Source organism: Haliotis asinina, chromosome 15 (genome assembly GCF_037392515.1).
Source record: "Haliotis asinina isolate JCU_RB_2024 chromosome 15, JCU_Hal_asi_v2, whole genome shotgun sequence".
NCBI classification, from domain to species: domain Eukaryota; kingdom Metazoa; phylum Mollusca; class Gastropoda; order Lepetellida; family Haliotidae; genus Haliotis; species Haliotis asinina.
In genome coordinates this window covers 18923832-19212189 of record NC_090294.1, presented here as the reverse complement: position 1 = coordinate 19212189, position 288358 = coordinate 18923832, and the positions used below count along the sequence as shown (strand labels likewise).

Genomic DNA, 288358 nt, shown 5'->3' with positions numbered 1-288358 from the left:
AACCGATACACAGACCAGGCGATAAACGGGCTGTCACCTTGAATTATGCGTGTTGAACGTTGGCGGCGATTTTCTGTAGGTAATAAGCGCTAAGGGAATCTACAAGCTTGTCCTTGATAGAGTAAGAAACAGATTCCTTCTAACGTTCAACAGATTATAACCTTCGCTTTGTATCCCCTGAGCCTGTCTTCTGTGTAATTAGTGCCGAAGAACAAAGTCTATTTAGATTTGTCATCAATTATGGTGTAATCCACGCGATTGCAAATGTTAAGGAGAGAGAAAAAAGTTCATTATCGAGCCGAATCGGGGTAGCGTGTTGTCAAAGTTTTTTAAACCTAATCTGTTAAAGGTTGAAAATGTAAAAAGTCTTTATCTAATTATATTGAAAACAAGGAAATTATCTTACAAAAGTCGATTTGCTTTGCAAACGTAAGTAGATATAAACGATCTCTGTGTTGAACATCAAAGTTGTCAGATATTATCAATTTCGCCTTAGATTTTACCTAGTCGCAACAATTTATTACCAATACATGTATATTCCATTAATACATGAGGCACAACTGTGTTTACTAAAACGTCAAAGCTGTTTTAGAGGCGGTGAGGTAGGCCAGGTGGTTAAAGCTCTCGCCCGTCACGACGAAGGCCCAGGTTCCATTCCCAAAAGTGATACTATGTAAATTTCTGGTGTCCCCCACCGCGATATTGCTCCAATTTTGTTAAAGCCGCATAAACCCATTCACTCACTCACTCACGCAGGCACTCACTCACTCACTCACAACTCTTTAGGTTATGCAACAGAATCAAAATTAAACAATGAATAAACACATTTTCACCTGGATAAACAGGCTTTCTTGGCATGTTTCTCAGATTGAAAATGAAACAAGAGAACACACTATTCTAAAGATTGAGGTGGTACTCACTTATCTCCCTAGAATTTGCGATGATGATGATGACGATGGTGGTGGTGGTGGCGGTGGTGGTGGTGATAATTCGAGGTACGGAGTTAAATGATGGTTAAAGTGTCGGCTAGCCATGTTGAGAACCTGTGTTCGATTCCCATATGTTTGGATGTTGCCGGAACAGTGTAGAAAGCGGCGTAAAACTAAACTCATTCAGCCAGGAACATGTACAAGCCAATTACTTCAATGTCGGAGATTATGTTTTTGAAACGAATTGCCAACTCGCCTTATTAGATCTTATTAGCTTTAACAAGTCGTCGTCTTCTTTGTTGTTTTTCATAATGTATTTTGTCAATCAACAATAAACAGAAACATGGACTTTAGAATGAGGGTCACATTGTTCCAATCGACTAATAATGTTTTTGCAGCCTAATGAAGGGTGTGTAACGCTGCCAATTTCCCGAAAACTAGTTAATTATACAATAAACAGATGTCAAATTCGTATAAGTGGTCCTTAGTTACGGGTTTGATTTAAAGGTCCACAGTCAGGGCGTGTGAGTAATGCGGATGTTAGAATGCTTTAGAAATAGTCAACGAATATGATGTGTGAAATTCTTCCAACCAAATGGTCACTGAATTCTAAATCGAGTCTGGACCAGGCAATCCAGTGATCAAGAATTAGGGAACGATGAAACGATGAACAATGTCGTCCTCTTACTATGTACAGCATGGGTTGTTGAAGATCAATACTACCCCGGATATATCTTTGGTTCCATGAATGCGACGAGTGGAAAGACTCTGCGAGTGACTGAGTGTGGTTTTACGCCGCCTTTAGCAACATCCTGGCAATATAATGGCGGGGAACACCAGTAATAGAATTTAGATTTTTTTTCACATTTGGTAAATCGACCCCGTGCCGCCAACGTGATTTGCGAGCGCTTTAACCACTAGACTACCCTCAGGTTCTGTGACGATTCAAATGCCTGGTCAATGTGCTTATGCTGTCCATCAGCCTTGTCGAAACTCGAGGCATCTCCATTGAACTACACGAGAAAAGAACTCACTTATTCTGAATCATAAATGGGGTTGTGATAGCCTAGTGACGTCACGCCGAAGACTCGGGTTCTATTCCCTACATGGGTACAATGTGTGAACTCATGTTGGTGTCCCCCCATCTTAGTATTGCTGGGATATTGCTACCATCGGCGTAAAACCAAACTCATTCACTCACAAAACCATAGCGTGTCAGTCTTGTAACACAAAGATCCATTTAGGCGGTGCTATGCTTGTTAACGTCAGCAGAGACGACGTATGTTCGGAACACTGCGTTAATGGTGCACACATTTTCATGCCCTGCGACCTAGATGTACCAAACATGCCACGGGGCCAAAGCCTGTCAGTGGAACTATGTCAAACATCTGGCATTTAGCCGCTGTCCACTACTTATAGCAGAAGCCACGAGGGAGGTATCGTCCATTAACACGTAGGGGGTGACGGGTGTTTGACACCGACATATGTAACTAACCCCTTAAGAGGAATTCATCTCACTGCTATTAATGCAAGTGGTCGGTGTCTAAATCAAACCTGAAAATGTAAACCTCTTCCCCCCATAAAAACAAACAAACAAACAAACAAACGAGCAAAAAAACCCCCCAAAACCCCAAACATTAAAAACAAAAAACAAACAAAAACAAAAACCATGCACCTAAGAGTTCAACAGTTACTACACACTTAGCGTTAGAATTATCTGATATGTGCGTGTGCATGCGTCTGTATCTGTATGTAGTCTACGTATGGTATGTGGTGTGTATTACCACATAAAAGAATGTTAATTCGTATAATAATAATCTCTATGAAGTAATAACATAATGATCATTATGATCGTAGTGAATTTGAACCAGTAGTACCGACGCCATTCCCATTGAGTCTCCGTGTATTTTTAAGTCCCATCACTTTAAGAACGGTCTGTTTGCGTTCAATATTTGATGTTTCAAGTGGCGGTGATTATATCTCCAAGGAATGCATTTGAAACGAAATGCACATTACTTGCTTTAGGGTGGAATTGATGTATCGCAATTACTACACCAATCTCCTCATGAGCAATGAAGTTACAATATAGGACGGTAATATTTTCTACATAAAAACACGAGTAATCTCCCCTGTACACAAACCGTATACATCGCGCTGGAACATGTACAAAAAATAAATAAAAAAATATTAAAAAATTGTCAGTTTTTTTTGTCCTGCCACGTGAGCGGAGACATTATAACAGTCAGTTTGTTGTCCATTAAATACGCAGTTATATTGTTTACCTTAATAAAAGATAAAAGTGAAACTGAATTTACAAGCAGAACAAAGTGACGCAGAGCCTATTGTAGGCTATGCGTACACATAAATCAAAATACTTCCTAAATCTGATACCCTATACCCTCAACTAAAGGAAGTAATATTTCTACAATGGCAATAAATAAACATTAAAAATGGCGAAGCCCCTTTTCATGTCAACAGTCACAGCTAAGAAAACAGTTTTGAATGCAAATCACAACCAATACATATAGAAGACGTCATTTCTAATAATCTCATTTCATTTTTTTATCGTTGGTTATTTCGGTACATGGAGGGGTCGAGGGAGAGTTTGTTTTCCCCATCCTACCTCGCACAGTGGACACAGAGTTAAACTCGATAACACGAGAATTTGGGGAAATTTTGCTCCCTGAAGACCGTTCAATCCTCAGAGAGGTTTGTTTATATTGTGCTGATTACAAGGAATTCTTGTGATGGCGGGAACCGATAGGACTATGTGAAGAATATAACGGCAGTACTGTGGCAGGGAGCGGTGGGTGCAATACGCTTACTGCCATCGCTCAAACATAACGGTCTTCCCGAGGGGGTCATCTACTACAGAGCGGCACATGGTGTTAGGTGTTCTGGTTCTGTCATCAACACCCCATTTGCTGCAGCGGAACATCCATCAAATGGTAGTCGGTGTTCTACTTCCGGACACGTACTTATCGGCCCAAAGTCACCAACATCTTCAGGTTCGGTAGTGGTATTAAAAATGGGCTTCACACTTTGCACCCATGTTGGGAATCGAATCGAGTCGGGTCTTCGGCGTGGCGAGCGAATGCTGAGATCACTGGGCTACCTCACCGCAGCAGGAAAGATCGAAGTGATACAGGTCATAGACGTTGACAAAGCAAGAACATAATCAGGGCGCTATGGGATTCGAACCCACAATCATTGGTTTCTGAGGCAATCCAACGTCCAGTTGCCGTACTTTTGATAACTGGACCTCTCAACCCAATGGACTGAAATGAGATGTAGGTGGTGTTAATAAAATGTTTAAGGAGACTTGCTCAGCGACAGTTTCGAAGCAACTGGTCTGTTTCGGTAAAACATGTTTATGCAAAAATCAGACATCGCTGGTCAGATAAACTTCAGATTACAATTTTATGTACAGTATATTCTTGTTCTTCATCAAAATTCAAGCAGTCCATGTTTGTCGATAAGAATGGACTGAAATGAGAAGTGGGTGGCATTAATGAATGATCCTGACAGAGAGGGCACTGGACAGATGCTTGTACAATCAGCTGACTGTTTTACCATTGTGACCTAACTATACTCTTGATTACTGCGTTGTAAAACAACATTCATTCAAACCAGTTACTTGCCTTATCAAACACAACCCGAGCGTGCAGTCGATTCAAAGGAAAAGTTCGTTGAACATTTTCTCAGTTGCACAGCACAGCGGTTTCATCCTGGTCAAATACTAAAGGAATGGTATGAACCTGGTTAAACTTCCTTTAAAGCGGAGACGATTTTATGGATCATAATAGAGAAAAAAGGGATTTGAACATGCGAAGATCGGATCCTGACTCAACTAAAGGACACAATCCTGCAAAGCGAAGCACAACTATAAGCATCGCCAGGTCACACTCGACCTTGTCACTACAGAAGAAGAAAATTACCTTTGTTCCACAGCGTTGGATGAGCGAGCTTGTATAAAAAGCTCATTCAGTACCAGAAAAAATCTAATTTAAACAAAAGTAGTTACAAATTTACAACTCAACTCCAGCTGAGCCTAGGAAAATACGAACAATCATAAGTAGAGTGAATCTTGACTTGCCAAGTTATTCGAAACGAATGAGGACTAAAACTGTTCTATAACTGTGAGCTCCAATCTTAAATTCACTTTGTTCTGATTATATTTCACGGTTTGTAAGAACACATACCTGTGAGTGCTTGTGAGAGCTCGTGAGTGCCCGTGAGTGTCCGTGAGTGCTCGTGAGTGCCCGTGAGTGCTCGTCGGTCGTGAGCTAAACGTCTGACCTCCCTTTCACTCCCACAATAAGACGCAACCTGGTATCAGTGAAATTGAACAGAACACAACCAGTCAGTAGTTCAGGTGGAATTACTCCTGGTTGATTATGGAGAAGAGTAAACTGATGTCCCACGTATACTTATATCATATATATTATAGCTTCCATAATTCAGTTGGTAATGTCACTTTTCTATTTATAGATATTGATGGCTTTAATTTTTTTGCTTTCAGAAAATTGTCAGATAATCTAAAAATTATAACAATTATTATATGATTTTCTCAAGTTATCTGGTTCTTCGAATAAAAATGAACAGTTAAACGAAACCACTTCATTACCCATCCATCTTCTACTGCTTAACGACATTCCCGCACCGGATGACATCGAGAGTCGGTAGTCTCAACTTTGGAAGACACTTCCGGAATCCGGAGCATGCTTAGTCGCATTTCGTGAGCAGTTCGCCTGTCAAAGTGTTAGGACTGATAGAAACGTTCGTGACACGTAAGCATGTACCTTTAACCGATATGTGGCATTCCTATGCACGTGGTCTACATATGATGTCGTAATGACGTTGAGGTAGATTGCTTGACGGCAGATCGCGACCCGATAACGGTAATATGGCAGAACACGGTACTAGCGTTTCGAGACGAAGGAAGAGTATTTCTGATGTGTAGGGTCTCTGATTTGTGGCATGCAGAAGAATCAGATACAACATAAGCACTTAATTTGCCCCAAGGTAAGGTGCCCCAGCTGCAGCTGATCTATGCATCCTTGTTCTAAAACAATGAAAGCTAACTTTATCACACGCACGCACGCGCGCGCGCACACACACGCACACACACCACTTTCATCGTCTTGACTGGACGTTTTGTGGCGGGTTCATGCGCCGTGAGTGAGTGAGTGAGCGAGTGGGTGACATTAATCAAAGGAAAGCTATATTATCACTGCTGCTACCTTATCATTACTACTCTCAGTGTGCCAATGTGGTTTTCATTCTCAGCTTTCTGAGGTGCATACAAACGCGTTATGTCACAAATATTTCTCAGATTGAACAATTACCACTTCATAGAGAAAAAGTCTCAACAAAGTTTGAACGATGTACATTTTATTTTAATGCTATTGCACTGAAAGTAAATATCCCGATATGTACACAAATGACAACTCACCAGAACATAGAAACCATTAGCATCATGGATCTGGTTCCTGTTATTCATTACTGTCATTTGACACACCTTGCGTTTTATTGTCTTGAAAGGAATATTCACATGAAACATTTATTCAGTGTTATACGAGATACTGCTGAAGCACGGTGTAAAATGTGGACTGTTTATAATGTTATTCCACCAACCCTCATATTTATTTGAAAATTAAGGCAAACAGCTGCAGCTGTTTGAATGATCCAAGATAAATTTTCAATCTATCATCTGATCTTCAAGGTTTAGGAAAAACATCTTGCTCAAAAAATTCAAAATGACCATTTTGGACTGTTCAACCAGATGCTGTTGTATCGTCTAAGAGGACCGAGGCTCACTTAAAGTCTATTTCCTTAAGAAGCTGTCGAATGACGAATGTTCAAGCTCATAGTTATGTCAGCGATTCTAAACAGCTGACATTATATTGAAATAGTTGTACGAAAAAAGCCTTCTTCTTCCAACAAAAATCCCTCGTCAAACAAGGCGATGTATTTCTTGTATGAATACTTCAAGGGTTTTAACATAAAAGAATCTTTCAGATAGAGGGGTTATTTTACCAGCTAGGTATAATTTCAAGATTTTTTTGACCGATTTTCATTCTGTGATGAGGTGCAAAGCGGTTTGAACATGAATTTAAGAAGGACACACGCCTTTTTAATTTCTCTGTTGAAGATTGAACACTTTAGAGACGCTCAAAGTTTGAAAAAACAGTGACATTAACAGCAATTTTAAGTTTCCGAAAGCGGAAAACAAAACAAAATACGAAATAAACTCACACTGAGATGGTTAGATGACTTTTCAATATCTCCCTGGGAGAGATGACAGGCGTTCACAAAGGAAGTTTACTGATATAAAAAATGTTACTCTTTAAATGGTAGTGATATTGTGAGATGAAGATAAATGACAGGTTAACGCACTGGTAAAGTGTTGAATCAGCTACATTATCAAGACAAAATGGTTAGCTCTAGTCAGTTTTTCGTCAGTTTTGCTCATTCCGTTTTATGAAAAATAGTGAATTTGCACAATTCGGATGAAACAACATTGATATTTAAGTCTTTGAATGTCATTTAGAAGTGAAAATACATAAGAATGAAGATTTTTATGGATATCAACTTCTTTATGAGAGAACACAACGTTTCGGAGTTAATCACCTGATGAAGGAGTAAGCATTAACTCCGAAACGTTGTGTTCTCTCATAAAGAAGTTGATATCCATAAAAATCTTCATTCTTATTGATATTTAACCTAAAAATAAACACGCATAAAAAAACTCGGGTTCGATTCCGATCATGGGTACAACATGTGAAGCCGTTTTCTGATGCTCCTCGCTCTGATAAATGGAATAATGGTTTTCAATCATTTTTCTGAGCATTGCAGGAACACGACAGGAGGTCGCAACAGAGGAGAACCAGGTTGCCCTTCCCTTGGGATCGCGCTGGAATTTAGTGATTTTTTGTTAAACCGGAACACCACCATCGATACTGGCTCTTAAACAGCAACTACAGCATACACAGTCATGTCGGAGATCACACAGTTTCATTGCTTTCTTTTTTATGTGGAGGTGTGCGTATCTTTTAAAGGCACGGGTATTTTCATAATGTCAATTGACACACATCAATTATTAAGCTGAAAAAACATTTTAGTTCAGACTTTCAACGGTTCGCCATTTTCGATCCCACTGGACCGACAGTTTTTGGAGTTCGCCGTTTGTGTCCGGGGTAGCAAGTTTCTATTAAAGAATGTAGTTTAGCCAAAATATTAATAATCAACGCTCGATTATCAGTCAAACAGTTGCTATTGGACATAGAAGTCAAATATAGCGGTGAAAATTATAGGAATGAAACACTGAAATCAGTAATGGCACCAGGTGTTCATGATCACATGATCCCTTTTGGTTTTAAAATAGTTCCCGTAAACGGCTTCTGTATTTGTGTTTTACAATGAGTGAGTTAGTTTTCCGCTGCTTTTAGCAACATTCCAGCAACATCACTGCGAGGGACCAAAAATTGGCTTCATACATTTTACCCTACTCAGTCAAGACGAGTAGTCTAGGCTCAGAACACATATATAATTTATTCATTGTTGCGAAAATATTCTTGATGTTATTTTGAATTCATGTTTACAAGCGAATTTGTTCAGTAAGGAGAAACAGTTTTAACCTGGTTACTCAGACCTGGCCCGAGGACAAGGGACGATGTTTGGCTGAAGAATCGGTGTAGTTCATTTAGGAAACTCACATGTTGGAACGTTGCCAGTGACGAGTCACATATAATACCTATAGTTATTGATATGGGGTTTTGTAAGGGGTATAGTTTAGTCGTGGCGATCTTCAGATGTCGATATAAATAATGTTCGTATTTTACGTAGTAAGTGGAAGTAAGGAGGAACTTTGACCGTGCCAAAACTCGCATCGACGTCTTGTCTTGTTAAAATTTCGAAAGCAGGTCAAGGCGCATGCGCATTTTAGGGTCAGTGCTCGATTGTTTACAGACTGCACTTATGTGTGATGTTGCTGGAAGCACGATACTGTCAACTCTTAAACCTTAACGTTGTGATAATGGTAGAGAAAGACAGGTTTACCCATTCAGCGACCAAGGGCCGTTACCACGGATCTTTAGTGGTCCATTTATCCATCATTCATCACTATTTTGCCATTCTCGCCATATGAAATCCATGTCTTCACTGATTATTGATGGTCCATTCATCCGTTATTCATCACTATTTTGCCATTCTCGCCCTATGCAATCCATGTCATCACTGATTTTCAGTGGTCCAATCATTCATTATTCATCACTATTTTGCCATTCTCGCCATATGAACTCCATGTCATTACTGACTTTCGCTGTTCATTCATACACTCAACTCACTCTAATTGATGCTGAGTATTCTCTGGTTTTCATCATTTTTTAATTTACGATGTACTTGTAAGTAACGAGGAAGTATTGTTTTCACACAGATATAGTCCAAGGAAAAAATGAAGTAAAAATGTAAAAACCATGCCTGGGTTAAATCAGTCAAATCAGCTTCTTTGGGCACATTTTTACCATTCACCTCCAAGATCGAGAAAACACAGCGTGTCCCCTTTAGTAGTCCATATCGTATTTAAACTTCAAAATTAATTTATTCTTCAGAACTGGATCGCAACAATATGTTACCCATAGAAAGTCACGTTTGTAGCGACCAACATTCACAGAGACAATATTTGTGTCTTTACGTGGCTCTTGTTTGATGAAGCTACATCAACAATTGGCAGGGCATGCTGTTGTTGAAAGATGGAGGGATCACCAGAGCAATTTTCATTAACAAATCTGACAGTTTGACAGTCTGCTGTCCAAAGGTGGCCAACAATCTGACAAGATGTCAATAGCACTGGCGAAATTGATCCAATTTGGTGATGACCAATGACTCAAGTGTATAGGCGAGTAGCGTTGTCAGAAGATATATGTGAAAACATATCTGTGTCCTCGTGCAGACAAAATCGTCCAGACGGACTTGTCACCCAATCAATTTATGAACTGTCTTGAAGTGCCAAAATCTAGGCGCAGTGTTTTCTATATCAAATAGAATAACTGTTTTTGGCGGTTAGGGATCATTGTGTCTTGTGCCATGATTTGCAATATTAATAATTATGCAAGGGTCAGTGTATATGTCCAGCGTGGAGAAATGCGAGTTTTATCGATCAAATTACTTACATGAAAATATTATTTAATTATTAATTATCCTTACGCGTAAAGTATTCATGAACTGTACAATGCACATTACCTGAATACCTGATACCTGAATTCAACTTGCTACTTTCTCCTTGGGAAGTATCTGTCTTTAATATTGCGTGTTTGTCGTTAGAGGCGATTATCGGGAACAGGTGATCAGACTGACTTGGTTTATGCATGTCGTATTCCATTTGCGTCAATGCTCATGATGTCAGTGACTGGACTGTTTGGAGACAGACAGACTGTTCCTCACTGCACCAACCATCTAACCAGCCAGCCAGCCAACCAGCCAACCAACCAGCCAATTAACCAACCAACCAAACACCAGCCAACCAAACATTTTTCATCTATTTTTCCCGGCCTAGTTTAACACACGACCATGCCTTATGCATACATCGCACAAAGGTCTGAAGGGAGAGTGACATATGCATATAGTCTCTGAAAATACAGTATGTTGCATTAAAAAGTTTTGCTAAATTATCCTAAATATACAAAAACGGTGATCCTCTTCTTTTTCAGAAAAGATGAAACTGCAGTAATTTAGACTTACCAGATAGAATAAATTTGAAAAAGTCTTATCGGGTACACTTATCTTGTTTCTGATTAACAATTTACAAAGACCGACGACCAATCAATCCAACTTAACGTGGTCTTGTTACGTAACATGTGTTGTATTTGGTATTAGACATGTTGGGTTGAGCCCCACACAACGAAAGTACTAGAATTTGTACTTTACTAAGAAGTAAAACATAATTATGGTTTGCACCTCTATAATTTGCAAAATAATTACTATAAAGGCAGTTTTTACGCACCCGAAACGCCAAAGGTATAAGTGACAGCAACCGTTTGAACATGTCGACATGTACATTCTCACAAAATCTATGACAATTATATCTTATTGTCATGAGATATAGTCATGATAGGGTTTTACAAGACATGATCATAAGATTAAAATGAAAAGATAAGGCACAGTTTGGGCACTTGGTGAAAACATATAGCTACGCATTTCTGTGCCCAGAGAATGTTTTATTACTCCACTTTTTCCATCGACACAAGATGAAAACATCTTAGAAACACACTTCGACTAAACATCTAGTATCTTGTAGCATCTCTGAGTCCTCAGTTAGAGTCTCGAATGACGTGAAACATTCAAAACACGTGAGAATGCGGCCATGTCTTATGGCCATTTTCATACTGATTTTGTTAAAATTTCTACCATTTCTTACATTATGCAGATCCTGTGATCTTAAAAAAAATTCTTAAAATTCCTTTTACTTTTCAACACCCTGATTCAAATCATAGTTAACCTAAACTGAGAGGAAAAACAATATGTTAGAAGGTAAACTTGAAACTGGGAGTCAGTCAGCTGGATTTATATACAAATGTAACTTAGAAATGTGAGTGAACAGAGTTTATATTAAAAACCATTAATTGGAAGTATGAGTGAGGGTGTTAAATTGGGTTTAACGCTCGTTGGGATAAGTATTATATTTACATCACAGAGTGGCTAACAGCGACGCCAGAGGTCGCTCTGCGCTTGCCAGTTCCAAACAGTTTTCAAAACAATGTTTTTGAAGAAATGTATGAGAGCGCAAATACGGAATTCTGTAAAGGACATTATCACATACTCACATTCACACAATATCGGTGCTTGATTACCTGTGAGAAAAATTACTGATAACGTAAAACCTGGACAAAGCCCACCACAATGTTTAAAGTAAGCCTTTAGATGCGCTTTGAAACACAAGACCTGTTTTAAAGTCCAGATAAGCACCAGTGAACTCTGAAGAGGAGTGGAGTGATGTATTCATTTATTACTCACAAACTGAGAGAGCAGTCATTTCATTCACTAAAACAATAACGGCTAATAACTCATATCTGATGCCAAACATGTATCCCATTGCCAAAACATGATCACGTTTTCACAATTGTGAACTAGTGGTACTGGAAAATAATTTTGTCCGATGACAAATTCCTGTTGGATAATGTCGGCTGAAATAGGCTGAGTCGTTATATCACGAATCAACTGTTTATATCATGTTGACGTGCAAATAAATGCGGATTTGCGGATGATGACAGGTATAACAATGAACGGAATATGTGCAACTAATTCTGGTGGATGCCCGTATTACATATTTTAAGAATTTGATTACATTTACTATTAAAATGTGACCGACGAATGCAGGAAATTCCATCTGGAAAGCTGTCATAAATCGGATTCTGACAAATGCTTCAATATTGCTAATACAGAATCGGACCTATCATATAAATGATATTATTGATGCACCAATCTAGTTCTATAAACCTAATAAATCGATCTGAAAAGAATTAACCCGTTTTCCGGGTTAGAATTGGTCTTAAGTGACCCATGGCTGTTATAAGAGGCGACTAAGGGGATCGGGTTGTCAGACTGAATGACTTGGCTGACACATCTCTTCGTATCCCAATTACGGAGATCGATGCTGATGCTGTTGATCACTGGACTATATCTGGTCCATGCATGGTTATTTATAGACCGCCGCCACATAGCTGGAAACTTATGCAGGTTGCTTTTAATGAAATCAATTTCCATTTATCAATTAATTCCTAACGTCCTCTTTGGGTTCCATCCTCGACTGCAGCATAGTAAAAGACGTTAAAATGTGGTACTTGTTGGTTCTTGCCTGGCGCGCTGCATTAATGGGTACAACAAGGACTGGTCGGCTCGGAGTCAGTATAATGTGTCTAAGTGGGGTATTCATGCTTAACTGCGGCGTGGTATCTCAGTGAGCTAGCACTATAAAACCAACTTAAGTCTTGGCTAGCACAAGCAGCACACATACACACTCATGGCGAAATATTCTCAAGTTCGACGTTATACCCCATTTCACCTCGGCCACCTCAATACTTCTGAATACGTGTGGTCTATATTTCACGAGTGATAAGGTACATAGAAACTCCTCAACCACTGCATGAAAACGGGCGGTTCACTTAACCACTGTATTCATACGCGGTTAAAGTCCATTGAGAGAAATTGCGATTTAAGGGTTCTTGTTAAAATAACATAATACAAAAAGATTAGTATCCTCTTATGTGGGGTCGGTGGGGTAGCCTAGTGGTTAAAGCGTTCGCTCGTCACGCCGAAGACCCGGGTTCTATTCCCCATATGGGTACAGTGTGTGAAGCCCATTTTCTGGTGTCCCCCGCCGTGATATTGCTGGAATATTGCTAAAAGCGGCGTAAAACTAAACTCACTCCTGTAACTACGAGTCTTTTTGCTTATGTCTATGTAAACTGAAGTTATAGTAGCCGAGAGGTATAGTTATTGCCAGGATTCAGTGATCTTGGGTTCAGATCCCAGATTCAGTCTTGCACCCGTGAAATTCATCGTGGTCAACGTCTAAGATATGCGACCCCTCTCCTCCCACGTACAGTTGACAAGCCATGACGTCCACGGAATACTGTCCAGTGCAGCGTCCCCAACTCACGTTTTTGTTAATGTATTATGACAAGGTACCTTATAATTATTTCATTATGTATGATGCGGCCAGTTGGCAAACATCGCATGCTTGATTCAAGTTATTGAAAGCCGTTTTCTGCCAAGTTTTTATGAAGTATATTTTTGTTGTTCTAATTACACAGAGAATGGTTCACGTGCCCATATGTCTCGATCTACAGAGTCTAGACAGAGAGACTATGGGGAAGGAACAACACTGTCGGTGCAGGATGACACACTATGAGACAAGGCCGACACTGGTTATGTCTTGTACACGAATACTTATACAAACATTAGTGCAGACCACAGTTTTTAATGACACTGACATTAAAGAAACAGACGTTAATACTTAGACAAGACAAGATGTACATGCAGTGATACTCAAACCACCATACACCCTCTTTGGGTTATCACACATAGACACACAGATTTTAGCTCATCATCATGTAATCGGAGCTCATCATGTAACCTTTCTTTTATGCTTTCTTATCCCAAGTTGTTATTACATTTATCTTACATGTGTCCGGTTGTATCCTATCATTTTCCATATGCCTGTATGCAGTATAGCAGTACCTAAACGTCGCTTTTGTGGAAATGAAGAAGTTGATCATGCACTCTCTCTGTATCTCTCTCTGCCTCTGTCTCTATCTCTCTGTCTTTCTGTCTCTCTCTCTCTCTCTCTCTCTCTCTCACACACACACACACACACACACCCCTACCGTTCTTACACACCCATACGGCGATGTGCCATCAGTTATATGATAAACGCCATGTGAAGATCGATGCTAGCAAATACCGTCGTAAAATAAAACTTCCTAATATATTGTAGAGGAACAATTCCCCATATTTCACGCTACAAGCCTTCGGTATTCTTGATGGTAGTTTAACATGTCCCCTTATACGATTCTTCATCAGATACCAACTGTTTCCATTAATTGTTTCATCTGGCGCCTGCGCAGGCCACAACATACCGGAAACGAGGTATCTTTGTGTATATTCACTCACACCACGGACATTTTAACATTGGCAGACCTACCATACAAACGGTGAACAAATCACCAAAACTGAACTTATGCACACCAAAACAGAACAAAAATCACCATAATAGGTAAATAAACTTCCCAAATTGCAACAATATCCTCTAAAACCGAAACAAACGCTCTCTTACGGAAAGTTAATCGTTTGAAATGGAAACAAAACTCGCGTATCAGCCACAACATTACCCGAGGACGGTCGCTAAGAGTACAAAACGACAGTCACAGCATCAGAAAACGGCAACCATAGCATCCTGAAACGCCATAAATATCGTCAAAGATGGCGGAGAGGGGAGACGAACTGGCTTTGGTCAGTAATGTTTTTCGTCACCATGAGTCTAATCTTGAAAATTGATATCGAAATATAGCGCATCAACCTCCCTATTGTATTAAGCTCCATATTTCTCAGTGTTCGTTCCAAGTGACACATGCCCAGATCATCAAAAACAATCGGAATGGGCAGCCAAGAGTCTGAGAGGTCGGCCAAACGTAGACATGATTGCTGGCAATAATTATGTCCTTGCATTCATCACTGAATGTCAGCTTTTCCTATTCATCTTCAAATCTCCGTCTTCGTTCACCCCTACCCCATGTAACACGGTTTCTTATGTGCACATTACGAGTTTTCTTCCTGTAAAAGTTATCTTAAAATTATCACTGTATTGTTAGACACAGTGTTGCGCCCGTTTCCTTTGAATTTATTGGTAATTTCTCTTAACTGAGCGTTTCTATTATTTTCAACCATCAACGCCAACAGACAGCAGATGTGAATTTAAGATACCTCGTCCAGTATAAAGTCAGATAAAGTTGATGGACGTTACACTGGCATTAATCTGGATGTACGTATTTTCCAAGTCAGATTAAGGCCGTGATCACCAATATCACAGGGGTACCCCTGAACTGGATGTTGAAGAGTTTGCGCCATGTTGCGAGCGAAACGAGCGCCCAGGTGCCTGCGTGGGTGACATATGTCTTTCGAAGTCCCGTAGGCTGTAATGTATGAAACAATATCAACTGCTCAACACATTTTTATATCATGGAAAATGTTATTGGAGACATTTTGTATTCATCTTTCATTTATCATTCACACATGACACTCTTTCCACATATTTTCTGGATTCTAAGGATAAAACCCTAAAGCCAACTGGTACTGACATGAAGATGTTTTGGTACAGAAGACGCCGCGAAAGTGAGTCAAACGCTTGAGCTCATATTACCTGATAAACGAGCCTCTTTCTGGATGTGGAAGTGAGAACTGGGGACTTAATTTATCTAGCATGCGCACTTGCTATTCTCACCATGCCTCGTATTTGAATAGCTGTTGATAAATCACCCGGTGGAAAGAGCGACGAGGGGAAATCAGTACTTGGAAAGCATCCCCAAACACCCATCTCCCCTGCGGCCGCCATGATGGATCACCATGACGACACATCACGTCATCAAGCCTCGAAAACTCCTCACATCGATGCCCTAGGAGGCCCGCGTTTTAATTGTAGACAAGACGCTTTACACCCATTCACGACCGTCTGAGGCCTTATCAGACCCATATGCCTATAACGATAGTTGTTAGGATAGCCGATTCACCTCCACTCTCGCGTCTGCGAGATTTGATTTAAGACTCCGCGAGACGGGATGTTCGGGTGATGATAGTTTTAAAAAGATCTAGGTATCATACTGAAAGCGCACAAGTGTACGACACTTAACTTTAAGGAGGAAACGAGAACATCAAAAGAAAAAGCTCAGATCATGTACCAAACTTTATTAGAAGGCGGTTTTTGGGTTTTATTTACTTTGCGATATCGTCGATGTGTCTTTCGTTTTTACGGCCGTTTTGCGATCCCTTATGGCATGTACAAAAATCTTAACCCGCCCCTGTCTGAAATGGTTAGATTTTATCCATTCATAATGGTTGTCTTTTTTGGAATGTTTCCGTCCCTGAAGAATGCAATAGCCGACTTTATTGTCTAGAAAACGGCACAGTGTCAAAATTAATGTGAACCGAATTCATTTTCAGCAGTTAATCTGATTAAAAGCATCCACGAAGTACGAAACATTACGAAAACCGAAACAAATGTCATTTTGTTATGCAAAAGAAAGGAGAAATGTAGCATGGCTTAAAGAACAGCTTAAAGTATTTAGAAATTTATCTTCACTGACTGTTTTTGTTTTGTTCTTTCATGTAAATGTTTCTGCAGACTGTTATTCTCCATGGACTGATTGACAAAACTGAGTGGTTATCGAAATAAATACGTTTCTTCGTCCAAATGATCTTTTCCTAACAACGTGTTTATGCGCATAAAAAGTTGGAGTAGTATTTAGAGGATAATTGTTCAAATAAGAACTATATTGTTTGGGCTTTATTAAAATTTTGTTTCTGTAAACCATTTGGCCATGCAAAATGTTTAGTTGTCCTTCGCATGGTGTGTGCTTAAACTAGGCATATTACGATTAAATGAATTTAAATGCTTGGATGAGTGATGAGTTTGGTAGGTTAAATAAATCTTCAAATAGTAATATTATTAATAATAATAGAGTGCCCAGGTTCTCCACCGGGAGCACAGCCCTTTTGACAATCTGAGTAATGCAGAAGGTTGCCGTGTTTGGGAGCCTACATATTCTCCGGAAAGTTCTTTGTGGGTTAGACTGGGCAGAGTTTCCTGGGAGAAGTCCCATTCGCTGTCTGGGCTGTGTGTAGAGGGGGCGAGGACCCTGAGCTGATGATGAGCTTTACCAGTCTGACTGCCAGGATCACCGAACCCTCTCTGCTGCATTTCTGTCTTAATCTGTAAAGCATAATAATATAACGTTGACTTCTCCGGAAAGTTCTTGGTAGGCTCGACTAAGCAGTGTTTCCTGGGAGAAGTCTCATTTGCTGCCTGGCCATGGGCTGCGTGTAGAGGGGGCAAGGGCCCTGAGCTGATGATGAGCCTTACCAGCCTGACTGGATCACTCTGAACACCCTCTGCTTCATTTTTTATCATAATCTGTAAGACATATAACATTAGCTATATGTAAAGCGCCTGTATCAACATGCTCAAGATGCTGACATATTGACCTAAACTGCTCGTGAGGTGCTCAAAGATTAACAGTCATATGACTTATCCCACCGGGTACCCATTTACTGCTGGGTGTACAGGAGCATTTTTTAAGGAACTCGCTTAGATCTAGGGTGAAACCACCTGACACGTGAATTTCGCTGTGTGGCAGGAGAGAAGTCTTAGAAACTTTCAGGAGTCAAACTGCCAAATACCCATCCGGAGAGTCTCCGTGACCAACGCTCAGCTGATAAGTGTCTTGGGCCCAGTGTTCATCACACACCTCTACCATATAAAACCACTAACAGTTTTATAGATATTGTAAGATTACATTGTAATCTCATTTGATTGTAATATCTTGCCCCAGTCAGCTGCATGCAGCGTTAGCAACAGCGCATACGTTTGTACCCTTGCTTTACCGGAAAACTGCGAATAAAACACGTCAATTGAAATTTTTGAATAATCCTGATATATTCGCGGAGATTCCGCAGATAGTCCACTTTAGACTGCGAGCAGACCAGCCATTGTTTTATCACACTAATGCCGAACGTGTGGCAGGGAAACAACAAGTACCATGTAGCGTCTTTGGGGTTGGCATGGGCAGGGGATGAAACCGGTGTCCTTCTGCACTCCAGAAGGTGGCCCTCAGGCATCACGGGGTACAGATTGTAGAGATTTAGCATTTTGATGACACATATGAACAGAGCATGGTTCTAGCAAACAGAGAAGTAGTGTGTGAATAGAGTGTTCGAATCCATGACCAGCGGACCAACGAGAACAGCATCCTCATGCCTCTCAGGAAGAATTGCATCCTTGCGAAACTGTTATTCATAGTTTTAACAGTGGACCTCTCAGACCTTGTTCGTTGATCCCTTCTTCCCTTAGTCTTTTGTTTCTTTGTTGTGCAACACCACAGTCAGCAATTTTTTAGCTGTATAAACGACTGTCTGTAAACTATCTTGTGATTGACATCATGAGCATCTCTGTCAGTGAGCCTGGCCAGTCGCCTCGAGTCGCCTCTTATACAAGCATGGGTTGCTGAAGATCAATTCTAACACGGTTTGTTTGTTAATTTTCTATTTTTAGAACCACGCTAATTTGAATCACTGTTTAAAACGAAATTATCACAAACCTAAAAAAAACCCAAGACTTTGCCAGTTCCCCAAAAACAGAAATGATGTAAGGCAAAAGTATAGATTATGAAGTTATCGTGTTTTGGCCAAACAGTCCAGTAATCAACATCATGAGCATCGATCTTCACGATCAGGATACGATGAAATGTCACCCTAGTCAGCGAGCCTGACCACTCGATCCCGTTAGTCTCATGGGCTACTAAAGACGAAGTCAATATCTTCACAGGCAGTGGCCTCATCAGCAGTAAAAGCTCTTACGACAAGCAAGGGTTGCTGAAGACAACAAGTTTAACTGCAAACATTTAATCAAACATACCGTCCGACCGACACGTCACACAAATAGAATCATCAGCGTAATGAATTGATGTCATTCTGTATTCTCTGTATATCTCTAATGAATACGTTTAAATGTCGGTATTGGAAAACAGTCAGATCGTCAGTGCCCAACACATGTCTCTTTGTTGTTAAGCAGGAAAATGGGATAGCCTAGAGGTTAAAGCGTTCGCTCCTTACGCTGAAGGTCCGGGTTCTATTCCCCATAGTGTGTGAAGCTATTTCCCCCAGGATTGATCGATATTGCTGGAATAATGTTATACGCGACGCAAATCCAAACTCACTCACCCAGGGTTGTTTAACGCCAAGCAGGGTTCCAGTTATATGACGACAACCAGATAATAATCAAGTCTGGTCGCGTCAAAAGTGGTGACTGAATGATGATCGATTGATGGCGATGTAGACGAGTCGTATTCCAGTTGGCTGCGGGAGATGGTCTTCACACTATCTGTCACTGGTTTGTTTGGTTGAACGTGTGCGTCTTTTTACATTTACTTCAGTGACAATTCAGCGTCTTCAGCAACCCATGCTTGTCGTAAGAGGCGACTTGTTATAGCACTAAAACTTGGTTCACAGAGATCAGCATATCCCAGTTGTGTATACCCGTGAAGGTCCCGGGGTAGAATAGGCCTTCAGCAACCCATGCTTGCCGTAAAAGGCGACTATGCTTGTCGTAAGAGGCGACTAACGGGATCGGGTGGTCAGGCTCGCTGACTTGGTTGACGCATGTCATCGGTTCCCAATTGCGCAGATCGATGCTCATGTTGTTGATCACTGGATTGTCTGGTCCAGACTCGATTATTTACAGACTACCGCCATATAGCTGGAATATTGCTAAGTGCGGCGTAAAACTAAACTCACTCACTCACTCACTCACTCACTATCCCAGTTGTGTAGATCGATGTTCCGACTCCCGCCATACATTGCTGAGTGCAGGTTTAAACAACAAACAGACAAATTATTGTTCGGATTGTCGTTCTGCCCATTGTTTCTTGTTATGTTTCTTGAATAAAAGAGGTGTTTGATGAGGAATGCAGTTAGACCTAAATGTTGTTATGTTAGTCTCCACCTTTAAGTGGCATTAGGCCTTCGGACGTAAAACTAATGACTAGAGGATATGGGTCTTAAACAGATACATATATCCGATTACTTATATCTACCTTCTCATAGTTTCAAAACCACATAAATTATTAGTTAAAAGTTACAAAACATATGTCCTTGAGAACCAAATTTCATTATATTTCTTTCAAAATCTATCAGCCATTTTGTTTAAAAGGGGATTCTGATGTTTTAAATGAATTATTTTCCGGGATTGTTTAATGCGTATTGAAGTCACACGCCAAATAAATGCCAAAGTCCGATTCCTGGTAACAAACCACTCAACCTTGACAATTATGTTACTGATAATTCGGTGACAGGACTCCTTAATTATTCCTGAATTATCCAGGCTCGCGGCTTCATCAAATATTGATTCAAACACTAACGATAATTTTACAGCATGTCGTGAATCATCTGCTTGAGTTATGGAAATACCAGAAAAGCTCTCTCCCGTTTATCTAATATTGTTTCAGGTCGTAAAGACTGTGTTTGCAGTAAGTGTGAATTTATTTGTGACATTGATATGGCGATTCGTGATTGGGAGGGGAATTTATGGGGCTGTTGGGCATTAATATGCCGAGTGGTGCTGGTTTGAATATACCACACCATTCAGTCAACATGCTGTGTTATTCCTTTGATTGAACTTGGAGGTTGGATCAAACTCATGAAGATATTGTTTCATTTTATTCTTGGTCGATCGATGATAATACTGAGAAAAAGTTCGAAAGTTTATAATCTTATTAATCCTACATTAAGCAATGGCGGTATTTGCATCCATAATATAATATGGGCGTGTGTTTGTGATGCGATGTACCAGGTTCCTATTTTGCGATATGGTAGCATAGTGGTTAGAGCGTTCGCCCGTGACACTGAAAATCTGGGTTCGATTCCCCTCTTAATTATATTGCTGGTACTTATCAATGTGATAAGTGGTGCTGGTTTAGATATATACGATTCTCTCAAGTGAATGTGCTGTGATATCCACTCGTTTGAACAATTAGATCAAACCTTTGAAGATATAGTTTCATTAAATTTGTGAAGCGTCGATCGATAACACTACTGAAGTCCCAATGAATGCACGTTTCTTAATCCAACATTAAACTACTGGTTTTGTAAAGAAATGTAACACAATAACGGAGTCTATAATGAGGTGTGCCAGTTACCTATTTTGTGATAGTGGCTAAATCGTTAGCCATGACGCCAAGTCCAGATTCGAAACCGATCGTTAGCACATGCGTGACGTTACTTTGCTACTACGCCGAAAATCATTCTCACAAGGCAACGAAATCAGACACAATATGCTTCTTTCATTATCCATAATGTATATTAATATTTAGGACATAAATTAAACCATACTTTAACAAATCCACCAAGCAGACAAGTTACATCCAACGTCTCGTCAGACCTGCATCAAGGCCGTAGCTCTCTGTAATTACAGACAACTTACATCCAACGTCTCGTCGGGCCGAATCAAGGTCTTAACTCTCTGTAATTGCTATTCAGGAAAAGCGTTAACACGTTTCTGTAATTAACATCTTAAGATTAGAATCGACTCGTGAGATGACGGCAGAGATACTAACCCAACAAGCCTACTATTGCTACCACATGGTGTAGTTTATAAATTACCTACAATAAATCACACACGAAGAGGGTTGAAACTGGTCATAACAAGGAAGGGAAATGTGAAATAAATAGTATCATAAATAATAAATAATATTTCTTTGGTCGTTAACACGGGAGCCCTTCTTACAGACAGGAGGATGTTCCAGAGGAAGAAATAATATTATATTCAATATCCACTAGAAAAGAATTATAATCTTCGGTTAGACAGAGTTAGCTAGGTGTAATGGATAATCGATAAAAATGGACTGGTATTCGATCACTGTCCAAAGAATATTTTTGTAGATCACCAATGAATGTTTGGGGTAATAATAACCTCACCGCCACCAACGACGATTGACAATGACGGTGATGGTGTTATTGTGGTTGTGGTGATTGCGATGGTGGTGATACATAAACATTGTGTCGTCCAGACACTCCCTATGACATGCTCATACAGACACAAAATGCCAAGCGTTTGTTAACAGCATTCTGCCTACTCGCTCTCTGTATCGGAGACTTCGCTCACACTCTGTACCTTAGATCGCATCCGCTGTCTGTTCTGGAGACCTCGCTCACTCTCTGTACCGGGGAGCTGACTCTCTGTACCTAAGACCTCACTCTCTCTGTACCGGTACCCAACTCACTCTCTGTACCGGAGACCTCACTCACTGTATTTGACACCTCACTCACGCTCTGTACTGAAGGCTTCACACAGTCTCTGTTCAAGAGACCTAACTCACTCTCTCTCGGGAGACCTCACTCACTGTCTATACGGGATACATCACTCACTCTCTATACGGGAGACCTCACTCACTCTCTATACCGGAGACCTCACCCGCTCTCTATACCGCAGACCTCACCCACTCTCTATACCGGAGACCTCACCCACTCTCTGCACCGCACACCTCACTCTCTGTACAGACCGTCCCGACCAGACTGTTTCCATTAAGGGGAGACCCCATCCAACCCCTCATGCAGGATTCAAGGTTTCATAAATATATATTCAAATAACAATGATTTATTTTATTCCAATGACAATTTCCTCAAGCTCAATCTGCTTTCTGTGTGCAGGCAATGCGCTATCGGATCAAACAGAACACAATCGTGAAGTTGGCTTCATTGCCAATGACTCCTGTCATTGTTGATTTCCACAGGTGCCAAAGATATGTTTGCCTCGACGAGCTTCGGATCTTACCCACATATATAAATCACATTTCGTCAGGACAATAATTCTACAGACCGACTAACATCATTTACTCCGGGAAACCAGGATAATATGTCGTCTCGCGAAATCACAAAATAGCATTACATGAACGAGACTTCCGGAGTGGCAATCGGCTGATAAATTTAGTAGAAGTCTTCTAAATGACATTACATTCTTTTATGGCCCAGTTCAAGGTTTAGGGCCCTACTTCAAAGCATGGTTATATTTTGACAACCATGTTGCCGTTCCATGGAGATTCGGTCATTGACAGCATCCAAGGCTGCTGATGACAGCAACTTCAAGATGGCGGCGGTGATTATGAGAGATGGAAACACCTTCGGGCTCTCGCTGTATGGGATGATGAAGAAAGATATTGATGTTTTAGGCTGGAAACTTTTTGATGTCCGGAATGGGGATTTCGGTTTTTCTCCTCATGCTTCCCCGGGGGTCTGAGAATAAAAAAAGGGATGTCTGAGATGATATTGACTGACATTGTGGTTTTATGACAGCAAAATAATAACTTCTATCATTTTCCCTGATATTAGCTTTGATGTCAATGCTACTAAATGGATTTCCTCGCATTATGTCAGTATGCCGCACTGAGCAAAATTTCAGCTATATGGCTTCGGTCTGTACATAATCGAGTCTGGACCAGATAATCCAGTGATCAACATCATCATCATCATCATCATCGGTCTACGCAACTGAGACGGGTGTCAAAAAGTTAGCGATCCTGACCATCCTATCCGGTCGTGCGACAAGAATAGGCAGTAGAAAACTAATTCGGATCTTCCTCACATTAAACGTCACAAAATGATTCTGCTCACTGGGCAGTTTAATCAAATCTGTCCTACGACCATAAAGTTCAGTAGGTAATATGACAGTAACGACCGTGTGTAGATACATTTGGTAAAACAGTATGATTCACTAACCTCTTTAATCAGTGTGCACTAGAGTTTCTTTCTCATCTTCATAATAATTATTCTCATCACAACATACCTCTTCCCGCTAGCAGAATCGTGAAAAGTAAAACGTTATTGTATCTGAAAATAAAAAGCGTTATTCCACTACTACTACTACTACTACTACTACTGCTGCTGCTGCTGCTGCTGCTGCTGCTGCTACTACTACTACTGCTGTTGCTGCTACTACTACTACTACTGCTGCTGCTGCTACTGCTGCTGCTGCCGCTGCCGCTGCTACTACTATCACCTAATATGCATAATGACGACACTAAAGAACGATAACTTCAGTTAACTTCAAAACGTCCACATTGCAACGTACTTCAAGGATTATAACGATTATATACCTATGCGTATCAGTGATACCTTCAACAGCAACCGATTATGTAAAGATGGGATGCTTCATTGTTAGCAACCGATTATGCATAGATGGGATGCTTCATTATTTTGGTCAACAACTAATTAGTGTATGTTTTAATTTCAATGTACATTTCACAAATGATCTTTCACACAAACACACACACACACGCATGCACACACACACGTGCGCACAGACACACCACATACATACACATTCAAGCACCAAGCGTTCGTTCATGGGGCAGGGAAAATGATGCGGTTCGAGACTATGAGACAGACTACGAGTGTATAGTACTGTACACCCCCCCCCCAAAAAAAAAAATAAATAAAAAAAAAAAAAAAAAAAAAAATAAATAAATAAATAAAATAAAATAAAATAAAATAAAATAAAATAAAATAAAATAAAATAAAATAAAATAAAATATATATTTGGCTGTGGGGTAATTCAGGAGACAATCAACAGGGAATCGAATCATATCAGGGTTATTCATCAATTTCACATCCTTTATCAATCAATGACAAATTATCTGTTAAAAAGGCTAGTTACATCATCATAAACAATGAAAAACTATCCTGACTGACCGACTTCAGGCAAAACTGATAAAAGTAAGCATATCTATATCAAAATTCACTTTTCGCTATACTTATTCCTTTGACCTGTGAAATTGCGATGGTGGGAGATACGCACAGATAATAGATATATGTAACAACGATACCCGTTTCATGATCACCCTCTTTGACAGACACTTCCCCAGAACCGTTTTCTGAAATGCTATTGCAGGGGAACTCATATATCAAGGGAAATGGGTTTTTTCCTGTCCGATATAATTAAATTCTCAGTTTCTCCAGTACATCGCACATAACAAGAGAATGAGCTTATTAGTTTAAAGTAATACAATAAAAACGTGACTCACGGTGATGACAAGCAATACCTCCATAGCAAAGAGCCGTATTTATTGGTATAAACAATTGTATCCCGATGCACCAACGGCACAGGTAACAAACACATACAACGACAAATCAATAGTTCACCCGAAAACAAACGTAACAAAACATATGAAGATATGGCAAGAAGTTATAATGGAAATTTCACCAGATATAAAACAACTCTTTAAAACTCATTAAAATAAATAAAAAACGAAATATTCTAGGAAAATAAAAGTAACTAAATCTTTCATGTTCTTCAGACCAGTGTACTTTTTTTCGTGGACAAAATGACAAATAAGAAAAATGTCATCCCAACGTAACCAAACAAAGAAATACCAATACCCCAGGTGAGGTAAGTACCTAATGTTCCCACTGCACTAATGAAAACTCGCTAAACAATGTTCTTTTGGACCATTTGTACCAAAATAACACGCAAGAAATACCCTAGCAGACACATGTGTTCGTACAGGCTCCGAGTAATTACGGGAACTGCAAGCAATCATAGTGGAACTGCAGAGTACGAGAGACCAGAGACTGTTTACTTAGAAGCAAAGATTTATGGAGAGCGGAATAGAAAAAACACAACTCATGTGACGCTAACCCGTATGAATTACCAACCTTATGTAAAGCGTAGTGGAAACAGGTTAATTCTGAAATCTCTTTAAGGGATCAGTTGTACCTTTGCAGTGCAAACCATGAAGGAACGACTTTCATCATTAGAACACTAATTCAAAACAATGCTGGAATCTCTTGTTTAAGGGAGCAGTTGTACCTTTGCAGTGCAAACCATAAAGGAACGACTTTGATCATTAGAACACTAATTCAAAACAATGCTGGAAGCTCTTGTTTAAGGGATCACTTGTACCTTTGCAGTGCAAACCATAAAGGAACGACTTTGATCATTAGAACACTAATTCAAAACAATGCCGGAAGCTCTTGTTTAAGGGATCAGTTGTACCTTTGCAGTGCAAACCATAAAGGAACGACTTTGATCATTAGAACACTAATTCAAAACAATGCCGGAAGCTCTTGTTTAAGGGATCAGTTGTACCTTTGCAGTGCAAACCATAAAGGAACGACTTTGATCATTAGAACACTAATTCAAAACAATGCTGGAATCTCTTGTTTAAGGGTCAGGAGAACTTTTGTGATACAAACCATGAAAAAAGACTGTTGTCATAACACCATGTTGAAATTATTCCGAAATCTATTGTCCAGGGGTCGGTAGAGCTCTTGCTATGCAAACTACAAAGGAACGACTTTCTTCATTAGCACAGTGTATTAAAACAATGTTGGAATCATTTGTTCAAGAGTAAGTTGTGTCCTTCCCATGCAAAACAGCTTTTTGTGATTAGAACACGCCATGTGTATAATAAAATAATGCTGGGATGTCTTGTTCAAAGGTCTGGTTTACCCTTGCATTGGACACATTAGGACACCAGTTTGAAATAATTATGAAATCTCTTGTTCAAGGGTCAGATGACATCTTGCAACGCAAAACACGAAACGACTTTCATCTGAACACTATCTTAATACAATGCTACAATCTTCTTGTTCAAGGGCAAGTTGCCGTTGTATTCTTGCAATGGAAAGCATGAAAAACGACTTTCTTCATTGGAACACTATTTCCAAAATAATGCTCGAATATCTTGTTCAAGGGTCAGTTGAGCTCTTGGGGTGCAAACTATGAAGAAACGACTTTTTTCAATAGAACACCATTTCAAATAATACTGTAATATCGTGTTCCAGAGTCAATTGTGTTCTTGTAGTGGACACCATGAAGGGACCCATTCAATTTTGTGCAAGGTTCAGTTGTCGCCCCCTTGCAGTGCAAACCACGAAGAAAAGACTTTCTTCATAAGAACACCATTTCAAAATAATGCTGTAATCTCTTATTGCTGTCAGATGAGCTCTTGCAGAGCACAGCATAGAGAAACGACTTTCTTTCCCAATTACCACAATCAACGTACCAGATTGTCCGATCCAGCTATCACTGGATTGTCTGGTTTGTTTACAGGACGCATGGGAGGAGTGTTGCTGTAATGCGTCAGCCAGACAGTGCTCCCACTTGTAGACAAATGTTGTCAATCGCCGGTACGATGGTGTAAGAGACCATGCTTAAAATGGAACAAGGACCATGCTTACTTTCATGAACACCTGACGTGAATACCTAACTATGTTTTCCCTTTACACCAAACAGAATTTGTTCTGAGGATATTCAAGGAAGGGTATTCTTTTGCACTGACAATTTATACTATATGCATTATAACGCTATGGTCAAATAATTCTGAAAGCTTTTGTTAAGGTGTCCCTTTTACCGTTCCAGTGCAAACCTTGAAGAAATACTTTCTTCTTCGGGAAATCATTTTCCAAACATGTTGAGATTCTTTAATGAACATGAGTGTTAAGAATTATGATTTAAAGAGTTGTTTGTTTAACAATGCGTATGATGGAATAATATAGCACAAAATATGCATATTTGTAATCCATAATGTGGACGCATTTTTTAACATACTTTTCATGTTGTGGCTATACATTGCGTGTAGTCACGACGGGATATTGTTTCCTAACGTACTTACCATAATCCAAATGTTCAAAACATATTTTGTCTGCTTCTCTATTTTGCTTATGGTTATAAAAATATAATGAGGGGAAGTGGTGCCCGTATGTTACTTCAATCATTTACACAGACACGAACGTTGCACGAGAACGTGGTATCATCTCTCTTCGATAGTGCGGTAAACACGCTTGTATAAACTTGTAATAGATTGTACAATGAAGCATGCTTTTAGCAGACATTTCGTGTACTTATGGAAAGGGGTTTGTCGCTTTTACCCGCATAGTATGAACAATAACACCCTGGGACCTTGGTGGTAAGGTACCTCTCCCAAATACATGGTGAGGAGTATGACGAATGCACAGATTATGAGGTGCTGATACTCCATAAAGGTCTATAAACGCTGTTGTCCTGTGAAAGCGGTGGGATAGTCTAATGGTTGGCGTGTCACGCCGATGACCCGGGTTTGAATCCCGACATGGGAACAATATGTAAAGCCCATTTCTGGTGTTTTTGTGGGCCTTAAGTGAACGAAGTTTTAGTGACTGTTTTCAGGTTTGTTAAAATTTCATATCTTTATAATTCTTTGCTCAAATCCATTTTTCCTAGTGAATATTTTCTTTCGCCCGCCAGTAGTAATGTTATTTACCCCCAAGAATCAGATGCCAGAAGAAAACAAGGGAAACACAAGATCAGTATACCGAAGAGCAAAAGAAACGCCAATCTCGAAAAATCTCATAAAAGTAAGCGTTCATGTTTCTTTTGCTATTCAACACACACACACACACACAATACGATATCATGTGTCAACCAATATATATATATATATATATATATATATATGAGTGTGTGTCTGTGTGTGTGCGTGCGTGTGTGTATATATATATGTGATATAAATATATATAACACAAGCACTCCACTAGCCCAGATGCTCGTATTTTTTCTTTGTAGTGAATTTTATTTTTTCCACTCCAGTTGTACGCTTATTCAGCAATACATCATGCTGATGAAGCCGATTACTGGATTGACTTGCACAGATTCGATTATTTACTAACCGTCGCCATATATAGTCGAAGCTGTCGAATTCGGCACTCACTGGGACTGAAGAAACAATCCGGTTTGGGCAATGTGCTGGATTGTAGACTTGATGATACGTGTACAAGCCACAGGCGGGACTGAGATTTTACGCCAGTGTTGACAACATGCCGCTTTGGACAGATTCCACTGTATCTGGAATATTCGCCTCACTCACGTGTGTTAGTCTGAGGAAACTGTTGACTTGGAAAACTTCCACACAACGAGATCATTAACATGCACTCCCCCAGATTTGGTGAGTTCGTTGTTTTTACACCTCTTCTCGTCAGTATTCAGACGGGGGAGACCAGGAACGGGCATCGCACACTGAACCCAAGAGGGGAATCGAACCCAGCGTGACGCCTTAACCATTGGGCTACTGAACCTCAATCCATCCGTATAAGCGATTAAGGTGATTGTGACTTGGATTCGTAAAACATCTGTATTCAGAACATCCCATTCAGAACATGTTCCTTGCTAACATGACATTTTTTCTAAAAAAAAGAGAGAAGAAATTACATTTTTACCCTTTCGGTATGAAGCATGTTCTAAGCAACCATGGTGTATTATGTATAACTCGTCCTAGAAAAAATGTCAAGTTTGGTTTTGCTTTTATCAAGACAGGGAACACCAGAAATTGGCGTCACACATTGTACCGATGAGGGGAATCGAACCTGGGTCTTCAGCTTCAAACACTATGTCACCCCACCGCTCCCACCCTTACATAAGTTCAAAACCCAGTCCAAAACGGTCACAAGTATAACAAAGCCAATTAAAAATAAATAAATATGAATAAGAAACTTTAAGAGCAAATTCAACGTATTTTACATCATAATGAAAGCACACCTGAGACAGGTGAGTTAGAAAGAAGGCTAGAAGGATATACCTTCTCTTTGAAGTTCCTGGTAACGATATAAATATGTAATAACAACTGCCATTTTCTCCCTATGAAAGCTGATTTCCTGTGTATTCCATGGCAAAAAAATTCAAAATGCATTAATAGCGACCCCATTCCATCCCGAATCAGCTTTTTCAAAAGGTATGTGTTCAAATGTACAGCCAGGTGTAACTCGATCTTTAAGCCATCACAAATACGACCACCACCACACCGATCTCGCTATCAGACTTAAAGGACGTTACGAAACCACGTCTTGATTACGTTGGAGATAACCGATCATAGTTATCTACTTTATAATTCAGGCTCCTTATGTGATATCAAGAAGCTTGATATATGCTGTGAGATGCCCGGCGTGGATTACGAGGATGAAAGGCTGGTGATGAGGGTATTAATTGTGATGATACTTGGCAACACACCTGCGGTGATGCTTGTGTACCTGGCCCTTTAAGTATCCCATAGTATTACGGTTACATGACCTGTACCTGGTTATAAAGCTATCCTCATAGGTATCGTTTATAGCCATGTGATATGTACGTGAAGTTTATATGTATGTCTGTGTGAACCTGTCATCGATTCTTTTTCTCGACGAAGTATCCATCAGTTTATCTTTCGAGCAACCACACAAGCCTGTCGAGATATCTTCTCTCTTGTCTTTCTAGTCGGCATATTTCGTTTCACTATTTCCATTTAGCTTATCTGTCAATCTCAGCAGGCGGTGGGATAGCCTGGTGGCTGAAGCGTTCGCTCGTCAAAACGGAGACCCGGGTTTGATTCCCCACTTGGCTTAAAACTAAATTTACTCATCAGCGGGTATACCTAAACACTCAACTGTCAACCAATCAAACAACAATGGATCCACTAACCACACAACCGTCTGTCAATCAAACAACAATGGATCCACAAACCACACAACTGTCAACCAATGAAACTACAATGGATCCACTAACCACACGACCGCCAACGAATCAATAATCAACAAAAATGCCTGAAACAACCACCAACGCATCAACAATCCATGCTACCATGAACCTACCAACTACATTTTCCATTGCACAAAGAGAGTATATGTTACAATCAACATCAAATTGAACATTAACCCCTAAAAGGCCAAAGAAAAAGCAATACAAATAATAAATGAATATAAAATACATGTAACAGAAACTTAACACCTTTCACCCTTAAGCTTACTGCAAACCTTACTTTTTACCCACTAAAACAAACAAATGAAATCACGGCTAGAGCTACATGACGATTTTCACATTTCACAATTTACATGGATATTCGAGTGTATCCTGACAAGAATACCCACCTATTGAAATGGTTTATTCATGACGAGACTGTGGATCAATCCATCACCGATCCCTTTACATACCCATCACCTACACAGCAGCTATTCTTACACTCCATTGGAAACTGTAACGTAATGAAATCAATTACCAAGTACGCCCACCGTTTTCCGGTAGTCGTAACAGGGTAAATTACGACAACCGTATTTCAGTCAATGAACCGAAACTCATTCTTTTACCCTCGGAGACACAACATAACGCAAATAATAGGGGTCTCTCGCAAACAGACCGTACTTAATAGCGAACGTAATCGTTTCAAATTATACCCGTTTCTTTTCATGTGGAAGGTCGAGATTGCTCGTAGACCGCCCCAGTCTTTATACTGTGAGAGACGTGTGGCTGACACATGTTTAACTGCCATTGCCGCCATTTTGTTAGTCTCGCACAAATTAACTTAGTGGACCAATCGCTGTTCGTTAATTAATAAACCCGAAATAGAACATATTTGTGTGGCAATTCTTCTGGAAATTATCTCGCTGTGATATAAATAAATGAAAAGGATTATAAATAGCATAGGGGTGAGTGACTATCACTTCAATTTCAAAATGAAAATATGTTCCAGTTGTAAATATTAATTATCACTTCAGTTTCACTGCTACAACGCGCAGGTGCAGAATGCACACTGTTGGTTCGATAGACCCAGGAGTCTTCTTTTCGTTCACACATCTGTGCAAAATGTTCGCGGCATTTTTTTCAGATATATTTTGGTTTCACTTGTAACAAGGTGTAACTGCGGAAGATATATGTAACAAGACCAGTGGCCTCACAGAAGAGGTCTTTCAACTCCATCTGAACGTCGTGCACTTCTTGTTTATGCAGCTTTTCCCATGTCACGCATTCTCCACTGGGGCATGTACAAGGTATGTGTGACAGGACTCAAGCAATTTACAACATCAACACTGAAACAGATCACAGAGTGCCTTATAAAGTTTGCGTTATGAAAATGTATGGTTACGTGTCGTGATTGCAAATTTTCATTTGAAACTTAATTGAAACATCTAGACTGTTTTAGGTTAGTACAACTGATTACATAAATCTTACAAACAATTTGTAATAATAATTTAATTAATGTCGAAACTAATGATCACAGACATCATGTAAATCGCGTCAGCAAGTAAACAAGGACATACAAACGATATATATACATATATATACATATATATATATATATACACACACACATACACACACACACACACATATATATATAAAACGCCTTTCTTGATTAGCTTCACATTTCATTCAAAATTCGCGGAAAAACAAGTAAACAAGGAGATAATATATTCTATACGCCTAACACCCGTAAGCTTAATATTCTATTTAACATTCGTGGAGAAAGCAAGTGAAAAAGGAGATATATACAAAATATAAAATATATATAACGCCTTTCTTGATAAGCATTATATTTTATTAAATACTCGTGGAGAAAGAGAAATTAACTGAAAAAGACATGCAGCTTTTAACAATGGACCGATGGGGCCCTGCAGAGGAGGCAGCCTTTGTCGCTGATTTCTAATGACACAATGTTGAATATCATCCCTTCACATCATCCCGACACGTCACCGAGACCGAGTAAGACATGATCACATTTTGTCATTTATTCTAATATACCAATCATCCAACATGATGATGTTTAATCAAGTATTATAGTTTACATGTTAAAATTTGAATTGAATTTAAATATGATTTAAAATAATTGAATTTATTTAAAATATTTATTTTGCTAATTATAACACTTTCAGCATATACAAATAGTGTAACATCCAAAATAGTCTAGAAAGCGGTTGAATGGTGAATATGTATACTAGTTGTGTCCACATACACACTTACTATAATAACGACACATTTTATAAAAGAAATGGCGAACGAAGTGTTAGACTGTAAACTGAAAAACTGAATGTTTCATTAAAAAAAACCGTCTGTGTTACACTAAACAATACACGTTAAAACATAATGTATAATACAATATCCAAAATATTGTTGGACATCTAAATTTAAAGTATGTAATCTAATTATGACACACACGCACGCACGCAAGCACGCACGCACGCAGAGACACCACACAGACACACGTATTTAGGCTCCGGTTCTGTATGCGCACACACACACACACACACACACACACACACACACACACACACGTATCTATATGAACTGATATTACTTTATTACATTCCCCGTGAATATCGGAAAGAACCCGGTTTGCTGGAATATTTCCTATAGTTAAAAATGTACTTACCTGTAGATGTAAAAAGCGTTTCTGTCTTGACATTCATGTTTTTGATGTGTCCCATCTGTAGTTCAGGACACATCTGTAGTTCAGGACACATAGACACCTGCCATCAATTCTAGTTGATGGTGTTTCACAAATACATGTTTGTTAAATCGTCGTAAAGAGGTAGTTGCTCTAGGTATATGTTTTTCGCGATTTTGAAATGTGTTTTGTTACTTTAAATCACATTCATGTATGCACTTACTGTATATTATTTTCCAGATTTTCTGAATTGCTATATTGTGTTATTCAAATTTCAATATTGGCAATTCCCACAACGAATCAAGCATGGGCTTTAATTTATATCACAACGAATTATCATTTTCTTTCATTTTGATAGTCATATTTTAGTTTTTTTTATTAAATATTAAAATTCTTTAAATGACCTGAAATGAATTTACATAACAATATGTTTAAAGTGTTGTAAATCCGAAACGAACTGTGGCTTGAAAGAATACTTCACTGCAGCGAACGCAATGGATTTTGTTATCCTTGTGACATTTTCTTTCATTTCGTATCAACATCTGCATGTTGAAACGTCCAGTAGCTTGTCATTGCACTTAAGATGTGACAAAGACATGAACATCAGAAAATGAATTAATATTCTATAACATACATGACATGTAATCTATTGTAATTGACAAGCAAATGGAATTCCCAGGCATAAAGTTTAATTATTCATGTTGCCATTCAAGTTGACACTTTTAATCGGGAAACGTTTTGTCGTTTATCAATCGTTAATTACCTCACTGTCGTCCAAGCATGGGCTTTCATTTCAGCTATACCATCATGGTGCTTTTATCAGTCTTACATGTCAGTGTGACATTTTAAATAAAATATTCTGTATCATTTTATTTATCTATTATTCTGAAAATGTAATATATTGCGCAGTTGTTGTTTTATTAAATATGAAATCGTCCTGTCGACAGAAATTAACGAAAGGACTGGTGAAGGAGATATTGAAAATAACCGTCCAAAAAGATTGAATTAAATGTAAGGGATATTGTTTTTTTACGTGCATTTAGAATATGTCTGCAGCAGCTATGAACTTTTTGTATAAAATATGTAAAGTGTCATTCACAAGATCAGTTTGTTTCTGGAGTAAATATATATTTTACCCCTGGAGAAGGAGTAAATTCACATCAGGAGCATAAATACTTAAGTGAATAAATTCAATTTGTGGTGTTTACAAGGTCAATTTACCTACCATGGGTAAATTTACTTCACACACATACTTAAGGAAAGGAAGGAAATGTACAGTAAATGTGCGCTTGTAAAGCAGCTTATGTAACGATTAGATGCTCATGATTCATATCAACCACATGCCCTTGTTTTGAAACAACGTTTAGAGGAATTTCTTAAGAATATAAATCTTCTTGTCGCTTGCATTTACAAAATTACATTTCTTGCAAGAAGGTTTGTTCGTTGTTTAACATTGCGCTCAGCAATATTCTAGCAGTAGGTTGGAAACATCACGAACGATGCCTTGATATAATAAAATATCGCGGATCTGTCAAAAGGTGACAATTTTCTTTGACATGTCTGTTCTATGTCTAGTTACCTATCTATAATATAAATCTTCAAAGATGGTTAGACATATTCTGATTTGTGGCTAATGGGGACTTTATGTATCAAAATACAATAATCAGTTTCGATTATCTGAGAAACAGACTAAACTTGGGAGTAATACACAACTAAAGATGGCAGCTTAATAACATCAGTGAAATCAGTAACTGCACTAGGTGTTCGCCAAAGCAGTAAACCCCAGCAGTACTTGACACGTTTTAGGGGAAAGTGCTAATATTTGACAGTCAAATTAAAGCATTAAACTTATTGAAATGTACTTTAGTTATATTAGATATATGTTAAATAAATAACTTACATAAACGTCACGTGAGAGATGTGTTGTGTGTTGTCTACACAAGGGTCATCTGTCTCTGTTTGGACAATGTTTCACATTTATGCACATGCATAATAATATTTCTACGAGATCCAGTCACATCTTTCACCAAGTACTCGCGTGTACCTTCCCGAGCCAGGCGGAGAGGGCTCCTTGTCATACACCGCCATGATGCATTGCTGGGTGGATGAAGGATGAAGTTATGAGCCATTAAATGCATGACTTGAAGTGGATGCATTGGATTGACATATAAATGTCAAGTACTTGTCTTTCCTTTAACAACATGTTTATGTTTAGCAAAGGTAATGGAATTACAAGGGAACCGATTTTGAAATATTACATGATTACTTTAATAATTTATGTGATTAATATTATTTAGTTGTAATGGACACACCCACATACTTGCACACACACAGACACACTCGAAAGGTATTTATTTGACACACACAAGCATTAAATATGTTAATTTTATAATAATACTTTATGCATGTTTGGATTTTGACACTTGGGAAAGTGTATCTTACGGAATATATGATATATAAATATGTTATAACATCTAGAAATGTATGGATCTTATGACAGAAAAATCTTCGTATTACCAAATCACAAACATTGGCAAGATGCATTATGAAATTTTCCTTAGTAATGCATGTAAACCAGCGAATGGTCAAATCAGTGACTTGACCATGCATTTTAGGATGTTTCATGTGTAAGGACTGGACACCAAACCTTTTCATTTCTTCTTCATTCCTTCCCATTAGAACTATGTGATCAAGACGATGGTTCTTTCTATAACCATTACAGAATATGCACGATTAAGATTGTATCATAAACATGTCTTTAATATGAATAATGTTTATGTAGTTATATATTCTTGTCTTAAACATGTATATATTATGGAATTAACAATTGTTTCGTATTTTTGCCCAAGGGAGTAGGTTTGATCGATATAGAACTTAAAAAATTATGATAACGATTTTGCGCTTACCGAACTTTGAATACAACGCCTCACCTCATTTTCAGATTCAGTTCATTACAGCTTGGGACTGGATACAAAATCACATGAATTGTGAAAGTAAAATTGATCTAAATATTTCCAAGTCAAGCGAGCTCATAGAAATCTGTCACATTATGAGGCTTCTGAAATACCGGAAATATAAGTTTGTTTAGAAAACGATTGCGTTTGACACAAAGAAATTATTAAATAATACTACCGTTGTAATGACAGCACTTCACTAACGTCCTCACATTTCCTCATAGGAGTTGCTTTTTTTTATAATAATACACGCACAGCCATAACTTGGTGACTGGCATGATGGCTCTAATTGTGCCATTTCTACATTGAATTAATGTAACATCTTTACCATAGATCTCCTTATTTAAGGAAATCAATTTTGTTCCCAAAATAACCAACAAAACTGACAAAAGTTTAAATTCTCCCTACCTTGTTGCAATAAGCAACACCCCTCATTTGCATACAGTCATGTCATGTAAATGATACCTGTAGAAAAAATCTCCTCAAACCATTATGGTTCAGTAGATTCGACCCCTGATCTAAGTGAGTAGGTTTCTGGTGGGCCTATCTTTCATTGCGAAAGATTTGGTTCATCTCCTGTGTCAAACCAGCCCCCACCCCTACCCCCAGCTCTACTCCCCACCCCTTCCGACCTCTCCGTCGGTGCCCTTCTTCGGGTCGACCGAGGTGAAGCACGCAATCTGATGTTCTCAGGTGAAGACCTAATGTCAGGTGTTTCAGCTGGCTACCCCTATAGGACGAACATGTTTGTGTTTAGATAAACAAGACCGGTGTATATTCGTTCTCCATCAAGCTATCACAAACATATACTGAACGAAAATAGTTTTGGACATTTTTTAAAACTGTGATTAATGATGTATTTACTCATTGAACCATTGATAAGTCATGAAAATACCATTATTCCTAAACTATTTTGTCCAGTATATTATTCCTAAAAAATGTTAAATGTATGTTTGAAGGTATTTGATTGTCTCTGATATTTTGACCTTTTCTTCCAGTGTAATTTGTTTTTGCAGGCAAACGGCACTATTAATTCTTCCAATAAAAAGAGAATTTATGGATAGAGAGATCATAAAACACAAAGAATGGTCCCTTACATATTGTCTATTGTAAGAGTAGCAGGTCAGTACCTAGCTGTACGTGACTATTAATCGGCCCAGAAAGAGACGAAAAGATGGTTGTTTGGCATATTAACGGGCGTTGCCTTGTCAGTTGCTTTCTGAAACAGTACCTTAGTCCAAACAAAAAGAAACGTTTCATGCCTTATTCTGTTATCCTTATTAGATTACTGATAACACCGCAATATTATTAGTGAGGTGTAACAGTTGAAAATGACACATGCACCATTTAAACAACAACCCACGTTCAGGGCATCATGCAAAGACACCTTCAATCTAGTAGTTTTCAACAAAAAAAAAAAAAGAAAAAAAAAGAAAAAAAAAGAATCGAAACAAAATACCGATAAAACATTCTTGTGGAACAGCCATACAGTTACAATTGCATATTACAATGGCAACATTAAACAGGTTTGAAACATACATTGTAAAACATGAAAAATGAAAAAGACAAAACCTTGTACACATCCAGACTGTGTCATCCGCCAAAAGCCGTGCAGTACGGAGTGGACAGTACTGGTCCAAATTCAGTGTGTTACCATCAAATGTGTAAATTGTACAGCATGCTATCAATCGAAAAGAGAAGTGTATTTATAACGCATGTGACGTTTATCTGGAGGTATATGTATGAAAATGTTTTCTTGCCATAAATTGCCTCAGTCAGCCAGTCCAATGGGAACTCTCAAACCACGTTGCTGTTATAGGTAAATATATGTTCTTTAAATTCTAACTCTTAAATACAAACCTGTCTCATAAATGTAAGTAAATCATGATATTTTTCACTCTCTTAGGTAATATTTCTGTTTCCATTTCCTTGAACTTTTTCCACTGTGAACACAATTTGTGAAATATTGCATGAAATATATGGTATACACCCTGTATCTCTGTCTATCTGCCAGTCCAGTGGGAACTGACAAACCACGTCGCAGTTATAGGTAAATAATAATTCTTTGAATGCTAACTCTTATAAACTAATCTGTTTCATAAATGTAACTAAATCATGCTAATTTTCACAGTCTTAGGTAATATTTCTGTTTCCATTTCCTTTATCTTTTTCCACTGTGTCCTGTGATATAATATTTCACAAATTGTGTTCATATGCTATATATGATATGTACCCTGTATTTCTTTGTCAGTCAGCCAGTCCAGTGGGAACTCACAAACCACGTCGCTGTTATAGGTAAATGTATGTTCTTTGAATGCTAACTCTTATAAACACATCTGTCTTATAAATGTAACTAAATCATGATATTTCACACAGTTTTCGTTAATATTTCTGTTTCCATTTCCCTGAAGTTTTTTTCCCTTGTGAACACAATTTATTTTGTGTTCTGAGATATAATATTTCACAGACTTTGTTCATGGCATATACCCTGTATTTCTTAGTGTATAAATTTCCAGATACTTAATATTTAAATGAGTTATTTTCGCTTTGCTCTCAGCACAGGAGTCAATCCTGACAACATATTTGAAAAATCTTTAACAGTTCTGAAACAGTTTCTGAAACCAAATATAATGAACAGACGAAGTGCAAACATGTGCGACAGTTATTATTAACCGAAAGACAAGGACACTCGTCAAACAGTCGAAATAAGTCGGTTTGTGTCGCTTTTTCGTTCCACTCGTCTCTTGGCACCGTGCAGTTCCAACTGGGTGCTCGAGGTCATATAGTTGAACCCATTAGTATGGATGTGGGCTATAAGCACCATAGGAACTCCATATCAAAGCAAACGAAGATGTCAAGACTTCTCTCCATATACTATTTTAGATTTGATAAATTTATTTGACTTTAAGAACAATTTTGTCCGTTATTCAAGACAAATGCTCCTTTGTGAACTTCGTGGTTCAATGAGTATGCTTTACAGCACAGTAACCTCAACCTACCACATATTTATCGTTCAACCAATAATTGTGACAGCCTACATATCATTTACTAAAGAATGTACAGAAAGTGGCTAGGTCAAGCCGAAAGCGGGATGAATGTGGGATTCGAACCCGGATCAGCGGATCCATAGGAACCTTTCTCTGCAGCGTCATCAGCGACAGGACCACCCATGTCCCTACCAGAGGTATAGGAAGCATTGCAGAATTGATGGCATCGCTGATATTTCTTGTGAAAGTATGAAAGCAGGATTGATGTCAATGCTTCAGATGATGCTGTTGTCTGTTTGTCTCCACGGACAACCAAGACTGACAAAAATCATCTCACTGTTTTCACGATGAATTTCCAATTTGTGGGTTTTAGAAGAAACAGCCATAGATTGCATGCACTGAATTGCAGGGAATAGAATGGAGTACAATTATTCGTAATTTATAACCATATGTTTCATCTCTTCACGTTCTTATAGGGACAGTCACTTCCCGTTGAAAGAGATGATAGACTAAAAAGACATCAAAAGAAAAGAAAACTATTCTTTATTTTCTAAATTAAGTAACGGGGAATTAGTGCTGCTTCATTCAAATTCGCCCAGTCATTCCAAATGTGATACTTAGACTTTTCAAGACATAATGATCCTCTTCCAAACTTTTTATCATGCTCATTACCATGTACACAGTATAGAATAAACCACTTGGTAACACAAAGCACCCAACGCAATATTATACTACACATCTATCAAAGCACATTTAGAATTAATGGCAATAACACAGAAAGGTTAGCTTACAAACATTAAACAATACCCCCATCCCCACCTCCGTAAAAATACCCACGCCCATCCCCGAAAAAAAACACACCTTAGAAACAAAACAGAAAAAGACAGACCAGAAAAAACACCAAGACAGCAATAAACAAAAACAACTATAAAAAGCAAATAAAAGTATAACAAAAGAAACCCCAAAGAACCCCAGGACACCAAGCAAAGAATCATAAAACAGCACACTGAAAAACCGATAAAAATCATGTTATTACACATTAGAAAGACTAAGTTGTGGAGATGATATCTGCAAAAAATGGTATCCTTCCAAAAGGGGACATTTCTAACGTAGGACAAATTAGTACCGGTCTATAGAGCCGTATGCAAGGAGAAGCGTTTCCATGACAACAAGGTTTGGAATGCAGCTGTACTAAAGATACACCTAGCGATGTTAGCGACACTACAATTAGAACATTTTTTGCGTAATGCATCTCAATGAGAAAGGTAAAGAGGTTCTCAAATTCCACTCAGGTCCAGAGCAACTGTATGCATTTCTGTTAACGATGTGCTTTTAAGTGATTATGACTGCATGTGAAAAGACTGCAAATACAAGATCGCTGCACCTCATAAACAAGGTGTAAAGGTTTGGAAAGAAAACATAAAGCATCGGAATGACCTGGAATTAAAAAATGTCAGTTGTCAACTTGTCAACACCTCAATGATTTCCAGAGTGGCTCTCTGTACCAAGAAAGATGCTAATAAAGAAACCAGAATCCACGCAACACAAAGACAGAGTCACGAATCATGTTCTGTGTACGGGGATGACACCCTTCGCAGGTGTTCCCAACTCGGCTGATGATGTCTGACTCTATCTGCAGCGTCTGTCATAAATTAGAAACGGGGTCACCAGAGAGGTGGCCTCAAAAACGTCAGATTGCACTCATTCAGTTCAAGAAAGTTGAGGATGACAACTTACTTAATGAAGTCCCATACATCCGGTTTCCGGGCTTCTGGCAGACATATTCCAACTTTATGGAGCGGTAGTAGTTAAATCATTGGCTTATCACATCGAGGGTCAGGTTCGATTCCTCGCATAGGTACAATGTGTAAAGCTCATTTCCGGTGTTCTCACCATGATGTTGGTGGAATGTTGTTGATGGCGGCGTAAAGCCATACTCACTCACTCAAAATGTATAGCACCGGACTGAAAACAACCTGTACCAGACAATCCAGTGATCATCATATATCCCGGGTCATAGGAAACTGCGACATTTTTGAATTGAAAATGAAGTACCAGTGCTTTTAAAATCAAAGGAAATGTAAAATGTATTCATTAATGCATGTGATGCTAATATTTGATGATATTTATGCTGACAAATCGTAGGTAGGGTGATGTTGGGAACTGCTTAAATTGGCTAACGTACTAATGACTTCCCATAGTTTGGTTTAACGTTTAAAAGTTTTTTTTACTTATATTACCTCGATGTGGCAGGAAAATCCAAGTGATTGTCTCATCAGCCAGTTACACCTTTTGTTAAATTCGCAGTACTGGTTTCGATCAGCCAAACTAACGAACAATTACCATCACTTATATAAAATTTATTTCTGATCTGCCCAAGGATGACAGTTCAACATGGCTACCTTAGACGCTTTCAACGATTGGACCACCCATGCGCACCGATGCTTCTGTAAGGAAACAACACGGTATGCTGACTGTGAATCGGGGATTGCCATGTGATGCTTTGGCAATGATTCGAATATCTGGCCAAGATGTCCCACTGAAACCGAAATAATTGATCATGTGGTGTTGTTTATCTGGTGAGAGACTGATCGATGCATCTACTGATTCCTGCCATGTCAAGATTGAAAGGAATACCAATGCATTTACATACATGCAGTTTGTTTGTTTGTTTGTTTGTTTGTTTGTTTAACGCCGCACATACATGTGCACGTTGTGTGTATCGAAATAAACCATTTGAAGTGAAAAAGTCCTTGTTGCAATGGAATTTGTGCACAAATGCATTTGTGTGTTAGGATATGACAATGTTCATTGAAGATGGATACATTATATTCTTAAATGAATTACGAAGACGCTTCCAAAGTGATATACATTTTTCTTATGTTATGTATAATGTATTATTTGCCTATACACATTAAATCTTTTTGTTCATAATCTACATATACCTTGTATTTCTCGTTAATTTTATTTCACACTAGATGTGGATCAGTTTACAACTACCTTAAGTGCATATCAAACAGCTACCTATTTCAATGTTCGTGAGCAAACTTGCTACGTAAAATAAAGCGTTCGAGTCTCTTTTGGCAGATATCTGAGATCGATTATCCTCTTACATCGACAAATTAGAACTGACAAATGATTTTACAAATGAAATATCTTGTTTTGTTGATAAATGTTACAGAGTACCCGATGAAAGCCAAGAGAATATGAGTTCATCGTAAACTTTATACTGTCAATAACTCTTTTGTGGCACCCATTGAATCTATAAACAAGAACACCATTCCGCGGCGTGCCTCGTGTGCATTTTATATATACGCTTCCAAAAAAGAAACTTGACATGGGAAGAAATAGAATTTAAAGAAAATATTTGACGCAAACCAATTCATGCTGGATCCCAACATGTGGGGAAAGGGGAAATGGGAAACGTTTGAAAAAAGAAACGTTGAACAAAATTGTCGAGTTACACTCACGTATGTAGTCAATCGCTGAAACGCAACCTACATGAAATGCACTTGCTTCATGAAATTGTGTATTTGAAGAGCTGAAGTCTAAGACTGAAGGGTTTTAAGAAGTCACATCAATGGTGATCCCCATGTACTGCTTTGAGCCACTATAGACGACAAGAGAATGAAAATACTGACAGAAGTTCAACGACACAACGCCAGCTGCGGTTTACAAGGACGGACATCGCAGCAAGAGGCGGTAATTCACTTCAGGGTTTAAAGATTGGGAGTTTTAATGACAGACCCAGGTCAGGTCAGCCAAGAGCTACCACAGTCGTCCAGGATCGACATCCGATGCGACATCTTCGTTCAAAAACCACTAGCAAATCCCTAGCTTGCGCCGAATCTTAGACCAGACAGGTCGCAGTTGGCTATGGGGAGTCAGCCATTTGCCAGAAGGCAGGTTCAACGTCACGTCGTTCTCGTTATCAACGTCAGTGGGTGATCTTGGAGCATGATGATGCTCGACTTCACGTTGGTCGTGTTTGACAGGACTTCCTCCAGCAGATCAAAGTTCAGGTGTTACCTTGGCCTTTTCGATCACGCGATCCGCCCCAATTAAACATCTATGGGATACCTTTGATCGACGTAATCCGCCCTCTCAGACACTACAAGAACTACACGCAGCACTTCAGACGATGTATCAAAACATTCCTGAAGACAGCATTCGGCATCTCCTTCCTTCTGTGCGTCACCGCTGCAAAGCTGTTATCGACGCTCATGATGGTCACACTAAATACCGACATTTTACTTTGACCAAGTAGCTTTAATAGCCACTCTATGGTTTTACCAAACACTTTCTTGATAATCATGTTTTGGAAATTTGTAAAGCGATGGTTTTACTGTAATTGTGTTTGTTGTATGCACTCAGTAAGTCCAAAACCACGTCATATATTTTTTTTTATTTTTGAAGAGTATATTAACTCTGATGTTTTGATTCATTAACACTTGAAAAAGAAATTGTCATGGCGTTCTTTTAGCGTTATTTCTTGATGGGAACTACACCTTAAAACTGCGTGTACCTCCATTGTGAACACGTATTGACACTTCTGAAGTAAATTCGGGGTTGAAATTTCACTGCATGACCGCCACATACAAGTGTTCAAAGCAACGTTGGAATTTTTTAATAATTAATATAGGTGATACAGATTATGTACGTACATTATATAATGACAATTCTGTCCTTTCTGTATTAACTCTGATATCGTGACTTAAGAATCCAGTTGACGTAAACAACGCGTATTATATGGTAATCGGCGCGTTTCACATTATTCAATAAACCCCAAATCTGATAATTATTGTATGACGTGGCTTTTGGGCAGATATGTCTTAATTCTAGTATTTATGATGTATGAATCTACTCGTTGCACTGATCATTGTGCATGATATACATATACATTATATTGATATATTTACTCATAAATCGAAGGAAATAAGAAACAAAAGTTGCATTGTAAACTTTATGAATCTACGTGCTACACATGAGAAATAATGTATATCCAAAATACATTTTATGCATTAACATTGATATATTGGCTCATGAATGGAAAAATACAAAAAGTTGTATAGTATTAGGCTTCTTTGCACCACAGATGAGGATGAACTTTTCATAAGCATCTCTGAAATGTATCAGACAGTTGTAACAATGGTATGAGAAGGACTACGTTCTCCTAATATTTTTTGCATACCTCCCGCTACTGTTTGCCAGCACCGGCACATGCTTGAGGCCATGATTGACGTCTAGCCCTGTAGATTGCACTCACGCCACCTTGACTAATTGTACATCTTGTCATTAGTAATTAACTGTCTTTTTTACCGTGCAATTTGTCACGAAATCAGCACCTTCAAATTAACGAAACATAACCCTTCGTTATGGTGAACAGTCGCATTCTGTACTGTTGTCTTGGTCGTATGTCAGTTCACAATGTATAGAGCGCCCTTACATTGTATGGTTGCGAAAGGTTTATTCGGTGAAATGTTATTTATTGTGGTTTTTGGTTTTGCTTCACATCCTACTAAAATTTATTGTATTTTTGTGTTACAACGTTTCGAAAGGGTTTGGCATAATACTTATAGACTGATTGACTGACCTTTCGTTCTACGCGCTCTTTTGCATATCATGAGGTGGATGCCAGAAATGGACACTTGGGACCCATGTGGAGAATCGACCCCTGATTTTGGGCTGGACGAGCAAATGCCTCAACCACTAGACCGCCCTAATGAAATTGGGTGACTTGCAAGTACTCTGCGTGGTACATTTCGTTGCCGATAGTCTTCAGCTAATTCAACATTTCGTAAAACAGAATGCATACACATCGGGCGGTTCGCAAATAACAGACAGCTAACTGAAGAGATGATGATTCATACACACGTTGAATTCGGAACTGTTCAATCCACTCTTTGAGTAGAACCCGTGAAACAGGGTTAGAACTGACCTTTAGTGACCCGTTCTTGTCTTAAGAGGGTGGTAAGGGATGGGGTGATCGGGCTCGCTGACTTGGTTGACACATGTGATCACATCCCAGTTGCGAAGGTCAGTTTCGATTTATGAATATATTTCATGATGTCTACCACGGGATTGTATGGTCCAGACTCGAACCCGAAATATTGCTAAGTTTGCACATACATGTAATGAAATAAAGATACGATGGAGCCCATTTGTGTGTAGACAAATACGAGCCAGGATTTGAAGCCATGATCACTGGTTCCCGGTGTGTCAAAAGGAGGCAACTCTGTACCAGAAATTGCGACACCCGAAACGACTGAACCACCAATGTCAGTACGTGAGGTCGTAGACGTGTACGAAACTGTGAACAGGTGGGGATGTGTATGACACTGAAGCATCCTAGCTGGCATATATCTTTGTTCGCACCAACGATCAGGTGGTGCAGATAAGGTATCAGCTACAAAGTGCTGACAATGATCATGCGTATGCGTGTGCGTGTGCGTGTGCGCGTGCGCGTGCGCGTGTCCCATATTTCAGCTTTATAGTAATCTTTTTTAATATTTTCCGAGCCATTAATAGATATTATGGTACAAGAGGAACAAAGTAGATAATTCCGAACACATCGAGTGTGGCTTCACGCCGTCTTTAGCAATATTTCAGCCGTTCACCCGTTCCTTAAACCGATCTTAGGCTATAAATAGTTTAAGCCTATGACCGTTTCAGCGTTACGGGGAAACGTTGCGATGAAGATGTGAAAAAAGAACAGATGACCACCTTCAGGTATTGACTTATAATAAATCAAAGAGTAATCATTATACATTATATTAATGACATCTGTGTCTCGCTCACATGCATGTTAAATAGTTCACAGATCACAGAAGACAGAGATCCACGAAGAAAAACTCCACAGATTACTTTAAAGTCAATTTACAATTGAACATTTATACAATATATTCACACATGCTAAAGCATGCACTCATAGTATATTAACACCTTTAGTACGTCTTGGGACCTTTGATATTGACAACAGTTAATGAAATGTCTGTCAGTACACTTCAACATGTATGATATTAATGCGTGATGACAATGTCCGATCAAGTTCAGTAAACACTGGTCTTCAGAGCCCATTTTGTCGTGATTGTCACAATCACAAAACAGTTTTTCTTCCTTTCGGTTTTTTTAAACAGAAGGCACTGCCGTTCATGCGAGCACTATATTGCACAAAATATAACCGAGGTACTCCAAGCAGTTCATTGACAGTGTCTGTCTTCAGATGAAGATGGAGAATCGTGTATGGTGATGCAACAACTTGGTCAATGAATACGAAACTAACAATACTGACTCCATTAATACACATGTAAAGCTAGCAGCAGTAGACGTTTCGAATGTGTTACATAGTCAGAATCCAACATTCTGTAGTTGAAGAGGGCGCTATATTTCTCAGCGATAGTCCTATCCAAACGTTGTATCCATGGTTACCACGCGCGTTTACATGTTCACGTCGTCTGCTCCGCGGGAGAATCGTCTGCTTGGTCTTCCTCCATAGCGTCATCGCTCGATTTTGAAGGACTATTAACAGGAGAATGTTCGGGACTCGATGAAGCCTGGTGTTCTTGTCGATGTCTCCTTGAATGCATTTCTAAATTTTCGTTTGTTTGAGATTTGATAAATTCAAGTTCTGTAATTGTGGGGTTTAGTTTACCTAATATGGTCACTTTCTTCGCCGCCGTTACATCGTTTTTCAGTTCTTCCAAATCACGTTTGAGCTTAGCCCTTCTGTTTTGAAACCACGTAATAACCTGAGCGTTCGTAAGTCCTAAGGATTGGGCGATTTCATCTCTGTCCGCCGGTGTTAGATACTTTTGGTACAGAAAACGCTTCTCGAGTTCATATATTTGTTGATTCGTAAAAGCAGTACGAGATTTTCGGCGTTTTTTCGGGGGTTGGTGTTTTCCGAATAATGCCGCTTGCTCTCTCCTTTTGGCATCTGCAACAGTATACAAAAAGAATTAGATGATTTTTACAGAAAATACATGTCTGTGCGTACCACCATGTAAACTGGCGTATGATATTATATTTGTGACAGAAACACTTTATTTACGGTTATAACGAACAACGAACTGAGTTTTATAACGAACTGTTTCGTGGGTCTGTGGCAATTACTATATATTTCCCCCAAAATGCATTTAACAAACTACCGTGAAAAAAGGAGTTTTCTGTGTCATAGTAGAGAACATTATCAGTGACTGTGTCCCTAAATACCGGACTATGGGCACCAATATGAACAGGACTTTGGTCTTCGGGAAAGCAAGCACCATTTCTACCCGGTGTTCACGTAGCATTAATGTTGATGCCGATGCATTCTGACAGAAATCATTTCCCCTAGGATTACTGAGACACACCGAGTCATGACTTTGCCCAAATTACATTTAAATTGCTTAAAATGGTCTATAGCAAATACCTGTTTCATATACTAGTGGTTTAAAAACAAAATAGCATGGAAATACGGCAGACAAACACGAAATAACACTCATTCTCCGACATCTTGAATTACCGCCTCCGTATCAATTCGTTATGACAAACAATCTGGCCTTTTTCATTAAACTGACTGGTAGTTGATACCGTAAAATTGTACTTCCAAGCACGCGAAACGGGAGCTACGCGGGGTCATGTTATTAGCCAGGGAGGGGGAGTTGTCTAGGGAATATAACCAAATATTAAAGGATTCAGTTTTCATGACTGAAACGTCCTTATTGTTGAGAAATCCACTGTTGACGCGAATTACGGGGACACCTTAAACCTATCTTGATTAACAACGTTTATTTCTCCAGAGATGCGCGCGCATTTAGACAGCTGTCCGTTAGGCGGCGCTTCATGAGCAGCGAAAATTGTCTTACCTCTACTAATTAGAGCTTTTAGTTTCTACACCCTGTAATTGTCTGGCAATAGTGTTAATTAATTCCTCCCGAAATGACATGGGTTTATCCCCTAGCATCTGTCTAAAGAAAGTGATACCCGGAGAATCCCTCGGGATCCGTCTTATTATGCAAATGGAATTCTCTATTTTGGGGTTGACCGGTTTAACTCGCTCGGTGAAAAATTAACACGAAATCGGACGTGTCACAACAAAGAATTGTTTCTGCATGTTGATTGGTACGGGTTAAAAAATAAACATTTAGTTTAGAATTTTTTAACTTTCATCTGGGATCGTGTAATACAGCGTCTTTGGGAACTATCATTTTTCATCAAGATAGACGGTAGTTGCACATTTCCGGTATAAACCCGACGTTTGATTGATGTAATCAAAATAGTGCACCAACTGTCGCTTGACTGGCTAGATAAATAATTCAAAAAGCCCGGATGTGATTTAAAATGCAATTACATCACTTTAAATCATATAAGGTGAGGTTGTTTCTTTGAAGATCAAAACTGCTCCCCTTAGCAAGAATTCTCATTCTGGAAAATCATTCTGAGGCGTCACGTGACAATATAGCTAAGTGTGAACTATCTGTATACGACTATTTCTTATGACTTTTATGCGCAAGACAGGCAGGCATGCGCACTAAATATGCGAAAGCAATGGCTCGGGCGGTAAGATCAAAGGGAAGTAGATCGCCAGAGGCAATTGCTGTCAGAGTGACGCGGACGGCGAGAGTTTACGTAGCTGTACGAGATTTCGCAAAGAAAGGATAGGTTTATTGCCTTGTCTGGGACGAAAGAGTCTCTACTTAAGCCTCGGGGATGTTTAAAGATCTACACCCGCTGTTGTCATGTGGCTCTGATTGTTTTTAAAGAGCACGTGTTGTTTGGCTTGAAATTGGCATGTTAGCATTATAGGCAACAGCTATAGTTGTGATACATTTTACTTATTAATGAGTTTGCAATAAAAATATTTAACGATATGCAAAGAGGCTGCAACTAGGGGCTCCTTTCACGAAGCAGCCTTTACCAAGGTTAACCTTAACTTCCATTCTCTTAACACTGCACAACGGTAACCTTAGTGACGTACGATCGCCTCAGTGCTTTGTCAAAGCAGGCCCAGGTTTGAATAATTGTTTGGTCAGCATCTTAGAAGGTACTGGGTCAATAAAGAAGAGTTCGAATGTACGGATAATAACTTCTTGTTCATTGCATATAGTGACGTTTATAGTGTAGATTCTTACACCGTTTCACTCTAAAGGGTTTGAATGACGCTAAAGGTTTCACGTGGTTCTGAAAAACAGCCGTTACCTGGATATATGAAATCGACCCCACACATGGAAATGATTCACAAACAGTTACAATGTAACTTGTGTTCTTGTGCCTCACCATGTTTATAATCAATAACTTGGACAAAACTCTCCGACGAGGACTGGTCACGTTAAGCTAAACACTGAAGATTTTTAAACGATGGAACAAGCCAGTTGTCAGATGTATGAAGAGCGTTACTGAAGCTACTTGTCAGGATCTGATGCTAACATGACATACAATTTGCCATTGTAGATAACAATATTTTTTAAATGTTGTCGTAATCTGTTACTAGATAAACCAGCTGATGAATCATAACCGTGAGAAGGAATACGAATAGGTTTCATTTACAGGCACAGACACACAAAATGACTCGAACACTGTCTCCATGACGAGGTTGACCACAGCCGAACACATGGCTCCATCTTCCGGACTATAAGCTTAAATAACCCCGTGAATAACCGCTTATTCTAATTAGGGCTGCACAGTGTTATCGGTATACTGGTATATCGTAATGCCCTTTCAAACGATATGTATTACAATATCTTTTCTGAGAACCGATATATCCGGTAAAGAACACATGACGTTTTTTGATTATCTTTATGGTTTAATTCAAAATGTACACATATTGCCATTTACAACAAATGTTTCATTCATTATTCAGTGACAAAACGGCATACTGTAATACTATAAATTGTATAAAAAATTTAATCGAGTCCTTAACTATGCAACCTCATTTTGAGACTGCTGTTTTTAGAATCATGGCATATATGTTTAGGGACTTGTAATGCAGTAAATAATGTGTTCACAACGTGTGTCACTCACTGTCAAACACCCAAGTTCCCAATATATCACAATACGCGTACCTGCATTGCAATACTATTAACTTGCCGATACACAACCCTAATTCTACTGATCTTATTTTCTCCTTAAAAATAGAAAAGACTGTCTGACAATGAACAAACATCAGCTCATACAGCTTTGCCCGTGTTTCTTCTTGGTAAAAAAAATAAAAAATAATCCAAACTCGTTTAAAACATTTCTGTCGTTCCATCAATACAGATGTAATTATAATCAGTTTGTTGGAAAACGTAACATATCTCCGATGACGTCCATTTGAAGACGTCTTGAAAGTCCTCAATAATGCCATGACAGCACTCGTTGCAAACCATACTCCAAGGTGACATTTCATGTTCATTATTACATGAGAGATGTACATTATAAGTTGAACTTCGGGGGTACCTCAACTGGCCCACCTCAACTCATGGTCCCCGAGGGACCAGTGAACAACGTATTTATCATATCAAACACCTCAATGTTAATTTTGAACTGTTTGGGCCATGAGTATCGGGTCGTACACTTCAGCCAACCTGTGTGAATTAAACGACTCGAATCACGCACCACGAATTACCGAATGAGTTGCTATTGGATATTATAAGAGGTCATGGGCTCATGTACCCTCGAGGTGTGTTTACATAAACAAACCTCGATCGTACATGAGCCCATGGACCCGGAGGGACCAGTGAACAACGTATTTATCTTACAGAACACCTGAATTTTAATTTTGAATTGTTTGAAGCACTTCTGTTGAATGCGAGGCGAATCGCCATTTTGCAGACGACACAGGGTAAGCAGATTTACAGTTATCTCCCTTCCATTGATTTTCAATCGCAAAACATCGGTAATTTCCGTGCTTGGTGCGAGATTCAATGTTATTCGAGTTAAAAAAAGTACTACCATGAAGCACCAGAAGAGTTCGGAATTCCCAGCGGTGTACATTGAAAGTAATTCATCGCCTGTAAGCGGGGTACATTGAAAATAATAGAATAGCGCTTAGCCAATCAGAAAGCGACATTTATGTGTGAGGGAAAATAATCAAAACTGTGATATATCATGCGACTTTTCATTGATAATTTTTATCTGCAACTAACACTGATAAGTATCTCTTAATTCGCATTTGAACAATTACCACTAACCATTGTGACTTGTATACATCATTATTGACTGCGGTGTATGTAGACATATTAATTACTAAAGTTAGTAAGTTACTATGCAAATATTCCTCCTTGTATCCACCTTATATACTTCACTGCTCAATATTTGTCTTTTGTATGTATAACTGTTTGTGAAAAAGAAGTTTTATGCTGGACAGTTTTGTCTTATGTATTGGACTCAATATACTTGCAAAACAAACGAATCACTCACTATTAAACGAACTGTCTTTTACATGTACTCGACGGTTATGTTTAGTTTTCGGGGATGGGGCCTTTAAATGCTCGTGATGCTGTACGTTTCATTCATGTAAACCTCAGAAAATTATAGCTTGGATTTGGTTATTATAGCACCAAAGAGAAGATAATTTAAGACGCTAGAGTGAGGAAGATTGCGGAAGGCTCACAGAGGCTCCGAGTGGATTAACTCAGTTCAAAGAGAGAAGACGGGTCACGCCCCCTTGACCTTTAATATGTCAAAGGTCACTCAATTAACAGCTTGACAAAGCAATACACGACATAATAGGCGATGTTCAGTGTTTTATTAAAAGATGGATTTGTTTGTGGAATGCCTTGATTTGAAACTTACAGGATTAGATTTAGAAGCAGATTGGTCCATTTCCAACATCCGGGGATTAGACAGAGACGATTCTGATCGTTGGCGTGTGAGTACTTCTGCTCTCACAACAAATGTTTATATAAAACAAATTCAACAATCCTATATCAATACCTCATTTGTGTTCGTCACTGAGGCTAAAAGGATGAAGAGATGAATTGAAGATTCAATCAGCCTTTAAGGTGCAAAACTGCCAACAGACTAAGTGAGTGAGTGGAAGAGAGAGAAAAACTCTTTAAACTGCATTTTAGGTCATATCTGCTTCATGTGGGGGTGGAATCCGAAGTACTGCATGTTGTAAGTGAACTTTACCACTTTGGTAAAACACAATCAGCGTGTGATGCTGAAAAAACACTAAACCATAATTAGGTCTTGATTCCGTCAGACCAACATGATATGAAGAACAACATAAAGATCGTTAATTCATTAGATCGTTCATAGGACAAAACATGTGATGTGAAGGACAATTAGAAATATGGTACGAAACATTGATCCGAACATTAACCCTTCAATGTTAACACCAGGCGTTCGTGAAATTGGTTATGGAAGTGTGTATCAACATGGTGTCCATGTGCCGTATTAGATCCAATTACAAGTACCAGTTTCCTTGCATTAATAAGTCTGATGAACAAGGCGAAAATAACAAATTAAAATAAAACTCTAAAGATTTTCTTTCCGATTATGCACATTTTAAATTTGGTCTTTCTTCCAGAATTCGAATAACCAACGTTTCCCTTCCTGACGAAGAAAAGCGAAAAGCGAAAGGAACAAAGTAATTGCAGACAAAGTGTCTCCCAAAAATACACACCAGACAAAACGCCTCCCTATGATTAACGAGGCATAGCTATAGAGCGAAATGCGACAAGAACATGGACACTTAATAGTGAAATCCTTTGATACAGTTAATTCTTCAAGAAAAAGGAGCGATTTGGAAGGATGTTTTGTTAGGTATTCTATCACTCTAACCATCATTTGGGGCCGTGTAGCTGCAGACAATCTGAGCCTGTGTATGATTGATCACAGACTCACAGCAGTCCCGAGTTGGACTTCCAAAATGTAGTAATATACGGATGAAGTTATCCACACTTTTAGCTTAAAAACGGTTTACGAATGTTTAGCTTAAAAGAGGTGCACGAATATTCACCAAAACGTTGCTCCATGCAATAAACACGAAATTGTTATCCTTAAAGTTTATGCTTTGATACTAAGTCACCAATTTCTAGAATACCGATCAAACAGTTATGCTGATCGAACATGAAAGTGTATTCTTCAGACGATGCTGCGTGACAAGTGTATAACATTGCTCTTATAGATCAGTGAATGATACATTGCTTGTATCACCCGTTCGAATTAGCTTAGGAAGGAAAGTGATTCAGGATTAAAACCTGTACCACTAAGTGAGTGAGTGGGTTTAGTTTTACACCGCTCTCAGCAATATTCCAGCTATATGGCGGCGGTCTGTAAATAATCGAGTCTGGACCAGACAATCCAGTGAGCAACAACATGAACATCGTTCTGCACATTTGGGAACCGATGACATGTGTCAACCAAGTCAGCGAGTCTGACCACCCGATCCCGTTAGTCGCCTCTTACGACAAGCATAGTCGCTTTTTATGGCAAGCATGGGTTGCTGAAGGCCTATTCTACCCCGGGACCTTCGCGGGTCCTGTACCACTAACAGGAACGATGAGGTGCCAAACAACCAAGACAAATTATGATAGCGCATTGTGGGTTTGAACCCGTGGTCGCAGGATAAACGTACGGCGTTTCGCAGCCGCGACTTGAGGCGTATCCACAGCACTGACGAAGACTATGGTGACCCTTTCCCGAACACCTGGTGTTCAGTCATGGATAGTGATTCATTGACGGAGGCTTTTGATGCATGAGAAAGGCTTTGTCTTCCTTTATCCCTGTTCACATGTTGTTTTTTTATTGGTTGATAAACCCATCATGCTAACGTTTTGATGGATTTTATAAAGTCATGGGGTTATAAAATGATTTGGATAAAAATACATCTGACAGTATATTTAGAGCAAAATCGGACATGTTAATCCAAACACTGGTTGGTATTTGCCAACCATGGAATATTGCCATGTTAAAAGTCACATGCAACGTAAAACACAACGTTGCACGTTCAGATAACTTTCGGTATGCACTTACCGAAACAAATCATCAAAAATGCAAATTCAACCTTTAAAGCTGAAAGAAAACGCAATGAAAAAACCCCGCGAAATCGGAGTTCAAACGATTCACTAGGTTTCCCAAAGCGCTTTTATATATCATGAACAAGTGATAACTGTGTTTTGATAATGTTTGATTTTTGGGTTGCATGTGGCCTTTAAGCTGACAAAATGTGGCAAGTCACTTTCCGTATTCATATGAAAGAAATATCCGTCCTACTATATAATTTGCATATGTTTATGAATGACTATCACATAGTTCTGACACCAGGTGTTTTCGGACAGTGAGCGTAGTCTGTCCCTTCGATCACAACCGCCACAGAAACGTACACATTGTTTTCCTGCATGATAAATTTCAAGTAATAAATGATATGGTTTATTGCCCCTGTAACAGTTTCACGACAATATGACAGCAAGGTCAAAAAAGGTTCTCATAAATTGAAACAGTTGCAAGGACAGGATCCCCTGATGAACAGTGGCATAAAAACCCCAAACTATCCCTAGTTAAAGAACGGAAGACCATTTGAAAAAGGCCATCCGTGATAACGAAACACGTATCATAAATGTCCATTATCTCTTCCCTGGACAAGACAGTATCAAAACATATCTCCATGATGTGGAAATTAAGGCCGGGATGCCAATTCCAAGATGGCTTCCTCGGTGACAGATACCTTCGGTGACGATAGATTGGACTGATATCAAAGTGGTTGCCCTTTTGGATGATTTCTTGATCAATCAGATAAGAGATCTTGACAAGAGCCGCGGCGAAATCTCACGAAAGACCAGGAATTGTAAATCATGGTCCTAAGTAGACTCGGCAGCCATTTTGTCATCTCGCCAAGGTGTCCCTTATCCGCATCATTAAGGATTCGCTTGTCGCGACAGCGGTGCGGCGGAGTTTGACGACTTGCACCAGGAGGTCACAAAATGGTTGCTGATTAACTATTATGTAAATGAGGATGCTTGTTAGACTGCCTGTTATGACATCAGAACCGTATATCATTAATCATATGGTTGTAACTTTAACAGGCAAACGCCGCTTTGAGGTGCTGTCGTTGACGCACACGGTTGCTCTAATGATGGTCGTCAAGGGAAAAGGATCTGAATTTATCACCAACTCCTTTTCTTCCCTTACAGATTTGATATGTAGAAATATTCATTTCACAAAGACACATATTTGATATATTAATCGATTTATGGACATCCATCAATATCAAACAAAGTTAAATATATACTGCATCCCTGGTACACGTTTGGTATTCAAATGATCACAGAGCCAAGCTCAGATTTGGCGACAATCAGCATTCTACAGTTTTTTTCAAAAACTACAAGACACATGAAAAAATGCGCTTGTTTAAAGGTTTATAAACATCATGAAAAAGCAATTTAAGGCTGTCATGTGGCCGAATTCACAGGATTCAACTTTTTGAGATATGTGTTTTTTAAATCTAGGTGACTTTAAAGACCTTCAAATTGAAAAAAGATGTCAGTGTGCATTCACTTAAGCTTGGCGTATTCAGTGCTGCGATTCTCATTGAAGACAGATATAACTGAATCCCTCACCATATGCAGTTTGAATGAACTGAGTGTTTAGGTTAAAACTATTTGAACCAGGTACAGTGAAACATCAAGATATAAGAAAACATCACTATTTCTCTATATTGAAGTGAACTGATAATATAACATTCACGCTTACATCTACGTGTTTCCTCGTTTTCCCCGATACCATACCGAATGACGTAACGAAAGGTCACAGTGACGTAACGAAATGTCACAATGACGTTATATTGCATATTATGGCGTTACTTGCCGTATACGAAACGTAACTCGTCATAAAATGGGGGCATTTAACATCTTGTTTCAGACACAATCTGACTTTCAGCAAAAAATCCAGCTTCTTTTCAGTTATTTTGAGGAAAAATTGAATTATAATGTGTCTCATAAATGATATGGGTTGCACAGTCAACATAAAGCAGTCGCTGTCGTCAAATCTTGACAGGAGCATAATCAAAAACTGAAATAAAATTCGTTCCCGGTTTGCCATTTAGCAAACATGCAACATATAATGCTTTCTTCACTAGATAAAGTAATGAAATAAGGTTTTAACGGATCAAACGAAAGACCAATTTCGAACACATTTCAGTCTTGTCACTATTACCGAGACAAATATATAGTGAGGCAGTTGGTTTTATCGCCAGTGCCTCATGTTGAATGCCGCACTCAGCAATATTCGATCTATACGGCGGCTGTAAATGATCGAGTCTGAACCAGAAAATCCAGTGATGAACAACATGAGCATTAGTCCACACACGGTAGCATGTGTTGACCAAGTCAGTCAGCCTGACCACCCGATCCTGTCAGTCGACAAGCAGGGGTCGTTAAAGACTAATTCTAACAATGATCATCCCGGGTATAAGCATGTGTGGGGTGAAGGTCCCCCAGTGATGAAGGCGACAGACGTTTATTACTTTGATGAAATCCAAAAACACAAGCAAAGTGCAGACAAACCACAAAGAATGACTATAAAGACATCACGAGACTTTATATCCACTACTGAAAGTCAGATATGAATAAAACACTTTTAATGATGTGTTAAAAGTCTGTTTTGTTGATGTTTTGTGTCTCAGAGAGTCGTCTTAGGCCATTTAATCAATCGTGGCATCTTTCCTGTTTTTCTTAGCAGCCAGATCTCGAACTGATACTGTTTCATTCCATTCGTCACATTTGTGGCTTTGAATTATTTGTACGATATAGTGAAAAATACACTAACTGTGGGGAACAAATAAACTGTGGGGATGTATGAACAATGAGAGGCACATGAACAATGAGAAGTAAATGAACAATGAGAAGCACATGAATAATAAGACGTAAACGGACAATGAGAAGCACATGAACAATAAGAAGCAAATGGACAATGAGAAGCACATGAACAATAAGAAGTAAATGAACAACGAGAAGCACTTGAACAATGACCAATAAATAAACAACGATGAGTGCATGAACAGTGAGAAATATATGAAGAACGAGCAACACATGAACATTGAGCAGTACATGAACGATGAGAACATGAACAATGAAAAATACATGAACAGTGAGGACAACATGAACGATAAGAAGCACATGAACCACAAGGAACAAATGAACAATGAGGAGTGCATGAACAGAAGGACATACATGAAGAACGAGGAATACAGGAACAAAGAACAGTACATGACCAATGGCCGAAAAATGGGCAAAGAAGTGTTCATGAGTACAATGAGAAATACGTAAATAGTGAATGAGGGATGAGAGATAAAAAACAAATTAAAATTCTCCACCAGTGTAGCACTTCACTTACACATGGGAATGTGAATGGGTGTGAATGAATACAAACAGGTAGTCAGATTAAACCTATACGCGAATCGTAACCTTGCTTGACAAAAGCCTTTAAACCTTCTATTAATGAAATATGAAATCAGCTCCATCGTAGTGAAATTAACAAGGGTACATTTCACTACCAATTCATTCCCGTACACAAATCTGAAGCCAGACAAGTGTGCCTAGGGCTAGAGACATCTCAATTAAGGCATAAAGGTTTCTTGTGAGGGAAAAGAGTAGATGAAAATTAAATATATTGTTGGCAGGGCTTTGTATGACATGGTTTAGACATTCTCAAGTACCTGTTTTGTGGTAAGGGTATTAAGTGTCTTCCACTTGCTAATTGGGCGCAATCCCTGTTACGAATATAATCACTACACTGTCACTCAACTAGCAAACTGGACAAGTGGGAAAGATCGTTTCGGTTACCGAGCTGCTTCATTTCACACTGAAATACCTTTGGGCTACTTTGTGGAGACTGTAACTATACACTTTGCACGCTGGGGTTCAGAAGAACAAAATAGAAATAGGACAAAACACTTGGTTTTCGGGACAAGATATTTTTTATAAATTCATACCATCTGTTTGTTTTAATTACAACGTTAAACATTAATGTGCACAAATTATCCGGAAATAAAGCAGGACATGGTCGATTGTTCTGGTCTTATCAGAGGTAGTGATCTTTATGCATTTTTTTATATCGATGAGTTCACGCGAGTACATCTTATCCTCGAAACAAAATGTTAAGTTTAACGTGGTTTCACCTTTACTCATAGGGGTACGACGAGGAAATCACCTTTGGCTGTGTTTATTAATGGTTGATACTGGAGATTCATTATGAAGTTAATTGTAGCCTGCAGCTGATTGATGATGGGGTCATGATATAAATTCCTACTGTAAATGATACTTACATGGAACTTTGTGATTTAGCAAAGCAGTAACCACTTCATAATTGTTTGACAAATGTGTCTTTAAATGTCAGCAGCCACATGTCTGGGGCATGAATACGAAAACTAATATACCAGTTCAAGCATTCCTAACCCCAAACAATTAAGTTATCATAATACTGATAAACACCTATATAGTGGCAACATTTCACAAAGTAAAACAATCTGTGCTCGATTGGTGGCAGTGGGAAATCATAATGTTTGAAGATCCGGGTTTGATTTCCAACACGTTTGAAGACCGTTTCTGGTTTCCACTGCAGCTGGAATATTGCTAAAAGCGGCGAAAAACCATACTCACTCGTTTGTTGAAAGAGCCCGGGGGAACATAAGGGAACACTGTCTAAAAAGGAATGTTTTTATCTGTCCATTAAAAGATGATAAGACGTGGATTGTTTCAATTCCAGTGAACGCCTTTCTGAAAACGATACATCAAAAGGTGCACACATATACAATACACCTGCCCCTGATATAAAACTTGAAATGTATACCATTCCTAAACGTTTAGTCTTTCATCGAATGCAAATTAGGCTGATACGAAGACTACGGTCCATTCTGCTGCAAGAGACACGAATCCCTTTGAAACCCGTTGTGAGCACACTTTTATTTTGAACACGTCAACGCATGCGGCGCCAGTCATGTTTAAATAGTGTAGTTAGTCGTCTTTACTAGGATACGTTGTCACTTAGAAACCTGTGGGACCGAAACTTAAGAGACGATACCGGCTGAGCAGAAATTATACAGATATGTGTCTACAACATGGCATGAAACGCCACTCTGGGCTGAGGACGTATGGTAGATTCGTTGTGCAGACATGACAGTGAAATGGTATATGTTTGATACAGACAAGATATAGACATGGTACGGACATGATAAAGACTATTTAGACCTGCTTCAGATAAGGTACACAGAGTACAGGCTTGGCACACATGCTAAGGACAACCATTATACAGACATGGAACGGACATGGTAAAGACTGTTCAGACATGTTACAGATAAGGTAGAAAAAGTACAGAGATGGCGCACACGTGTAATGGACAAAAAGTAGACATAATACAAACATGGCAAATATACAGTACAGACATTTCACAGACAAGATACATAGACAGGGGCGGATACAGCTTTTGAGGAAAGAGGGGACGCACACTAGCAAGAAAGGGGAGGGGGTGCATAATTCATTTTCACAAAAGTTTAATAAACTTTCAGGGCTAGGGGGTTCGCACCCCTGCACTCCACTCTGGATCCACCTTATGACAGAGTACATAGGTGGCAGAGAAGTGGTATACATATGATACGCACAGCAAAGAAACTGTGATGACATTAGTCATATACAATACACAAGTATATCACATACTGATATACATAATAATGTATACTTTTGTAAGACACCTTTCCCTAAGTTCTTTCTAAGTTCGTTTTGTCATGCTTAATTGGCTTTAACTACTTAATAGCAAATTTCACACCTATTTGAATATCACTTAACATAAAAAAACACTTCGAGGTAATAAAACAGGAGACAACTCATAGATGGTCCTAGACACCCAATACCTGTCAGAAGGTAGAAAATTTAATAGCTCCAGAAAAGCATCTTTCAGAAGCCTGAAGTGATTCTTAAAATTTACGAGCATAAAATTCGGCCATATTTCTTAGACTGTGTGGGGTAATAAGATTTCACAACGATAAGCGGGTGCTATTTGTTGAAAAATATACACCTTAAGATATACCCGTGCGATTATGGGTCACGGTCTGTTTTATGATGTGGGTAGTCCACGCGAGAGGCAGCTATATATGTACGTGTGAAGGTAGATCTGAAGGAGCTATGAAAGCCATAATCGGCAGACTTGAGCATAAACCCCAAAAGACAACCCTTTGGATTATCGTTTAAATGTTAAAGCGACTGCAATGTTCAACTATCATAAGATGTCTTTATATCGTCGTACAGGCTGATCTGTCATTTAGCTATGTTACAATCCGATGTGTGATTTAGCACTTCAGAGGTGATCGTTTTAAGTTAATACATCAGCTGATGTACTATTGCATGGCGCTTTTTGGTCCATCGTTTGACTGACTGGTTTGCTGTCATGTCGGCGTCGTATATTGTGCGACGTGAGACGGACAGACTTTACATGAGAGGCGATGACACTGATGGACATGCTGACTCTAGTCGATAACACCTGGTGTCTTTACTGATTTTCATTTATCCATTCTTAAGTCTCTATATGACTGAAACAATGTCGATGCAAATATAATTGATAATCTGATACACCGTTAGAACAAAGTCTATAACTATCTTAAGCGAGCTGTAGAGAGACAACGTTGAGTACCGCCATCATGGCATCGTAACTCTTATAAATGATATGTGTCCTCGTTCGCATATGTGTGAGGTATGTAAAAAATAAGTAATAAGAGCTGAAATGGCATAAAACCAGAATGCTTCTACCTGGATTTGTGATTTGTTTTACATTGTTGCCAATATTAAATCAAAGGATACCATCTCACTTGTCAGAAACATCTGTTAACGGACAATCAGATACTGACATGAAATAGACACTATTTCTACCCTTACCACGGTACCTCTGCTTTAAACATAAAACAGAATATGTATTGTTGCCATCAATGTGTGGAATACGTTCAAGAAAACTGAAAACTTATATACTGAGAATATAGATAGGCTTAGGGCTAAAAATGGTGAAAATATAATTATGCTTTATTGAATGTAAGAAAGTGAAATTATTTACGTTAATATACCAGTACATTGCGTAATACAGTGTAAATAAACTTTAAAAAATACTAAAATTCTAAAAACCCGATTGACAGTATATTTGTAGTTGAACGCTATCTTTCAGATATATGAAGGCTCACTGTATCACCTCTGGATCAGACATAGCAGTGACTGATAGTCAGTGACACACTAACATTTGAGCCACCCATGACTATTTAACTCTGAATATGAAATCATTACAGTGTTTATCTAGCTTCTCTAATCGGCTGAATTTACACCACCATATTGATTATGAACATCATATGGCAAAAAAAACTAAATATAATTTTGCGACATTTGGCTACCTCAGGATATAAAACAATACAAGTCACAACATGTACATGTAATTCCTTGCAAGTTCTGAATAACCTTACTTTTCTATACACATTAGAACACTTACATGTAAATAAATTAGTGATGTGTCAGTTTCAATCACATAACATGTGGGACATAATGAACGTCGAATAACAAAAGGTTAAAATTATCAAGTAAGTGTAATTTTGAAACAAAGGAAAAGTAGAAAAACAAACAAAAACACGTTGATGACGTACAGATGAAACAAATGTAGACTGAGGGAAAGTCGTTCTGTTACAAAAGTTCACAAGAATGTGAAGGCTCTTGAAAACTGATACTGACAGTATGCGACATAAAAGTTACTGAAATTGACATGAAATGAACACGTGTTTGTGCATGTACTTTCATGTGTGTTAAACTATAGCAGCCTCGATAACAGAGGGCGGAGGGAACGTAAACATTTATACTGTGCTCAAAAGATTGGGACATAATGTATGACGATTTACACTGGATCATTAAACCTTAATAAATAAATAAATAAATAAATAAATAAATAAATAAATAAATAAATAAATAAATAAATAAATAAATAAATAAATAAATAAATAAATAAATAAATAAATAAATAAATAAATAAATAAACAAACAAATGATTGAACAAATGGGTGAATGAATGAATGATTGAATGAATGAAAGAATGAAGAATGAATGAATGAAAGAGACAAACAAAGCAGAGGTGCTTCCTTTAACTTGATATTAAAGCGAATCTGAAGGCTGCCCACGAATGCGCGTTGTTCATTATAAATATGTGCGACGTCTTGCAACTGACAAGTCTCTCTGTCTCTTGGGTGATTATTCAAACATTGAATCAAAGCGGATCGCTGACCTAATTTCCCACATGTTTACAATTATGAAAATGACAGCTAATAAATTCGATTAATCCTAACACTATTTTTTCAGATTTGGGCGGACAGAATAATAATTTACAACATCAATAACATTGACCGATATGACATAGGCACGTGCTTTGAAATACACAGCACGTGAACGTATGGGGTCTTCCTGACGTATCATCCGTCGGATCTTTCCGCGTGGCTTGAAATCATTGATTTTTACTTTATTTCATTTTAAAAGCAATTCATCAAGTCTAAAATGCATCTGAATTCGATTGCCTTAAGTTATAATTCAGTCACATAAAAGTTAATTTACGTATGGGCGTATCCCATGCCCTTAAATTTACGTGTCCATGTATTATGGAATAACGAATGCCATCTCCAGGTTAAGATTTATGTATTTCATATACGCCTTATTTAAAATATCTAGTTCAGTACAATGAACTACGTTTACCTCGAACACGCTTATTACGAAGTGGTGGATATAATGAAATTCGGGATTATCGAGATTTGTCCGATGTAAATCCTACAGTTCCTAGTAACATCTGGCATATGTTTTCCAGATTAACGCTGTCCGTACTACGGGGGTTCACTCTATGATAATGCACTGTATAGTTTTCTATATATGGAAACGAAAGGTTCGATACATTTGCACAAATGTTCATAGAAACCCCGTTAAAACGAAATCCCTTACCTCAACATATGAGTTAACAGGTGTTATATACAATCTCGGAGGCCGCTTGTCAGTAGTGGCTAAACTAACAGTATAATTCGATGCGTATTTGAAGCCCCGATAATCTTATCTGTATTCTATTAGTAAGTAAAATGGGCATTTTCTCAAGATAGATAAGATACCAACATCATCAACATCGAGATAACTCTAACACAAAACAACCCCTTTTCTGAAAGGTTCCACGAAACAAGTAAAGACTCATAAAATTCCAATAAAACTATTTTCCCCCAAATTAAGCCCCCTCTACTTGACTTTTCACACGGGGGCGTTCCCCCTTGCTATGAATTCTACACGTCTTAACAAAAACTTTCATCCTTCATCCCTCAACGCTCTAAACTGTCATGATGACATATGTATACAGATTTGGGGCTCTTAGCCAAGGATTTGGCGCCCGGAATATGCTAAAAGCATGCTCGGCACACGACGGTTCATCATAAGAAGACGTGTAGAAGATTGTGTTTTATTGAACGTATTCGGAAAGTCATACCTACACATGAAAAAAATCCGGTACCTGGAAACATGAGGACTATATATTTTTTTCCAGTTTACCCGAAAGGTACTTATTTAAGGGTATGACATGATAAATAGTAACCCCCTGTACCGCTGACATTTTCCTTCTTTCAAACATATAGTTTAAACAGAAACATTATTTTTTTTGTAAAAGAACAATTTTATGAAATAGACGTACCTCTCTGCGTTTGCTCGATATCAATATTTTTAACAGACATGTGAAATATACCTCCAGAAATATATTACAAATCCTAGAAAGTAATTTCGCTTTTGTTGTCCTCAATTCGGTTCATTTGGTCGAAATATACCTCCAGAAATATATTACAAATCCTAGAAAGTAATTTCGCTTTTGTTGTCCTCAATTCGGTTCATTTGGTCGAAATAAAGAAAAACCTTATAAGTTATTATCTTAAATAGGGTTTGAATCACCTCATTATGTCATTAGCTTGTCAGAATATGAATAAATCAATGCATGTTTGCGTGTGCTGTATGTCGTTCGTGAAATCGACATTCCAACAAACCTTGTCGATTTCAGTTACATTTATCCTCTTACAAAACAAATCAACAAATAGCTGACACTGTCTTCGAATAAATTGTGTATTTCATTACCACCTGAGCTACACTTAAATCGATTTCGTTCACTGCAGGTCTTATTACGACATGTTATCGTTACAATTAAGACATATATTTCACTGGCAGCATAATCGATATTACCGATAACGCTAACGATAACCACTGCAAGATAACTGTGTGTGCCGTTAGGTTCATATCACTTTCGTGTAGAACGATCAAGATGACAGAATTTCACGTTAATTATGAATAAATCATGTCAACATCGCAAACATTATTCATGAAAATTACATAATCTGTCTCCTTCACCCATGAGAATAAATAAAAGAAGTCTAATTCAAGTCTAGAATTAGACAAAAAAGATTTAGACTCACTCCACTCTAACAAGCAATGTTTTGGTCTCCATTGAGGTTTATTGTTTTAGATATATATCTCTACGTAAAATAAATTTACTAAGGATTACATGTCAGCGCAAACATTGTCCGAGGTATAGCTGACTCGTATACCTTTGACTGTCTTCGTATACTGACTCGTATACCTTACACTGTCTTCGTACATATTTATAAGCTTGCTTAACGAATTGCAAAATAATTTTGAAAAGAACATTATTTAGTCAATACAGTTGCGAATTGTAATGCAATATACCAATGACCATTTGTATCAGAATGGAGAGAGAGAGAAATAAATAAGACGGAGAAAGAAAGCTTATATGAATCCCCATTTTGGTATACTGAAAAGGAAATGCCACGTTTCTTCATCAACTGTTGTTTGATCCCGGGCCGTAAAGAAGGCAAATCGTGAGTAAACTTCGTGAAGATTTATTCATTTCCCCCAAACTATCAAATCTTCATTTCCAAAAAACTATCCAGCTGCACGTGTTTGTTTTTCTTCAGGCGGTGTATCTGGTGATCAAATATTTTTTCCACATACATTCTTGATATATCACTTCAGCTTTGTTCATGTGGATCTAACGCCATCAATCACAATTTATAACATATCCCACATTTTTACAAATGGATTTGATTGATCTGAACAAAACAGCATTTAATTCATTAGGCGTGCAGACTACGTCATGTTTCATGGCTACAAAATACCGGTTGTGAAATTAAAGCGGCATTGTATCCGGTACCTCAACCCGGAGTATTAGTCACAATACTATGACGAAGTCGTTCTTTTTCTCCCAAATGGATCACACCCTGCGACAATTTACGTGTATATTTCGTCTTGCAAGTGGTACATTTTACAATTTACGTGTATATTTCGTCTTGCAAGTGGTACATTCCAGAATCAAGCGTTTAAATACACATATGTCGCCCTTTAAATGCCCATTGGTTGTCCACAATGGATGCTGTTCATATACCGTGGGTATTGGTGACCACCAGTGCTGACGATGGCCGTGTGTCTTTCTCCTGTTACATTTATCCCCGCTCTCAACACTATTTCATCAAAATGACGAAGGCTGTCAACAATCTGGACCAAACAATCCAGTGATTCACATCATGATTATCGATGTAGCTATGTGTTTGGTGTATGATGACGTTCTTTCACAAAACACTAAGTTGATCGTAAGTCACTAAGGTAACCTTAGTGCAGTGTTAAAGAATGGGAGTTAAGGTTAATCTAAGTAAAGCTGGCTTCGTGAAAGGAGTTAAGGTTAATCTCAGTAAAGCTGGCTTCGTGAAAGGACTTAAGGTTAATCTAAGTAAGGCTGGCTTCGTGACAGGGGCCCCTGACCTGACCACCCGATCCCGTTAGCCGTTTTTCCGTCAAGAAATGGTTCCGACCACATGGGGTTCACTTGGACAAAATGTTGGATGCATATATACATCATCGTAACAGAATAACCAGTCAAGATTATCGGTTGAAACTGTTTCAGCTAGACGTTAAGCAAATGAGTGGGTTTAGTTTTACGCTGCTTGCAGCAATATTCCAGCAAAATCAGAACAGGGGACCCCAGAATGGACTTCACACATTCTACCCATGTGGGGCATCGAACCCGGGTCTTCGGTGTGACAAGCGAGCGCTTTACCTACTAAGCTACCCAACAGTCCGTAAATCCGGAAGAAGTGATGAAAGTATATCGAAAATCACTGAATATCAGATGATTACACGATGTAACCCCGACCCGTCACAATCCTGGAAGATTGTTTAAACGTTTGCCTGGGCTTAAATCACAATACGGATCCTTTGAAATTGACTTGCACTAGATGCGCGTATTCATTATGCTCGAGTGACAGATCGAGCTCTTCTTTGCGTTGTTTACGATTAGATGGAACATATTTTCTCTTACTGTACAAATAAAAAATGTTAATGAAACACATAAAACATATCCTCACACTGACAGGAGAACGCTTACTACAAATAAACAACTTTCTGACTTCTCCGAGATTGCAGGGCCGCGTTCTCTTAAGCAAACTCAGCAATACCGTTACACCAAGCGCCTCAGTCCTAAATCGTACAGTCTTTTACGACAGGGCCGCGAACGCTTCGCGCAAGGGTTGTGGAGATACTAGTCACAGAATATATTGTATAAATAGTATACATCACAGAATATATTGTATAAATTGTATATATCAGTACAAAGACAGTGCAGTATAAAGTACTCGTCTGTCATAAGTTTACAAAGTGGACGATTGTAACTTTGAAGATAATCCAGAACAGCACAACCATTTAGTATATATTAAAATTTTAATTTCATGTTCATAAAGGAGTCCTGTTGTAGAAACTTGACAAGAATTGGTACTTTACTCAGAAAGTGTAACCCATGCTACAATTCAACACCAAACTGCTATGCAGTAAATAAATAAATAAATAAATAAATAAATAAATAAATAAATAAATAAATAAATAAAACATGACCTTGACCTAGTTTGTCACACATATTGCAAGTTAACCTTGCAAGATTTGACCTCTTTCAAAACATGAAACTCTGATGAGTTCAAAGAGGAGATTAAATAAAATCATATCATGTATAACATATATCCACATGCATTTGACTTTAAACCACGTGTTTCCATTCACATACTTTTCACAGGTATTTTCCCTCTACCGTCAACGGAATTTGTTTCTGAGGATATTCTAGATTGGGTAGTATTTGGCACTGACGTTCCACATGCATTTTGAAATCTCTCATCGTTCATTTTCTATCGATTCTGTACATTTCACGTGTATTTACACTGTATTTATTATACACAAATGTTAGGAAACTGTGGGAGGTATATGAACTATTGTCTGTATTCCATGTCAGTGACGTCACAGTTATCAGCTTCTATCAGAATGACGCCGGTGTTTCCATACATAAAACCTAGAGCGTAAAAAACGCGTCTAGTCATTCGGACTGTCGGTGCCATCACAGCACGGGTGATTTTTCTTTAAGGTCACGTGAAATTAAGTGCAATATACATCATCGATCAATCAATCAGTCATAACATGTAAGATCCCCAAGTTCACCCCCTACAAGCGTTACATCCGAACGGTCAGGGACATATTCTTTCATAAATTTCACACACACGCCAAAATATTTCCTCTCATAATTTTCCTATCTTTGTGCTATGAGCGATTAACGCGCCTTGTAGAGCTGACATATGTCAGATGAGAAATCGACCTGATGAATTGCGACAGGGTGATGCGCTCCTTTATCGCACAATCACAGCGTCGGCTTCTTTCATGTCTACCTGTCCCGAGTTTTACCTGCGAGAGAAATGCCCACCGCGACGTTCGCTCCAAATACGGTATCCGTCGATGTTTGATAAGGTAAACTTTGACAGGTGAAAATAAAACATTGTCGCTAACGAGGCCCAGGTGTTCTTCGCCTGTTTGTGTATCAGACACCTGGAGACACGCGTATGATAGATCGCTGTCAATCAAATGTATATAGCTGTCACTCATTCCCTTGATAATCAGTTGCAGCGTTTCATCTCATTTATGCTCGCGATTCTTAACGTAAATGCTTATAATATTACTTATATTGCGTTCTGACCGGTCGTTACCACTTAAGGTATGTTTTATGTGACCATAAACGCACCGGATCTATGGACATCAGAGGACATTGTGCTGTGTATATCACACAGCTGTGCGCCACTTATACAAAACATGACAACCACATCACGAACTGGATATTCAGTTGAGGCTGTTGAAATAGGGGAAACTCAGTCTACATAATGTATATGCCACTGAAAGGAGAAGGGGATATTGTATTTACAAGACTGCTCAAGTACAAATGATGAGGAAACAGATGATGAAGAAAAATTAAGGGAAAATGTGATAATATGTTTCATTCCTGTGGAAATGTTACATCTGTATATATATGTTACTTTTTCTCATTTGCATTGGTACTGTCTAGTGGTATGCTCGCAAAACGGAACAGCCCCTACTTTTTCAAATGACATATAAAGATATACACAGAGAGAATGGGTGTGAAAGAAGAATGGAGAGAGGGGGAGGGGGGAGAGATTGAGAGAGAGAGAGAGTGAGGGAGAGACTGACTGACTGACAGACAGACTGAGGAATTTAGTCATATCAAAAAAGAACTAGCGATATGCGTTGTGATATTTCGAATGCCAATTTTAATTTGATCCAAGCTTTGGCAGACTTTCTTCAGTCCCAGTCTCGAAGCGATTCTGTTTGGTTTCAAAATAGGGCAATAAATTAGACCTATTCCACACCTCGTGATACAAGCTAAGATTTAGGAGTCGATTTAGATAACAGATTTTCTTTTCAATCAACTGTAAAGACTTGCAGGCGGACTTGAGGTGATTAGTCTCGATAATGGGGTAACTTGCAATCTAACAAATACTATTTATATGGTTACAATCAGTGCAACGTCCTGTGACTATCAGACTCTTGTTTTTTTCCTAATCATGAAAGACTTAGATAATCGATATGCAAAGTAGGAGCACTGTAAGTAACCCTGAACGAGTCTGTTCCAATGCCATTACAGGATTCAAGAATTGACAACTACCTTACGATACATTTATCTCACAGACAATATATGTATCCTTTCTGTCTAATAAACTTGAAAATATAAAATAGAGTGCAATTTTAATTAAATTACTGAAAACAACAACATGGAAATAAAGAATTCATGATCTGGTTTGGCGATATATTCACACACCCTCGTGGTGGTGATGTTAACTGTTCTAGTGAACACATAGAAAAACAATTCCGGGGATTTAAACGAACCTTATAAACGAGGCTTAGTTGTCGGCAGATAGTATCTCTAACTTGTCACAACTTATCTGACAAGTAAGGTGTCCCTCAAGACAACTTAAGGGGCAGAAGATATAAATTTTCATTTAAAGTCAACTAATCATGGCCATTAATTAGACAAACGCACGCCTTGCCCCCATTTACACAATCAAACCGATTCGTTTGACTTCTCGCTAACATCGTTGTAATGGTTGACTATCTCGGAAATGAAGAGAAAAACGATTTGCTTCCGAAAATGCGAAGGACTAATTAGAAAAACGGGCTAATGACTAGTTCTGACTACCGTTTAGGGGGAGATGCTACCTCTAGGTTGTTATACGAAATTTATGGCTTACATGTGACTCTCGTTTTCTTAATCGTTTAGCCATGTCCGCGCATTTGGGTCAGTCGAAGAGAGCAGTTAGTTTTCGATCAGATGTGGTCATGGCTTTGTATTGCAGATTCCGATAATTAGTCCGTAACACCTCCCGCTATCTGGACAGATGGAATGGGAAGGTACCAGCCTCGATATAGGGGTCAGGATGACACTGGCATTTTTACGACAGAGATATCAAGTATTGTTTTATTAGTCAATCACCATATTAGGGCAATCTCTTAATTTTAGCACGTATACCTTTTCATTAGGTTGATTTTTGTTTCCCAGCTTTGAAAGGAAGAGTGAAGTTGATAAAATCATGTCATGATAACAAAACTTATGATTGTGTGGTTGTTGTCGATGAAGATGACGTTGATGATGATTTGATTATCAGAATGATGATGATGATGATGATGATGATGATACAAATTTGTCCCTTTTCCTTCATATCTCCAACAGTTTTTTGGGGGGTGGGGTGGGGGGTAAAATCTTCAACCCTAAATCCGAAACCGGTATCCCTAGGCTTTTGATCTGCTACCTAAATAAACATAAATATACCCTATGTGTGTTTCATTATTTTTTAAGCTCCGACATACATCACGACAATGCTGGGAATCCCTCCTGAGCTTCCAGTTGAAAAACGTCCTATTAACTTGCACCGAGAGTATCATATAAGTTTTTATGTGGCAAATCTCGTTTACGTGAGAAAGTTGTTAAATAGCAGTGAACACTTCGTGGAGAAAGCGAGAAGGCCCCAACAGTGCCAATTAGCACAAGAAAGCAACGTGTGTTTATGAGGCACGCCAGGTGAAAATGATGTTTGCTTTTAATGATGGTGTTCACAGTGTTTGAAGTTCTTCGTGGGAAGCATGTACTATATGCATTTTGCATGAAGTATATGGTTATATTGTGTGTATATTCCATGTGGGGGAAGCATGTACTATGTATTTTACATGGAGTATACGGTCAAATTATGTGTATATTCCATATGGGGGAAGCTTGTACTATGTATTTTACATGAAATATTTGGTAATATTTTGTGTATATTCCATATGGGGGAAGCATGTACTATGTATTTTACATGAAGTATATGGTCAAATTATGTGTATATTCCATATGGGGGAAGCTTGTACTATGTATTTTACATGAAGTATATGGTCAAATTATGTGTATATTCCATATGGGAGAAACGTATCCTGTGTATTTTGCATGCAATGTAGGGTTTTATTATGTGTATATTCCCATAGGGGGGGAATTGTACGCTTTGTATTTTTCATGAAATATAGGGTTATAATATGTGTTGATTCCCAAGTGCACTGAGTATTTCATATGAAGTGTACGGTTATATTACTACTACTACTACTACTACTACTACTACTACTACTACTACTACTACTACTACTACTACTACTACTACTACTATCACAACAATATTCAAACAAAAATAGTATATGCAACAAACAAAATTCCTGTTTTCATTGAAATTTCAATTGACCGAAAATGTTTAATAGGAAACGTAAGAGCATTGGGTGTTCATAACAGAAATACTACAAATAAAATGGATCTCATATATTTCTCGCTGTTAGTATTGTGTAAAATAGGGATTAGAGTAGAAACACTAACATTTCAAATTATAACAACAGCCTACAAAAAGCAGTAACAATACACATCATATGTGTCCTAACGTGCTGTGTCCCAGGAACAGTACTAAAAACAACATTCTAGAACATAGCTCATTATGCGACATTTATATTCAAGAAACATATGGGCAGTAAAAACCTAAATCATTCCTCCATAAATGTCAAAGCCCACAAAAGGAAGAACTAAATCAAGAAGGACTCTACCTGGACATTTTAAGCTTGTGTGCCATAATATCTGCGCACATGTAACTTTTATATTGTCGACAGTTGCAGCTATTACACCGAATATGCTCGTTAATGACAAGTGCCATTCAAATTTGCACATCGAAATTGACATCCCCAGGCATGCAATTCTTTTGTTGTCAACAGGTGTCCCGTGACGATATCCCGCACCTGTAATTTAATTCCCGTCGTTTCTTTCTAAAAGTTTGCCTCACGAGTTAATGCACAATCAAGAGAATTTAAGTTTATCTAAGATTTTTTTATAAAAATGTCATGAAATTCGGTATTGTGAATTGTAAAACATTTCATGAAGAATGATGATCAACACCATGTGTGTTGACTATATGCTTGGCTTGACATACATTAATGAGGAGACAACAGTGGGGTGAAAATTCGATAGGGTAATGAAAATGCGATACGTTATGTTGACGAATTCCCCTCACAAACAGGCCGAGGGTCATCATATTTCACAGATTGAATCTGCTGAAGCCTACTTAAACTAGTGTATCAATAAGTAGATCGAAACACATCTAGCAACGTTTCCGTAAGGCTGATGGAGTGTATGTTTGTGTCAGTGATCTACCAATATCCCCCGACAGGGATTTACAAGGGTGATATAACATACCTTATCACTTAATGCAGTGCCCTGCTGTGGTCTATTTTGCCAGCACGTTATGTAAAATTTTAATGTAATGTTAAATCTATGAATAGATATGAATGAATATAAACAAAATAATAAAGCAATGAATTACTAAACCTGCGCAGGAACACGCACAGAGAGACGCACATACACACACATACAGACCCACACAGACACACACACACAGACACACACACACTTCAACTTCAGGTGAGGTGGAGTAGACCAGTGGTTTAACGTTGGCTCATCACGCCGAAGACTCGGGTTCGAGTTTCCAAATGGGTACAATGTGTCAAACCCATTTCTAGTGTCCCCCGTGGTATTGCTGGAACATTGCTAAAGGTGGCGTAAAACCATACTCACTCGTTCCTTAAACCCATCTCAGGTACGTTGCTCATATCAGGCAGTTGCACATAATGTATATCATCAGTAGTGTGCAACAAGGAGTATGTGATTCCGTTTTTTTACGTCTTTGTTTTGGGGTTTTTAGGGGTTTTATTTTTTGCAAAATCACTGCAGGGAGACTCTAAGAGTTGTAGATTACCCTTGATCAAGTAACCGTCATTACGTCATGATGTAACAAGAAGGAGCTCTCCTGAGAACCGTTCACGTAATTCTGCAGCACAAATGACCTTGGAAAAAAACACGTGCATATCGGGCAAATTTCGGAGTCTATCTCAAAACTGGGAACCGTGAAGAAACGTACAAAGAATGGCATAGTTAAGATAACACGGATACCTTATACAAGCTGGAAGTCACTCAAATATAACTGAAACATATGATTTATGACTCAAATACATATAGTTCATATGAGTGTAAATTTCAACTGTCACTTATCTAAGTAAAAGGCATAACGAGTATGCTTTTATCACAACTGTATATCAATTCTTTCACAATTTTAGACCTCCCCAAATTAACCAAAGCCAAAATCACGCATAATGAGTCAATTGGGTCGTTTTCCGTTTTAACGACCACCACTGTATATATTTGTACGCACCGGCTTTTACAAAAACATGGAACACTTATAACTCGGAAAGGGATGAGGGAATCTGTCTGGGGGAAGGAAATAAAAGTATCGAGGGATCCCACGGATGGCAGTTTATCTGCTAACTATGACCCAATAAAACAGCTATGAAATATCCAGCAGAAGCTCATCACATAGCACTGTTTTCAGGAGCGTGAAAAGTGAGCGGTGATCATTTTGGGTGTCTGTAATTTCGGGATCGGCATAAAAACGGAGGACTGATGGCATGCGGTGATATCAACTTCAAAGCGTTATAGGATGTAATTTTCCGCGGTTGTGGTGATGAGATTTCCATACGGAGCAGGAACTAAAACGGAACGAAAATCCTTACTTGAGCTGTATGCCAAGGCGCCGGGCTTAACTGACATTATTTGGCGGGCCGAGGTAGATAGGAACTTGATATGTGCGCCATGATGTATGATGATGAGATAGAATGATAATAAAAATGATAATAGTTATAGCAGTAGTATCAGCTTTGGATTTTCGATGTTCTTGTATGTAATCGTGTTTGTAAAAACAGATATCATAGTAAGTAGTTGTCCTACTTACATCATCGCCTCCTTTAGCCACACCATCATCATCGCTAAACATATATGCACGTTTCCTACATTCCTAAATCAACCAGCAGCGTCCCACCCCCATCCATTCCACGAACACACGCACGCACGCACGTCCCGACTACACGCCCCACCCACCGCAAGAAGATGATATAGATAAAATAAAGAATGACTTAATAACACCGCACATACCCAAGTCTGCGACCTCTACGCCCGCATCCAGCCTCTAAACGCCATCCGGTACCCATATTCCACCCCAACTGCAATCTTTTTAAAACCAGCACGTTGATACCAGCACGTTGAAATGACTGACCGTGACATGCACCCAAGGGCAATAACTCAGAAAGAGACACTTGAGAGTTTCAGCTCATTACGCATGTGTCACTTTAAACGATTATACCCCACAAAAATATCCCCACCAATAATTTCACCTATTACCACAAGAGCGACGCTGAAAAGACTCTCATTTCAGTAGTAACCGTCCCTACTGAGCTCAGTCTCAGTGGCTTGTTAAATCGTTTATGTGCGAAGTCTGGTTTGACGGCGCATGCCCAGAGGACGCTTTTGAGAGCGCTGTGTGGGGCTTGCTGTACATCTCTCCTCGGTGCTTCTCACGTTCTTTCATCAACAGAGGAATCGTACGTACGTTTTCACCAGTTTACACCAACGCTAAGTGTCACAAAATGCGCGAAATGCTCAGATAAAACTTCTCCGGTACATATTTCAACGCAACGCGTCTCCGGACGAGCCTCGCTTTGGGAGGCAAACTAACCCGGATCAGGTTACAAAATACTGCTACAATCTGCCTCGTGTTTGCGTCTGTAAACATGATACGAACACACATCAAAAGGCAAGGTGCTTGATGTTAAGTCCATTTTCAAGTCATATAGATTTATTTTGCTCTTTATTTGATATACAACATCCAAAGCGTGCAAAACACTCCCTCGAGGGAATACATTGCCAATAGATAGCATTATCAGTTTGTGTTAATGGTATAAGGTGGGACGCGTATTGCACTAACGAAGTAGCTAGTTCATAGGCGGTTGGTCTTAATGTTATCATTTATATATTTTCTTTATATAGGGTAATAACATACTTGAAAGAAATCTTCTATAACACGCGTAAACGTGTGTTTTTTACAAAAGTGGTTACTCGATAAACCATCACAGATAAATCATAGTTTGATGTACAGTGGCACTCTAAGTAGTTTATTGCTGTAAGGCCATACATAAAGATTAATGACTGTGTCAGGTTTGAAATTTCAACATCAGTTATTTTATGTATGTTGGAAAATGTTCAGAAGATAGATGACACATTACTGGTTCACATTATAGGGTTGTAAGCAGCACACAATTTATACTGGCCTAATTCATTTTCAGGGGGTAACTTATTTCCATGACACCGGGTACGATGGTTCATATTGCGTAGGTCGTAAATACCGACGCTGGCGCATTGTAATGGTTCACCAAGTCAAAAGATCCGGAAAGTTCCCAAAAAGTATACCCTTGAGCAAACAACCGTTAGTCTCTGAACGTTTCCAGTGATGTATTTAATACTGTTTGTCCGCACGGCAACAACTTCGCAGAATGAACACTTCACAAATGAATGTCTCAACAAATACTGGCTCTTGTTTTGTAAGTTTTTAAGCCCATAAACACCTGCTCTGTACCCCTTGTAAATGGGTGAGTGGTGGGATAGTTTCGAGGGCAATAGGTTGTATATATGTTCATACAATACTGTATATATTTGGTTTGGTACGAATGACTACTTCCGGAAGTCGACCACTCCTGAAATTCATGTCGCGTGATCCTAGACACATTTCCGGTACTCTGAATAAAGAAAACTCTCCCTAAACACCTCATTTAAACTACAGAACAAAAATTCTACCAAGTCTCACAGTTCTCTCGAAATGTAAGTTCCTAATATCACCAGATACATTCATGTGCAATTAAAGAATATCATAACATTACTTTTGCGAGGAGGTTTACAAACGGTGGACTTTTTTTATTTTCACTTTTATCTACCTACATAAACCGCCACAGACACACTCCCTGCCATTCACTAATTTGTCAGCTTCGTAATTCTATATTCTGTTGTTTGTTGCATTCTTGGCTGAAATGGAAGGGATAAGGAACTGCGTTGCATGAGGCCCGGCTCTGCGACTTTGTGGATTCCACGTCATATATGTCACCGACATCGACGTTGCCCACGACAGTGGTTCATCGTCCTGCGACTTTGACATAGTTCTCTATTTCAGAATATTTTTTGCGTATCGTGTATTGTATGTCAGAAATGATAGTTCACGATCTGTACCATGCCAAAATCACGGGGCACAGGCACAGGGAACACATTACTACCCCCAAACTCTTACCCTGAGAGAGGACAATAGTATCACATGAGACATGGGTGTGAAGAGTCGAGTCGAGCAGCACAAGAGAGGATAATTGGTGCATACACCGAGTTCGCCGGTGTCTTTTTTTTCTTTTGAAGAATATGTCGACCAAAAAAAGGAGTTCCAATATGTCTTTTCTATCGGTATCTGTAATATTTCTGACAGGGGCAGAAGAAGTTGAGTATTGGTGTAAATGTACAAGTGTTAAGAGTGTTGTTTAGGTATGCTGCAGACATATATTCCCCTTTTGGCTATATCCTCATCCTTAAAACCCCAATCCCAATCCGCAGTTCCATCATCACCCCATCCTCAAACCTTTCACAAATAAGGTGTGAATAAGCTATATATTAGGACATGCTAATTATATGATGAATACGAAATATTTATACGCCGTTAAATGAATCATCGGCTGAATGTGAAATTAAAGAAGCTCTTCAATTTGAAATGTAAATTTTCTTTTGGATATGAAATATGTATTATCTATTGCAATCAAAATGTCAGATGTAGTTGAATATGGATTGTAATTATAAAATGGAAAGTTTGAAGATTGACAGTAAGAAGTAAGTTTTGAATTTAAGATGTGAGGAAAGTACAATGTTGAAATTAAAATATGAATTTGTTGCTAAATATGAAATATTTACAAGACAATGAATATGGAATGTAAACGAACTGTGGAACATATATGATTAAGCTGTCCAGTATGAGAAATTTAAGTATTTCTCTGTTGGGAGGCTTTATTTTTAAATTTCATCTTTCATCATGTATTAATCAAGCATTATTTAATGTACAAAGTGGAGTTAAGACTATGACTTAATGAGGTTCATAGTTTTCTGTCGCTGATAGCGTACATAAGTTTACTCAAATGGGCAAATTTGCAATTCAACTTAAAATTATTTGAAACAAGATTAACAATCCTGAACAGAAATCAACTATTATTATTAACAGTAATAATTTATGTCAGAGGTATAAATGTTTCGACATAGAAACAAGAGTTTCACCGAGTATATTCAAAATTCGCCGTACAAATAAGTGAAAAAAACATACACATTCGAATATGTCTGACAATATCAGTATGGATTTTTTATTAATAAACAAATACTTATTTTGTTTTTAAGTTTCTACTTATCAGATCAAGCGAAGGATTTATTTCGTTGCATGTTATACTGTTAAGACATAAATGCACTATCGCATCAGCAACGGAGTAACGATACATTCATCGCAGATACCAAAGGATTTATTCAATCGCATGTTATACTATTAAAATAAACTTGAAAAACATCGGCACGGAAAACTCATAGCCTAACGCTTGTAGTTAGAAGAGAATTTAACCTATTAAAGTTGTATAAATCATCCCATTGTTGTGACCTGATGAACAGTTTTATTAAAACACATCCAACTAAACAAACGGAACGAAATATTTACTTCCCTTGGCTGGCTATACAAACTCAGATTGCTACTGCTAGACAAGTCTTACGGGATTTATATAATTCGTTAAGTTGACTTTACTGTTCCAGCCCAACAGCTTTAACTAGCCTTCCAGTGCGAATTTACTTTGCTAAACTAAACACGATATGGGAATCGGAAAACGCGCCATACTGCTTTAAGACGTTTCACACGCGGTAAATCCGTCATTGTGAGTTGAACGCTCATTAAGCTCGCTCAGTGTCCGGGGCTTCGGTGTACTTAGCAAATTGAATAAGAATAGCAAAACCATCTGTTCTCTCGTCTGTTCTCTCGTCCGAATTCTTACCCAGTTCCGATGGCAACGGATGGTGGAATTCGGGAGTGCAAATCGATTATTGGAAATTATTCATTTTCAAGAAATGTAGAGAATTTTTTTGATATTTTTTTGTGGTGCCCCAAATCATTTTTTACATTACATATATCGCGAATCGTTTAACAGAAGTGTTGAGTTAAGGTATTGATTCGGCAAGTTTAAACGTAGTGACCGTAATCGGAGAAAGGCCGAACCGAAAACGAAGTGGCAGAACCGTCGGTTGTAAATTACCAATATGAATCATATTTTTTTCGGAAAGAGGTAATTAGCATATGTGGACGTAATTGAATATCGCATAAAAAAGACAAGTGTCGTGGACCTTTTATCAAAGGATCTTGAAAGAATGACATGAAAGTAATCTGTCTTGTCTTGTTTATGTGACGTTTTGAATTATGGTTTTGCTCCACTGTCAATGAAAGATTTATATTAACCCAGACCTTGATCTTTCTGTCACTGAATATTTTTTCACTTTTTCATTTATTAAAAAACAACAGTCAGAATACCTTCAGTTCAATCGTGATCATAGCATATCCTTTTTGCGTTTGATTGATTGTTACCATAACCCGTTTTAAGAGATACATATAAAGCAGCCTAGATGCTAGCTTGTAGTGTTCTTGGATTCATGGATTTATGTTAAAAGTGAGTTTAAAATGCCGGATTGAATACATTTATTTAAATCAATAATCAGGAGATAACACAGATTGCGTTAAAATGATGTGTTAATCGTACTTAAGGCTTTTAAATCATTTTTTATTCCATTCTTCACCAATTAATTTCAAAAGAGTATCTCTATTGTTTGACAATAATGTCCATTGATGAGATCATTTTCACCAAATTGTTCAAGGACTGACTCTATCTTCATGTATGGCATTAAGGTGGTCTGTCAGTTCTTTGAGGAGCTGACGTGTCCATAACACAGATATAACCCACAACAGATGGAGATCAAAAATGAACACTTCAACCATCATGACTGACGGCGAATTGCACGTCTTTAAGACCTAATGAACAAACGAGATACCAATATACGTGTGAAGCATTTACAAAATTTCTGAAATTGGCACCAAGACAAGCAGAATCAGCCCAAAGTGGCAGCAACAGTTACAAAGAAGGGTTCAAAGAGGGTTAATTGAATCGCCATGAGGAGGAATTTCTGTTGTGGTCATGTTCGAGGAACAGCTAGTCTCCTCAAAGAAGTCAAAGCAAAGTAACCGAAAAGAAACATGAAGATCGTTATGAACTTGAAAAGGGATTTTGTTCCTGGTTTGTTGTCGTTTCATGCTGTTTGTTTGTTTACGTGTTTATATTTGTCCTATGTTTCTTTAATTCGAGCACCATTGGGTATTCCCGGTGTGCATATGGGGTCTGGTTTCACTGTGTCATGGTTCATAACATGTGGTAACGCCGTTCATATACAGAACCAAACCCTTCGCACAGGAGAAATCCTCGCTTGATGTCGCTACGTTTGAACCTTGTTGCGAGATTTAACAATCCCAGTAACAAGGTTAAAGGTCATGCAGGCCAAATTCATTATTTCCAGAATTCCTATGAGAGCTGACAGTTTTGAATTCCATGTTTAAGTTGGCATGTGTTTGCACAAGACATGAATTTAGCCGTTTTCAATGTTAAACAAAATAAAATATGTGATGGTGTTAAAACCGATTTAGTTCTTACATTGATATTTATTTCAGATTTCCTGAATTTAATTTACCCTGTTACGACATTGACAGACACGATTTCAACTTCAGACTTTCGACGTGACCAGGAGGCCGCCATGTTGATATTGAACGTAAACTTTGCAATGTATATTCCAAATCGTTATTGTTTACAAACTTGGCCGACACGTTTGCATTTGTTGAAAGGAATACTTTTTCTACCTCCATTTTACAAAGTAAAATGTGTCACTTTGAAATATGCAAAGCCGATCTCTGTGTGTTTTTAAAGCGAAAACACTCTCTGATGTAAAATGTTGCCATTCGATCAATAATAAACGACACAAAACGTATGTTGAAAGTTAATTATTTATCGGGCTAGACATATTTCTTTAAAAAGTTTTGGTTATCGCCAAATTTAGCTGTCAAATTTAGTAAAATTCTTCTTTTACTGTAAAAAAATGCAAGACCATCACTTCAAATTAGTTTAAACTTTTCTACCTCATGACATCAAGTAATCTTGTTAGAGGAAATAATCAGGTTACCTCTGTCAAGTTTCAGAAAACTTGAATAAGTTTCGCAATATGTTTACTTTTTCAAATCTCTATGACATTCAAAACAGCTAGAAACACCAAAGCTTGAAAAATCAATCAAGAAATATTATGAATAAGAAAATCCCAGAAAGATATAACTCATTCGATAATTCGCAAATTCAACGTAAAGAGATAACAGAACTATTTCAATGGAGTGAGTTTTGGAGGACGCGTGTCAAATTCAATTTAAATTAACTTTGAATTCGATGTGAAAACCACGAACACAAACAAGTGAAACGTTTGGCGTCTAAAGAAATTCGGTTACGTCACAATTTACTATTTTTTTACTCATTTATCAAAGATTAAAATGCAGTGATTTGATACATCGGACTTGCGGCTTGATGTGAAATGTGAAACCGGGAATAGATAAGCACGTGACATGTCGCCGCATTGATTGACAGATACAAGAGATTATATCATGTTTTACACGAGAATGTGACTTTCATGTGTATATTTCATAACTGCTGATATTCCTCACATTTGTTGCCATCTCTTCAAGCAGGTCATACCGTTACTAAAACTCACAATATATAATTAACTAACTATAAGAAAACAATCCTGAGTGAATACTGACTATGGAGAATGTATGAGGAATTAAATACAAAATTACAATATAAAATTTAAAAGCCATTACAAAACATTGACGTCTTTTTCTACATCGAATAAAAATTTAATAGGACGCGACATAGATGTCAGTCTAGTTGTGGGATGACAACTCCAAGGTAGAATTACCTCCCTTGGGTTTTTTGCTCTGGCGCTAGCAGTCGGTTGTTGGTGATTACGTCATACAGATAACGTCACTATGACATGCAGGCAGACTTGATGACGCGTTGAGATGTTAATCAAAACAATCACACATGTGACAAGCGCTAATTGGGAGTTGATTAATTGCAGTGGATTCAAGGATACAGCTGCCAATTTAACGGCCTCGTCGAAAAAAAGTTGATTAAACGGCGACGTGGATCCAGCTAATTGAGTTAATCTCTTGCAAGTAGTGAAATATATACGGTTGTTGATTTTAACAAATATGTGATTTATTTACGTCATTTTACAGGAGACTGCTTTGCATAAAATGAACTACATTAACCCTTCCATCTAGTTTGATTTACCTATTACTCAGCCGCCATGTTAGTTAAAAGAAATGTTTGCTACTTCATTGCTCTACAATATATACCCTAGTACATAAAGAATAGTCTATGGACTTCAATCGTGAATATATTGGGGATACAATGAGGAACTTGAAACAGTTTGAAACGAACAAACTTGCGTGTGTGTAAATACGTTAGATACTTTTGAGCACACACACACGCAGAGAGAGAGAGAGAGAGAGAGAGAGAGAGAGAGAGAAGTGGAGGAGAGAGTGACAGAGAGATATAGAGCGACAGAGAGACAGAGGGATATTTGATATTTATATAAGCATTACTTTGTGTGAATTAGATACTGGAGAGTATAGTGAGTTTATGACTAATACTAAAGATACTACTCTTATAAGAATGATATTGTTATAAAGGCGGAGGTACCGGTACTTATTACGTGTGTCGACAGTTTCAACACTATAAATCACGAAACAGTATCATTTATTTGTGAAAGGCACAACATATGAAAATTCCTTGTTCCCGTATTAAATTAATGGGAATTAGTTTCAATGGGGAACTCCTCGATGTAGAACGTAGACATAAGTATATACCTGAGGATATATCAGCAAGAAAAATACTTCTTTCCATTGTAATAACTAGGTAGCAGTAGAATACATTGTACCATTTTGAATATATCAGATTTCCGGTCTTTGTACACTAGACAGATCTGAAGGAAATATGTTATACACTTGGGAAAGTTGAAAACATTTCAAAACGTAATTAGGATATGAAAACAGTCAAAGAAACACTGTTAGCTTTATATCCAAAACGAAACTACATACCCCTATCAAATACATCATCGTCGGAAAAAAAGCTTCCTCTTTGTTTCATTTTCAGCTTGCATCAAACATAGAGTGTACGTTCTTTAGCCTGGACTTTGTGAAAGATACACCTATGCATGTGTGTTTTGGGAAAAGCTAAAAGTAATTGATAAAACAAACATATTCAGTCTGAACTATAGCACAAAATTAATTGGCAACTGAAATGAATAACATTAGATTAAATAACAATTTATTTATACAGAAGAAACGAAAATGCAAACGACAATTATTAGAGAAGTAACAATGGCAATACAGGATCGGACATGTTTATCAAAATGGATGAAAATGAAAGGCCTCTCTTTTCGACTAAATTTATGGCATCACTTCATAATGAAACTGAGTGATATGGACAAATTTCATCTGACAATTTCATAAATCAAAATATCAAAACACGTTTTGATCGTGATTCTCCAATGATTCACACAAACGTTAATTTTGATCACACAATTGATCAAAATATGATAAATATATGATTAGATAAAAGAACAGATATGAGATTAATATTTTGAGTGACGGAAATTGACTGGTTATTGACAGGTGCAAAGCATATCAATCATACTTCAATAACGTTATGGGTACGTGAAATTTACAAGCTGAATTGTTGTGTTTACCCTTCATCGATCGGTAATTGGGTGTAATAGACATGATAAATGTTACTGACACGATCAAAGGATTTATAGAACAACAATGTAGTTACACATATCATACAATAACACAAAGAAGTCTGGTAAAGCTTTCCCCGTTAATTTGTGAATTACATTTGATCATATTCGAATAATTTATCAAATGAATTACCTTTCAATCACAGTTTGAGATTATAATTCATAATAAATGAAGACTGACGTCGCTTGAACTATTGACATGAGCCATAATAAGTTGAAACACTAAACATTTTGCATGAAAATTTCAATACATCTCAGCTGAATATGTTGATTGTTAATAGACTTAATAAACGACTTATGAAAAGACTTTCGATATGAGAATAACCTTTTAAACCAAATATTTAACTATTACTCCTTACGAAGTAAAAAGTGAACTTAAAACCCTTTCGACATATAAATTTGATCTGGTAAAAATATTTTTTGAATATTTCGGTTTTGCAATCTATGTTAAAATAGACAAATGATTTGTTCAACTGTAAATATTATTTTACAGAGCAAGATAATTATCTTATTCGATGGCAGTAGAAACTGACAAGGACATCTATTATGCATACAATTGTCAATAGCAATTATTGAATTGCATTTACACGGGAACATTTACAAGAATTGGTACTATATGTCAAAGTCAATAGACTATGAAGCACGGGCTAATAACATTACTAGAACCAAGTTTCCTTGTTAGACAATGCGCGGTAAATTATTGACAGAACGTTGTAGACTACAACTATATCCAACACCCACTCTTGGCATCAACATGATTTGAAATTTACATGTTACTTCTGTTGTTAATTTCATTTTGACAATTACTTCATATAATTACTTCGGCTATATTCTTCCGGTAATAAATGCCAGCTTCACGGTCTTGACAACGATGTACGTGTTTGTTATTTATTCAACAAACCAAGCAAGTCGATTGTTTCTAAATAACTAAAAATAATAACATGCAATTTCCTGATCTGTTTTGATAAAATATTTTTACATGAAACAGAATGAAATCGATAATAGTACAGTTAATCTTTAACGTATTTTTCGGTAATGATTTGGCTGCTACAACTTAACGCGGTGAAAAACAGAGGCCAGTTTGAAGTATGGTCCCGCATATGATCAAAGCCGACTATGATTACTAGTATATTATTGAAACAAGTTTCTATTTCAAATATCAAAGCCATTGAGAAACACTTAGAGTGTCGCCAGTATCGTTGCCCGGTGCGATGCCAATCCTTGAATATTGTAAATAGACTTGTCAATTTCATGGAAGAAACTTATATATCTCCTGTTCCTGAACGAAAACTGAGTGTTAATCGGTTTCCTCTCTGTCGTTTTGTGTTTACTCTGAAATAGACATGTGTACATAACACATGTCGGGTCACAATTAATTACCTAATCAATTTCACAAGGTGATTGATCGCATAGTCACCGTCAATTACGCCTCAGAAAAATTAACGAACACCGCTTGTGGCTAAACGCAATTGACAATGGTAGTGGATCAGTTTTTGATACAGACACTAACTCTTGATCGAGTTTAAGGAAAGGCGGTTTCCAAAACGAACAGGGTTTTCTTAAAAATTAAAGCACACACACGAAAAACAAACCCAATGACTTATTACATAGGAAACGCGCTTCTTACCGATTTTAGAAAATTGAAAATTAGTTTTGTAAGAAGCAGCTTAAAAGATCGATTGTTTTGAAACTAATTGAACTCGTAAGTAAATGTTTCTGGTTTGTTCACATTACAAAACATGACTTCAAACTTATGTTCTTTGCTTTCATCTCATACATGTTGTGTACCAGAGATATGTATTCTTGTGAGAAAAAATGTTCGTAAATTTCATCTTTTCAGAAACGTTAAAATATCTTATTCAAAGTGACAATCACAGCTGTAAATAGGTCTTAGTTTGAACATTTGTAGACGTTTGACCTCAAACCTTCACGTGTGCAGAAATATTGTTTTCGAATTTTGAAATAATGTATTTTTACGTTTACTTAGCTGTCAGTGAAACTACATGTGCAGAAATACATGTACATAATAATGGAAATATGAGACACAAACGTGTGAAATGTACTTTGAAAGCATTCATGTTAAATGTTTCATATACTGTGCCGTTAGATATTTTCTGTAAATATTGTTTAAAGGAAATGACGAACTGGGATTTACGTTCTATTCAGAGGGCGTCAAATATTTTTTCAGCTCATGATATTCAATAGTTCATTCAGTAAAAAGGTATTTACGAAGAAGTAAATCAGAAATGAATCCATTTATAGTCAATCTGTTCCATTTTCTTGTGCATTTAAAACTTCAATAAGAACTTTACTATATAGTATGGGTGTTTTTGTATTTTAGGCAAGTGAGTAAACAACAACTGCAAACCATCTAAGAAACGGTTATTCACAAACAGGGAAACTGTTTATTTAGTGTCAAATGTTGGCAACTACTAGAGAAACTCTATGGACAATGATACTATAATTATGCCTTACAAGGCATAGGAAGCTGACGAGATAATACATGTACATGGAAATATGCAAAAGATAAAATCAAAGATAAGTACAACATATAAAAATAAATTAACACTACTTTTATGAATAAACTACACCAACGTCTGGGGATAACAAGCCTCGATTATCAAATAAACGAAATTCTGTTGGATGTATAGGGAAAAGTGGGTAAAATCACTTCAGTGAAATTAGTGATGACACCAGGTGTTTGCGAAAACACTGGCGTCAAGTGAATATCGTAGAAAGGAGTGTTTCAAACATTCTATCCTCAAACGACGACATGAATTTAGTAAAGGCAGTCCTTTGATCTTTTGTAAAATGTACACTACACTGAAGAGAATAGGGAGTTTGGTTTCTGCACAATTATAGTTAGTTCACGACCTGGTCCTATACGCCGGATTCGATGTGTGAAGTGATCTAAATTCCAAAGAGGGATTGTCGTTAGCTCACATGACAAGAGACGCTAAGTAGATATTGATTGGTATTAACAACAGATACGCGTTGCACATTCCACTGAAATGCATCATGGCAGAAGGAATGTCGATTTCATGCAACACACGTGACTTATTAATGCAGATTGCACGTCTCTGATTTATCATGCAATCCCACACCCTAGCCACGTGTCATCAATCAAAAGTAATGGCCTACAAGCACTGTATAAAAGTATGTAATTAAAACTAATATATCAATTTCATTAACTGAGAAGTATACGTGAAATATACATCGACACATGCCATTCACTGATATCAAGAAGACTGATACAACATATGTCATCAGTCTTCCGTGCTTATGCCAAATATGTTAGGTCATTTAGAAATATATCACAAAAAAACCCAGCCAGATGAAAAATAAAACACATGTACAACATGTACATGTATTTTAATTTTACCAACCAATCTAAATTTGTTACTGAGATTGGTTATGACTGGTTACTTATTAAGACTTCAACAACATTAGACATACATGTATATTACTCTTAACCAGACACATTGTCTGAGAGAGAAAATTACACTAATTAATAGGATAATTCATACAGGAAAACATTAGCACTTAGAAACCAATTCACATCGTCGTTATATCGACTTTCATTACAACATCGAGTTATCAAGTATCGTAGTATGAACAAATACTGATTTCCACTGAAATTAATTTGATTTTAAATTTAGAAATCTGTTTAACAAATAAAAAAAAAAGAATATATTCTGTATTGTGTACTATGATATATAGTTGAAGAAATGCCATTACATCCAGGTGGGTTCCTGGAGTTTTTTTGTAGACGATTTATTTAGTTCCACCAAGTCTGTGATTCGTCAGAAAATACTATCCTAATTTTAGCAGTGAAACAGCTTTGTCTCATGTAACGTATTTGTTACTGGTTCTCTTTTTTCGTCTGGAAATTGCCAATTATTAATCTTTGATGTATGGTCATAATGACCATAAAGCAACGCTTTAACTCACAAAAAGACGTCTAGTTATGACACAAATATGTTAATTCGGATATTGCTAACAATAATAAGGTTCCCCATCAGTGGGTTAGACCGTCTTGTTGTAAACGAAGAACTTCTTTTCACGGTTATGTTTATTTTTTCATCCCCTTTTGCCAAGCTCCGGAGATAAGAGCTCATCATTCTAGCATTGTTATTCAGAAAACCTCCAGGAAAAATGCGCCATTCGCTTTAATTGTTGCATTCCAGGATCTTAACACATCCAGTAAGCGAAATCTAAAGAAACGAATAACGGTGATGGGACAAGATAAGCAAAACATCAGAGAAAGGATCAAGGAAGCCTTTAAAAAATGACAAAAATGGTACAATTAACGGCTTAACTTGCAGATAAAGCATTTGTAACAATTTGGATCCCTTGCTTTCATTTGGACATGTACAACTGCTGACTGACGTATTTACGATGGTTCTTTCAACAATAGAATTAACTCACATAACTTTAAATACATTTCTTTGATCTCCTACGAAGCACACAGGATAAACAGTTTTGCTTTAACAGTACATGTGCACGATCTACGTAGTCTAGTAAATCAAACCTGTTAATCATGTGAAATAGCTTTTACAGTGTTGCAATGAATATGAAAATAAGCCTTAAAGATGTAGGTATAAATGATATGTTCTTCCATACATTTTATCTGCATTTAATGAATTGACTTTATAAATGACTTTGTATGGTGCATTGTTTTCAGTTGAATAAATCTGTTGTACAGGTGAAATAATGGATGTATACATTTATAAGTCATTACTTTTATAAAGCTACAGATGCTGTCTTTCATCTGTGATAACGACAACGTTTACATTTCACATGCTGAAATTGACATATGTACATATCATGAAGATGATAGGCAAACAGTCTAATCCGTTTCCTACAGTCGTTTACACAGTGCCTTCAACAAATGTCGATTGTAAAAGCGATTTGGTACTCAGCGGGCAGTCTAGATGCTCGGAAGCCACAAATTACTGCAAATAGCCGTGAAATTGTAAATCAGCTTCAAGTGTCAAAGATGGTCCCGTGGAGTAAACGGCCATCTTGGCTGGACCACAAGAGAGTGGGGATATCAGATTATATCACTCCAATTAGCCAACTGCCCACTTGGCAACACAGTGACCACTGTTGTCTGGCTACTAGAGTGGTTATAACTGACCATTATGACCACTGATGTGAAGAAGATGGTGGCAATAAACCCAAGTGGTGTCTAGCGGACGAGACGGGGACAGCTCATTGATAAATGTAGCAAATATTTATAAAAACTCAACGCAGAACATGAAATATGTTTAAAATAAAGCAGGTAATTCGTCTCCCAGATACAGTCCTACCGATACAAAGATGAAGAATCCCCAAGAGCATCCCATAGCGACTGCAATAATTCCAACTGACGAAACACTTTACGGAAGCACCGTTCACATTGCAAAACCTTCAAGTCATGTTCACGGTATTTCAACGAATACCCTAAGACATTGTCTAACTTGCACATTGATTATTTCAATATATGAAGTATCATTATTGAAGCTATATTTCAGCCTAGTTACAGAGTAACTTTGATAAATGTTATATTTTGGAAAACCCAAGTATATTACGAATATGATTTGAATAATAATTATGTCACCGTGTGTTAGATTAATCTCATAATGTGAAGTAACACTAACTAAGTACACCCACTATGTCCACTCAACGAATGAACGTACATGCAACGCAGTCACGTTTCAAATTGCGTGATGATGTATATATGTAGATGAGGATTAACTATTTTTTATACGTTTAAACATTATCCGCTTATGAATAATCATAATCAGGTTTTGGCCACAACATTGTTATACAACACAGAAGATGCAGGTGGGGAATTGTATTTGTATCGAAAATGTATCCTGGGTCATGTCTCATGTCCAAAAAGGGTTATGAAAAATGTATCAAAAGACCTAATAATACACTTGGAGCAGCTGTGCGATTTTGTTTTTTTTCCCACTACGATGTAACGACTCTGTCATAAACACTTGTCCAAAACTGTAATTCACTTATAAGAGCGAATAATTCACAGTGAACATGTGTTACAAGAAAACGATTCTTACACCCAAATGATTCTGTAAATCACCACATTATATCTCTTCACAAAGGAATTTTATCAACATCCGCAGTCAATCTCTGTCATTTCATCACACACCAGTTCGAGTTAAAAAAATCACTTATTGGTCTGAAATGTAATATCTATAAAATATCATACTTCAAAGCATATTTCATTGCCAATGATATTTACATGAGACCCTGTAATCTATTTCAATCCTTCTTAAAGGCATCCTGTCATTGACTGCATTATAAACGGGTGTTGTTCTTGAGGGTGATTTTTACAGGCTGTGATGTCCGGGTAAATCCCATAATGCATGTAAGCCTAAGGTATGTTATCATAAACCCTTGAAATATACCACAGTGGACTTTATTGCCTTAGTAATTGTGGGGTGGATACACCGCAGAAAGAAAACAGGGTATAATGTAGGGTACAAGTGACACGATACATGGGTCATTTGGAATATGGACAAGCTACGTATTCATCAGTTCCGTTCTTATTATAGATTAAAGGTGTTGTAACATATGTTCCATTCATGAAATGGTTGTAATGTAAAAAATATTTGATGGATTTTCGTAGAAATGAAACTCAAGAATTGTCCAAATTTCATGGATATTATTAACAATATATTTATAACATCTATGTTTGTTGAACCGTACTTGCATATTTTCATAAGTTGACTGATTGACTCCAAAGATGTTTAAAGAGGACAAGCTGTAGCTTCTATAGAAACGTGAATATTCAGTTGTTCAGTAGTGTTGAGTTGTGTCACTATTTGTAAACAAATGTTTTCTTCTGTTTGTATTTTTAAAAAGAAGTTAAACCACCCATCAAAGAGCTAACACATTTTCTGAAAACAAATACACACACATTTCATCTAAACATGTAGTGGCAGAACCATGACAAAATGTGTTCTCTTACTTTCCAATTTTCTGTTCCTGAAATTATCGTTTCTCTTCATGTCATATCTTCTTCGTATGTTTGTTTTAAGGGAATCCTGAACAATTAGAACAATACCATCTGCTCTGAAAATATGGAAACCCTAATATTTTGACTTACGAGTTCGGCCTGATGTTTTCCCCGGCCTTATTCCCATACCCAACTCAATACATCAATCCTGGTGGTCATAAGTGTCCAGCTCGGCCACGGATGGAGGAATCCGACTGGTGATACAAACCTCGGACAATCAAATGTGACATAGTCCTTATCCTCTAGCCAGGGTTGTCACCCCGACAGGCGGACATCAAAGAGTCTAGTGTGAACCGGTTGGCTTTTAAAACATGGAGAGCTCCGCACAGCGTTTCGTCACTCAGTGTGACAGAGATATAACAGGAACGACATGTCGCGTATGTAACAACCCTGACAGGGAGCTTCTTCATGCATTGTCTTAACCAGCGATATGTGCTTTCTAACACTGGGTCATTGGAAGATTGGAAGTAAAACCCGTGTATAAATCAAATACTCATAACAAAAGAATTAATGTCATATTTTGGCGAAGTGTGAAGTTATTGCTTGCATTTTCTGTAAATTATGATCACAAGAAAATGCTCGTGGACATGATGAATAAACAACATGATGTGGTATAGTTATTGTTTACATGTATATTTCAGTCCCTTTGTAAAAACACATGCCAAGAATAATTATGAAATGACTCTATTCAGAACACAAGTGGTTGCACCTGTGCCCATAAATAAGCAATATTTTTCAGTCATTACGTCATTTATTCTTTTTAAAAATTGAGAACTAAATATGCATTTTAATAGTTTCCAGTAAACACCACATTACATGAAAACTGATCCAAATTACATATAATAAATAAATTCACTACACTGTAAAAAGGCTATACTCTTTTAACAGAAAACGGTCCATCAACACTAGTAAGCTGTGGTTTTATCATGTTTTAACCATGTAAAACTTTCAAAAAATATTACTAGTACTTATGTACTTTTTCTTTACGTCAGTGCACATGGGCAATATTATCTATTGATCAAATATGGTCTGGTATCATAAGTCATGCTTGTTTACAGTTTGAGATTATTTTCCCATTTGAAAATGAAAATGTCCATTTTATCCACTGAATACGAAAGACATAACTCACAGCACAACAACGTACAAATAGACAGCAGTGCCAAAACTTATTTACAGCAGCCATCGTTTATGGTTGTCAATTTCATATTGTGCACGAGCATTACGTGGTTGTTTTAACACATGTCAGTTACTGCCTTGTTAAAATGTACATAGTCAAACTGTAGTCTGTATGATGGTGTTCAACTGTGACATGAGCGTTTGACGCGGTGTTCTGTCAAAACTGTTTAAATTTCATATTCATTCGTCGACTGGAATGTTTCATGTTGCAATAATACCAACAGTGTTTATTCACGGACTGTCACTTGTCAGAATTATTGGCGTGCACGTGTTTAAAATAGCAATAAAACCATAAGTTTAAATTACAAAACCTATCATCATAAAATGTTATGCACTTGTGTGGTACTGTGACAATATATTGCTAAATCGGACGGAGGTTTGACGGTATCTCCCGAGCAGACCATCTTCGATTTCAAGAGTCAGTCAAACTGGGCCTTTATTTTACATTACCGGCTTTGTTGATTTGTTTGTTTTTAGACCTCAAAGTGTTCTATCGCTTTATTAGTTTAGCTGTAGGATATGCATATGTTATGCCTGATGTTCATACATGTATTTATTTATCTCTAATTAATCTTGGTGTCATCGTTTGAAGTGTGATGTACATTTCACTCTCAGTTGTGTGATGTACCTTTCAGTTTGTCATTAATGAAAATAAGCCATTGACTTTTCCTAATTTGTTTGTTGTTACTTTCTTGCTTCTATTCATGTTTTAACCAGGGACAACACAATGGCCTCAGGAAAAAAAAATCTATTTCGAAATAAATATCGTTTTTCTTTGTCTCAGTTCTTTTTATCAGCATATGATAATTAACGAACATCAGATTTGAAACATTAACTACAGTGTAGAACTATCTCAGTTGACATGTATATTTATTTATCTATTTGTACATTACAGATTTGTTTATCGTATGTGAAATGTAAACTTGGTGAAATTAACGCAGTTTCATTAAACTTCATTGGAATGCATGTCAATTTCAGAAAGAAAAAACGCCATTTCGCTGTTTGACAGCATTGTCAAAACATGAAAGGTACATATTAACTGAAGCAAATACACTTCAAACAATTTCAGAATTTGATTTATTTCAGTTTTGATTGACAAGATAAGTGATGGGAAACTTGATGAAATTTTGGTGAGATTCATCTTGGAAACTGACATCGTGGCAAATGATATTAAAATGACAATATAATTTACGTAGAATAGGACAAATTATGAAACTCTCTTTGCATATTGTTAAAGCGTGATATTCAATTCATTAAACCTGTCACTTTTATACCATGTTGCCAAGGTATCATTTAACATTGGTTTTTGTCCTACCTCAATCACATTTTAATGGTTGTTTGTTTACAATATTATTCTTGTACATTTAATGATATGAGACATTTTTAATTACAACAACAATTTTAGAGGTAATATTAATGGCCTATTAACATCATCTTGATCATTACTCACAGAATAATATATGTATCAGTATATATGACAGACAAATATTATTCCTTCCTAAACTGGAAAATACTGATTCATACAGAGTACTACATATTTACGATCGATGGTAAGGATTTTCAAATAAAATACCCTTGTTTACACCTTGTTGTCTAAGGTCATTATGTATTTAAAGTTATAATTTAGTCAATATTTTTTTAGGTTTGTCACATCTAATAGAAAATGATTATTACGTTCATTAATTTTACAGACAACCGAAATCGCTACTCAAGTAAAACTGGGCTTCAGAATCTTGGAAGTACCATAAATCAGTTTTTATGCATATAAATTTTGATAATTTCCTGTAGTATTCTAACAGATCCGTAAGTGCAAGAGAATGGGTCTATGAAGACAAATTTCACTGTGGAGTCTCACCTGCAGATTCGGGGGTTTCCAGACCCTGAAAGGTCTTATTGGCCATTTCCATGAGGGCGTCTAAAGGGGAGACGATGGATTTGACGGAAGCTGGAGGGTCGTCATCATCAACGTTAATTTCTTCCTCACCGTCACTGGAGTTGTCACTGTCGTGACTGACGCCGTTGTCCCAAGGCCGCACGATCTTTGCCCCGTTTACAGTACACGTATGGACAGTTCGCGGTGTCGAGGACCCGAGAATGTCTTTGATGCTAAATGACGTAAACGGTTTGTTTGGGTTCCTTGGGGGCTGAACTCGAATCATAGCAAGTCTATGAATAGGTTCGTATTGTTCCCGACCACTGTCCTCCGAATCAGATACGCCGCTTGACGTCGACATCGTCTACAGACACACAGACAGACGGACGGATGTTTTGGGGAGTTGGAACAAAACTCCGATGTCTCACAACATGCACTTGAGCAAAGAGGTCATGGCTATCAAGTACTATTTTCAAAAACTTCACATAAAATCCGTACTTTCCGCAACGTGCGCTGGATCCTAATTTTTGTAATCTCGCTTCGTCAAAGTCTGAAAAGCATTCAACCCGGCCCGTATCGTTCAACGTCTTTCCGTTGTAAACAGAAAACACAATATCTGTCTTTAAGCCTTGCTTCGAATGAGGACACGAATCTCTTATCGCATGTGAATGGGATTCGCCCGATCTAGAGGCGGAGTGTGGGCCACATTATCCCTCGCTGCCCCCGCTGGGGTGGAGCTTGCTGTCGTTAGCTGTCAATCAACGCGTCCCGGCATGCCCTGCGCGACGAATAATTGCCACGCGAGACTCAACGCTTGGGGTACGCGCATGGAAGCTGTTTTTGGATATCTATACCAATCACTGACATCAGTTTTGGGGGGATGATTAATTAACGGAACCATGAGAATAAATTTATTGCTGAGCTAGCCACTGACCCGCCACGCGAAACACCCGAGTTTAATTAGCCTGCGCCATTGGGTCGCGTACCGTCAACAATTGACCAGGGCGGATTTCATCGCGACTGGGGTCCAGTAATTTTCTAATACATGTGGTCAGGTGTATAAACAGTTAATTGACTAAACTGACCTCTCATTAGAAGAGGAAGGCTATTTGTATGATGAAAATGATATTGATAGCATATGGTCAGAGCAAATTCATTACTTGTAAGAGACGCGTAGCACACGTGTCTTGCTATAAACATCAAATAAATATGTTATTAACCCGATAGACTTTTGAGATTAAAATTATGCCTGACATTATGACATCAACCCTAATGAAATAACAAGACATAAAAATATATTTGTACATATTTGAGGTGACAAATTACAAACTTTGTCGTATTAGTTTCAAATACATGTGTGCACGTGAACGATTTCTCAAATATTCATTTGATATGTTACAGTTTTCAAATAGAAGACACTGGTTTATCTCTTACCCTTGTTCGCTAGGGTTTTGATGATTGTAGTGAAAAGATGGGCCTGTTATATTTAAAAGGGACAAGAACGGTTGATTAATCCTAACGGGTCAGTTCACTCATTTCTATCTTAGGGTGTACTCTTATAATCCTTTCAAAACATTGGACAGAATGCCTCATCCATCAGTTATAGTTTTACATCGATCCTACACGGTAAATGATAGGAAGTCTAAAATTATGACAAAGAAATTAAACCAAAAACACACGGTAATTTCAAATTAACATTTATTGAAAAAAATAACTTAGTAAATTGAATACGAAATTGATTGCAACATTGTTTCCTTGGTAAAATCCCACATAATAAACAGTCAGTGTAATTAATATGATAAATATGTAAACATCAAATACTGTGTCTAAGTAGCTATAACACTCTTGTTGAATATTGGCACTGATAAGATTCTCATTCTGGTAAATATATAGCCTTTCTAATCAACGGCTTTCTTTCAAGTTTACATAACACATCAATCAAGAAACGTAGCAATAACAACAGATGAAAAATAACTCTGTTAATGTCTTGCCGTTTTGACAGATATATGCATACATTATCTGCTCGCGGTGCTGATACTTAAAGCCAAATGGATGAATCTCCTAAGTGAAAATTGGCTGCTTTTCAACATAAACACAAAATGTAATTTAGCACACTGGACCTAGTCCATGTGTATACTAATGCATGTGTTTTCACTCACGACACAGATTATTATCCAGATTCCGCTTTGGGGCAAAGTTCTTCGGCTTGGATTATGATGAATTACCGCCCTTGGGTAGCTCGTCTCTTCCTATCTCTGCTGTTAGAGAGGCCAGCTACTTTAATCAGCGACTTTCGAGAAAGACATCATATATTTTTTGGCAAAGCACTCTAAACATCCCCGACACTTGAACATCAAAGAGGAAAATGGCATCCCCCGGCTCAATGTTTCCTAGGTAACAGAATTATCATGTCATAAATATTCTAGATGATATGAAAATATTTCTTCGCCCGCTGTATCGGGTGTAAAATTTCGGTGCGCATCCCAGCGACTTCTTAACGTCCCCAAATAGCTGCTGGATCCCTGCGCTAGTGCGAATGATTTATTCGGTGGAGATACGAGGAAGACAGACTTATTTTCCAAATTTATTCTATAGTAATTCATTCAACATGTAGCAATTACCTCTTCTGCATACAAGGATGCCCAGTAGTCTCGTTCTCGTATAATCGACATTCTACACGTGTTCTTGCGTAATCCATCTCATTGCATAAGAAGCGTGGTCAGATTTAACATACCGTGGCCATTATCTTGTTGATCAGTTTTGTAATTTTTAAATTTGAAGTAACACTTTACTTGCGTAATCATATAATATGGTTTTTTGTATTGAATGAGTGAGTGGTGAAGTTTGGTTTTGTCTCGATGTGACAATACGCCAGCAATACAGTGGGCTGGCTTTACGTATAACACACACCCTCTCTCTTCTTCTTCTTCTTCTTCTTCTCTCTCTCTCTCTCTCTCACACACACACGCACACACACAAGCACACGCACACAAGCACACACACACGAGCACACACACACACAAGCACACACATGCAGCTGATGTTGCTGACAGCGGCGTAATGTAACATTCGTATTTTTCTTTCCGCAGTATTTCCATTTCTTACTGACGCCGGACTACTCTCTCTCTCTCTCTTCTCTCTCCCCCCCCCCCCCCCCCTCTCTCTCTCAATGCCTTATTTTAATAATATAGCCATTATTGAAACAAATCTAAATTTCCGTCCAGTTCAGAGGGAAACCCCCATCTCATTGATGTTCATTTTCAGATTAATTGGCGTCATTCGTTTCGGTCCAAAACATGTCTATCTGAGACTAAGCGTTAGCCCTAGTTACTGCTAATGAAACAAGGGCGGTTGGGGTGAAGCGTTCGCTCGTCACTTACCTTTCTTAACGCTCGACACCCACCTGACCGTACGTCTGTATTATAGGTTTTGGAGTTACTGATGACAAAAGTACTTTGTTCATACGGAAATTTAAAAATATATGTCTAAAAAAATCTACCATATTGTTGTTGCTCTCCAGATTGTCTGAGTATCAGCTTGAAATGATCTTCCAGGCCCTTTCATCTATTATATATAAGACAACAAATAAAATGACTAAACTATTTATGAAATTTCCGAGATTGTGGTTTGGTGGAGTATCACTGGATCAGTGGTAGCTGTTCGATTCCCCACGTGAGTACATTGTGTGAATCCATTTCCGCTAAAAGCGGCGTAAAACCATACTCACTCACTGCACCTCCAACTGCAGTTAACGTGTAATTTCCACATAGATAAAACGTGTAATCACGCTTAGATCCAAATTAATATCTAAACATTTTTAAACAAAATTATTTATTTTCCCGTATTATTTCATTTCTGTGTAATTCCATTCCTACGTAATCCTATGTAACAGGCAGACCAAGTCATACCACTGGACAGTAATATATCAGATGTGATGTGTTTGGATCTTGCGACCGCGGCAAATATTCAACTCATCTGATTAAAGTTTAAACAAGAAGAGGTACCAACGGAATAGCCCATGTGTCAAATGTCGTGACATGTGTCTACCTCAGTCAGATTAAAATACAATTAAAAACTAACTTTCGTAAACGATCGTAAATGTGATTCTTTTTCCGTTTCCCGACCAATGACAGCTAAAACGAACCCGGCAGGCGATTTAACGCTCTGTGAGTATTTTGTCAAAAGCCGCGAGAGTGTGTCCCATCACAGAAAACAGGCAGGTAATCGCCAGCAGGCACATCATTCCTCATTCCGTAAAAAAGATTACAACTTTTTGTATAAACTCTTTGCGTTATCGGCCCTGACAGCAAACATTTTCAGCATGTGGGTGACAATTAAAATATGGACTGGGTAAAAAATATGGAATGGCACCCAATGACATTTGCTGTAAGACGGCATGTGGATGACATTAAAAATATAGGCGGAGAAACTGTTCAGTGGTACTCGATGACATTTGGAGAGAAATTTTGTTGTTTCTATAGCTTCTTACTAAAACATGCCTCCATTGACTGCTGGAACTGTTCAGTGTATTAGCCACTGTTCATGTTATTGTTTGCTATGTATAGCATCATATGTGGTGATTTTTTTATCATGTTTTGCTTTGAATGCCTTTTTAATACGTTTTCAAAGTTGTTCTACTTCAATATAACTTTATGATTTAATCATATATTGGTGAACGGATCTTCACGTAGTTGTTAATCATATATTGGTGAACGGATCTTCACGTGGCTATGTATCATATATTGGTGAACGGATCTTCACGTGGCTATTAATCATATATTGGTGAACGGATCTTCCCGTGACAATTAATCATATATTGGTGAACGGCTGTTCACGTAGTTATTAATCACATATTGGTGAACGGATCTTCACGGGGCTATTGTCAAAAAATCACAAAAACGGAAACACAACTGGTAATATGACTAAACAGACGCGTCACCGATTATTGCGCGATTCGAAACAGTGGCTGTTCCGATCCAATTCCCAGCTTAGTCTTTGATAGTCTTCATGAAACAAAGAACTTCAGTTACACTGGAAAACGAGCCCCTTGTGTGTGGAGATTCTGAATGTAAACCCCAATAAAATCTAGATTTGCTTCATGGAGATGTTTTGCTTTACGCGGCGGTGGGGTAGCCTAGTGGTTAAAGCGTTCGCTCGTCACGCCGAAGACCCGCGTTCGATTCCCCACATGGGCACAATGTGTGAAGCCCATTTTCTGGTATCCCCCGCCGTGATTTTGCTGGAATATTGCTAAAAGCGGCGTAAAACTAAACACCAACGATGGCAATCGGCCTTGTCTACCCATTGCTTAGAGTTGAATCTGCTCAACTCATTCTCTATCAGCAAGCTGGGAATTTTCAATATATATCCCAACTGATGTCATACAGCGAGTGAGTGGGCATGTTTCAGATGTACGAAGACACAAAGCTGAGAGTTATACTTTGCGTTTGAAGACGTCTTTGTGCATCTTGTCTGAGAGGCCAATGCTACCGTTAAAGCAAACTTTCCATTAAGATAACCTGAGGCAAACATTATGTTTCAAGGATCACATTATTTTCATCAATGCGTTTCCATTAACACCTCCTGGAATAGGTTAGGTCAGACTGACACTGACCAGTCTGTGGCATTGACGGTTATAATTTATATTTAAACTAAAACCGTTTCCACATCTAGAAGATATCTCCGGTGACAGCCGAGTCGATTGTACAATTGAGATTATATCATGGGTAGGGCTGTAACGATGCATCGAACTATCGATGGTTTGCAATTGTTGGCAAATAATCGGTGGGAGAAACGAAAAACTATCGATACATCGATTTTATGCGTGACCATCGATAGTTTCGTAACTGAGTTCCGTTGATAAATGCGCAGCGCAAAATACAGGAAGTACCAGATTTGTCCAAGGTGGTTTAAAGTTATCTGCCTTTGTTACAATCCTAAACGAACTTGAAGTGGGTCAAGTGTCTAGTCAGTTATCAGACGAGACTGAAGCTGTTTCAGCTTGTTCATATTTCATATAGACTATACATTCATTTGGAAAATGACTTCAAAGGGGGATATTCAAGGAGAAACAATTACTTCAATAGTATCGCAATAGTATGTTGCAACAGACTGTCTCTAAGGCAATAGTTGTGTCCCTCTCAATAGTCACCACTAATCATGAGTATATATTTGTTTATGTAGTATTACAGCTGTACAAGGTTGCTTGTAAACAAATCAAGTCTTGGGCATGCAACACTCACGTTTAGAAGTAGAGGCAATGTTTTACAAAGCGATCTCTGCGCGGTCGTAGGTCGAAAGTAAAACTGTGATGATCAGGGATGCCCAGACGCTACAGTCGCTCTGTGTGAATGGACTTTGGGCCTGGGATAAAAATGCGAACCGACAATCAACATGACATCTCACATAATCTCATACTAAAATATGTTGACATACACGCATGGCAACCTTTTCACGTAACTCTGCGATTACTCTTAGTATGGTATCAGAGGGAGCGATCTTGGTTCTCTGTTATACTGTACAGGCTTTTTGTTGTTCAGACCAGAATTAAAAAAATTTGGGGATTTCATGACAGTGGCCTATATATTATTGAGTGAATGAGTTGGGTTTAGCGCCGACGTTGCCGTAACATCACGACGTTTTCAAGCCGGCGCGGCAGGAAAGACCAGAGTGAATTAGAACCTCGATCCACTAAACGTTCACAGCTCTACTACGCTCGTAGGCTACGACAGACATTACAGTTTCGATAATTCATAAAGTTACGAACGCTTTGTGGATCATGAACCAGGTCTTAAAGTTTATCAGGAACATGGATTTGGTGCTCAGAGACCTAGGAACATACCTGGGCGAACCAGGATTCGATCCTGAATGTCTGCGGTACCCATAAGAAACAGCAATGTACTACTAACGGGGGGTGCCTCAGACTACTCTCTGTGGTAGACACGAGGTACCTTCGACAAAAATTCAATTTGACGTTTTTACGACAAGCACGGATGTAGAAATCACATTCGTAGTTAAGCAGTCCAATGTGGTGATAGTATTTGCGTCCTAGTTTTTGCGAGAAGCATGAAGGAAACCTCTAAAATTACAAATACAACGACGAACATAAGTATCGCCTTTTTTCGGTTTTACAATGTCGTGTCACCTAATGCCACTAAACGCGCTGGAACAACTTCGCCGATGCAGTCCCTTGCGGGAAAGGGAGAGCTATCACTCGAAGTCATTTCTATGCGGCGATACAGTTTGGAAAGCTGTAAAAAGCCCGTGCCGTCGATTGAGACGATCCTAACTCGATTAAGGTCCGATTATACGTTTAAAGTACGGACGAGCTTGTCAGGACCAGAAGCCATGGCAGTGGTCGTCTGCTTTTTGTGAAGCGGGACTGAAGAGAAATTGGATTGCCCATCAGGAAGTGTATCATCGGAGAATAGCAAACAACCCTCGTCAGTGGAGGTTGGGTTACTGTATGCGCCCTTGGGAGAGAATTTGAAGTGTAAACAGCAGTCCACGGGATCGTCTGCTCGACTCTGATTGATTGCGCGCGCAGATTGTAAGTGACTTGAGAGCATCGGGAGCTGTGGTGCAGCCATGTCGGTCTTCATGGTATTGCCTTCTCACAATGGCAAGCTTTCACACTTTCGGCGAGTAAATATCCCTGGGTCTATTTCGCAGAAGTTCAAGAGGTATTTAGCATAATCAGATCTGTCACCCCGTCCGACTGCCGGGTTTGAGGATCAAGAACTGGACAGGGGAATGCGCCACGATGCAAAGCGACCCCTAGCGGAGAAACGATAACATCCCAGACATGACTGTCATCTAGCCTCATATTTTCCACATGCTACTTAATCCGTCTTCTTAAAGTGAAACTATTTGACAATCTCGTTTGTATCATCTGAAATACGATCGATTGCTTCAAACTGCCAACTCTAATCAAGCGGAAGGCGACTTGAAGCGCCCTGAAACCTTTTAAGCGTTCTAAAGAAAATTGAATCTGTTTTTGTAGCTTTGCAGCTCTCGAGCTCCAGGTGCAGCTTGATGTTTCTGTTAGGTAGAGTCATGAAGTTTGGTTGCTTTGATTTAACATCCTCTCAGTACCATCAGTTACATAATAATTTGATTTAACGACCCAGGATAGTCGTGTTGGCACCTAATTTAGAGGGACATATTCTATATGTTTCTCAAAGGAGTTCCATTCTGAGTGTTTCTAAATTGAACACGCTTGGACCTCTAATTACAACTTACCAGTGGAAACGAGCAGATAGCTACTTTTGAGAAAAACACAAATCGTATTAGCTTATCTATGTAAGAAAAAAACGATGAAAATATATTGCATCCTTTTTCTACCACGAACTGCCGGGAAAATACACTTGAAAAATTCGCTGTGACCGAAATAGTATTTAAAAACTTTACCCTACTAAACTGGAGAGAGTCGTCAAATGTAGGGGCGCCAAACATAGCTATGATTCCCATATCAGAGACATCACCATCAAATATCCGTTTCTTGTTTTTATTCACTTTTATGCACCATTAAGATTTGTGAGTCCAATTTCATGTGCCTCTCAGTTTAAGGCGTTATAAATAACGATTTTGAAAATACATATGCAGGTTATGTTATATCATAATTGATATTACCTAGAGGCTGTGGTTAAGCGTTCTGTCGTCATGCCGAAGACGCGGGTTCGATTACCCTCACGGGTACAATGCCTAAAGGCCATTTTTGGTGTCCCCCCGCCGTGAGATTTCCATACTAAAACCATACTTACTCACTCATTCAAAGCGGTAGTGCCGGTTAAAAGAAAGCACTGAGAATCCTATTATTGCAAGGCTCGGGTTGGTCATCAGCAGCTCATGTAGTCGAATACAAGGGGGGCGGGTGGGGGGTGGGGTGGTGGTGTTGGTGGTGGTCAGGCTCGCTCACGTTGCTGACAGATGTATCATATGTCATCGTACCCGTAAAGATCCGGTATCTTCAGTAACCCACACTTTTCATGCGAGTCGACTAACGGGATCGGGTGGTCAGGCTCGCTGACTTTGTTGACACATGTCATCACATCCCAGTTGAGTAGATTGGTGCTCATGCTGTTGATCATTGGACTGTCTGGTTTTCAGACTCAGGTCTAATATTGCTGAGTGCGTGAAACTAGACTCACATTCCCTCGATGTTTCTGATGATGATCACTGGCTTGTCTGGTCTAGACTCGATTATTTACAGAACGCCGCCATGTAGCTGTAATATTGCTGACTGCTGCGAAAAACAACAAACAAATAATGCCTATTACAGCTGGTTTCAAAGCAAAGCGTCACTTGGATAGACCGACGCCTAAATGATAGCGTGTCGCCGTGTCTCGGTAAAGGATCATACTCATTCTCTCAGTCACTGGTGTGGCTGGTCTCTGATTAAGTGTTTTAATGTTACTGTCTGCTGCGCTAAACAATATTCACTCGCTTTCGTAAGGTACCGCGTGAATGATCTTTATCAATCCAGCATTGCTTTATTAATGGCTGTATGAAGTATTTATGGTATTCGCTCGCTAAAAGGGTTGCCTTGTACAGACAGACATGGGCGTCTATGAATTCTGATTTACCTTGGACATATGACAACACGTGGGAACGATAAACCCACTCACTCACACCAGAGTGTACACCACACACTAAAATCTGGATAAACGGGTGAATGAACTACTGAGCTGGGTAAGAAGCTCTCTTGAACAATATTCCCATCATTCCACAGCGTTTCAACCTAATGTGGATGGATATCTCTACACGATGCAGGTCTTAGACACTGACCACGAAGGTGAAACTGAAGAGGCCTGGTATGGCGCCTACGAACCCAGAAATCAACATCGGAACGGACCCGGATTGGAACCCAAGAGGGAATGACACAACAAATGACTACGTATGACTACGCGGCCACCCGTTTCACCTGGAAACGAGGTCAGATGGACATTTCATTTCATATTACATTTGTTTGAACAGCATCATGAGCATCGACATTTAGATACGATGACGTGTCAACTGGCCTGACCACCCGATCCTGCTAGTCGCCTCTTACGACAAGTCCATGCAATGCAAACGATAATACAATTGGACAATATTCTCCCCTCACTTTTGAAGACGAGCGTGTTTTTTGAAAATAGTTTTCAGCTGCGAATAGAGCCAGACGCGGGAGGACCGGCATTACATGCCGGGGACTTTTTTCGCCAGGGACCAAAATCAAATTCTCTCGCAGTTTTTGTGAACGCATTTCAAAGCTGAGTTGATCAACCCGTCTCATGGCTGTCGCCACATAAAGTTTTATTCAATCAACACATTATTTTTCTTTGAAAACCCGTCCCCCAACACCGCTCATAAGAGTCAATGCCATGGGAACCCGCCAACCATTTACCCAAGCATAGTAAAATAATCTTATTTGTAACCTAGACGTCATTTACAGTGATGTGATTTATTTATTCGTAACCGAGTTAGCCTCATCTTCCCAGCAATCATTTACGACTATTGTTCTGCGTGCTTTTTAGTAAATGGGCACAGTAAAAGATATAAACGCGAAAAATATTTTCTCCAATTTTCACAGTTTCTGGGCAATTTGTATCTGTGACTGACTGTAATGGACGTTTCTGCGTCTAGGTTTGTTGAAGAAACTATATGATGTGTCATGTGGAAGAGACAGCGAGACAGAGGGTGAGAGGGGGTGTTGGAGAGACAGCGAGACAGAGGGTGAGAGGGAATGTGGAGAGACAGCGAGACAGAGGGTGAGAGAGGGGCTTGTGGAGAGACAGCGAGACAGATTGTGAGAGGGGTGGTGGAGAGACAGCGAGACAGAGGGTGAGAGGGGCTGGTGGAGAGAAAGCGAGACAGAGGGTGAGAGGGGATGGTGGAGAGACAGAGGGACAGAGGGTGAGAGGGGGTGGTGAAGAGACAGGAGACTATGTGTGTTAGCTATTCTAGACTCTAGAAGACGTATGATAACTATGCCAGACAATGCATGTTAGCTATTCTTGACACTGTTCGACTTGTGATGACTATTCCAGACAATGTGTGTGAACTATTCTTGACTCCGGGCGATATGTGATAACTATACCAGACAATGCATGTCAGCTGTTCTTGACTCTAGATGACGCAATATAACTATGGCAGACAATGTGTGTTCTAGACACTAGACACTGGACGACCTGTGATGACTATTCCAGACAATGTGTGTTGGCTATTCTTGACACTAGACGACATATAACGACACTGGACGACGCATGCTAACTGTTCTAGACGGCGTGTTATTATAGCCAAAACAGTTTGTGTTAGCATTGTAGACGGCGTGTGTTAACTATTCTGGACAGGCATGTTAGGCATTGTGAGAAATCGACAAAATTGTGCATGTGATACGAATAGAGGTCCGTCGAAAGATAATCAGAATGTGTATTTGTACAGATAGTAGAACACGGATGAGGACTGGAATGAGCGGAGAGGGTATTCGTAGGGTACACGGTCATCGTGTCGATACTGAGAACATTTTGTAAAGCGGGGCCTTGTGAAAATGAATACACACGTATATAGGCGAAGAGATAGCTGGGCACTGCAGTTAAAGAACATACGCCAGCGGATATGGTAATAGAAAGATATTTGGAAACAGTTGAATATTTATCCAGACAATCAATATTATCTCAATCATGACAGGTGTGAAAACCCAACTTACAGTGTACTCTTGTTCAAAATGTCAAAAACGTGTGGCTTTGAAAACCAACACCCAAAAGATGAGATAAGTTTGTAAGTGATTGAAGTATTAAAATCTCTTTTTCTATCAATATAAGTCACAGTTACGTTACTTCGGATCATAATCGTGATCTATACCTCAAGAAAGGTCATTATTCCATAATGTCAATGACGTTTAGAGGCCATTAATATATCGTTAGCCAGAATGTATTATAGAGAAACGAGATAGCCATATCACTGTATATCATTAGAGGGATGACATTCTTCCTCTTGTACACCCGAGCATATAATTACCACTGACGATAAGGAGAACTGAATCAAATTAACCCATGTAGTGTAGTGTATGTTGAAGGTAGATGTCTTTGTAACGGGATGGGGGTCACGTGTTATACGGTATATGTGGATGGTTTGACGGTGGCAAATGTGGAAGGAGCAGAGAGGTGTATTGCGCGTAGTTGATGAATGTGTTTGTTTTGTTCTTTAGTTTTAAAGAGAATCATCCATATTGGCCAGGAGAAAGGGTTTTCTTCGCATGAAAAGAAGAAGATCGATTCCTTGCCGCGGTTTCAAACTGAGTTTGACAATTTGAAACAGCTGAATGTTCTCTAATTGTTTAAAAACTCAAAACTTAGACTTACGTTTGTTTCGAGAAATCAGGGCCACGTCTTTGGTGTGGGAGACATCAAAGTGAACTAACTTATCTTAGCCGCGTTAGGAAACGAACCATGAGCTCTGGCGCGGCGTGTGAACCCTGTTTTATACCACCACCCCTATACTGCAATAGGTACACTCACGGGATCGACCTTAGTCGACGAGACTCCAGCATATAAGAGGATGGACGTTAGTGCGCCAGATGTTGAATTTAGGGGGTGTGTGCGTGTGTGTGTGTGCGCGCGCGTGCGTGCGTGTGTTGAAGGTGGGGATGGGGGAACAGGTATCTGCGTTATGCTTGTCGAGATAGGCAATGTACCGTGATGATATGATTGCGGTTTATTTATTTGTTTCTTTCTTTATTTGCTTGTTTGCCGATGAACCGTGATTGTTAATTCACGTAGTAAATTCTAATCTGCATTCCTTTCAAAACCGGACAAAATGGGAGAAATCTGAAGAGATTTCTAGAGCAAGAGTCCGTTTGATATTTCTCCACCGCACACAAAACTAATCGTCCTCGCATGTGAAATAGACATGGTTATCATTTGTGACCTGTCAATCATCCTGATTGATCAGGAAGCTGTACAAATGCGCATGCGCACAAAATGGCAGCCACTTGTCCCTTTCAAGGCCCTCACCAACAGACGGATGATACGTTAGGCCTACTTAATTATAGAAGTAATTAACATCGTGCATAATTCACATTGCTGGAATACATACCTCCAACGCTTGATTAGAAAATGAAGTGTTTACTTTGATGTGAATTTCAAACATCAATTGACGGATGTGCATAACTGTCAGCGTTTACATTAATGCAATGTGCATGAAATTAACGATTTAATACATTTAGTACATTGCAATGCGGTTCTTATGTATGTGTAATGAAAAGGATAAGTGATCAAAAGATACGATTATTACGTATTACGGAAATTACTGGAAATAATACTTGTTTCTCGTTAAGTAATTACATGTATTAATTCCACTTCGAGTGAGTGCTTGAGAGAATAGGAGAGTGTCGATTTTACCTCGGGCCCTTTACCACGGCCGTTTTAAATTATATCAAACTGTGAATGTAGCTGGTACTTCCGACTTTAGATGCAACATCCGTGAGCACATGTTTTCATGAAAACAGATATGAAACCAGTTTCCGAATGACCGCCTTGTTCATTTCAAATGTCACATGTGTGGTCCATACTACTGATAAATGTGGCAGGGTTTGTTTGTATCAGAAGTCTTAACATGAAAAAGAAACACACTTGGCCTAAAGACTCATTTTCTGTTTTCTCATTTTCTCATGTCCTTTAGCAATTTCCTTAAATCTATTACTTTATCGTTATTCAAATGTGATAAAACATCTCACGGTGCATAGTATGCTGAAATGGGCCTGCGGTACACGTGTTATATGTGGGTAAGAAACGCTGAACATTGGTTTGTCTGAAGTAGATGGGTGAGATGAGCAGTGGATGGGCGATGTTTTGAGGGACTTTTATGGTGGTGGGAAGGGGAAAGGACCAAACTGAAACTTTCTTTGGAGACTACAAGTTTTTGTCTGTTTCAGTTACTTCTCTTGCACCACGTAACCAACAAAAGCTGTTTAAAAATTCTGCAATAAAGTGTTAGTTGTGACAGAAAGCTCTCTCTGTCATAAGTCATAATGGTGCATAATTGTTTTGTTTAAGCAAAACAAGTTAGTTTTCTCTATAAACCACGACCTTCTTCTTACACAATAGAATAGAATACATGTACATGTATTACATGGCCATTACTTATCATCTTCCTCCGCTCGATCTATACAAAAATGGATCTTACACATAAACGATCGTTACTCTTCATTTTTTTGCAAACATATTTCTCGCAAAAAAATTTGCTAAACTGTCGTATCTTTCAAACAAATGGACATAAAAGTGTATAATAACAAATATATTCACTAAATTGCTTTGATGAAATTACCCGCAAGTCTATTTCCCTCGACAGGCAACGTGTGATGTGATTATGATATATAACACTTGACACAGGCTCGTCTCTATGCTCTCAAATGAATTACAGTTAGTCGACGTTGTACATTGCAAGCCATCTTGTCGCCCGTCATGTAGATACCATATATGTATTGCTTGATTCAGCTGGCTTAACTGATTGATTGATTGATTGCTATTGACGAGCACGCTCACCTGTGAACGTGAGATCTAATCGGAGCCTACTTAATGGGGAGTATACGCTATTGAGACGCCGGTACTAAGGAGAAACCGGGCTCCCTCGGGGTCCAGTCACCACATTGATGATGATTAGTCACAGCTGATTTCTAAGAAGTGTCACAGATAATTATCCGTGATTCATTTCTCGAGTCTGGTTCGAATTTCTTAGTGACATCTATCATATTTTATTTATCAATATTCATTTCGTTTACAGGGTAAATTTGCATTGCTATTTGTCGCATCAGCAATTTGGTTCAGAACTTATATCAATTAAATATTTGCACAATTTTATGTTTTGACAATGTTGGAAACATTTGCGTAAAAATAACAAAATGAACAGATGCTAAAAAATATATTAAGGATGGATCCAACCCAAGTATAGAATGATTTCTGAAATTAATCTTCGAAAATATTCAACATAAAATGATTCAGAAAAAAATATTTTTATGTTGATTTACAAGCCAGAGTTTTTACACCACTGCGATATCAAACAAAATCATAATAAATAAATTTATTTGAGATCTCTAGGCGTTGCTGGTCTTCCCCACAGCCAGTGACTCGTACAGTTTTGTTGAAACGAAATACGTGTCAGCGTTGATAATTCAGGTGTTTTCTACATGAAAGATCAGCATACATTTTCTCAACAACATTTGCACGAATAAACGTAGAAATTTATCTGAATTTTTTTACTCCACTGTAAACATTTTTGTCTTTGTGTATTTGAAGTTAATTAGTGGTAAATGAAAAAAAGATATTTCAAACGTCATCTAATCAGCTTCTGAACTACAGAACAGTACAAAGTATGAGGATACAATCCTGCTATGACCCCCAAAATACAAAAATAACCCAAAGGATACTAAACAAGAGCTCATAAACGCAGCTATGACACTAATCTCAAATATACCATTATCTCATTGTAGCATTACTGGTGTATTTCATTTTGGGGAGCTATTAAATATGGACGTATACTTTCATTTGCCTGACAGGTTAATTTTTAAAAAAAATGAATCTGGACACCTACACGCGTACGTCTTTGCAAAAGCGGTTAGAATGTTCATGGAATATGCAAATAAAACATTTAACGCCATAAAAGTAATTAATAATGAAGTAGCAGCGATTTGAAATGTTCACTGTTATTTTGAGTGCTTGAATCTTCACCGAACTCAGCTAGAAACAACATATTTCTTTAATTAGTCATTCAGTTAATATGGGACGAGTTGGGACGTTGACTGTGTGTAATAAATGATATTTCACTGTATAAATAATATAAAGAAAGGCACTTATTGGTCATTCTCAGGTCTTATGAACATAGTTTATCAGACATAATATCTATTTTGCTACAATATAGACCCTACCAATTGAGAAATGTGATGTTATACTTTTGTATTATCACAAATACAAATAATACTATTTTTATCATTCAATTTCACAATTTCTAAACAATGTGATCTCTCAACTCGTTCAACACGGCACTCAAACCAAAACAATGCCTGGTTTTATTGCCGAAGTGACGTCATGTTCTCGTTCACATTTATCACAGCAAACGACCTCATGTTCCAAATGTTAACATACGGTCCTTCAAGTTGGAAACTTTTACGATTAAGAAGTGCCATTTTAATGTCCTCTGGAAGAAAGCAAGTTTCCAGACTGTGTGAACAATCCTATTTGTCTCAACTCAAGCAGGAAAAATTGGTTTGAATAAAGACAGATCGAAGAAATAAGAGCGCGAGTCGTAATTTCCACGCTTAACACGAAGCGAAAATTGAAAAGAAAATTTAATTTTTCTTTAAGTTCAATATTATGACAGCCCATATGAAGCGTGAAGCCCAGCCGCAACCAAACACCTTTTTCTGTCAATTTCTGTCTCACGATGAACAAGCTAGTTTCAATAATCAATCAAATATGAAACCCAACCTTCGGCTTCATAGCATCGACAGATGCCTCTTGGCACCTAGGAACATCACAGTGAGGTTCGGTCTCAGATTAATATTCTAATGAGATTTTTATCGACATATTCGCTACCCATTTTACCCATGATGCCTTTCGTCGAAGCGTCATCGCTCCCCGAGCCGCTTAATTGGCTACGAATTAACGACGAACTTTGAAGGTGTAAAGTATTTAAGATGCCCATGGGAGCTGCGCCCTCTAACGGACCGGTCTCCCAGGAGCTGCGTTTATGCTTGTCAGATCGATGCACGAAGGAGATGCAAAAGCTGGAACTGTTAGCTCTTACTCTCAAAACGTGTTTCTCGAATACTCCGATTACATTTGGCTTAATAGGAAAAATGATTAGCGAACAATGTTGAGACAGGGAATGGTCAAAGGTCAAGTTCAATATTTGTTCTCGTTTACCAATTATGCTTCCTCGGCATGTTGAGTTACAGTATCATGCACGGTTTACGCCTCCGGCTACGTCGCCTGCGCTGAGACATCGCAGCGACACCTTGAATGATATTAGACAATGGAGCGCACTTGAGTTTGGCATGAATAACATGGATTTGGTGTTGTGGAATTCGACATAAAAAAATAAAACACGACTTTCATAAATTGACGCTATTCTTTTTTACCTTTATGTTTGTGATAAAGAATACTGTTTGAGGTTGGCGGCAAAATATAATTCGTCACCGAATTTTTGAAAAATAAAACATATTCTGCTGAAAATGTGTGTTTGTTTTCAGAAATTTAAAAATTGGATTCATTCTCAAAAGGATTATGAAAATGATAGTTTGCGCGGTTCATCAGTCATAAACAATATGACTATTCTTTGTATCATACTTGAAATCGATACCAAATACATTTTTCGATGCAGTTACTGCTTCTATTTCTTTCGTTCATGTTTTCAAACGAAAGAAAGTTTATATTACAATTGAACATAACGTATTGATCAATATTATTCTTTGTGGGTATAAATTATCAGGCACTCTTGGGATATCTCTTCCTGGCGCTTGCAAACAGCTGTCGTTTCCATACCAAAAATACAACCCCAGGAAAATATTAGAGGGAGGAAATAGCATCATCCCCTCCCCCTCCCTCCACGTCTTTGCCTCCCACCCCGTTTCACATTAAGTTGTATCCCCATCCATTTATCACAAATATTACTTATGTCAAGAACGCATGACCTGTATGTTAACGACCTTCGGCGTTTCCCTTTGAAGTGAGGCGTCTACAGAAACAACAAAATGTGAACCATATATGCTTTTGGTTATTAAAAAAACGTATTGCGCAAATTTCTACTTAACGCTCAAGAGCACAAGACATCTCTCGCAGTGTTCAAAGTAGTTTGTCTTGGGCCGAAAAGTTTTGCGTCAGTTAAGTTTCCCAGAGGGGAAATTACTGATGTGCTTATGGATAACTACAACGTAAATATCTTGTTTAGTCGGCAAATGATCAATAAATGCCTCGGCTAGACCCCATACACGGTGATAGCACTAGATAAAGGTTGTTTTCAATTAAAATCGCCGTATGTGAAAATTAAGGAAATCCTGTTTCGGAAAAGATATCCCAGCGGTGCAACTTTTTGAAAGATTGAAAGATTTTTCTTTCTTTAAAGTTTACGAGATCTATCTCTATTGCGTCATGCGCAGACGAGGTTGTGTCTAACTAGATAAAGGCAACATGATTAATGTTCTTTAATCTGGAGGAATGATTATTAATATTTTGGGCCCCTGCCGATGTGATTTTGATATTCGGTGGTATTTACAATTAAACGGAACATGAAAGGCAGGAGGTCATATGTAAAAAGCAGATTTAAATTCTCAGTTAATTAGATTTCACAAATGGCCACTTCTAGCTTTGGATGCACGTGATTATGGCTTCGGTGAACCGACGGGTATCCTTTTGATGTAGGTTGCATGTTACTTTGTCGTTTAAACCGAATAAAAATATTCACTTATGAGTATAATAAGTAGGACGTAAATCGTTATGTTCTTTTCCTGGTGTATATTCAACTTGCTGTCTTATCGTGGAGTTGAACGAGTGCCGTAAGACCAAGTTTCTATTTAAATCAGACTCCAGATAACTCATGTTATCTAAGAAACTATATCTAAGAAAGCATTTCTTCTCAGATACGCTGCTGTACGCTTGATGTAGATGTAATGTAACGCGTTTGATTTGAACAATTTACGCGCGTTTAGCATGTGCCTGGATGCAATGAAATGATGCATATCGCCTGTTTGTATTCATTGTTGACGTTAAATAGAACTTGTGGTTGAACTGAATCTTCCATGTTTAATGTACGTTATGTTTGAATTGAATCTACCATTGAAATTTGAAGTTTTTATCCTTGAAATGCACTTTGTTCGAATTCTTCAATATTTTGGAATTTGTTGTGTACTTGATATGAAATGCTGCTTGTCAGTTTTATCTTCAGTGAAAACCAAGTTTGAATTCGACCTTGATAGACATGTTGTTGATCTACGCTGCATTCAGAAATATTCCAGCTATATGACGGCGAAAAGTAAAGATTAATGCGCGTCTGGACCAGATAACCCTGTGATTAGCATCAAGCCTCACAGCTAGGATAGATGGCAATCATCAGCTATGCCACAGGGCCTGACCATCAAAATCCCGTTAGTGGCCTCTTACGGAAGGAAATGGATCTCAGTTCACAGAAACGGATAAATGTGTAAAGAAGGTGACTGAAGTATAGAGATAGTGACGAGAGTGTACAAACGGTATGCCAAAGATGTTGGAGTGAGTGAGTGAGTGAGTGAGTATTTCCTCAGCAATATTCCAGCAATATTTTTGGCATCGGATATTGCGTCCATATGGGGAATCGAACCCGGATCTTAGCTACTTGACTACCTCAGCGTCCGTCAAAGGCGTTGGAAGTATGTATGTGGTAGGGTATACAGAAGGTCGTGGAGGTATGAAACAAAAAAATGGCATTTGTACACAGTGGCGTATATACACGTATACAGAAGGTGGCACCGGTATACAGATGGTGACGAAGGTATACAGGAGATAACCAAAATACCGTCCTTTAGTTCGTAGGTTATTACCGGCATACATGGAGTATATAGGACAACAGAATATCATCGAATACATTAAAATGTTGTGAATTATGAAAATATACCAATTCCGTATACCTGTTCCAACGTTGAATGATGTAATATATAAACCTTTATGAACATAGCTTTTATCAGTATCACGCGACTGCTAATATCGCCTAAAAGTTGTCATGTGTGCTACGAAATGTTATATGGAATATAATATATGGAATATAAACATGAAAATATATAATGAAACGTTATATTTTAAAATGAAAGAAGAACAATAGAATCAATCCCACAAAAACTGGTTTTCTTCTGAAGCTTGATCCAAAGAGCACTTTACATTATCGGTGAACCCAGTGATGAGCAGATGGTGTGTTTGCCAAATAATCTTTAGAAATAACCTTGTTTCGTTGATACGGTTTGCTCACAGGTGTCGTTTCTGTAACTCTAGATACTAACAACACGAGCAACCGATGCCTACAGTGGAAGTAGCTAGAACCATACCAATTTGTACGAGGAGATATATCAGTAATGCCATTATTTTAATTCCAGAAACATTATAAAATTGAAATGTGTCGAGATGATTGTCCTTCCGGAAATGTTTTAGTAATCAAATGTTGTAAAAGCAATTACATCGTAATGAAATGGACTAATTTCTATTCATGAAAGGAACAACTCTGTGATCATGGTCAAAGTGTTCCTCGGGGATCCTTAACACATGTTCCTCCGACTCTTTGACAGAAGTCCAAACGTGTGAACAGGGCGTATTCTGACACCACATTCCATCCTGGCCGCTGGTCATCTTGACCGGTGATGTGTCTGACAGACCATGGCTTACAACAGATGGCCAAAGTAATACCATACTCCTCTGTGAAGGAGAGTCATTTAGAAGCCGTCTGTGCAACATTTTCTGCATAAACACCGTGAAAACATTCAGCAGAATGTTTTCGCCTGTACCTAAACAGACGTTATCACCTTAACACAAAAGACGATGCCGAGAGACGCGTTGTTTTGACATGATAAATTACAACACACGCTCACCACGGCGGTTTCCAAACTATTGTTTTCCCGGCCATCGATGGTAAAACAATTAACTCATTTTTATCGTGTCCTAATTACCATTGTCTAGTCCGTTTCTGTACTAAATTTGAATTTTACAGCTCTCCCTCTTGCCATTAACTGATATATAATATCCGGGAAAATTAAAACTTGAAATTTGGTACCTGCGGAAAGCGGACATAAAAATTCAGCTGATGTTAAAAGCTTCATAAATAGACAACTGACGGGGTGTCTGAGGCTATAGATCACATTGCTTTAGTCGAAATGTCTTTGATGTACACAAGGGCTCGCCAAAGTGAAATTTCGGACACCTTGATTTGCACGAAGTAGGCAAGATGGTTATAACACGTAAGACGTTTGTCTCAAAAATCTTTAATTCACGCCCCAGTGATCTGGGGGTCACGCGTTGCGCTAGTCCCACCGCGATTCGGTCTGTCATTAAAGCTGCGATCTAAATTCCCACTACTAACAGCTAGGTGGATAATCATGTCTGCCATGGTAATGATTGCCAACAACTGTGATCCTATTCTTTCTTCCGGAACACGATCAAAGCAACCAATCAGATATCGTCATCTCATTCATCACGGGATGACTGTTTCAAAATGGCGGCCTCGTTAGGGAAACTCGTGAACAGTTTGGACACATTCCATGCAAATTACAGATTCCGACGACGTGGCATTCGAAAACTCTGTGATAAGCCCTATAGATTATCTAACGTATAATTCTATCACTTATGATGGAGTTGTGACTTGTCCAGACAAACGGAGGAAAGTCCCTGAATGCAAAACAATCACTGTGGCTGGCATAAACTAGAAGCAGAGAACTTTCTGAAGCCACTTCGCTGGCTTTGTGTTTTACACATACATTACCCTATCATGTAAACACAATTAGACATAAAACTAGACTGTTGTCACATGTATTTAATGAATAGTTCAGAGGTTTGTACTGAATTTACTAGTCTGTCTCACAATACTTGAACCACATTATTTTCCCCATTGCCAAGCCTTCCATGCAAAGCTGAAGTGAAAGATGGAGCAGGTCCAGATTTCCCAGGTTTTGGTTCTGCCAACTCACTGGGCTACTTTTCAGTTTAACTGGGTTTATGCGTTATTATCAAAATTATAGTACACTCAGAGACTATGAAACAACAAAGGACACGTGAAAGATTAAAGATCGGTGTTTGCTGTTGGATTTATTTCGATAAAATGGTGTAGTGTTTTATTTCAGCCTGAAAATAATCCGTACTAATGAATGAACATATTAACAAAGGCGCACGTCAACAGTGCCAGACAAGATAAGTAAGTCATCAAAACAACTACAGTCTGGTAATGAGATATAGTATATTTTGGCCGTTCGAATATTTACAGAAGGTTTTAGACGATTCTTTGAATTCGAAGGCGTATGGATTTACACAGAAGATGTTACAATGTATTTTTTTACTTTTAGCAACTTTTGGTTTGGGAAATAGCAAATTTGGGATTCGTCGACTAAGATACCCCTCAAAGTATATCAGCTGAAGTGATGTGCACAGAAGACGTTAGAACATGCATTGACGTGTAACGACAGAACGTATTTGTCTTGAATAATATCAAGAATAATATAATAAAGGATATATGCAGTAATATATATAAAACGAAAGGATCCATCGTCACAGACTGAGAGCACGAATGTGTCATACGTACGTAGAGAACAGTCAGAGTGAAATGTTCATTAGTCATTCACACATGTAAACATCGGCATTAAGTAAATTTATCTTCCAAGCAGGTTCAGATTGACAGGAACATGTTTAATGTAATGTACACAGGAGCCCTATATATGCAATGTTCTAGGACATTCCATATAAGTCCATCGAGACAATAAGGCATTTTTCGAAAACGATTTCAGACACCCTGAGTGTTAAGTTATTTTAATATGTTTTCTGGGCAACGTACCTATTTCAGGACCGTGTGTGAGACGTTCTACTCACACAGTATGCATAAGTGAAGAAGGTCTGAAAGCATTAACAATATGTTTTAAAATAGTGGTTGACGTTTTGGTATATTTCCACAAAACCAACAATGATTTTTTTCAGTTTCTCGACAAAAAAGCTTTTCATTTGGGGTGGGTTTTTTTTCTAAAAACAGAAATACACAGTGTTTGATAATGATTCATTCACGTGATTTGAGACAAGTGGAAGACAATACTAAATTCAAAATGAATAATATCAGATGCTGTTTTCTATATTGTTTTGAAGAAAGTTCTGAACATACATATTTACCCTTGAAAGAGGGTATTCGGAGTGGAATTTTAAGACGCTGGTTGTCAAGTCTATTTGATTCTATCCGCCCACGATTAAGTCGTTTCTATGCTACAGTTAATGCCTCTGGCATGCTTTTACAGATTCACATAAATTTCTTTTTCTACACACAAAACAGTAAAAAAAACATGTCATTTGAAGGAAGACAGCACCTGGGAAGTTAACGATCGCCTAAATTGTTTTGACGCTTCAAACACGTGCACCTGGGAGACAGCTGTTCCTTGACATAATGGTAGATAGTTCCATATATGGATCACGATTTGCATGTATTGCACGTGCATGTCATTCAACGCATGATTTACAAGGACTTTTAGACACGAAAACTGTGACCTTCTAAAGCTTTCGTTCAGTTACGAACAAGTCTTTCTTAAAGAAAACCACTCAGGCCTAATTGCAAACGACTAGCAATAGTAGTAATAATGAAAAACTGTGCAGTGAGAGAGTTCAAACTTTTTTTTCAGAAAGCATTCTTCGACGGGCATTGTTACTCTGGTTGTCAACTCGCAATTGTGGTTGATGTATGTCTTGGTATTCCGATTACACTGAGCCGTGTTATGATGTTACTCTCGCAGTCAAGATTTGATTATTAAAGATCGTCCCGTGCAGCTTAACATTGCCATGCCCTTCTTTCCAAACAAACAAGTAAACAAACAAACAAACAAACAAATGATTAGCGAATGTCAGGAGCTCACCTTTGGTTACAACAAAAAGTGCAACTTCGGAATGAAAAGGAAATGATGGCGCATCGAAGAAAGAACATATAGGAACGGAACATACCATCCCATTTAGGATATGGAATTTTATTGAATACATTGTGTGCATATAAAGAACACAAATGTGATTATTTTTCGGAATTCCAAATACGTTGCGGCAGTGTCTGAATCCAATTTTTTGTTATATTGATGGAATATTGCTAAAATGGAGTAAAATTTAACGCATTTACTGGAATAAAACGTAAACCAGCCGCACAGTATGAACTGAGTTGGGTTTCTATTTTATCATGAAGGTTTAGCATGTGAAATAGTCCCGGAATTTTAATTTGATAACTCAAATTAGTAGTCGTATGGTTGTATGTTTTAAATGTTTATATTGGAGGAAATGTTTAATTTTTAAATAAAATGTATTCGCAAATGTAATTAGTAAATAGACGTTGATACTGGTACCACAAGCTGAACCTCCTCGCGAACACCTGGTGTCATCGCCAATATTTAGTGATCCACTGATATGAATGCCACGCGTTGGAAACGCGTTTTCTAGGGCGTTTAATATTCATCAAAATTATCATGCTGTGCGACCTATTGATAGTTAGAATCGTAACACTATTTTTGAAATGTTATAATCGACAGCTGAGAGGTTTTAAGGTTGAACACAACTAGAAACCCAAGTCTAGTCAGGCTCGGTGAATTTGTTGGTCCTTATAATCTACTATTTCGTGCCTTCAAATAGCTGGATGCTGCTTAGTACAAAGAGAGACGTGAACAATCACAAAGAGATCTAAACGTTTGTAATGTAAAACACATTTAGTCGTCAGTCCGTTTATTGATTATGAATCAGAAGAGGTCTTAGGTATTTCATGCTCCTAAAACGTCGCACACAACTAATAGTTCCGATCTTTATGTCTTTCTGACGAAAACCTATATGAATAAAACTGGGAAAACTACCATGAATATAGACACAAATCCAGAATACACAACATCTTGTACATTTTTAACAAAATAATGAAATTACCAAGAAGACGTTGCCTGATGATCAAAAGTCAACAAAAGAAATAAATGAGATCCAGATTGGACAGCTAATGTTGATTTAAAAATGTTGACACTTTAATATTTCTTGAAACAACCCACAATATACATCCCAACACGAGCAGGCTGTAGGTGTGTTTCATTCAGAAATAGAATTACGAATATATGCATGAATGTGGGGAGATATTAAAAATGAAAATGAAAATACATGAAAATGGCACAATTCCGTGTGTTAGGGCCATATATGCCATATTTGTAATTCAAAAGGAACTTTTTTATTCTTTTTGAAAAACGAACATTTTGTTATTTGACCAGTCTGGTGTTATATATATGAATACACCTACCCCTTGTGAAGGACATATATGTATACATTTACAGATACCCACTTCACAACTTCATAAATGTAAAGTGCCTCGTTTGTGGTGACTGCCACAAGCAAGTGAGATATTGCCAATTACGCTGAATCATTTATGTGTTTTGTAATCATTTTAATGTAATTTTGAGATCCATGTATTTGAGAAGACACCGAACTGCAAAAGAAATTATACCTTCATGTGTTTGATTTTTAATTGAAAATGTCTTAATCTAGCGTTATCATATCATTGATATCAATTGTAATTATAAATTTTAGACATCTTTCAACCCAAAGCTGCTGTTTTCGCCAAATTTGCGTTTCAAACATGACACGGACAAAATTATCATCTCACCCAAATCGTCCCTGAGCTAGTTTTTGTATTCAGACAAAATTACGCAGACACAGATTATCTTTTACAACCGTTGCATGGTGTTGGAGGAAAAAGCGATGATCAAACAAACACGATCGGTTTCTTTTAATATTCAGTCAGATAAAAATATCTTCGTATACTGCCCCTTTTCAGGATGTACCGTCTAGGACAAAGGACAATGTCCATCGGTGAATTTAATTATTACAAATATGTTTGCATTGTCTTGGGGTGAACTCAGTGATTTGGTTGCACATTTCATTCTCAGATTGGGAATCGAACCTGTACCTTATCGCGACGTGCCTGACTTAAATCATAAGTGTGTTGACACTGCTGTGCTACTTTAGCGGCTGAAGGCTGCTCCTCACAACTGCAAACCTGTAATTTGTTACCAGGTTGGCTTGAGTACATTGTGCGTTGTCTGAGACCGTAGTCAGTAATATGTTGTATCGGTCTGTAAGAAATCGAATCCGGACCAACTAAACCGCGACTTAAAATACAGGCAACGATCCACGCGGTGCGATGGTATTCAGTTAGTCTGTCATACAGACTCAGAAGCAAATATATCCAAGAAAACCCATGCAAGTCTAGATTCTCTTAGCTTCAGGAAAATGAAGAAAGGCCCTGGGCTCCATTTCATTATATTATTATTTTTTGACTATGAGCTTCTTTCAGTAAAATATGTTCATTTCAGAGACTAGTTGTTAGTCTAACGTTCAGTCAACATCGACACGAATTAATATTCTCTCCGTGAAACTTTAAAGTCAGCTTCTACGACAACTATGACATTCTCGTACCCCATTCGTACCCGAATCACCACGGAGAACCGTTAGGTTATGAAACAGTAATCATCTATCGGAACATATGAGGCGGTGGGGTAGCCTAGTGGTTAGAACGTTCTCTCGTCACGCCTAAGTCCCAGGTTTAATTCCCTGCATGAGTATATTGTGTGACGCCCATTTCTCGTGTCTCCCGTAGTGCTAAAAACGTCGTAAAACTAAACTCATTCACACATTTGGTCACTTCGCGGATGAAACCGGTGAGCTACAAAATATTTATCCTTTAAAAGAAACCAGGAAGAATGTAAATTATAAAAATGATAATAAAACCGATGATAATGATGTTTGATTATTCTTGATTTTGTAATTATAATCTCACTTATCAATATTTTGTTTGTGTACATTTGGTTTTCTGTGTCCGCATCTACAAAAAACTATCAACGTTGACAAAATCATAGAGACGAGTAGACATTTATGCATAATTTTGTGGAGCAGTTGCATCAGTGAAACTCCAAAGTTACAGTGGCGGAAATGCGCTTTAAAATAATTATTCATAAACATGTAATATCACACGCAATGTGTACTTAACTCATAAATATGTACTCTCGTAAACATGACAACTGCACTCTTTCAGAATCCCTTTCACACACAGTCAAATATGTATACATGGGCAGGAACTACATTTCGTCGCGACCTTGCTTCCTGTGAGTAGGTCAAGCCTCATGAATGACTGACACATCAAAGGAACCGCTGTACGACAGGTAACTCGTTACCTGGCATGTATGAGGTCTTCTACATCTTCCTCAGACACACGCTGACCCAAACCTGGGTGTGGATTAATACCCTTGCTTGTTAACTGACAAGATGGCCGCGGGCGGTGAACTGTCAGATTGGCAAAGGGAGATAAGTAGTTTTTTTGTCGGATGAGTTGCCACACCGTTTGCATGCGCAATTACGCTACGTTGATGGACATGTCAAGGCTAGTCTATTTCATTTTCGTGACTATTGGAGAATTATGTCTTCAAAAAGGCTGTTGAGTGGGAAGCACATTGCATTGGTTCAAGATTAATCTGGCTCCTGAGAAACTTTTTGACAGTTACGTTGATTAGGTTACCAAATTATTTTACGAAGATGGTGACAGCACTGGTTAAAAAAACGTTGACCGAGATTTTGCGAGATTTTATGGTAAGAACATCTGGAAATTGTCAGGAAAGATGGATCGCTGCGCCGATATTAAGAGGACCTTGCATTTCATGATTCTCTTGATCATCCTCCTAGGAACGGTTTACTTTTGATCGGCGGATAAACTCGAATTCTCTTAACCTACTTGTTTTCCCAGCTGAGACACTGATTTTCTATTTCTTGAATATTTGACGCCTAACAGCCCTGTAAGTATTTCGAGGCCAATGCCCTGTGTCCAAACCTTTCATAACGGCAAGACTTTCTAAAATGCCATAAAGATATGTGACTCGAAGGCAGCCGTTGTTGAATCATCAGCTTTGCGATGTTGTAGGTCTATTTGCATTTTGTGAGGCATTGTCTCGTTTCGAAACTAAAACTCTAAAACTAAAACCATCCACCTACCGACCATGTTATTTTCAGTATCTTTATGGTTTCCATATTTTCATCTAAATGTCTTCTGTCATGATCTGACTTTATTGATTTCAGTTTCTACCGGGTACCCGTAAACTGCTGGTTAAACTATGATCACTGAGGACATCAGTTCATATTAATAGCTTCTCAGTTTAAGTGGTTATATGTTCTATAAAGTCAAAGTCATATATATTCAGCTACAAAGCGTTAGCCTAAATATTGCATTGAAATATAAGCTGCATTTCGAAAGCGAATTTCACATTGCGTGATATATTTTACGAACACCAGGTGTCATCGCTGAGCTATGCACATAATTAACCGTGATATTGTCGTTCACGCCCATTGGACCAGTTTCGTCAATTATCCACGACTAGTTAATCCCCGGCTTTTATATACCATACGTGTGAAGTCTCTGAATGTTAAAACATCTTCAACTGTCATCAGAATATGATTCCACACTATTTACTAAATTCCTTCATTCCACCAAGCCTCTGTTAAGTCCAGTCCAGTTTCTCAACATGCACCTTCATTTTAGCCGCCTCATTAATTTAAAACTGACTGTGGTACAAGGCATTTTCTGGCTGATTACAGACCGACATATGTTCTAAGTATTGTCCGCGCCTGGCAATACGTTCTGGGATAAAGACAGCTTCTAATTGGTTTCAAACGAGTAACTGGGGTGTTTCATTACGTGAAACGCTTGGTGACTTTGCCATATCTCTGACTTTCACAGACACGGAGTAGTTACTTAGCCATACGAAATACGACAAGGGAGAGACTGCTTAAAAGGTTATCAAGAGAAAAATGTGCATTTGCTGCTATTTATTTTGCCATTGTTTTGATGCGTAAATACCAAAACAGAAACTTGAGGATTTCAGGAGAATAGCATACAACGTTATTGGGCATTTCACACTCAAAGACAGCTTGGAACATCTGAAGGTTTTAACGCTGAAAAATATACTGCGTTCCTTCTATCGCACTTTGGCTGTCTCAGGAGGTTGTCGCGTGTTATAAGAAGAACTTGGTGAGCTGGAAGATATTTGTGCGGAGACAAATTATTCATTCGTTATCTACCCATCAGTCTGTCTACCTATACTTCTGTCTCTCTCTGTGCTCTGTCTATCTATCACTGTCTGTCTGACTGACTGATCATGATTTTGAATGTATCTATATCGGCCTGTCTGTCTGGATGCGTGCACGTCCCTCCTGGACTGATGTTTATGTATCTGTCTGATCATATGGTCCTGACGGTTATGAAAACGCATGCGCACATGCAACACACACACATTCTCTCTCTTTTTCCATCTCTCTCTCTCTCACCATTTGCATCTCATCCGACGTAATGACGTCATACATTGACTGACGTCATAACAAGGGGAGATAACTGTAATTCTCCCTCCGTTTCAACATTCTTCAAGTTGTTGACGTTAATCTCGGTAACAAACTGCTTTATTTGTTTGTTTTTGCTGGCTGAAAATTATTGATTAGAGATATAATGGTATATTAATATCCGCGAATAATACGTGCCAAATGTGGCCCTTATTCACTTGTTTCAGATTTATCGGATGGTGATAACTGCTATGCGAAAAGGTTACGTGAAACGATGCATCGAAATAGCGGCGATCATATCTGATCCCTATTGATACATGAGTGTATACAGACCTGTTTCTCTCAGTTGGTTTCATTTCATGTCAGTTAAGTACTAGTATATTTGGAACAAATCCTTTTTTCAGTTAGTTAACCATAACAGTAATATCATGAAAATTTCACGTTTGATCTTTTGAGGTGTGTTTTACGCATAATGATAATCATTACTTCAAAAGAAAACGAGGGTTTTTACAAATAGGACACAGAGGCTTACATTCATATATCATAGTGCCTAAATATAGGAACAAAAACGGAACATGGGCATCCATGAATTCGATAAGTGTATCAAAGGCGATACTGGACTTTAACTTACAGTATTTCCGCACCTTTTTCAAACCTAGTGACAATTTTGAAAATGACGGTTTTTCAGTATTTACTTTTTACCGGGCAGTTTATATGGTTTTTCCTATAAAATCAGAGGGAACAAAATGGACCCCAGCAATGGCACCGATTCACCTTAAGCGGACATGGCTGTCATTGCACAACAGGAAACATTGGTATAAGTCAGTGTATATTAAACACACCACACAGCTGCACAACGCAATGATGGAAGAGTTGTTCTGTCGGGGTGTGCATGGTTCATAACTCCGTTAGAACTTGCAGTTTGGTGTATCAGAGAGACCCCTGACCTTTGAACATTAATGAAAGTGTCAACAAGTAACACGCGCTATACATACTTATGTGGAACAATATTGTGTTTCATTTCTCAGGCTATAAAGCTATTCTTAACATTCACGTGTTTATTACAGAATTTTTAAGCGTTGGTGACTTAATGATTGGTATTTTCGTGTCTGTGCGTTTATTGAAATGTATTTATGCGTCTGTGAGTTATTGAATTGATTCAATGGTATATGTGCGCCTATGCTTTATTGAATGGTATGTTTGAGCCTGAATTGGTTTAATGATATATATGCATCTGTGTTATGTATTACATCGTATATGTGCGTCTGTGTTCAAATGTATGGTGTATATGTTTCTGCCTATGGTATGTAAGCATATGTGTTTTATTGAACGTGAGCCCGTGTTTTATTAAATGGTGTATATGAATCTGATTTATCGAATGGTATATGTGAACCTCTGTTTTACTGAATTGTATATATGAGTCTGTGTTGTACTGAATTATCTCTTTATGAGCCTGTATAGGATTATATCTACCATTTACATATAACAATTGTAACTATTCTAATTGAAGGGAACGTTATAGAGACTGCCACCCTATTAAATTTGATATAATATCATCAGATAAAAACGTTAAACATCATATCTCTACAAGGTATGAAATATTTCTAACCCGGTGCTAAAAAATGTTCACTAACAACTAACAATCTGTGTTCAACCTTTGTCATCCATCTTTATATTCCTGGATTCTGTCCGACACTGTAGGAGGATGCATAAATAATTTTATTTTTTATTTGAATAATATTATTTGATGTCACTTCCTAGAATATGTTCCTTAAAATCCGTTGCACAATTTGCAAGTCCACCTTTGTAAACATATGTCGAAATATGATCGAATTATTCGGTGGGATTGCTTTAACACTGGATTACATGCAGGACAGGAGGTTGAGAATTACTTCTCGCTATGGGAAATAAAATAAGTTTAAACCATTTTCATGCGTAATGAGAAGATGGAATAAGTTGTTATCCCCCTATCATGTTTCTATGAATAAGATATGTTTAAAGGAAAAAAGTGGGGGTTTTAGCCTGAAGGTTAAAGTGAAGGCGTCAAGTTGTCAATCCGTTTCATTTAAACAAGAGAACTTCTGTGTTAAGTTGCGTGTCATAGAAAAGAGTTATGTAAAATTATCATATGAAAATAAGGAGAGTTTTGTGTCAATGTTTAAAATTAGAGAAAAAAGGGGCTCTGTTTTCGTGGGTGATCACGAACATGGGTTTTAATGTTATACGCTAAATTATTGATAGAAAGTAATGTATGTTTTTGCATTATTGTTATGGAAATTGACCAAGCATATAATTGACATATGTGCATTTAGCGCAACGTAGGCTTGTCAAAAACGTTCAAATGTCACTTTCAATTTAAATAGCAACACCGAAAAATCTGATATTCTAGCATAAAACATGTTCTTAGTTTATTTTCTTATGGTTGTTCAACATGTGTTCAGAAACTTCAGCAATAGCAAAAGCAATTTCCGTATGTAAATAGCATGAATTCGTCAATTTTCAAATGTTCCTTTCGGAAAATATAAAAATATCCCTATCCATATATCTCTTGTCTCACATCGTCTGTGACAACAAGTTGACTCTTGCAGGTCCCTCGCGTCAAAGTTGACTATAAATCACAATTCCAAGCAATCAACTGGGGCCTCTAAATCGCCGTCTCCTCGTAGCTGACCAATGGAAACCATGCTCAATTAAAATTACCGTAAATCAATCTACCTCTCAACTTCAGACGTCACTTGTAACAGCGAATTTCATTGGTCGACACCTTTAGCCGAGCTGATTTACGACTGTCGTTACAAGTTGTGTCGTCTGTCGTGTCGACTGGCAATGGAGTCGGATCAATGATGATAAATTTTCAACGGTTGAAAGAAAAACGGCGTAAAAAGCCCAGTTTAAACGAGCCAGGCTTGATAGAGGATCCCACAGAAATGCGTAGTAAATATGGATTAGACGTTTTCTTCCAGTGAAACTAGCTAATAAGACTAGAATGGCGCGACTATGAATTAACAACCCGTAGCAAATCAAACGAGGGCGTCATTACGACATTGCAGGCAGATCATATTGTCCATTACACGGGTTGAACAAGTCTGTTCGTTCATTGGAGAAACTAAGGGTCACAATTCTCTCTCCCTCCCTCTCTCCCTGTCCCCCTCTCCCTCTTTCTTTCATTCTCTCTCACTCTTCCTCCTCTCCCTCTCTCTTTTTCTGTCTCACTCTCTCGTAAAGCTGTCTGTCCGTACCTCTCTCTCCCTGTTTCTCTCTCTCTCTCTCTCTCTCTCCCTCTCTCTCTCTCTCTCTCTCTCTCTCAGATAATCATTCAATCTGATTCTCTATCATCCAACATTAAGAATGTTTATTTAACAATTGAGGTATGCATAGATCAATACCAGGGAATAACTACTAGTTAATCACCTAGACAGGTTCTTATTGGCACACAATCGAGAAAAAAATATATATATAAACATAAACTGAATGGAATACAGAAGCCCCGTTATGACACCATCTGTCTGTTCTACTCTTACGACCGCAAAAAGGGGTTGTACGGTAGTCTAGTGGTTAATGCGTTCGCTGGTCACGCCGAAGACCTGGGTTCGATTCCCACATGGGTATATTGTATGAAGTCCTTTCCTGCTGTCCCCAGCAGTGATATTGCTGGAATATTGTTGAAAGCGGCGTAAAACAATATTCATTCACCTACGGCCGCAACCAACACAATTTGTGCAAAAACGTAAGTGTACACAGGTTGTTGCCGCACTGCAGAATTGTTATGGAAGCTGAACTTGCAGACCAAATACTTGATGTTTTTTTCGGAATGGATTGTGGACATTTTGAACAAAAAACATAATATGTCCAAATAATTCGCTGTCAGGTTTCAAATGCATCTTGTAGATGTCATGATATACCCTAATTAGATAAACATGCTTACTGTAGACCTAGGAAAAGAGAGGAAACGAATGCAAATGACCATAAATTTTCTTCAAGAAAACACCTATAAGCGAGTTCGTTATGAAAAGTTTAGTGGATTTGATAGTCATGGTGTAGGATTATCTTGTTCAGATCAGTACAACTTTTTCGAAAGATTCGTTTGAGCTAACAGCCCATGCCCCCAACCTTCATAAATCTACATTCAGTTCCGAGGAGTTTGAAGTGTCTCTAATTTCCTCAACTTTACGTATTACTCTCACATATGCTTGTAATAATATGATAATACCCATATCTAGCAGCTACCACTCGCCCTGCCGCTTCTAACACCAGCATAGCCACTGAAATACGTAGCACTCTGAAATTAGCTCCGCCTCATTAAACAGAGTAATCCTCTCTTGGCGCGATGGGATCGACTTACGTCAAAACGATATCACATCACGCGAGTCGGCGCTTCATTGATAAATGCTACTGAAAACATTCTCCTATTTAGGTTTAGTTTAATGTATTTTTCTGAGGAAATGATATATTGAGTGGTTATCCCATACATATGCCTTGAATTCTCGCACGGTTGGCTGGTGACGTAAAGAGGTCTGACATGTCACGTGATGTCGTCATTTTTTCATGGTTGTCAAACATAGCTAACATTCTACTTGATATAAAGAGGATGTGTAAATAAAAAAATCACATCCTCAAATGTCTATCACCTGATTATAAATATGATTTGTGTAATAGGATACATGTAAGCAGGGTGTCGTAAAACGTTTTGGTAAGCCCCTAGCGATTACGATATAACAATTTTAAATCTCTGTTTTTATAGGGTTCGGTGTGGATATGGTAAGGAAAGGTCGGGGCCGCATTTCCATTGACATTCTTCTGAGAACATTAATAATTATAAGATGAATAGTAATTGTTTTTTGTCTGCATATCAAGAACACTTTCTACCTCGCTAGAATATGGCAACAAATAGCCATGTGAGCGTCCAGAATAACCAACACAATTTGGGAAATGCTAAACAGCTGTTAGCGCTTTTACTCCGACATGCAGACATTTATTCCCAACATTTAGCTTTGAAGACTTCACATTAACACATCAAACATGTGCTTGATATTTCACTCTTATAACATAAGCACTCAAATCCTTTTTAAAAATCGGCAAGGTTCTAAATGTTTAAAAAAAAATTGGTGACTTATATTCCAATTATCCCCAGCTAGAGACTATAAACTTGAAGTTAATTTATTTTATCACTCTTGCCAATGTAAAAACTTAATCTTACCATCCATTTTGGATTAAAAATCCGACATATCTGGTTTGACTGTGCATATTTTAAAGCATAGGTTCACTTCACGGAATTATGGCAATTCAAAACGAGCTGACCCTCAGATCCTCACGTATGTGTAAATATTCCACCGCCTCTTTATCGCTTATCAGATTGCTTGGCAAGTCCAAGTTATTTTACCCGTATGGTGTCGTATGACGCCCAAATCTAGCCGTATTGTGCGTGCAACAATGAACTTGATTTTGATGACTTCCAGCGATACTTGCGTCTACTTTATCGGCAGCACATCATAGCGATAAATCATCACTGTTAATCCTGTTTGAAGCATCTCGGACCTACGGGAACTGTCCTGCCTGTCCCAGGACACTTATACAAAGGTGTTTTGTGCGTTTGAGACAAATTTGCAAAAAGACGGATCACTTATCTGTTTTCACCTGGCGAGTGTTTCAAATTATAGTCTTTAGGTCCCTCTGCGCATGCGTATTAGGAAAAGTGAAATGTGAACCGGAAATTGGCCTGGTAATTGATTTGGATGTCTCTATTTCTAAATTATAAGGATTATACCTCCTTTTGATATGCCTATCAAGCATGTACACCAACAAAGGGGCCAGTCTTCCTATGAGTACCGACGTATTCGTCTACTTCCATGGACATGTTTACTGTAGTCAGTTCAGGTCAAAGTGAGAAAACCGTCACCTTATCTCTAACTATCGCCAGCTAGCTGAGCTCTCAGACACCTACCTGGTGAACTCATCAGACAGTCTAATGAATTCTAATGTAGACTTCAGCTTAGGTATGTCTACCTTCGTTTGTTTCATTTCTGATTCATGATGTTCAATTTACATTAAAATTATCAATGAAAAGGTTTGTTGTACAAGTTATTTTTTAAAACAAAACAAAACAAAAAACCGTTCCATATCACAGTGATTCGATTATTTTTATGCATATAGCCTTATGTCCTCCGTACAAAAAGCTGAAACGTGAAAGAACAATTCGTGTCCTGGGTGATGTTGTAAAGCGTCTTGTAAACATGTTACTGTTAACTAGTAAACCTCACCTGTATATGCATTAAACACATATACACACACGCACACAAACGCAAGGTGCGAGCGTACGTGTGCATACATGTACACACAGGTCGGCATAGAAAAGCTTCTTATGCTTAAGATACCTTGTTTGCAATCACACCCAACAAAGCACACTTTATTTGCAATCCAGAATAATTTTCACGAACTTTATTACACTTTATGACATTGTTAACTTGCAATAACTGAACCAACAAATAACTTCTCCTTTTAAGTTCCACAAACACTGGACGACAATGAAGTTTAGTCGCATTAAAACATAATGTACGCCGACAGTACATCCAAGGGAAGAACTAGATACTTTTTATTGCCTCCTTAAATCAGTTTCTTTTCATCATAAAATAGGCAAAAAATATGGATAATTTAAATAAAGGATTTAATAACAAATTTTAAATGTCAAAACTGTACTTTAGGTATGTAACTTCACTATACATCTCAACTACATGTCAGTGGTGTGAGGCAAGGGTAGTGTTCACCTCCAAACTTATTACGGTGTAGTTCGCAAATTAACAGCGTGTAGGCCCGGTCAGAGTTGTACGTCATGCTCTATCCGTCAGATTGTGATTGTTCTGTGATGAAAGATTTGACACTTTAGTCGCATGCAGGTGTTTGCCTGTCTATAAATCACAGGCTGTTTTTTTCCTGAACAGCAATAAACCCTTGGCTTTTCTTACTGTCTCTACGCCTCCTAGTGTTCGGATGTATATCTTGCCCGAATCGCATTTTTAAAATATCCTTTAAATATAGCGGATACTTGGAGACACATTAAGTTAGTAACTGAGGTATTTTCTGGATTTTATTACTTCTTTGTGCCTTTTTATTTGTCGATAGTTGAGACCCATACTTAAAACATTAAACTTAGTCTGTGTGGACATTTCAGAGCTGCAACAATAAGGTCGCCCTTTCGTCTTGGAATAGTTATTCGTTTTAAAGCCCTACTTCAATCATAAACTGGAAAGTCGAGAAAATTATATTACAGCAATTACTCAATTAAATACTTCAATAACTCTGTAATTGAATTTGGCTTCTCTAAGTGCACGCGTTTATGTCCTTTGCAGTTTAGGATCTATTTCCTGGTGCAGGTAAGGGCTTAGTACAGGAATCATGATGTAAAACTATCACTGAATGTGTCTATATTTTCATTAGTATGGATAATGACGTAAGTTGCATAACTGGGTGTCATCACTGATTATTACAGGATGTTTCATGTTTCTTTTTCACAGCTATTCTGCCTTTCACGCCAAACGAAAATTGTTTCGCGACTGGTTGTGTTCCCCTGAGGTGACATTTAGTATTTTGACGATAGGAATTGTTATTGTGGCTTTTTATTTAGATTAAGTGTTTGTTTGAACAAGGTGATGCACTGTTGAAAATGACAATGACAATACATTCAAGGGGAATTCTTTTTACACTTGAAAGTGATCACATAATCATTTATTAAAAATGAGATTAAGAAATCACAAGATAATCCCACAATAGAAAAAACAAAATTAACGGTCATTTGAAAGGTTATTGAATACTTATTGTAATAAAATAATTTTTAACTATTTTTTTTTAAAACGGGGCATTTTGTGTTGGCGGTCTGAAGGTAAAAGATTATATTCAGAAAATAAAACATTCATGGAAGATAAAATTCTTTCAGTGAGCTCGAGGTTGAGAGCCATACCAGCATTAAATTGCAACAAAACAAAGACAAAACAACAGCAGATTGCACCAACTTGTACCAAAGAAACGAAACGTGTTCTTCTTGAAACAAGATTTCTTGAAGGATATCTTTTAAGGACAGTTTCGCGCGAGAACAATTATAAGTCTCGACTATTCAGCGAAACTAACATGCTATAAAATTTGTCAGTGAAAATCTATGTATACATTGAATGCCCATTATGAGACTAATTCAACAACGTTGGTGAACATTGGCGGAGAGACAGAAACATTTCTTGCTGTTTGTGTCGGAACCATTGTGGCTTAGTAACACACTTGTTAATCTAACACGTCAATGGTGCCTTCGTATGGTCATCTAGCTGTTTTATAACAAGGGATCGACACTGCTCATGCAATGTATCTCCCCGTTAGTTGTATTTGTACATGTAACATAATTCTCGAGTTCTCAGCGAAAGCAAGGACTGTGAAATATGAAGTTCAGTAAATACGGTGCTTTGTGTCTTGGAATGGATCTTTCTGCTTATTTTCTCTGATCTGTTTCAGGAACCAGTGTATTATTGTTATCTGCACACTTTGGCAAAGGAGCTCATTGCTATGTTGTATCTAGCTGTAGAATGGGCAGTGTGAGAATGTGAGCTGTGCCCGCCCCCAACAGTGAAGAGGAAAACGCTGACAAGATCTTTTACACATTTACCTAAACACCTGGTGTCATCACTATTTCTCATTGATTTATTAACACTTGCTCATGATATATTTTGGAGAGTACTGTCGATTATGATTTGAATCAGATGTGGAAATGGTTTTATCGCTTTTTGAAAATAGAAATGTAAGACGTGACTATAAATTTAACTTTCAAATTTTAATAATTAATGCTGATTTATTTTTACATTTTACATAATATATGTATAAGTCGAAGTTGCAAACATATTATTTTGCATCAGTCAAGTCATATTGTATTTCATAACTGATTAAACAGTTTATAGATTTTTATAGAAAGCATAATTCTGGAATATCCTGAGAATATTTATGCAAGACGTCATTTTGTTACCACGAACCAGTCATCATAGAAAATGAGATATAGACCACGGAATGGGACCCATGAATAAACCTGTTGGATATCAGTAATTATTTACGTGAGTGCGACGTTTGCATACAGATTCTCTTATGATTGTCAAGCATAACGAATCTGTATCCAAACGTTGCAAAATGTCACTCAAAGAAGGAATTCCTCTGTGATTTGTGTATAAGTAATTGAGCATTATACCCTTTCATTTTCAGCATTTAAACACTGAATCGAGAAAGTATTTATTTCTACAAGTACCCCGCACAAATAAATATTGTTTCGATTTCATTCACAAATCTATGTGTCTTCATTATGTAGTCTCTGTATGTAATTGTGAATACTATCAGGAATGCAATATAATATTGGTAATAATAATCACTATCCTAGCAAACCGTACAGACTGCCACGAGGCATGAGTACGTGCATCGTGATAGCAGCATGTATATATGTGCATTGTAAATCAAAACTGCCGCTATGACGTCACTCATTTGTTTAAACTGTCGAGGATCTGTTACGAAAGGGCTGTTTACTACCCTGCATTCTGCAATGAAAACCTGGAACTCATGAATTAAATATGAACACGTGCTTACGAATGCACTGGTTGCGCACGTGCACTACGAATTTAATAACTAAAACAATCAAATCGCATCAAAATTCGCGTACAGCACGAATGTGCGGTCTGTTTCAAATGATAAAGTATAAAGTATACTTCAAAGTATAAAGTATAAAGTATAAAGTATAAGATGTTCGTGTAACACATGAAACATCAGAGACCATCTTCAAACAGGAAGGAAGACCATGATAGAGTATGGAGATGTTGTCTCTCATCTTGTTGGAATTTACAGTCAGTTGTGTATGAACCATCACTGGGACACTGCTGCTGTGTGATTCTGATCAGTACTTTATGAATTTCTTATATTTAGGCAGTTCATTGTGTACAAATAATAGTCCACGTGTTCATTATTTGAAACGAATATCTGGTTGCACGTGTGGTTCTCTTAACGGAATACTTATAATTAATTAACAACTTATATCTGCGGTGTACTTTTTGAAGACAATGCTCTCTCTTTCTGATATTCAAATTAAAGTTGTTCTTTGTTACAGAACAGCTGAGCTAATTTACAAACTTGACACTGCCAGGAACTAATCGGATTTTGACGTTCTTTTCGTGTCTCTGTAACGTGAATAGTTGTCTACTGATACTGAGTGTGCAAAATGTAAATTACAATGCACCATACAAAATTATAAGGGTTTTTAAAGCCTGCTTAAACTTTGAATAAGATTGTCTTGATGCTGATTCCTGGTTTATTCTTTCTTAATATTCACCCGATGTACTGTTGTAACTCAAATAAACTGTGGGAAAAAATAAGACATCACATGTAAGCACAAGTATTCCCTTATTTTCTTTTCCAGGTTTCTTCACCTATGCAATGCAACGATACTGAAGAAACATTGGGAAAAAAATATATGAATATTTCCCTTTTCATGTGATCCCTTATATTTTTCCCCAGTATATGTCACTTACAACAAGGCTACATTTATACTGTATTAAGAATATGGTTGATTTCGTAACAGGGTTATACTTCTACACAAATGCTTCCTTAACAGTTTTCCAGCATCATAATCATAATTCTTCTGTCACCAAAAGATAGTTATATGGTATATGATATTATTTCCGAATTTTATGCAAAAATGAGAGTGAGAGAAATTTCCCAGCAATATTTTAACGTTTATTTTAATATGCTGTTTAGTATGACAATTACATAAGAGAGTCATACATTGAATTTCTAATTCACCTTAAGTGGCATATATCACAGTTTCACACACGTGTTGATTACAGTATGTCTATACGATGAAGCCATCATTTATGAGCGAGTCAGTAAATCATTTAGTCACATGTAAAATATTTTCGCAATACATGTTTTTGTATTTTGCAGATTATACTATGCTTGTGCGTTATCGATTGCCTTTAGAGGATATTTCTAATTATTACGACCATTTTTTTGTGATTAATCGTTACTATAATATTCAAATTCAATAGCAGTGAAGCGTTGTATTATCACTGTTTGAAAGTGATTTATTCACGTATGCTTATGCTGAATTATTATATTATAATATTTATTTATTATAATTACTGAAATGTTTTGCAGTATTTATTAAAGATATGCCTCATGATCAAAGGGATGATTCATCGCTTTGTTTATATTATTGTTTGTTATATTATGACTCAGGCGCAGTTAGCGAGTAAATAAATTAAGTAAATATTCTCGCAAATGTAGAATCATATGTATTTGGTTCTTTTCCGCCCACATACTATATAAGGTTATTGGTTGTATGATACAATAAAATACAATAGAACTAGATATTTGTATAGCGCCGATATCCAGTTCGTTCAACTGCTCAAGGGCGCTTTATATATTGTCAGTACAAACAGATGAAGTTGATTTGAAAACTTTTGATGCATGGATTCAAAAAGACCTCTTCTGCCTGCATTTAACCAACGTAACATCTTTCAAAACAACAAACAAAAACTTCATCAAAACAAAGCTGGAATAAAAACAGCAAAACAAACAGTCTTAAAAACAAGGTGCGAACAGACAAGTGGCGAAGACGTCGGAGAACAGAACATTTCAGACCTAAGCCCAGAAGTATTTGGTGAACAGCCTCTAAAATAGCCTTAACGTCAACGGTAGCAATGGGTATACCTTATTTATCATGACACTATGAAGTTCACATCCTTGGATAAAACCAATGCACAACTGAAACACGTGTTTGAACTACCTGGGGGGTCCATGAAATTGGCATTCTTGCGCAATGTCCTGTCCAAGTGGCATTCTTTAACACAAAGTCATACAATTTCTTTTAACACCGGTACAATTTTTAAAATAATTATTTAAGAAACAGTTTAAAATTATAAACATTTTGGTAACATTTTTTTTAAATGAAACGAGAACTTAATCGATATATTTTAGTTTTGCTTATACATATCTGTATATTAAGCATAACAAATAGTATTTTAAAAATGGACGACAACACCTGCCTTTTAGAATTGTTCAGTGTTTAAAACATTTAAAATATCTAATTTATGTATGCAAATCATGAATGCTGGACAACATTATGTTTTACGAGAGTAATGAATAATTAACAAAACATATCCCATCTTCAACGATTTTGAATAACATTCCCATAAATTTTTCATTAAAAGACACATAAGCTTTGATGTGTGCGCATACATTTCAAATTGTTAACATTTTGGTATTTCAATTCCCTTTCAAAGCCGACTTTGAAACAAAACACTTGCACACATACATTAAATGTGATTAAGATGTATGGGACAATATGCAATTTTGACATGTACTGTGACCTTTTCGGAGATTCTGCCAATCCAACAGAGAATAAAATGTGACGTAAGAGGCTGTAGATTACATGGAAGTCGCCCGCGATGGAATGCAGTGACACGGGGAGGTAGTTTGAACGGCTGGGGGAGTTTACTGGAACGGCCAGGTAAAGCCCATTCTCTTTAATCTACCAACTGAACAGGTGGATCATTATCGTGACATCGGCGCTTCTTTGAAGTATCACTGATGTGTCTTCGTGAGATGTGAACGTATGAGGGCATGTGACAATGTCCTGAGAGGTGTTACGAGATCACATCCATTTCTGATTTGAAATTAACACCTTGAGTGATATGCATGCAGGAAATGCATACCGCTTTACGTAAGTCTTAATGAGGATGAAGACTGATTGAGATGGATCACGATTCTTGTCGGAATTTGTCTTAGCTTACCTTATGAACTTATTGCAGAGGTGTGGCATATTGTCTCATCTGAACAACATTGACGATGATTGAAGTTCTCTTTGATTGTCAGCATCGACACAAACATTTGTGAAATATGTCTAACGTACAGAAAGCTATTGAAACAGCTTTAAATCATTAAAATTGTATTCAACGAATACAACAAGAAGATATTTATAGTACAAATGATATGGCAGTTGGTTATGAATGTATACGGTTATTTATTGAATTCATTTAACTCCGGCATTGAATGTATACGTTTATTTATTGAATTCATTTAACTCCGGCATAACACTATCTATTTATAATTTCGGAACTTGAAAATGATTCGTTTTCACTAATAATTATCATCAAAGGGTTATCCTTTTAGAAAAATAATCCCAAATAATATTTTCCTTGTGTACATGATATGGAACTTTCCTTTTGTAGGAACTTTCCTTCCCGAGTATCTCTTCTTTTGAATCTCAGAATACCTGTACAGTAGATTCTGTTTCAAGGACTGCGACTTTTACTGGTCAGAAAACCCATTTAGTTGTGAAGATAAGATTTAATTAATCTTTGACGTAAAATCCTGTTCTGGAACCTGAGTCACATGCGTGCAACTAAAACGAATACAATTGATGCTCCCTGTCTTTGTGATTAAAATATTAATACTATCTTTTAACTATATGTTTATAATGTAGGATCCGAATCAGTAACTCAAAAACAGTTTAATTACATGCTTGCATTTGCCTGTACATAACAACCAACAACGTATCTCAAAAATTGGCGACCAATATTATTGTTGAACACTCGGCTGCCATAGCTGATAAAAGTTTTTTAAAAATGTTGTTAATAAATAAAAAAAGGGATATGCCATGCAGAAATACAGGGGAGGTTACTACAAGTATACATTGTATATGATTTAAGGTATTTCAGGTACACTGATACAGTTCAGATTCCAAGATTTGTTTTATTTATAGACTTTGAAAACACGTTCGATTCGGTGGATAGGGAATTTGTGATAAGCCTATTAAGATTCCCGAACTTTGGATAGAGCATTCAAAAGTGGATTTCTACAGTAACTTTTTTTACAGCTATCGAATCAGGTGTGATTGTTAATGGTTCCGCAAGCACCTTCTTTCCCGTTACGAGAGGTTGTCGCCAGGGAGACCCGATATCTCCATATATTTTTATATTGTGTGTTGAAATATTGGCTATATTTATAAGAAATGAAAAAAATATTAAAGTCATTAGAATGGACGATATAGACCATATTTCAGAACAATTTGCAAATGATACTACTATGTCTTTGGATGGGTCGGAGAGTTTAATAAGATGAATCACGTGTTTGCCGCGCTACCTAACTCTACAGATGAACAGCTAAATAGTTTTCAGAAGAAATGTTTTGAATGATACATAGGGTCAAGAGAAGTGAGAAGTGTTATGACAGGAGAAATGTTATGACACAGCCACCTAAATATGGAGGGATTAAGGTACCTGATGTTAAATCAATTATATTATAACAAAAACCTGTCATGAATGAAAAGCTATATAAGTCACATTGGGTCAAACATGCGGAATTTTCATCCCAGGAATAGATATGTTTAATGAAAAGGGTGAAACTTATGCTTTTGACAAACTTGGAGTAACATATATATAATTCACAAACATGTTTTATGTTTTATCATGGGACCAAGTGAACAGTACGAGATATATCAAACGAACTTTGATTCATGATTACTAAGAAAGGATATATGATCTTACATTGCCCTTTCATGGATACGGCATAATCAAAACCCAAAAGGGTAGGAAAATATTTTATCAAATTTTATTTGCTCCAGACTTCAGCACAGATGCACAAAATGTCAAAACTATAAGATCAGGACAAGAAAATATTAATCTGATGTCATATGTACTGAGAATGTGAATATGAGATGGTTCCAATGTGTAATAGTGAATCATATTTCAGCAACAAATAGTATTTTGTACAAGATAGGAATATCTGAATCACACTTATGTACATTCTGTTCGAATGTTTTATGTGGACAAGATATGGAAGGAAGTAGAAAAATGGCTTAAAACCTTTTCACAGGGTGAAATTAGTTTTTCATTAGAGAATATTTTTAGATTTAAAGGCAAATACAATACGCCATTGTAATTGTGGTGGTTAAAGAAGATATTTACAGAAAAAAGCAGGAAAAAGCAAACCGTGACTATTAGATATAGTAAAGCAAATATGATAGCTTTTTCTAATTGTAATTATGCCACACGCAGCAATATTCCAGCTATATGGTGGCGGTTATCAACAACATAAGCATCGACCTAGGCAACTGGGACACGATGACGTGTGTCACCCAAGTCAGTGAGCATTACCACCCGATTCCCTTAGTCGCCTCTTACAGGGCAAGGCTTACCGAAGACCAATTCTAACCCGGATCTTCATGGGTCTTCTTGGGACGTGAAGTTACCTACTTATTACCGTGTCCGCATGGAAACCTGAAATATGTCGCTTATTCTTTCTTCTTATTCATCTTCGAACTTGTTTTTTTCTTTCCCAGAAGAGTGTCTAGTCTTGGCCTGGCTAACCACTGTATGGTAAAAATCAACAACCTGCCACGTTGTCCAGCATCTGTGATCTTCTATTTTCAAGGTCATTAAACCTGACCCTCGTTCGGTGTCTTTGACAAGCATGATACTACATAATATAGACATACTTTATGGATCGACTTCTTCATTTCGGTTTGAGCAGGAAAAGGCGCGTTATGAATATTGTCATTATTTTTTACAGATTAGAATGAAAATGCAGCAGAGAGGGTTCGGGTGATCCTGGCACAGTCAGGCTGGTCAAGCGCATCATCAGCTCAGGGCCCTCGCCCCCTCTACACGCAGCCCAGACAGCGAATGGGACTTCTCCCAGGAAACACTGCCTAGTCGAACCCACCAAGAACTTTCCGGAGAATATGGAGGCTCCCCAACACTGCAGCCTTCTGCATTACCCAGATTGTCAGAAGGGCTGTGCTCCCGGTGGAGAACCCGGGCACTCTCCTCATCTGCGCCAAGAGATCAGGAGGTACCAAACCAAGGGCACCGAGAACAATGGGGAGCCTGACGACAGTGTACTTGGAATGCAAGCGAGACATTTCAAAGGCGAGGTCCGCATATTTATCATGCTTTTCCTGAATCTTGCCAATCACATTGCTGTCAAAAGGGACAGAAAATTCAATGATATAAATAATTTCATTGGTTTTATCAACAAGGACAAGATCAGGTTTGTTGGCTGGAATTCGTCTCAGGCTGTATATTGGCCTATTCCAGAGAAGTTTAAAAGCATCATTTTCCTGGACGCCCTGGACATGTTCAGGGTCATACCATGGATGGACCTCGGAGTCAAAGCCACAGGCATGGCGGAGACGATAATAAAAGCAGCGAGCCATGCCATCATGTCTTTTAAGATAAGCTGTTTGTGCCAAGGAAGGGCATCCACTGACAAGGTGTTGGACAGTCTCTGTAAATTGATTGCAAAGACGACATTTCATATTGATGTTTTCTTTAAGAATCACATTCTGGCGATTGCGAGTGGGAAGTGACTGGTCCTGAGCAGCAAAAAGGAAGCCCTCAGTTTCACATTTGAGACCAGCCGACTTCATCCAGGCGAAGGAGTCGGTTGGATTGCTGTTCTGTTTCACACACTGCATGTACACTCGATGCAATGGTTTCTCAGAAAGCTTCTCCACAAAGGACCGACTCTGGGCAGATTTGGTGAATGACTTCACCTGGTTTACTCCCATCACTGTACCGTCCAGCAGTACATCGCCATCAGCAAAATCAACTTCAAATTTCAGATTGTGTCCAACAACCTTGGCACGCTTAAAATAGCTGTGGAATTCCTTGCTGTCATCATGAGTCTTCACGTGCATCACCAGAGGATCATCCGATAAATAAATATGTGCAAAAGTACACAATAAAATTCTGTCATGAAGAGCTTCCACATTAATCAAACCCCGACCTCCCGAATTGATTGGCATATATAAACGATTAAGAGAGGAACGAGGGTGGTGTGCTCTGTTATCTGACATGATCCTTCTGGTCAGGCGGTCAAGACCCTGGATGTCTTGTTTTGTCCAATCAACTACTCCAAAGGAGTAGGAGAGGACTGGCACAGCAAAAGTATTGGTGGCTTTGATCTTGTTTCGAGCATTTAACTCGGAGCTCCAGATTTTTTTTAAACGAGATTTATACTCGGCCCGAAGTTTATCTTGAATCTGGGCCTTCTGGAGCGTGTCTCGAACTTGCATTCCAAGATAGGTGTAGGCCTGATCTTCCACGAGATGCTCAATAACTCCTCCCCCTCGTAACTTGACCGATCCATCATTAGTTACCTTGCCACGTTTCAAATGAAGAGTATTACATTTGTCAAGCCCAAAAGTCATGCCAATATCATTAGAGAAGGACTCGACAAGGAGAACCTGTTCTTTCAAATTGGTCTCTCCTTTGGCAAGGAGCTCGATGTCATCCATGTAGAGGAGATGAGTAAGAGGTGTTGGGGATCTGTGCTGAGGAGGTCCGGGATGGTAACCTTCCTCCCTATTGAGCAGGAAACTCAAAGGATTTAGAGACAGACAAAAAAGCAAAGGACTGAAGGAGTCCCCCTGGAAAATTCCCCTTCTGATTGGAATAGATTCCGAAGTCTGCACCTCTCCTTGCGAGTACATCTCAAGTTGAGTCGACCAGCAACTCATTAAAGACTTGAGTAAATCAAGTAGTCGCTCAGGGAGGTCAATACACTGAAGAGACTTCAGAATCCATTCGTGAGGGACAGAGTCATATGCCTTTTTGTAGTCTATCCAACACATGGAGAGGTTGCGGTGGTATGTCTTAGCCTCTTCCAAAATCATTTTCTGTTATTATTATTATTTTTTTACAGAATAGAATGTAAATGCAGCAGAGAGGGTTCGGGTGATCCTGGCACAGTCAGGCTGGTCAAGCTCATCATCAGCTCAGGGCCCTTGCCCCCTCTACACGCAGCCCAGACAGCGAATGGGACTTCTCCCAGGAAACACTGCCTAGTCGAACCCACCAAGAATTTTCCGAAGAATATGAAGGCTCCCCAACACTGCAGCCTTCTGCATTACCCAGATTGTCAGAAGGGCTGTGCTCCCGGTGGAGAACCCGGGCACTCTCCTCATCTGCGCCAAGAGATCAGGAGGTACCAAACCAAGGGCACCGAGAACAATGGGGAGCCTGACGACAGTGTACTTGGGATGCAAGCGAGACATTTCAAAGGCGAGGTCCGCATATTTATCATGCTTTTCCTGAATCTTGCCAATCACATTGCTGTCAAAAGGGACAGAAAATTCTATGATATAAATAATTTATTATTATTATTATTATTATTATTATTATTATTATTATTATTATTATTATTATTATTTCGGGAGAACAATGGTTCGATACATATTTGTGTACCGTTGTCAAGATGGAATGGTATTCCTGCTTGCCCCTCAAAGAAGGTATCCTGTTTGTCTATATTGTACTTCCAACTTCTAAAATCCTCTCAAAGAAGGTATCCTGTTTGTCTATAGTGTACTTCCAACTTCTAAAATCCTCTCAAAGAAGGTATCCTGTTTGTCTATATTGTACTTCCAACTTCTAAAATCCTCTCAAAGAAGGTATCCTGTTTGTCTGTATTGTACTTCCAACTTCTAAAATCCTCTCAAAGAAGGTAGAGACCAAACCGTGCTCAACACGTGAACAGACTTAAATCGTGAAATGAAAGTTCTTGGTTCTTGGACTCCAAATAATGACAAAACGTAAACGTGGAAGAACCACGACAAGGGCAACCACACAAAACCATTCAATAATAACCTTTCAACCCCAAAGGTATGGGATAATGGCAAATAGTGTAAAATTTTGTCATAATAATTTCATTACACAAGTGTATGTCCACACTGTTGGTGGTCCTATGAAGGTCCTGTTCAGAGCATCATCACCTGGTCATCTGCAATCCGTGCTGGTCTTATATGAGTGTGAGTGAATTCAGTTTTACACCGCACTCAGTAATATTCCAGCTATATGGCGGCTGTTGGTCTTATGATCTGGCCATGTCCATATATGTCGCTAAATAGGTTCAAAATTGGTATATGCTGTGTCAGAGCCTGTTTCATCTCACAACACGAACTTTGAGTTTAATTGATGCAAACTTGTCTATAGGGGATGCTAGTGAAGAGGCAGAGCATGATTATCCGTTTCCCTATCATCCGTGTCATCAATGATTTGCATCAATCCATTTATGCAGTTTTCAATTCTCATTTGCTTTTTACGCATAATGGAGTCGTTTTGGGGACATAACAGTGACTGGTTATTATTAACGTTTCAAATGTATTTTGAAGACATCACAGGCACCCAGACGGATAACACTCTCCAACAATTATTACATCCAACATGACTTTGTAGAATACGTCCCTGTCTTTGCGAGTGTTACATGCCAGAAATGCTACTTCTCATTCGCCCTACGCGATAAACATGAAATACGACCAGCACACCCCTATATACAAGAACAATAACAAGTGTAGGATGAGCTTTAAATCAAACGGAAAACAGGGTCTATCCTTCACCTGTTGACTAGATACATGATTTACACTGTCTTAAGGAAGCCGAGGTCAGAGGAGGGACACCATTAGAACATTGCCATGACAAATGGTGACGGCTGGGCTTAATATTCAATAAAAAGCTGGACAGTGTAGGCAAATAGTAGTACACTTCAGTTTTTATTGGCTAAACAATATATAAACTCAGAAGTAAGATCCAATATAACCTCCCACCTCAAGGTCTTGTTAAGTGTGACCCGGGGAAGACCGCCCCCTTGAATATCTTTACATACAAATTATGACCTGTCATAAAATGTGACAATATGTTCTTGAAAGCTTATTCTGAGACTTTCTTTGGTGGCTGTTTGTTGCGATGTTGCGCACTTCGGGAGTAAACCCTATCATGTGAACATATAGTTTTGACAGAAAAAAGCAAACGCGCCGTTGTAGATGGGAGATTCAGGACCTGGGAGAAATCAATACGTGCTTCATTTTGAGCTCATGTAGTACAAATGGGACTTCGGAAGGGAAAACAATATTGTTCAGGTGCTAGGAGACAGACTATTGCTCATCGAATTTGCTAACGCATCATTATATACAGACAACACAAGAACAATTGTAATAGAATATACACATTGGACAACAAAGCAAAAGTATAGTAGAAGGCAAATGTAGGGCAATGTTTCACACTCACGTAGGGCAATATAATCCTGTTTTGATTTAGATGAACTAAACAATGCAATAATTCTTGGAGGATATGGTAACATCACGACATTATAACTCTTCGCAGACACAGGCCACACAACAATCACACTTACCTAATCTACGGCAAAACAACATTAGTATACACAACATATTTGGAGTCAACAGCACTATAATTCTATCCACACTGAAAACAACATAAGAACAGTATAACTGTATACATATCAATGACGACAATGCATTTCATATTATCTTTGCAGATTCATCCCCAAACGCTATTGAAATAGACAACATTACTCTATGTAGTTAAAAGCAACAAACAAAATATTAATTCCATGCAGACATATAGCAAAATAGCATAACGCCAGACTGCGTAACTATGTATGTAGCCACACAATAACATCATGATTCCATGCGGATCAGTGTAACCAAACAACAAGCATTCAATTCTTGGACATCATTACACCTTTTATTAAGTGTAGATGTAGGACACCATAACCACAGTGTTCCTCATAAATTAGTACACAAAAACAACATATTGTTTCAGATCTAGGACACAATAACAACATAATTGTTCCAGATGTAGGACACCAAAGCAACAGTACTGTTTTATGTTTTAGGGCATTGTTCAAAGTCATCTGAGACACCAGAACAGCTACATTGGATAATATCTGAGACACTCTACAACAACATTATTCAAGATCTATGACACCATAAAACACAGAACTATGCAAGACCTATGCCTCTATAATAACAAACAGCATTGTTCAAGGCAAGCTGACAGCATCATACATCTTGGTACATCTGGGCAACATTGTAATTCAAAGCAGATTCACGCATATAATGCAATACAGATTCGAGATGACAGCATAGCATTAACACCATCATGAGAAAATACACACCCAAACACAAGAGGAGTGATGTTAATTATTTATATCGTCTGGGGTAATTCTACACTGTTGAAGATCTGAGACAACATAATAACAACACTGTTTCGGATCTAAGACACCATAACAACAACATTGCTCAAGATCTGACACACCATAACAAGAACATTGTTCAAGATCTGACACCATAACAACAACATTGTTCAAGATCTGATACACCATAATAACAACATTGTTCAAGATCTGACACACCATAATAACAACACTGATTAAGGCCCGACACACAATAACAACATTGTTCAAGATCACACACATCATAACAACATTGTTCGAGATCTGAGACACCATAACATCAACATTATTCAAGGTCTGAGACACCATAAGAACAGTGTCAAGATCTGAGACAACACAAGACCATTGCTCAAGATCTGAAACACCATACCAGTATAGTTCAAGATCTCAGACACCATAAGAACAACATGGTCCAGGATTTGCGACACACATTGTCAGAAACATAATAACAACATATTTCAAGAGATACCATAACAGCATTATTCGAGATCCACACACCATAAGAACATTGTTCAAACTCTGAGATACAATAAGGACAACATTGGTCAAGATCGAAGACACCATAACAACATTGTTCAAAATCTGTGACACCATAAGAACAACATTATTCAAAATGTGAGACACCATTACATCTAGGCGAAATTGTTAATTCAAATTAAAGCAGATTCGAAACGAGACCAATTCACGTGTACGCTTCAGTCAGTATAGATCCTAGTTGACGTGACATTAACGCCATCATAGTTAAATGCACACACTAACACACAGAGACAGGGCTGAATCCAATACCGCGTAACATTACTTAAAGAAGAGGCAATAGAAAGAATCTTTGCGAATTAACACCGGAAAGTAGCCGAATATTTCTACGGGGGCTCTTGACAAGAGTACTTTTAATTTGATACAGTTTCCGTGGAGTCCGAAGTATAAAAAATCAATAAACCCCACAGAGGCGACATTGATTACATTCCGTTATCCACTACCAAAACTATATGGTAATAAAGGACATCCATCAAGGCTGGTAACGGTTCTCATGTAGCGCATATCGTGTTTGTGCGCTCTTGCTCAGTGCCAGTTCTGTAAAGGCATGATTGTGACACGGTGTAATCTTCCAGGAGCCCATTATATCACATAAATAACACTCGAAGGAAACTTGGTATCTTCTAAGCAGATCTCCAAATATCAGAACAGCCCCGTGTGCAAATTAGTAGACGAACCAATGAGCAATGAGAGCTTTCGTCACGTGACTTGATAATGATAATTCCTCATATCACTCCATCGAAAATAGGGTACGCAAACGGTGCGTACTTTCCATTAGATAAACTTCAAAGGGGGATATCGACATTAATTTTTGACACTTTGAGTTCGAAAAAATATCATGTCAGCCAGGCACCATAGCAGTAACACTCATATTTCATACGACCGATCGTTAATGTAGGGTTTTAATGAGCGTGTATCTATCCCACTTGCAGAGAGAGCTGGGTTTTGTTTGAAAATCGGGGCAACTTCAAGGGTATCGGTTGACGAGGAATCGCTAAAATGGTTATGCAATTTCAGCGTTTGGGAGCCATACCAACACACGTTAGCTCAATCTGTCTTGATTTTTGACAGAAGACATGTTCTCCATCCGGAGAGAGTCACAGGGTCAGATCCGACACAGGCGTAACGCTGTTCCGACGTCAGACGCGACTGTACCGCCTGACCCCTTCCCTCCTACAAAACCTACTTACCATTGATTGATTGGCTCAAATTGTATAATGCTTTTGCCAGACCTTTGCTTAGCTGTTGGGGGGTTCCTCGTTGCTTTCTGCGTGGGAGACGGGTCTAGGGTTTGTTGGCACTGTTAGCACAAATTACACCTTGGCTGTCGTTTCGGGGATTCTTATAGGCGACTACATGCACGTACTAGAGTGAGTGAGCATTGTTTTACGCCACTTTAAGCAATATTCCAGCAACAACAGTCCAGACTTATCAATTCAGGATTAGTCAATACTTGCTATGTATTTACTACCTCGCGGTTTTCCGGGGAACTGTTGACTTGCCTTTGCACGTGTTTATGACGAGTGTTACTGTTTTGGAAGGGGTGAGTTTAGTTTTACGCCGCTGTTAGCAATATTTCAGCAATATCACGGCGGGGGACACCTGAAATGGGCTTCACACATGGTACCCATGTAGGGAATCGGACCCGAGTCTTGGACGTGACTAGCGAACGCTTTATATCCACTAAGCTACCCCCAACTGTTCCCGTTTAGGAAGGAAATACATGATCATGCAGTCTTTACATTCGATACCGCCTTTAGCAGAGATTTATGACTGCTGACATTAGTTTACTTTTATTTATTTGAAAAAAAACCCCATTCCAAACCATAATCGTCAGACAATAGGGATTTCATTTTCCAATTCTTATTAAAGGGTTCCTGAATGACAGAGGGAGTGAATTTAGTTTTCGATGCCCGGCAGTATCACGGCGGGGTACATCAGAGATGAGCTTCACACGTTTTACCCCTATGGGAATCGAATCCAGGTCTTCGGCGTGACGAGCGAATGCTTAACCACTAGACTAACCCATGCAAGGATCTTTGCCGCTTGGTGGTTGTATCACAGTGGTAATATCAAACCGGCGGCATGCAATTTAGCCACACCCAGGGAATGACACCCAAAAAAGTATATTCATTCTGGGAATCGAATCCGGATCTCTGATGGAACGATTGAGTGGTTAATATAAAATCTTTGAACTTCCCCCACGTTCTGTAATCTTTCAGAGATTGGGCGTGTAAAATTTGAAGATTCGTAAAACATGAGGCTCAAAAGATAAAATCAGTTTTACATCACATGTTTTATGAATTAAATAAACACCAGGGTCTCGTTTTATGAGAAAGGGCATGAACCCCAAATGTTTGCTGTCCTTATCTTCTTGGCATATTTTTCAGTCACTTCCCACGACGCATGGAATGTAATACATGTTTATGTTTCTCAAAACAACATCGAGAAATACTAGTAGCTGGAATTAATGTTGTTTTACATCAACAGAGTACACACCGTCTCACACGCAGTTTCATTGGACACCAAAGGCAAAATAGCAGTGACAGCTACATGATCCGGCTGGTGGGATAGGCTGGTGGGGTAGGCTGGTGGGATAGGCTGGTGGGATAGGCTGGTGGGATAGGCTGGTGGGGTAGGCTGGTGGGATAGGCTGGTGGGATAGGCTGGTGGGGTAGGCTGGTGGGATAGGCTGGTGGGATAGGCTGGTGGGGTAGGCTGGTGGGTTAGGCTGGTGGGATAGGCTGGTGGGGTAGGCTGGTGGGGTAGGCTGGTGGGATAGGCTGGTGGGATAGGCTTGTGGTTAGAGCTTTGCCTCGTTATGCCGATTCACCACAGGGGGAAATGCGTGATACCCATTTCTGGTGTCACCCGCCATCATATTGCTGGAATGTTAATGAAAGCGGTGTAAAACTAAACTGACTCACTCATTAACATATAAACGGATCAGTAAGGTTTGTTTATTTGTTTGTTGTTTATTGCCGCACTCAGCAGAATTCCGGACATATAGTACTCTGTAAACAATCCAGCCTGGACCAGACAATACACTAATCAACATCATGAACATCGATCTACGCAAATCACATGTGGGTTGCTGACAATCAATTCTAACCCGATCAGCACGAGTGGATCACTAAAAACAGTCATGACACCGGGTGTTCGCAAAATGGTGAACATGTCCTACTCTATCAAAACAGTAGCACCCGTAACTCAGGGGGTCTGGAAGAGAAAGCCAGCGGTTGACTGTGTGATCCAAAAGCAAGGAAAGACATTTAAACTAACCGGTCTATACTAGGAATGAGCTTCACACACTGTACCCATGTGAGGAATCGAACCCGGGTCTTCAGCGTCTTACGAATGTCTTAACCACCAAGGACGGTGTGGTAGGCTAGTGGTTTAACCGTTCTCTCGTCACCCCGACGACCCAAGTTCGATTCACCTCATGGGCTCAGTAAGTGAAGCCCATTTCTGGTGTTCCCCGCGGTGATATTGCTGGAATATTGCCCAAAGCGGCGTTAAACTAAACTCACGCAACCTCTCGGCTACCACACTGTCCCCATTTCCACCGTGGCCTTAGTAGATAGGACTGAAGGGCAATACATAGTACAGGCCAGTACACTTGCTTCAAAGTGCATAAACTTACATACCTGTTCTATGCCTAAGAACTTTAATCGGTTATGACTGATGCGTTTTGGGGCGTTTACGGTGTTTCATCGACTGTACTGAGTGCATTGACGTTCAAATAACGTTTGCCACGCACTGGACAAATCCCAAATTCACGCATGCGCAGTAACCGTGTTTTCAACTGAGCGGATCTATCTTTTAGTGATATATGTTAAAATGTACCCCTATATCAGAGAGGGTCTTTGAAAGGCATTTACAAATGATGCACATTATGGTGAGAACGTATGGATAAAGGAATGAGAATAAATTCCGTCATGTTCCCCTAAAAAAGAAGTTGATAGGTACAAATTCTCGCCAAATATCAGATGCGTCTACAATGACAGACGACCGAAGATTGCTTATCCGCTTGTGAAACAAATGAAGATAACTATCCGAGATCACAAATTAATTATCACACATAGCTGCACATACATGAGTGTGGGTTCGAATCTTGGATGAATCTTAACCCCCAAAACGACCAGAATCTGTCCTTTACTAAGACAGTGAAATCCCAAATACAATGTGCTATAAAAAATTTGACCAGGCATTGTCTTTTTACACATAAGCGTGTTCCTCATACTTTTTGTAAGGACAGGCGCATATGTTTTTTAAGCCACACAAAGAGGTTACAGACCCTTTATACCCCCCTCCACTCACTCCCTAGCGCTTAGAGCCGCAGCTCACTAATAATGAAAGACATTTTTCAAAGTTCTTCCCTGCTTTGACATTAAACGGCGGGGGGTCTGGCTGATATACATTTGACGGATATGAATTTTTCATACACTAAATGTCGCGTTACGTCCATATTTTAAAACCAGAGAATACGAAATTGTACACTCGGATCATTAGCTTCCTGTCAATGATATACTCAAGTACCCGGATAATGAGTTACTTCCCCTTCCTCGGGTTTCCGGTTTGAGTGCTTAAAGAGCTGCATGTTTTGTGCACGAACTATTTTAAGTGATTTTCTGTGTGTGGTTTGTTTGTACGACTGTTTGCATTGAGTTGAAGACTATTTTGACCGCGTTATACCAGGTAAATATATTTCATACAATGATAAACGTAACGAAACCGGAAAGAATTAGCCGTGAAATTTCCTAAAAGTTACACCACTGACAACTAACAAGCTATTTTCAGGGTATGGGGGCTTTTAACTTAAAAGTGTATATAGTCATTCTAAGGCGCACATCTAAGCTTATAGCGTGTGATAGTGATGATGAGTGCTATAATTATACTAATATGCTCATTTTAACTTATAGTAATGACAAAGAAAGATGAGTCTTTGAAGTCAATAGTGTTAAACCGATGCGGTAATTTCCAATAAACAGATTGTTTAACTACCAACGAGAATACAATATTAGAAAATAATGGATTTTTTACGACATTCTATAAAAAACTCTTAACTTTTACACTGTATTTTTAAGAAGAGTAATAAAGCTGATAGCACCATCATTTGTGGATAATGTTTCTTTGACAAATGGGAAACTAAACAATTTGTAATCGAAAAACTACAAATACTGCACATGATGTGAACTAAAGGAGTTTACTTTCGTTTAAACTAAATATTACTTTCGTTTAAACTAAATATTTGCTGAAATAACGTGAGTTAAATATTTGCTGAAATAATATCTTAATGTTTTATGTCTACTGCAAAATGTCAACGAGAATTTAACGATGATTATGACCATGCGCCATTGTGTTTTCTCTATTACCCGAACCTAATCGTTCTGCATATATCATTTTAATTTCTCTAGATATCACCAAAAAGGAATTTTAAAAAATCATATTTATAGATGAAAGTATAGCACAGATTCATATCGCCTTTGAAGTGGCAAAAACAAAAGAAGTGTTTTAATGCTCCTATGCATGGCTACTTTCATTTAGTTTATAGACATCTGTGAGTGTTGGCATTCATAAAAGCAGGGTTAGAAAATATTCTCCCTCGTACATTAAATTTCTCTGGCTTAAATCTGTCATCGTGCCTGTAATAACATTACACCAACGAGTGATTTCGGAAAGGGAGTTGAAAGGAGTCTTGGAAACTACTTACCTCAAGACTGATTTTTGAGAAAGGAAAACTCGTTAAGTATTCCTAACGACTTCCCATGCTTATACTGCCCGTATGCATGGTTAATAAATATGTTTAGATTTGCAGCTTGAAAGCGAAAACAACATTGAGCGGTAGCATTAAAACCTCAGTAGCTTTAGGACTATAAATTCCTCTTCTAAAGTAGGTTTCTTTGGAAAGTAGTTAGTTAGGCTAAAGAAACTCTTACTTGTGTGTCGGACATTTTCTTTATCTGAATATAACCAGAGAAACCGTTATGCAAGACTTTTATCGGAACCTCCCAGGTAGGAATCTAACAAGAATCTGCTTGTCAAATATTAAAAGTCTTCATTTCAAAAAGGACTCATGTGTTCTGAACCTAATTAAATGAAACATTTTTTGGATGTACGTGATCGGTTGCTCAGCTGATTTGTGAGTGTGTGTGGTGTGTGGGTGAGGTGAGGTTTTGTGTGTGGGTGGGTTGTGGTGTGTGGTGTGTGGTGTGTGGTGTGTGGGGGTGGGGGTGGGTAAGTGTTATGCCTACATTTGTGTCGTTATATGAATGTGGGGTGGGGGTGTAGTCGTTGTGGAGAAGGTGGGGCAGGGGAGGGGGTGTATCCAATTTCACGTTTGCAATTGTAAGAACATACTAATGACTGATGTTAAGACAACCTTGCTCCAGTGACATTTCTCAACCTGGGATTTACAAACTGTATCACTGACATTACTTATTACAAATACAGAACCATTTTAGTCGAACATCTGCATCGTAAGTCTTTGTTTACGTTATCATAATTACCAGAACATGCAACGTGAAAAAATATACAGCCATGTTTGAACAAACAAGAAATGGTTTTTCTATGGTGAACACAGGCTATCGAAAATGTGTTTCGATATTTTCGACAAATTGTGTTTTCAATAACATTTTGAAAAAGTAACCGCAATTTTTTGACATATATAGTGCTGGAGGGTCTTTGTTTCGCTTCTTGGCAGTTGAGACCAAGCTTTCTTGAAGCCAAGTAAATCATTGTTTCAAAACCCAAACCGTTACAAAAACTAACATGAAAGTACACATACGTCTAAACATCATTATCATAAAAGATCTGGACTTTCACACCAACAGCTCAAATCCTCTTAAACAACTTTTATTGGCCTAATTAGGGAGTCAATTTGGCGACTCGCCTTTGAAACAGTTTTGCCATATGGACAATAGCTTGTGTTGAACAGCGGGAAGCTTGGGGTCCTTGTTAGCCGTTGCACATACGCTCTTAACGACTCTTTTGACAGTGCATACATTTCGGCCATTAATCTTGCACGTTACTGTAGCGTTTCGACCCGTCTGAGTATGTTTCTGTCAATAACTTTGTTTGGATATGTGTTGAACACATATCGAATGAAATTAACACGAGAGCAGCATTGTGTTGGGGTATTTTAGTGGGAGTTTCTGAATGCTTTCTGGTGCGAATGCTGAAAAACCTTTTGTGATTGATGAGGCCAAAACGTTTGATTGCCTCTTGTGAATAGATCTGGCATTCCTAGGTTTCAGCAGAAAAATGGAGATTAGTTCAAATGTTTTTCCCTGCTATGGATTTTCTTATCCATGTGAGAAAATCGAATTTGTTAAATTGGGACCTCTATAATCTGGACTTTTTGAGGACTTTTCTCTACGAGACCATCTAATTTTATTGAAGAAACCTCTAAACTAGAGAATGTTATATTGCCAGTTATTTCCTCATTTAAAGTGATATTGAAATATGGTAATTATAATTACCAGACAAAGGATAATGGATTGATTATGTCTGGGGTTATTTCTTCCAAACGATGCACTTTAATAGAACGGCTTTATTAGTACTGCTATACAGCAAACTTGTGATTGTGTACCTAGTCTCAACAGCGCTGATGATCGATTTTTATAATGTTAATCATTGAACTGTCTGGTACACACTATGCCTCTTTCTTTCTGTTTCTCTCCATCTTTCATCTTTTTCTGTTTCCCCATCTCTCTCTCTCTGTAGCTTTCTCTGTCTCTCATTTTCTCTCTATCTCTTTGCCTCTGTATTTTTGTCTCTCCCATCTTTGACTCTCCCATCTTTCACTGTGTCTTAGGATTTTTTTCTCATTCTCTCTCATTTTATATCTGTCCGTCTGTTTGGTTTTTTGTCTCAGTTTTTCATATTTCCTCTCCCCTTGTCTCTCCGTATGTGTCTCTCTCATCTCTTTCTTAGTCTGTCGTACAGACCCTGAAGTAAATATATCCAAGAAAGCCCTCGCAAGTCTAGAAAATGTGGCAAGTCTAGATTTCCTTAAAGTCTCGGGCTCCATTTCATTATATTCATTTCATTTTTTCACTATGAACGTTTTTTCAGCAAAATATGTTCATATCAGAGACTAGTCGTTAGTCTATCTCTTCCTCTGTTCCCCGTTTTCTCATTCTCTTTCATTCTACTGCTTCGCCTTTACATCGGTGCCAAACATTCTTCCATTTTACAAGTGTTTATTTCAGGATCTCTACCAGAAGACGATGAACCTGCAAAGACAGTAAACACATCAACCCCGGTCTTTAATTACCCCCCGCCTTTTATCCTTGTGTGAGAGACGGCGCAGAGACACTTTTATGACTTAGGTATAAATTACTGGGGATTATATTGTCTTGTGTATGGAACTTCATACCAGCGCTGCTCATTCACATATTCAAGAGGCGTTGAATATGTGTTGATGTCGACCTTACCGTAAATGCTGTGATATGTGAGCGTCCTGACCGCTAGGATTCTCTAATTCGACGATCTGTGCATTCCTCCATCTTACGTAAGGCGTAGCGCAGATATTTGGTCGCATTAGTGACAGCTTGATATGTTTATTGACTGGGTTCTCTATGGATATCCAGCTATTATGGATGACACGATTCTGTGAAAACGGTTGTCGGAGTCTAACTTTACTATAAACGTTTGAATAATTCTCTCACCAACACTGAAAACTGATGCTCATTTCGACGGAGTCATGTTTCTTGGCGATTAGGTGCCTGACTCTGAGGGTGCGGGTTCGAATCCCGGATGGGACTCAACCGAAAAAAGTACTAGAATTTGTACTTTACTAAGAAAGTGAAATCCCAAATATGACATATGTTGCATTTGACCACTTTCTAAATGGCATCGTGTAATCATAGCTTTCGGTCGTGGGAGCCGTGCCAATTTACACTAATCAGAGGGGTACACAAAGTACGCAGTCTAGACTACCAGTTGTCCGACTTTCATTTTTGTGTGGAAGTCGCGGTAGCTGAGCGGGCTAGGCGGCTGACTTTGTGTGCTGGCGATTAGGTGCCTGACTCTGAGGGTGCGGGTTCGAATCCCGGATGGGACTCAACCGAAAAAAAGTACTAGAATTTGTACTTTACTAAGAAAGTGAAATCCCAAATATGACATATGTTGCATTTGACCACTTTCTAAATGGCATCGTGTAATCATAACTTTCGGTCGTGGGAGCCGTGCCAATTTACACTCATCAGAGGATTACACAAAGTACGCAGTCTAGACTACCAGTTGTCCGACTTTCATTTTTGTGTGGAAGTCGCGGTGGCTGAGCGGGCTAGGCGGCTGACTTTGTGTGCTGGCGATTAGGTGCCTGACTCTGAGGGTGCGGGTTCGAATCCCGGATGGGACTCAACCGAAAAAAGTACTAGAATTTGTACTTTACTAAGAAAGTGAAATCCTAAATATGACACATGTTGGGTAGAATGATGCTCATGATAATGGTCACCGGGTTTTCTGGTCTAGGGTCGATTCACTACAGCATGTGGCTTTAAATACCAATGAAATAAATTTAACAGCATATGTGAAAATATGCCCAACAAGACATAACACACATATGGAGAAGGCTGCTGCTAGCTACACAATGAATGTACAAATCTTATATATTTCGTTTATTCTGAATGACATTCACGGACAATACAATAAAGGTTAATACTGAAGCTAGTCAAAGATCTAACGTATAAGACAACTATATGTCTTTGCAACCACAAAAACAACAACAAAAAACCCAAACAAGAACACTTGTACACTAAAGGACATTCCTTGTCCATTGTCAAGGTTTGGATCAACTGTGGATTCAAAGACCTCGTCTTCGTCAGAACGCTCTTACGGTTCAGGTCGGTATTTTGATACCATGAGCATATCTCATCATCTCAGAACGGTCCTGTGAAGATCCGTGTTAGAATTGATCTTCCGCAACCCATGCTTGTTGTATGAGGCGACTAATGGGATCGGGTGGTCAGGCTCGCTGACTTGGTTTACACACTCCGTTATGTCCCATTTGCGTAGATTGATACTCATGTTGTTGATTACTATATTGCCTATTCCTGACACGATTATTTGCAAACTGCAGCCATATTGCTGGCATGCTTCTGAGTGCGGAGTGAAAAACAACAAGCAAGCAAACAAACAAACAAACATAATGCTGAATGTTTCATGCGGTTGTCATGCTCCGTTAATCGCATACCAAATAGTCATATATACAAGTATTATATCATTACATGTGATATTACAATAAGGATCGTGCACTTTACAATTAACACCATTTTATAAAATGTAAAGAAGTTGTCAAGCAGTTGTGTCCCAAACCAACAACCTGGAAGATTTACCTATCGTGTAACGAGACACACACTAGAACATATTCTATAAAGAGAAAGAAATCCAAACATATATATTTATGACATATTCACATTACTGCCTGGTCGCATTATCTCTGGTAAACATCTACCTGTACCAGCCGAGAAGGACCCAGGAAAGGAAAAAACAACAAAATACTATAATAATCAGTCGTCTTGTGCATATCGACAAAGTCCTGCACTTGCTGCTCGGCGCTACACTGCAACTAAACACAAGGTCTTTTCTATAATTCAATAAAAAACACACATTTGGTAAACTCGGCCTGGGGTCTGGAGAGTCTCTCAGTAAACAAGTAAATAAACAATAGCAATTTTGCTTAATGGAAACTCCAGAGTACACCCTCTTAGTACACGCAATATACAGCCTCTCGAACACTGATGTGTCGAACGCCGGTTATCTCAGTTAAGAGTTGAGTCCCAGCGGACTGCTTGTTGGTTTTAGACATTTCGCGGCTGTGTACAACATCGGAAAACACGAACTATCTACTTGTACCTATTTAGCTATTCCCATGTCCTTCAACTTCGACACAACCGTTTTGATAATACGATGAACAGTAAAAAAAGAAACGCAACTTTTGTCAAGCTTTTAAACAGAAGACATAACCATGAAAGTTTAATTTCATGAGATTTCATTTTGTCGAAACGTGCGTTTCTGATGATGTTCAGGATATATTCACCTTAACACAAAGCACTTCATGACCTTTAGAAGCTCAGTACAAGAGGCAATGAAACTAACTGTAGTGTATATGTTGTGTGGTGGAGGTAAACATATCGTAGTCAGTTCATCAATATCATTCACAAACAACTTCAAAATCGGATTTCTTCGCCGTGAATACCTGGAAGATTGACGTAAAGCAATATTTAATCATTCATTCAAAATTGGATTTCAGTTGATACGACCCATGACCTCTGAGATTTGGTACAATCCTGCTGTAGGAGAAAGCATGCAATGCTATCAGATAGCATTCCAAGGCATTCAAGAGTTCGATATTTTGTCACTAAATCTATCCAGTGAACCTGTGTTCATCTCAAACCACACATTTGAGCGGGTCAAAGTTGGGAAGAGCGTTTTTGAAAAGGTCAGCGTGCTGTTTGATGAAGGCACTGATTTCTGTATCCGTGCATTGCTGTCCGCTGTACTTGTAGAATTCATCTGTCACACAAATTACACCGGCCAAAAAATGCCTGCAAAAAATTCGAAACAGAAATTAATTCACAGCACAGCTAAGAATGAAAGTGTTTTGCCCATATGAAAACTAAACCGCGCCACTCTATCCATGATTAAAGTTCGGCTATTTAGAAGAGACGCCACATCAATTCATTTAATCTGCTTATCTGAGATACGAGTTTGTATTTTAATGAACCATTTGCCAATGAGTCGGGTAAAAGCTGTTTAAAGAGTTACTCGGCATTGGTTTGATGTCTAGCCTGTCTTCAAACGTGAGAAACCAATGCTTCAAATTTTTTCTCACATTTCAACAAATCTGATTTGCTTTAATTAGGATTAAAACACCAAATGACACCACATACTGAAGTGAAAGGACAATAAAAAAGAAGAAAATGTAAAAGAACAAGAAAGATTAAAATTTGAAGAAAATGTCATAGGATTCATTTTGGTGGCATCACGATTCTCCTATATAAATACACTGTTCCATGCAAATCTGAATCTCGGTTATCTAGCGCAATTTGAATCTTTCTAGTGAAGGAGTCCATTTCTGAGTAATTTTATCACTTTGGTAATGTGTGTTAAGATGTATTTCCTTCAAGAACATGTGACCTTTTGAAAACAGTTTTTAATGGGAACATATTTTTTAAATTCCTTTGGTCTAACGGCAACCAAGTATGTTTGAACTACCTTGAAGAAAGCATACCCAAGAGATTCAGGAGAACTTCAAATTCATAGTTTGTTCTGACAAAGATTATCTTTTTTAAATTGCTGGTAGTTCTCAAACAGTCAAAGCACATCCTGAAATGTGGCTAATTCTTCATCAATTTATTTTGAAAGTCACACGACACTTCCACTTTACAGACGACGCTCGAGCAATCACTTTGGAGATAAACGCTTCGTTTTTCAAACACGAGCGTTTTTGCATTTCGGGGCATGTTTCAAAGAGAAGGTAAGGAGTTAAGTTTCAGATTGTCTTTGTTCCACAGAAATAATGCATCATATATTAAGCAATTTCGCCTCGCTTTTACAAAAGCTGGACAAAAATTTCTTACGTGCCTTGCTTAAGCCAACAACGCCAAAACGTTCACAGCGAACCAATAAGTTTGCACGACCCTTGTCGATCATTCCAGGGTGTTGGACTACAGAAGACTACACGAGTTAATGAGTTTCCGGGATCACGTGCGAAGGATGTATGGGACAGTACTAAAAATTTTCGTGTATTAAGTAAAATATTTCCCATGGTTAGACGCCGCAAAACATACTGAAAAAGAATATTTCTGGTTTTGACGAAAACTAACAAAACTGGCTTGGACACCGTCGCCAGGTGTCTCCTTCCGAATGGGCTAATGCCTGGGAATATTCGGGTTACGGTTGGCCTTGGTACCCAATGCATTAGGTAACTAATTAAATGGTATCGGATGGTCACGCTCGCTGCTTTGGATGGCATGTCATTGTATTCTTACTGTGTAGGTCGATGTTCATGATGTCAGTCGCTGCTGGCTTGCTGGTCCAAACTTGCTGGACCTATTCTTCTCGTAAGAGTCGAATAACATGATTGGGTGGTCAGGCTCGCTGACTTAGCTGACTCATCGTATCCCAGATACGTAGATCGATGCTCATGCTGTTGATCACGGGACTGTCTCTTCCAGACGCGATATATCCAGACCGCCGTCATATAGGTGGAATACTGCTGAGTGTGGCGTTAAACAAACAAACAAACAAACTTAGGCTTGGCTACTTACTGACATTTCTCTAGCTGATCATGAGTGTGCGTTATCTCACTGAAGTAGTCAAGGCAGCTTGGGATGAACTCAGTCATGACTGTTATATCCAGACACGCATTCGTCTGGGGGGAACCAGTTCCTGTTTCTGGAGAGAGGGGATCACATGTTAGATACAGCTCCACGTAAGAATCATGCAAAATCAAGAATGTTGAATAAGTCGAAAATCAGTTTCAGAATTTGCTCACAATCGCTTTATTAAGCATCGAAACATGATTTCTTTTCTAAAATATGTGCTATAGTTTTCATGATATGCCCATATTTCCCCAATATTGAAGGAGGCAGACGAGCGACAATCTCTATTCGGTTGAGTAGTAAAGTATTGTTAATTTGAAACAAGATTTTGAATAACAGCAAAGGTGTGACGTGTACTGAAGTATAGGTACACATAAAAGAAGCCAGACCTTTCCCGTCATACAAAGTACGTTATATCCTAATTTGCGCTGGAAATTGTACTCTAAACTTAGTACAATTTCATCAGCAAAGTTTCATCATTCAGTGGTCGTTTTTAGCAATCAAATTCCTCATTTAAAAACCCTTCATCGTCAAAAAAGCCAAGACATGATTGCTCAGATGCCGTGTAGACAGCTTTACCTCCAGTAAAGAAGCGGTCATAGAAGTATAGGCAGTTGGTAGCATAGCAGCTGATTGGTCTGCTAGCTATCCGTGGTGACATTTCTTAGACAGCACAAGATTGTCACAAGTATCCATATTGGCAGCTTTGAAAACAGAACAAATGGTTCAAAAACCAAACATTAGAATGTTTTCTCTGCCCTGAATTCGTAATGACCCCATTCATATATGTATTTAGGGCGTTGGGGTAGTTTAATGGTTAAAGCGTTTGCTTTCTAGACCAAAGACCAGGGTTTGATTCCCACATTGGAACAATGTGTGAAATCCATTTCTGCTGTGCCCCGTCGAAATATTGCTAAAATAATGCTAAAAGCGGCATGGACCCATACCCATCTCCAAGCAAAACGCAGCGTTAAACTAAACTCACTCACTCACTCATACTTGAGCCCTTTTCAAATAGAAATATACCCAAAGTATATATAACAGTCATTGCAGCTACGAAATACATCATTTTCTCATACACACCAGATTGAGTAGAATAAGGATTCCCCAGCTCTTCCTCTTTGTTCAAAGAAACGTCCACCTCTGTTGAAGGTAAGTCTGTTGTGCTGATGGGGATGTTGCTGATGGTGATGCCGGTGGTGTCCTGAGTTGAGGTTTCCATAGTGTCCAGATCCTGTGATGATATTCCCGCCGCCATCCAACGACTGGAGGCATTTGAATCTACAGTCTCTTCATCCACGTCTTTCACTGATTTCATTGTTGTGCTTAGGGTTCTCCATCCTCGTGCAGTTTCTGTGCCTACGTCTTCCTGATGAAATGTTGTTCCTTTCCACCTATTTGAAACATCTGTGCTGCTGTGAGTGAACATATGCATCACATCTTTTGGCTGTGTTATAGCTGCAGACACATTATCAACATTAGAATCAGATTCTAAATTCGTTAAATTTGTCATTGTCAGATTTATATTCAGAGCAGAGTGGAAAGTTGGATTTGCTACTGAGTGCTGAGAACGAGACGATAACTCTGTATGAGCACTTTTGGAATTCATAAAATCTTTAACAACACTAGATTCCTGAAGTACAGCCGCCACTGCCTCTGGATTTGAATTGGAAACATTTTTGGAATCAGACTGTTGCTCAGTGTTTTGAATAATTCCAGGAGTCTTAGACGATGTAGTCATTAAAACAGAATCCAAGGCATCTGTGGAACCTGTGGATGAATTATTTACTGTAGGTGAGGCACTTGACATAGTGAGTTGATGCATTTTTCTTTCAAGAGTATCTGGCTCTGCAGTCAAAGACAACTTGGTTGTTAAATTGGCATCATCACTTTCACCCTCGAATGATCTTTGTGGAATCATGTTCGTCAGAGATACATCATGTGAGTCTACGGAGGAATTTGCATGAAGAATGTCACTAACATTCAGATTCACTTGGCGTGTCATGGGCATGAGATCAGAAGGATCAAGACCTGTCTCTGAACTTGAGATATTCATATACGTTTCCTGCCCAATCCCGTTTGCTCCTGGAAGTGTATCTGAATTACTACTTGACTGTTTATCAGATACAGCTGCTGGTGAATTTACCCTTTTCTCAGAAGGTTCAGCAACTGGATTATCCACTGTTTCTAAACTTAAGGGTACATAGGAATCAGTCGCACCAGGATGCCCCACACTTGGAGCACGTAGAGTGGTTCCTACAGGTTCAGTTGGTGTGGGGATGTTGGGTGTCGCTACAGAATGAAACCTATTTGTCAAATGAGTTTTTAATGTAGTTGCTCCGTCTATATAATCTGAATTTGACATCAACATGGGAGTAACTTGAACAGATCCTCCAAATGACATCCCTGATGCGTCTGCATCAAACAAAGCCGATGAACCTATCAACAAGACTGAACTCTCTTCCAGTTTAGAAGCAGGATTGTCTGTAACTTTAGGTTGCAGAAGTGCTTGCATATCTGAATGAGTGGTAATTTCATGACGCAACTGTTTTGAAATTTGTGGTTGCAGCAATGACGATAATATTTGAATTCCATTAACTGTTTCTGATGATACCATTGGTGTTGGCGTTATAACCACCTTTTCAGCATTACGATGTGTCATGCTATCTGTAGCGTAAACAGCTGCAGATGAGCTTAAAAAAGAACTGACAGATGCACCACCTTGATGTAATGTCACTGTATGCTCTATTTCAGGAGTAGCATATGCATTAAAAGCTTCATAATCAAATGCACTGTTTTGCGTAATACTTTGAAGAACGGGCATTGAATCGTCAAAATCAGTATTGACAGGGTTCATTTCACTACTTGATGCAACGCCAACAATGTCTTTGTGGTGCTCTGATGGAGTCTTGGCAGAAGAAGTCTGACTTGGATGAACAGTAGTATCAGAAGAACTTATCATATTTGAAGCTATAACAGTTCCTCTATCTTTGGATAAAGAAGGAAGCAAAAGATTCAGGCTAGAATTGTTTTCCAAGATCGTGGATCTATGAGAGGAGCCATTTAGAGATTCACTGATATTCAAATCGTTGTCCTTTGTGGTATTTGACTTTCCCCATGGAACCACTGCACCACTGACATCAGCTTTATATTCGTCCACAGCTGGATCATTTATCGGGTGGGTATTGTTGTGAATGTGAGGTAAGGTTCCGTTCCCTGACACAGAAGTAACATTATTAATAACAGGTCCTGCTGAAACACTCCCATTTTCTAAATTCAAGTTTTCATCACGGGCATTTTCTAGGTCCGAGCTTTTCAATGATATCTTCTGTGTTGCTATAGCAACCGTAGCGCTACCATCTGGTGAGCCAGTACCTGAGTCTGTCACTGTCAAAGAAAACCGATTTTGAAAATCTCTGTTGGTGGGATCTACAGTCAATGCTGACCCTGTACTAACCACCGCGATGGGTGCATGTTCTCCAGGAGAACTGACTCTCCCCTGAGTAAATTCTTCATTGTTACCTCCGTCATCCTCTACAACATCATCATGACTGCTGTTTTCAGCACCACTTGGTGATGTCATCCTGAATGACCCTTCATCATTTGCATCATTCTGGGCAATAAGGTTGACATCCGGATACCTTGGTACGTAATCATAATTTTCCATAGACGTTTCGTGTAAGTTGTAGTCCTCAAACGAGGGGTGTGTTGGACTGGGTAAGACTCCATGTTCTTGTAGTCCAAAGCCCTCCTCTGGGTCCTGGTCGCCATGATCTAAATCTGCAGGGTATTCTTCCCAGTGATTCTCTAGCTTCGTAACAGGGGTATAGGTCTCCTGGGACTCGCTATCAAACGAACTGTGTCCGTTTGCATGGGTTTTAATTTCTGAAACCACGCTGATATGTGAAGGTGTGATGACCGGTAAGACGTCTTCATTGAAAATCGGGACATGTTTTTCTACACCTTGAGACGACTCGTCAACAGGGAGGGGAGCGGCGTGATGATGATCAAGGTCATCGTGCGGAATGTTTTCAATGACATTATTAATATTAGAGCTGTTTGTGTCCGTATCATCTTTCTTCAACTCACTCAGTACCTTTGGGATAGAATTGTCATTTTCATTGCCGAGTGGTTTGAATGAGTCATCTGAATTCGAATTTGAAGACACAGTAATGGGTGTAATTGTTGTAGGTTTTGCTAAGCTGGTATTTGTGGATGGCTTTATAGGACCGTCTGTAACAACACCAGAATCATTCGTAACACGTGTAGAGTTCATCTGATGCTGCAGTTCGGTGTTCTTGGATGTAATTTTACTAGTTATTGGTGTAGACATTGAATCTTGGAACGATGTTGTATCAGACGGATGCCTCGCAGAAGCCCCAAATACTGCTGAACCACCAGTAGTCCAGAAAGGAATTTTGGGATTCGCAGACAACTGACCATCCTTCGATTCATCTGGGTTAAGTCTTTTAGGAGCGTAAGGCAATGTTTGGCGAGACTTCGGTATATGTGTTGATGATGAATACCAGAAATCAGAAAATGGGAATTGCTTATTTGAAAACTGGTCCTTCCAGAACGCTGTATGCCAGTCTGTGCTTTGTACATGAGTTGATGAATGAAGTTTTGGAGGAGAGAAAGAGGTAGGCTCAGTGGAAAAACCTGAAGAGGAAACTTTAGTTGTTGGCTTGGGTGTCTTCGGAGGTCTCCATATCCATATATGGGTGTCTGCGTTGTTTTCATCATCAGTGGACGATGGGGGCGACGTTGCTGTTGTTGTTGTGGTGGTGGTGGTGGTAGCGGTAGACTCTTGTCTTGGGCTTGATTTTTCAGTTTTTCCTTGTAACACAGTTGTCGTCGACGTAACAATATCGTCAGTCAGTTCATTTTCATCTAGTATAGGGAGGAGGTGAGAGGTGTTTTCGTCACGCAGGGCTACAAGAAGCAATAAATACTCAAATCAAGTTGAATTTAAAAAAACCCAGACATCTTCGGAATCTAGGTTTCAAGGAAGTAAAACTACATCCAGCTCAATCTTTGAAGGCGAATATTGAGATACAATTAACAAAAATATGAATAGATTTGGATTGTTAGAAAGAACTATGATGTATCATAATGACTTCGAATTCGTAAGGAGCACAGACTTTACAGACAGAGTTGTGTCCCTTGGACGTGCTAGAAACGGAACCCGTGGTGTTCTGATGTTGTCACACTTTGATGCCCTCATGAGATCTGCACTACTTTTCAATGTCTTGTCATAGCAATTGACAATCACGCTGTATTTACTGAAGTACTGTCATTAGGAACGTTAAACCCCACGTGCGAATTTGGAAAAACATTATATTTCTTTACCTGAGCATTAAATCACCATGTCAAATGAATATATTTCTACGAGTAAATTAGACTTGTTTGCAGCTTTGTTTTAACGAGGACGAAAACCCAAAGCAGATTGTGGACAAATGCCACTTTTCATAAATCCACAAGAACTTATATGATATTGCAAACCAGGTGACACAGCGAATCTGGGATAGTGAACCAAGACTAGCGGGCCTTGCAACAGTGTAAGAGGCGAATCGTGAAAAATTCCGGCATTTTCCTCATAGAACATAATGTTGAACCTAGTGGCTATCTGCCAAAGATCTCTTCCCCTGGTGTGATACAAACGCTGTACAGCCTTCCCTTAGATGATGTACGAGTGTGAATGGTACATACATGTTGTGCTGATTGTTACAATCTGTATGCTCTCGGCGTCAAGGTCAACTCCGTGCTTGGCTTCCATGACGTCTCCAGATCCCCGAATGTAGTTGCGCGTCTCCAGCCCCTGAAGAAGAGCCTCCTTCAGTGAGTCTGTGGTCAACCGCCTATGGTCAGTGAGAACTGTCTCGAACACTGCCACGATACTGCCACGCCTTGGAAAGAATATATACAATGGTACAACATGTATACAGATAAGTTTCGCTGTTCGAGGATGCACGTGGTAACATTAAAGCTATAGGGGTCAGTCGGTAAGTGTTCGAGTCTGGACCAGACAAACCGATGATAAGTATCATAAGCATGATTTTCGATTACATGCATCAACCGATTCAGATGAGGTCGTTCGTTCTTCTTATAATCCATTTAGAAGACATAATGTTCTAGCGACCCATAATGTTCAGGGATTATCAGATATAGTAGTAGTTACTGTTTCTTTAATCCATTTAGAAGACTTAAGATATTCTGACGACCAATGCTGTTCAGAGATTATCAGAAAAAATACTTAATGATTGTTATAATCCATTTACAAGGCCCAACATCATTCTGACGACTCATGATGTGGTGATATAAAGTACCGTATTTCCTATCCTTTATTTAGAAGGCATTACTTGACTTTCCACGGGTAATGGTCATTACCTGAAGGTTCTCACCAAACTGAAGTTATAGATGTCTTTCAGCGGACTCAGCAAGAACACCCGATCCAGCTGTAACGGCAAGTGATAGTAGATCAGTGATGATTGTTCATTCAGTGGCTTGTTTACTGGTCGTGCTCAGTGACCTTCATGTATCCGTCACTTGCTGCTCGACTTCGCATCATGATGTTCTTGACATCATGTATGTCAGTCACAAGATCCATTCTTCTCTGTCACCAGTAGAACAAGTTTTGCATATCAAATTAAATGTCCTGGATGAATACATTATTCGCATATAGTAGCATATTATTATCAAGAGCATCAAACAGGGGGGCTGAAGAGCATCATACAGGGAGACTGAAGAGCACCATACAAGGAGACTGAAGAGCACCATACAGGGAGACTGAGGAGCACCATACAGGGAGACTGAAGAGCGTCATACAGGGAGACTAAAGAGCATCATACAGGGTGACTGAAGAGCACCGTACAGGGAGACTGAAGAGCACCGTACAGGGAGACTGAAGAGCACCTACAGGGAGACTGAAGAGCATCATACAGGGAGACTGAAGAGCATTATACAGGGAGACTGAAGAGCATCATACAGGGAGACTGAAGAGCACCGTACAGGGAGACTGAAAAGCACCGTACAGGGAGACTGAAGAGCATCATACAGGGGGACTGAAGAGCATCATACAGGGGGACTGAAGAGCATCATACAGGGGGACTGAAGAGCATCATACAGGGGGACTGAAGAGCATTATACAGGGAGACTGAAGAGCACCGTACAGGGAGACTGAAGAGCATCATACAGGGGGACTGAAGAGCATTATACAGGGAGACTGAAGAGCATCGTACAGGGAGACTGAAGAGCATCATACAGGGGGACTGAAGAGCATCATACAGGGAGACTGAAGAGCACCATACAGGGAGACTGAAGAGCATCATACAGGGGGACTGAAGAGCATTATACATGGAGACTGAAGAGCATCATACAGGGGGACTGAAGAGCATTATACATGGAGACTGAAGAGCACCGTACAGGAAGACTGAAGAGCATCGTACAGGGAGACTGAAGAGCATCATACAGGGGGACTGAAGAGCATCATACAGGGGGACTGAAGAGCATCATACAGGGAGACTGAAGAGCACCATACAGGGAGACTGAAGAAGCCGCATGGTATATCAAACGGGATGCCTCAGAAAAGTACATTATTCTGACAGTAAAGCATATCATTGCGCAGAGTAGCATAGTGCATACAGTATATAATGTATCTCCGAGACTAGCGTCTTACAGCAGATCAAAATGCACGACCAAGAGAAGTACATAACAATGAATTGTACAGAATATCATAGGACGAGACGTCATGCAGTGGGTCATAGTAACAAAGCATGGTATTCCATAATACAGCATGGCAGAATGACCTAATGATAACGACCACTGAAATTCTAGTGAAAGATGTGAAAATGAACTGTGCAAACCCAGCCCCACCCCCCTTCTGTCAAAAAGCTGTAACAAGCACTGGATCATGCTCATGATGCAAACTACACAATGTGGGGGAAACCGATTCACACTTCTGGCAACATGCACTCAAGGTAAAACGTGTACTTGGTGTTATAAAACATTAACTCAAGTAGTTATTAGTGGCGATGAATATGCAGTTCCCGTTTTCATGCCATCGTAATTTAAAGTTATATTGTGCGAACGACTATACTCTCGTATAAAGGGAGATGTGATTTGCCTCGAAATAAGTGTGTCTTCTCGGTAGGAGACACAGTTTGTCCTTCTGACTTTCTGGATCACCTGGACCACCACCAACCACCACGTCCATCCTCCCTTCTCCATTCTAGACGTCCATCCTCCCTTCTCCATTCTAGACGTCCATCCTCCCTTCTCCATTCTAGACGTCCATCCTCCCTCACCCTCCCTTCTCCATTCTAGACGTCCATCCTCCCTTCTCGACGTCCATCCTCCCTTCTCCATTCTAGACGCCCATCCTCCCTTCTCCATTCTAGACGTCCATCCTCCCTTCTCCATTCTAGACGTCCATCCTCCATCACCCTCCCCTCTCCATTCTAGACGTCCATCCTCCCTTCTCAATTCCAGACGTCCATCCTCCCTCACCCTCCCTTCTCCATTCTAGACGTCCATCCTCCCTCACCATCCCTTCTCCATTCTAGACGTCCATCCTCCCTCCTCCATTCTAGACGTCCATCCTCCCTCACCCTCCCTTCTCCATTTTAGACGTCCATCCTCCCTCACCATTCCTTCTCCATTCTAGACGTTCATCCTCCCTCATCCTCCCTTCTCCATTCTAGACGTCCATCCTCCCTCACCCTCCCTTCTCCATTCTAGACGTCCATCCTCCCTCACCCTCCCTTCTCCATTCTAGACGTCCATCCTCCCTCATCCTCCCTTCTCCATTCTAGACGTCCATCCTCCCTCACCCTCCTTTCTCCATTCTAGACGTCCATCCTCCCTCATCCTCCCTTCTCCATTCTAGACGTCCATCCTCCTTCACCCTCCCTTCTCCATTCTAGACGTCCATCCTCCCTCATCCTCCCTTCTCCATTCTAGACGTCCATCCTCCCTCACCCTCCCTTCTCCATTCTAGACGTCCATCCTCCCTCACCCTCCCTTCTCCATTCTAGACGTCTAACCTCCCTCACCCTCCCTTCTCCATTCTAGACGTCCATCCTCCCTCACCATCCCTTCTCCATTCTAGACGTCCATCCTCCCTCACCATCCCTTCTCCATTCTAGACGTCCATCCTCCCTCACCCTCCCTTCTCCATTCTAGACGTCCATCCTCCCTCACCATCCCTTCTCCATTCTAGACGTCCATCCTCCCTCACCCTCCCTTCTCCATTCTAGACGTCCATCCTCCCTCACCTTCCCTTCTCCATTCTAGACGTCCATCCTCCCTCACCTTCCCTTCTCCATTCTAGACGTCCATCCTCCCTCACCATCCCTTCTCCATTCTAGACGTCCATCCTCCCTCACCCTCCCTTCTCCATTCTAGACGTCCATCCTCCCTCACCATCCCTTCTCCATTCTAGACGTCCATCCTCCCTCACCCTCCCTTCTCCATTCTAGACGTCCATCCTCCCTCACCCTCCCTTCTCCATTCTAGACGTCCATCCTCCCTCACCCTCCCTTCTCCATTCTAGACGTCCATCCTCCCTCACCCTCCCTTCTCCATTCTAGACGTCCATCCTCCCTCATCCTCCCTTCTCCATTCTAGACGTCCATCCTCCCTCACCCTCCCTTCTCCATTCTAGACGTCCATCCTCCCTCACCCTCCCTTCTCCATTCTAGACGTCCATCCTCCCTCACCCTCCCTTCTCCATTCTAGACGTCCATCCTCCCTCACCCTCCCTTCTCCATTCTAGACGTCCATCCTCCCTCACCCTCCCTTCTCCATTCTAGACGTCCATCCTCCCTCACCATCCCTTCTCCATTCTAGACGTCCATCCTCCCTCACCCTCCCTTCTCCATTCTAGACGTCCATCCTCCCTCACCCTCCCTTCTCCATTCTAGACGTCCATCCTCCCTCACCCTCCCTTCTCCATTCTAGACGTCCAACCTCCCTCACCCTCCCTTCTCCATTCTAGACGTCCATCCTCCCTCACCATCCCTTCTCCATTCTAGACGTCCATCCTCCCTCACCCTCCCTTCTCCATTCTAGACGTCCATCCTCCCTCACCATCCCTTCTCCATTCTAGACGTCCATCCTCCCTCACCCTCCCTTCTCCATTCTAGACGTCCATCCTCCCTCACCCTCCCTTCTCCATTCTAGACGTCCATCCTCCCTCATCCTCCCTTCTCCATTCTAGACGTCCATCCTCCCTCACCCTCCCTTCTCCATTTTAGACGTCCATCCTCCCTCACCCTCCCTTCTCCATTCTAGACGTCCATCCTCCCTCATCCTCCCTTCTCCATTCTGGACGTCCATCCTCCCTCACCCTCCCTTCTCCATTCTAGACGTCCATCCTCCCTCACCCTCCCTTCTCCATTCTAGACGTCCATCCTCCCTCACCCTCCCTTCTCCATTCTAGACGTCCATCCTCCCTCACCATCCCTTCTCCATTCTAGACGTCCATCCTCCGTTCACCCTCCCTTCTCCATTCTAGACGTCCATCCTCCCTCATCCTCCCGTCTCCATTCTAGACGTCCATCCTCCCTCATCCTCCCTTCTCCATTCTAGACGTCCATCCTCCCTTCTTGACGTCCATCCTCCCTTCTCCATTCTAGACGTCCATCCTCCCTCACCCTCCCTTCTCCATTCTAGACGTCCATCTTCCCTCACCCTCCCTTCTCCATTCTAGACGTCCATCCTCCGTTCACCCTCCCTTCTCCATTCTAGACGTCCATCCTCCCTCACCCTCCCTTCTCCATTCTAGACGTCCATCCTCCCTCATCCTCCCTTCTCCATTCTAGACGTCCATCCTCCCTCACCCTCCCTTCTCCATTCTAGACGTCCATCCTCCCTCACCCTCCCTTCTCCATTCTAGACGTCCATCCTCCCTCACCATTCCTTCTCCATTCTAGATGTCCATCCTCCCTCACCCTCCCTTCTCCATTCTAGACGTCCATCCTCCCTCACCATTCCTTCTCCATTCTAGACGTCCATCCTCCCTCACCCTCCCTTCTCCATTCTAGACGTCCATCCTCCCTCACCCTCCCTTCTCCATTCTAGACGTCCATCCTCCCTCACCCTCCCTTCTCCATTCTAGACGTCCATCCTCCCTCACCCTCCCTTCTCCATTCTAGACGTCCATCCTCCCTCACCATCCCTTCTCCATTCTAGACGTCCATCCTCCCTCACCCTCCCTTCTCCATTCTAGACGTCCATCCTCCCTCACCCTCCCTTCTCCATTCTAGACGTCCATCCTCCCTCACCCTCCCTTCTCCATTCTAGACGTCCAACCTCCCTCACCCTCCCTTCTCCATTCTAGACGTCCATCCTCCCTCACCATCCCTTCTCCATTCTAGACGTCCATCCTCCCTCACCCTCCCTTCTCCATTCTAGACGTCCATCCTCCCTCACCATCCCTTCTCCATTCTAGACGTCCATCCTCCCTCACCCTCCCTTCTCCATTCTAGACGTCCATCCTCCCTCACCATCCCTTCTCCATTCTAGACGTCCATCCTCCCTCATCCTCCCTTCTCCATTCTAGACGTCCATCCTCCCTCACCCTCCCTTCTCCATTTTAGACGTCCATCCTCCCTCACCCTCCCTTCTCCATTCTAGACGTCCATCCTCCCTCATCCTCCCTTCTCCATTCTGGACGTCCATCCTCCCTCACCCTCCCTTCTCCATTCTAGACGTCCATCCTCCCTCACCCTCCCTTCTCCATTCTAGACGTCCATCCTCCCTCACCCTCCCTTCTCCATTCTAGACGTCCATCCTCCCTCACCATCCCTTCTCCATTCTAGACGTCCATCCTCCGTTCACCCTCCCTTCTCCATTCTAGACGTCCATCCTCCCTCATCCTCCCGTCTCCATTCTAGATGTCCATCCTCCCTCATCCTCCCTTCTCCATTCTAGACGTCCATCCTCCCTTCTTGACGTCCATCCTCCCTTCTCCATTCTAGACGTCCATCCTCCCTCACCCTCCCTTCTCCATTCTAGACGTCCATCTTCCCTCACCCTCCCTTCTCCATTCTAGACGTCCATCCTCCGTTCACCCTCCCTTCTCCATTCTAGACGTCCATCCTCCCTCACCCTCCCTTCTCCATTCTAGACGTCCATCCTCCCTCATCCTCCCTTCTCCATTCTAGACGTCCATCCTCCCTCACCCTCCCTTCTCCATTCTAGACGTCCATCCTCCCTCACCCTCCCTTCTCCATTCTACACGTCCATCCTCCCTCACCATTCCTTCTCCATTCTAGATGTCCATCCTCCCTCACCCTCCCTTCTCCATTCTAGACGTCCATCCTCCCTCACCATTCCTTCTCCATTCTAGATGTCCATCCTCCCTCACCCTCCCTTCTCCATTCTAGACGTCCATCCTCCCTCACCATCCCTTCTCCATTCTAGACGTCCATCCTCCCTCACCCTCCCTTCTCCATTCTAGACGTCCATCCTCCCTCATCCTCCCTTCTCCATTCTAGACGTCCATCCTGCCTCACCCTCCTTTCTCCATTCTAGACGTCCATCCTCCCTCATCCTCCCTTCTCCATTCTAGACGTCCATCCTCCCTCACCCTCCCTTCTCCATTCTAGACGTCCATCCTCCCTCATCCTCCCTTCTCCATTCTAGACGTCCATCCTCCCTCACCCTCCTCCATTCTAGACGTCCATCCTCCCTCACCCTCCCTTCTCCATTCTAGACGTCCATCCTCCCTCACCCTCCCTTCTCCATTCTAGACGTCCATCCTCCCTCACCCTCCTTTCTCCATTCTAGACGTCCATCCTCCCTCACCCTCCGTTCTCCATTCTAGACGTCCATCCTCCCTCACCCTCCCTTCTCCATTCTAGACGTCCATCCTCCCTCACCATCCCTTCTCCATTCTAGACGTCCATCCTCCCTCACCCTCCCTTCTCCATTCTAGACGTCCATCCTCCCTCATCCTCCCTTCTCCATTCTAGACGTCCATCCTCCCTCACCCTCCTTTCTCCATTCTAGACGTCCATCCTCCCTCACCCTCCCTTCTCCATTCTAGACGTCCATCCTCCCTCACCCTCCCTTCTCCATTCTAGACGTCCATCCTCCCTCATCCTCCCTTCTCCATTCTAGACGTCCATCCTCCCTCACCCTCCCTTCTCCATTCTAGACGTCCATCCTCCCTCACCCTCCCTTCTCCATTCTAGACGTCCATCCTCCCTCATCCTCCTTTCTCCATTCTAGACGTCCATCCTCCCTCATCCTCCCTTCTCCATTTTAGACGTCCATCCTCCCTCACCCTCCCTTCTCCATTCTAGACGTCCATCCTCCCTCACCTTCCCTTCTCCATTCTAGACGTCCATCCTCCGTTCACCCTCCTTTCTCCATTCTAGACGTCCATCCTCCCTCATCCTCCCGTCTCCATTCTAGACGTCCCTCCTCCCTCATCCTCCCTTCTCCATTCTAGACGTCCATCCTCCCTCACCCTCCCTTCTCCATTCTAGACGTCCATCCTCCCTCATCCTCCCTTCTCCATTCTAGACGTCCATCCTCCCTCACCCTCCCTTCTCCATTCTAGACGCCCATCCTCCCTCACCCTCCCTTCTCCATTCTAGACGTCCATCCTCCGTTCACCCTCCCTTCTAGACGTCCATCCTCCCTCACCATCCCTTCTCCATTCTAGATGTCCATCCTCCCTCACCCTCCCTTCTCCATTCTAGACGTCCATCGTTGACAAACCATGCTCTTACTTAAAGTCGTTTGATGCATCAAAATGGGCACAATATATTTGAATGTATTTCAAAACAAAGAAATGTACAAACGTTTACAGTGCTAAACCGTCTGAGCTAATGAGACTACTCTATCCTTTGATGCAGATGGAACAATGTGATTATTTCGATATTTCAAGTGTTAATCAATCTCGAGACAACTGGAGCGTTTTCCCATAGTATTTTAGCTTTCAAGACTAGATAGCCTCTTTGGTACCCATTGCCAATTCAGCTTGAGATCGGCATTGTGGAATCGAATCATTGTCTCCGTCTGATAAGGGTAATGATTTATACAAGACTGAGCTGGGCAATGAAGCAGGAGTTAACAACGAGTAAAGTGGTGTCGATCACCCAATGCATGCTGGTTAACACAGCAAAATGGCTCTTGAGTAACCTCTCTTTCAGCAAATTAATGTGGTCCGCTTACTAATATGTAAATTTTCTAGCACTCACATGATGAACAAGATTTAAGACAATTATATCCGGCTTAAACGTTTTTACTCTCATTTAATGCATCAGAGACACATGCCACTCGAGTCGTCTCACTCCAACTGGTCATCGCTGTCGGATTTGAATGGAGCCAATCTGGAACTGCCGTTTTAGCCTGTGACGTCACAAGATGGCGGCCCCGGTGTACGTTATTGAGATCTAAATTGTCAAAACTTCAGCATGTAACGCTTCTAGACGGAACTATGCTCACAGTGAACTTGAAAAAGGTCATCTTTTTCGTGAAAACCAATACCACTGATATTTCAACAATAGTCTAATCTCCACATCTGCTGCTATCATATTAGTAGTCAACGTACGGTGTGATGAAAGTTCGTACTTGCATAAAATGAAAATTATCATATTAGTAGTCAACGTACGGTGTGATGAAAGTTCGTACTTGCATAAAATGAAAATTATCATATTAGTAGTCAACGTACGGTGTGATGAAAGTTCGTACTTGCATAAAATGAAAATTATCATATTAGTAGTCAACGTACGGTGTGATGAAAGTTCGTACTTGCATAAAATGAAAATTATCATATTAGTAGTCAACGTACGGTGTGATGAAAGTTCGTACTTGCATAAAATGAAAATTATCATATTAGTAGTCAACGTACGGTGTGATGAAAGTTCGTACTTGCATAAAATGAAAATTATCATATTAGTAGTCAACGTACGGTGTGATGAAAGTTCGTACTTGCATAAAATGAAAATTATCATATTAGTAGTCAACGTACGGTGTGATGAAAGTTCGTACTTGCATAAAATGAAAATTATCATATTAGTAGTCAACGTACGGTGTGATGAAAGTTCGTACTTGCATAAAATGAAAATTGCGTTCCACTAACGGGTTTTTAAGCGTATCATTTTTTATGCTTCCTGTCGTTATGCAAATGTATCTGCTCAAAAGATTTGCGAACAAAATCCCAAACAGTCAGCTGTTACATCTGACCTTGAAAGATATCTGACATTTGAGAGATAACACCAATCTTGCCACCCTCATCAAGCAGTGTGGGTAGATATTTCGGAATGTCCCTCTCACATAATATCGTTTTAATATATTTTGATGTTTCATTAATAAACGGAAAAAGAGCTTTCAGTGACCATGAAACTTGACATTCAATCATTATTATGGACAAAGCAAGAAACATTTCGACAAACTATGACAGGAACGAGGTGGTCACGGTAATGACTTTTAGCTGGGTTTTTAAAACACACTTCAAACCCAGTGCGAACGAAAGATATCCTTCTTACAATACAAATGGATCAAATGCTTTACATAACGTTGAAACGAGGTCAAGGTCACATAAACGAGGTCTGCACACACCTCAAGACTTCTTGGCATAAAACTTGAAACAAAAAATGCAGAAATTCTGGGATAACTCGTTTATGACAACACCTGTACGGAGGGTCCTGACACTCAGTGTCTTTTTCTCAGTGGACAATATCATCCTATCTGTACTGTTCACTGTTATGTCAAAGAGGTTTTTCCTCTATGTTGCGATATTACAACTGCGTCACTGATGTCGCAAACCAGATAACAGACACCACGGACATAACAGAGACAGGGAAGTGTTATGTCCACCCATAAATTTCTCCTCTGTGCTGCGCCATCATGTTTGCGGCATCAGTGACGTCCTCATAATGACCTCACGTCCACGTGGGACCAAAAATGTATAACGAATTAAATACCGAAGGACATGTAACATCTGTCTCATACTTGGCATGTTCGCCATCAATATCGATTACGGGTCGAAGCAGGAAATACACAATACTCATATTGCAATTAAATGTCCACATTAAGGACGTTCTCAAACAAGAAAGGGACCTTACCAATAGAAAATGAGATGTTATTTTGGTAAGGTTCCTGGAATGTAGGAGTTGCGATTCAAGCATAAGACAAAATGTTATGGATGTCAACTTCTTTATTGTATATACAACGTTTCTGGGCTATTCCTTGCCCCTTCATAACTGATAAGCGGTGAAGAAGTTGGCATCCATAGCATTTTGTCATATAATATTCTGGTGTTATTAAAACAAGACGTAACTGTTGTAACAGTCATTCACCGCAAGTGAAACCAATTGTCTGGAATGCATTTTAGAAGGGTACATAATTTAGGAATGCGTGTTTTTCAGTATACAATTATAAAGACGTTTCAGTTTAGACCCTTTCACATTCGCCTTGCTTGACAGGACCTTGACAGGTATCAGGACCTTTACCGACATATTGTATCTCCAAAACCCGATATAAAGAATGAGTTAGTAGGGTTTTCACCGCTTGTGGCAGCTTTCAGGTTATATCACGGTCCGTTTAAAATGGGAGGGGGGCCCAAAGTAATGCAGAAATAACAGGTTTATCTGTGAAACCGAGCTTAGGTGAAACCCACAAGTACTGTTGTGATACCGGTGTTGACAAGCGACACAACATTAACAGGTCAAACGGGGATTCGAACCCACAATTATAGACGTCCGGTCTGCACAAGAACGTAACTGTGTACAACACAATGCAGTGGCTTAGTTCACCTCATATTCTACAGGCAAATGGTTGTAGGACGTATTCTCCGCCCTGTTTAATTCTGAATACATGCATTCAAGTCAAACATTTGATGACGTGTTTGACGTGATACGCAAAAGGTCAGTTTGAAGGCTGATATGACTGATATTGCCAACTGTGCCGTTATAGAACGTCCACCAGGTCTGTTATTAATTACTACTTACTATGCACATTAATACTAGAAAAAGAGAGAATGCGGGGTACCCTAGAGGTCAAAGCGTTTGCTCGGCACACCGAACACCTGGATTCGGTTCTCCACATAGGTACAATGTGTGAAGCCCATTTCTGGTGTCTCCCCGCTGCGAGATTCCTGGAATACTGCTAAAAGCGGCGTAAAATCATCCTCAATCATTGAAAAGACAATATTGAGAGCATGAACACCTGCTTCACGACTTACCTCCTGTTCAACAGCCACCGCCAACTCTCTGTACGGCCGACTGTCTGACACGGACAGGGTGTAGTCCCATTCCAGATTGGAGATCTTAACACTGCCGAGGAAATCCGGCACTGAAAATCATGCAGTTGTAGTATGTTATTTCCTGTATTTTTCACTGCATTTCCTTCAAGATCCGTGATGATTCCGACATGATTTAAGCAAATGGGACATGAAAGAAATCTGGAGTAAGAGTTATCGCCCTTTACTTGTGAATTTACATCCTGCTCATCAACAACTGCGCATACTACTTTCCAAGTTGTTTTCAGACTTCTTATGAATTAATATATGGTTCCAAATTAGGTACTATGAGAAACTGCTTTATAGGGTAAGTGTCTGTCTGTGCATGTGTATATCGAGGTTATCGAGTTATGCATGCAATCTTATCTCAATTTGATCTATATGAAAAGGAGGATTATTGCTGACAGTGTCAAAACTGTTTAGATTTTAGAGAACAATAAAGATGTACAATTTATCATCAGATGCAGTGACGACGACGACCAGGATGATGATGATGATGTTGTTGTTGATGATATAGTAATGTTAATAATGAGAATATGTACCTGTATTTCCAAGTTTAGTCTCAGCTCTAGGAACAGGTTGCTTAGATACGCCCTCGTCATCTGTCCATAGTATGTCTACCACTGAAACACAAATTTCCGCACATGAATGCTTCTTGATATAATCTAACAATAACAACTGTCATAATGAGTTGTGTCTCGCTATGTTCACAAAACGAAGTACATGCCAGATGATGTTATTTTCCAGTTGTACAGATGTTGTACTTCCATCTATTCGTAGTTAACGTTGATTCTCGAATAAGTCTCCATGCCAATCACGACCAGTCTCTGGCACTGCTGTTTTTCGTATTGCAATCTGAATGTTTTATGTGCTCGTCCAGTGTTAAACATTTTTGAGCACAGAAAATGTGTTACGCCAATGCATTTTTTAGGGTATTTTCAAGAAATGTGAAAAAAAGTTTCAAAACCATGAAACATCAAACAATAAATAATAACAACAGTCACAAAGCATGTTTCTCGTTTTTAGGTTTATGCTGACAAAATGGTAGGTTAATTATGAGTAAATTAGATAACGTGAGTGACAAACAAGTCCGTTGATGTTTATATCACTTCTGTTACCACGGATACCTGTGAAATGTATCATGATTCCAAGAAATACCCCAACAGTCAGAAGGGACAACAAAATGGCGGCCGTGCCGACACAACACCGGGAATGTCTGGAACGGAAGGTCCTAGTTTCTGTTGTAGACACTGCGAAATATAAACAATAATGAATAACTTATAAGTTTCACCGAGATATAAGTGTTTAGCATTGCATACTGTGTTCCACAGGTGATATCTCCTAAGAGACATCGTATGATCTCACGAAAGCGATATAACCTGTGGACGACAGATTTTGTTCAGTGTCCTGACAGTGTTATGGCGTCATGAACTTGATGACGTCACAATTCTATGACATCGCTGCACTGTAAGTCTAGTGGTAGTACAATGTTGAGAGAGGTATATTTTCCATTGAAAATCAATGAAGAATGGTTTTGGATGATGAATAGGACCTCACCCTCGTGTCTACTGATATCATTGGCAAGCCTAGAATATTTGTAACTTTATCAACCCGTGTTGAAATAATTGATATCAGTACACACTTGGGTGAGAGTCTCCGTATGTCTGATGGAAGACATTGATCCAGACCTCTTATTAACACCATGGACAATGATTATCTACCCTGATGAGATATAAAACTGCACACTCTACTTTTAAGATGCAGTGTTTGGATGTAAAAATTCAGCCACGATGGTTTTCAGCTCTAAAACGTATACAGATAACATCATTTTAACTGACAAGCAAAACTGGTGATTTCATGAAGATGGACGCGCCCATTTACCTAATTCAGTTACAGGAGGATATTTCAAGACGGAAGTCAAGTACTGAACCCCGAGCAATCATCTGAACAGGAACGATTGTAAGTAATGTACAACGTGCAATCTCCAATTTTTGTAAAAGTGCTGAGATTCAAGCACTTTCTGCTTTTATACCATAGTAAAGTTTTTGGATGTTTACTGTTTATGCGTAAGAGATTTTCACTGATCTACGTCGGGTGAATATTAGAAGCTCCAGGTATGCTGGAATTAAAGGATTTGTTATGACCTGTACTGAAAAACGAAAAATATAACATTTCATTTGATTCAGCTCATAAAGACGACCTGCTGAATATGGATAATTTTACGATGAAGGTAAATACACATTTCAACCAAAATTGTGCATATGAGCGAAAGTCTGACGCAAGTTTTCCAGTTTAACACTGTTAGAAGATATTGTTGACGTTAGTAGTAGTAGCAGTAGAAGTAGCAATAGCAGCAGCAACAACAGTAGTAGTAGTAATAATAACAGCAGCAGCAGCAACAGCAGTAGTAGTAGTAACAGCAGCAGCAGCAGCAACAGTAGTAGTAGTAATAAGCAGGAGCAGCAACAACAGTAGTAGTAGTAGTAACAGCAGCAGCAGCAACAGTAGTAGTAGTAGTAGTAACAGCAGCAGCAACAACAACAGTAGTAGTAGTAACAGCAGCAGCAGCAACAGTAGTAGTAGTAACAGCAGCAGCAACAGTAGTAGTAGTAGTAACAGCAGCAGCAGCAGCATCAGTTGTAGTAGTAGTAGTAGTATTAGTAGTAGTAGTAGTAACAGCAGCAGCAGCAGCAGCAACAGCAGCATTAGTAGTAGTAACAGCAGCAGCAGTGATAATGATAATTTAATCCTACGTTTTAAAGCGCCGTTGAGAGATGTGGCCCTAAAGTCAGCTGTTAGAACCGGATCCGTTTATTTTCCCGTAAAACATTTTTTGACCATTCAGAATACAGTCATTTGGGAATTCTATTTACAGACTCCTAAGAACAAATAAAACATTGAATTCTCTAATGTCTTCCAAATATTGATAAAAGTAATAGTCACACCGCACCGTTTGTTTAACGCGGCACTCAGCAACATTCCGACTATCTGGCAGTCTTCTGGGAATAATCGAGTCTGAACCAGACAATCCAGTGCAACAGCATCAGCGTCTGTCTACGCAACTGGGATATATGATGACATGTGTCGCCTCCAATGACACATGGGTTGCTAAGGTGAATTAATTCTAACCAGATCTTTACGGGTTGATCGAATATCGGACGTTACTCTGTCTAGTGTCCGCATTAAGACGCAAAACAAGGAATGGCCGAATCTGTGTCTGCATGTAATATGTCTGGGGGTGTGGTTAAAAATAAAAATAAAAATTAAATTTAAAAAAAAAACAAACAGGAAAAGCTGGGAAAACATGCACGCACGTGCACACACATGAAAATATATCACTAAGCAGGTGCAGTAATCCTGAATCATATTTTCATGGGTCAAGTGCGTCCATTAGTCCCTCAAAGCTCCTTACACTGGTTATTAACCCGCTAGTTCACTTGACTATGGATCATTATAAAATGCAGACCTTGAGGTTATATGACGCGGTTTTAAAAACATATTTTATTGCACACGGGACATTCACACAAGTGCACGTTATTCTATGCCCCGAATTCATTGGCCATTCTGAACGTAGACGTGAAAACAAATATAACTTAAGTAGGTCTTCATAAAACAATTACTGTGTAATTATTCATTAACAATAACGTGATTTAGCATGGTTGATACCTGATTCGTGATTAGTTTCAACAGATGTTCAGCATTTCTCCGTTATACAGTCTCAAAATCTAATTTCGCAAAATTGTTATAGAAAGGCGAGAACCTGCTAGATAATCACTCAGATTACCCATTCTCTTCCCAGAATTTTAATCTCTGACGAGCGAACACTACATCCACTAAGCTACCCCTTCTTATCCAAGAATCGCCAGGAGTTTTAATCTCTACCGATCGAACACTCCAACCACTAGGCTACACCTTCTTATCCCAGAGTTGCCCAAAATTTTAATCTGTCACCAAGAGGCTTTCACAAACATGGTGCATGTAAATGTGTCGCTTGTTTAAGGGGCGTACATTTACTAGCTTATAGTACATAAATAATGCCCTCTGTACGAGAGAAACCAGTCGTGGATATAATGAGCAACGTTCCGAGCAGTGGGGTGACAACTAAGCTCCTAAAATATCATTTCTGATACCTGAATACTCAATACTCGCCTAAAAATGACCTGAAAAAATGTTGGGAGTGTCGTTTCATACCTGCAGTGTTGAAAACAGTAATGAAAACCATACACTCTAAACTCGATATCAAAATATGTGTAGTGTTTTGAAAATCAAAATGATTTACATATATGGTTACTCTGATAACAAATGAGGTCAAAGGTTCTGCGTGGTAAAAGCAGTGTAAAGCACAATCATACAGTTTTGGACAATCATCGTTGAACAGATCAGAAGCGGTCCTCACATGCGGCACTTAACGGAGATTTTACTACCGCTTTCTTAGATATTTCCTCTCTTGGTCGGATACACAAAAGGAATATTTAAGGGTTAATACCTTTGTAGGGTGAGTGAGTGAGTTAGTGAGTGCGGTTTTACGCCAATGTTCCAACAATACCAAGGCGGTGGACCCCAGAAATGTGTCTCACACATTGTCCCCATGGAGTCAACCACTGTCCCTTTACTTTTGTATGGGTTCTATCCAATTAATGCTTGACAACACAATATTTCAAATACATTTCTCATAAAATCTCTCTCGACTTCATTTAAAGTCATCTAAGTTTAAATTTGTAGTACACAAATATGTGCTACTTTCCATAGAGACAGTGACTGAATGTTCCCTGGTATCACAACTCAATACATTATCGAGTATGGTCCCGCCAAACCAGTGACCAATAACATGAGCAAAGAGTTGTCACAATCTGCAATACGGTCACGGTGACAGGCAACTAATCTTGCTAGAGACTGTGGCCATACAGTTCATTTTAGTCGTTTCTTACAATAGGCGCTATTGTGGCCGAGTCTGAATATTTCTGTGTTTAATGTGGGAACACAACCCGGAGCGATGTACGTCTGATATGTTAACATTTTGATGGAACTCACGAGACCAAATTTGGTGCTAAAAAACCAAGAGACATAAATTTTCAAAGCTCTCTTAACGCAAAGACAGTCGTAAGTGTCATACATTGACATAACCTTACGACTATGTTAGCGCTATGAGAGCTTCGCAAACCTAGACCCAGTATTCCAACCCCCTCGATCAGGGGTTTCTGACACGCGCCGGCGGTGAGGTAACCTACGGGTTAAAGCGTTCACTCGTCACGCCGAGGACCTCATATGGGTACAATGCGTGAAGCCCATTTCTGGGGTCTCCCGCCGTGACATTGCTGGAATATTGTTAAAACCGGCGTAAAACTAAACTCACTCACTGACTCTGCAAAGGAGGCATTCCTCCCCAGTGTATTTCGCCGTGGCCGCCCTTATGCCGAGATAGCAACAACTAGACGTTAACTCACAATGTCATTCAAACTTTTTGACAATCCTAAAAATGTTCCTTATCTGTATGTGAGTCACGAGAACAGTGGACCGAAAAAAAGCCCTTTCGCACCTCGTCATTTGGAGAAAAGCGTCTCAACAGAAGATGCTCAAACTGACGTCAAGTCACGTAATATGAAATCCATTTTTAAAAAATCCACCTTGTTGCAAAGACATTTTTCTCCCGTGTAACAAATTTCTAAAATAAACTGTGTCCCTGTTGAAATAAACATACAGTAATTATCCCCTAAAACAGTTAGTTCTATGAAACAAAATAAAAACTATATGAGTAACGTTTAGGATCTCTACAGTTCAAGGTGATAAGGACTCGTCTATTGACTCTCATTTATTGAGAGGTGAGGTGGGGTACAATGTTTGGCGGGGTCGGAATAGGGAGATTGGTCCTAACACCCTATCCATCCTGCCTCCTGCGTGTAATATTCTTTCTTTACCCATCTCCCTATAATAAATGAGTCCCATAAACCTTTTAATATTCTATATCTATATTTATTTCTATTTGAAGAAATAATATTGCCAGTTTTCATACATATACTCTGAGAGGCATATAGTCATTAACGTATATGCATTAAACCGTCATATACCACATGATTCCCTTACACAAAACGGATAATGTCTGTGCAAACTTCGGTCTGTGCAAGGGGGGCTCATCCTAAGATTGTATAAAACATATTTTTGTAAAGTAGTTTGGGGATCCAAGGTCTTAAGTGCTCTCTACGTGTCCGGCTCTCAGTTCTAAAAAGAACGGAACGGCATCCTACACATGTTTGACCCAAGTATAGCATCTATAAATACTCAACTGAGTTGATGTCGACTGAAGTGACAGCCTCACTAAAACGAAATAAAATGTCTGTGGCCAATCTTCCCCCAAAACGATCTACATCTTTTCAAAATAGGGTTGCAGGGGCGTTTTGGATTCACGAGTAAGTATACATACATACATACATACATACATACATACATACATACATACATACATACATACATACATACGTACATACCGATATAATATCGATCGTTTACATGAACGACGTAAGCTAAAGGGGATTTTACAAACTAATATTCAAAGCATTTCCATCATGAGGCACCGTAATAATTTGAGATTTGTCTTTTAAATCTGCTGTCAGTATTTATATAAAACTAAATATATTTAATACACACTTTGCAATGCACTTAAACTTTCTTTAATTAGCTACAGATCCTTCAGGATCTTAATCGTCATCGGGTGATATAAGGGAACTATAAACTTTTACTTTAAAATAAATCATTTGTTACTATCAAATTGAAAAATGATTCATAATATATTAGGAAAGTTGTCAGATGTCAGTTAATAAACATTCAGCAATAATTCAGGTATATTACTTCGATCTAAAAGAATCGAACCTGGACCAAGCAATTCAGTGATTGGTATCGTATGAAACATATGCACAGTTGTTTCAGAAGACTTGTCATGCATATTTCATACATTGGTTTGAAAAGCAATTGTCTTAATAAGCCAGAAATTATTAAGTAGTCACTGCTGATGAGAAGCCGAAATATTATCGAAATTACGGCCAAAACCTGCATGAGCTCCCTGAACAAAAGACAGGCGCTTTTACATCGACATTGTAGTTCATTCTTTGTATTTTTTTATAATCTGTGTATAAAATTGACAATGAATATACAAAAGACTTTAAATGTTTTATTCTATATATCGCTCGTAATCATGGGATGATGTAATGTAAGTGTATTTTATTGTGAAACTATTGTGCAATATTCACTGTTTGATGCGAAAATGAAACCAATCTGTCTAACCCTCATTCCCGGGCGTTATAAACGATATACTTACACGAGTATCTGTATCTTGAACATGGCAGGGGTACACTTGGGTGTCGGGGCCCAGGTGGGGCCGGGGTTGAGGTGTTGCCGCACCCAGGGAACCCATTTTCGGTCAGGTGAGCTATTTCTGATAGTTCCAGGTTTGCTTGTGTGTCTGAGGATGAGTGGGTAAATTCTTCTCTGGTCATCCTGAACACTGGACACTGGTCACGCTGACAGCCCGGACATCTTAACGGAGGGTAATATATGTGTGCAGTTTCGCGCTATTCGTGTAAATGTTGGCCCCACGCACAGTTAGTGATTGTGTTTGATTGTGTCCATCGACTTTGATCACACGTCAGGATTCTACCAAGATGTTGAGAAGTCCTTGGCTAGGGCATCTGAAATAACAATGTCATCATCATAATACATATTTTTCTGTACAAGTTGTGATTTTTCAATATTACTATTACATATTTCACATTTTAATTTTTGTTTCTATTTTTATATTTATTTATATTCTATATGGGCAATAAGTTGTCTTACTGGTTAAAGCTTTCGTTAATCACGCCAAAGACTCACATGTTGTGTGAACGGCAGCGTCAAGAATGGACTGTTACTAGAAGCACCGTAAAATAACATTCAAAAACATTATTTATAAATTAATGTATTTTGCATTCCTCGCGAGAGTCGTCCCGAGATGTCAGCGCGGTCATCGGGTGGTCAGTAGCGCCTCAGAGCATGGATTATATGACCTCCATATCCATCTTGATAGCGGAGAGCTCCTTTTCCAAACTGCTGAATGCTTATTCTTACCATCAGCTATGTCAATCTGTTACCTCTGACCGAGATTGATCGGCGTTTTGAGTCTACATGCGGCCAACAACATAGACTGACGTACAGACCCTGAAGCAAATGTATCCAAGAAAGCCTTCGCAAGTCTAGAAAAGTGGCAAATGAAGAAAGTCTCAGGGCTCCATTTCATTATGTTGTTATTTTTTTACTATGAACTTTTTTTTCAGTAAAATTGTTTATTTCAGAGACAAGTTGTTCTACCAACAACCTCGCTCACTCATCTTATGATCGAAATATCCCTACGTATACGCTAATTTGCATTTTCGATAATCTCCAGGGTATATGTTCCGCTAAATCTCACTAGTACTAGGGCAGATGTATACACTGGAGGCTATCGAGAATATACGCTTTGTAACCTCAATGATTTGTTCTCACTCGACAGCACGTGTTTGCTGACATGCATATTCCTGGGACGATTCCCATTCTACAGGGTTGCTTCCCATAGTCGTATCAGGATTCGTCAATCCTATACGCTTGATTACACGAATCGGTCCGAAGCTTCATATATCAGCAATGAAACTGAGCTTGGGGTTCTCACAAAGTGGAAGACATCTACAGACTGTCACGTCTCTATTTTAAGACTTTCCCATAGAATTAAACGACTAAACAACGTGTACAGTTTGCGTTGAACCTTACTCACTAACTCACCTGGTGCGTAAAATGGCTCCCGTGGGAGTATAGCAGCATCCGTCAATCGAAATCCAAGACCTTTAGCACTTTAAGAAATGCTCTAGTCAAATCAGTAAATGTTCAAAATAAATCACCCCTTAATCCACTCAACGTGGTTCAGTTGACGTTTAAGCCGTGAAATTCTTTTAAAGCATGCCACGGGCTAAAGAACCATACAGTCGTTATTAATAGATCTCCCACCTTGTCGCTAAATGTACATGGCGCTAAAATAATTCCCTAGCACTGTACTGACAAAAAGCGTAAGATGTAATGAGCGAGTGAGTTGGGTTTTACGCCGCCGTTATCAATATTCCAGAAATATCACGACGTGGGACAGCAAATATGGGCTTTACACATTCTACCCATGCGAGAATCACACCCGGATCTTCAGCCTGACAAGCGAACTCTTTAACCACCGGGCTACCTCGCTACCCATACGAGACGTCAAACCAATAAATTGATTGCATACATTTTTAAAGGTTTTACTGAATAGTATGAACATAAATGATGTTTGAAAACTGCAGTGCAAATGTTAATAAAACAGTGAACATGATTCTAACAGTAAAATTGCAGCTCTTACCGTTACATAACACTGTCTCTCTCATTCCTTTACTACGTGTGGCTCAAGGTGTTCCCGAAGGTTTCAAAACAAAAGGATTTGGTGACGGCGCTGCACCTATTCAGATTATTTTGTGAATCTGACATGTTTCTCCGACGTGCATGCATCATAATTCCTTGTATTAATGCCGATATGACGACACCAGCAGTAAGATTCGGCGCCACGAAGTGACAGCGTGACCCTAAATGACCTTCGTTAGAATGTAATACTAATATTTTTCTTAGTAGACTATTATTTGCGCCAATAAAATCAACATAAATTAGATTCATATGACAGGTTATATTTTCCATCTCCTTTTGAACTGTTATATTTTGAAACGACATTTAAACCGAAGCGTTTAGTTACATGCGTGCATGATGAGCATCTAAAGAAACAGGCAAACACGATCAAATAATTAACTGATACCCTTCTATATTTTTTGTCAAATTTTAAATTGTACAAGTTTGGAAACTACCTTTCTTCTTGGACACTAATTTATTTGGCTATAAAATTAGAAATAGAGAGTCCTAAATTTTGTTGCGATGGAATTGTAATAATATAATATTCAGAAAAAGTAGAGGATATTGGATTTACAACATTGATAAAATGCAAATGATGAAGATCCCCCACTTTTTTGAATGGTAATGGAAATGTTTCATCTGTACGGATATATATTACTTTTTCTCGCATGTGTTAGCAGAGGCTAGTGACTTGCTCGCATAATGGAATGTCCCCCACTTTTTTTGAATGGTATACTTTAGTATATAAACACAGTTCCTACCTTAAAACGATGGTTATTAAATCCGTATATATCAGTTCTGGGAGACACTTCAAATCCACGACCATGGAAAAGTGGAGGCCATATGAAGCGGTTCACACGAACCATATAACTTGGGATTGTTTTGAAGTGCTAACTCTAGTGTCAAACCGCCATACTCAACTTGAGGACCATTTTGGGATACCGAAAATTCACTTTGTCTTTACGACACTTCTTCGATAATTTCAGAGTCTGCAATGACCGTTTCTGGAAATTAACATTCTAAAAATATTTTTGAAGTTTGTTAAGAAGAGACTTTTTAAAAAAAATATTCATTTTGCCAAGACGATGAAGTGACTTTGAAAACTTCAACAATATTGACAACCTTAACAAGGCCTCAGTGTTGTCTTCTCGCACTCGTCACCTTGGCTAATTTCAAATTCGGCACGTGAAACAAACGCAAGATACGAGCGTTCTTGAGTCTCAAGTGAATAACACTGCTTAGTGCACGTTCGTACGAGCCCGTGCTCTACAAATTAAACTTTAAAGTTCAGAGGTTTATTTTTCGATTTGAGGAAAACATGAATTTCCTATTTGTTTACGGAAACTTCACCGACGCAAGTCAACAGCTCCGTGTACCCAGATAGCACAAGAGATTTTGTCAGGCACTCGAATGGTCAGTTCACGGGTCATCTAAAATCACTGGACAGATATCATGTAAGCTAGATGCGGGATAAGGCGGGAAACTTTAAGATGGAAATTAGTAAATTTTCTTTAAAGGGCGCTGGCACTGTGGGAAAGTTGCATTTTTGCAGGTGTTAATAACTTCCAAAACAGTAACGGTGGCTAAAAATATTTTCGTGACAAGGAACATTAGAAGTTAATGATCGTCAGAATGGTGATAGTCAAGATACTCTGGACATATTCTGTATTCTACGACAAAATAGTTATACGAACTGACCTGTGTACTCGTACACAGTTGTGAACTGAATTCAACCGAAATATTACAAACATTATCACAGCGTTACTAGTAACCAGTTGCGGTGGAGTAGCTAAGCGTTCACCCGTTACGCCGACGACCCGGGTTCGATTCCCACATGGATACAATGAGGGAACCCCATTTCTTGGTCCCTTTCATGATATTGCTGGAATACTGTTAAAGGTGGTGTAAAATCTCACTCACTCACTACTATTAGCCGAAATCCTGCCGTTGCAAGGTCAAAAATGCATCTGTGATATTCATATCTATTTATGTATTCAGCCATCAGAAACAATGGTGTAAAGGCTTTTACTAGTCTAACTCCCAGTCTTTAAAAATATATAATTTTGAGAGAAACAAACAACGCCATTTAAATTTAACGAGGGCCCCGCTGAGGTGGAAGATTTAGATCATAAGTCTGAGGAAATCAAGTGTATGGTTTAGACTAACGTTTTGCCCCAAGAGGCGACAAATGTATTGAAGTTCATCTGACGACGGTGCTTGTCTAGCTTGTTCATAACACGTTATATTTGAAAGAAAATGATTCAAAATTAATATCCCAAAGCAATTTGAACGCGACGTTCTTGTGATTTCGACGATTGCTTTGCTAGCGCTATATCGGGGAGGTACGTGCGCGACCGGAGTGCACAGTTTCATCGGTAGGGCGGATGCCCTTCGTGGGACGTTTTATTGACAATTGAAATCCGGAAGTTAAGTTATGTAAAGTGCAAATATACATCAGTATTATTTACCCTAGATCGTTAATACCACTTCAGATGCAAAGTCAATTGCCCGAATAACAAAAATAGCGAGCGAAATTCAACGAGATTAGTAGTCTGCTTGTGACAGGTTAAGTGTAAAACAGGAAGACACGTGATCAAAACACTCTCTCGCAGTGCGGAGGAAAAAGTATGGATCACCGTTGAAAACACATACAAAATACCCGGATGTAGCAAGCAGCTACAATTTCGCCGATACGATGTCATCGACGCTATTTTTGTAGGAAACACGTGTTATTTTTGTGTGAAATAGACGAATATGTCTTTATCACGCAATGTCAGCAAAACCAAAACTTTATACTTTATCAAAACTTAAAACTTAAAACTTTATTAAAGATTAAAATTACGTTTTTGTCGAAAACCCCGAACACCGGGATATATGATGCAGTTTTCTGACGACCCGCGAAGGTCCCGGGGTAGAATAGGCCTTCAGCAACCCATGCTTGCCATAAAAGGGCGACTATGCTTGTCGTAAGAGGTGACTAACGGGATCGGGTGGTCAGGCTTGCTGACTTGGTTGACACATGTCATCGGTTCCCAATTGCGCAGATCGATGCTCATGTTGTTGATCATTGGATTGTCTGGTCCAGACTCGATTATTTACAGACCGCCGCCATATAGCTGGAATATTGCTGAGTGCGGCGTAAATATAAACTCACTCACTCACTCACTCAGTTTTCTGACTGGGGCGTATATGGAGATCATGCTGGTTGTTGTGTTACGTCATTCACATCAATATTTCAGCTACATCACCAAAAACTTGGAGTCAATGCCTCGGTATGAAATGATTGAGTGGGTGTTGTTTTAAGCCACCTTTAATAACCCCTGCATTAAGCTTGTCAAGAAGTTTATAAAGCACTTGCAGTGTGCCGCGTTCCGTAAGTTTCAGACACAATAAACCTTCGTGGCCTCGGCTTTGGACTTAGTAAGTTTATTTTTTCGAACTATTAAAGCTTATTTCATGTCTTCTCGTTAATTTCCAGGCTCTTGGAGTGGTTTATGACTGAAGTAAGTCTATTAGCCATTTCCCAGACGATGAAGCTTACGCTTTTCATGTTTGCAGCCAACTCTGAGTCAATAACGTCAGAGACTTACTGGGAGACAGGTTGGGGGTCTCAAGATGCTGACTAATGAGATTTTATCAATTAAGATATAACCAAGTCAAAGTGATTTGACAATAAAGAGATCACAAACCGTAAGTATATTTTCAAACACTTAATAATAAGATTAATGGAAGTTACATAGTTTCTGAAATGATCACATTTTACAGAAAAAAACACCCATATACATATATTTAAAACCTAGACTTGCCACATTTCCTAGACGTGCTTTGCTATGTTAAATATATTTGCTTCAGGTTCTGTATGGAAGACTCACTTGGTCATATTGAGTTCACAGTATAGAGAACAAAGTTCATATTTGCTCACGCACGGGTCACAGGTGTTAGTAGGTTATCTCCTGTTTGAAACAGTACTTAGGGTTGCATAAGGTTATACATATAGTCTGGTTCATAATTATTGAGAATTTTTCTTCTTACTTTGAGCTGTCCTAACACCTCAACTGATTCACTGATACTTAAAACTAAGTAATGGTATAAGGGAGGTAACTCATCTTGGCCTACTGAGTATAGTACAATTAGAGTTACCTCCCCTGAATTTGTAGCAGACGTCATTTTCCTCAGCACTGTCAACAATGTCTGCTGAAGATAAAAGAAGGTTGATTTTTGAGTTGTGTAATCAAGGAATTGATGATGTAAATACATTGGCAGAGAGGACAGGAACTCCTCTTTCTACTGTGTATGGGATTAGGAAGAATTTTAAAGAGGGAAAGGATTTTGGGCACCAGAAAGGAGCAGGGAGACCCAGAAAATTGGACTTCTCAGATCGCGTCCGGCTGGGAATTTTAGCGTCTAAAAAGCAAAGGGCAAGCATCTCCAACATCAGGTATGAAATGATAGAAAGGGGATTAACAGTTGTATCAAAATCTACAGTTAGAAGAAATTTGATTGATCTTGGATGGGAGAAAAAGACTGGAATTCCTTCTCCTCTCATGAAACAAGAACATAAAGACAGGCGTGTTGAGTGGTGTTTGGCACATGAAAACTTTGACTGGGAAAATGTGATTTTTACTGATGAAAGCTCAATATGGGTATATCCCAATAATGTGAAAATATGGACAAAGTCTGCGCCAGCACCGTTGTATCGACGACCTAAATACAGCCCAAAGTTTCATGTATGGGGAGGGATATCCTTATTAGGAACGACCCCGCTGTGTGTGTTTGAGGGAAATCTGACAAGTCAACGCTACACTAACATATTAGATAATTGTCTCCTTCCAAGTGCACGTGTTTTATGGAAATGACTGGATTTTGCAGCAAGATAATGATCCTAAACCGCAAAACATGCCAAGCAGTGGTTTCAGGAGAAAAATGTGACTGCATTACCATTTCCTGCATATAGTCCTGACTTAAATCCCATTGAGAACATTTGGGGGATGATGAAGGAATGTGTGAATCAAAAGGGGTTGACAAAAATTGAAGACATGAAGAGAGAAGTGGTCCGATACTGGGACAGCATAACACACGAGACACTAACCTCTCTGATAGGAAGTATGCCTACCCGTCCTAGACTGTGCCGTGAAGCTCAAGGAGACTTGATAAAATATTAAATTGTTACCTACACAACATGAAAAGGTCAGTTCACTTTCACAATACATTCAATTTTATCTGATTTGTTCTCGTTTAATAATATGAAATGCTCTAGCTATTCTCAATAATTTTGAACCATACTGTAGTTACGGTCATTGCCCGACCTTTGCATCTTTGTTTTGGAGACATACGGTGCGGGAAAGGGACAGAAGCAGAAAATGGTGGATATATTCGCCTTCAGTCCTACAAGCGCGTTGTTGTGTGTGGTCGTGCTAGTTTTGTTATGGCTGCTAACGCGGCGACCCCCAGGGCTCCCTCCCGGTCCCCTTCTCTTCCCGTTTGTGGGGAATGCCCTCTCCATGGACTCCGATCCCCGGGTCACGTATAAGAAACTCAGGCAACGCTATGGTGACATCTTCAGTGTTTATATGTTTAACAAACCAATCATCGTCCTCAACGGCTACAGCACTCTGAGAGACGCCATTGTCAAGAACGCCGACGTTTTTTCTGACAGGCCACACTCAACGTTCAATGACTTTATTTTAAAAGGGAAAGGTAGGAGTCTTAGTTTCCTAAATATTATCATTATTATTATTCGATAATATCCAGCGCAGCTCAGCTGCTAAATGCACCTTGTTTTCCTTCGATCATCGGATGTCAATCGTAACGTCATATGGCATTTTGAAACTCCTTGGGGACTCCTTCAGCCACTTAGACACACCGAGTTAATGTGGCTTTCCCATCTATAAAAGGTATTCATTCGTAGCTATGACTGCGCACTAAAACCGGTTTACAGGCATTTACCGGTTCAGACACGAAATCGATACGTATTGCGATACCCTGATCGAAAATCGGTTTTTCGATATGCATTCGGAAAATTTCGTAACACTCGGAAATCTTCGGCTATTTCCGTATTTCACACCGGAAATCAAGTTAAGTTCGGTTTGAACTTGCGTTCCTAATGTTTGTTCAAGCGTTTCGCAATTTTTGGGATCTGGATGTTATAAATATTTGCTCATAAGTGACCAGTGATCTCTCATATGTCATGACCAGGTCAAGTTGCTGTCTACAATCCCGGTGCTTTTTTGACATGATTAAAAGTTTATATTAAAGAGAAAAGTGATTTTGTTGCTTTATAAATCAAGCATTAACTAGGTTTTAAGTATTTTTTTGTGTGTGTGAAACGAAATATTCTTGCAATATATTGCAATACGTATCGCAATATATTCTTTCGAATCGCAGTATATCGCAATATGAAAATTCTCTGCAATACCCACCTCTGTTTACAGCTGGTGGACTGGGATAGTCAAAGCATTTTGTCCAGGTTTACTGGACGTTGTTGTACCCGCAACTAAAAGTTGACATATTCATGTGGCCACCACATGGTCATTCCCCAACGAATTCTTCTAAGAGCACAGGGTTATGTACTGTACACTGGGGGTTGTGACAACATTGAAAGTGTCTACACACAAAGTTGACTCTTAGGTTTTTACACCCGGTCACAAGTGGGCTTGATCCACTTATTTGTTAACTTGAACATGGACATCTTGTACATTTGTCAGTGAGACCTCTGGTTGCAATCGGTTATACACTGCAGTCAAAAGCCACTGCTCAGAAGTTACAGAAGGACCTACGCAAATGCTTGTAATTTGATTCGAGTTGATAAAATCTTAAAATGATGAATAATTAAGGATATACTACCACTACTAATAATTCGAGACAACTGTATGTTCCAAGCATCGAAGTTAGACACAACCGTGTTTCGTTATTGGGGATTACTTGAAGACTTTCCCTGAACTGTTTCCCCACCAAGAAATGGCAAGCGAAATACTGAATGCTGTCACCAGAACAGTCCGTGTTGAAAGTAGACTGGTGAAGACTTTTTACACGATGATTCTGCAAATGCTTACCTTTGTGCTTGTAGTTTCAGTGCTAACTCATTCTTTTCCTCTTCACTCACAGGTTTGACCGGGACCTCTGGAGCACTCTGGCGCGAACAAAGACGCTTCACCCTCAACACACTCAGGGAGTTTGGGGCGGGCAGGAACATCATGGAGGGCAAAATACACGAAGAGGTTATGAACTTTGTCGAGGCTTTGGAGGCAGAACAAGGACAAGTGTTTGACATCAAACGCCTGGTGCATAACGCAGTATGCAATGTCATCTGTTCCACCATGTTCAGCAAGCGATTTGAATATACTGATCCGGTATTCATGCAAGCTTTGAAAGCTATGGATGAATATATTGCAAACTTGGGTTCTTCCGGTCTGTTGAATGTGCTGCCTATTGTGCGCTTTCTGCCAGGGGATCTATTCAAATTTAAGGCGACTGTACAGAGCAGCCAGACCTTCGTTTCGCTTCTCGTAGAGCCTATGATAAAGGATCATTTGCAGACTCACGATGAGGATATAGTGGACGACTTTATCCACGCCTACATCAAGGAAATGCGACTTCGGAAAGAAAAGGAAGACGAAACCACCTTAGACTGTAAGCATTAAGTGAAAGAATCTTGATTTTTTTTGTTCTGTCGAAATTTAGTATCAGGGCCCCGTTCCTAAGGGCGACCGTAGCGCTACGAAAGTCGTAAGTCTATGTTAAAGTATGGGAGTTACGATCACCTTAGCGCTACGAAAGTCGTAAGTCTATGTTACAATATGAGAGTTACGATCGCCTTAGCGCTACGAAAGTCGTAAGTCCATGTTACAATATGAGAGTTACGATCACCTTAGCGCTACGAAAGTCGTAAGTCTATGTTACAATATGAGAGTTACGATCACCTTAGCGCTACGATCGCTTTGAGGAACAGGGCCAAGAGTTTCACAGCTCTCTTAGTGCTAAGATAGTCGTAAGTTAATGTTAATGTATGGCACTAACGACTATCTTAGCGTTAAGAGAACTTCGGAAATCTAGGCCCTGGGCCCTGATAATTGACAGTCTATAGACAAACGTGTGTGTTCCTGTTGCCTTGTTATGGAACAAGAAACATTCTCTTGATTGTTGTTCCTTTGTTAACAATAACTAAAGAGGCCAGTGCAAGTAGCAAAGGCACTGCAAGTCCCCATGGTCGCTATATGGTGATCTACCTTCAGCGATCAATAGCCCATTTTTACATTCTATTGTCCAAATTAGTTTTCTACTTTTAAAAATGATGCTACTCTTTTTGTGATACTCTAGTTATTTTACGGTCCATCGATGACTGGTTACTACTTGTATTATTTGTGTATGTCCAACATTTCTCGCCACTTTATTGCTGAAATATTGCCGAGGTGGCGCTAAATTCTGACTCTCTCACTCACTAAAGAGGATAATTGCTGACTTGTGTTCAATCAGTTCGGGTATGAAAAATACGCATTTCAGCAACTCCATAAACATATCAAACATCTCATGCCATCCAAATCGGCTAATCCTATTAGAAGGCTACATTATTTTAAATGTGACATTTGCGACGTCAGTAAGTTTAGTTTTACGCCGCTTTTAGCAATATTCCAGCCCGTGGGACACCAGCAGCTTGACATGTTGTACCCAGGTCTTCCGGGTGACCCGCGAACGCCACCGCTCTCTCACGTCAAAGAATGAGATCTAACATTGTGGTTGATGTTCTGTTTCAGTGGAGAACTTGGTCATGGTTGTTGGAGACCTATTCGCAGCCGGAACAGAGACCACTGCCACTATAATACGCTGGACACTGGTCCATTTACTACATAACCCGGATGTACAGGAAAAGTGTTTTCAGGAGATCAAAGGAAACATTGGCCAGAGTAGACTGCCCTCTATGAAGGACAAGGTCAGCGTGCCCTACGTGGAGGCAACCATTATGGAGGTGTTGAGGCTATCGGATATCGCACCTTCATCGCTCCCTCACACCGTTCCCTACGGTGTCCAGTTCAGGGGATACACGTTCCCAAAAGGTGTCCCAGTCATTGTGATGCTCGATTCAGTACTACAAGACCCGGATGTGTGGGGTGACCCAGACAACTTCCGACCGGACCGTTTCCTTGACGATACTGGCAAGATTGTAAAGAAAGAGGAATTCATTCCGTTCTCTCTGGGTGAGTATAGCCCCCCAAATGTTCTTGTTGTTTGTTTTCCTTTGGTTTGTGTCTAAAACAGAAACATTTCGTCGTTTCTTATACATTTTCGAATAAATAAATATAGTTTAACTAGTAAAATACCCTCTATTTACTGGAAATGAGTTCCAAATAGAAATAATCGTTCCGGTATATTAACGACACATTTTGGAATTAGAAACCATTGTGTTACCTGAGATTCCAACAAGAATAAGCAAGAGACGAACTTGTCATATTGGCCAGCTGCTAGGTCATTGTACAATTTGTTTAATTCAATTAAACGCGAATGTTTACAAGATAAGTTTTAAAAGCCCGAAGGCACGAAAGAGAGTTAGAAAAAAGAGTATTGCTTCTATTCAGATGTTTATAATATATTTAAGAACTGTGAATATGGCGTTATCTTCTCCTGGAAAAGTGGAGCTCATTTCTGGCGATCCCCGCCTTGATATTGCTCGAATAATACGTAGGACTTAACTCACTCACTCTCCTGTAGATATGGAGCTGTAATTCGGTATTCAAATGATACTGTTCTCGATCCAATGACAATGGCACAGGCCACTGCGGCGCCACCACCACTGCCCCAAGTAGTAGTATGGAGATGTAGTTTCAGTTGCTCCTCCATCTGGTGAGCAACCACACGCTCTTAAACATCGTGTTATTCACAATAAAGAAGTTGACATCCATAAATCTTGCTTTTCTTGTACGTTCCACTTCTAAAAGCACTTCGAAGATTTGTTATAATCTAGTTGTCCCACTGTCCTTCGTTGACTGGATTTTAACATTTGATTTCAGTTACTGTAAATCTATAATTTCATTTTGTCACGATATGGCTGAAATGTTGCCGATGTGACTTAGAACACACTACTGATTCATATACCTCCTCTCCATCCTCTTTCGTACACCAGGCTGTCCCAGTCTTTGCGCTTTTCCCTCGTATCAAATAGTGACCTGTGTCAACATTTTAAAGATATTTTGTTAAAAAACGTTTCTATTTTTAGGATATAAATTCTGCAAAACACCCATAGAGTTGATCTGATGCTTTGACAATGATCAGCGTTTCATTGAGTATTATGAGGATTGGAGTTCTGTGGTTTTTTGCTGGATCTCATGATATATCTCCGTGTGTTTAACTCCTTTTTGAATGGTCGCCAACGTATTCATGATTTTGTGGATTTTGACTGCTGTAACTGGGTAGGGTATGATTCATACTTAGCTCACCGCTTTGCATTGGACCTTACACATATTTTCCATAACACTTTTTGACAGGTATAATCTGTTCCGGCGGATGATCGAATCTGGTTACCGTAATTTCCACTGAAATTATACATATAACACCCACCAAAGTTTAGACTCAGTTAATGCACTTACTTTATTATATATATGTGGTTACGAAGATGAATTTCTCCTCTACTTAGAGGAAACCAGCTGCACACCTTGTTCAGATGAACTGCACAAGGATCATGCATCACGTTTCTGAAGAGCATGGGCAAGTGTCGTGCTGCGTTTTGTTAAGAATTCAACAATTTGTTGTGAGTTTCATCATTTATAGAACTCGTGACAACATCTTTTCAACGGTACAAATTTGTTTAGCAATACATGAACTCATGTGTAAACAGCATTGGATATTTTGCAAAGTCTAGTTCAAAACACTTGACTGACGTAAGTGGCCACATTTACGCTAAAATATTTGATGGTTAGCATTTTTTTTACATGTATGGGTTGAAGCTAGCAGGTTTGAAATGTTTCAGGTCGAAGGGCGTGTCTGGGCGAGTCGATGGCCCGGATGGAGCTGTTCCTCTTCCTGACGACCATGATCCAGAGGTTCAAGTTTGCCCCCATGGATGGTCAAATGCCTTCCATGGATGCAATCATAGGCATAACATATTCCCCAAGACCTTTCCTCGTGAAAGCCATTCCAAGGATTTAATCATTTAGTTAGTGATGGTACGGTGAATGAAGAAGGGTTAGACGAAATCGGAGGTGAAAAAAGAGGAGAAGAGAAAGACCTCTTCCTTTTCTCGTTGCTAACCATAAAATAGACTGGCGAGAAAAAGAAAGTACACAGGTGTAATTGTACCTGCAATACTAAATTTGTGTTCTAACCATTTAAAATTATTGATAACACTGATTGTTTAGAACGCAATCATCATGTTTAATTTGCCAAAATGCAACCAAAAACATTTGTACATGTTTTGCAAAAACGTTTGCAAAATTGTTATTATCGTCCCATGCATATGCACAAATACTTCGCATACAGAGGGCAGGAAACCCGTTTGTCGTGAGGACTGAACAATCACACGGGCCACATGAATATCACAAATGTGTGTTTCCAACAGCCATAGTGCAAGGACATTCAGTTGCACAAGACAAATCATAATTCAGCTGTTTAACCGTGTCAATATGACAGGCCAGACATGATCTACCCAGAAACTAGTGGACGTCCCAAAGTCATAACACCCCAAGAGGATCGTTGTCTGGGGGTTATTCACTTACGCAAGCGGATGTTGGTGTTGACGTCATCAGCAGCCACATCACTGGGTCATTGCGTGAGCCGAATCAGTGACAAGACAACTTCCTGCTGCAGGCATATGGGCGTGCCGACCGTTGCGTGGTATGGCCATGACCTTCCAGCATCGTAGGAACCGTCTGCAGTGGTCATCACTACGTCGCTCTTTATTGGTACAATGTCGTTTTGCTGATAAAATACTTTTATGACAGTGTGATTCAACATGCATTTTCCATTTCACCTAAAGTTTTGCTATTTTTATCTTACTGGAAGAAACACAACCTATGTACTTTCTTTAGGTCGTCAGTTTACATAGGCATAACCAATTTTTGTATTATGAAATAATCAATTTCTAATGATCTCACCACACTGAAATAAACATAACGGAAAGACAGTTGAATTAAAGATCATATATGTCAGGTGATGCTTCAGTTTGTATGGATCTGAGCCCAATGTTACAATCATATATACCAATGTGTGTCCAGATTGTAGGTATTATCTTATGGCTTTGAATACCATTCTCTTCCCACTTACTTAGATGTTGTACGAACACTGTTCTACTACGGCCCTTTCTTGGTGCGACTGTTCAGAATTAGTGATTGGTTGCAGTCAGATTTAGTTGTGCTATAAGCGACGTTTTTTTTTTTCAAAAGTGATCATTCGCAAGGCCTCGGGAATTTCCGTATGCTTCGAAAAAAAACTGGCGCCTCTTCCCCTTCGCGATACGCAAACATTTCTTCTGCACATACCTCAGTCGTGTAATGGCGGATTAATAGCGTCTCCATTGCCTCTCTTTGACAACAGACAAGCTAGTCATTAAATGTCTTGTGTGTTACATCAAGTCCCCGGCAGAAAAGGGATATTTGTGGCCCTATACGTGCTTGCATTAGTCAAGTTGGATCTAAGTCGATGTGAAGCGTGTTCTGATTAGATAGAAGGAAGAGAGATATTTCGTGTTGCGATATTTTGCCAGTAGGGGATTTTACGAGAACCGGGAAATATGGCCGTGACAGAACATATGTTCGTAGGAAGATATGACAAGTAACCTCTGTGGGAAGAGAATACTGAATACAAACGATGGCACATTTGCTTCTGCTGCATTTTGAAGCATGTGCCAGGATATAATTTATGTTCCATGTAATTCGATGGGAGAAGAAATAAATGCTATAATATTTCTGATGTATACGTTTCAGGGTCATAGGAACCCGATATCGCACTGTAGGTTAAACATAACCCACAGATCTACACACTCGTCACATATATTAATAGAGTACTCTATTAATATGTGTGAGGTGCGTGTAGATCTATATATGGTCTATGTTTAACCTACAGTGCGATATAGGGTTCCTTAGTTCAGGGTGCATGAAAGAATATTGTAGTCTGGTGTATCTTGTCCAAACTTCAAGGAATTCATTGGTCCTCATAGCTCATATTCGACAGATTTTTCTCCCCAATTCAGATAACAATCTGACTGCTTCATTGATGTTGTTCATTCCATAGTCGCTAATATTGCGATCTACCTTCAGTTGTTGGCAATCTGTAGCCTCGTGGTGAGTGCTTGGTAAAGCTAATGGCAGAATAAGGGCAGAATAGACTCTGTAAGTGAATGGGGTAGGGAACGGTATCTGAACAGAAATTGTGAGACTTTCGACTCTGCACTGCCATCGTGTCATCGGTTCCCAGTTGCACAGATCGATGCTCATGCTGTTCACTAGATTGTATGGTTCAGACTCGAGTATTTACAGACCGCCACCATATGGAAAGTCACTCTCACCTAGACGGGGCAGATTCTATCACTCTGGCAACTATCCAGTTTCTATTTATACAATACGAAATGTTTTAGGCATGTAGAAGCTATTGTATAATTAATTTTGTCTGGAATCCGGTGCCAGAAGGTGGGGTCAGTCTGTTCATATGGACAAGCCATGAGAGCGAAGCGGAGTAAAGTAGACTTGAGTGGAGTTGAGCAGAGTGGAGAGGAGTGAAGTTGAGTCGCTCTGGCAATATGTCAGTCATACCGTGACGAAAACAATTTACATATTTAAATTAAAAGCGATCGTAAAATACCAGAGTATCACAGCTCATAACTTAAAAATTTGTATGCTATCATAAACAAGGTATCACGGGCTATATATCATCATACAAGGGAGTATGAGGATTTTCAGTACTTTTGCTACATGCATGGACCAAAGTCAGATGTATATCAGCCTTCCATTTAAATTTAGCCACAATTAAAATACCACGCTTGAAAAATCTGTTAAGCTTAAATTTTCCTTGAATGTTTCTGGATTTAAGCACCCTCATGAGGACAATATGTGTACAATACTTTGATCACCCTTGAGGGTACAGCCACTAACTGGGTTAGTCAAACATTCATTAAAATTCATATATTTTTAAAACATGATTTTTGTTATTTTCAGTTTTTAATCTTTTCATGTTTACGAAATAATGAAAAGATCCTGAACTGTTTTACATAGAAATAAATCATTTTCCTTGACATGGAAAAATCAACACAATCAAGCAGGACATGTTTGACAGTCATTCTTTCATCACAAGGGATGCAAAATGGCGGATCTTCGCCCTATAACAAATGAGCAAGAGCATATTTTGTGTCGCCAATGTAACATTGACGTATAACGCCCTCTTCAAACCTGGACTGACAACACAAGTACATGTACCCGACAGTTGCCTTTATTGTGTGTAATTGATATCTGCCTGAGTGTCATAGATTTTCTGAATCAAATCACGGGTGTTCGATCTAATGACAGCTCTGCAATGTGGATATAGGATTAACAGTTTTGTCCCAGATTTGTTGACTACAGCCTTAGTAACAAAGTCGGCCGTTGTGTTACCAGAAATTCCAACGTTGCTGAGTGACCAACACAGGGCGATGTCGTATTGGTCAGTAGCAAGATCATATAATACAATTTAATAATTTCTATTAAAAGTGGATGTTTACTTTGAGTCAATTACTTTTATTATTCACAAAACAGAGAAATAATTACAACCACGTTTCAGGTACATATGTGTGTTGTGCATACACCACATACCATACATGTGTATTTGGTGGCTAATGCCACTCAGTGTCTTTGCGAACGCTTCCAATATTTGCTGGTATTGTACTTGAGGCACAACCCTCGCTACTATAATTGTCATAGACGAATGCCGTGAGTTCACGTCCAAAATTGTAGTTCGCAAAAGACATGTTAGGTCCATTTTGATCCCATTTTTGATCTCCGCAGGCACACACTGCACACACATACGCAAGAGCACGCACGCAGGCGCACGCAGGCGCACGCAGGCGCACACACACGCAAACCAATCGGACACTCGTATTCTCCACAAACGAAAATATGCTCGCTCCCAGGCTCACTCAGCCAGTACCTTACTGCAAAACACTTGAACGCTTAGTCTCGAAAAGTACGAGCAGTATTCAGCTTCGGAAGGCTCTGAACACTTAATCTGTGTATACTCGCGATCTCCCGGCACGGACGAGCCTCTTGCGAGATCGCTGTACTCTCCTCAGAGTTGCTGCCATGGCGGGGACGTCAATCTCCTCGTCAGAAAACATCGTGGCGGCGTCGCCCCTGCCCCAGGAGCCATACACGTAGGTCTCAAGGTCAGGGTAACTGGCGTCGCTCTCTTCATCAGACACATCATCATCATCATCATCATCATCATCATCATCAGAGTTTTCACCGACGTCATCACTATCATCATCATGGTTGACACCATCACCATCTTCGTGGTCGACGTCATTATTCTCCATCCCATGATCCTCCTCCACACCGTCCTCGTTCTGGAAGAGCCGCCTGGTGATGGACTTGCCATACTTCCTCCACGTCAGATAGGAGATGCCCCCGACAGCAGCAGCAGCACCGGCACACAACAACATCTTCTGTACCAAGCCATCTTTCAACACTGGAAAGCCAAAGTTATACTACACAGCAACCTTTGAACAGTAATAGATGCAGGTAGCTGTTTGATTTTGTTTTCTATATATCCACCTTCACCTTCCGTACCAAAACATCCCCAGCTCTGGAAGTAACGAATCTCAACTTTAGTCGCACCATCGGTGCTTTAATATGAACTATTGTTCCGGATTAAATCACCATCTGTTTATTTTGTGACATTGATTATAAACCTGTTATATAATTACCTTCGTTTGCGTTATTTTTTGTAATGTCCATGAGCGAAGTAGAAATACCCATTGATGAACTGAAACACGAAACCAATAGGATTAAACACTAGTTCATCAAAATTAATAGACACAAGAAGGGTGTTTCAGTTTCGTTTGTATAAAATTCATAATTTAAAACACAGGAGGCATCTATCGCTTGACAGAGATCAGTTTAGTGAAACAAATAACAAAACTTTACACGCATAAAAACCTTTACTAAAATTTCTTTTTTTTCTCCGTAAAGATGATTCGTCCATTTACCCATTCATGTCATCCCGAACGAAATCAGTCGCCTACAAATAGATGCCCTTAGATGGGTTTAAGTATAATCTACAGCGGAATTACATGCAAAATGAAACCAGTAACTCCAGCAAGCGACTGCAGAGGCAATACCTTAAACCCATGTACAAATGAGTTGTGTTGGTATGAACATCAGTAATGAGCTGGATGTCCGCTCCTGAACGACACAATCTCAGGAAGGTCGCGGATCCGGCCGCGGCTGTAGTAACGAGACGTGGAATCCAACCCATCTTTGTGGCTTTATGGAAAGACTGTCCGACGTGATTGTTGTTACGTCACTGTCACGTGACGTGATTGTGATGTCACCCTTATTATGACGTCATCTGCATTGTGACCTCCTTCCAGAGCTTGATATTTTTTTAGAAAACATACAAAATTACGATGTATGGTGCAGACACAAATTATGCCGATACCAATACCGTTATATAAATTAAACATTAGGTTTACATTTTCACATTCTTTCCAGATAATATATTACTAGTAATATGTTTATGTTCAGTATTCAATGTGCAAGAGTATATTTCCTCTTGGAATAGTGTTTTCCATGACAACTGGATTTCCATAACAGTTATGGTAGAATCATGTTATCTAATGCTTGATGATCACCGACTGCAGCGAAAGTTACTAAAATTCAAGAATGATCCGTGTACAGTTGGTATGAGAAAGCACATTATAAACACAATTTCAAATACACCTATGTTTTCAGAAACATTTTGAGCTGTTACGTTAAGTTTTACATTTTAGGAATATATCAGTAGCAAAAGTAAGAGTGGGTATTTTTTGTTGTGACTGTTGTCTATTTGTATAAATTTTTCATAACATAATTTCTAAAGTCCCGAATCACGGCATTTAATTCACATATATTTACCTGTCAAATTCGCAAGGGAAACGTAAACCAAATCAGTGTTTGCCCTAAACCCTGAAACTGCAGGCCCTCGGGACCCAGAAAATATAAGGTTGTGTGGGTCCTGATTAGAATGTGTAGGCAGTATATTCCAGCTACAATATATGTAATAAAAAAAACAGAAAAAAAAACAACAAAAATTGTGACAAATAACAAACTGAGTTAACCAGTCTAATTTAACTCTAGTGACAAGCATGTCTTCATTCACAACAAAATCAACTATCTGTACAGACAACAGCGGCTGGTCGAGATAGAACTAGAGAACTAGAAATTATTGAATGATATTTTTTGAAAAATAATATTTTTATTTATTGAAGTTGGAAACGTTGTCGACCATAATGACCTGCAGAAAACAAAAGCTTTGGGTCCGAGTGGTTTTCAGTCTGCTTCGGGCCTAAGGGCCTGCGTTTATTTCGAATGCTGAACCAAATCGTAAAAAGGTCTGGCCTAACGATGGTTAGATGAATGGATAAATTACTGAAACCTTTACTAAAGTCTGATGATTGCTTTAGACCCGTGAAGGTCCCGGGGTAGAATATGTCTTCAGCAAACTCATGTTTGCCATTGTCGAAAGAGGCGATTAACGGGATCGGATGGTCAGGCTCGCTGACTAGGTTGACACATTGTCATCGGTTCCCAGTCGCACAGATCGGTGCTCATGCTCTTGGTCACTGGATTGTCTGGTCCAGACTCGATCATTTCCAGACCGCCGCAATATAGCGGGAATGGCGGCGTAAAACTATACGCGCTCACTCACTGTAATTGCTTTAACTTTTCATGTTATTTTCATGACCGACTACAAGAACACTTTCAGTCGTCTGAGTTCTGCGTTTCACTGAGCTGGGTTGCGTCCCTTGGATATGCCAGGAACACGAGGACACTGAGGTGTGAGTGAGTCACATCGGCAATATTTCCGTCATATCGTGACGCGAACAATTCTACACCTATTAATACTTAGTAAATTGGACAGTGAAGAGTGTGATGAAGCAAGTTACAATGAGACTGAAGAAAGTGATGTACTGACTGGCAGTCTCACATATCCAAACGTTCTAGAGATGCTACTGTACTGTGTCAGTAAGTGCTACGTCTTTCTACACATTCAAGTAATTAGCACTTAATGCACAAGTGTGTGGTGGTCAAAGGGAGGTAACTGCATTAACTTCTGTGTAACTGCTGACTACTTCGGACAGGTAGCCGGTCCGAATGAGGCAGAGAGCACTGTATACTGTTGGTTCGATTCGCTCCGATTATGTTTCTGGGTTTGCCAGCACCATTCCTGTCCTCGTGGTTTCACTGAACGAGGATACGTCTTAGTCCATGCCACTTCGGGCTTTCCGCTTACTTCCGATGACGCATATGATATAGCATGTTTGTCGTAAAAGGCGAGTAGCGGGACCGGATGGTCAGACTCACTGTCTTGGCTGACACGTGTCATCGTATCCCATTTGCTTAAGATCACTGGATTGTCTGGTCCAGACTCGATTATTAACAGATCGTCGCCGTATAGCAGGAATATTATAGCTACAATACGACGTAAAACAACAAACAAACGTGATATAAATGGAATATTGGTCAACACGGCATAAAAACCCAAAATACTCACTCACTCACTCACTCACACACTCAGTTGTGTTAACTGATGAGAGTATGGGCATATTTTACTCATACTCCACCCTGGTTGAATACAAGACATTTACTTTTCACTCAAATGTAGTCTGTCGCAACTGAAGCGGCCATAAAATATTCAGTAAGCAATATTATACATTGCGCTCACGCGTTGTCTTTGACCTTGTTAACTCTCCTAAAATCATCCTCTTGAAATATCTTGCGGATTGTGTGTAGCATTCTGTGAATCTTACATACACAATTCCTATTCATGAAAAACTACCCTTAAGTGAGTAAGTTGCTTTTACGTCGCTTTTAGCAATATTCCAGCAATATCACGACGCGGGGATACTAGAAATGTGCTTCACACATTGAACCCATGAGGGAAATCGAACCCAGGTCTTCGACGTGACGAGTGAAGGCTTAAACAACTAGGATACCCCCACTACAGCTTTCACGCAGCAAGAGTGAGTGAGTATAGTTTTACGCCGTCGTTAGCATTATTCCAGCAATATCCCTGCGTGGCGAGTATACACGTCAGAATAAACACCCTTCCCTCATTGTACCCACGTGGAAATGGAATTTGGAGGTGACGATCACTAGCTATAGGCTACTGCTCCACGTATAGGAAGACAATTAGCTGATCATTCCAGACATCTACTCATGGGGTCTTGCGATTCGTGCGAAAGGTTTTTAACATCACGCTCGAGAAGATTTTTACAACAATGTAACAGTAGCCTACGTTTGCCTGAGTGAATATGGTTTTACGCCGATTTTAACCATACTCCAGCATTTTCTCATGATGTCACTCACTGGACTGTCTGGTCCCGACTCCCGATTATTTACAGACCTCTGTCACAGAACTGAAAATTGCCGAGTGCGGCGTTAAACAATATATTTTAAACCAACTGTTGATAAGATTATGATGCTGTATGTGCATACTCCACACATGAATCGTATAGAGAAAGCTCATCCTTTCTCACAGTAGTGGCTGATTTTACACGTTTACAGTGAAATATTTAACCTCACTTAGTAGAGAATTGGATTTAAAATTGTCTTCAGCAAACTTTCATTTCCGTAAGAGGCAATCAAGGGGTTGGACTCCATCCTGGTACCCGCTGACGTGCCCCATAGTAAAGTCGTCAAAATCAGGAATGATGTAGATCATTTTGCCTATCACTGGATTGTCAGCTAGGTCCAGACTCGATTGTTTATTATGGCAGTAACATTGCTGAGAATGACGGTAAACAACAAACACACTAACACCCATCTCGCACCTGCTATTCAACGGGACTGGTGTTGACAAATCGGGTATGCCAGAGGTCAAAGTTTACTCCTCTCTGATTGGCTAACAACTAGGAAGTATATCAAATCGGTTTCGTTGTGAGGTCAACGCGAAGAAGCTGACTGATACCGTTGTAGCGGTCTTACGAGTCGACGGCGACATGGAGCAGTCTACGGACGCCGACGTGGACTGGGAAAAGAAATATAAAACCTCGGAGGACACGCTGAAGTTGTTGACATCGTATTGTCAGAAAGGTGAGTACCTTAAACTTTAGAGACACTGTCAGTTGTGCAAACTCATTGTGAGGCGTGTATATACATATGGACGTCACGGTCGGATGACACTATGAAAAAAGACACATCTGTGTACATTCAGTGACAATATTCGTGGTATATGGTCGCTAGTGCAGTATAGCTAGCCTCACAGTCTTAGGTCACGAAGATTTACTGTGATAACATAACATGCATAGATACACCAGCCATGCAGGTGTACATGTCACCTCGTTATAAGGCGAAAATAGGGAAGTATTCAAGATAAAATTCGTCATCAGGAACAATCTTCATAACGTGGGTGGCTGATGTATAAGAACTGGAAGAGGAAGTTCGCTGTTCAATGTCGTGACGCATGTTGAGTATCTTACCCTTATCTCAAACCCCAGTAATGGGAAAATAAAGTGGTATTCTAGACAGGCTTCAGTTTGATATCTCATTTATTTCTGACCTTGCTGGAGTGCTTGTATTTTCGCATGACCTCTCGAAAGGCCATAAAAATGCTATAACGCCAACCTTGGCAAAGAGGTAGTTGTCACGTACCTCCCTGTATGTTGTTTTGGTAATAATAAAATGAATGTTCAAATATTAAAGTTTATGGTTTTTTTCTTATGTATTTTTAATTTAAATGAAATAGTGATTTCTTTTAAACAACACTAGGGTAGATAAAAAAAGAGACAATAGAACAATTAGTATGTGCATGTTGTATTAACTGTATACAATTGATATCTTCAGTTTTTATCACATCAAATTATCAATGAATGAAACTCACTCACTCACTCACTCACTCACTCACTCACTCATTGTTAGTTTGGTGGAAGGGCACTCTTCTTAAAATGTTGTAGAGAAGCTTTTTCCATCTAGAGGTAGTTCTGTAACTAGGTATGGTGATTTTCTCACAGTAAAAAACAAAGTTAACACACTGTGATGCAATTTACTTTAGAAGCAAGGTAACAGCTATTCAGACAAATTCATTATCCAATTGTTTAATTAATACTGTTTTGATTGTGGTCATTTTGGCAAAAGGTTCATTAGTAGGTTTTTAGAAAAGATTTCCAAATATCAGTCTTAACAATGTTACAACATACTGACAGTGTTGTAATTGATACAGAATCACATAGTTGTCCTGTGTAGCCCATGTCTTCAAGTTGTGATAAATCAGCCACATCATGGGCTGGTTAGGTGCCCACAAAGAATACTAATTTACTTAATAGTATAATTGAATCAAAACTTGTAAAGTATTGAAAAAAAAAAGAAAACAATGCCAGTGCAAGAAAAGAATGAAATGTTTATTTCAGATTTGCAAGTGAATTAATGATGGTTTATCATCCTGCAATATGATGAATACTAGTAAATAAATATAAATATGTCAAACATTTAAACCGATCGAACGCTAGGCAGGGCAACTTGAGAATCTGTCTGTCTATGTTGAAAATAACCGGTCCAAGGCAGTTGGATATGCAAGGATTTTGAATGCTAGGCTTATCATGCTAGATTGTCTCATTCTGAGTGTATAATGTTTCCTCAATTTTCATATTTTAGGTCATCAGATCAATAGATAAAAGAAAAAGAAAGTGAGGCCTGAAGAGCCATGGATACAGATTACATGAATGGTAGCCTTTGTAGGATGTTTCAAAACAATCAGTTTATATGGACTAGCATAAGTTTATCATATAGCCCAGTGTCCTTTAAGGGTAGCCTGGTGGTTAAAGTGTTCGCTCACCATACTGAAGACACAGGTTCGATTCTCCACATGGTTAAAACATGTTAAGCCCATTTCAAGTGTCCACCGTCATCATATTGCTGGAATAATGCTTAAACTGGTGTAAAACTAAACTCACTCACTCACATGGACAAGTTTTTATGGCAAATGTTGAGTTTTTTTATATAATAACAAATAAATTCATCATTATTTTAAGAGGAAGGTATATCATTATTTCCGTTGCCATGTAAACAATAATTTTAACATGTTTATGTAAATATGTGTGTAGCAAGACCAGATAAAACATTCATTTAAAGATAAGTGAATTTCTTCAGTTGACATATTGTTCTTTCAATAGTCATAGTAGTAGTAGCATAGCTTGCTGGTTAAGGTGTTCACTCATCACACTGAAGACTCAGGTTCGATTCCCCACATGCCATGACATTGCTGGAGTATTGCTACAAGGGGCATAAAATTAAACTCACTCACTCACTTCACTCGAAATTCTGGAATCCCTAGTTGGATTTTCTACATAGTACAAAGCCCATTTTTAGTGTTCCCTGCAGTGAACTTGATGAAGTGTTGCTAAAACAAGCGTAAAAATATCCAGTCAATCTCTTCTGCTGTCAAGTGTATTAATGTAAAACTATGTAAGCTTTCAAGTTTCCAGTTGGAATAAATATGCCAATTTGTGTGTTTTAACTTACACGTTAAACTATTATGACAAGGAAAATGAAAACTAAAGTGTTTAAGTTTTTATTTGTGTTGTTTTCAGTTACTTGTAGGCAGGTTCTGTTTGTAGTTTCTAAAACCGAAAGTAGTTTTTAATGATTCATTTGTACCTGTATCACCTTGACAGACTCATGTAATGTTTCTCTTTCCGGACATTTTCATATCATCCAAGAAGTTCTGAAAAAAGAAACATTGAAATGACATGCGGTTCACTCCCTAGTGAAATCTATCGTCTGTGGGGTGATTAATACTGCATTTTACCAACAGATGTTTGAAGATTGTACTTATGTAACCCTGCCAGTATGCTTGTCTATAAAGGGTGGTTGGTTTGTAATTAACACCCTGATTCACCAATAGTCCAGTACACAGTCTGTAAATAATCAAATCTGGACCAGACAATCCAGTGATCAACATCATGACCATCAATCTACACTGTTCACATGGTCTACAAGGCAATCTTTCTGCAAAGATCACTTTGTACATCACACTAGCAAATGGCTTCAAGGGGATAAATTTATGACTTGCTGACGATATGATACAGTCCAGTGATTGAAATCATGAGCATCCATTCAAAAGTTTGAACATCACTTAAAATACGATGACCAGTTTATCAAGCCTGACCACCGAATCAATCAGTTGCCTCCTCCAACAATCAAATAGTTTGCCTAAGGACAAGACAAGCAGTCTGTGAGTCAGTGTGCATTGTATATTTTCATTTGTGCCTTTTAGCTTTGATTTGTGCTGTCTCTAAACTGACATATAAAACAAATGTCACCTGTCTCATCTGTGTAAATGTAGAATTGAATAACCTCAGTATCTTAAAACAGGTAATTTCCAAAAAGCCTGGCGACAGTCTGTAAATAATCAACTGGTGTCCTCTCACTTAGCCAGTCTCTGTTAAAACAGGTCTCTCACAGCCAGAGAGGGTTTTCACTGACTAGGGTTAGTGTTTTCACAACACTTAGTCCAGATGAGCCATAGTCTGTATCAACAAAATCCTCAGTAAGTGAGATTAGTTAAATTTGTATTAAAGTGTGATACATGTACATTGATATGGTATGATTTGAATTTTGGGGAAGGATTTGAGGAAATGCTCAATTGGCGCCATTAATGACATATGTATCAAAGTGAGGCACAATAATATGGTACTACAAGCATTTGAATTAATTGATTATATGGTCTCTCATTTTGAGGATTTCTTGAAATGCCCAACTAGTGATAACAGTGACAAGATTATATATGCAAAAATAATTATTATTCCGTGCACAAACGTTTAGGTCTCTGGTTTCAAAAATACACAAATTGGGGTGCATGGGTGAATTCTGTTCTTGGTAAAGTTTCAGCAAAGATAAATTGTTGAAAGAGTTGGAAATAGTGATTATCAAGAAAGATCATTTTTGTCAGTACTATTGAACTGTGGAATTCTTTGTGTGAAGAACTTATACAATCACCAAGTGAATTCAAGAATAAGATTGTACCATATTATAATATCCAATAACTACTTGTACTTGTGGAGCTGCCTTTGAGGACACCTGTCATTGTCTTTTTGTATGTCCTATCAAAGGGACTATAAGAAACATGTTATTTTATTTCAAACGTGGGTGCAACATATATGTTGTTCTGTATGGTAACCTAGAATTACCCAGATCTATAAATCACGATATTATTAAATCAGTACATAACTTTATTACCACTTCAAGAAGAGGTAATCAATGTTTCGTTTTCATCTGGTTTTTTGCAGAACTAAATGTATGTTTGCTGTATGGATGTTTATATTCATGTATATTGTGTCCTTCATGTCATTTATGATGTTATGTACTTTTGTAATCATGTTATGAATGCAAGTCGCTTAAATGTTATTTTGTCTGGATAGGCCCTAATATAAGCTTTTTGCTTGTTTGCCGATCCAGTTTGTGGACAATAAATCAGAAACAAAATATGTTTAAACCGAATTTTAATGTTACAAACAAATGCGCACTCACTTGCATACATCTTAAATCATGTCAGATTGTAGATATAGACTATAGCCCTCAAACAAAGGCTCAGACTGCAGTGGCTTAAACTAAATACCTGGCTTACATCTCTCACCTGGCCATTGTGCAATGTTGTTTTAACAAAGTGAGAGTGAACCCATCAACTCTGAACCAGGCAATCCAGTGATCAACACCATGAGCATCAATCTACGCCATGAGCATCAATCTACGCAACTGGGATACAATGACGTGTGTGAACCAAGTCTGACCACCCAACCCCAAACAAGTGTAGGTCTCTGAAGACACAATTCTAACCTAGATCTTCACAGGTCTCAGTGTTATGCAAAGTGACAATGGTTGAATCAAAAATTTTCTGTAAGTTATGAAGTTGAATGTGAGACAGCAGAGACCATATAATAGGTATGGTCTCTGTAAACAGCAATATCTGCCATTTAAATTGTTACTTTTTAAATAATCCTTTGATGTGACACATACAAAACAGGAAAGGAAATTCAGCAACTTTGTAAAACCATTGTGAAGTGAGCAGCCCAAAGGCAAATTCAGGTTAGCCTTACAGCGTTAGTCATACACAGCCATACAGGGTTTATAGTCATATTATTGTGATGTCACACTACCCTTTGTCACACAGGAAATATGACATCACAGTGGGCGATATGGACCTGTGGTCCTTAGACTTGAAATACAAGCCATTCATTGATTTATATCAAATAGACTCCAAATTGTACTGGGATGCACACAGTCTATGAATTGCAAACGAACATGGGTTGTGTGAGACACAATTTAGTAAACCATGCTTGTCAAAAGGGGCACCTGACAGGATTGGGTTGTCACTCCCTGACTTGGGTTAGAAATGGTCTTCAGTAACCTGTGTTTCTTGTAAGAGGTGACTAATGGGATCAGGTGATGCAGGCTCACAGACACATGCCATCATATTTCATTTGTGTAAATTGATACTCATACTGTTGATAACTGGATTGTCTGGTCCATACTCTATTACTTACAGACCACCACCGTATAGCCGTAAAGTTGCAATGTACAGCACTAAACAACATAGAAGCAAAACCATTTCACTGGCCATGTGACCTTGCCATACAAGTACCATCAATTTTTCCTTTGTTCTTTTATCCAAGTGACCAACAATTATATTAGTAGCACTAATATTAAATGAATACATTTAACATAGTGTTCATGGTACTCTATTACTTACAGATCAGACCCGTGAAGGTCTCGGGGTAGAATAGGCCTTCAGCAACCCATGCTTGCCATAAAAGGCGACCATGCTTGTTGTAAGAGGTGACTAACGGGATCAGGTGGTCAGGCTTGCTGACTTGGTTGACACATGTCATCATTTCCCAATTGCGCAGATCGATGCTCATGTTGTTGGTCACTGGATTGTCTGGTCCAGACTCGATTATTCACAGACCGCCGCCATATAGCTGGAATATTGCTGCGTAAAACTAAACTCACTCACTCAATCACTTACAGATTACCGCCATCTAGCCATAAAATTGCAACGTATGGCATTACACAACGTAGAAGCAAAAACAGTTCACTGGCCACGTGACCTTGCCATACAAGTACCATCGATTTTTACTTTGTTCCTTTATTCAAACCACTAGCAATTATATTGATGGCACCAATAGTAAATTAATACATTTAATGTAGTGTTCATGGTACCACTGTCATCCATTTTTATATAAACCAAATAATATCAACAGGATGCCTGAATAAGAATTCTGCCATTTATTGTCAGCAGCTTCCTTTAGGTTTGAGGAGATTACAGCCCTAAAGATGTTAGCATTGCCCTAGTTATCAGTGACATGCACAATGTTGAATTAAGTGGACTTCAACCCTGATGATCTTTGAAGGCAAATAACACCTGACCTTTGACAATAAAGGCATACCACATGCATAGGTCATTGAACAATAGCAAATTGGGTTATTGACAAGACATTTTAATTGATGTCAGCAGTTGAATTCATTAGGTCTTTGAGTGGCATTAATTACACAAAAGAAAGAGAGTATTTTTATTGTGTGCGCGTGTGTGGGTGTGCGTGTGTAGGTGTATATCTCAGGCAGTTAAATATATTGTTGAAAAGATTGTCATCTCCTCCTCCACAATGCATGGTGTGCACGTGCACAACGCAAGTAGCCCCATACACGTGCATGGGGTCCCATTCTTGATTCTGACGTTTTTTCAAGAAGGTCTAGTAATCACTTAGAACATTAATTTTGACACTCATCTTGCATCACACGTTTCATAGTGTTTGTTTCTAAGTCGTTTGTTTAAAAATGAAACTTGTATGCATACAAATTACATGCCATACACCAGTCATCTGTCAAAAGTGACTACATTCCAAATAACTATGGTTGTAAGGAAGTGCAAATGGTGATGCACTCTCGAAACATTCAGTACTATCATTCATTCAATACTATCAACACTGATTGACTCCGATAAATCTCCTAAATATTTTTAATCGTAAATTTTAAAAAAATGAAGATCCCCTGCTTTTTTTCAAGAGGATGTATATATATATATATATATATATATATATATATTACTTAGTTGAATTTATTGTTGAAAATACTGTTTAAGACCAAACAGAACACCTTCATTTCTGGAATGGACTAGCATTTTATTAAGAGTGAGTGAGTTTAGTTTTATGCCACACTCAGCAATATTCCAACTGTATGGTGGATGTCTGTTTAAATAATCAAATCTGGACCAAACAATCCAGTGATCTACAGCATGAACATTTATCTACGTAACTGAAAAGCGATGACATGTCTCAACCCAGTCATTGAGGATGACTACCCGATCCCGTCAGTCGCCTCTTACAACAAGCAGGGGTTGCTGAAGATCAATTCTAACCCGAATCTTCATGGGTTTATTAAGAAGGTATATTGGGGAGGCATAAAAATTATCTACAGATACCTCATGGACATTGTTAGGCAGGGAGCAATACATTACAACAACCATGGAACATTCTGTACTGTGAAGACAAAGTTATCCGCTTATCTCACACAATGTGTTAAAGGAGATATGCATAATAACAGAAATATAGCCCTGTCATGTGTCACGATATCTCTATGAAACCTTTGGGTCAGTGACCTTTTTTCACAGAATAAATCTCTCCCATTGTCACGATGTCAGGCACTAATCAAATGGGAAATCCCATTGTAGTTCACTGATATAGGCAGATTATCATGCTGTATCCTCATCACGTTCTTCCTACTCTGTTGTCAACAAATATTGTCAGTATAGGTTTACTGAACATTAATGTACCTTTTCATTTCCCACCTGCCTAATATTTTGTATTTTGTCTTGGCTTTATATTATTTTACTTTACTGAGCTAATATTTTATTTTATTTTATTTTATTTTATTTTATTTTATTTTATTTTATTTTATTTTATTTTATTTTATTTTATTAAAATGACTTTTTCAGCTAGCTTTTGAGGAATGTTAAAAATGTCACAAGAAAGAAGAAAAGGGCCATATTGTTCTGCCTAATGTTATAATTGATGTCATACATCCCTGTTCCATGTTCTAAACATGTTTCAAGGTGCAGCGAAAAACTGCCCTGTTTGGTGTAAAATATCTGAGGCTGAAACAAAGAGCTTTTCATTATGGTGTCCGTCGTGAATACAGATGTAGGTCAGAGTTAACTCCCACAGTTAATTTTCCCAGTCAAGTTGTAACTCCATGCGTCATACTGACTCATCTCTAACCCATTGTCAGTACAGTCGATGTTCAGCATGTGCGTGCATGTGTGTGTCAGACATATTAGATTATATTTATTACTGTCAAGTCATTTTGCTGTTGGTGCTTACCACTTATATACATTCCTGACATGATATATACATTGACATTTAATTTAGAAAAGAATACATGCTTGGGCAGTTGGAAATGTTGACTGAGGTTATCATAAGTGGTTGAGGATGAATTACGTTACTTCCTTGATTTTACCAAGCAGATGTTTATTGTATTTTCATATCCTGCCTGATATGTCAACATACCTCTTTATGATCAAAATAGATCATTTATCATCGTCTTGTCAGTCCTGTGACCTACCTAGGACAGGCAAGCAGACAGGTCAATCAGATTAACAGATCCTGAAAATAATGTGAACAGAAATTATTTTTCCCAACTTGATCTGTAAGTTATAAAAATAAAAAAAATGTTTGGTTTTAGGACTGAGGGCCGGTGGCTTAGCCTAGTGGTTAAAGTGTTTGCTTGTCTCTCTGAAGATCACAGTTCAAATCCTTACATGGGGATAGTGTGTAAAACTAGCTGTTTATAATGAATGTTGCGTAAGATATTGGTGTTACTGTTTGTTTAATACAAAACTTACCTTGTTTGAAAAGACGTGTGAATACAGATACTGTTCAGCATTTTCTTTTGCATCGGAGTTATCTCTCTTGATTCCATAACCTTGATCCAAATAAACAGCGCTTTCTTTCACTGAATAGAAAAATAAGGAAAGAAGAGTGTGAAGAATTTTTCATCTGAAATGACATGTCTGGGCAACTTCTTTGTCTGGTGTTGGATGGAGCTCTTACACTATAAAATTAGAGGTCTTTGTGCTCATCATTAGTATTGTTCTTCTAACCCTGTTCAATGGAATCTACTGTGGTCTGAATACCACAAGAGGGTTGACAGTGTGGGAACATTGTTGCGTGTATAAATGCTGTATTAGATGTTTGTGAGTGTTGTTTGTCATGCAATTAGCAATATCCTACCTCCTAGTAGCCTTGTGGTTAAAGTGTTCACTCTTCATGCCATTTAAGACCCAGGTTCGATTTCCCACATGTGTACAATGTATGAAGTCCCTTTCTGCTGTCCCTTGCCATGATATTGCTAGGATATTGCTACAAGTGGTCTAAATCTAAACTCACTCACTCCAGCTCCGTACCACAGTCTGTAATTGCAGATCTCACCAAACACAGTTTAAATCATTGGATTGTCTGGTCCCAAGATTGATCTAAGGAATAACTATTAATAATGAAATACCTTCAGCCAAGTCACCAACTTAATGTTATCGCATCAAAATGTCACCTTTTACAACCAGTCAAATATTTAAAGCCAAACTTGTTCAGTGTGTTTCCGCTATGAATGCATGCATGTTATCACAGTTAACATTGTGTACAGTTCTTATGAAATGTAGTTGAACATGTATATATCAAAAGATATGGAAGTCATGATATGCATGACTACTGGCAACAGGATGTACATATGTGATGTAGTTGGGAAACACAAACATTGTTATCTGTTGTGGTGGGGGTGAAACCGCAGAAACGGAACAGCCAGTCACGGCAGGGGACATCTCAAAATCTATTCCGGGAGACCTGTTGGTTCTTTATCTGTCATAGAGTCATAGAGTCATAGTCACGACTTAAAGGGATGACAAGTGTTACACAGTTGCCTATTGTAAGCCATCCTGAGACAATTAACCAAATTGTTCAATGACGTTACCTGCCTTGTTGACACAGTTTTGTCAAGTTTTAGTTGTGATTTTGTTAAGGGTTTCCATAACCAAGGAGCCTATATAGAGAGTATCCCTGCCATAACCAAAACCTCTACATCACGTAATCTAAAAGTTGTGTTTGTTCTCCACTGACAATACCCCATATCATTTCAATGAGGTTTACAGTGATAGGGTGGAAGTCACAGAGTATTATGATCCTTACAGTGTTTATGTAACTGTCAACTTTGTAGAAAGGTTCACCTTTGTGGGCTTCTATGATCTCACATAGCTAAGGCCTCCATGCCTTTGAAGACCTTGCAATCTGAAATTTGTCTAGCCATTGATATCATATCACCTTTTCATTCGATGTCGGGGCTTTACTGTCGGGGTCCTGCACGCTGTGGTATGGGGCATTTTCTATTACGATAAAAGACTTCTCTGGTAGAGCTGGTACCAACTTGTTTTTAACCCAGTCAAGGAAAATTTGACCATTTATTTTGGAATGGTAGTCTCTGTTTTCTGTGGACTTTGCCCTGAATACCAAGTCACAGTCTGGTAGAAAGCCTTTGCTGGAGCAACCAGCATGGAGAATGATTAGTCTCTCTCCCATCCCTAGTGGCAGCTTTCTATGTGACCCCTTATCACCCCCATCGGGTACCCACTGACTGCTGGCAGTGTGCGAGGCCTTGACCCAGGTTTTATCCAAGTACAAAGACTCGAACCCTTCCTCACGCCTCTCCTTTATTATCGTGACAAAGTTATTTCTCAAGCAAACGATATCAAGGTGTTCACAGAGTACTGACCTATTCTCCCCTGAAATTTTCTTATAGCGATACCTGAAAGAGTCTAAGAGTCGCCATAGTGTGTACTTTGATCCTCTCAGGTTGTGTTCTTTATTCAAATGCTTTTTTAAAATTTTCAGCAGCATGTATTTGTTTTTAGAATAGAGCTTGTTGATAGACTGCAGTACAAGGTTCTTTTGAAAGTTGTCCAAATGTTTTAATATGTGTGACTTTGACACAACCCCTAGCTGCTTCACATCTCCCTCACAATGTTTGTGTTTCAGAAACAGTTGTCAGTACCCTTGCTGATACTCCTAATGCTTTTGATGCCCTCTTACGGAATTTATTAATGGCAAAAAATGGTTTGCCCCTTTAGGCTTCTGCACGGGAAAAATCGTACACTTTAGTCATCAACTGTTTCACATCAGCATTCAACTTCATTTTTCATCAGGCATGTGTATCCGGTGCATGATGAGATAGTGGGTGTTCCATTTCTGTGGTTTCACCCCACTGCATCACATAACAATGTTTGCATTTTCAATGATGATAGTTTCTTAAACAGCTTGTTTTGGTGGAGTCAGGAAAGTGTTCAATTATCAGAAAGCTGTTGGATATTAGTAAATGATGAACATGTGTACTATTTATATTTATGTGGCAATTTTGTACAAAGACAAAATTTAACCCGTTTCTGACTCAAATGGACTGTAGTCATCTCTTCTTCATTCTGGCAATGCTACCTTCTACAGTGAGAACATTATACCAGGTTGCTGGAACCATGTATGGAGCTTGTTTGATGCAACCTCCCATAATAGCATTGTCATCCCAGTCTAAAATTACTGAAACAAATGACTTCAGCTTGTCAGTAAAGTTGCAGTAATGTTGATAAAAGTAATTCATATTAACGACCTAATTGATTACTTCCTGTGTGAATCTTCCTGTTACTTAGAGACAGATATATTTACAGCTGTCAAGACATCGAACAAAACACTTTCAGTTGTTCACAGTAATTTCAAACTGCATTGATTGCAGTGAAACTAAACATTGCATACGCTTCCTTATTTATCTGTTTACTGAAATGACAAAAAAAAGACATGCTCAATGTGTGCTGAATGTTCCTCAAGATCAGTACACTGGTGTAGACTAAATCATTTACTTTGTGCAGCCTTCTGAACCTAGCAAAAGTATCAGAATCTGTAACTTACTGTAACAGTGTTATCCTAGATGTCCGAGGCAAGTAAACAGAAGGTCAGGCTCAGTGACTAAGTTGGTTGTGTATCAAGATATAATGTTTAGGTTGATTGATGCTCATGCTGTCAGTCATCAGTCCATTCTTCGAACTCAGTCCAGGATTGATTATTTACCAACTGCCATCAGATAGTTTCAGCCTCAAACAAACAGTGAAGAGAACAGAGCAGAACAAGTCAAGTCAAGTCAAGTCAAGTCAAGTCAAGTCAAGTCAAGTCAAGTCAAGTCAAGTCAAGTCAAGTCAAAGCAAAGCAAAGCAAAGCAAAGCAAAGCAAAGCAAAGCAAAGCAAAGGTCTAAACGTCACAGCCCTGGTTCGTGTAGCCGGCAGAAATCTGTCATGTAGGTGACGTTGGACAATTTGACGGTCTTCTGCTCATGATGTCACATGTGGATGACCCGACCTTTGGTGATAAGAAGTGGTGCCAGTTTGTTGTAGACGACCTTGCAAGTCATACACAGTACGATGGCTGCATCCCATTGCTGTTGCGGCGTCAATAACTGATCTTCCCACTTGCAACATGCCAACGGCACATTCAGGTTGCACATTTACGTTGCACATTTGACAATCGTGGCATTTAAAGTACTGTTAGAACTGTGGTTTAAAAGTGTTTTTTCAGTTCTTGAGGCCAATGCAAACACATGCCAATGCAGAAAACTCTGATGCGAAGATCACGTGATCGACTGCATGTGCAAAACCTGATTTGGCACTAACGTCATTTGCACGACGAATGGATGGGTTTTAGTGGGTTTTGCTAATGTTTTGCTAGAGTCGAAAGATAGGGATCCCATTTCGGATACATAGATGTATCATCAGAGAAAAAATATTCATTATTATTAAAAAGTACAATTTGTGAAGGTTCTTTTTTGACTGAGTATAGCTCAGTAATTTATTGTGGAATGGAAAATGAAACAACAGATTTTCTTGAAAGTATTAATCAGATCTTGAAAACAATATAATATCAGTTCACTGATTGTTAGAATGAATATTTTCATAATACCAAGATAGTTTCTAAGTATCAAAAAATGAAATAGCAAAACACAAATGAGAGAAAGTAGATATGATAGACTTATGTTTCCAACTGTAGTTATCTTGTCATGTGGCTGAATACAAGAAGGTCTAAGAGGAGAACATTCTATGATCACACCGTTACAAGTACACATACATACATGTACCAGTAAATGCTTGTAGAAGATTCAGGAAGATTCTTTGGCAGACATGTCATCTATTGTTCATAATAGCAAACACAGTCTAAACCCTTTGGTTCCACACTTGACTTGACAAGCAATTTGTTTTCAGTTTATTTATCTGCTTTTGCTTGATATTCTTTTCAGTTGCACATGTAAACAGCTGCAAATGCTTCATACCCTAGCGTTCCTTTTGTCCGCAGGGATGTACTAGTACAGGGCTTTGTCATTTTACTTCCTGGTAGTTCCCCAAGGAAGGCCAGGCCTTTGTGTGCAATCTCTGAATGAAATTATATGTATCAAGATAACAGTCAGGTACACATACCTGTACAATAAGTTGACTCATTATATCTGGGATTTTTTGCTTCATGTCACCTCAGGGAACACATCCGACATGGTAACTCTTAAATTGGTATGTGAGTAACTGCCTTCAATTGTCTTTGCGTTTGTGGGAACATGAACATGCATGTAATAGTTTTGTAGGAAATCTGTGACCCAATCTTTGGTGACACAATGAAATGCTATTGAATAATATGCAGTTTAGTTTTTTGTTCAGACCAGTAAAGAGTTTGAATTTGCAAAATACTTAATGATCAGAAGCATGATATAACAGAGTTTGTTGTACATTCTTAGAATTATTGCAACGAAGGTAGCTGCTGAGATTCCAGCCTGCAGAAGGTCATTTTTCAGGACAAAATGAGAGAAAACATTATTGTCTGGAAAATGGATGGTTTGACAATAATACCTTTGAAAGCATTAAGCCTTTTCAGAAAGTTATTGAATGTAGATAAATTTGGTTCACAGGTCAATGACTTGGGCATATACAGCAATCTGTCCATCCTTACATTTAAATGTTGCTTGAGAAGATCATGTTGACACACTGGGTGATGGTGACATTGCAACAGCTTATTTTTTAAAATTTTTAAATATGCAGCCAACGACGAAATCTCTTCCTGATTTTCGACATTATATCATGGCTCTATAATGATGAAGCTTACCTTCCCTCTTTTCTTTCAGTCAGAATGGAGATCCACATGTCACCATGTTGTAGGTTCTTAACGTATTTTAAGTTAGTGTGTAACTCAAGAGCATTTGTGTATGCAAGTTCCCCTTCAGGCGCACTACAGTGCCCCTTCAGGCGCACTACAGTGCTCACAATGCTGATCACTGGATTGTCTGGTCCAGACTCAATTATTACTGACTGACACCATATAGCTGGAATGTGGCATTATTCAACAAGCCATCAACCCTACAGTTTCACACACCTTGACCACTGTGTGTATGTGCATCACATCCTATTCATGCCTGACTGAAATTCTGTTGTCTTTAGATGCAGCACTGTAACATTTCAAACACACTTGAACTAAATCTATATTCAAATTATTCTTCCTGTTTATTTGGCAATACGTATCCTCCAAGAGACAAAAACAGCCTCAATGTTCATCCCAAACATCAGGAGTAACACAAAACATAGCAAAGTTTATCAATAATAAAATACTGTCAGTCTTATTTTATGAGCAATCTTTTGTTTATAATTCCATATTTTTTTGTCAATTTGTTTTAGCCCATCCGTCCTCCGAAGCAGTTCTAGGTCTTGATATACTGTGTCCTCATTTTTGAAAATTTTACTGAGAACTTCCTAATCCAAGTACTCATGTATTATACATGTTTTGTGTTATTTTGCAGTGGTGGATAAGTACGAGGAAGTTCTGAAAAAACAAAAGGAAAATGAAGCAAAGGTAAGTATTAAAAATGGTTGCCTCCATTGTTCATATCTTAAGACACTAATTGTACATTCTCCAACCAGAGCTCTGTTTCACAAAGCTCTTGTAAGCCTAAGATCTCGTAACTTTTCTCGTAGCATTGTACCTCCTGTGATATGGTATAGGAGCTACAAATGCTACGAGAAAACTTACAAGACCTTAGGCTTGCAAGAACTTTGTGAAACGGTGCCCTGGATGGTATTTCTGAGCATAATAATATTTCTAAGGTGTTTGAGGGAGGAAAATTTATATATATTCACCAGTTGATATTTAAAATAAGATGCCATGAACCTTGCACCTAAACTTCCATTGATTTGTTCCATATTGTTGTGAATGAGGGGGTGTTTTAGCCTAGCGGTTAAGGCTTTCACTTGTCACGTCAAAGACATGGGTCGATACTCACATGGGTACAATCTGTGAAGCCCATTTCTGGTGTCTCCTGATGACAGACTGATGAATCATATTTTTATAAATATAAAAGACTGATTGAATTGCTGATCATAACTGAAACATCATACCAACTCTGTGAGGTTTTTGCAGAATTTTTGTCCTATGAATAAAAAAGTTGTTTAACAAACTATCATCAAAGTATTGACACAGTTCATTATTTGTTACGAGGGAGGAGTGCAGAGAAAGGGACAGGCAGGTGTGTGAGAATGGATGGAGACAGCACAACACAGGTTAATGAATAAACAACTTTGTCAGCACTTGAGCATGTCCTTCTCAAACACCTGGCTGTCCTTTTCTCTCCACTTCTCCCTCGTAAGAAACAGGGAGGTTGCGAGCATGATACAGCTCTAAGTGTGTATATGTATATGTTAGTAAACTTGAAAGTGTTTGATACCTCCTTTTCACCTGCAAATAAATACCTGTAAAGAATTATTCATACAGAAATTGAAAATGATGCATGGTATAATTACACAGAATTATATTTATTTTGGTGGGCTTAAATTAATTGTACATGCATATGTGTATGCAAATGAAGCATAAATATGCAGTATTGATGCATTTTGAATTATATTACAATAATAACTGAGGCTAGATCAGACAATCCCGTGACCACATCATGAACATCAATCTGCCAAATATGATGATGTGCTTCCAGCAAGTCTGTGAGACAGTTTGTTTCGGATGGTTATTGGTATTTTATTTGTAAATTATAATGAAATAAATAGTGTTTTGGACAGACTTAAACAAAAGCAAAACTCGCTGGTTAGATGCTAATATTGTAATTCAACACTGATATAGCACAATCCACATGTTGTGTATTAGTTTCCTAGTAAGAAACTTCAACAAGGCTGCCTGCTCTGACTGTAAACAAAAAAGCTATATACTTCCCCATGCTCCAGTATGAAACACTTTTTTAAACATTCAAAAAATGGCAAACCACAGTCATCAGTAAGAGCAACGCCAGGACCTATTTCTGTGCATCTGCCTATTGATGAGATCTGTAATATTTTGAAAATTTTATGTAGTGAGAAAAAACAATACCCCTAAAACAAAAAGAGATATTAAGGATATATTTTTGTTTGTTGGTTGGTTGTTTATTTTCTGTTAAGTGGTGGCTGTGTAATGTTAAAATACTACTTGCTAGTTTGGATAATATGAAAAAGTACTGGCAATACCTGGTGATCTAGTCATAGCTGAGACAAATCTGATGACAATGATTACAGCTGTCTTAAGAGCAGTTTTTGATGGTGTCTTCGACTTATTGCAAATCAGATCTTTAATAAGATACAGTGCCTGAGGTCTCTGCATCAAGATGTGAAGATCTATGCCTGGGAACGGTGACAAATAGTGCATAAAGTGAAGGAGATGTTTACTGAATAACAGTATGTGTTATACTGTGTGTTACAGTGTTGTTTACACTAGCTTTCTGTGGTGTATATATAGTATTACCACTGTACAGCTTACTGCATGTTACTATGATGGCAACATTGTTCTACTTTGTTACTCATATTAAGTTGTATATGCCCTGTTTACTACTATATTGCTTACCTTGGGTTACTATGTCACTGTGGGCTACTATATTGCTTACCCTGGGCTACTATATTCTTACCCTGTGTTACTATGCTGCTTACCTTGGGCTACTATATTTCTTACCCTAGGCTACTTTGTTGCTTATCCTGGGCTACTATGTTGCTTGCCCTGGACTATTGTGTTTGCTTGACCTGGGCTTCTATGTTGCTTCCCTTGGGTTACCATGTTGCTTACCCTGGGTTACTATGTTGCTTACCCTGAGCTTCTAGGTTGCTTCTCCAGGGTTATTATGTTGTTTACTCTTGGCTACATTGCTATGTTTACTGTGTTACTAATGTTGCTTTGTTACTGACACTGGTTTAATATGTTGCAGTTCGAAGCTCTGGTCCAACTGGTGAAGGACAAGGATGTGCAGCTCAACAATGTCAAGGAATGTAAGTTGGAGGTTTTCAATTCTGAATTGTTGTCTGTAATCCAACTATGTACAGGCACAGAAGTATATATGAAACCTTCTGTTTGTTTCGTTTGTTTTGTTGATGCTGTAATGTGTGCATGTGTGCGTGTGTGTCTGCATTCATGTGTGCATGTGCGTGCGTGCATGTTTTGTGAAAATAAATGAAAGAAAAATGTATCAATTTTACTCATTACACATACGTCACTTAACTGTTAGGTCATTGTGTGTGAATTTTTTCTTCCATCACCTATAAATGCAGAAGCATATTCTGTCCGCAGTGTGGCAGCCTGCGTATCAGGAGTACGAGGTCATCAAGCAGAAGTATGAGCTGGAACTGGAATGTCGCTTTGAGGCAGAGCATTATGCCACAAAGGTAGGCAGAGCATTATGCCACAAAGGTAGGCAGAGCATTATGCCACAAAGGTAGGCAGAGCATTATGCCACAAAGGTAGGTGGAGCATTATTATGTAGAGATAGGTGGAGCATTATGCCACAAAGGTAGGTGGAGCATTATTATAAAGAGATAGGTGGAGCATTATGCCACAAAGGTAGGTGGAGCATTATGGTGTAGAGATAGGTGGAGCATTATGCCACAAAGGTAGGTGGAGCATTATTATAAAGAGATAGGTGGAGCATTATGCCACAAAGGTAGGTGGAGTATTATTATGTAGAGATAGGTGGAGCATCATGCCACAAAGGTAGGTGGAGCATTATTATGTAGAGATAGGTGGAGCATTATGCCACAAAGGTAGGTGGAGCATTATTATGTAGAGATAGGTGGAGCATTATGCCACAAAGGTAGGTGGAGCATTATTATAAAGAGATAGGTGGAGCATCATGCCACAAAGGTAGGTGGGGCATTATGATGTAGAGATAGGTGGAACATCATGCCACAAAGGTAGGTGGAGCATTATTATAAAGAGATAGGTGGAGCATTATGCCACAAAGGTAGGTGGGGCATTATGATGTAGAGATAGGTGGAGCATTATGCCACAAAGGTAGGTGGAGCATTATGCCACAAAGGTAGGTGGAGCATTATGCCACAAAGGTAGGTGGAGCATTATGCCACAAAGGTAGGTGGAGCATTATTATAAAGAGATAGGTGGAGCATCATGCCACAAAGGTAGGTGGAGCATTATTATGTAGAGATAGGTGGAGCATTATGCCACAAAGGTAGGTGGAGCATTATTATAAAGAGATAGGTGGAGCATTATGCCACAAAGGTAGGCAGAGCATCATGCCACAAAGGTAGGTGGAGCATTATTATAAAGAGATAGGTGGAGCATCATGCCACAAAGGTAGGTGGAGCATTATTATGTAGAGATAGGTGGAGCATTATGCCACAAAGGTAGGTGGAGCATTATTATAAAGAGATAGGTGGAGCATTATGCCACAAAGGTAGGTGGAGCATTATTATAAAGAGATAGGTGGAGCATTATGCCACAAGGTAGGTGGAGCATTATGGTGTAGAGATAGGTGGAGCATTATGCCACAAAGGTAGGTGGAGCATTTTTATGTAGAGATAGGTGGAGCATTATGCCACAAAGGTAGGTGGAGCATTATTATGTAGAGATAGGTGGAGCATTATGCCACAAAGGTAGGTGGAGCATTATTATAAAGAGATAGGTGGAGCATTATGCCACAAAGGTAGGCAGAGCATTATGCCACAAAGGTAGGCAGAGCATCATGCCACAAAGGTAGGTGGAGCATTATTATAAAGAGATAGGTGAAGCATCATGCCACAAAGGTAGGTGGAGCATTATTATGTAGAGATAGGTGGAGCATTATGCCACAAAGGTAGGTGGAGCATTATTATAAAGAGATAGGTGGAGCATTATGCCACAAAGGTAGGCAGAGCATCATGCCACAAAGGTAGGTGGAGCATTATTATAAAGAGATAGGTGGAGCATCATGCCACAAAGGTAGGTGGAGCATTATTATGTAGAGATAGGTGGAGCATTATGCCACAAAGGTAGGTGGAGCATTATTATAAAGAGATAGGTGGAGCATTATGCCACAAAGGTAGGCAGAGCATTATGCCACAAAGGTAGGCAGAGCATCATGCCACAAAGGTAGGTGGAGCATTATTATAAAGAGATAGGTGGAGCATTATGCCACAAAGGTAGGTGGAGCATTATTATAAAGAGATAGGTGGAGCATTATGCCACAAAGGTAGGTGGAGCATTATTATGTAGAGATAGGTGGAGCATTATGCCACAAAGGTAGGTGGAGCATTATTATAAAGAGATAGGTGGAGCATTATGCCACAAAGGTAGGCAGAGCATTATGCCACAAAGGTAGGCAGAGCATCATGCCACAAAGGTAGGTGGAGCATTATTATAAAGAGATAGGTGGAGCATTATGCCACAAGGTAGGTGGAGCATTATGGTGTAGAGATAGGTGGAGCATTATGCCACAAAGGTAGGTGGAGCATTTTTATGTAGAGATAGGTGGAGCATTATGCCACAAAGGTAGGTGGAGCATTATTATGTAGAGATAGGTGGAGCATTATGCCACAAAGGTAGGTGGAGCATTATTATAAAGAGATAGGTGGAGCATTATGCCACAAAGGTAGGCAGAGCATTATGCCACAAAGGTAGGCAGAGCATCATGCCACAAAGGTAGGTGGAGCATTATTATAAAGAGATAGGTGGAGCATCATGCCACAAAGGTAGGTGGAGCATTATGCCACAAAGGTAGGTGGAGCATTATTATGTAGAGATAGGTGGAGCATTATGCCACAAAGGTAGGTGGAGCATTATTATAAAGAGATAGGTGGAGCATTATGCCACAAAGGTAGGTGGAGCATTATTATAAAGAGATAGGTGGAGCATTATGCCACAAAGGTAGGTGGAGCATTATTATAAAGAGATAGGTGGAGCATTATGCCACAAAGGTAGGTGGAGCATTATTATAAAGAGATAGGTGGAGCATTATGCCACAAAGGTAGGTGGAGCATTATTATAAAGAGATAGGTGGAGCATTATGCCACAAGGTACGTGGAGCATTATGGTGTAGAGATAGGTGGAGCATTATGCCACAGTGAGTGAGTTTGGTTTTACGCCGCTTTTAGCAATATTCCAGCGATATCACGGCGGGGGACACCAGAAAATGGGCCTCACACATTGTACCCATGTGGGGAATCGAACCCGGGTCGTCGGCGTGACGAGCGAACGCTTTAACCACTAGACTACCCCACCGCCCCGCATTATGCCACAAAGGTAGGTGGAGCATTATGATGTAGAGATAGGTGGAGCATTATGCCACAAAGGTAGGCAGAGCATTATGCCACAAAGGTAGGTGGAGCATCATGCCACAAAGGTAGGTGGAGCATTATTATGTAGAGATAGGTGGAGCATTATGCCACAAAGGTAGGTGGAGCATTATTATAAAGAGATAGGTGGAGCATTATGCCACAAAGGTAGGTGGAGCATTATTATGTAGAGATAGGTGGAGCATCATGCCACAAAGGTAGGTGGAGCATTATGCCACAAAGGTAGGCAGACCATCATGCCACAAAGGTAGGTGGAGCATTATTATAAAGAGATAGGTGGAGCATCATGCCACAAAGGTAGGTGGAGCATTATTATGTAGAGATAGGTGGAGCATTATGCCACAAAGGTAGGTGGAGCATTATTATAAAGAGATAGGTGGAGCATTATGCCACAAAGGTAGGTGGAGCATTATTATAAAGAGATAGGTGGAGCATTATGCCACAAAGGTAGGTGGAGCATTATTATAAAGAGATAGGTGGAGCATTATGCCACAAAGGTAGGTGGAGCATTATGCCACAAAGGTAGGCAGAGCATCATGCCACAAAGGTAGGTGGAGCATTATTATAAAGAGATAGGTGGAGCATTATGCCACAAGGTACGTGGAGCATTATGGTGTAGAGATAGGTGGAGCATTATGCCACAATGGTAGGTGGAGCATTATTATAAAGAGATAGGTGGAGCATTATGATACAAAGGTAGGTGGAGCATTATTATGTAGAGATAGGTGGAACATCATGCCACAAAGGTAGGTGGAGCATTATTATAAAGAGATAGGTGGAGCATTATGCCACAAAGGTAGGTGGAGCATTATTATAAAGAGATAGGTGGAGCATTATGCCACAAGGTAGGTGGAGCATTATGGTGTAGAGATAGGTGGAGCATTATGCCACAAAGGTAGGTGGAGCATTATGCCACAAAGGTAGGTGGAGCATTATGCCACAAAGGTAGGTGGAGCATTATGCCACAAAGGTAGGTGGAGCATTATTATAAAGAGATAGGTGGAGCATCATGCCACAAAGGTAGGTGGAGCATTATTATGTAGAGATAGGTGGAGCATTATGCCACAAAGGTAGGTGGAGCATTATTATAAAGAGATAGGTGGAGCATTATGCCACAAAGGTAGGCAGAGCATCATGCCACAAAGGTAGGTGGAGCATTATTATAAAGAGATAGGTGGAGCATCATGCCACAAAGGTAGGTGGAGCATTATTATGTAGAGATAGGTGGAGCATTATGCCACAAAGGTAGGTGGAGCATTATTATAAAGAGATAGGTGGAGCATTATGCCACAAAGGTAGGTGGAGCATTATTATAAAGAGATAGGTGGAGCATTATGCCACAAGGTAGGTGGAGCATTATGGTGTAGAGATAGGTGGAGCATTATGCCACAAAGGTAGGTGGAGCATTTTTATGTAGAGATAGGTGGAGCATTATGCCACAAAGGTAGGTGGAGCATTATTATGTAGAGATAGGTGGAGCATTATGCCACAAAGGTAGGTGGAGCATTATTATAAAGAGATAGGTGGAGCATTATGCCACAAAGGTAGGCAGAGCATTATGCCACAAAGGTAGGCAGAGCATCATGCCACAAAGGTAGGTGGAGCATTATTATAAAGAGATAGGTGAAGCATCATGCCACAAAGGTAGGTGGAGCATTATTATGTAGAGATAGGTGGAGCATTATGCCACAAAGGTAGGTGGAGCATTATTATAAAGAGATAGGTGGAGCATTATGCCACAAAGGTAGGCAGAGCATCATGCCACAAAGGTAGGTGGAGCATTATTATAAAGAGATAGGTGGAGCATCATGCCACAAAGGTAGGTGGAGCATTATTATGTAGAGATAGGTGGAGCATTATGCCACAAAGGTAGGTGGAGCATTATTATAAAGAGATAGGTGGAGCATTATGCCACAAAGGTAGGCAGAGCATTATGCCACAAAGGTAGGCAGAGCATCATGCCACAAAGGTAGGTGGAGCATTATTATAAAGAGATAGGTGGAGCATTATGCCACAAAGGTAGGTGGAGCATTATTATAAAGAGATAGGTGGAGCATTATGCCACAAAGGTAGGTGGAGCATTATTATGTAGAGATAGGTGGAGCATTATGCCACAAAGGTAGGTGGAGCATTATTATAAAGAGATAGGTGGAGCATTATGCCACAAAGGTAGGCAGAGCATTATGCCACAAAGGTAGGCAGAGCATCATGCCACAAAGGTAGGTGGAGCATTATTATAAAGAGATAGGTGGAGCATTATGCCACAAGGTAGGTGGAGCATTATGGTGTAGAGATAGGTGGAGCATTATGCCACAAAGGTAGGTGGAGCATTTTTATGTAGAGATAGGTGGAGCATTATGCCACAAAGGTAGGTGGAGCATTATTATGTAGAGATAGGTGGAGCATTATGCCACAAAGGTAGGTGGAGCATTATTATAAAGAGATAGGTGGAGCATTATGCCACAAAGGTAGGCAGAGCATTATGCCACAAAGGTAGGCAGAGCATCATGCCACAAAGGTAGGTGGAGCATTGTTATAAAGAGATAGGTGGAGCATCATGCCACAAAGGTAGGTGGAGCATTATGCCACAAAGGTAGGTGGAGCATTATTATGTAGAGATAGGTGGAGCATTATGCCACAAAGGTAGGTGGAGCATTATTATAAAGAGATAGGTGGAGCATTATGCCACAAAGGTAGGTGGAGCATTATTATAAAGAGATAGGTGGAGCATTATGCCACAAAGGTAGGTGGAGCATTATTATAAAGAGATAGGTGGAGCATTATGCCACAAAGGTAGGTGGAGCATTATTATAAAGAGATAGGTGGAGCATTATGCCACAAAGGTAGGTGGAGCATTATTATAAAGAGATAGGTGGAGCATTATGCCACAAGGTACGTGGAGCATTATGGTGTAGAGATAGGTGGAGCATTATGCCACAGTGAGTGAGTTTGGTTTTACGCCGCTTTTAGCAATATTCCAGCGATATCACGGCGGGGGACACCAGAAAATGGGCCTCACACATTGTACCCATGTGGGGAATCGAACCCGGGTCGTCGGCGTGACGAGCGAACGCTTTAACCACTAGACTACCCCACCGCCCCGCATTATGCCACAAAGGTAGGTGGAGCATTATGATGTAGAGATAGGTGGAGCATTATGCCACAAAGGTAGGCAGAGCATTATGCCACAAAGGTAGGTGGAGCATCATGCCACAAAGGTAGGTGGAGCATTATTATGTAGAGATAGGTGGAGCATTATGCCACAAAGGTAGGTGGAGCATTATTATAAAGAGATAGGTGGAGCATTATGCCACAAAGGTAGGTGGAGCATTATTATGTAGAGATAGGTGGAGCATCATGCCACAAAGGTAGGTGGAGCATTATGCCACAAAGGTAGGCAGAGCATCATGCCACAAAGGTAGGTGGAGCATTATTATAAAGAGATAGGTGGAGCATCATGCCACAAAGGTAGGTGGAGCATTATTATGTAGAGATAGGTGGAGCATTATGCCACAAAGGTAGGTGGAGCATTATTATAAAGAGATAGGTGGAGCATTATGCCACAAAGGTAGGTGGAGCATTATTATAAAGAGATAGGTGGAGCATTATGCCACAAAGGTAGGTGGAGCATTATTATAAAGAGATAGGTGGAGCATTATGCCACAAAGGTAGGTGGAGCATTATGCCACAAAGGTAGGCAGAGCATCATGCCACAAAGGTAGGTGGAGCATTATTATAAAGAGATAGGTGGAGCATTATGCCACAAGGTACGTGGAGCATTATGGTGTAGAGATAGGTGGAGCATTATGCCACAATGGTAGGTGGAGCATTATTATAAAGAGATAGGTGGAGCATTATGATACAAAGGTAGGTGGAGCATTATTATGTAGAGATAGGTGGAACATCATGCCACAAAGGTAGGTGGAGCATTATTATAAAGAGATAGGTGGAGCATTATGCCACAAAGGTAGGTGGAGCATTATTATAAAGAGATAGGTGGAGCATTATGCCACAAGGTAGGTGGAGCATTATGGTGTAGAGATAGGTGGAGCATTATGCCACAAAGGTAGGTGGAGCATTATGCCACAAAGGTAGGTGGAGCATTATGCCACAAAGGTAGGTGGAGCATTATGCCACAAAGGTAGGTGGAGCATTATTATAAAGAGATAGGTGGAGCATCATGCCACAAAGGTAGGTGGAGCATTATTATGTAGAGATAGGTGGAGCATTATGCCACAAAGGTAGGTGGAGCATTATTATAAAGAGATAGGTGGAGCATTATGCCACAAAGGTAGGTGGAGCATCATGCCACAAAGGTAGGTGGAGCATTATTATAAAGAGATAGGTGGAGCATCATGCCACAAAGGTAGGTGGAGCATTATTATGTAGAGATAGGTGGAGCATTATGCCACAAAGGTAGGTGGAGCATTATTATAAAGAGATAGGTGGAGCATTATGCCACAAAGGTAGGTGGAGCATTATTATAAAGAGATAGGTGGAGCATTATGCCACAAGGTAGGTGGAGCATTATGGTGTAGAGATAGGTGGAGCATTATGCCACAAAGGTAGGTGGAGCATTTTTATGTAGAGATAGGTGGAGCATTATGCCACAAAGGTAGGTGGAGCATTATTATGTAGAGATAGGTGGAGCATTATGCCACAAAGGTAGGTGGAGCATTATTATAAAGAGATAGGTGGAGCATTATGCCACAAAGGTAGGCAGAGCATTATGCCACAAAGGTAGGCAGAGCATCATGCCACAAAGGTAGGTGGAGCATTATTATAAAGAGATAGGTGAAGCATCATGCCACAAAGGTAGGTGGAGCATTATTATGTAGAGATAGGTGGAGCATTATGCCACAAAGGTAGGTGGAGCATTATTATAAAGAGATAGGTGGAGCATTATGCCACAAAGGTAGGCAGAGCATCATGCCACAAAGGTAGGTGGAGCATTATTATAAAGAGATAGGTGGAGCATCATGCCACAAAGGTAGGTGGAGCATTATTATGTAGAGATAGGTGGAGCATTATGCCACAAAGGTAGGTGGAGCATTATTATAAAGAGATAGGTGGAGCATTATGCCACAAAGGTAGGCAGAGCATTATGCCACAAAGGTAGGCAGAGCATCATGCCACAAAGGTAGGTGGAGCATTATTATAAAGAGATAGGTGGAGCATTATGCCACAAAGGTAGGTGGAGCATTATTATAAAGAGATAGGTGGAGCATTATGCCACAAAGGTAGGTGGAGCATTATTATGTAGAGATAGGTGGAGCATTATGCCACAAAGGTAGGTGGAGCATTATTATAAAGAGATAGGTGGAGCATTATGCCACAAAGGTAGGCAGAGCATTATGCCACAAAGGTAGGCAGAGCATCATGCCACAAAGGTAGGTGGAGCATTATTATAAAGAGATAGGTGGAGCATTATGCCACAAGGTAGGTGGAGCATTATGGTGTAGAGATAGGTGGAGCATTATGCCACAAAGGTAGGTGGAGCATTTTTATGTAGAGATAGGTGGAGCATTATGCCACAAAGGTAGGTGGAGCATTATTATGTAGAGATAGGTGGAGCATTATGCCACAAAGGTAGGTGGAGCATTATTATAAAGAGATAGGTGGAGCATTATGCCACAAAGGTAGGCAGAGCATTATGCCACAAAGGTAGGCAGAGCATCATGCCACAAAGGTAGGTGGAGCATTGTTATAAAGAGATAGGTGGAGCATCATGCCACAAAGGTAGGTGGAGCATTATGCCACAAAGGTAGGTGGAGCATTATTATGTAGAGATAGGTGGAGCATTATGCCACAAAGGTAGGTGGAGCATTATTATAAAGAGATAGGTGGAGCATTATGCCACAAAGGTAGGTGGAGCATTATTATAAAGAGATAGGTGGAGCATTATGCCACAAAGGTAGGTGGAGCATTATTATAAAGAGATAGGTGGAGCATTATGCCACAAAGGTAGGTGGAGCATTATTATAAAGAGATAGGTGGAGCATTATGCCACAAAGGTAGGTGGAGCATTATTATAAAGAGATAGGTGGAGCATTATGCCACAAGGTACGTGGAGCATTATGGTGTAGAGATAGGTGGAGCATTATGCCACAGTGAGTGAGTTTGGTTTTACGCCGCTTTTAGCAATATTCCAGCGATATCACGGCGGGGGACACCAGAAAATGGGCCTCACACATTGTACCCATGTGGGGAATCGAAACCGGGTCGTCGGCGTGACGAGCGAACGCTTTAACCACTAGACTACCCCACCGCCCCGCATTATGCCACAAAGGTAGGTGGAGCATTATGATGTAGAGATAGGTGGAGCATTATGCCACAAAGGTAGGCAGAGCATTATGCCACAAAGGTAGGTGGAGCATCATGCCACAAAGGTAGGTGGAGCATTATTATGTAGAGATAGGTGGAGCATTATGCCACAAAGGTAGGTGGAGCATTATTATAAAGAGATAGGTGGAGCATTATGCCACAAAGGTAGGTGGAGCATTATTATGTAGAGATAGGTGGAGCATCATGCCACAAAGGTAGGTGGAGCATTATGCCACAAAGGTAGGCAGAGCATCATGCCACAAAGGTAGGTGGAGCATTATTATAAAGAGATAGGTGGAGCATCATGCCACAAAGGTAGGTGGAGCATTATTATGTAGAGATAGGTGGAGCATTATGCCACAAAGGTAGGTGGAGCATTATTATAAAGAGATAGGTGGAGCATTATGCCACAAAGGTAGGTGGAGCATTATTATAAAGAGATAGGTGGAGCATTATGCCACAAAGGTAGGTGGAGCATTATTATAAAGAGATAGGTGGAGCATTATGCCACAAAGGTAGGTGGAGCATTATGCCACAAAGGTAGGCAGAGCATCATGCCACAAAGGTAGGTGGAGCATTATTATAAAGAGATAGGTGGAGCATTATGCCACAAGGTACGTGGAGCATTATGGTGTAGAGATAGGTGGAGCATTATGCCACAATGGTAGGTGGAGCATTATTATAAAGAGATAGGTGGAGCATTATGATACAAAGGTAGGTGGAGCATTATTATGTAGAGATAGGTGGAACATCATGCCACAAAGGTAGGTGGAGCATTATTATAAAGAGATAGGTGGAGCATTATGCCACAAAGGTAGGTGGAGCATTATTATAAAGAGATAGGTGGAGCATTATGCCACAAGGTAGGTGGAGCATTATGGTGTAGAGATAGGTGGAGCATTATGCCACAAAGGTAGGTGGAGCATTATGCCACAAAGGTAGGTGGAGCATTATGCCACAAAGTTAGGTGGAGCATTTTTATGTAGAGATAGGTGGAGCATTATCTCACAAAGGTAGGCAGAGCATTATGCCATAAAGGTACTTGGAGCATTACGATGTAGAGATAGGTGGAGCATTTTGCCATGAAAGTAGGCAAAGCATTATGCCACAAAGCATATGAAAAATGAAAAATGTCCGGGACATGACAGATTTCAGAATTCACCATAAGTTCATTAGATACATTATTGCGGCCCCTAAACCCCAGCTGATTTTCAGCTGAAATCACTTTCACCTGTTGCCAAACCTGTATTCAGGAAGTTCTACAATATTTTAACTTAGGCCCTTTCTGGAAATGAATTCAACTCTTATATCAAAGTTCAGAATCCTGTGTTTTGGTCAATGGTTCAGCAAGTTCATTCTTTAAATCAGGTCGGGGCTGCAGGTAAGGAGATAAATGAGCCATTTACCTGTATATTTGGCCACTAAAAGTTGGCAGGACATTTTGCCAGGCAGGCAGGCATATTGCAGGCACTTACTACAGACACTGACTACAGGCATGACATCATGTCGAATGTTGCATATGACAGCATGTTACATTGTGTCTGGTTGTCTAATGTGTGCAGAGTTGGACAGTGAGGTCGATGAGCACAGGTATGGTGTTGAAAAAGCACTGAAGCCAACCCTTGTTTGAACTTATGAAGTTTCTTGTGTGCCCAAGGAACACAACTCTAGTCACTAGTGACATAACAGGTGCCCCTGGCATGAATGGTTCTTTTCTGTCAGCACAAAACTGTTTTCATACTATTTCCACAATTTACTGTGTGCTTGTGCTGAAAAATGCATATGTTTTGGTTTAAACAACATGTGAAAGCAAGAAAATTTAGTATTTTTTCAGTTAAACATATGTAGAGTGTAGGAGGATGAAGTAAAACATTTGATTTTACCACTCTATGTATTGTGTGATGTGTTGCCAGGTGACAAAGGAGAATCGCAATCTGAAGCGCATGAGCCAAGCGATCCTAGAAAGGGCAGATAGAGACTTTGTGGACGGGGAACTGGAGGTCAGTGAACTTGACCTCAGCAAGGACAGCCTTACGGAGGACCACCTTGACAAACTCAATGAAAGAATTACAGGTTGGTAAACTGGATTACAGGTGCAAAACTTTGATTGCTAATGTGTTAATTGTTTTACAGGTGAGTAAATTTGCAGGTATTTTTGCATAATTATGAAAGTAGGAACTACATCACAGGTGTGATGCAATTCTAAAAGGTCTGTTGGTGTGTTTAAATAGAATTCCAAGTATCATTAAATGTGTTACCAAGACTACAAGTGTGATTGTGATCATCCATCACTAGGGCATACATTCTGCCCAATAATTTCATTACCTCCCTTTGCTGGCTTCACATTCTCACAGTAACCAATCATCTAAGCCACTGATACAACCAAGCTAGCTAGTGTCAACAAAGATAGTGGTGGAAGCTGTGAAGGTTTGTTCACAGTGCGACTCAGATTTGGGAGAAATCATACAGACAAACTGTCAGATCTGAAACTTTAAAAAAATATATGCAAGAACTCCTTCGCTCTCTTTCAAAGTTCCTGTGCATGATTTGTGTTGCCAAGTTTAATCGCTTAGATAATTTGAAAAGTGAAAGTGAGTGGTGATTGGTATGCTCAATTTCCCAGCATAAAGACCCGATTGGATAATATGCCAGTAAAGGGAGGTAAAAAATATATATGTATCGGAACATATACCCTTAAGATATCAAGGAGCGCTTGTATTGAAAGGCATAATAGCATGATAAAAGGTAAGTTTAATTTGTTTGCATGAATGTTAAAATAATTCAAGGTGTGATGGACCATGATTACAGGTGTGAACATAATTACAGGTGTGTTGCATATGTGATGATAACTTCAAGTATATTTTACTAACTCGGTTAGATGTGTCGTAACATGATTGCAGTGAGCCACTCTTGAGTGTTGGGGATACTTACAAAGTGATGATTGTGTAAGTGTTTGACGATGTTTAATTGGATGGGTTCAAGTGTTATAAATACCTTTTCCTGTTATTGATGTGAGCATTCTTCCCCATTATCCCTACCCAGGATATATATTAGGTAGCCAGTCAATACAAGGATACAGATAATACTGGCTGCCTAAGTGTATATCCTGGATATCGTATAGTGATGTACTGAATCTTTTAAATTTCAAATTACATTTTCGCAACTTGAGAAGTTCCTGATGAGTTGCCCATGTAACCTGAACACTTGATCTGATTGGTCAATTCCTGCTGTACTTTCATCACTAGCCAAGTGCTTGAAATGGCATTTTTGGAGACAGTTTAAAATAGATTTGCCTTCATCTTACTAATATCAAACAGAATGTTTTTACTGTCACAAGTTTTTCAACTTTAACAGGACTTCTGTCCTGGACCACAACCAAGCCCATGTGACTCAGTGGTCTCCTTAGGGAACTCAGTGGACTCCTTAGGGAACTCAGTGGTTTCCTTAGGGAAATTAGTTCAGATGAAAAAAATGTTCAAAATTACCTCTGTTCAGCCAGCAGAAAATGGGTACCCAGCGAGATAAGTCATATGAATATTAACATCTTAGTGCTTCACATGCTGCTATCGAGGGCAAGAATATCCACTATGTTGAAATTGGGCTTAGAGCATGTCCTTGTGTTGTGAAGTTCAACACTAATTGGCTGCTTTATAAATGTCATTGTGTTATGTTTACAAGGTTAAAGGTTAGATATTCTAGAGAGAAACTGCTCTTGGACTGCAGTAATGATGTGGAACTAGTGATGATGATGTGGAATCAATGGTGATGTTGCTTTTGCAGAGCTCCAGGAAGAGAGGTGTCAGTTGTCAGCACAGTACAAGCAGACTTGGGAAGACCTGCATGCCGAGAAGGAGAGTCACAAGGAGACACGAGAAAAGGTAATTAGTATGGTTTTACATGGCTTTTAGCAATATTCCAGCAATATCATGGCGGGGGACACCCTAAGTGGCCTTCACACATTGTACCCATGAGGGGGGCAGAATCATACCCCAGGTTGTCGTCCTTAGGCTACCATTCCACCCACTGGTAGGGTATGACTCAGTGAGACACGAGAGAAGGTGGGACATTGGGAAATGTGAGAGAAGGTGGGGCACAGTGTGACATGCATGATGGTTGGGCACTGGCAGTTATGAGAGAAGATGAGGCATAGGGAAATATGAGAAAAGGTTGGGCAAAGAGAGACACAAGAGAAGACAGGCCAAGGAGAATTACAGTGTTTCAGTTTGATACAGTGTTGTTAATGCTAGCATCTTCCAATACCATCAGATGTACACGGTGTTGTGGAATACAGTTGACTGGTTGCAACTTTTGATGAGTTTTGCTGTTGATGACTGATGACTGTTCTGTTATATGTCGTCCAGTACGACAGGGTGAAGGTGGAACTCAAGCAGACGAAGGACTCACTGGAGCAACATAAGGATGCCTTCAAACAACTTACACAAGGTCAGTGGAAGAGGCTTTGAAGTTAGGGTGATGTTTATCCATCTACATGAGGAAAACAGCATTGAGGTTTATTGAACTCAGGTGTTAGGTGTCACTTCAACAAGCTGTGGTGGCTGTGTGGGGTTGACCACTGACCTTGTCTGCTGGTGATTAGGTGGCCAGGTGGGATTCAGCCTTAAAAAAAGTACTATTACTTTACTGAGGATGTGTAATCCCAAATATAAAGTTATGTCACTTTCTAAATGTCATTGTGCTTTCATGAATTGTAGACTGATTATTAAAGGTGAAGGTTATCAATCTACATAGGGGGAACAACTCTTGAGGATTTTTGAGTTGTGAAGATCATTGAATTGAATACAAGTTTTGCAAGGATTTTGTGTGCTTGGTAGCAACTATTTCCCTGTAGTATATTCCAGAAAGTGGAGAGATTTATCTTCTTTTGTGTCCACAGCTTCTGAGCAGGCATTTCAGGAATATGAGTCATTGCGGAAAGAGTATGAGGCAGCCATCTTGTGTCAGAACTCAGCAGAAAACATTGCAACAGAGGTGAGTACATGCACACTGGTTGAGATTTCTAATACATCAACATACTCAGTCAAATCAGTTGCTGGGATCATATGATATGATTGGAACATCCTAATGACTCTGGTCAAGGATCAAGAGGGAGAAAATGACATTGATCTTCTTTCAGTTATGAGTCTCCTTTAAGGATCAAGGATATCAGGGATTGTCATCAATGATTTGTATCAGTACCATGTTGTCTCCCCTTCAGGTCAAGGATCTCAAGGGAGATAATCAGGAGTGTGTAGTCTCTCCTTTTGGTCTAGAATATCAGGAGATATTTTGCACTGTCTGTCAGTAGACGCTCTTCATCTGGTCATGTTTTAAAGGCTGTTCAACAGAGCCATCTATCAACAGCCTGTGGTACTTTTCAGCAAAGGATTTCAGGGGAGATAATCAGAATCATTTCATTAGCATGTAGTGATGATTAGTTATTCAGCCCAAAGTCAGAACTGTCATTACTGACGTTTTGACTGATAACAATTTTTGATATTGCAAACTGAAACCAACAAAAACTTGTGTTTGTATCATAAAAGTTATGAAGTGTGTATAATATTTTTGGTGGTTTGATTTTGTCTTAGCTTTATGCTAACAATGCTGCCATGAAGAGGGAGAGCTCCATCCTGTTGTCAAAGGTATCCAACAACCCACAGCTCATGAAGGCACTGCATGAGGTGGAGATTCTCACCACAGAGCTGGAGAAGTTAAAGGCAGAGCACCAGGCACAGGTGAGGCCAGTTATAGAGATCTGCATAGGGTTGGAACACAACAGGGCTGCACGGTATTATCGGTATACCTGTATATCGCAATACGATTTTCAAAAGATATTTATTGCAATATTGTTTGTTATAACATGTATATTGGGTAAAGAACATACATTAGAACAGGTATATAATGAACTCCAAGGGACCAAGAAATTTAGTATGCTATATCCGTTGTTCGTTATTCACATTTGACCGCCATCGTGGATTGTAGAGGTGTAGAGACATGTATATGCTGAGGCTACAAATCTTTATTCTTGTACACTGACATAACATTAAAATTCTTAAGATATCATTCACAGACATGTTTAACAATCAGAACAAGCTCAACAAAATTATAACATAATTGTGTTTAACAAAATCCACAATTTTGCTCTGCACACGTCTTGCCGACTTTTGCAGGCCAAAATAAGTAGACACAGATTTTTGCAAGAATAGATTTGCGATTCTGAATAATTGAACTGAGAAAGGATTTTTTAATGCTAGATTGGAAAGCGATGTTTGTCTTCAATTTTACACCTGAATCTACAGCCTGAATTATCTGAAGGTTGGTGTGCCACCATGACGAGAATGAATGATTATAATGTTTGTTTTATTTAATTAACTAATGACCATCAAACAATGTTGGTTTGCCGCCTTGTTACAAGGTTGGTGTATACCGCTAAGTGGCTGAATTGACACTGAGCGAATTTGCTAAACACCTCGTTTATTGAGTCCTGGAGGTAGTAAATCAGTTTGCTATAGCTGTTGATTCGTTCGTTATTTGCATATGCTTTTTGATGATATTATGAAGGTCACTATTGACTGGACTTTTAAATTTGTTTGCTATATCTGTTTGTAGACTATATCCATGTTCTACTGTATTTTTGTGATTATCTTTATGGTTTAAATCAAAATCTACACATACTTTTATATGCAACAGATCTATTCCTTTGTTATTCAATGACAAAACTGCATACTGTAATACTATCAATGGTATGACAAAGAAAATAGAATCCTTTACTATGCAACCTAATTTTATGTTTTCTCTTATCAGAACCAAATCTTATCTAAAATAGGATTGACATGTACAATTAGTGTCACTCACAGTCAAACACTCAGTATATCACGATATGTATCGTAAGACGGGAACATGAATCACAATATATTGCAATACAATAAGTATGCCAATACACAGCCCTAGTACACAAGACACAAATGCACTTATGGTCTCTGTAATGAGAAGAAAAGTATGATGTTTGTGAAGGGAAGTAGTTTCCCTTTGTTTGTGGCATGTAGCTTCCTTATAAGTCGAGGATGTCAAGGGAGATCTCATCAGTAACATCATAGATAGCGTGATGTCTTCCTCAAGGTAAAGGAGCTGGGGGAAGAGATTGCTGGCCTCAGCAATAAGGATGAGATGACATCTCTGGAGATTGAAAACAAGACCCTTCTGGAAGAAAGAGATTCTCTGAATTCCCGCATGCAGGATGTGACTCAGAAGTATACACAGATGGAGAAACAGTACTCAGATCTGCAGGAACAGTGTGAGTACAATCACTCACTCAGTGTGAATGAGGTTACATAATGTTATGAAGATAATATGTGATGTTCTACGGTAACAAGGGGCAGTGGGGTAGCCTAGTTGTTAAAGTGTTTGTTCGTCATGTCAAAGACCTGGGTTCGAATCCCAACATGGGTACAATGTGTGAAGCCCATTTCTGGCATCCCCTGTCATGGTACTGCTGGAATATTGCTAAAATTGGTGTAGAACCAAGCTCACTCACCCACTCTTGGGTAGCAATGGTGTTCTCTGATCTTGCAGATAAAACCCTGGAGGAGAAATACAAGGATGCCATCAAACCGCCCCCTCCCCCACCACCACCACCACCTCCACCAGTCATCAAGAAAACGTGAGGTTATTTTTATCAAACGGTACACATATTTGCTTACAATATACATTCCAACACTACAACATTCAACATACAGCAATTTACTCAAGCTACATCCCTTTTCCCATCAGCAAGAGCACATTCATGCAGGCTTGGAAAATAATCATGTTTCATAATCAAAGTCAGGGCTGTAGGCAGACCAGGGGGCCAGACACAGATTTTTAGCCGATGCCTCGTCTGTCTGTCCGTCCATCCATAATCATTTAGTTGCTGGAGCAGAACGCAAAAACCGTTCAATGTTTTTAGACCAAAATTGATAGATATGATAATCTGAACCTATGGTTGTGCCTTTTGCTATTTACAGATTTTGGGCATTTTCATTTTTTTTGTTTTTCCATGGAACATGTTGGTGTTAGTCTAATGGTGGGGTGGGCTTCGTTTCCACCGCATAACTCAAAAACTATTCAATATTTTTCTACAAAATTTTGTAGATATATCAATCAGAACCTAAAGTGGTGCCGTTTGCTCTTTTCAGGCTTTTGTGATTTATTGTTATGTCAGTTTCCATGGAAACGTTTCAAACTTAGTCTCAAATTTACAGGCGTTTTTAGTTACTGGAGCACAAATCAAAACCTTCCAAATATCTGTCAGCAAAACTTGGTAGATATGTGTGGCAGACCCCAAAGTGGTGCCTTTTGCTATTTACAGGTGTGTGTGATTTATCATTTTCTGGGTTTCCATGGAAACGATTCAGACTTAGTCTCAAAATATAGGGATGGGCTTCATTTCCGGAGCAGAACTTAAAAACTTCTTAATATCTTTCAGCAAAGCTTAGCAGATATGTGTGGCAGACCCCATAGTGGTGCCTTTTGCTGTTTACAGATATATGACATTTATATTTTTCATTAATTTTATGGAAACAATTCAAACTTAGTCTAAAAAGACATTAGGTAACTGTCAGATGATTTGTCCTCTCAAATATGTGGGGGCCAGGGGGATATGTCATCTTCTTGATGGAAATAGAAAAACAAAAACAAAAACAACTAAAAGGTGGCCTTTAGCAACATGGTTAAGATTTGTTATTAGAGGCGACCCGAGAGGTTGACCAAACATGCTGATTTTGTTGGCATGAGTTATTGAAACCAAAGTGCATTGATTATTGTCATGTCATCTAATGTGTTGCGATTGTTTCACAGGTTCTTCAGGCGGAAGACCAAGTTAAAGGCAGACGTCAAGAAGAAATGTAAGTATCGGACATCTGAGGGCATATGGATAGAAACAGCTTCCAGTACTCGACTTCTTCTTGTAACAGTTGGACATTTCAATGGGTGGACTCAGGCCCCAATGGTTCAAAGATGTAGAGCAAAATTGACGTTCAGTAACCCATGGTTGTTGTGAGAGGTGACTAGAAGGTGACATAGTTGACACATCGATTGTCTGGGCAGACTCGATTACTTACAGACCACCGTCATGCAATATGTAACCAACCAACCAGCCCAGTGGTTCATGACAAAATGGAGCATGACTCGTAATGTGTAACTGTTTGAGATATTGACAACAGATCATATCTGGTTTTTAGCAGTATCTGTGTTGACGTTAAACCATTCTCATTATAAGCTGTTCACTGATTACGAGGCAGACATGGGTTGATGTACCTTTTATTTGTTTATGTTTCCTGATCCCATTAGCCTATGGATCCCCGAGGTACCAGTGAACAACGTATTTATCTTACGGAACACCTCAATGTTAATTTTGAACTGTTTGAAGCGTGTCTATAGGATCATAATGTGTAGTACCAGAGTTAGGCAACAGCCCAAACACTACTAACACGAAGTACCAAACAAAGTCCCACAGTTTAGCATTTCCAGCAGGTAACATAGAAAATGTTATTTGCTTGCAAGCAGGGTGGAGTTGAGGGTAGATTGGCTCAACCAACCAGAAAACAACATATATATGTGACGTAGTAAAAATTGTGCTGTTCTTATAGGCACAGGCCTCCAAGGTTTGGTAACCCATCACTCGCCTTATGTAAAAATTTCCGTGTTTCAACTGTATCTGTATGTGACCAGCAGAGTATATCTGTGTCTGATGTTAACAGTGGCTGGCGGTGGAGTTGCAACCAATGAAAGCTACAGCAAGGCTCTCGAAGAAATGATGAAGCGGATCAAAGATGGTCGATCTCTCAACAAGGTCTTGAAACCTGTGAGAAAGGTATGTCCCGACAGTTTTGAAGCTTGTTAAAATGAAATATTTTAGCATCTGTTTCTTCGATGGCTATTTCAAAGGCCTATGCTAGTATCCACAGTTCTCATGGCTGTGTGTCTGTGGCAATGGAGTCCTTCTGATCACTGTTAGACAGCTGTGAAGATGTGCATTTGAATTCATCTTTAGTTATCCATGATTGTCTTAAGAAGTGAATAATTGGATCACGTAGTCAGACTCGCTGACTTGGGTGACACATGTCTTTGTATCCCAACTGCTCATGCTGTTGATCATTGGATTGTCTGGCCCAGGCTTGATTTTTTTATCAATTTTGATTTTGTATCAATGCTCATGCTGTTGATCATTGGATTGTCTGGCCCAGGCTTGAATTTTTACAGACAGTCACCATCTAGCTGGAATATTGCTGAGTGCAGCATGAATAACAAACCAAAAATTCACTGTTGTATAGTTGGGATTTTGCTAGGTGCAACATTAAACAACGAACCTACCAACTCTCACTGCTGATGACATATACACTTGCATAGCTAGTAATATGTGTACCAATGCAAGCCAGTTTGTTTCAGGAATCAGTGCCAGGCCCGGACAGCGCCATGCACCAACTGCATGATGTGCTGGTAAGTCAAAAACAATCACCAGTCAAAGTAATATTCATTCTAAATGCTAAAAGTATTTTACTTTTGGGAATGTATGAAGTGTATATGAGGAAAAAACAATCTAATAGAAGTGTTCTTTTAAGCTGATATATTTTTATTTTTTCAGCTGAGAAAATTAAAATTATTAATTTTTTTTTATTTGTTTTTCTTCTAAAAAAAATATAACTGGCAAATCCGTAAACAAGAAATAATATTGGTTGGGCCTTACTATCAAATCATCTGATTAAGATATTAATAGAACAATACTGAACGAAAGACCAGTTATAATATCTTATTAACTTAACCATCATTTCTGCGACATATTTTTGAAAATGATGTTCCTTTATTGTCTCAGTGGAATTTTCATTTGACAAATAAAGTCTGTTACTTTCTTTTTATCTGTTTGTAACTTGCTTTGAAGTCATATTCTCTAAATTTCAGAGCAAAATGAAACGAACCCGCAGTGAGGGGGATTTGTCGGCACCAGCACAGAGCTTGGATGAGGACTCTGAGTTGGCGAAGGCTTTCAGACGGGTCCGGAAAACAGACACAGAGAATGATGATGGCGAGTATATCTTAAGGAACTCAGTCAATTCTTTCAGGGTGTAGCGGTAACCTAAGTGGTTGAAGCATTTGCTCGTCACACGTGAAAACCTGGGATCAATTCTTCACATTGGTACACCATGATATTGCTGGAATATTGCTAAGAGTGGCATGACACTAAACTCACTCAAGTTTTATTTTAAAAATTATTGTGTCACATTTTCGAAATTACAAATGTGCAATTTATTGTTGAGACAAAGAGATTATTTGTCCCGTGATCAGTCTGAGAGTGATAAAAAGCAGTGTACTGTTTACTAAATTTAGTGTAAAAGTTGTTGCTGTGAAAGTCTGAATAACTGTTTAAAGCAAGTTTGGACAGTTGGAAATGAGGGAGATCCCACTTTAAAATGTATAATTACTTTAAGTGAATTTATGTTTAGTGGGAAACTGACCTTCTTACTGTCATAGTTCCTGAAGTTAGCTTTATGTATTTTATGTCTTCAGTATTTGCGCCAGTACACAGGTCAAAAACATTGCCATCTGTGAAGGAAGAAAATGAAAACTTAAGGTCATAGCGGCAATGGCTGAGACAATAGGTGAGTTTTTAAGTGTGTTTTGTAATAGTATCTTAGGTCATGTGAACCATTTTGGATTGTTTCTATTTCAGCAGTGGGGTAGCCCAGTAGTTAAAGTGTTCACTCCTATTTAAACTAGTCTCTGAATATATATTTTGATAGAAAAAACAAACCTATTAAAACTGAAACAGAGCCCCAGTGAGGCCAGAGATTCAGCTTCAGCATTGCTGAGAGGGCTAGGCAGTAGGGGAAGTAATGTGGTTCATGGACTACAGGAGACAGACTGGTTCCACTCATTAAAAGTATTCCTGAGTTTGATTCCCAGTATATGTAAAATGTGTGAAGCCCATTTTGGTTGTCCCCGATAATGTTGCTTGAATATTTCTAAAAATGGCCTAAATCGATACTCCCTCACTCACTCTGAAAGGAAGAGATATTGAATCTAAGTGATCTGACAGGGTCATCACTAGGTGATGAAACTAATCAGATCATGCTCTGAATCTCAGATGAAGGCTTGTCACTACACGACAACAGCTAGGGCAATGTTCATGACATCAACCACTGTCTGCTGCATCTTGAATATTGCTCATGACATCAACCACTGTCTGCTGCATCTTGAATATTGCTCATGACATCAACCACTGTCTGCTGCATCTTAAATATTTAAGGCAACTTCCATATATCCATTCTCTTCCCACATACGTTACTTGTGATATCTTCCTATGAACTTCTGTTCTAGTAGACCATATTTCCCACTTCTCATAAAATCCCATAGCGTCAAAAAAATGCAGCACGAATTATCTCACTTCCTTCTATCCATTCAGAACATGGGCTAGGATCCAACTTGACTTATACAAGAAATGTGAAGCCACAAATGTCCTTCCTCTGTTGGGGACTTGAGTTGGTGTGCCACACTCGACGTTTAATGGCTAGCTTTTCTCTTGTCAGCAAGGGCGATGGAGATGTCGTTGTCTCGCCTTTACATGACTGAGTTCTGTCTAGAAGCAACGTTTGCGTAGCTTACTGGGGAATGGTTCTAGTTTTTCAAAAGCATACAGAAGTTATCTGATCACTTTTGAAAGAATGTTGCTGATTGCACTACTAAATCTGATTGCAACCAATCACAAATCCTGAACACTCCTACCATGAAAGGACAATATTAGAACAGAGAGTTATAGAATGATAGTAAGATACAGAGTAACCTCTGTTGGAGGACAATGCCATATATCTGAATTATTGCTGTATTTGATGTTGAATGGTAAAGAAATAAAAAATTCCTACACTTAAACAAAATGGCAAGAGATAGTTCTTGTATTCATGATGTTTATGATCACATGATGATGTTTGAACCCCAGGAAAGACATTGTTAGTGTTCCCCCTAGGCACATTTAGGAGGGCGCAGTGCCCTGCCTTTTGACTTTTGCGCCCTGCCCTTTTTATTTTGCGCCCTGCCCATTTTCGCCTCAATCGCAGTCGTTTACTATGACGAGTGTGTATTTTCCAGATTTCAAATGCTTTTTCAAATTCTAATCTTAAAATACAAACTGAAAAGAGTAAAAACGAACTTTAGAACTGAAATCATAAGACAATTTGACTTCATATACATTTTGTTGTTCTTTCAAGAATCCTCACCAACATGCCCTTTGAGGTTATGAAGTGCCCTCTTCCATGAATTTACCCTGCCCTTTCTGAACCCTAGGGGGAACACTATTTGTTGTTGCCCCGAGTGACTCTTAGCATTAAGGGTTGGTTGTAGCCTTGAAGTTGATATACTATGTCTGTGTGGGAAATCCATGTTAAAGTGTGGCAATTTGTGTCTATATGGGTGAGTGCCAACATTATTCCAGACTAGGACAAGTTGCCAGGCACACATGCACATTTTGATGCAAGTCACTGTGTAAACTTGAAAGTGACATTAAACTTCATTTAACCTCAGCTCACAAACATTGTTTTTTCAACTGCAACACTAAGTTGTTTAGTTTCCCAATAGGTCCAAGAACACCTTTTGATTTTTTTCATTTTCTGTTACAAACAAGGATACACCTTTTGGATGCATTCAGTAAATAGTCTTGGAGATTCATTGTATCCCTAAACCAGTACATTATGACCTGAGCAACAATTGAACAATTGTCAGTTGAAGGTGAGCTCCTGTACCTATATCTGTGAGTATTGCTAGTATAGACCTATGCCATGTATGTTTATGCTATTACAGATACAACCACGATGGCCACTGCTGATCACAGCTTTCATTGGTGAACGGGAAAGGTCTATAAGACTTCTGAATCCCTTCACTGGTGACCTTGGGACCAATGATTGTCATCTCTGAATCAGCGCTTTGTGGGAATCGAAGTACAGACTGGTCCAAGATGGAGAAACTTAGACACAACTAGCTCTTACAGTAGTTACTGGTCAAGAAAAGATTATTTACAAAATTTACAGACTTTTACAAAATGTTATTTGTATATACCTGGAGAGAATATCACTTCTCAGTGATCAAAAGTTGTGAAATAATATATGTATTCATTATTTGTACAAGATGGTCTATTCTTTTTTCAAAAACAACAGGGTAGGAAAATTGTTTTATGTTCTCTTTTTCAATATCAAGAGAGTGAGTGAGTGAGTTTAGTTTTTTGCCACACTGAGTAACATTCCAGCCATATTTCAGCGGTCTGTATATAATAAAGTCTGGATCAGACAATCCAGTGATGAACAGCATGAACATCAATCTACTCAACTGGGAACCGATGATGTGTGTCAACCAACTCAGCAAACCTGACCACCTGATCTCATAAGTCACCTCTTACAACAATCATGGGTTACTAAAGGTCAATGCTAACCCACATCTTCGCAAGTTTGATATGAGGTGAAAAACCCATAAAAACCTATCATTGGAATATCTTATTCTATACACACAGATTTTTATATGCTTTTTTTTATGTGTTTTCATGAATCGTGATGGTTGTATACATTGTACATAAGTGAATGTAATACTTAGTGCTAGTACTGGACATGAACATATTACAGTACTGACAAATGAGGAGTGGGTCTCTGTGAGTTTTTTCTTTAGCGTGGCATTATGAGGGCTTGTTTTACACAGAGATATTCTCTGCACGACTGTCATATGTCCATGTGTTTACTATTGAAATAGGACCTAGGTTGATAGCAATAGTACACGTTCGGTCCAACTTAGACAAGGGTTTGTAGTTGTTGATATCATTACCAAGACATTAGGGTGACCATGTGTGACAGCATAGTCACTAAGATATAAATGAAGTAATTTCTTTGAAATAATTTCTTATTCAATACCTTCCTGTGCAAGATCTTCTTACACTTCTATTGTCTGGGGTGAAGTTTCTGATGAGCCAAGAATTCTACATTCTTAAATGAAGGTGCAAAACATTCAGACCAGAATACCTGATTCATGTATCTAAAAATCGTAGTAAATCAACCAGTTCTAAATGCAAATAAACAAGGCTGCACCATCAATTCTTCTGATAGTTTGTGATTTGATCATCGAGTTTGGTGAAAGTATTATTTGTGTTTCGTTGGCTTTATTACTGCCATATATGCTAATCTTGGTTCTAAGTTCTGTGTTGCATCTCGACAGTGTAACTGTGTAATTTACCCAGTTTCAGTTTACTAAAACACTATTTTTATATTTGACGTGTCACATGTCACCCAAAATTAATACTGTGTACACACGTTTGTAATAGTGAAATGTGATCTTTTCACTTTCATCACCAGAAAATTATGGTTGAAGTAGGTATCAAAAGTTCAAAATGAAGTCAAACAAATTTGGGGAAAAAAAATGTGGCTTAAAATAGACCATGATATCTGTCGAGAAGTAATAGTCATTCTGATTGGCTGTCAAAAATCAAGCTGTAGTGACCAAACCAACTCGGTTGACACCTACATTTGAAAAGTTGATGAGTTCCATTACCCACATATAGTAATTCCTAGATGCAACAATGTAACTGCATGACAAGTATTAGATGAGCCAGTGCAGTGAACACGTTTTGTGACAAGCAGGCAGGGCAAGTAATCTGGACAAATACACTTGGTTGCTACAGGTAGATTGACGATTAAGCACGTGCAATACATGCTGACCATGGCGTGAAATCAATACCGCTACTGTTTAGCACGTGTCTCACAGAAGGATTTAGTTCAGCAAAACACCATCACAACACGATTCACATGAGGATATTAAACGTTTCAACATTTAGACGACAACCTGTTTCTTGTTTCAAATGGAATGTTCTGGAGGGACTTCCCATATATGCAAATTATGTCCATTTGTCAGGTCATGGCTTGTGTAGTACTTGTCAAGCAGTAAGTAGTTTTTGAAGGCTGACATGTTAGCATCTGGAACCCATTCTCCTTTCTTGTTAGGTCTGATATGACTAAAGAGGTGGTCACAGATTCTCACGCCAAGAGGGGTCATTATCAGATTGAAATGTCCTCTAATATCATTATTATGCCTGAAATTTCTGTTTGCTTTTACCATTAATACTCAGTCTGTGTCGCATTTCTTGTGGCTTGTCATTTGCAAAATTTCATCAGTTTCACACATTAGCTCTAATGCAATATTACATACATGTTTTACATATCAAACAAATGTGATTTGCAGTTATTTTGAGATCTAGGATCACAGATCTGACAAATAAGATAGAAGTGCACTTAGAATTTCTAGATTCTACAGACTCACTTACCGGTAACATTATTTGTAGGTTATCACCCTATGAATCTATAATAATAAATTGTACACAGATTTCATGATGAATAAGAAAGAAAAAAGATGGGGTGTCTGAAAGAACAATATAAGTTATTTAGTTGTCATGAGGGGACTATGGGTTTAGGTACCCTTGATTACTGGAATGCGAGGCAAATTTTATTTGTAGCCATCACTAGATATGGCGGACGACACAAGAAAAACAGAATTAGAGTTGTCTCCCTTCCATTTGGCATTCGTAAAACATTGGTAGTTTCCATACATCATGCGTGATGCAATGTTTTTTTTTCGAGATAACTACCACAAAGTACCAAATGAGTTGCTATTGCCAGCAGGATGTATTGCAATACACCTCGCTTGTACACAGGGTGCACTGAAAATAATAGAAGAGCACACAGCCTATCAGACAGCGACATTTATATGTGAGGTACGATAATATAAAATGTTCACTGGTCACAAGGGGAACATGGTAGATATACCCTCGATGGATGTTCATGTTCCTTGAGCATGAAGTATTCACAGCTGGGTACATAGAAAATGTTACTCTTTTTTAAGCAAGGTACATTGAAAACAGAAATAGATGAGCACTCAGGCAGTGAAAAAGCGACATTTATGTGTGAGGTAAATAGGATAGCATTATCCATTATCCAGTGATTGACTCCAATGACTTTGTAATTCCTAATACATTTTCCTATGTATAGTTTGACTTTGGAATTCTTACCGACAAAGTCTCTAATCAAGTAGTATGGAAATAGGCCTTACTGGTCATAGTACTGACCAGTGTGCACTGCAACTGTCTCACAACTCATCTAGTTGCTGTAGGCTACTGAGTCACATATGTTCCAGATTTTGAAGTCAGTTCAAGAGAGTTGTGCTGCCAGTATTTTCCCTGTATCAGTGGTTTCTTTGCACTTTTTGTGATGTAATAAAACGTTTTTGATGTTCTGCATTTGTTATTTCATTATTTGTACAGAAATTTATTGTGCAATGTGTTTGTGTACACTCACACTTGGCTTCTGGAAACTGAGTTCCACTTATTTTCGGTGTAGCAATGTGTGCTTGATATATTTAGGTATGTGTTTTTACATGTAGAAATACTTTCTTAAATGCTGAATCTTTGAATGTATTGTCTGTCTGATATGGCAGACCGAGAACCAGAAGTATAAGCATCAGTCACCATCACAGCTAAGAGTGACTGAGTGAGTTGAGTTTTACGCCGCAGTCAGGAATATTCCAGCTATATGACGGCAGTCTGTGATTAATCAAGTCTGGACCAGACAATCCAGTGATCAACAGCATGAGCATCCATCGGCGCAGTTGGGAACTGATGGCATGTGTCAACCAAGTCAGCGAGTCTGACCACCCTATCCCGTTTGTCGTTTCTTACGACAAGCTGAGTTGCCCTTCATGGCAAGCATGGGTTGCTGAAGGCCTATTCTACCCTGAGACCTTCATGGGTTTCACAATAATATTTCTTGTACAAGAAGAAGTTCCATATCTTCATGTACGACAATCACTTTCAGAACCTGTTTGCATACACACAAAGAGATATTAGTTTATTTCAATATGTACACATCTACAGACAAATTTTTATGTACATAATGTTGATTCATATATACTACTCAAAAGAAGTGAAAGAACACAGAAGTTTTCATGTGACAATATTTGCCCTGAAGATGTTTCTAGGCTGGTCAGCACTATACATGTCACATTATGTGTATGGCAAACATGGGAGACCTGCTTCACTTAAGCATCCTTCCTACACTAACCAGTACAGTACGTGGAATACTGTATATTGAGTGGATGAATTTAGTTTCACACAGCTTTTAGCATTATTTCAGCAATATCACAGTGGGGGGCACCAGGAAATGGGCTTCATACATTGTACCCATTTACGTAATCGAAACCCCGATCTTCAGCATGACAAGTAAATACTTTAACCACTACACTAGCATCACCCTGTGTTAAAACTACCTTACTCGCTCATATGCCTGTAGTTAATCTGTCAATGCCTATTACTGCTGATGTGAACTATGTATGATAACATAAATTTCATGACACAGACAAATGAAAAGTGGTTAGATGTACAATCAGCTCAGGATGCACAAAGAGGGATAAACATGAAAAGTAGAAGAAGGATCTGAAGTCATATCCTTGGTAAATCAAAATTTTAAAAACTTATGAAAGAATATTTCAGTTGTTACAGAACTTCTGTTATGTAGCCTTGATGTTCCTGAATCTGGCAAATATCAACTGTAAGACCAGAGATGTCCTGGAAGAACTGGTCCATATCACTTGGCACTAGCACTTTGACAGTCTTCTCAATCGTTGTGCTAGATGAGTGAGCTTGGATGTTAGTGAATCTTTTGATATTTACATAATTCTCTAGCATGAAGGTCTAGATCAAACATCTAGAGCAGCTAGTTGCAAGGCATATATCATCCTAATACTGTCAAACATCACAAGAACATCCTTCACTGCTGCCATCACCTCACTTCTTTTTTGTTTCCTTCTTTGCTGGAGATGGTGAACTGTCTTCAGCTTCTGTCTCTGTGGCAATTGGTGGAGGGGGTAGCTCAATACGAGGGTACAGATGAGCATCGTGATATCCCAGCACTCCTTGCTCCTCTAGCTCTGCCTCTATCTGCAGCAGACGGTTCAACTTCGATATCCTTTCTCCACGACAAGGTGCTCCAAGCTTCAGGAAACGAGCATTTAAACCCACAGCCTGAAGAAGTAAAAATTTACAGAAAATTGTCAAGTCCTATTAATCCTTTACATATACAACAAAGCTTTATTGCCAGTAAACGTAACATCTTATTTAAAAAAATGTTATCTTATCAACTCATTGCAATATGCTAAAGCACAACCTCCCTAGCAGTGCCAGGATTACATAACATGTTTTTGACTGGTATGGTCTCAGAACATCTTTACCAGAAATATTGTTCCAGCAATATTCTAGGAGAGGACACCAGAAATGTGCTTCACACTCCGTACCAATGTCAATCATATCATAAGCCCATGTTTTATCAGCAAGGCCAACCATATGTTTGACAGATAATACAGAAGAATTCTGAATGATAAAGTGCTTAATATCAATTTGTAAACTCTGCCAGGGTACAATGACATATAATAAAAAAAAATCAAAGACAAGCATAAGTTACTGAAACTTTACTCAAACTTGGAATCTCAGCAGAAATGCACCTCACATCAGGAACCTGATCAAAGATGACAAACTGTCTTGGGCAATGTCAAGTATCTGACTGAATGCCATGTGGTGTGTTTGAATGCCCTGTAGACTGATTGACAACAGTTTGGTGGCCACAAGATTTGCCTACCAAATCAGCAAGGATGTCCTGGCTCACTTCTCCTGGACCAGCAGTTACAACTATCTGATTCTGGGCTTCTGAAATACAATACAATACATAAAGGTCCTGTAGTTGCACCAACACACTGTTATTTAACAAATTTGTGTAAATTAATGGTTTGTGTAATGAATGGTTTGTGTAAATGAATGGTCCACTGGTTTGCTTTGTCACATATTTGTCTATACTTCTATCATGTCCAGTACTGCATGAAAGTCATCTTACCTTCCATTTTGTTGGCCACAGCAATGATATCTGACAACGTGTTCATCTGCTCCCATCTTAGGATTATTCCACTGGTCTGGTAGTCCTCATCCAGATCTTCGTGTTTCAGTAGACCTGGGCGATGGTAGCCGTAATCACCAATGATGTACCCAGCCACGGAGATACGGTCACACAGTCTCATCCACTGCTCACGATCCTGGACAGAGGCAAGAAATGACATGAGCTGTTAATGACCAGTGGATGTTCCTTTTCTAGAGGAACAGGCCAGCACTATGTAGGAAATCACATTTCTACTCTGGTGACAATATGACATTTCATGATGAGTAAGTGTCCCTATGTCTGTCCGCAGCAGAATACATCTCTCATTAAACTCAAATCTTTAGCTCCTGTACAACACCTCTTTGCCTGATGCTCTGACACCTCTGAGGACCTGTGAAGGTCTGGGTTACAACATTGGTCGTCAGTAACCCATGCATGTCATAAGAGGCAACTAACGGGATTGGGTGGTCTGACTTGCTGACTTCTTTGACACATGTCATCGGTTCCCAATTACACAGATTGATGTTCATGGTGTTGGTCACTGGATTGTCTGGTCCAGACCTGATCATTTACAGACCACCAAGATATAGCTGGAACATTGCTGTGTGTGGCGTAAAACTAAACTTACTAACTCACTGACATATCCTAGGGAGGTCTGGTTAGGTTACCCAGAGGAGATACTGACTGCCCAATCTAAATGAAGGATGCATGAGATCTTCAGCCATTCAGATGTCAGCGATGAAACTTTACTGATGTGATTTGAAAGTTTCCCCTCTTGAAGCAGACTATGAAAATGTTTTTGTATTGCCACGCAAAGAGCTATCAGATCAGAACTGATTTCAACATGACTCAGTTGAGAGGTATTTTCACACTGTTCTTTAAAAATCACAACACAGTATTCATACGTGCTAATTTAGTAAGCAATCACTACTGCTTCCTTCTGGTACTGGGCTTGCTGTTGGTGAAATACAAGTGATCCTCATAAAGTCATTACTGTAATATCAGGAGCTTGCAGACATGCATCTGACTCTGAAATGGTGGAGATAAATTTTTCTTGTGGGGCATGAACCAACAAGCTCATATCCATAATATGGCTATCTGATATATACCTGAAGACCCAGCTATAGTTCTAACAGTTAATGTTCACCCACAAACAGCACTATATAAATAATTTAGTCTCCTCACAACAACAAACAGTAGTAAGTCATGTGTATACAGCTGGTCGAAGGGCTCATTTGGAGCTTATAAACAGGAAATCTTTGACAGCAAAATAATCATTTATGAAAATATTTGCTTTATCCTCTATTACATGCTTTACAGTTCTCACAAACACAACTTTCACACTATTATTCATAAAAGCCATGGACTATTACACAAATTAATGAAACAAAGTCAGACAAGGAAATAAATATTCTATTTCACTGTACAAATATTGGCTCAATCACAAGCAGGCTGCACTGAATGTCCTTTTCACTGATTTGAAGTTTATGTACAGTAGTAACTATGGTGTTACCTGTTTCCTGAGTGGGTCGATGACGGCATTGATGGCAGGATAGCGGCCAAGTAGTTCCACCAGGAACTCAACGTAATCCTCAGAGGTCTTCTGCTGACCAGCCACCACTTCATACTTGCCCTTGTCCTGGACAGTCATGATACATACTCAAATAAACATTCAGGGAAACTGAGAGAATATCTTACACAGACAATATCATCATGGCACATTACACATTACAGGTGTGTTCTTCCCCTAGGATTAATTAAACAAGTCCCTTTCTTAAAACCTGTATCCACCTTAATGTTTAATGTATGAACTTTTCTTGTTTGGACACTGTCATATCTTGTTGTTTTCTACCCTTATACATTAATTATTAGATCTTATCCCCACCCAAATCATATCTGTCGACAATATATTAATCCATATGATCACAGGTTGTTTTGCAAATAAAAATATAACATGATAAATATGTCTCCTTATTCAAGTCAATGATCTATTCATAAACCACAGTGTCAGTATTTTCAGTTAATTGTTTAAAAAACATTAATTTTGTCCAAAATGCACCAATATGATGCAGGTTGAATTAATACTGAGGCCATACTGACCGATGTGCACTCCAACTAACATCCATATGACGCTGTACTGTCCATCTACCTACACATGCACATAGGAACTTACACTCACACCTTCACATCTGAATTTGGCATGCTTTCTACTTTCTACTCAAGGTTTCATTACACATATATATTCTGTAAAATGATTTATCGATCACAGTTAGAAATGACATGAGGATATATTTCCATGAGAACCACAGACAGTCTACAAAAGCTTCAATGTACTATTTACAATATGCATTTGTGTGAGTGAAGATGACTAAACACATTCCTGAGTCCAGTCAGAGTAAAAGAGTGTTAAGTACAACAATGATCTGAATAATGCATGTCCATATATGCTAGATATATCATCTACTCTACCACACACTAGTGTACTTGCATACTTGTAGCCCCATGCATAATGAGTTGGTTACATGCTTCCAGTCATGTGGACAACAAACATACTGACATTACCCAACTTACACAGTCTTCATCTTCAGGCTGTGTCCGTAGACAATACAAATAATATGTTATACCAACAATTTGAATGCTGTGACCACCTCGACTTCTAACAAAGGCATTTACGCCTACTGTTTAAAGCTGCATTCAGCAATATTTCAGAATGTGACTGTGGTCAGCAAATAATCAAACCGAGACCAGACAATCCAGTGACTGATGTGACGAGAATCAATGAACACAATACGCATACAATGGCATGAAATTAGTAAAGTCACTAAGGGCATACCAGCAAATAGATCCATACAGTTACCTACATTGACAATCATAAATCTCTGTACTGTCCTTCAGTCTGACTGGATGAAAATATGTGCTTAATCTTTCTACTTATGCCTAACAGACATGACTTGGTTTAATGATATTTATCTAAATATAATATCGAGGTGGTTTAAGAAAAAGATCAATACCGTACCATCTTGTAACTGACAGTCAACAATTATCATGCCCCTTAACATGTTTACCCTTCGTGTATATCAACAACTTCTACAAATTCTCCCCTAAAATCTAGAAGCAAACAAAATACTCTATAGAAATCACTGTGTATATAGTATATTCATCACAGCACAATCTAATGACTCACATTACCTCCTGACTACACCGTTTCCCTGGCTAGAACAGAAGCACTCTGTGTGAAAGACAGACATGTCCATCTTAAAAAAAAATAACTGAGAGCAGCCTTAAAAATCATTCCATTTCAGTATCTGAACCTAGCAGTGACCAACTGTGCCACACTTACAGTACATCTCCAGATTTGATGAGGATATTAAACATGTCAAAACTCTCAGTGATAGACCAAACAAATAAAAGATATCACAAACATGACTTAAAATAATGAGTTAGTAGGCATTCTACTTCGATAAATTTTAGTTAGAAAACAGACATGACAATCAACTCACAAAGTCGAACATCTCGTGAGCTGCTATGTTGATGGCAATGCTGACATCCTCCCCTGGGGTGAGAGACAGGGCAGTCATGGCTTCCTGGATCAGGTCCAGGCCCTGCTCAGGCTTGTCAAACGCAGGGCACAGGGCACCAATATCATTTACATTCCTTGCAGTCAACTGCAAACAAAAGTATTCCAAGACATTCCTCATATTTCTGAGAATACTAAAATAAATAAAGAACATGCAATTCCATGGAGTTTGATTGTCTACCTGATGTGGATATGTACAGTTTGCACATAACTTTTTACTTTCATAACTCTAAAAACAAAAAATAAGTAGTTCAGACAGTTCTTAGTAACCAAAATCTGTCAGTGACAAGATACATCATAGCATCTAATAACATGAATAATTTTTCTGGTGATATATCCTTTGCTTTATTACTTCATTGTCCATCTTCTTGCAGTATCTCATTTTATGATTATATCCTGGAATCCTAAAAGGGTGGACGTTTTGAGAGGGATGTGGTAAAACTCACCCCTCCTTTAACAGATAGTGCTTTGCTGACATGGCTGTAGATTCCCAGAATGTTGTTTATGCTCTGTCAACGAAAAGGGAGGTTAATGAACTTAGAAAAAACAAAAACAGTGAAAGTGATGGAGATGTGAAGTCAGTATTTCTCCTCTTTTCTTGAGTCACAAAATGCTTTAGCATGTCAATGACTAACTTGTGGGTAGTATGGATCCTCTGTGTTTATTTCAGATACACTGTACTGCATTTTAACGGGTGTTACATTAATCACTTGACCTTAGAGTTTGTTAAGGAGATATTGAATTCTTGATGGCCTCTTAATTTTGTAAAACTTGTAACAAATCACATAAATCTCACATAAATAACGATATCCTATGAACAAGACTAACTTGAGTAAATTTAATGTATTAGCTATTTCTGTGACAAATACAGAGGTTACAGGTGGTCACAAATTGATAGTGTCAGCTTTCAGCCAAATAGCAGGTGAGTATCCTCTGTAAAGTTGCCACATACTGACCTCTCGGAGAGGGACGCCAGGTTTGGGGATGACCATGTACTCCTTGATACAGTTCATTTTTCCTGCAGCACCCTTCCCACTCTGTATGATGGTTACCATTGGCAACGGAAGCTGTAGTGTGGTGGGCATCTGTACCAACATAGAACATAACCCATGAAACTGACTGGTCAATCAAGCTCTTGTGAAAAACATACACTTCATGTGGTCAGTCTGTATTGACGTAACCCATGAAGATACAGGTTCCAATTGATCTTCAGTAACCTATGCTTGTCGTAAGTGGCCACAAACAGGATCGGGTGGTCAGGCTCACTGACTTGGTTGACACATGTCATCACATTCCAATTGTATAGATTGATGTTCATGTTATTGATCACTGAATTGTCTGGATCAGACTGTTGTCAGACCGCCACCATACAGCTTGAATATTGCTGTGTGCAGAGTATAACTAAACTCACTCACTGAATAGATATAGTGATGTTTAATGCCTCTTCCCTGCAGCTGACACTGCTGCAATAGGTACAACATTATCTTACTGTCACATAGAATTTTGTTTCACTGAATAAAAACCTTCAGTGTGAGAATTAACTTTAAATATGTGGATACATAAACTACATATTTACAGGACATAATATTATTGTCATCACGTGTTATGATCCAAACTCAACAAAATGTCAACAGACTTATTTTGCAACTGAACACACAAGCCATGACACTGTTCTCAGAGGAATCGAAAAACAAATCACTTCCATTTTCCTTCAGCCAATCAGGAAACAGAAGTCCATTTGTGGGTCTGCCCTATTTATTTTTGAGTTCGTGAAAACATAAACACTATGAAAAAGCTTGAAAAATCTTACAAACATGTAAAAATCTAACAGTAAGTTTGTTAAATGTGTCAATTACGTAATGTACAGTATTATTCAGATTACCAAATAAAGTACATCTAATGACTCATACATGTCATGATATAAGCTGACATTTGAGCCTGGATATATGGTCAGGTTAACCTTACCGGTCATAATTCAACAATGAGGTTTCATACTGAAGAGAAATATATTGCCAGTAGCTACCAGGTCATGATCTTATGCAGCACTAAATAGATTAATATATCATCCAAAACATTATAACCATTAGTCTCTGTAAGGATTCTTGGATAAAATTTGTAACCTGGAAGTGTTCTACACAAGTCAGAAGAGGTGACCATATCTACTGGGTAGTCTGTCTCAGTGACTTGGTTGCATGCATGCCATCGTTACCATGAGAGCATAGATCAGTGCTCAGAATATCTATCACTGGTCCATATGTGATTATATCTAGCTATTGGTATATAGGAGGAACTTTTTACTGGAGCATTCAACACCTCGAACTGCAAACATCATCTGGAAACAATATCTGTGCTTACTTCTTTGTGTTTGAGAGCTGCAATATATCGGTAGAGAGGGACGTCCTTGATGGAAGCTCCAGTTGTGCACACTGCCTGACTGACTGCACTCACAAGACAGCTACCATCTATGAACTGTTCCCGTGCTTCATCAGGGATGATAATTATCTGACTGGCTTTGCCTTTGCCTCTGAAGAAATATGAATAATTTACATTTGAGTGATGTATGAGTGATGCAGATTTATCATAGTACTTGATCAACATTAAAGTCATCATCCACTCATGTAACATGAAACAATCATTCCTTTCAGGCAGCATTTCACACATACCACATTTTCCATACTGAATTCCCTGATCCAGTCAGTGCTATCAACCAACTTGAAAACCAGTCTCTAAGTAATCTTCATTATTTTGATAAAAAAAAATGTCTGACAATCTGTATTTTCCAGTCTATATGAATTTTTTTAGTACAAATAAAAAAAATTAGATGGGCATATAATGACCAGGAAACTGTTGCCAAAAGATTTTAGTCCATGTACTGTTGAAAATATATGAATTTACATGTTTCAGTAAGTGCCCCCTTACATCTGTTTTAGTTTTCTAACAAGTGCCCCCTTGTATTTGTTTTAGTTTTCTAACAAGTGCCCTCTTGTATCAGTTTACGTTTTCTAACAAGTGCCCCCTTGTATCTGTTTTAGTTTTCTAACAAGTGCCCTCTTGTATCGATTTTCATTTTCTAACAAGTGCCCCCTTGTATTTGTTTTAGTTTTCTAACAAGTGCCCCTTGTATGTGTTTTAGTTTTCTAACAAGTGCCCCCTTGTATCTGTTTAAGTTCTCTAACAAGTGCCCCTTGTATCGGTTTTAGTTTTCTAATGGCACAGAGAGCTCATCATTGCAATGAAATTTTACCATCCAAAACACATTTTTATAAATTACTGGTAAAACATATAGTAAATATGAAACGGCATGGCAATCATGTAATACATTCATCAGTAAAAAAGTACTCAGGATAAAAAATAAAACTTACTCACATTGCAACTGGTACTGGTCTGCTGACTAAAGGTGATCAATATAACACATAAGTTGTTTCAAAGGCATTTAGAAGTTGGAGGAATCAAACTAAAAGTGCTTTATGGTTCAACTTCTTTATTCTACAAGGTCACAATGTTTTGAGACAGATTCTAGTCTCTTCTTCAGGTGAATGACCTTGTAGAATAAAGAAGTTGAACCATAAAGCACTTTTAGTTTAATATAACACATGCTACACACAATCAACTCTTCATCCCCACCCCTCTGTACATCCCACATCCTCATAACCCATGTCAACTAGTTGTAAATAAAGTTGTAAACTTCACAATCCATATGCACCTGGGAGCATATGTCCCCCATATCCATCTGGAAACCTCAGCACCCATTTGGCAAACTCATTCCCAATATCCGTCTGTAAACCTCACCCCTCTTTTGTCAGCCTCATCCTCCATATCAATCTTAAAGCCTCACTATACTCATTCATCACAACATCTCACCATCCACATTCATCTGTAGATGAACCTAACTTTTTCTTAAATGACAATACCAATAAACATTTGCACCCATAATCCAGCTATCAGGCTAAATAAAGAAAGTTAAATGTTTCTCAGGCATCAGCGCCTCACATATATCACTGCGCATAACAATGTTTTATTGCAAATAAAAAATATTATTTTGACATGGCAATGTCCTGATCAATCATTTGTCGCCTATAAGAAAGAGTGTCTGTAAGAACTAGCGTGACCGAATCTACAAATCATTAACATGTGCTAAACTTCCCAAGCTGTAGAAAATTCTGAGAGAAATAAAATACAAATACAGCCATACAACACATTCCATTCCATGTTGAACCTACCATAGTGTTGAGTCTCATCCATTTCATATCTATACATCACTGCCTTTCTTTTAACTTCACCATGCATTGACATTAGGTGAGTGGTGGTCAATAAAGCTATAGCACATGCTTCCATCTAGTTCTAACATTCCATTAACTACACAATGCTGAAGAGAAGGTCATGTCATCTCATTCAGAGTTTACATATGCCCTTTCAGTCCTCATCTTTGAAATTGTCAAAATCATTGTGCTTCAGTATTAAGTCAATGCTAAAATTTAACACTACACAAAATCTATGGTTGTTACATCAGAAATGCTGGACGTATGGAGAGTGCATCAAATACACAGTGTGGATTATGTCAGATGTAGAGACTGGATCATGGCAGACATACAGAGTGGATCATGTTGAATGTACATAGATTGGATCATGTCTGGTGTCCAGGGATTGGATCATTGTAGATTTAAAGAGTGGATCATGTCTGATGTAGAGTGAGTGGATTATGCCAGATGTACAGAGAGTGGATCATGCCTGGTGTCCAGGGATTGGACTATGTCAGTTTTAAAGAGAGAATTATGTCATATATACAGAGAATGGATCATGTGAGACATACAAAGTGGATCATGTCTGACATAGAGTAAGCAGATCATATTAGATGTAGAGAGTGTAGATCATGTCAGATGTACAGAGTGGGTTATGTTTGACATAGAGTGAGTAGATGTCAGATGTAGAGAAAGTGGATCATGTGTAATGTAGAATGAGTAGATCATGTCAGATTATAGAGAGTGTGGATCATGTCAGATTACAGAGTGGATCATCTCAGATGTAGAGAGAGTGGATCATCTCGGATGTAGAGAGAGTGGATCATTTCAGATGTAGAGAGAGTGGATCATGTCAGTCGCACAGAGATTGGATCATATACATGTATAATTTTCAGAGAGTGGATCATGTAACACAGAGAGTGGGTCAATCTATAGACTGTTAATTCAGATTTTCAAATCCAAGCACACAACAAGCAAGGTTAATACAACATGACTAAGATGAGGTGATATATAAAATGACACGAGAATTAAAGTGCATTGATAGTATCACAGCAAGACCACTTACTTCGGGTCTCCCTGAACCTCACTAAAACAATGACATTTCTTTGTAAAACATACCTATCAAACTACTGTAGAATATTGCAAGTATAAAAACACAAAATCATGAAATACACAGGTAACATGTTGAGATCTGTGGCAGGTTGCTAGTTCTTTGCAGCTGCAATTGTATCCTGGCATAAGCGAATACTACAACTTCTTAATTTTTGCATAGAAATTTAGTGATAGACAACAAATCTAGACTACTGACTATCATCACTATCATCAACAAAGCATTTCTTGCTTTCTAGCTTGATAGACAAAGGACTACATTTTGTCTATAGTTGAAGATCACAGCTACACTAGCATGAGTTATTCACTAAAAATGCAAAAGCTCTTTCCATATACTTCAAAGTTTAACCAATGATTTATTTGTTGTTTAAAGCCACACTCAGCAATATTACAGCAATTTGATGCCAGCAATTAAAACAAAAGCAAAGAATCCAGTGATTGACATCATGAGCATCAATCAACATATCTGGGAGGCAATATCATGCAAAAAAGTCTGACCACCCAATCCTGCTAGTTGATTCTTAAAACACTTAAATTCTAGGTAACAGAGTTGGATCACTAGGCAAATTGATATTTCCACTGACAACCTAGTCATTTTTCATCTGGATTCTTGTTTAATTTACATTAAAACCTTTTCAACTCATAATCAGTACTGTTCAGTGATACACAGTAGTAAGAATGAGATTGATTTAGTTGTGTGCTACTGTATCAAGCATAGTGTATCATCAAAGGTGTAACAGGCTACCTTGATTCTTAATATACACATCAATACCAATTATCCCTACTGATAAGACTATTACACTTTACCTCACTTTGCCATACAGTTATCACATCTGTGCCCACTAACCAACATTTCACAAGAACTCACTTTTACAAAATACTACGTACAGCATACTAGTATGTCACCTCCAAATTATGACTATTGTTGTCCAGTGTTGGAATTGGAATACAAATAACAGATAATGGATAGATACAGATAATTCCCATAATCCCTGTTGGGAATCCATTAGTTGTTTGGCAGATGAAACTTACTTTCCAGTAGGAGATTTGGCTTTCTTTGTGTTATTAGACTCATTTTGGTCCTGTGTTGGACTCTCCTGTGTATTTTCGGTTGCTGCTGCTGCTTCTGCTGCCTTCTGGGCATCCATTTCATCCTTCATCTTCTGAATGAAATTGCTGAAACATATTGTGTGTACAGTGTTAAACATGGTCATCAAATTATATGCATTAATATTATCTTTTTGAGTTTGTCTTTTTTAACATCTCATTCAACAATATTCCACCTAATCTGCTATTCTGGAGGCGGTCTGTAAATAATTGAGTCTGGAACAGACAATCAACTGATCAACAGCATGAACATCAATCTGCGCACCGATCAGTAACCAACTGGTTATGATGACATGTGTCAACCAATTCAATGAGCTTGACCATCTGATCCTGTTAGATCTCTCTTATGACAATTGAACAGAACTGAACTGAACTGAACTGAACTTCAAATTTACTGAGAACAAAAAGCTACTGACTACACAGCATCATCTGCCTCAGCCTGCTGTGTTGGGTCCAGTCCCTCCAGTTTGTTACAGATGTCAGTGTTGATGTAGTTGATGGCTGCTGTTACAGATGCCTGTCTTTCTGAATCCTCTGTGTCTTTCTCCTCTGGCTTGGCAGTGTCCAGCAGGAGTGATGTCACACTTGGGGCAACACAGGTACTGATGAGCTACATTAAAGGCAGAGCTACATTTGAAGACTAACAAAAGTTCCTCCATATTAATGTTTAAATCTTTGAATTTTTTGTGTGTTTCTTTTATGTACAGGAAGCAAATTAGGTACAGGGCCTCATGTAAGTATATTTTACAGGACAATCACTGATTGTGATCCAAAATGAACTAAACATTCTCTTTCAAAGTTGGAAGTGATATGGAAGAATCAATGATTTCATGGAAATCTTTTAATTCTATTTGTCTCCAGCATAGCCACAGCAGTTATTTTCAAACTGCACTTTACTCCTAGGAGAAAATAAAAACAACCAAAACACAACAAAAACAAAAATTTTACTTTTTCATGGTTCTTCACCATGCAGTAGACTTCTGTTTGCACAGTTGACTGTCCTTTGCTGTCATACCCTTGTCGAGCTTTCACCTGCATAATGAATTTCCATCTTTAAATTATGTACAAGAAATCACTCAGAGACAAAACCTTTATCCACAATCTGTCTTCCTGCAAGAATTCCTGCTGATATTATGTACAGTAACTGGCTATACTGGAAATATTACAAGATCTCGTATTTGTTATAATGGCCACTTTCACAGCCACCTTCGTATTAAATGTTACTCACATTAACGGCAGCATCTTAAATCATTTTGTTGTACAGATTGTATTAGACATGTATATAAGCAGTATCAGTTTTAATCGAAATATTCATTGTTTGTTACTGTGTATTGTTTGTTACTGTGTAACCGATGCATGGACTGTTGCTCATGTTTTAGTCTCTGATTTGCCTGGTACAAATTCCATAAAATACCACTTATATGTTGCACAATCTAGCATAAGATTACATGCACTAATTCGCTTCATTTAGCACGTTCGTAAACAAAGTAAATGTAAATATAATTTTACCTTTGTGATTACTGGGCTTTTCGCAAATTCAGCAAAATAGTTTGCCTGCAAGAATGAAGCATACAATGTTAACCAGATGCAATTGCATCAGTTTCTTGCATTCTAGATGAAAACTGTAACACACTAAGAAATAAACTGAAAAACTATTTGAACGACTGCCCCAAAATGTCACAAATATGGAGGCAAGAGAAGGTGAATGACTGAGTGAGTGAATTTTCTTTTGAACCACCTTTAGCAATATTCCAGCAACATCACAGCTGGGAACATCAGAAATGGGCTTCACACTGTACCCATGTGGCAAAGCAAACCTGGATCTTCAGTGTGATGAGCAAAGACTCATCACCACTAAGCTACCCAACTGCCCCTGACAAGATAAGGAATCCAGTTTTTAGATGTGGAAAATGGGGTGAACATGTAATGTAGAATAAAAAAAAAACTGTTTCGGTGAAAAACATATTTCAAGTGTTAGGTAGAACACAAGTCAAGGATATGTGTGTTTGATCAGATGCTGCTCTGACACACAGCTAATAAACATAGTTACTAAAGGAGATATTCCACTTCAAAAATACACAGGTGTGATTGTTTTCAGGGCCAGTTGGAAATAATGCATTGCCATGCAGGTTATGAAAGTTGATGAAACAAATCTAAAAAATGTTAGAAATACTTAAAACTAACTTACAACATGGCCATACACATCTGCTGGGTTGTCATGAAACATTGTGTTGAGGATCTCCTCCATCTTCTTTGGTACTCCATTATCTGTATAAAATTTGATTGCCCTTTCTTTCATTTCGTACAGTTCCCGAGCATCTTTTGCGCTCGATTTAGGTCCAGCTGCTGAAGCCATATTGTCACTTTGACGAGGAATCGTTCCTTTGAAGGTATCAAACGAGTATCAATCAAGATGCGTCGTCTGCTAGAAATTAGATGAATCCCAAATAGATATGCTCTAACTAACTTTAAACAAAAAACAAACGATGGAACAATATCTAAGAACTGATTCCTAGTGAACTTTGTAAGGATAAATATGGAATCAGAAACAAAAGGCACAGATGCTTTTGGGCAAAATCACGTGGGAATAAACGATAACGTTCTCAATGTGATGGTTTAGGCATCCATATTGGTATGTTGTTAGGGAAATGGAATTATGGGAAGGAATATCGCATTGCGACATTAGATGTTTATGCAGTTTAGATTGTGATATGTTATTTTCCTTAGTCTTTGATTTTTATACTCAATTTGGATGACAGATAAGGGCCTAATATATATGAATATCTTTCCTCAAAAGAAGGTCTCTTTTTTTTGCGTTTACGACAACCGGAAGTCATATGACAGGTGCGCGATTTACGACCGCTTCATTGTGAGGTCTCACTGAGAGTAACGACAGCGCGAGGAATATCTTGAGTATTTTTGTTTTATTTTAATGTCATTTTCCAGGATTACATGATGTAGAAAGGTATCGTACTTGATGACAAAATGCCGACTTCTGAGGGCGGAGGAACGTCGAAAACGATCACGGGTGGGTCTCAAACTGTGGGATCGGGATCGGCAAAAGGAGCACCCGTTCTGCGAAGAAGACGCACTCGCATAGCCAGTGAAAAAAAGATCGCCGACGATGAATATATGGCCGCAGCAATTGGAGATGTGGAATGGTTGAAGCAAAGTCTCAGAGAGATTGGAGGACAAATAAATTACGATAAGAACGTAAGATTTGTTTAGTGAAGTTTCAGGATGCCGCCATGATAGGAAGTTGACATTGTTGCTAGGTTACAGGAAGGGTGTCTGCAATTGAGGCATATTTTACTCATCTGAACAATATTTAATGTTTTCGGATAAATGTACTTATGTTAATAATGTTTACAATTGTGTTACTGAATAGGTGAAATATTTCTCAATTAGTTTATGCAAACTGAACCGCAATATACTCACAGATACAGAGAACTGCTTGTTGGCTCACAGCTTTTTAGACTATTAATGTATTTTTCTAAACACACAACAAATCCCAATTTTCACGATTCTAATAAAAATCAAAATCCCCAAATATATCACACTCATGATGGCAAAATCATTTATTGATAAGATTTCAATGATCATAAGCTGCTGCAAGGTCATCATGACCCATATAGTCGTTTCTCTTTGCAGTTTTCAAACAGCCACTTCAACAGAAAATAGCTTGCAATCAGTTGTTTTAGGGCATGAAAGAAAGTATTTACTATGAGCGTTAACCTAAAGATATTTCATAGCACTACAGACGTCTTCACATTTAATTTTGTAACAATGAAATGAATTAAACATTTGGACAATTCAGAGGGAAGAATTTGTGAGCTTTGATCAACATAATACTTAATTACCTGATTAACTGTGATTTAATTTATTCTGCTACAGTTCATGTACAGTATCTTCAAGCATAAGTTACTAAGGGATAGAAAGTGTTATTCATAGTCAAGTGTAGAGTATTCTACATGTGGCTCATACACAGTTTGTTTAAGCCATATGCTGGAATATATACAAGTTTTTTTTATTGCATTTGGGGACATAACTTCAAATAAAGCCAAACATGTGGTGTCATTTCAGCGTCATTGTTGCACTAAAAAATTGTTCATTTTCACTAGAAATTGACTGTTATATTAAAATTTATACTGTTGCTTTATATCAAAATATGCATATTAAATGAAAATTACTAAACATAGCATATCATGATGTGGATTGAATTGTATCATATTGTTCCAAGATATCGTGATGTGTATATCATGAATTTTTTGTTTTGTCACACGTCTTAGTTCTTTAACACCATCTTTGACAAAAAAATATCAAGCACATTTCAATAATGTCCTACATTTTGTTGCTCTACAAATGGAAAATATTTCTTGCATAGATATATTCATTTAACATAAGCTATAGACAACAATGCATATTTTCAATGGGATTGGGTAAACATTGTCACTACAAGGAATTTAAACTAAATAACTTATTTGGCTGCGAAATACACATATTCTTTACTTGGATGATCATGCTTACATCACAAACTATATGTATTTTGACCATCCATAGAATACTTATCTCAGTCTCCCAGCATCTAAAAATATTCTTGTGTTACAGGGCCTCACTGCTTTCCATCTTGCTGCAATTCATGGTCGCCTTGAGTGTTTGAAGCTCTGCATTGAAAAGTTCAAGTTCGACCTGAACCTACCAAGTTCAACAGGATGGCGTGCAGTGCATCTGGCCATAAGTAATCAGACAGGGAAGCGGTCCTTGATCTGTCTCACCTACTTGCTGGACAAGGGAGCCGATTCATCCATGTGTGTATGACTTGGCAGTTTGTTGATAAATGCGGCAGTCAGTAGCATTCCAGCTACATGACTGTTTTAGCAGGACCCAAAATGTTTAGGTTTAGAATTAATAATAATAATATTATTTTCTGTTTGTATTATGCTGAAACTCAATGCATTGCATGCTCAAACCATGAACAGATGTCAGGGAAAAGATGGGTACTGAGTTGGCATTTAAGTTGCCCGTCAACCCATGTTTGTCGCAATTGGGTGGAGAGGCTCTGACCAGTAGAGACATGTCATTGTATCCCAATTGCGTAGATTGATGCTCATGCTGTTGATCACTGGATTGTGTTGTCCAGACTTTATTTCTTACAGACTTAAGGAATGTTGCTGGAATATTGCTGAGAGCAGCATCAAACAACAACCAGACTTAACCCAACTACTCCCCCCACGTTGCTGTGGATGTAGGCATTATTGTGCTGTGATCTGTTGACCATGGCAAATGTTTGTTGTTTTGAGATTAAACTTGTTAAGGATCAACAAGACAATTGACATATTATCACCCTTAATGGCTTCAATGGATCTGTTGACATAATTTATGTTAAACAGGACTTTACTTGACTTACTAAAGTAGTTAAAAGGAGCACTTTTGCAGGTAATGTCAGGGTAAAGTATTTTAAAGAAATGGTGTAATGTACTGTGTATTTAGACAAATAATGAGTCTGGATTCAAGCAGTGATCCTGGTTAAGAAGGTCACGACTGATGAATGAAATAACAGACACATAATCCACTGCTCTTAATACTTTCTATATTTGTGCGTGTCCCATGTCCTGGTAGGTTTGTTTTTGTACATTCATTTTCTACATCTGTGTGTTTTGTAAATATACTGAACAACACAAATTTTGAAAAAATGAAATCTCCAAACGTAAGCATTCATGTGTCTGTCTTTGATTGGTATACCTCATAATATGTCACAAACCACCTCTGATTGGTTGAAACTTCTTGGGTAAGAATTGTGCACTGTTGTCTAAAAGGTTGATAAATTAAGTAATTACATGCTGAAGTGAGTAGTTTTAATGATGGGGTTTCATTTATGACAGTGTCAATAAATGATTTATATATTTAAGAGTATATGTGATCCTTGAGAACCTGACAGAAAATAACATTGCATTTCTATACCTGGGGACAATATTTGGTGTCTTATGAGATCCAGAATACTGACAAAGTTTGTAATTCCCTGTTTGTTTCCATGGCAGTTGTAATGACGATGGTATCAGCCCAGTCCATCAGGCAGCCAGTGAAGGACATGTGCAATGTCTTAAACTGCTCATTGAGAGAGGAGCAAAAGTTGACGGGAAGGATTGCCGTGGCAACACACCTCTTGACCTGGCTAAACTCTGGGGACACAGGAAATGTGCAAGGTGAGCCTATTGGTGATTAGTCAGTTTTCTTATTTTGGGGTCATAATGCCATTTTCCTTATTTTGGGGTACAGTTTTACTGCCAAAGACAAGAATGTAGAAATTAGGGAAGAAATGTATTAATAAACTTAGTACCTCTGATTCAGTGACTGTTATTGTACTGTATATCATGGTCATCACAGTAATTAAACTGGCGATATCATAACCCGGCTAGTAGCAGACTATTACAGTTACTTGATCAACATTTAAAACAAGGTACAATGCACTCTGTCTAATTTGGATCGACTTAGGAATGACTAAAAAGTCCAAATTAGGGAGCAGTGCAAGTTACACAGAAATTTCCTATACAGAAGAATTACGTCAGGAACACAAGTTCAATCCAGTATATACAGCAATCCTAGAAAGACAGAGTCCGAGTTGGACAGAGTTGGAACATCAACCCTCCATTGTTCCACTCTATGCATATGCTCTATCCACTAGACTATGGTAGCAGTCTCCAAAGTCACTTTTCATGATCTTAAATTTTCATTTAACTCATCATATTTTCACCTCCTGCTGATTGTTTCAGGATCCTGGCAGCAGAGGTCTGGCACCAGGACAAGGACCATGTGGCCAGGGAAATGTCCCAGTTGAAGAAAGTACGTATGCAGCAGATCCTACAGGAACTGGAAGAAGAAGAAGAGGTCAAGGCCGCCCAGGAGTTCTACGGAGATCAGGCATTCCGGCAGTGGCTAGGTTCAAGGCAGCTGGAAGAGAAGCCTACAGGTCCAGATCTTCGGAGGCCACCACCTGATGGACTCTACCGCCCCAACAGTCATACACTACAGAGACAGACAGGCAAGATGAAGGTGTCCATGGTCAATAAGACTCCATCATTACTTGAAAAAGGCAGAAACACAGACACTAGTCTGTACACAGAATCAACCGAGGACCAGATGCAGTTTGATGACAACTTGTCCAAGATGGATGAGTTCAGTGGAGAGAGGGAGCAGTCAATGTCAATGTCTATATCAAGGTCAAGGTCAAGGTCAAGACCACGTTCAAAAAGTCCAGGATTCATTAATCCCAATCAGTGGATTTTCTCAACAAAGTTATCGGAGAAGGATTATGTTCCAAACTTGAAAGATGAGTATCCACGTAATGAGTACACGATGATGCCCGACAATGGCAATGGGCCCAAGTATTATGAGGGTAAGCACATCAAATACGTTGAGATTTCTGAAGTTGATCCACATCTGAAGGAACTGAAGAAAAAGAAACTACGGAAACCAGATCTCCCAAAAGAAATCATTGATCGAGTACTTAACAAGAATCCATCTCCTCATGATCGACCTTTCCATTTCAAACCCAAACATATTCATGACATCCACACGAAAAAGAAATATGAGGAAGATATCAAACCAAAGAGTGAAGTGCCCCTACATATATCACATGACCTGAGGTCACACCTGATCAAGAGGAGTCTTAGTGTCCCACTGTCCTTGTCAAGGTCAAAGTCAAGACCATTTTCTGGGACCAGTGATTGGATGCTGGACACCTTCCCACGAGAGATGGTTGTCCACACCATGGAACAGATGAGTCGGCGCCAGCACTTCCCCAATGTGAAAGGAGCAGAATATGTCCTTAATATGGGTGACCTTAAGGGTGTGTGAGGTCAAGGCCATATAACAGGGTCAGAAGTTCAGTTTATTTCATGAAAATATGCCCTCCAAGGTTGCCCTCAACCTTATTGTAAAGTGCCAGACCAGAAGCTCTGAACTTGACCAGTCTTAGATGGGCAGACTAAACTTAATTTCAAACTCTGTAAGATATTTCATATCTACTTTATATGAAAGAGAAAAAGGATATGCATATGCTTCAAGGACTCAAAAATGAGGTCAAGGTCACTCAAAGTCATGGTCAACATCAGTTGCCAATGCTAGTCTGTAGCAGCTGAGCCGGATAACAAATCACCCATAAAACAGGGATGCCAAAAGTATTAAACAGACTGTTGACTCTGACTAAACACAAATGATCACAATTTCATGTCCAGAGTTTTGGATTATGTTGTCAGATCAACCATAGAAGGTCTCACCCTTCTCATAAGCATTTACTTAAGCAATTTGAATATTGTTTGTTTATTTACATTACTATATGATAACTAATCAGATGTTTGAATGGTCATGTGTGAAGTTCCATAGAAATAGTTCCTCTTGCTTTGATTGTGCTTGTTGTGAACAACATCCATTGCTGGTCCACAAGTCATGTGACCATTCCACAAAGGGATCTTGGCACTAAAGTTTCTTAATGCCCCAACTTTAGCAATGGCTTATGATAATGATAGTGCCAAGATCATTTTGTGAAACCTGGATGGACATTCTCCCCCATATTGTATATTCCTGCTTAATGACATGGCATCTAAATTTTGCTAGCTACTCAGGATAGTTATGCCTAAAAGTTACAAGCCCACAAAATAATTTCACTAGACCAAAGTTTGAAAGCAGAAACTAAGCCAAAGTTTACAAAAAGGTAAAGTAGCATCAAAAACGAATCAGAAAACACATCTGAATTCTGAATTCTGGAAAATTTACTTGTCAGTCTTGCCAGTGACAGTGGAAATTGGCTGGCCTGAATGGATATTTACTATCCAAGGGCCAGCAGGCCATTGGCTTTTTCACACAGTGCACATCATACATTTCGATAGATAAAAAGAATGATGTTGTACCAAACCTTTCTTCAGAATATTATGTTGTTCCCTTATACTAATCAAGACTGTGCATGTTGAGAAAACATTGAATGTATGTATTTTGTCGTAGTTGACCTTTTACCATTTCAGAGTATTCCATCCAGAGTGTGCAGTATTAGACTCCATATTTGAAATGATTTACATATATATGCTTATATTTATACAAGCTTTTACATCTGAGAGTGTCCAATATTTAAGCAAATAGGGCTAATGTTAGCAATTTGCCTGTTAAAATGTGACTGTCGTCTTCCATGTCTAGAACGAAACTGCTGTGTGACTTTCCCTCAAAACCTGTGATACTGAAGCAGACGAGTTCTTTTGTCTGACATTTGTGCCTGTTTGTGCTGCTTGCTTGTCCTTTATTCCAAGACATATAGCAATAAATTCTACCTTCCAGTTGTGTGTGTTTGTGGCAGAGTCTGGAGTTATCCCACAAATGACATCTTTGAAATTTTCACAGGGCATGATTCATCATCAGACTAGTGGTGTTTCACTTAATCGAAATAATCAAAGATTGGTCACAGTGAGCAATCCAACACATTTTCTCATTATCGAACGCAAGTGATTTCGGAACTACTGTTACAGTGATTGAAACACTTGACGAAGGAATATATGGTCTAAGTTGTCTGTGAAACGTGATTATTTCTTAGAAAACTCACTTAGCTACCTGAAAGTCACAACTGAATACTTTTAGGCTCCAAGAAGTTTATATTCATGATGTATTAGTCTTCAAGTATAAAGTTGCATGATAGTATGCTTAACGAAAATAACAACCTTGATAGGAAAAATGTGAAAAATGACACTATAAAATAGTTTTTGATGATTGCTTGTTGGTAATGAATCGGTCATCAATTGTAAGATTTCAGCCACTTGTCAACACTAACACAGACAACATCCTTATTTTTCCAATGAAGCATCAATACACATTAAGTGTAACATGAAGCGTTTAACCACATTTTATACACAAGCCCTCTAAATGCATACTTACCACAAGACAAACTACATTTTAGACTTATATTTTCTCTGCTCTTTCAGTTGTAAGATTTTATTTGTTTTATCACGCAGAAAGTATTCCATGCACTTGAAGATGGTCATAATCAGAGAGTGAAGTAGTTTCCAGATTTTGCTCGCCAATCCAGCCAGCTATGCCTGAAACTCCCTAGCTCTCAAGCCCAAAATTTGAATGTAGACAAGAACTTCATTAAGCTGCTAAGTTGATGAACATTTTCATAATAATTTTGCATAATAAGCGTATGAAAACCTAAAAAAGTTGAGGAGAGTGATATGTTTACAAAATGGATCCAGTTTGCTCCAGAAAATTCACCAGCTTGTTGGGGCAGTGAATGGAGATTTACTGGACTGACTTGATTTTAACTAGCCACAGGCTAGTGGCCCAGTGGCTATTTCGTACACTGTCAGTAATTAATAGAATCAGTACCAGAAGAAGTGAGTATCAACCTGAAACCTCCACACAGGTTGCTTCCTACATGCCCATATAGTTATCTTATGTGCATCCATATCATTGCCCGGGCAAAATAATAAGGCCACTTACTGATATTGTGAGCACTGAACACCACGCTGCACAGACACGTTTTAAGCACAACAAAATGGATATAATTACCCCAGATAACCCAAGCTGCCTGTGAGGTGCTAGAAGGTTACCTAATAGTCATTGTGACTTGTCCTTCTGGGTACCCTTTTTCTGCTGCGTGAGCAAAGGCAATTTTGAACATACTTTCCTGAGGTGAGACCACATATATAACATGAAGTCTTTGAGGAGCAGGCTAGCTACTAGTATTCTCGAAACGTTCGTAGCGCTACAAACTTCTTAAGCCCATTCTTAACACATTCGCTACAATCAAAGTTAAGACTTCTTAGGGCTACGAACATTTCGAGAATAAGGGCCCAGGACAGGAGTGACAGGGATCTAAATTCTCAAGCAGTAGTCAAGCTGGCCTCTGTGACCAACATTACTGAAGTTCAACTTATTCATGACCTAGGGTGTACAGACAACCACCACAAAGGGAAGTAACACACTTCATGATTCAACAAGCCTTACATAATTTACATAATGATTACGAATGTTCTTGCAGTTAATTTTGAGCTAGAAATTCATAAGCCTTCCTGAGGTGGAAATTTAAGCCAGTACATAAGATGCAAAAATGAATCATTATGTAATATTACTGAGAAATTCTACTGAGAAAACCTCAGCTTTGGCTTTGAGATTAAACTTAAATCAGTGGATTCTAGAAGTAGTTGGATACTTTCTATAAAATTAGATGATCATGTTGTCTGGCATGGAAGCCATCTTTAGTCTCTTTCAAGATGAGCATCAGTGATTCCTGAAAATGATTGACAACACTAAGCACGTAGCAAACACATGACGCAAAAAAGCTCAGAACAGGTCAATAACACATTCATACATCATTCTGTAACAGATGCTAGGTTCATTTTGTTCTAGATGCTATCTCAGCTTCTGTGGATGAGTTGAGTTGACTTGACTGTTACGCCTCATTTAGCAATATTACAGCAATATAATGGCTGGGGACACAGAACTGGGCTTCACACATTGTCCCCATGTGGGGGAATCGAACGTCTTTGGCATGACAAGCCAACACTTTATCACCAGGCTATACGACCAGGCATTTGTAGATGAGCCTGTGTGTGTGCAGACATCTCAAGATTACAACACAGTACACAAAGGCCAACATTCCTCAAACATTGGATATGGGTGAGTGAGTGAGTTTAGTTTTATGCTGCACTCAGCAATATTCCAGCTATATGGCGGTGGTCTCTAAATAATTGAGTCTGGGTCACACAATCCAGTGATTGACAGCATGAGCATCGATCTGCATAACTGGGAAGCGTTGACATGTCAACCAAGTCAGCGAGCCTGACCACCCGATCCCATTAGTCGCCTCTTACAACAAGCATAATTGCCTTTTATGGCAAGCATGGGTTGCTGAAGGCCTATTCTACCCCGGCACCTTCACGGGTCCACTGGATATGGAGCAATATTACAGATGAAGTGCAGACGATACTGTTGAAACAACTTCACAATGACATCAATGCATCAATACAAACACATGTTTATTCAAAAGTACAATGTATATAGAAACACACCTGCTGGCAAAAACGATTAATAAGGCCAGACCAATTTTCCTTCTTGTTTTACAGATCCAGTGGGCATATTTTTTCAAGAATAAGAAAAAAATAAAAATAATTTTCCCCACTCCATAATATCATACGCAAACTATTGTCATGAAGTAAAACTTTAATGTACCTATACAGACTTAGCCTGAGAACATTACTGAAACAAGAGGTCACATAATGTCTCTCTAAAGATGCAAGGCTAATGTATGTTTTTTTCAATAGACCCTGACCGCCAAATCAAAGACTGCTCCCTTAAGAGTCCCTTTGATGTTCTCAAAACCCAGGTTTCCCAGCTTACATCATCCAAACATATGGACAGATACAGATGTGGTAGACACAAATATACTGGCGGAAAAAACATAATTATAAGGGATCACACAAAAGCACAAGTGTTCCCTTATTTTTTTCCAGGTTTCTTCACATGGTATGTGATACAAAGCTTGGAAAAAAATAAACAAACACTTGTCCTTTCATGTGATATTTTTTTTCCCTCAGTATATTTGTACATAAGTACATAAGTACATTTTTTAAAAATTAAGATTAAATTGTAAGGTACCTTGTTGTCATTTACTTGAAAACCTATATTTAACAGTTAGAACACTCGTTAAAATGTTTCTTATTGGTATGGTAGAATATTAGCTATGTTAATATAGATAGATTTATGTCCCAAAACCTCCTCCTCGTGCTTACAATATGCATTGCCCCTCCAGTTCTATTCTCTCATTGAAAGGTTACATCTTAACTTCAATGACATAAAACTCACTTGCTTTCTCCTACTTCTGAGGGGATGACACAAATATTTATAGTGATAAGAATTCCTACAAGGAACTTCATATTTGTAATTGTGCAGATGCATGACCTGCTATCAGCTTTGGTAATATGGCTGTCTGACACATGCATGATACCAGAACCATGAAGATCCACGTTAGAATTGATTTTCAGCAACCCATGCTTGTCGTAAGAGGCGACTGACAGGATTGGGCAGTCAGACCTGCTGACTTTGTGGACCCATGTCATCGTATCCAAATTGCAGGGATCAGTGTTCATGCTGATGACCAGTGGATTGTCTGGTCCAGACTGGATTATATACAGACTGCTGCCATATAGCTGGAATATTGCCGAGTGTGGCATTAAACAACAAACATCGGTTGCTGAAGACCAGTTCTAACCCAGATATTTATGGGTGTGATGCTTGTACTGACCCAGACTTTTGCTGGTTTTATAGTGCTTGCTCACCTAGATTCCATGCTGCAGTATTTAACATGCATACTCTAAGACATAACGAGCTAACACTTTAACCGCTAGGCTACCCCATCACCCCTCAAAATTTGACAACTGAGCAAGAGAAAATTCTAGAATGTCAAAAGAAATAGCTGATGGGAGTTCTTCTCCCTGGCTATGGAAAGATGCTTATATTAAAGATGCTTGGATTCCAGAAATAAAATAACTCATCACCCATCTGGAACCTTTGCTTGGCCATGCTGAAGGTCATGAGTGAGTGAGTGAGTGAATCTAGCTTTATGTCGCTTTTGGCAATATTCCAGCAATGTCATGGTTGGAATACTAAAAATGGGCTTCACACATTGTCCCAATGTGGGGAATCGAACCAGAGACTTTGGTGTGACGAACAAAGGTTTTAAACACTAGGCCACCCCATCGACTGACCCCATCGAAGCCCTCAAGTCTTGGGTGAAAGTAGTGGGTAGTATGAACTTTTGAACTTTAAAGAGATTGTGTAACAGGACAACACACTTTAGAATAAGAGAGACAAGACAATAATTTGTCAAATACTGACAAAACTGACAGAAGTTTTTAGTGATCAGTGAATTAGTGAATAAGGAAACGTGCCAAGCCATATTCCAGCAATGTGATACCAGACACTGTACACATGTTTGTCATTACCAAATAAAAATACATGCTGACCAGGAACTGCATCAAATGTGCTTAAACACAAGAAGGAAAATGGGCAGGAAACAATGACAGGGAAAAATTAATGATGCCGACAGTGACCTGTGACACTTCACGAGGCTCATAAGGGAGCAGACGTGTAGATCGTGAAATTGATCGTGTCACAAACCAAAGAGAATATTAACTGGACACCAATTGGAAACATCACTGAGCCTCTAAGGGTGGACACCTGGAGACCGTGAAATTGATCGTGTCACAAACCAAAGAGAATATCAACTGGACACCTATTGGAAACATCACTAAGCCTGTAAGGGTGGACACCTGGAGATCGTGAAATTGATCGTGTCACAAACCAAAGAGAATATCAACTGGACACCAACTGGAAACATCACTAAGCCTGTAAGGGTGGACACCTGGAGACCGTGAAATTGATCGTGTCGCAAACCAAAGAAAATATCAACTGGACACCAATTGGAAACATCACTAAGCCTGTAAGGGTGGACACCTGGAGACCGTGAAATTGATTGTATCACAAACCAAAGAGAATATCAACTGGACACCAGTTGGAAACATCACTAAGCCAGTTAGGGTGGACAACTGGAGAGAGTGAAATTGATTGTGTCACAAAAATAGGAGAATATCAACTAAACACCCATTCTAAACATCACTGAGCCTGTAAGGGTGGACACCTGGAGATCGTGAAATTGATCGTGTCACAAACCAAAGAGAATATCAACTGGACACCAATTGGAAACATCACTAAGCCTGTAAGGGTGGACACCTGGAGACCGTGAAATTGATCGTGTCACAAACCAAAGAGAATATCAACTGGACACCTATTGGAAACATCACTAAGACTGTAAGGGTGGACACCTGGAGACTGAAATTGATCGTGTCAAAAACCAAAGAGAATATCAACTGGACACCTATTGGAAACATCACTAAGCCTGTAAGGGTGGACACCTGGAGATCGTGAAATTGATCGTGTCACAAACCAAAGGGAATATCAACTGGACACCAATTGGAAACATCACTAAGCCTGTAAGGGTGGACACCTGGAGACCGTGAAATTGATCGTGTCACAAACCAAAGAGAATATCAACTGGACACCAATTGGAAACATTACTAAGCCTGTAAGGGTGGACACCTGGAGACCGTGAAATTGATCGTGTCACTAACCAAATAGAATATTAACTAGACACCTATTGGAAACATCACTAAGCCTGTAAGGGTGGACACCTGGAGATCGTGAAATTGATCGTGTCACAAACCAAAGAGAATATCAACTGGACACCAACTGGAAACATCACTAAGCCTGTAAGGGTGGACACCTGGAGACCGTGAAATTGATCGTGTCGCAAACCAAAGAGAATATCAACTGGACACCAATTGGAAACATCACTAAGCCTGTAAGGGTGGACACCTGGAGATCGTGAAATTGATTGTGTCACAAACCAAAGAGAATATCAACTGGACACCAGTTGGAAACATCACTAAGCCAGTTAGGGTGGACAACTGGAGAGAGTGAAATTGATTGTGTCACAAAAATAGGAGAATATCAACTAAACACCCATTCTAAACATCACTGAGCCTGTAAGGGTGGACACCTGGAGATCGTGAAATTGATCGTGTCACAAACCAAAGAGAATATCAACTGGACACCAATTGGAAACATCACTAAGCCTGTAAGGGTGGACACCTGGAGACCGTGAAATTGATCGTGTCACAAACCAAAGAGGATATTAACTGGACACCTATTGGAAACAGCACTAAGCCTGTAAGGGTGGACACCTGGAGACCGTGAAATTGATCGTGTCACAAACCAAAGAGAATATCAACTGGACACCAATTGGAAACATCACTAAGCCTGTAAGGGTGGACACCTGGAGACCGTGAAATTGATCGTGTCAAAAACCAAATATCAACTGGACACCAATTGGAAACATCACTAAGCCTGTAAGGGTGGACACCTGGAGATCGTGAAATTGATCGTGTCACAAACCAAAGAGAATATCAACTGGACACCAATTGGAAACATCACTAAGCTCTGCTAGGGTGAACACGTGGAGACTGTGATACTGATTGTGTCACAAAAATAGGCGAATATCAACTAAACACCCATTCTAAACATCACTGAGCCTGTAAGGGTGGACACCTGGAGACCGTGAAATTGATCGTGTCACAAACCAAAGAGAATATTAACTGGACACCAATTGGAAACATCACTAAGCCTGTAAGGGTGGACACCTGGAGAACATGAAATTGATCATGTCACAAACCAAAGAGAATATCAAATGGACACCAATTGGAAACATCACTAAGCCTGTAAGGGTGGACACCTGGAGATCGTGAAATTGATCGTGTCACAAACCAAAGAGAATATCACCTGGTCATAAAATGGAAACATCACCAAGCTCTGCTAGGGTGAACACGTGGAGACTGTGATATTGATTGTGTCACAAAAATAGGCGAATATCAACTAAACACCCATTCTAAACATCACTGAGCCTGTAAGGGTGGACACCTGGAGACCGTGAAATTGATTGTGTCACAAACCAAATAGAATATCAACTGGACACCAATTGGAAACATCACTAAGCCTGTAAGGGTGGACACCTGGAGATCGTGAAATTGATCGTGTCACAAACCAAAGAGAATATCACCTGGTCATAAAATGGAAACATCACCAAGCTCTGCTAGGGTGAACACGTGGAGACTGTGATATTGATTGTGTCACAAAAATAGGAGAATATCAACTAAACACCCATTCTAAACACCACTGAGCCTGTAAGGGTGGACACCTGGAGACCGTGAAATTGATCATGTCACAAACCAAATAGAATATCAACTGGACACCAATTGGAAACATCACTAAGTCTGTAAGGGTGGACACCTGGAGAGAGTGAAATTGATCGTGTCGCAAACCGAAGAGAATATCAACTGGACACCAATTGGAAACATCACTAAGCCTGTAAGGGTGGACACCTGGAGATCGTGAAATTGATCGTGCCACTAACCAAAGAGAATATCAACTGGTCATAAAATGGAAACATCACCAAGCTCTGTTAGGGTGAACACGTGGAGACTGTGATATTGATTGTGTCACAAAAACAGGAGAATATCAACTAAACACCCATTCTAAACATCACTGAGCCTGTAAGGGTGGACATCCGGAGACCGTGAAATTGATCGTGTCACAAACCAAAGAGAATATCAACTGGACACCAATTGGAAACATCACTCAGCCTGTAAGGGTGGACACCTGGAGAGAGTGAAATTGATCGTGTCAAAAACCAAAGAGAATATCAACTGGACACCAATTGGAAACATCACTAAGCCTGTAAGGGTGGACACCTGGAGATTGTGAAATTGATCGTGTCACAAACCAAAGAGAATATCAACTGGACACCTATTGGAACCAGCACTAAGCCTGCAAGGGTGGACACCTGGAGAGAGTGAAATTGATCGTGTCACTAACCAAATAGAATATTAACTAGACACCTATTGGAAACATCACTAAGCCTGTAAGGGTGGACACCTGGAGATCGTGAAATTGATCGTGTCACAAACCAAAGAGAATATCAACTGGACACCAACTGGAAACATCACTAAGCCTGTAAGGGTGGACACCTGGAGACCGTGAAATTGATCGTGTCGCAAACCAAAGAGAATATCAACTGGACACCAATTGGAAACATCACTAAGCCTGTAAGGGTGGACACCTGGAGATCGTGAAATTGATTGTGTCACAAACCAAAGAGAATATCAACTGGACACCAGTTGGAAACATCACTAAGCCAGTTAGGGTGGACAACTGGAGAGAGTGAAATTGATTGTGTCACAAAAATAGGAGAATATCAACTAAACACCCATTCTAAACATCACTGAGCCTGTAAGGGTGGACACCTGGAGATCGTGAAATTGATCGTGTCACAAACCAAAGAGAATATCAACTGGACACCAATTGGAAACATCACTAAGCCTGTAAGGGTGGACACCTGGAGACCGTGAAATTGATCGTGTCACAAACCAAAGAGGATATTAACTGGACACCTATTGGAAACAGCACTAAGCCTGTAAGGGTGGACACCTGGAGACCGTGAAATTGATCGTGTCACAAACCAAAGAGAATATCAACTGGACACCAATTGGAAACATCACTAAGCCTGTAAGGGTGGACACCTGGAGACCGTGAAATTGATCGTGTCAAAAACCAAATATCAACTGGACACCAATTGGAAACATCACTAAGCCTGTAAGGGTGGACACCTGGAGATCGTGAAATTGATCGTGTCACAAACCAAAGAGAATATCAACTGGACACCAATTGGAAACATCACTAAGCTCTGCTAGGGTGAACACGTGGAGACTGTGATACTGATTGTGTCACAAAAATAGGCGAATATCAACTAAACACCCATTCTAAACATCACTGAGCCTGTAAGGGTGGACACCTGGAGACCGTGAAATTGATCGTGTCACAAACCAAAGAGAATATTAACTGGACACCAATTGGAAACATCACTAAGCCTGTAAGGGTGGACACCTGGAGAACATGAAATTGATCATGTCACAAACCAAAGAGAATATCAAATGGACACCAATTGGAAACATCACTAAGCTCTGTTAGGGTGAACACGTGGAGACTGTGATATTGATTGTGTCACAAAAATAGGCGAATATCAACTAAACACCCATTCTAAACATCACTGAGCCTGTAAGGGTGGACACCTGGAGACCGTGAAATTGATTGTGTCACAAACCAAATAGAATATCAACTGGACACCAATTGGAAACATCACTAAGCCTGTAAGGGTGGACACCTGGAGATCGTGAAATTGATCGTGTCACAAACCAAAGAGAATATCACCTGGTCATAAAATGGAAACATCACCAAGCTCTGCTAGGGTGAACACGTGGAGACTGTGACATTGATTGTGTCACAAAAATAGGAGAATATCAACTAAACACCCATTCTAAACACCACTGAGCCTGTAAGGGTGGACACCTGGAGACCGTGAAATTGATCATGTCACAAACCAAAGAGAATATCAACTGGACACCAATTGGAAACATCACTAAGTCTGTAAGGGTGGACACCTGGAGAGAGTGAAATTGATCGTGTCGCAAACCGAAGAGAATATCAACTGGACACCAATTGGAAACATCACTAAGCCTGTAAGGGTGGACACCTGGAGATCGTGAAATTGATCGTGCCACTAACCAAAGAGAATATCAACTGGTCATAAAATGGAAACATCACCAAGCTCTGTTAGGGTGAACACGTGGAGACTGTGATATTGATTGTGTCACAAAAACAGGAGAATATCAACTAAACACCCATTCTAAACATCACTGAGCCTGTAAGGGTGGACATCCGGAGACCGTGAAATTGATCGTGTCACAAACCAAAGAGAATATCAACTGGACACCAATTGGAAACATCACTCAGCCTGTAAGGGTGGACACCTGGAGAGAGTGAAACTGATCGTGTCAAAAACCAAAGAGAATATCAACTGGACACCAATTGGAAACATCACTAAGCCTGTAAGGGTGGACACCTGGAGATTGTGAAATTGATCGTGTCACAAACCAAAGAGAATATCAACTGGACACCTATTGGAACCAGCACTAAGCCTGTAAGGGTGGACACCTGGAGACCGTGAAATTGATCGTGTCACAAACCAAAGAGAATATCAACTGGACACCAATTGGAAACATCACTAAGCCTGTAAGGGTGGACACCTGGAGACCGTGAAATTGATCGTGTCACAAACCAAAGAGAATATTAACTGGACACCAATTGGAAACATCACTAAGCCTGTAAGGGTGGACACCTGGAGACCGTGAAATTGATCGTGTCAAAAACCAAATAGAATTTCAACTGGACACCAATTGGAAACATCACTAAGCCTGTAAGGGTGGACACCTGGAGACCATGAAATTGATCATGTCACAAACCAAAGAGAACATCAACAGGATACTGACTGGAAACATCACTATGCCTGTTATGGTGGACACGTGGAGACAGTGAAACTGATCGTGTCACATACCAACGAGAATATCAACAGGATACTGACTGAAACATCACTATGCCTGTTATGGTGGACACCTGGAGACAGTAAAACTGATCGTGTCACAAACCAACGAGAATATCAACAGGATACTGACTGGAAACATCACTATGCCTGTTATGGTGGACACGTGGAGACAGTGAAACTGATCGTGTCACAAACCAAAGAGAATATCAACAGGATACTGACTGGAAACATCACTATGCCTGTTATGGTGGACACCTGGAGACAGTGAAACTGATCGTGTCACATACCAAAGAGAATATCAACAGGATACTGACTGGAAACATCACTATGCCTGTTATGGTGGACACGTGGAGACAGTGAAACTGATCGTGTCACAAACCAAAGAGAGTATCAACAGGATACTGACTGGAAACATCACTATGCCTGTTATGGTGGACACCTGGAGACAGTGAAACTGATCGTGTCACATACCAAAGAGAATATCAACAGGATACTGACTGGAAACATCACTATGCCTGTTATGGTGGACACCTGGAGACAGTGAAACTGATCGTGTCACAAACCAAAGAGAATATCAACAGGATACTGACTGGAAACATCACTATGCCTGTTATGGTGGACACCTGGAGACAGTGAAACTGATCGTGTCACAAACCAAAGAGAATATCAACTGGACACCAATTGGAAACATCACTAAGCCTGTAAGGGTGGACACCTGGAGACCGTGAAATTGATCGTGTCACAAACCAAAGAGGATATTGACTGGACACCTATTGGAAACAGCACTAAGCCTGTAAGGGTGGACACCTGGAGACCGTGAAATTGATCGTGTCACAAACCAAAGAGAATATCAACTGGACACCAATTGGAAACATCACTAAGCCTGTAAGGGTGGACACCTGGAGACCGTGAAATTGATCGTGTCAAAAACCAAATATCAACTGGACACCAATTGGAAACATCACTAAGCCTGTAAGGGTGGACACCTGGAGATCGTGAAATTGATTGTGTCACAAACCAAAGAGAATATCAACTGGACACCAATTGGAAACATCACTAAGCTCTGCTAGGGTGAACACGTGGAGACTGTGATACTGATTGTGTCACAAAAATAGGCGAATATCAACTAAACACCCATTCTAAACATCACTGAGCCTGTAAGGGTGGACACCTGGAGACCGTGAAATTGATCGTGTCACAAACCAAAGAGAATATTAACTGGACACCAATTGGAAACATCACTAAGCCTGTAAGGGTGGACACCTGGAGAACATGAAATTGATCATGTCACAAACCAAAGAGAATATCAAATGGACACCAATTGGAAACATCACTAAGCTCTGTTAGGGTGAACACGTGGAGACTGTGATATTGATTGTGTCACAAAAATAGGCGAATATCAACTAAACACCCATTCTAAACATCACTGAGCCTGTAAGGGTGGACACCTGGAGACCGTGAAATTGATTGTGTCACAAACCAAATAGAATATCAACTGGACACCAATTGGAAACATCACTAAGCCTGTAAGGGTGGACACCTGGAGATCGTGAAATTGATCGTGTCACAAACCAAAGAGAATATCACTTGGTCATAAAATGGAAACATCACCAAGCTCTGCTAGGGTGAACACGTGGAGACTGTGATATTGATTGTGTCACAAAAATAGGAGAATATCAACTAAACACCCATTCTAAACACCACTGAGCCTGTAAGGGTGGACACCTGGAGACCGTGAAATTGATCATGTCACAAACCAAAGAGAATATCAACTGGACACCAATTGGAAACATCACTAAGCCTGTAAGGGTGGACACCTGGAGAGAGTGAAATTGATCGTGTCGCAAACCGAAGAGAATATCAACTGGACACCAATTGGAAACATCACTAAGCCTGTAAGGGTGGACACCTGGAGATCGTGAAATTGATCGTGCCACTAACCAAAGAGAATATCAACTGGTCATAAAATGGAAACATCACCAAGCTCTGTTAGGGTGAACACGTGGAGACTGTGATATTGATTGTGTCACAAAAACAGGAGAATATCAACTAAACACCCATTCTAAACATCACTGAGCCTGTAAGGGTGGACATCCGGAGACCGTGAAATTGATCGTGTCACAAACCAAAGAGAATATCAACTGGACACCAATTGGAAACATCACTCAGCCTGTAAGGGTGGACACCTGGAGAGAGTGAAATTGATCGTGTCAAAAACCAAAGAGAATATCAACTGGACACCAATTGGAAACATCACTAAGCCTGTAAGGGTGGACACCTGGAGATTGTGAAATTGATCGTGTCACAAACCAAAGATAATATCAACTGGACACCTATTGGAACCAGCACTAAGCCTGTAAGGGTGGACACCTGGAGACCGTGAAATTGATCGTGTCACAAACCAAAGAGAATATCAACTGGACACCAATTGGAAACATCACTAAGCCTGTAAGGGTGGACACCTGGAGACCGTGAAATTGATCGTGTCACAAACCAAAGAGAATATTAACTGGACACCAATTGGAAACATCACTAAGCCTGTAAGGGTGGACACCTGGAGACCGTGAAATTGATCGTGTCAAAAACCAAATAGAATTTCAACTGGACACCAATTGGAAACATCACTAAGCCTGTAAGGGTGGACACCTGGAGACCATGAAATTGATCATGTCACAAACCAAAGAGAATATCAACAGGATACTGACTGGAAACATCACTATGCCTGTTATGGTGGACACGTGGAGACAGTGAAACTGATCGTGTCACATACCAACGAGAATATCAACAGGATACTGACTGAAACATCACTATGCCTGTTATGGTGGACACCTGGAGACAGTGAAACTGATCGTGTCACAAACCAACGAGAATATCAACAGGATACTGACTGGAAACATCACTATGCCTGTTATGGTGGACACGTGGAGACAGTGAAACTGATCGTGTCACAAACCAAAGAGAATATCAACAGGATACTGACTGGAAACATCACTATGCCTGTTATGGTGGACACCTGGAGACAGTGAAACTGATCGTGTCACATACCAAAGAGAATATCAACAGGATACTGACTGGAAACATCACTATGCCTGTTATGGTGGACACCTGGAGACAGTGAAACTGATCGTGTCACAAACCAAAGAGAGTATCAACAGGATGCTGACTGGAAACATCACTATGCCTGTTATGGTGGACACCTGGAGACAGTGAAACTGATCGTGTCACATACCAAAGAGAATATCAACAGGATACTGACTGGAAACATCACTATGCCTGTTATGGTGGACACCTGGAGACAGTGAAACTGATCGTGTCACAAACCAAAGAGAATATCAACAGGATACTGACTGGAAACATCACTATGCCTGTTATGGTGGACACCTGGAGACAGTGAAACTGATCGTGTCACAAACCAAAGAGAGTATCAACAGGATACTGACTGGAAACATCACTATGCCTGTTATGGTGGACACGTGGAGACAGTGAAACTGATCGTGTCACAAACCAAAGAGAATATCAACAGGATACTGACTGGAAACATCACTATGCCTGTTATGGTGGACACCTGGAGACAGTGAAACTGATCGTGTCACATACCAAAGAGAATATCAACAGGATACTGACTGGAAACATCACTATGCCTGTTATGGTGGACACCTGGAGACAGTGAAACTGATCGTGTCACAAACCAAAGAGAATATCAACAGGATACTGACTGGAAACATCACTATGCCTGTTATGGTGGACACGTGGAGACAGTGAAACTGATCGTGTCACAAACCAAAGAGAATATCAACAGGATACTGACTGGAAACATCACTATGCCTGTTATGGTGGACACCTGGAGACAGTGAAACTGATCGTGTCACAAACCAAAGAGAGTATCAACAGGATACTGACTGGAAACATCACTATGCCTGTTATGGTGGACACCTGGAGACAGTGAAATTGATCGTGTCACATACCAAAGAGAATATCAACAGGATACTGACTGGAAACATCACTATGCCTGTTATGGTGGACACGTGGAGACAGTGAAACTGATCGTGTCACATACCAACGAGAATATCACCAGGATACTGACTGAAACATCACTATGCCTGTTATGGTGGACACGTGGAGATAGTGAAACTGATCGTGTCACATACCAAAGAGATTATCAACAGGATACTGACTGGAAACATCACTATGCCTGTTATGGTGGACACGTGGAGACAGTGAAACTGATCGTGTCACATACCAACGAGATTATCAACAGGATACTGACTGAAAACATCACTATGCCTGTTATGGTGGACACGTGGAGACAGTGAAACTGATCGTGTCACAAACCAACGAGAATATCAACAGGATACTGACTGGAAACATCACTATGCCTGTTATGGTGGACACCTGGAGACAGTGAAACTGATCGTGTCACATACCAACGAGAATATCAACAGGATACTGACTGAAAACATCACTATGCCTGTTATGGTGGACACGTGGAGACAGTGAAACTGATCGTGTCACAAACCAACGAGAATATCAACAGGATACTGACTGGAAACATCACTATGCCTGTTATGGTGGACACCTGGAGACAGTGAAACTGATCGTGTCACAAACCAAAGAGAGTATCAACAGGATACTGACTGGAAACATCACTATGCCTGTTATGGTGGACACCTGGAGACAGTGAAACTGATCGTGTCACATACCAAAGAGAATATCAACAGGATACTGACTGGAAACATCACTATGCCTGTTATGGTGGACACCTGGAGACAGTGAAACTGATCGTGTCACAAACCAACGAGAATATCAACAGGATACTGACTGGAAACATCACTATGCCTGTTATGGTGGACACCTGGAGACAGTGAAACTGATCGTGTCACAAAGATTATTTATATATTTTTGTTATTATTGGATATTTATATAGTGCACATATCCATGCAATTATTGCTTGCTCAAGGCACTGGTATTTGTTTCCCTCGATCATTAGATTTCCATCTCAGCATCACATCATATTATCAACCTCAACTCCCTGAGGAGTATACATGCATAGAAAGGGAAAACAGCAGCTGAGTGGTCAAGACATGGTCATCAGTTGTAGTGTTTGTTTGGGTTTAAAAGGGCCGCACAGCAATATGGCACCTGGCAAAAATGGCATCATTTAGACAAAAAGAAGTCTATGACTTGGTGAAAATGGCATCAAATCTTACGGCGAAAATGAAATTAACTAGTTAGTTATTAACTGATGATCAGACTGCAGATTGTTTACATAATATTTTTAATGCATCTACTCAGACAACAGTCATTGGGAAGGGTGTCTCAATTTGGTGTGAAAAAAATATGTTTGTCATTTTAAGTACCTTAACTCAACTGAAATCGTCAAAACTCATTGTCAAAACGAATGCACCTATTACATGTCATTCTTCACCACTGTGTTGTATGCAAGAAGACTGTCAGAAAGAAACAACATGCCGTATATTGCAACAACTCTTAACTTTAAAATCATTGTGTTTCTGGTACCGGCCTTTCACTATCATAGTACCAGGAGATTTGTGAAAATGAAGATTTCCCTTTCCTATGTGTGCTGCCATAGGGATTCCTTTGACCACATGACACCATGAATGTTTCTGAAATGTGAAATCCGACACTACCACACCAGTTGCTGAGCAACCACCAATGCAGGAAGAAGAGAAGCTTCTGACATGCTGAAGGAAAAAATAAGGGATCACATGAAAGAGCAAGTGTTCTTTTATTTTTTTGCATGTTTCTTGAGAAGATAAGCAATACAAAACGCTTGAAGAAACCTTGAAAAGGAAATATAGGAACACCTGTCCTTTCATGTGATCACTTAATTTTTTCCCTCATTTCCACAGCATCCTTGCCACCACAAGATGACCATGAATTTGAAACATCCACGACACACCACACCGTCCTTGACCCCTTATGGTTGATATCCCAGACAACATCTTCACAATCTTGGAGACTGGTTCAGGGAAAGGGAAGAAAAAATTTGCGTATTCATGTGGGTTCACTTATGCCATTCAGGTAAGTACAGATGGCACTTCTTTGTAAAAATAAATTTCATAAATGTAATATATAATAAATAAATGTATACTAAATAAATAAATAATATATAAATAAGGTGCATGTCATCACAGTGTATAATGATAATTTTTGTCACAGAACAGCCAGTATCAACAACTGCCAGAACCAACTGGCGCAGCAGGGTCAGGAACAAGATTACCATGTGTCCAGCATCAGTGATCCAGTTTGAAGCTTCCTTTGAGAGGGAAAACACTGTCACTGGCATCTAACCTGGCAAGTTAACAACAATCTATGTGAGAGTGGAGGTATTTATTGTGTTTATTTGATAACAGTCAGTCACCGTAACTGAGCAGTTTCTTAATCAGCCTTTAACTGAAGACTGTATTAATTGGCCTTTACTTCTGTATTGCATTAATTGATCTGTATTTGTTATATATTCTGCCGGTGAGGGAACGACGAGAAGGACATCTGATTATGTTGGAGGTTGGTCATCTGATTATGTTGGAGGTTGGTCCCGACACACCACAAGTAAGGACTATCATCCTTGACCTCAAGCTGGCTGCCTGGAAGGACCTGAAGAAGACAGTGCCTGACATCTCTGGATGCTTGTTCCACCTAACACAAGCAGTTTGGCAGAAAGGTACATAAAAACTGATTGTGTAATGACTTATTTTGTTAAGTCATTTTGTTAATATCTATCTGTCTATCTATCTATCTATCTATCTATCTATCTATCTATCTATCTATCTATTTATTTATTTTTTTATTTTTTTATTTATTTATTTATTTATCTATTTATTTATTTATTATAGAGAAGGATGGCATTCATATGTTTGTGAGGAAGTTGACGTCACTGCCATATTTACCAATAGCAGATATCACAAGATTCTTCCAAAAGATTTCGGATTGGGTTCCTGCCCATGGCGAGCTTCCTGAACTGACCAACTACTTCGAAGATCAGTGGATCTGATTTATATATGGTGGCGTTTTAGGTATCAATAGTCATTTTGGAGAATATGGTGCTGTTTTTACCAAACAAATTTGGTGCAATCATGACATAGAATCAGTGCAGGATTTGGGAATCACTCATCTGCCACCTTCTATGACAAAGCACAGTTGTTGCATCTGTACACAAGGAAATTTCACACTGACAGGAAGTGATTAGCCATGAGCAGACAGGGACAGTAACTCTCCAAGCAAACGAATCAGACTGAAGGGACAACAAACTTTGGTCAGAAAAGGAGCCATCACAACCAATGCTGCACCTCAATGAATGAAATTTCCCTCAAATAATGAATTGGACAGTAACAGTCAACAGCTTACAAGCTGCAGTTACCCTACTGTCACAGAAACGACAACAAA

General features: G+C 39.2%; 7 protein-coding genes and 1 long non-coding RNA gene across 11 annotated transcripts; 3 read left to right on the top strand and 5 right to left on the bottom strand.

Moving 5' to 3' along the window:
* Positions 1-22838: 22838 nt before the first annotated feature.
* Positions 22839-35363, bottom strand: LOC137265931 (uncharacterized). Its single transcript, XR_010954952.1, has 3 exons — positions 35313-35363; positions 33398-33470; positions 22839-23483 (listed from the first exon to the last, which is right to left on the bottom strand). It is a non-coding gene; the product is annotated as an uncharacterized lncRNA (long non-coding RNA).
* A 10714-nt stretch (positions 35364-46077) lies between these two features.
* Positions 46078-93793, bottom strand: LOC137265610 (transcription factor LBX1-like). The gene is made up of 2 exons (XM_067801042.1): positions 93110-93793; positions 46078-47289 (listed from the first exon to the last, which is right to left on the bottom strand). The coding sequence occupies exons 1-2, from the start codon at positions 93486-93488 to the stop codon at positions 46799-46801; spliced, it is 870 nt and encodes a 289-aa protein (XP_067657143.1). The 5' UTR covers positions 93489-93793; the 3' UTR covers positions 46078-46798.
* Positions 93794-153375: 59582 nt separating this feature from the next.
* On the bottom strand, positions 153376-181832 carry LOC137264861 (serine-rich adhesin for platelets-like). Its single transcript, XM_067800205.1, has 9 exons — positions 181655-181832; positions 175473-175595; positions 174888-174968; positions 174289-174398; positions 163479-163546; positions 162801-162997; positions 158175-162023; positions 157038-157164; positions 153376-155312 (listed from the first exon to the last, which is right to left on the bottom strand). Exons 1-9 carry the CDS (start codon positions 181830-181832, stop codon positions 155156-155158), a joined length of 4890 nt encoding a protein of 1629 aa, XP_067656306.1. The 3' UTR covers positions 153376-155155.
* Positions 181833-189125: 7293 nt separating this feature from the next.
* LOC137266204 (cytochrome P450 2U1-like) lies at positions 189126-194901 on the top strand. Its single transcript, XM_067801706.1, has 4 exons — positions 189126-189462; positions 190870-191394; positions 192516-192956; positions 194723-194901. Exons 1-4 carry the CDS (start codon positions 189126-189128, stop codon positions 194899-194901), a joined length of 1482 nt encoding a protein of 493 aa, XP_067657807.1.
* Positions 194902-198937: 4036 nt separating this feature from the next.
* Positions 198938-200190, bottom strand: LOC137264905 (uncharacterized). Its single transcript, XM_067800262.1, has 3 exons — positions 200054-200190; positions 199640-199698; positions 198938-199401 (listed from the first exon to the last, which is right to left on the bottom strand). The coding sequence occupies exons 1-3, from the start codon at positions 200188-200190 to the stop codon at positions 198938-198940; spliced, it is 660 nt and encodes a 219-aa protein (XP_067656363.1).
* A 3649-nt stretch (positions 200191-203839) lies between these two features.
* Positions 203840-248209, top strand: LOC137265857 (shootin-1-like). The gene is made up of 17 exons (XM_067801316.1): positions 203840-204008; positions 218818-218870; positions 221248-221308; positions 221607-221701; positions 232840-232999; positions 234707-234804; positions 235288-235369; positions 235821-235915; positions 236512-236658; positions 238043-238217; positions 238496-238583; positions 239759-239805; positions 240661-240773; positions 241349-241399; positions 241859-241982; positions 242465-242556; positions 244748-248209. The coding sequence occupies exons 1-16, from the start codon at positions 203915-203917 to the stop codon at positions 242533-242535; spliced, it is 1554 nt and encodes a 517-aa protein (XP_067657417.1). The 5' UTR covers positions 203840-203914; the 3' UTR covers positions 242536-242556; positions 244748-248209.
* A 584-nt stretch (positions 248210-248793) lies between these two features.
* Positions 248794-264178, bottom strand: LOC137266058 (enolase 4-like). Of its 4 annotated transcripts, XM_067801555.1 has the most exons (15): positions 263900-263976; positions 263114-263307; positions 262435-262479; positions 261874-261957; positions 261342-261535; positions 260851-260994; positions 259775-259795; positions 256826-256994; positions 255427-255555; positions 254917-254979; positions 254394-254558; positions 252407-252532; positions 250855-251050; positions 250603-250670; positions 248794-249992 (listed from the first exon to the last, which is right to left on the bottom strand). In XM_067801555.1, exons 2-15 carry the CDS (start codon positions 263279-263281, stop codon positions 249756-249758), a joined length of 1809 nt encoding a protein of 602 aa, XP_067657656.1. In that variant the 5' UTR covers positions 263282-263307; positions 263900-263976; the 3' UTR covers positions 248794-249755. The 4 variants fall into 4 exon arrangements, with proteins under 4 accessions (XP_067657656.1, XP_067657658.1, XP_067657655.1 ...); XM_067801557.1 differs by lacking the exon at positions 259775-259795 and having other exon boundaries at positions 263900-264178; XM_067801554.1 differs by lacking the exon at positions 263900-263976 and having other exon boundaries at positions 263114-263567.
* On the top strand, positions 263757-270253 carry LOC137266059 (protein phosphatase 1 regulatory subunit 12A-like). The gene is made up of 4 exons (XM_067801558.1): positions 263757-264138; positions 265534-265733; positions 266964-267128; positions 267696-270253. Exons 1-4 carry the CDS (start codon positions 263911-263913, stop codon positions 268777-268779), a joined length of 1677 nt encoding a protein of 558 aa, XP_067657659.1. The 5' UTR covers positions 263757-263910; the 3' UTR covers positions 268780-270253.
* Positions 270254-288358: the final 18105 nt, after the last annotated feature.

Coding starts and splice junctions, on each gene's coding strand:
- LOC137264905 (XM_067800262.1), bottom strand. CDS start 200,190: ATGGGTTGGATTCCACGTCTCGTTACTACAGCCGCGGCCGGATCCGCG. Junction 199,699..200,053: donor CATTTGTACATGGGTTTAAG/GTATTGCCTCTG, acceptor TTCGTGTTTCAG/TTCATCAATGGGTATTTCTA. Junction 199,402..199,639: donor AAAAAATAACGCAAACGAAG/GTAATTATATAA, acceptor TTGGCTTTCCAG/TGTTGAAAGATGGCTTGGTA.
- LOC137266204 (XM_067801706.1), top strand. CDS start 189,126: ATGGTGGATATATTCGCCTTCAGTCCTACAAGCGCGTTGTTGTGTGTG. Junction 189,463..190,869: donor CTTTATTTTAAAAGGGAAAG/GTAGGAGTCTTA, acceptor CTTCACTCACAG/GTTTGACCGGGACCTCTGGA. Junction 191,395..192,515: donor AGACGAAACCACCTTAGACT/GTAAGCATTAAG, acceptor GTTCTGTTTCAG/TGGAGAACTTGGTCATGGTT.
- LOC137265610 (XM_067801042.1), bottom strand. CDS start 93,488: ATGTCGACGTCAAGCGGCGTATCTGATTCGGAGGACAGTGGTCGGGAA. Junction 47,290..93,109: donor GGAAACCCCCGAATCTGCAG/GTGAGACTCCAC, acceptor ATACTGTTGCAG/ATGCCAAAAGGAGAGAGCAA.
- LOC137266058 (XM_067801555.1), bottom strand. CDS start 263,281: ATGGCTTCAGCAGCTGGACCTAAATCGAGCGCAAAAGATGCTCGGGAA. Junction 259,796..260,850: donor GCCAAATCTCCTACTGGAAA/GTAAGTTTCATC, acceptor TCATTGTTTTAG/TGAGGTTCAGGGAGACCCGA. Junction 249,993..250,602: donor AGGACATCCTTGCTGATTTG/GTAGGCAAATCT, acceptor TTACTTCTTCAG/GCTGTGGGTTTAAATGCTCG.
- LOC137266059 (XM_067801558.1), top strand. CDS start 263,911: ATGCCGACTTCTGAGGGCGGAGGAACGTCGAAAACGATCACGGGTGGG. Junction 265,734..266,963: donor AAGGGAGCCGATTCATCCAT/GTGTGTATGACT, acceptor TTTCCATGGCAG/TTGTAATGACGATGGTATCA. Junction 267,129..267,695: donor GGACACAGGAAATGTGCAAG/GTGAGCCTATTG, acceptor TGATTGTTTCAG/GATCCTGGCAGCAGAGGTCT.
- LOC137264861 (XM_067800205.1), bottom strand. CDS start 181,832: ATGACCAGAGAAGAATTTACCCACTCATCCTCAGACACACAAGCAAAC. Junction 162,998..163,478: donor AGTTTGGTGAGAACCTTCAG/GTAATGACCATT, acceptor ATTCTTTCCAAG/GCGTGGCAGTATCGTGGCAG. Junction 162,024..162,800: donor TGTAACAATCAGCACAACAT/GTATGTACCATT, acceptor TGCTTCTTGTAG/CCCTGCGTGACGAAAACACC.
- LOC137265857 (XM_067801316.1), top strand. CDS start 203,915: ATGGAGCAGTCTACGGACGCCGACGTGGACTGGGAAAAGAAATATAAA. Junction 221,702..232,839: donor CAGAGCATTATGCCACAAAG/GTAGGCAGAGCA, acceptor ATGTGTTGCCAG/GTGACAAAGGAGAATCGCAA. Junction 238,584..239,758: donor CCACCAGTCATCAAGAAAAC/GTGAGGTTATTT, acceptor ATTGTTTCACAG/GTTCTTCAGGCGGAAGACCA.